Source organism: Syngnathus acus, chromosome 14 (genome assembly GCF_901709675.1).
Source record: "Syngnathus acus chromosome 14, fSynAcu1.2, whole genome shotgun sequence".
Taxonomy (NCBI): Eukaryota; Metazoa; Chordata; class Actinopteri; order Syngnathiformes; family Syngnathidae; genus Syngnathus; species Syngnathus acus.
In genome coordinates this window covers 7,814,631-8,063,625 of record NC_051099.1, presented here as the reverse complement: position 1 = coordinate 8,063,625, position 248,995 = coordinate 7,814,631, and the positions used below count along the sequence as shown (strand labels likewise).

The 248,995-nt window shown below is 42.0% G+C and overlaps 22 protein-coding genes and 1 long non-coding RNA gene across 54 annotated transcripts; 15 read left to right on the top strand and 8 right to left on the bottom strand.

Moving 5' to 3' along the window:
* The first annotated feature begins 328 nt into the window (after positions 1 to 328).
* kcnip1b (Kv channel interacting protein 1 b) lies at positions 329 to 11,138 on the top strand. Of its 4 annotated transcripts, none has more exons than XM_037269279.1 (9): positions 329 to 679; positions 952 to 1,199; positions 8,380 to 8,504; positions 8,582 to 8,651; positions 9,488 to 9,558; positions 9,652 to 9,759; positions 9,850 to 9,954; positions 10,047 to 10,109; positions 10,388 to 11,138. In XM_037269279.1, exons 2-9 carry the CDS (start codon positions 1,112 to 1,114, stop codon positions 10,433 to 10,435), a joined length of 678 nt encoding a protein of 225 aa, XP_037125174.1. In that variant the 5' UTR covers positions 329 to 679; positions 952 to 1,111; the 3' UTR covers positions 10,436 to 11,138. The 4 variants fall into 4 exon arrangements, with proteins under 4 accessions (XP_037125174.1, XP_037125172.1, XP_037125176.1 ...); XM_037269277.1 differs by having other exon boundaries at positions 743 to 1,199; XM_037269281.1 differs by lacking the exon at positions 952 to 1,199 and having other exon boundaries at positions 336 to 679.
* A 313-nt stretch (positions 11,139 to 11,451) lies between these two features.
* Positions 11,452 to 15,463, top strand: npm1a (nucleophosmin 1a). 2 transcript variants are annotated; one of them, XR_005100127.1, is made up of 12 exons: positions 11,452 to 11,626; positions 12,623 to 12,702; positions 12,796 to 12,915; positions 13,432 to 13,525; positions 13,621 to 13,751; positions 13,875 to 13,946; positions 14,116 to 14,148; positions 14,219 to 14,281; positions 14,445 to 14,552; positions 14,623 to 14,697; positions 14,795 to 14,932; positions 14,978 to 15,463. XR_005100127.1 is itself a non-coding variant. In XM_037269274.1 (11 exons), the coding sequence occupies exons 1-11, from the start codon at positions 11,578 to 11,580 to the stop codon at positions 14,843 to 14,845; spliced, it is 876 nt and encodes a 291-aa protein (XP_037125169.1). In that variant the 5' UTR covers positions 11,452 to 11,577; the 3' UTR covers positions 14,846 to 15,463. The 2 variants fall into 2 exon arrangements, 1 of the variants encoding a protein (XP_037125169.1); XM_037269274.1 differs by having other exon boundaries at positions 14,795 to 15,463.
* Positions 15,464 to 16,355: 892 nt separating this feature from the next.
* LOC119133439 (claudin-7-B-like) lies at positions 16,356 to 19,312 on the bottom strand. Of its 2 annotated transcripts, XM_037269276.1 has the most exons (4): positions 18,816 to 19,312; positions 17,518 to 17,682; positions 17,346 to 17,430; positions 16,356 to 17,242 (listed from the first exon to the last, which is right to left on the bottom strand). In XM_037269276.1, exons 1-4 carry the CDS (start codon positions 19,036 to 19,038, stop codon positions 17,089 to 17,091), a joined length of 627 nt encoding a protein of 208 aa, XP_037125171.1. In that variant the 5' UTR covers positions 19,039 to 19,312; the 3' UTR covers positions 16,356 to 17,088. The 2 variants fall into 2 exon arrangements, with proteins under 2 accessions (XP_037125171.1, XP_037125170.1); XM_037269275.1 differs by having other exon boundaries at positions 17,346 to 17,682.
* A 2,161-nt stretch (positions 19,313 to 21,473) lies between these two features.
* fgf11b (fibroblast growth factor 11b) lies at positions 21,474 to 39,167 on the bottom strand. Of its 2 annotated transcripts, XM_037269731.1 has the most exons (6): positions 38,776 to 39,167; positions 38,084 to 38,408; positions 30,767 to 30,877; positions 30,041 to 30,144; positions 25,887 to 26,085; positions 21,474 to 25,641 (listed from the first exon to the last, which is right to left on the bottom strand). In XM_037269731.1, exons 2-6 carry the CDS (start codon positions 38,274 to 38,276, stop codon positions 25,505 to 25,507), a joined length of 744 nt encoding a protein of 247 aa, XP_037125626.1. In that variant the 5' UTR covers positions 38,277 to 38,408; positions 38,776 to 39,167; the 3' UTR covers positions 21,474 to 25,504. The 2 variants fall into 2 exon arrangements, with proteins under 2 accessions (XP_037125626.1, XP_037125627.1); XM_037269732.1 differs by lacking the exons at positions 38,084 to 38,408; positions 38,776 to 39,167 and adding an exon at positions 34,751 to 35,863.
* Positions 39,168 to 52,587: 13,420 nt separating this feature from the next.
* Positions 52,588 to 93,252, top strand: nlgn2b (neuroligin 2b). Its single transcript, XM_037269504.1, has 9 exons — positions 52,588 to 53,354; positions 65,987 to 66,696; positions 73,542 to 73,595; positions 76,663 to 76,812; positions 83,066 to 83,251; positions 85,006 to 85,271; positions 85,406 to 85,559; positions 86,145 to 86,511; positions 88,086 to 93,252. Exons 2-9 carry the CDS (start codon positions 66,186 to 66,188, stop codon positions 89,011 to 89,013), a joined length of 2,616 nt encoding a protein of 871 aa, XP_037125399.1. The 5' UTR covers positions 52,588 to 53,354; positions 65,987 to 66,185; the 3' UTR covers positions 89,014 to 93,252.
* Positions 93,253 to 104,338: 11,086 nt separating this feature from the next.
* kdm6bb (lysine (K)-specific demethylase 6B, b) lies at positions 104,339 to 117,283 on the top strand. 4 transcript variants are annotated; one of them, XM_037270751.1, is made up of 22 exons: positions 104,340 to 104,484; positions 106,139 to 106,257; positions 107,746 to 107,782; positions 107,951 to 108,074; positions 108,283 to 108,345; positions 108,543 to 108,762; positions 108,864 to 109,109; positions 109,181 to 109,330; positions 109,392 to 109,670; positions 109,751 to 111,858; positions 111,937 to 112,063; positions 112,131 to 112,236; positions 112,552 to 112,757; positions 112,873 to 113,051; positions 113,146 to 113,214; positions 113,282 to 113,430; positions 113,543 to 113,657; positions 113,735 to 113,922; positions 114,020 to 114,161; positions 114,280 to 114,406; positions 114,485 to 114,655; positions 114,740 to 117,283. In XM_037270751.1, the coding sequence occupies exons 4-22, from the start codon at positions 107,956 to 107,958 to the stop codon at positions 114,761 to 114,763; spliced, it is 4,788 nt and encodes a 1,595-aa protein (XP_037126646.1). In that variant the 5' UTR covers positions 104,340 to 104,484; positions 106,139 to 106,257; positions 107,746 to 107,782; positions 107,951 to 107,955; the 3' UTR covers positions 114,764 to 117,283. The 4 variants fall into 4 exon arrangements, with proteins under 4 accessions (XP_037126649.1, XP_037126646.1, XP_037126648.1 ...); XM_037270753.1 differs by having other exon boundaries at positions 106,139 to 106,263; XM_037270752.1 differs by lacking the exon at positions 104,340 to 104,484 and adding an exon at positions 104,530 to 104,591.
* Positions 117,284 to 118,388: 1,105 nt separating this feature from the next.
* On the top strand, positions 118,389 to 120,680 carry tmem88a (transmembrane protein 88 a). 2 transcript variants are annotated; one of them, XM_037270758.1, is made up of 3 exons: positions 118,389 to 118,774; positions 119,440 to 119,755; positions 120,228 to 120,680. In XM_037270758.1, the coding sequence occupies exons 2-3, from the start codon at positions 119,453 to 119,455 to the stop codon at positions 120,513 to 120,515; spliced, it is 591 nt and encodes a 196-aa protein (XP_037126653.1). In that variant the 5' UTR covers positions 118,389 to 118,774; positions 119,440 to 119,452; the 3' UTR covers positions 120,516 to 120,680. The 2 variants fall into 2 exon arrangements, with proteins under 2 accessions (XP_037126653.1, XP_037126654.1); XM_037270759.1 differs by having other exon boundaries at positions 118,394 to 118,786.
* A 269-nt stretch (positions 120,681 to 120,949) lies between these two features.
* pcolcea (procollagen C-endopeptidase enhancer a) lies at positions 120,950 to 124,938 on the bottom strand. Its single transcript, XM_037270755.1, has 9 exons — positions 124,779 to 124,938; positions 123,670 to 123,778; positions 123,326 to 123,584; positions 122,517 to 122,641; positions 122,304 to 122,440; positions 121,859 to 122,214; positions 121,701 to 121,778; positions 121,363 to 121,533; positions 120,950 to 121,267 (listed from the first exon to the last, which is right to left on the bottom strand). The coding sequence occupies exons 1-9, from the start codon at positions 124,868 to 124,870 to the stop codon at positions 121,137 to 121,139; spliced, it is 1,458 nt and encodes a 485-aa protein (XP_037126650.1). The 5' UTR covers positions 124,871 to 124,938; the 3' UTR covers positions 120,950 to 121,136.
* A 3,247-nt stretch (positions 124,939 to 128,185) lies between these two features.
* Positions 128,186 to 130,014, bottom strand: LOC119134225. The gene is made up of 2 exons (XR_005100286.1): positions 128,555 to 130,014; positions 128,186 to 128,451 (listed from the first exon to the last, which is right to left on the bottom strand). It is a non-coding gene; the product is annotated as an uncharacterized LOC119134225 (long non-coding RNA).
* A 526-nt stretch (positions 130,015 to 130,540) lies between these two features.
* On the bottom strand, positions 130,541 to 132,680 carry LOC119134224 (class I histocompatibility antigen, F10 alpha chain-like). The gene is made up of 8 exons (XM_037270761.1): positions 132,421 to 132,680; positions 132,044 to 132,310; positions 131,631 to 131,909; positions 131,229 to 131,537; positions 130,997 to 131,104; positions 130,888 to 130,905; positions 130,682 to 130,743; positions 130,541 to 130,600 (listed from the first exon to the last, which is right to left on the bottom strand). Exons 1-7 carry the CDS (start codon positions 132,473 to 132,475, stop codon positions 130,718 to 130,720), a joined length of 1,062 nt encoding a protein of 353 aa, XP_037126656.1. The 5' UTR covers positions 132,476 to 132,680; the 3' UTR covers positions 130,541 to 130,600; positions 130,682 to 130,717.
* A 374-nt stretch (positions 132,681 to 133,054) lies between these two features.
* Positions 133,055 to 135,807, bottom strand: hsd20b2 (hydroxysteroid (20-beta) dehydrogenase 2). Of its 2 annotated transcripts, XM_037270757.1 has the most exons (11): positions 135,532 to 135,807; positions 135,378 to 135,424; positions 135,226 to 135,301; positions 135,006 to 135,116; positions 134,595 to 134,662; positions 134,452 to 134,496; positions 134,335 to 134,369; positions 134,166 to 134,247; positions 133,992 to 134,057; positions 133,674 to 133,820; positions 133,055 to 133,605 (listed from the first exon to the last, which is right to left on the bottom strand). In XM_037270757.1, the coding sequence occupies exons 1-11, from the start codon at positions 135,791 to 135,793 to the stop codon at positions 133,477 to 133,479; spliced, it is 1,068 nt and encodes a 355-aa protein (XP_037126652.1). In that variant the 5' UTR covers positions 135,794 to 135,807; the 3' UTR covers positions 133,055 to 133,476. The 2 variants fall into 2 exon arrangements, with proteins under 2 accessions (XP_037126652.1, XP_037126651.1); XM_037270756.1 differs by having other exon boundaries at positions 133,992 to 134,247.
* A 2,852-nt stretch (positions 135,808 to 138,659) lies between these two features.
* gucy2d (guanylate cyclase 2D, retinal) lies at positions 138,660 to 147,733 on the top strand. The gene is made up of 19 exons (XM_037269995.1): positions 138,660 to 139,076; positions 139,755 to 140,696; positions 140,769 to 141,070; positions 141,162 to 141,534; positions 141,604 to 141,685; positions 141,762 to 141,867; positions 141,992 to 142,111; positions 142,187 to 142,267; positions 142,344 to 142,520; positions 142,601 to 142,757; positions 142,854 to 143,003; positions 143,286 to 143,434; positions 143,514 to 143,677; positions 143,926 to 144,118; positions 144,191 to 144,365; positions 145,089 to 145,187; positions 146,242 to 146,336; positions 146,410 to 146,492; positions 146,591 to 147,733. Exons 2-19 carry the CDS (start codon positions 139,853 to 139,855, stop codon positions 146,673 to 146,675), a joined length of 3,435 nt encoding a protein of 1,144 aa, XP_037125890.1. The 5' UTR covers positions 138,660 to 139,076; positions 139,755 to 139,852; the 3' UTR covers positions 146,676 to 147,733.
* A 685-nt stretch (positions 147,734 to 148,418) lies between these two features.
* On the top strand, positions 148,419 to 159,419 carry si:ch211-284e13.4 (insulin receptor substrate 1-B). Its single transcript, XM_037269761.1, has 3 exons — positions 148,419 to 149,096; positions 150,304 to 153,324; positions 155,671 to 159,419. Exons 1-3 carry the CDS (start codon positions 148,748 to 148,750, stop codon positions 155,676 to 155,678), a joined length of 3,378 nt encoding a protein of 1,125 aa, XP_037125656.1. The 5' UTR covers positions 148,419 to 148,747; the 3' UTR covers positions 155,679 to 159,419.
* Positions 159,420 to 161,692: 2,273 nt separating this feature from the next.
* On the top strand, positions 161,693 to 167,129 carry LOC119133701 (mitochondrial ornithine transporter 1-like). Of its 2 annotated transcripts, XM_037269787.1 has the most exons (7): positions 161,693 to 162,145; positions 162,696 to 162,794; positions 163,238 to 163,496; positions 163,584 to 163,721; positions 165,691 to 165,866; positions 165,954 to 166,112; positions 166,199 to 167,129. In XM_037269787.1, the coding sequence occupies exons 2-7, from the start codon at positions 162,740 to 162,742 to the stop codon at positions 166,318 to 166,320; spliced, it is 909 nt and encodes a 302-aa protein (XP_037125682.1). In that variant the 5' UTR covers positions 161,693 to 162,145; positions 162,696 to 162,739; the 3' UTR covers positions 166,321 to 167,129. The 2 variants fall into 2 exon arrangements, with proteins under 2 accessions (XP_037125682.1, XP_037125683.1); XM_037269788.1 differs by lacking the exons at positions 161,693 to 162,145; positions 162,696 to 162,794 and adding an exon at positions 162,812 to 162,918.
* A 616-nt stretch (positions 167,130 to 167,745) lies between these two features.
* On the bottom strand, positions 167,746 to 171,148 carry LOC119133700 (histone H4 transcription factor). Its single transcript, XM_037269786.1, has 9 exons — positions 170,750 to 171,148; positions 170,241 to 170,467; positions 170,015 to 170,126; positions 169,770 to 169,922; positions 169,585 to 169,662; positions 169,330 to 169,450; positions 169,098 to 169,236; positions 168,801 to 168,925; positions 167,746 to 168,716 (listed from the first exon to the last, which is right to left on the bottom strand). Exons 1-9 carry the CDS (start codon positions 170,907 to 170,909, stop codon positions 168,380 to 168,382), a joined length of 1,452 nt encoding a protein of 483 aa, XP_037125681.1. The 5' UTR covers positions 170,910 to 171,148; the 3' UTR covers positions 167,746 to 168,379.
* A 313-nt stretch (positions 171,149 to 171,461) lies between these two features.
* dpagt1 (dolichyl-phosphate (UDP-N-acetylglucosamine) N-acetylglucosaminephosphotransferase 1 (GlcNAc-1-P transferase)) lies at positions 171,462 to 174,522 on the bottom strand. 2 transcript variants are annotated; one of them, XM_037269909.1, is made up of 9 exons: positions 174,069 to 174,522; positions 173,873 to 173,993; positions 173,579 to 173,792; positions 173,365 to 173,511; positions 173,197 to 173,281; positions 172,946 to 173,134; positions 172,749 to 172,836; positions 172,418 to 172,573; positions 171,462 to 172,342 (listed from the first exon to the last, which is right to left on the bottom strand). In XM_037269909.1, exons 1-9 carry the CDS (start codon positions 174,221 to 174,223, stop codon positions 172,277 to 172,279), a joined length of 1,221 nt encoding a protein of 406 aa, XP_037125804.1. In that variant the 5' UTR covers positions 174,224 to 174,522; the 3' UTR covers positions 171,462 to 172,276. The 2 variants fall into 2 exon arrangements, with proteins under 2 accessions (XP_037125804.1, XP_037125803.1); XM_037269908.1 differs by having other exon boundaries at positions 171,462 to 172,573.
* Positions 174,523 to 175,007: 485 nt separating this feature from the next.
* On the top strand, positions 175,008 to 186,025 carry c2cd2l (c2cd2 like). 4 transcript variants are annotated; one of them, XM_037269849.1, is made up of 15 exons: positions 175,008 to 175,308; positions 175,542 to 175,970; positions 180,014 to 180,109; positions 180,241 to 180,360; positions 180,570 to 180,680; positions 180,803 to 180,916; positions 181,119 to 181,218; positions 181,311 to 181,443; positions 181,609 to 181,673; positions 182,218 to 182,336; positions 182,636 to 182,792; positions 182,891 to 182,959; positions 183,263 to 183,357; positions 184,405 to 184,618; positions 184,888 to 186,025. In XM_037269849.1, exons 2-15 carry the CDS (start codon positions 175,614 to 175,616, stop codon positions 185,136 to 185,138), a joined length of 2,001 nt encoding a protein of 666 aa, XP_037125744.1. In that variant the 5' UTR covers positions 175,008 to 175,308; positions 175,542 to 175,613; the 3' UTR covers positions 185,139 to 186,025. The 4 variants fall into 4 exon arrangements, with proteins under 4 accessions (XP_037125744.1, XP_037125742.1, XP_037125743.1 ...); XM_037269847.1 differs by having other exon boundaries at positions 183,224 to 183,357; XM_037269848.1 differs by having other exon boundaries at positions 175,009 to 175,308; positions 182,858 to 182,959.
* A 745-nt stretch (positions 186,026 to 186,770) lies between these two features.
* On the top strand, positions 186,771 to 187,398 carry LOC119133849 (histone H2AX). The gene has a single exon (XM_037270035.1). It carries the CDS (start codon positions 186,855 to 186,857, stop codon positions 187,278 to 187,280), a length of 426 nt encoding a protein of 141 aa, XP_037125930.1. The 5' UTR covers positions 186,771 to 186,854; the 3' UTR covers positions 187,281 to 187,398.
* Positions 187,399 to 188,986: 1,588 nt separating this feature from the next.
* phldb1a (pleckstrin homology-like domain, family B, member 1a) lies at positions 188,987 to 206,316 on the top strand. Of its 14 annotated transcripts, XM_037269641.1 has the most exons (27): positions 188,987 to 189,134; positions 189,334 to 189,543; positions 192,444 to 192,545; positions 192,699 to 192,822; positions 193,296 to 193,466; positions 194,074 to 194,199; positions 194,991 to 195,928; positions 197,860 to 198,060; positions 198,137 to 198,268; positions 198,343 to 198,480; positions 199,339 to 199,467; positions 199,646 to 199,657; positions 200,023 to 200,178; positions 200,248 to 200,358; positions 200,429 to 200,518; positions 200,635 to 200,754; positions 201,081 to 201,188; positions 201,331 to 201,483; positions 201,643 to 201,783; positions 202,155 to 202,265; positions 202,343 to 202,409; positions 202,573 to 202,717; positions 202,817 to 202,907; positions 203,395 to 203,541; positions 203,732 to 203,951; positions 205,084 to 205,169; positions 205,593 to 206,316. In XM_037269641.1, exons 3-27 carry the CDS (start codon positions 192,486 to 192,488, stop codon positions 205,731 to 205,733), a joined length of 3,918 nt encoding a protein of 1,305 aa, XP_037125536.1. In that variant the 5' UTR covers positions 188,987 to 189,134; positions 189,334 to 189,543; positions 192,444 to 192,485; the 3' UTR covers positions 205,734 to 206,316. The 14 variants fall into 14 exon arrangements, with proteins under 14 accessions (XP_037125536.1, XP_037125534.1, XP_037125535.1 ...); XM_037269639.1 differs by lacking the exons at positions 188,987 to 189,134; positions 189,334 to 189,543 and adding an exon at positions 190,703 to 190,857; XM_037269640.1 differs by lacking the exons at positions 188,987 to 189,134; positions 189,334 to 189,543; positions 199,646 to 199,657 and adding an exon at positions 190,703 to 190,857.
* A 5,087-nt stretch (positions 206,317 to 211,403) lies between these two features.
* atf5a (activating transcription factor 5a) lies at positions 211,404 to 214,496 on the top strand. The gene is made up of 4 exons (XM_037269812.1): positions 211,404 to 211,811; positions 212,408 to 212,659; positions 212,844 to 214,005; positions 214,065 to 214,496. The coding sequence occupies exons 2-4, from the start codon at positions 212,506 to 212,508 to the stop codon at positions 214,249 to 214,251; spliced, it is 1,503 nt and encodes a 500-aa protein (XP_037125707.1). The 5' UTR covers positions 211,404 to 211,811; positions 212,408 to 212,505; the 3' UTR covers positions 214,252 to 214,496.
* A 1,759-nt stretch (positions 214,497 to 216,255) lies between these two features.
* LOC119133715 (forkhead box protein O1-A-like) lies at positions 216,256 to 226,350 on the top strand. Its single transcript, XM_037269811.1, has 3 exons — positions 216,256 to 216,924; positions 223,774 to 223,965; positions 224,180 to 226,350. Exons 1-3 carry the CDS (start codon positions 216,403 to 216,405, stop codon positions 225,293 to 225,295), a joined length of 1,830 nt encoding a protein of 609 aa, XP_037125706.1. The 5' UTR covers positions 216,256 to 216,402; the 3' UTR covers positions 225,296 to 226,350.
* A 7,883-nt stretch (positions 226,351 to 234,233) lies between these two features.
* f11r.1 (F11 receptor, tandem duplicate 1) lies at positions 234,234 to 238,066 on the top strand. Its single transcript, XM_037269762.1, has 10 exons — positions 234,234 to 234,469; positions 235,438 to 235,497; positions 235,626 to 235,742; positions 235,962 to 236,105; positions 236,225 to 236,427; positions 236,517 to 236,619; positions 236,718 to 236,825; positions 236,959 to 236,971; positions 237,099 to 237,159; positions 237,308 to 238,066. The coding sequence occupies exons 1-10, from the start codon at positions 234,424 to 234,426 to the stop codon at positions 237,341 to 237,343; spliced, it is 891 nt and encodes a 296-aa protein (XP_037125657.1). The 5' UTR covers positions 234,234 to 234,423; the 3' UTR covers positions 237,344 to 238,066.
* Positions 238,067 to 238,344: 278 nt separating this feature from the next.
* Positions 238,345 to 247,325, top strand: LOC119133702 (ubiquitin-associated and SH3 domain-containing protein B-like). 3 transcript variants are annotated; one of them, XM_037269790.1, is made up of 14 exons: positions 238,346 to 238,996; positions 243,195 to 243,248; positions 243,453 to 243,639; positions 243,767 to 243,965; positions 244,060 to 244,229; positions 244,323 to 244,531; positions 244,675 to 244,819; positions 245,175 to 245,295; positions 245,357 to 245,479; positions 245,563 to 245,655; positions 245,754 to 245,898; positions 245,979 to 246,085; positions 246,269 to 246,378; positions 246,473 to 247,325. In XM_037269790.1, the coding sequence occupies exons 1-14, from the start codon at positions 238,866 to 238,868 to the stop codon at positions 246,608 to 246,610; spliced, it is 1,932 nt and encodes a 643-aa protein (XP_037125685.1). In that variant the 5' UTR covers positions 238,346 to 238,865; the 3' UTR covers positions 246,611 to 247,325. The 3 variants fall into 3 exon arrangements, with proteins under 3 accessions (XP_037125686.1, XP_037125685.1, XP_037125684.1); XM_037269789.1 differs by having other exon boundaries at positions 244,042 to 244,229; XM_037269791.1 differs by lacking the exon at positions 245,979 to 246,085 and having other exon boundaries at positions 238,345 to 238,996; positions 244,042 to 244,229.
* Positions 247,326 to 248,995: the final 1,670 nt, after the last annotated feature.

Genomic DNA, 248,995 nt, shown 5'->3' with positions numbered 1-248,995 from the left:
GTGAGGCGGACGCGCTAGCCAGTGTGCCACCGAGCCGCCGTCAATATTATATCTAAAACAAAAATTAAATTGCATAGCACCTCTGTTAGTTTGTACTTATGCAGTTCAAATGGTGTTATTATGGCGAAATGCATTCACACATTATGCAACCATTTACAGTGTAGGTGTATTTACGTAGGTGGTGAGAAAGAGAAAAAAAAATTCTCTTCAGCTATTTTGCTTGCAAAAGGAGAATGCAAATACTGCTTCACTACGTTTGAATAAAGACAACCTTTGCGCTTTGGCACTCCAAGCAAAGCACAATTCCTCATATAATGAAGACAGAATGTGGCCAACAAGGTGGCAATATTTAAATGTGCATGTTTGACACAAGAAAATATGAAATGCATGAGAGAAAATTACCTCGCACAAATGACTTGATATCATAAAATAAAACCTTAGAGATCAGACATGACCAAATAGAGAGAGGAGGGAGCTCAGATATAAAAGAAGAGGAGGGTGCGTTGTTGTTAAGTGCTGTTGGCACTCTCAAGTCCGAATCTGTTACATGCACCAGAGGAGAGATAAACCACAGACCTTCATCCAGCCTCTTTCGAGCCCCACACTACAGTTCAAGTAGCCTGGAGAGAATCGAGCATTTCCAGAGAGAGAAAACAGCTGCTGATACGACTACAACAATGTGAGTAGATTTTTGTTTCTTCAGAGAGAAGAACTGTCTTTTTTTTTATCGCTCTCTAATGAGATACCGGGAGTTTAAAGTTGCAAGACATTTTTCATAATTTCTTCAGAGCGATTTTTTTGGGGGGGCACAGTAGACTTTCTAGATGGAACTTCAAGAGGAAAAAGCTGCATGAATGCAAGTGTCGTTGAATTTGCAAAGAAAGAGCATTTGGTTATTTTTTCCCCTCAAACTTCAAACGACAATGATGGCTTTCCACAACCACTTTGCAGTGTACTGTAACTACTGAGGTGGATTCCTCTCAAGCACGCCCCCTGAACTATTATCTCCTAAAAAGTCTGCTCCAGCCCAAATCCTTTTTGAGGTCCAGAGGAAGAATCGGATCTTTACCAGACAATTCCCAAGTCTCTCTGTTTGTGCTGCTATACGAAGATGACTGGCTGTACAGCCCGCTGTCGACAGGGGGTGCTCAAGTTAATCCAATCTGTTCAGAGATTGCTTTCAGGAAGCCTCGCAAAAGGTACTTCACTCTTTACATCTGGACACAGTGTCACCCTTAAAAAGTATCTCTAAACTTGATGACGTACTTATTACAGATCACTTTCAATAGCTGTGTGTGTATTAGTTTCCTGTGCTCCTGTTCTATGTTAAGCATCTTAGAACAATTCAACCATGCTCATCTTTTTCTGCAAGCCTCTGAGTTTCTATTAGAATATGCATGAAGGAAAATTCGAATACACTGCCTACACATATTTAACTTCACGCACGCAACCATGTCAGGCGAGCTGTAGAATGTAAAGACTCATCTCCCACACATGGAGTTGATTTCATGATTTTTTTTATTTCCCCCCCTTGGGCCCTTCTACATACTGAACACGTAGTGACGTGAACCATGAAACTCAGCCTAGTCACCTTTCAAATGCTCCACTTGAAAATGCAGCAGCATCCATATTCATCTTCGTCGTTTAAACATTCACGGCTAAAAAGAGCTGAGCTGCGGAAGAATGTCCCACTGATATACTTCATGACCCTGAAAGCCTCATTTCCATTTTACACCCCTTTCTCAAGGTTGCTTTGTTTGGAAGTGGGCTGCATTGAAGGTTTCTAAGTATTGCATTCACTACATTATATTTATATGTAAACATGCTATTTATATGGCAAAAATATAATTTTGTACGCTGGCTTGTGTTTTTACACAAAGTAGTATTTACTATGCCTAAGGTTATTTGAGTCTGAATGGTAGCCTTTATCATCATTCCTTTTTTTTCTGGCTCTGGTTGTGAAGACAGTGAAGTGGAGCCGTAGTGCCTCGCAGCTTTTAATTTTTTACATCGCCTCTCTGCCTACTTTTATGTAACCGCCATCGTTGAGATTTATTTTTATCTTGCCCTTTTCACTCTCGAGCATTCTTTGTAACACTCAGTGAAATGTTCATATGGGTTTGTTGCATGTGATCTTACTGTTGCTCATCCACTTAAGGTCCATCTTCACACTGGAATGAGACATACTGCTTTCCAATGGTCATTTTTATTTTGTAGTTGTGCAGTGGAGTAAAAAGGGGGGAAACATTTGCAATGGAGCTTTAGCTGCACATTCTAGGGTAATTTGATGCTCTGCTGCCACCACACGGTAGAGTAACGTCACATCTTGTACAGTACATAGAAAACATTTCATTGGTTGGCCATGTTATTTGTAGTCAGCAGTGATACTGGCATTTACGTCATATATCCAGTATTTATGGTATCTTACAAAAAAGTTTAAAAAAAAAAAGGTGCAATACGAGCATCGTTGTCTTTATAAAGTGCTCTTATTAGATTGTGTATAGGATGACTCTACTGCCTTGACGGGTGAGTGTACATATCCATGACAACAACATACTTGATCAGAAACTTTAAATATTTATTTTGGTGTTAATTAGTTTCTGTCATTTTTACTCCTGTCATTACGGAAGAGGATTAGGGCCAGTGAAGAAAAAAAAAACGAGGGGTGACAGGATTCTGACTTTTTTCTCAGAATTCTGACTTTAAAGTCAGAAGGTGGGAATTCTGACTTTATTCTCAGAATTCTGACTTTAAAGTCAGAAGGTGGGAATTCTGACTTTATTCTCAGAATTCTGACTTTAAAGTCAGAAAGTGGGGATTCTGACTTCAAAGTCAGAATTCTGACTTTATTCTCAGAATTCTGACTTTAAAGTCAGAATTCAGAATTCTGAGAATAAAGTCAGAATTCTGACTTTAAAGTCAGAATCCTGTCACCCCTCGTTTTTTTTTTCTTCACTGGCCCTAATCCTCTTCCGTATGGTCATCGATTTACAATTACTATGAATCATTTACGAAAGTCATATCCTGTGAGGGAAAAAAAAACGTATAAAATTCACATTTCATAGGCAAGTTGACTCGTACGGATTTCCACGAGTAGGTAGAGTTAAAGTAAAATCGAGACTTTTCAAAATGTAAAGGTACAGTTTTGATACTCCTTGGAAAACAGTGTACCGTATTTTCCGCACTATTAGGCGCACCGGATTATAAGGCGCACCTTCAATGAACGGCCCATTTTAAAACTTTGTCCATATATAAGGCGCACCGGATTATAAGGCGCATAAAATAGAAGCTATACTGCAACAAACTGAGGTTGACTAGGGTTGCGGTATGCATCCACTAGCCAATAACCAACGAGCCCTCTGTAAACAATCGCGTTTCTCAAACGATCTCCTATAAAATGATCGGAACTGACTAAAGTTCGATCTAACGCATTGGTACTACTTACCTATGTTTCCCTTCCATATCGATCCGTAGATTTACTCGAAACATTAACAGAGCAGCCTATTTTGACATGAAATAGCCTGGTGCGTATAGCAGCTATCGTTATAGCATTAGCCATCCGCAATTTCCCATGAGCCTCAGCTCGCAATCTCCCATGAGCCTCAGCAAAGTGTAAACAATCGCGTTTCTCAAACGATCTCCTATAAAATGATCGGAACTGACTAAAGTTCGATCTAACGCATTGGTACTACTTACCTATGTTTCCCTTCCATATCGATCCGTAGATTTACTCGAAACATTAACAGAGCAGCCTATTTTGACATGAAATAGCCTGGTGCGTATAGCAGCTATCGTTATAGCATTAGCCATCCGCAATTTCCCATGAGCCTCAGCTCGCAATCTCCCATGAGCCTCAGCAAAGTGTAAACAATCGCGTTTCTCAAACGATCTCCTATAAAATGATCGGAACTGACTAAAGTTCGATCTAACGCATTGGTACTACTTACCTATGTTTCCCTTCCATATCGATCCGTAGATTTACTCGAAACATTAACAGAGCAGCCTATTTTGACATGAAATAGCCTGGTGCGTATAGCAGCTATCGTTATAGCATTAGCCATCCGCAATTTCCCATGAGCCTCAGCTCGCAATCTCCCATGAGCCTCAGCAAAGTGTAAACAATCGCATTTCTCAAACGATCTCCTATAAAATGATCGAACTGACTAAAGTTCGATCTAACGCATTGGTACTACTTACCTATGTTTCCCTTCCATATCGATCCGTAGATTTACTCGAAACATTAACAGAGCAGCCTATTTTGACATTAAATAGCCTGGTGCGTATAGCAGCTATCGTTATAGCATTAGCCATCCGCAATTTCCCATGAGCCTCAGCTCGCAATCTCCCATGAGCCTCAGCAAAGTGTAAACAATCGCGTTTCTCAAACGATCTCCTATAAAATGATCGGAACTGACTAAAGTTCGATCTAACGCATTGGTACTACTTACCTATGTTTCCCTTCCATATCGATCCGTAGATTTACTCGAAACATTAACAGAGCAGCCTATTTTGACATGAAATAGCCTGGTGCGTATAGCAGCTATCGTTATAGCATTAGCCATCCGCAAATTCCCACGAGCCTCAGCTCGCAATCTCCCATGAGCCTCAGCAAAGTGTAAACAATCGCGTTTCTCAAACGATCTCCTATAAAATGATCGGAACTGACTAAAGTTCGATCTAACACATTGGTACTGCTTACCTATGTTTCCCTTCCATATCAATCCGTAAATTTACTCGAAACATTAACGGAGCAGCCTATTTTGAAATGAAATAGCCTCGCGGGTACAACAGCTATTCGGTGACGCCCCCTGACTACAGTTGCCGTAATGTTGGGAAGCGATGCGACCTTGTAATTTACTAGTCGTACTAAAACGTACTGAAACATTTTGGCAGAGCACTGTGTACAACCAGTATGGATCAACAAATTCATCAATTGATCCATATATAAGGCGCACTGGACTATAAGGCGCACTGTCGGCTTTTGAGAAAACTTAGGTTTTAAGTGCGCCTTATAGTCCGGAAAATACGGTACATAATTGATGATTCATGAAAGACATCTACACTTTGACTTAACTGTACTGTATGTTGACGGTCTCGTGGTACATGAAGCCTGTGGGTGACGCACTAAGGTGATGAAACAGAGGCTGAGATTAAATATTTAATGGGTGCTCTAATCGCGTGCACGTTTCAGTGAGAAATATAAAAAAAATAACACGAGGGGTAAGCTTGTTATTCTTTTGCGGCAGTTGCGGTGCATTTAAACCCCGTTTGAGGTGCATCAAGGTAGACGTTGCACTTTGGCTAACGTGATAAATCCCTGGTGCAAATTAAACCACCAATATAGTGACCAATTTTTAGATGGCTTTTTCCCTGGCCATAATCGAGTTGTAAATGTCAAATTTAGCATTTTTCCTGTTGTGGCCCTTAAGAGCTTGTGGTGCAGCCATGAAACACTTCTCATATGTCACTAAAAATGATTTTTTATTACATCAGTTGATACTGTATGCAGTCTTGATCTGCTTGTCCTGATCCTTGCGTGCAATCCTGCCTAATCTATTTAGTGCTTCTGAAGAAGGCTTGGGATGACGAGGTTGTCTGTGTGTTGGTGCTGTGTTGCAGCTCATGAGGTGTTGAGAAGCTAATGAAAAGATAATGATGTTATAGACTGCAGTGCAGCAAACTTGGCACATCCCTGTGCAGGCAGGGTGGGAGATGGCAAAAAAAGAATCTGTCAAGGGAATTGCACAGGTCTGTGATAGTCTTCTGAATATAGAACTTGATTTCCCTCTGGAGCAAAAAAACAATGTCATGCAATCATGATGGATATGGTTCTTGGGTCTGCTTTCTATTGCTGGGGGCCTTCAGCATAACCACTAGCACCAACAGAACCCCACAGTGGCTTCACTTTGTGTTTTGCATTCCTCAAATAATCATGTCTCAACACTGAAACACTTTTCAAGAAATGGAACCGCATTGAAGAAGAAAAATGGAACAAAAATGGAGGATTTTCAAAGCTGTCATTCACTGACACATAGTAAAAAGAATAGTGAGTTTACATATAGTATAAATGAAATTATTTGATACAAAATTAACAAGCTGACGGTGTCTGTACTCATTCTTTTGCACACATAGCAAGAGAGTCTATGATGACCTATCCACGCAAATATGTGTCAGCTTCAGCTGTCCTTCACCTGCTGCCATTGGTGTTATTAGTGAGCACTGCATCAGTATAGCAATACGCCACAGCAACATGAGGAGGCAGGGAAATGGAAAGAGGGGGGACAGAAGAGTGGAGGGAGACACAGAAAAGAGGGAGTGGCAGCGAAGAGGCAGGAGCAGCTCATGCGTGTGTTTGAAGATGAGCTCAGAAATCCAAGAGAATCGTCACTTGGAGGAGAGTCGACTTTCAGTGAAAGCTGCGAGAGGAAATCCCATCCGAGATCTGCAGCTGTGAAAGGAGACAACGAGGGACCCCCGGACTGCCATCGTGGAGGGGGAAAAAAATAACAACAACAAATAAATAAAAACACTAGTACAATCTGGGCTGTTTGGTCAGGCTGGTTAGACACGGCGACAACATGGGTGCAGTGGTGGGAACTTTAACCATGCAAACCAAGCAGAGAAGACCGACAAGAGGTATGTCAAGATGAGAGAAAAAAGAATGAACGGGGACATTTATGGAAGTGTTTTTTGCCGCACAAGTGCAACATGTGCTTAGTGAACAGAGTAATGACAATTTACACATGTGGAGGACTGAAAAAAAAATAGCAAGTGTGTTTTGTAGATTTATAGTGTGTTTTGTAGATTTATATGATGACAATCAAACAAATGCATTTTAATAGTAGACATGCTAATAAATCAAATAAATGAAAAGAATAGAATCAATAGATGATGGGACGTTTCAATTTGAACCGCACTTGCTGGCACTGTATCCAGAGTCATATCTCATACGACGTGTTTATGATGGAGAGATTACAGTGTACCATCAAGTAGGGTGTCCTTGAAGATAAGCAGCGAGCAAAATCACGGACCCTGACTCTTTAATGATACGTGTGCCGCCCGCACGCGTACGTGCGGAAGAGAGAAACAAGCGTTGCATGTGAATTAACACCCAGCTCACATATCATACCTCTCTCCACAACCTCATGCACGAGAAGCTTGTTGTCATGGAGACCCGGTTGAAGAGTGAACAATATTGTGTCAGGATGATACGATTGTAGTAGTAGACCAGATCGACATTGTAAAGATGCACACCGACGACCTGTGTGATTAGAGTCTGACATATGTCGGCAATTTGTTTACACTGGAAAGATGAAATGCTTCTCATGCAGTTATCTGTAACAAAGTGGTCACTTGACACGGGACATGTGTTGACGACTTTGATCAACTTGATCATCAATATTAAAGCAGAGCAGTTCTAACAACGAATATGTGACGCCATCCTTGCAAGGACAGAATTGCATATATTGGACATGTCTTACATAGGATTGTTATTGAATTGGCAACGCTGCACTGTGGCCTACATCAGGAATCATTTCTCAATGAATGGATGGTTCACCACCTGCTTACTGGATCCAACCATGTAAACAACGGGAGAAAGCAGCACTCGGGCAAACACTCGCTGATATTGTTCGTGTAAACAGTGCAAGATGGTGTCATTCACAAATGATGACGTTTCCTCTGGGCCTTTATCACCACCTGACACATCTCTCATTATCTCCATCACCTTCCTCCAAGCACAATCTTATGGTCGGACTATTTCCACAAATGCTGGTTATCATCGCTTTTTTTATTCTTTTATTTATTTTGGGCAAAGAAAGTTATTTCAAGATGAGTTATCCTCCAGGCTGTTTGACAGAAAATAACTCATCATGCTTGTGACATCAGTACCGCGTTTGTCACATAACCTTCAAGCTGCTATGTTTTCCTCACACTCCTCACCCTCATCTAATCGACACCTGCCAATTCCAATTCTCAGGTTTTTTTTTAATATCACACGGTTGCGTGATCACGAGGGAAGTACGTTGGTAATATTAACATAATATTAAATAAATAGTAATATTATTATGTAATTAATTAATTAATTAAATTATCGTTACTAATATTAAATATTAATATTATTATTAAAATCAATAATTTCTCAACAGTTAAATATGTTCAACAGTACCAGACACATTTATTACCGTGAATACATTTTCTAGGTAGGGTATTAAATTCCTCAACAAGCATTTTACTCTGCAGACAAAACAGATTGAATGTGTTCGCTGAGTCATATCTGCACAATGTATCACAATTTTTATGGTCTTACAAATTCTTTCAAGCACAACACGGCAACAGTTAATCTTGGATTGCATTAAATGTATTTTTTATTCTCTGTAGATAAAACAGATGATGACCTCGAGATGACAACAGTGTGTCATAGGCCGGAGGCTCTCGAACAACTGGAATCCCAAACTAACTTCTGCAAGCAGGAGCTCCAGATTCTCTATCGTGGTTTCAAGAATGTAAATCACATCTCACGTTCATATAATCAATGGTTTCCAAATGTCTTTTAAGCAGCTGTCTTTCTCCTTTTCTGCAGGAATGTCCAAGTGGAGTCGTAAATGAGGAGACGTTTAAACACATTTATGCACAATTCTTTCCCCATGGAGGTAAATTATTGATTGATTGATTGAATATTTATTGATCCCCAGGGGTGGGGAAATTCAGGCCCCAGCAGTATCCATACCACAGAGTGGGTATACAAAAGACACACAGATGGCATGAGCGCAACTCAATAGGCTCTCATAAGGCTGCCACACAACGGCGCCACAAAGAAAGCCAGAAAGTGCTCAAGATAAAAGCCATCAATGCAAAACAAAGCTAAAAGACAAAGGAAAAAAAGTAACATTCGGCCAACCAGCACCCCTCAACACAAGAGAACACCCTAAAACACACAAAATAGCCTCCACGGGGTCCATCGACAGGTGTAAGGGCAGTCCAGTTCAACGGCGCCCAATGGACCGTGGTCGTGAATCGGTGAAAACATCACAAAGCAGGCAAACGTGTGAGCAGCGTCCCGGGCACCCAGTCGGGTGCAGATGCAGATGACCACGTGCAGATGGTCACCACGGGGCTAGCATGGCGAAAGTCGTTGGTTCCGACGAGCACGAGGGAGCGGACTCCCCACAGGGGTTGCGGCTGCAAGGCCATGGCGAGGGTCATCACTGGCCGGAAAAGCAGGAAGCCGTCGTAGAGCCACGCCGGTCTCGACCGATGATCCCGGTCCCAGGAAGAAAAAAAAAATATCCGATCCGAAGAGATACCGAGGTGCGGTAGAAGGCACCAGCATCGCCGAATGGACAAAAAGACAGAAAGAAAAAGGAGAAAAGAAGGAAATAAAGAGGAAAAGAGAGAACACTGCTGGGAGGCAGCCACTCACGGCGCCAGACCAAAGTCATGTGTTTCAAAGCAGATCTCACATATTTTGTTGTTTCTTGTATTACAGATGCAAGTATGTACGCACATTACCTTTTTAACGCATTTGACACGACTAACAATGGCTCCATTAAATTTAAGGTAAAAGCTGCAAAAGAAGTGCAATTAATTGCATGAGGTACATAATGATTTGGCTGCCACATGTGCAGTGACACTTTGACCTTTTGCCGTCAGGACTTTGTAATGGGCTTGTCTATCCTGCTGAGGGGAACCTTGAGGGAAAAACTTGAATGGACATTTCACCTTTATGACATTAACAGAGATGGATACATAAATAGGGAGGTGAGCATTGTACAACTTTGTGGTCGAGAATCTACATGAACGATTTTTGTTCTGTCATTGAGTCCATTTGTGCATCATCTTTTCTTGTAGGAGATGACAGAGATTGTGAAGGCCATCTATGACATGATGGGCAGGTACACTCACCCTGCACTGAAGGGAGATGTGGCACAGCAGCATGTGGATGCTTTCTTTCAGGTAAGTTCAGTGTTTGCTATGAGAAGAGTCCATATAGGCTAGTCTAGCTTACTTATATTTGCTGACCCATGTTATGTTTCTGTTTGCCACAGAAAATGGACAAAAACAGAGATGGAGTGGTAACTTTGGAGGAGTTTGTAATAGCCTGCCAGGAGGTATGTCTTTTCTCAGTTGGAATTTTCTTTTCTTTTGTAGCCACAATGAAATTTGGTGTCTTGAATGTCCAAAATCATACCTTTACACACAAGTTCAGTTCACAGATGTAGCATTATGTAAAAATGCAGTACAGTCCTACATCGTGCTACCCAAATAATAAATATGTCATGTCAAGGCCCAGTTATGGCATTTTGTGTTTGGCTGGTACATATATATTGATGTACACTATTAGATTACATCACTCAACAGTGGTCATTTATAATGTTTCTCCTCACAGGATGAAATCATGATGAGATCCATGCAACTCTTTGAGAATGTGATCTAGGCCAGGAGGAGGAGAAAATGAGAAAATGTCCAAATAAGAGGGCTAGTTTGTGTACGTGTGTGGATGAATACGTGCAGTGCATTCAGTCTCTCTTCTTGCCCTTGTATCCAACAGTGGATTGAATACAAACGGGCTCCCTGCAAAGACTTGCATAACAGAAATTGATTGGAATTATTGTTGCAAAGTTTTGAGTGTTTCAAAGTGACCCCTGAGAAAGGCATGGAAGTAAAACTGTCTTGCGTTTTAGTGGAGGATCAGTTAAAGATAATGATACGTGTAATTGCTTGTGTGTATTCATTAGTTGCCCAAAGATGCTCCTAAAATGTTTGCTTCTCCAAAAGTTCTATCTGCAAATATTTGTTAGATTTGCACAAGGATTTATCGTTGTGTATACGTCTGGCTGTAATGTTCTTAATCTGTTGTTCATCTTGTATGTGGTTATTTGAGTCATGTTACTCGTTTATGTACTGGTCTTCATGTCTATTTAAAAGTAATATACTTTAAATGTTGTATTTTTCTGACTTTGATTTTTGGTTGTTCCTTTTTGTTTTGAAAGTGTAAAAAGTATTGTGGAACATGCTTTTTGCTCTTTGATGTATAATATAAGTGGGATGTCATAAACTCAGGTCTTAGTTTGCAATTGATTTGTCTCACCCTCACAAATAGAATTCTAAGCCATACAAATAAAAATGTAAAGCATTGAGTGCGTTTTATTTCAGACGTTTGTTTCAATGCTGAATTTGCTGAAGAGTTAGCGCAAAAAGACAAAACAACCAACACCATCTCGTGTATTGCAAAGTAACATAAAGGATTAAAAATGGTTGATAAATTAATAATAGTAGTTATAATTTCATGCATCCACTGGTGGTGTTAATCGATTTTTAAACTCGCATATCTGAAATTTAAACTAGATTGTAAACCAAAGCAGTACTGAAAACTGATCTATAGGTGGCGGTAATATCCCAATCCAGTATGCAAACAGCAGTTAAACACCAAAGACGAAAAGAGCAAAGAAGAAGAAGCGAGGAGGTGGTGTTATACACGCCAGTTTGCGCACTAGTGTGAGGTGTATCGCCTGTCCTGCCGCATTTCGTCTTTCTTTTAAGTTGCTTGCACAGTTAACCGTCCTTTAATTTTACAGAATGAACGGTATGGACGAAGAACAAATGGCCCCACAGACGTTTATTTACGGTGAGTCACTTTTACTGACGTAAATGTGAAGAGCATCGGATATTTTCTTCGTGTGTTCGTGGTAGATAAGTTATTTTAAAAAAAATGAAAATGGATGAAATAATGTGTGGCTTTCATACGTACGGCTGTTTATTGCGACTCGATGAGGTTTTGGAGTCACACGTTTAGTCATATTCGGTCAATGTGTGTCGTACTGGCTCAGTGCTGCTACACACGTGTTTGGCCCAAGCATGGCGTCCCCCGTAGTTGCACGAGCAATGCTGATTTTAAAACGTGTATTCTCTCTGTTTTTATTTAACTTATTCTTGGTTTCGGCTTGCGATCATTTACACTGGACTTTTACTTAACTAGCGAGGGGTTTAGTCGCTGACCCCCGATCGTATGTATGTACAGTCGGCTCAACGTTGGCTCTCACATGTGGGCCAAGTTTTTTTTTTTTTTCTTTCCCCTCTCACATTCCTTTTCATGGATGCTTCGCGATTTCGTAGTACAACGCTCTCTGTTACAAACATGTAACAACTCGGTGACGAGTTATTGTACCTTTCGTAGTGGTTTGCATGTACCCATCACAAAGGCAGTAATCAAAGTGTCGTGCTTTACTTGTATTGTTCCTCACAGCTTAGTTTGTGTAGTGTTTTTAAGCGTGCTTATTGATTTGATGGTCTATATTTTCCCAAATACCTTTTCGCGTTGAATAGACTTTTTGCTACCAGCAAAAAGTAAAGGTTGGGCTAGGCCACGTGGAAAAGGCCACGGTGATATTATGGCGCCCCCGTGTGGGCATGCTAGTATTTCACTACGTCACAATGGCGTTATAGCGTACAAAGGGCGTTAAGAATATTGCACTGTTCAAAAATAGCCTTTGGAAACCTTTCACAGATATGTATTTTTTCAAGATAAATATATATGTTCAGGTTTTCTCACAGAAAAGCCACTGAACAACCATTTGAAATGTGTTTGTGTCTCAACTCATCATATTGACTTTGTCTTCATCAGGTTGTGTGCTTGAATCTGGAAAGGAAGTCACATTCAATCCTGAGGCTGATGACTTTGAGCATCAGCTGGATCTACGAATGGTAACCACCCATGCATTTGCTCACAACTCAATCGCAGAAGAAAATTGAAGGCGTATTTAAAGTTTACAATGAACTGAATTATGCTCCGTGCAGGCGTGTACAGACCCGGCCACAAAAGATGAGCTTCAAGTCGTGGAGGTGGAAGGAAAAGACTCTGAGGGTCAGAAGGTGACCGCAGTAGTGGTTTCTCTGAAACCCTCCACTCTGCCATGTGTGAGTATCCACCACAGGACGGGTGCAGTTTTTGGGCACATCTTTGGGTCCCGACACATCAGTTGAGAAACACTGGTTTGTGTTATTTCTGAACAGTACGTGAACCTCCAAAATTGGGTCATGACTTGGTGATAATAGTGTTAAGAACTTCTAACTGGCTAAAAGGTTCAAATGAAGTCCTGGAAGAACATCATTTTAGTGTAAACACAGCTCAGTGGCCTAGTGGTAGAGTGTCCGCCCTGAGACTGGAAGGTTGTGGGTTCAAACCCCGGCCGGGTCATACCAAAGACTATAAAAATGGGACCCATTGCCTCCCTGCTTGGCACTCAGCATTAAGGGTTGGAATTGGGGGGTTAGATCACCAACTGATTCCCGAGCGCGGCACCGCTGCTGCTCCCCTCTCCCCCAGGGGATGGGTTAAATGCAGAGGACAAATTTCACCACACCCAGGTGTGTGTGTGACGATCATTGGGACTTTAATCTTTAATGTGTTTATTTCTGACTGTAACCCCCCAGGTGTGTCTTGGGGGTTTCACCATCTCACCGCCTGCAGTGTTCCGTCTGAAAGCAGGTTCTGGTCCGATCCATATCAGCGGGCAACATCTCGTCAGTAAGTTTTGGTGTGGGATGGTTAAACGTTAAAATTCATGTTTTGTCCAAATCCACATCAATGTTTCTTTTAACTCTTCTGAATTGCCGCTGCAGTGATGGAATCTGACCGGTCCTTTGAGGAAGATTATGATGATGATGATGACGAAGAGGAGGAGGAGGAGGAAGAGGAAGATGTAAAACTGTCCAAGAAACGACCCGCCTCCTCTCCTGCGCACAAGTCTCAGGTTTGTGGCATTAGCCGGCCAATGAGAATTGAGTAAAAGCCAGCTAGGCTGAGCAGGATCCGTTTGCCTTAAAAGTTTTTTCTTGATTGAAATGTGCTTTGGTTTACATTTAACCCTCTGCAGAAAAAGAGGAAGGTGGCACTTGATGCAGATGATTATGACGACGACGAGGACGATGATGATGAAGACGACGAGTGCGTATTCAGCAAATATACATTGCGTTACTACTAGCTTGAACTCTTTGAGTGGAGTTTACATCTCATTTGGTCATTGAAAAATAAGGATTATGGAGGTTTTCCTGTGCCACCGGTTCCAGACAACTGATAATATATATATACATAATTTTTTTACGTAGGATGATGATGAGGAGGAGGAGGAGCAGGAAACCCCTGTTAAGGTAAATAAACATTTATAATATCCAGTTCAGCTAAATCTGGTTTTATGCTTAACAGCTTTGTATTCAACAGGCAAAGCGCACACCAAAATCTGCTCAGAATGGCAAAGATTCAAAACCCACTACTCCAAAGCAGGTAACTTATTTTCCTTTGGATGTTTTTGCGCTTGTTGCTGCCAAGCGATGTTGCATAGGCCTTTCAGGAGTCAAAGCCCCATCGATACAATTTGTATGCATTTGTCCACATGAATCCAACAAAATCAAACTAAATTCATCACCTTATCTACTGCTCTGTAAAGGTGAAGACCCCCAGGCAAAGAGGAAAATCTCCCAAGACCCCACCAACCCCCAAGGAAACCTTGACGCTTCCTGAGATTCAAGCAAAGATGACCGAGGTGATGAAGAAGGTTAGTGATGTTTTTTTTTTTTGATCAGTCAATGTCTTGGTGCTGTCAGTCATTTTTGAGTCTGTTTCAGGGCACAGTGCTCCCCAAAGTCCAGGCCAAATTCGCAAACTTTGTGAAGAATTCTTATAGAGTCTCTGATGCCCAGGTAGTGTATGCATATTTGGTACCCTTTATATTCATTGTTAATAGAGTTTGTCAGCTTGATAGATATTTTTTCTTTTTGTGTGTGTGTCCATCCTCAGGCTGTTGCTGAGCTGTGGAAGTGGCGACAAAGTGTCGCGGACACGAAATAAATTACTTTTATTAGGTCCTTTTTTTTTTTTTTTGTCCCACCCTAAACCTTTCTGTGCCTCACACTCTCATTCAGTCTCATTCAATGCATGATAATTATTAAGAGGTTTATATATTAGACACTGCCAACTTATACTGGAATTATTGAAGGAGCCACCAAGGACTGGCTTGCAATTTTTCATAAATATAACATCTTGTTGCGTGACACCAAAAGCTGTGATGTAAGTTGATTTTGTGGTGTACCAAATGTGTAAGATCAAGTCTGACCTTGATGTTGGCTCACAGAATAATTGTTCGTTTGGAATACCGAAGGTGGCAGAAGATTGTTGAGTATGTGTTTTGTTTTTGGATTGTTGTTTCTTAAATTGCCTTTTGTGTTTCTCTCCAGCCCTTCATTTAATGGTTTCATTCACATAACATAAAACATAAGCAGTTGATGTTTTATACATGTCATAGTCCCTGAATGCATCATTTATTAGTCATTGGACAGCTATTCCACCATTTGTATTGGTATCCAGAGTTTTGAAAGCCTGTCTGGCCGCTGAATAAATAAGGCAATGGTCAGGCCTGTTTTAGTAATTACCATTCCAAGTTTTCAATAAAGTTGGTTCGCTAGCTAATGCTTGGGTTTGTCAACTTTTCCCCCAATGTGTATTTTTGTAATATACTTTTAACTCCAGATTTGATTAACACTGTCAATATGCTGTTTTGGTAAATGGCATAAAGTCAAAGTCAGCTTATTGTCAATCCCTTCATATGTCAAGACACACAAAGAAACCGAAATTCCGTTTCCTCCATCCCACGGTGACGAGACATACAAGTAGGCGACACAAAACAAAAACAAGGCACAAACCATAAATTTGTCAGGTTCTAATTTTAATGTCCTTCACGTGACAAGGGTTATGAAAATTTTCAAGATATTTTTACAACTCTGGTCAGGGTTTCTACATCCTGCCATTAAGCAGTGCATTACTTAATCTGGTGAGTTTTTTTCTATTCTGACATGTTCTGATGTGATTAATTCATAAGTCACTGGTGCATTCTGTGATGTGGCCCACATTTGATGGATTAATAAGGCAATGTACTCAGCCAATATATACATTCTAGGAAGAATAGTGAACAGTAAAATTAGTCAAATTGAATATACATTTTTATTTAATCATGCCCTGTGGTTGTAAAATAGAAGACAAACAAAAAAGCAGACAAGCACATTAGGGTCAGATGGGTGATTCAGTTGAAATCCTGTCATTGATTACCTTTGGTCAGAGGGGAAGAAGTCGGAATAAATGGAAAGTCAGACGAAATTAGGGCAGTGTATTAAAGAATGCGAAGCGTTGGATATATCCTGTGTCAATTGGCTAAATTTTACGTAAGCATTAAGCTTTCATGCAATCTATCCGCAATAAACTAACTTGTACTAAAACTGCAGTTACCGTATCTACCCATGTGGGGTCAGCAAAATCAAAGTTACGGACTTTGTCGCTGAATCTAATGATTGAATACAGGAGTCAGTTAAATTTGTATTTCCAGTTTATGTACAACATGGTCGTTATCACAAATTAAAAAAAAAGACATTAAAAATGGAATGCAACATCCATAACTAAAAACGAGTACAAGTATAAGCCATTAACATACACAGCAATTATTGAACACCTTCACTGACGCAGATAAAACTGAAAACATTGGCAATCTTGCTGGGGAAAAAAAATCTCGTAAATTAAGCATTTCACTCTGGCACTTGATTGAAGCAGTCAACTGTAGTACTGAATCATTTGTCTTGTTCATATAAATAAAAGGCACAAAAAAAGGGAAATTTGTAATCACTTCTCAGGTGCCAGACGCTAAGACTTGAGCATTCGGCTTGAATATTGTCAAAGATTTTAAATGTTTCCTCCAATATCTGTTCTCAATCCAGTGCATACATATTACTCTCACTAACACCAAGCAACAGTGAAAGTACACAGCATAACATGGTCTCTATTTTTAAGCATGGCCAATAGGATAATGCGCTTTAGATTTCATGAAAACTTGAACGCTCAAGTGTTAAAATACAAGATTTGACCGCATCTTTTCAGAAAGTACAAAGTTGGTGTACTTTCTTGAGTAGCTAGCAACTTGAACGTGTTGGTTAAAAAGTTACAGTAACATTTCAAAATTGCCCTGAATAAACCAATACACAGGTACAACTTGTCTTGACTATTTCCGAGATGAATTATGCTGCTTTTTGAAGGGATCCTTATCCTGCTCAAACATACTCCTTGGTGCTGCTCGGAGGTCTGGAGATGGGATACTTTGGTGTAGGTTTGCCTCTCGGGCAAGAAGCTGCCAGCATGCCACCTCCGATTGCAATCAAGAAGGCTCCAGCCCAGGCAATGAAGATGGCCGACCCAAACTCATACCTTCAAAAAGATTACACAGCAGTCAGAAAAGGTAAGCACATCATTTGATTCATACATGAGCTAAGAAAAAATAGAATTATCCTGCATTAGCGCGTATACTCACTTTGTATTGACTGGCGTGAACGGGTCGTAGAAAGCTTGGATGATGTCATGAGCGTACCAAGAGCAGGCAATAATGGAGCACAAAGCTGTGGGTAGCCAAAGAATGCCGTTAAAAAAATGTTGAGCATGTGTGATGTATTGTGTGTGTATAGAAGAAGAAAAAAAAAACTTGCCTCCAATCAGCAAGATAATGCCACCAGTCATTGCAATGCGAGACTTGCGCGTTTTGTCATCTCCACCACAGTTGGTGCATTTCATCCCCATGCAGGCCGCACCCAAGCCGGCCACCGAGACGATAATGCTCACAATCATGAGGGCGCGTGTTGCCTGGAGTGCACCTAAGGGAAAAGGACTCAATTTGTCAAGCAGTGAAAAGGTAAACATGCATAACCTCATTGAAACCCTTTTTTTTTAAAGATACTAAAAGACAGAAAGTGTCAAATAAACTTCAGCTGGTTACACCTGAAAATGGATTATAGTGGGGGAGGGGGGGCACTCAAGTGTGCAAGAAACTCAAACAGGTCTGACCAGGTTTCAGGTTACATCATGGGAGGACACTCCTAATTTCACATGCTGGCTACAGGTTAACATTTTAGGCTTGTGACCTCTACCCACAAACAAAGACTCTCTGTCCAGTCAAGGCATGCAGTGTTCCTGAATTTTGCTTCTTTGTATTGCTGTTTTTTAACATCAAACCATTGTTCACAAGTGATTCCTGAGCAGAACTTTACTTTAGTATTGTTTAGCAAAGGCAGGTTGCGCATGTTTGATTGATTGGAAAAATGTCTAAAACTAATTTGAACACTGTACAAGGAAGTGCAATAATGACTGACTCATTTAGCCTAACCCCGTTTTTCAAAACACCTTCAGACAGATAAGAATCATAAAATTTAGTTTATGGAGTTAACGTATATTGACCTTGTTTCATATTGTAGGCCTACATGGCTACTTCCTCCTTGTGACTTCTATAGCCAAGTGAGGCTGACAGTCGGTTTTCTACCACATGATTTTGCAACTGTTTAAAAAATTCACTATAGCGCATGTGTGTGTGGCGGGAGAGTGAGGGTTAAGAGATAAGTTGAAAGAAAACAGAAGTTGTAAACATTCACATTCAAATCTCCTCTACGTCATAAATGCCATACAGTATCGGGAAGTTTTTTTTAAAAATAAACATGCTTAGTTTTCACTGGGGAGAAGTGTCAATAAGTAACTAAACCGGTTAGGTCGAGCAACAGGAATTTTTACAGTTGTAAATAAATAGGGCAAGTATAACGGTGGCTTAAAGAGGCAGTTGGTAACTTCCCCATTACAGGTGTGGTGCATTTGCCCAATTTTGTTCTTACAAGTATGCTCACATTAAAGTCAAATTAGCAGTCTTCAATTAAGAGCGATTCTCAAAGACAAATGTGTGGTTCAAATGGAGGTTATTTATAAAAATAAGATTATGGTCAGTTTAAGTTGTATTACTTACTGTTGAGCTGGAGGATGGAGTCATAGACTTTGCATTGGATCTGGCCAGTGCTTTGGAAAGCACAGGACATCCAAAGGCCTTCATACATGGCTATTGCTGTGATGATGTTGTCCCCGGCATAGGACGACATCTTCCACTGGGGCAGAATTGTGCCCACTATCAAGCCTATCAAGCCCAGAAGTGACAGGACAAAGCCCAACATCTGCAACCCGGAGTTGGCCATTTTCTCTTCTTCCTCTTCGACGACGACCTGACTACAAAACTAGGTAGGAAACCTCCACCTGCTCAATAGTATTCCTCACTGGTCTAAATAGAAGGGTTGGGGAAAAAAAAAAACCAAAAAGCTTGTATGTTAAAATCTGTTAGAAAAAGTCCAGTTGTTCTTTCCAAATGTAAGTTAAAAAAAAATTTAATGGCGGTTCTTGTATGGCCGACGATGTCACCTTGCGCACCTGTTGCTTTGCCGCACCTTGAATAGGAAGCGGACAGCGGGAGCGAGCTTTTTAGTCAGTTTCTGCTGCGGGTGGGCGGGGGCGCGCACACAGTTTCGACGCGTGCGCCGCTTGAAGGAGCGCTTCAAGTTTCATGACGTAAGCATTTCCGGAAAAATCCTGCCGTAGCATACCTGCGACAAAACAAACGCGCAGATACTGTTGTTGTTAATTTGAGTGGAATTTCACAATTTTTTTCACATAATTGCATGAAAGACTATTAATAGTACTTTTTCGAGACCCGCAAATCATTATTACTGTGCCCAGCAAATGTTAGCTTTATGAATGTTCACACTGAATTGAAATCAGAAATCACACGAAACTGTATTTATTAACAGCTATCTTTACTTCATAAAACATTTGAATATATTCAATTATAATTGGGCAATTATTATCTTGAAAGTGAGGCTCTGGAAATGCTCATCCTCTTAATGAAATACCATGTTTCCAAGAAATACGCAATATAAATATTCTGTTCTCCTGAATACCACGTTATCCACATGTTTTTCCTCATTTCAGACAATTACACACTGAAAGAAATATATTTCAGACAGAATTTCATAATATTTATGATCATTATTATGATATCACGATCTTCATGTTAAAACAACATTGCTGTCATTTATTTTTTATGTCCCCCAGGAAACGTATTTACTTGTCATTTAATTTGTGTTTATTTCAAAGTTAAATACAAGAGACAAAACGACATTGCCATTGGTCATATTCAGTCTCTATTGATACTGACAAGACTTTGCCCACTGATTCTACTCTATGAGTCACACTGCAGAGGCGGGCTATAATTTAGTTTTTTTTTTTTTATCTGTCACAACTATGATGACTAAAACAGTTACTCGAAAAGCATCAACTGAAACTGAGTCGATGACGTCACCCAGATGCATTTGTACAGCAGAGGTTATTCCGTATGTCAAACTGGGACACATGCTCAGTAATCTTCCGAAACGGATGCTGATCAGATTGATCATGACTATGAGTTGTAAGTTAATTACCCTAATCCGTGCTACATGAGCTATCCATTTAGCATGGTAATCATTCTGACATTGTACTGTCTAATTGACTGCAAGGCTGTGAACTAGTTGTAATTGCATCTATTCACCCATCTGATATATTCTGGAGTAATCCTCGCTTTTCACAAAGACGTCTGACTTCACAATTCATTATTTTGGAAGCAGTGCTTTGATTTTGTCTTTTCCCCTTTCCAACATACCAATAAATTAATTTCATGCCGTTCTATATATGCCACATGTATTAAGGGAATATGGATAATCATGTATAATTTGTCAATATCCGCTACATACCGTAATGGTCGTAATGTTTTTTTTTCCACCGATAAGGTTGCAGTTGTCCAGAAAGTTTCTATCAACATTGAGTCAAGTGTGTGAAGTGTGTAATATGTCTAGTCAAATTCAAGAAGTGTGTCTGGATATTTGTAAGAAAATGTTACAGAAATTCATCTTTCGGGTGATATTTGGAATGGCAAAAAAATCACAACAGGTGTGAGTGCAGGTCGAATTAAATTAATATGTCATGGTTATAGTGCATTTTATTAGGCCAGAAATGTTGGCTACCCACCCACTCTTTGTGAGCTGTGTATCTGAGCTATCATTTGATTTCTGTAAGGAAATCTCCTTGAGATTGCATCTTTTTCCTCCCATATTGGAATTCTTCCAGATTCCTGGAATGCTTCGCATCATCCTGGAATTCTTTGCATTGTAATTCTTCAGCCTTTCTCAGGCTATCCCCGCATATGCTTTTGTGCAAATATTTGGAATGCACTGCAGGATATGTAATGTGATCATTATTTATCCAAGTTATGCTGTACATGGTGGCAAAGGATGCGGGCTGGGTCACCCTGGACAAATCAGCAGTCGATCACGAGACTGTCACATAGAGACAGATTAGTCACTCCCTGAGTGTCACCTTCTTGCGGTAAAGTGACACTTTGAACTCATGGATTAATATGCCAACCACGCTGTGTTCTATTTTTTTACTGCCGCCTAGTGGGAGTTGACCTACATTGCAGTCATTGCGTAAACAAAATGGCTGGTGTTAAATGGTAAATATACAGTACAAGACCAAAGGGAGATCAATGTTGCATTTGTTTGAATGTTATTCTCTTCATATGGCGACAAAACACTAACAGCACTGCTTACAGCAATACAAATATATGTTGTTTTATTGAATAATATTCCAGAATAGCGCGCCTCCTTTTAATCCAGGTATAGGAGTTGTAGAAATAGACACAGGTATGATGGAAGGTTACTCGAGAGGGTAAATCGAGGCCTTGTGTGTGTTAGATACTGAGAGGGATGCATCCCCAAAGAGTCAAACCACAGAGACATATATTTCAGGAAAAAAAAAAAGCATTTGTCATTCGAGATATTAAGTATTATTGCAGATCAAAGATTGCCATAGCAAATCCATTGCAGTTCTGTTGAATTTCCACGTCCTTGATTTCAAACCGGTAAAAAGTTCCATTGCATATTGCTGGTTTTCATTCCTATGGAATTGTAAAAAAAAAAAAAAAAAAAGAAGAGGAAGGGGAAAAAAAGCCAGTTTTTGTTGTTTTATTGGCTGTCTTGAAGTGTGTCTAATGCCTGCAGATCCAGACCATCTTTTTTTGGGCCATCAAGGCCAATGTCCAAGTTCCTTTATGGCTTAAAATCGTCTCTATTCTTTCTCTGAAAACATCAGATTTTTTTTTGGAAGACAAGAAGATTGACTTGAGATTGAGACACCCAGAGTCCGAGGGGGATGTGGTGGTGTGTGTGTGTGTGTGTGTGTGGGGGGGGGGGGGGGGGGGGTCAGAGAGAAACAGTTACAGTTACAGTTGAAGGAAACTTTTGGAAGACATGCGTGACCAGAACTATGAGCCCACGTAGGTCATTGTTGGCTCTGACAGGGCACATGTGAGCTTTGGTGGTGTTTTCACTTGAGTACATCTTTCACAAACATATAGTCAGTCTCACAGCAGCTGGGAAGAAGGTCACGCAAGGGAGTAGAGGGGGAGGGGGCAAAGGGGGGGGGGGCGCATTTGTAAAGATGCATCATTGCAAACAAAAGACAACAGACCAAAAAGAGAGACCACACTTATTTGAAGACTTTGCATTGGAAATTGAACACAATTCATCAAACAAAAACAAACAACACATATTGAGCGCTATAAAGAGAATAAAAAGGACTTGACATAGTACATTATTCATATGTATCATGGACATAGCATACATTAAATATGATAGAACTCTGACACAGTCACAGTTTTTATAATACAGCACACTGCTGAATAGCTTATAAAGACCACATCGAATCTCTCCATTTGTTGTCAGAAAAACTCCATTTAAAGAAAAAAAGACTGCAAGTGTGAGATAAAGGAGTGCTAAGCTGTATTCTTTATAAAGATGGTTAATTTCAAGTTATGAAGCCTGTGAAAATTATGAGTAGTTTTTACTATCATCGGTCATAATCCGTGCTCATATTCTGCTTCCCCACTGGAGTGAATAGAATTAGTGACTCATTTTATAACATTTGCATAAATTAGAAAATGGAAGCAACACTTTGTGGAACCTTGAACTACAAATCAATCAAAAATAAATCAACATCCTTCTTAGACAGAATTATTGTTTTCTTCATTTCACATCATATTGCAGTTGGATTCATTGAACGGAAACTGAAGTGTTGCTTTTCTAAACAAAACAATTGACGCTATTCCATTGAATGTAAATCAAAAACAATCTCTGACATTAGTCCCTGGATGTGTTGGGGTTTTTTTTCTTGACAAAGTGATGGATGTAATCTCTGCTCTCTAAACATTGCTATTCGTTACAGCAATCGGGATCCCCTGGTCTTCACTTGAAGTACTTCTTGCAAGATTGAACAAGTTTTATTAGCGTGTCTTTGTTAGAGGAAAATGCAGTTATGATTTGTATTTACCACAGCGGTTTAAAAGTCCATCAACTCAATTGTTCCTCGCTTGTACGGCAGTTTAATATTCTTTATTGTCTGTAAGCCTCGCCGGTGGTTTGTGGGTTGTCATCCTTCGGGATGGTAAGTTAAGATTTGAATGTTTCAAGCAATGTCCAGGGTGTGCATAGTCGATTACTCTACAAGGGATCTGAGCAGCGGGGGTGGTTTGTTTGAAGAATCTCACCTCAACTTCTAATGTATGTCTGAAAAGAGCATCTGTCTGCTCATGCAGTTTTTTTTAACTTAGTCAGGATAGGAGCATGTTTTGAAATGCACTGCAGAAACAAGAAAGTCAGTTTTCCCACACACCTGGCCTCTGAGGGTTTTTTTTTGTGAACAGAAAGATTTTGCTTTCTCTGGCAGACCACCCGGTCTTTTTGCAACCGTCACAAGTCTCTTGTTTGTGTTTAACTGTATCTATCGATCCTTGTGCCCTTTATTTCTCTCCTACGCTCTGTCTTGTCTTACCCAAATCTTAATCATGCATGCACATACTTTACAAACCTGTTTAAACATTCCTTGAATTCTTCCACATACTTACTTTACTTCTTTTACTAAGCCAGTCTTAGCAGTCATTTTTTTCCCCAAACATTCTTTTTTTTTTCCCTGTCTGTTTACATATTGTATGACTGTCTTGACAACTTGCGGGGGCATCCTTCAGCATTATGACCACTCGGGGCTTCTTTCAGTGCTCTGTAAAGTGGATAGGGATGTGAATATCTGATGTTTTTAAATATAAACTCATAAAATGTGCCAACTTTGTCAGCGTAACAGCTAAATCACCCTGGTCTGTACTCCCCACTCTCACTTTGCTATACAATACTTGAAATGATTGCTATGCAGGGACGGAGCAGTTATCATTGGCTTTTCCTTTTCCTATCCTCTACGTATGACAAAAGGTTGCCCTTGCGCCGACACTCGTCCCCAAGCATAACATGCATCCTTGGAGTCAAAGACATGGCTACACAAGGCACAGTCCCACCAAGACACCCACTCAGACAGCTCCATTTTTGAGGGCGATTCTTCCAAGGTGATTTGATAAAGCGAGCAGGGTGGATAAGCTGCCAGACATCGTCAGAATAACAAGTGCTCCTGCTCGGAGGCTCCTCCGGCTTTGATGTTTGCCTTCAAACCCGGCTTTATGCTGACAGCAGATGCTGAGTGAAGTATACACCTCCGCTCGGTTTCAGATGACTTGGTTCTGATCCACACTGGATTGAAAATATGACCCAGTTGTTCATGTGTCGTCTTTGAGCTAGCTCTCTAATGATAAGTGATCACTTGATGGGGAGAAAGGCTGGAAAGAGAATGTCACTTATTCTGTTTTTGTGTCTGTGCCGGTTTTTTTTCATTTTTTTGGGATGCATCCCGTGGTGTTTCAAAGCTGGTATATACATATTTTGTTCCCGTCTAAAACCTTTTTGATTTCTAGACCCAATGTTACTCTGATTTAAGATTGCATGGGTCGTGTTTGGATGATTAGTGAATGGTTTTACTGTATTTAAGTGTTTCAATATTACTGGGAAGTCATGGATTTTAAGTTGTATTGTCAAATTCATTTTAGCAAAACAATGGCTAAGAAATATTTGTGGTTCAAGGAATAGACATTCTAATATTCAGTCATCACTTTATCCCGGATCCTCATCATGCTGTGACCCGATTTGACCCGGGATTCCAGTTGACATCTCGACTTTTTGAGCCGTTTCATCTCTCGTTGAGCGTCGGTTGACCTCGATGATTAGCCGAGCCGCTCGGCAGATGGTGTGGCGAAATCCGGCGGGGCGACACAGTTCCCAAGTTCTGGGATCAAGAGTGGACTCATGGGTGAGGATTATGAAGTCGAGACTGCTTTGTAAATGTGCGAATATCAAATTGCGGTGGAGAAAATGCTGCATAAGCATGGGAGAAAAGACAAAAGTGTCATAGTGACAATGAGTGATGATGAAAGGGCCTGAGCATCAAGAAATTTATAGGGGCTGGCTTAGAGACATTGGCATGGGCGTGGGGAGGGGGTGAAAGTTACGGCCAGGGTCCAGGTCTGTCATTCTGTGATGACAAAAGTGGGGTGGGACTCCTCTCTCATCATGTCAGCTGATGGACTGCTCACCCTTCATCTCATAGCGCACCATGAGGGCCATTCACCCAGCAGCCGTCATCCGTGCATGATGGGTGACTTTGTGTCACTGTTGCCCTCTGACCCACCCTCTGTCTCCTGTGCTATGAGGCGTCAGCCTTGGGAGCTTCTTTCCGTCCACTTTTTAAGGACGGGGAATCGGATGTTTTAGTGGTCTTCCGTGGAGGACTCACGGGCTCACTCGTGAGCTCATGTAGCGACGGCTCCTTATACATTGCAACTGTACGGCACAGAAAGAATCACCAGAATTACTGTCAAACATATTACATTTGAAAGGGATGGGCATTAGAAAATCAGAATTTTCATCATTAGATAATGTTTTTGAATTGAATCTACATTCCTTGATGAAATGAGAAATAAAGATTTGTTGATTATCTGATCCTAAATTTGCCTGCAGTTGATTCTTTAATATATTTGAATGCCCATCCCTAATGACTGACCAAGCTCATAAAAATGCAAACGGACCCTCGATAACTTTAGGCAGGAAGTGCGCGGCTCCTTTGTTCTTCTTTACCCGGTTCCCCTTCATGACCTGGCCGTCACGGTTGATACCGATATACCAAGCACGACCAGACTGGGTCTGCCGATAGAGCATTGAGGAGTACGTGACGTAGTAGTTCTCAAACACACTCTCCTTGAACTTACACTCTGGAGTGAAATGATCCTAGAAATAAACATGAAAAGAGAGAAAGGGGCAGAGGTGCATTCACATTAGCAACTCTTGCAAGGGAAGCAAAATTATGAGCAATTGTCATGAGAGCATAAAAGCATTATCGGAATCTTTGAACATGTAAAAAGAAAGCATGTTTGAGAGCAGCATGGACATCCTTATCCTTGGGGTACAAAAGCATGAACTATACATGGCAAAACAACATGCACAGCTTTGCTAATCATTCCACATTCCAAGGGGAAAGAAGATGAAAGGCCCAACAATCACAATCCCGACAACAATGGACACATGCTGTTTCAACCAAATCTTCATTTCCCCTCTCAGTCCCAAACTCACAGCAGAGCGCTCCCTCATGAATGTGTCCTCCTACATGAGGACAATTGAACCTTGTATAACGTTGACTGGCGATATTAAGCAATCCAGACAGATATACATCTTCCTTAGTCTCTATCAGTCTTGTCAGAGTCCTTCTCCTGTCAGACAGCAAAGCCAATCTGGTGAATTGATTAGTCACCATCAGCATTGCAGAAATGGCTGAGCGCTGAGTTTCTCCGAGATTTTGAGGAGAAGGATGAAACCACCACTTGACAAACACGGACTTCAGTGAAGAGCCAACCCTAGATAAAGACGGTATACAAGACCTTTCTCCTTCTCTGGAAGGCATTCACCTTTTAGCTGACAAGGCAATTTTGGGCTTTGTGACCTTTCTGCACCCACTCTGCTGCTTCAAGAGTTTACGCCCATTTAACGCCTGCTCCCTGACCAGACCAGAGGAAAACAAACCCCAGCTCCTATTTCAACAAACTTCGCTACTACTATGACCACCACAGCACGGAGCTATTTTAGGATCCTCTGACAAGTTTGATACCCTCTGCTTTGGCTAATGCAAAGAGGATAGGATCGATAGGTGATGTGCTTCATTCATTATTAATCAGATCAGAGAGCAGAGGGCAGGAGGTGTCTGAAAGAAAAAAAGGCAAGGGACGTTGGAGAGTAACAAAAAAAGTACAAGATAAAAACACAGACAAATAGACACTCTTTTTTTCCATCGCCCCCAAGACCAATAATGAATTTTGGACTGACAAAGCATCTGCCCCTTGATCTGACTGACACATTCCCGTGTATAAATAAAGAATCATTCGAACAAAATACCCTTCAGTTCAACCTCCAAATCACAAGGGATAACCCCTCTTGCAAGTAATCCCTTTAATTAGCCTTCATAATCACTTCCCCGAAAATAACCAAACTATAGAAAGCACATCCGCTAACTTTCATTCTTGTAATCTCCAAAGCAAAAACAAAAATCCAGGCACGGCTAAGCAATCATTATTGACTAAAGTGATTTTTCATGGCCATTTAACACAAGGGTCCGTTTTCGTTTTCATGTTGTTAGATCTATTTTTGAATCCCCCTTGAAGTAACTTCTGGAACCAAGCAGAAAACAGAAACTAACCAGTGGATACTTATTATCATAGCAGTAGGACGATATTACCATTGACATGTTCTGTTGTTGTTGTTGTTGTTTTAAAAAAAAAAACAATACACATTTATCAAAGAGAACAGTAAGCCCTGTAATGCATAATAATTGAATTCTCCATTAAATCAAAATGTTTCACCTTTCCGTAACTGAATGCCATACTTGGCCTTCTTTGTGCATCTGGTGCCAAAATGCATCCAAACCAAATGAGAGAGGTACAATATATGGCATCCGTGCTGAGAATCCACAAGATGGGACGAAACTGTTTTATGATGCAGGAATGCACCCGCCTCCCCATCCCCACCAATACGCAGCCCTCCTTTCTGATTACATCTCTCCAACCTCCTTCAGAAAGCTTAACTCACCTTGCCATCATTGACTTGGCTTGCTATTATACCTCCAAACAGAGGACCAGTAAAGTGTTAATAAAACTCACAGGTCAAAATAACACATGTGACCATCATTGCGCATATAATTAAGATGTAAGGAACAGGGAATATAAATCCATCAATAATTTAGAATGTCTTATTTGGGCTTGTGTCCTCATGTGTGTAATTAGCCCTCCAAATGTAGATGTGCTTCTAGAATTCTCAGCATGTTCTGGCGGCATATCTGACATGCAATTATTTGCATTCTCCGTTTTAGACGGCCGGAGTCACAGCGTCATACGGGGGCTGCTGTGCTTATTGACTAGCCCATCAGCTCCCAGCGTACATGAAAAGCATGCATTTGCCTAGCCTCAGAAACATCACATCATATTTCCATAATACTATGGAAGCAAACATAAAAGCAATGCAATGGAAACTGCGTCATACTATGTGTGCACTGTACAGAAAAGGATCAAAAGGCAACAGCAGAGCATGTTGCTGATGTTTTGGAGTCAGATGCAGCTGCACCGTGTTACATAAGTCAATAAGACATGGATGTGCACATTAAGAGGTTTACCAGCACAGAAGACACTCAATGCTGACTGGCACCATATATGGCAGACTTTTAATAACGCTTTATGGTAGCATACATAAAGTATACTGATGATAATGTGATGATTTGCGTCCCATGCTGATCTGATTGGCAGATGGTTCGTATCTGAGAGGGGAGGAGCAGCATCCATTCTCTCTGCAATCTTCTGTGACACCTGCTGCCTTTAGTAATCACTCAGCTTTTAATTATCTACCGCGACCCAGGAAACAAGTAACGCTTGTGTTGTGTCATTATCGCCAGAGGCATTTCATATCCAAACTGATTACTACAGATAACTATTATAGATAATCACAGATTTTACTAGTGTCACTTCAGAATTATATATCACCGAAAGCTGTCTTGTGCCTGAGTTTGGTAGCCCATTAATTATTGTAAAAAATCACATGCATGGGGCAATTATGGCAAAATCTTGTACAATATAATATCATCCTCCGGGCTGCGAATGGCCCCCGGGCCTCGAGTTTGATACCACCGCCTTAAGGATAAAGTGTCAAATAGGATGATATAATGGGATTCATAAAGGGGTATAAATATAATAAATACACTTTTTTTTAAATTAAGTGGAGAGTCATTCCTCAAAAGAAAAAATATAGTATTTACTGTATAACGGGTTGAGGACATTTTGGCAAGAAAACATTTCTTTCAGAGTTGGGTCTACATTGAGCTTCTGGAAGAAAATGTGTCCTAAAATTGTTTTCACTTGGGATTTTTTTTAATGTAAAAGAAAAGCACAGCAGAGCACGGCCTTTGAGCAGAGAAGTGTGCCATTCTACCTTCAATCCCTTCCTGCACTATTAAATCGGTGCATTAGACACACTTGAGAGGAAAATATGGGGTCATAAAATCAAATATGCATGATATTACACCAAAAGACAGGTGTTCACTTGTAAGGAACCTACATGCGAGAGTGTGCCTGCATGCACGTATGTAAATGTGGGTTTCTCCTAACGAAACGTGAGCCGCACTCCAGCTATTGACTGCAGCAGAGGAAATCCCCACACAGAGGAAAAGCATAATAAGCAGTGCAGCTCACGGGATAATACGAGCTTGTGCTTTTGCCATATTCCACACCATTTTGCGCATAATTGCCCTCATATCCATCACTAAAACCAACTCATAAAAACAAAGTGTGAAAAAAAATGTGAAAAAGTAAAAGAGTGGGTATCTTTTTTTTTACGGGTCAAAGTCATTCAATTAATTCATGAGTGAGGTGTCATTTAAAATGTAATTCTAAAAGCTTTAAGGGAATTCTGATTACCAATCATATATTTGACAAGCAGCAGAATTCACTTCTAAATCCAAAATGACCGGAGTGAAGATAAAGGCCTTGCATGTATTCCCTCTTTATATGATGACACAGCGAAATGCTTATCAGTAACCACTAAAAAGCTTCGACGTGATCCGGCTCATGCATAGCAGCGTGTGAAGCTTACCTCTCAAAAATCACCAATATTTTGGGCTTTCATAGACTGATCTGCACAGCATACTTACAGAAGTATAGAGGTATCCGTCACTATTCATGGCAAGATACAGCCCCGTCTTTGCACCCTGGATTGCCACAATCCGCAGTCCCACGGGAATTAGGTTAAACTGCGCTAAATTGGATGAAACAGTTTAGGGAAGATGGGAAAGGAGAGAAAATAGCAAGTCAGACAACGTTGAGTTCAAAATCATGCAGCTGAAAACGTCCATGTTCTTTCTACATTGTCGCAGTCTTGGGGGCTGCAGTCTTTCCACTGCACGCTACATCTCCCTTTTTGCCCAAATGCTGTGACCTCTCGGAGTTTATGTTGCAGCAAACTCTACACCGTGTCACCTTCGCTAAGCTTAACACACCCTCTAAAACTGGATAATAGCGGGATGCTCCACCTCAGCAAATGGGGCTTGGAGCAGAGATAAAAGTGGATAGTTAGACACAATGCTTCAAAGCTAAGGCAGCAGCAAAATACTACATGTGGAAATTTTTTAAAATTGAGCGCTGAATATAGCGCTTTGTGTGGAGGGTCAAACCTCCAAATTCAATTATACCTGCAGGATAAATTGCATAATTTAAGGCTGAAAAGATAAAATTAGACTTCTAGAGGTTAAAATAACATTCACATTATGTCAAAAAGAAGAATTAAAATTACCACTATATTAGCTATGAAAGTGGCACCCTTCAAGAGTTACACATTTAGCGAAATGCCAAAAGAGGCTTAATAGTAAACACACACTTACAGAATAAACTGCTCTCATCTCTTGTGCCATCCATGGTGCCATCGGGCTGCATCTGTAGGTAGTATCCATGTTGGCTATACAGGCGGGACACAATGCCTTTCAGTTGTGGCTCTGCAAATGAACATCTTGATTAGATCAGAAGAAGAAACTCATGCCTTTTCCTGAAACCTCAATCAGATTATTCGACAGCATTTTTACTTATTTAAATTGCCCAAGGTGCATTTATCGCTCAAACCCAAATCCCTTGCGATATACACCCAGTAGGTGATTAATAATATATTTTGTTTTAGCCATGGCATTAATGCAATAATTTGCTACCATGTGCTTTTTTAGCAATTGCTGGGGTCATCAAAGGCTAAATTTAGTCAGCGAGTCGGAGAGTTAGCCACATAAAAGATGCAATCAGGAACCTGGGCAGTGAGGGACAGGAAGAGTGGTGGTGAAAAAGAGTGAATGTTTAATGAGCGAAAGCCCCGCAGCTCATTTTAATTTAAGAAAGAGACAGAACCTCACCTCCTGATTCTTGGTCATTCAAACAGTAAGGAAGAACCCTGCAGGTCCACTATGACTCATCTTTTTTCTTTTTTTCTTTTTTTTACTGCTCACACTTATTAATCTCACCATTCCTCTTCAATGTATGTCTAATGAGAGAGGTGAACATGGATGAAGGAGCAGGACCAGGGAGTGTTGTGGGTGTTCCTCCTCCACCAAACTCCGCCCATGCCCTCAGCCCCCCCTGGTAGTGCCCTGGTACGTTGTGCAATACAGTACGCCCTGCTTCCGGTTACTAGCACAGGGAGCAAGAAATTGGCATGATGATGATCCAGTGATGAGATCGAGAGTGCAGAGTCCCTCCGGAAGTGTTCCAGGGTCAAGGCATAGTAAGTGAAATGGTGACCTATTCCCATCGTTACAAACATGCCGCCGCAACGTTTCCCGGCTAATGACTTTGAAATCTGCTTGCCATCTTCTTTGCCCCTGCCCCGAAACATGCTTTCCAACTTGTTTAACATTCCTTCTGCTAAGAAAGGCTAAGCAATTGTTTCTACTATGCGACATCTGTATGTAATGCTCCTTTTTCACAAAACGTTCAACTCCAGCTTTAATGATTTGTGTCCCTTTTACTGTCATGTCACATCCCCTCTCCTGCTCCCAAAAGTCCTGAAGACGTGCACGCAATGACGGAAAGTAACATGTTGTGACAGCAGTCTACCTCCCGTTGGATTAGCAAAACACACGGTTGTTTACATGAGCGCAAACTCTGTGCTTCTGTCGCACTGATGCAAATGCAACACAGACAAGAAAAGAAAAGAAAAGAAACTGACTGCTCAGTGTTTTGAGGTAGTGGCCTCCAGATGTATTCAAAGCCCAAACATAAAGTCGTTTTAAGTTTCCTGGCTTGCTCCCTCTGCAAAATAACAAATGTTTCCATGCTAGGGTGGCAACCAAATCCAGATGTCATACAAAGTGTAATTCGATTGCGACGGCATGTCACCTTTCAACACCTGCATCTAACTTGCAAAACTTGAGCTAAATATGCCCGAGGCACATTCTGCTCTCCGGAACTGTGCATATTTCCCATGTGTGGCTTGTGTATGATGTCGTTCATCACTCGCAGGACCCATGTGGGCTTGAGTGACAGAAAACATTAGCTGATCCAGGTCAGTGGAGTGTGGGTCACAAAAGAGATCTCCCTGTCTGTTTGTGTACATCACTGGCGCAAGTGGTACCCGTAACTTCAGCAGACCCGTTTCCCGAGCGACCTTCATCACATTACGAACCTGACCAACAATAGCAGTTGGCAGGTAGAAAAACCCGTGAGTAAGTGCTCCGTTTCAAGTTCTAATATCCCCGAAACAAGATACCAGAGAATGTTTTTGTTTATGAAAGCGCTGCAGTAGCCATTTGACGGTCTACACACCCAGGGACGCCCCTCATCAATTTACATTCAATAGCAATAATCCTATTGAAAACCCCGTGGGAGGAATGAGGCCTCATTCTAATAGTACCACTATTCACCAAGCAATTAGAAGTGTGTCTGTATAAATGAATTCAACACGCATTAGAAGCCGAGGCAATCACTTCACGCATCACTGCAGCCATCAAGGATGTTTAAACCCTTAGCTGCCATGTAATTGCTCAGGAAAAATAAGCAGTAGTTGAGGTTGATCACTAATCGGTGTTGGGTAGGTGTTAGTTATCATTGCGCTAATGTTTTTATCAGCCTTGATTCAAGCTCAGTATGTTGCTTGCTAACCCCCCCGGCAGCCGAGTTTCTATTGAGAGGGCTGCAGGTAATTACGAGGAGCTGCATGACTGAGCAGCCAAGGACATTTGACCGAATCAAACAATGGGGGGGGGGGGGTTCCTTGACTTACTGTACATTCTCAAGACTTTAAAATTCTTACCTCCCTGACTATTATGTCTCTGCCACCCTCTTATTTTTAACATGCAGTTGGACAGATATCAAATAGATCAAGTATTGTGTTAATTGTAAGAATTTCACAACAGCACAGTCCTCTGCCAAGACTTTAAAAGAGACAATCAGAGAAATCAAACACAAATATAAATAGTACGTAAATAAAATATACATTGGTTTTGTTCCAGCTGTTGAAAGTCAGTTTTAGGAGCTCTTTACTCCTTCCAGAAAATTTCATTCTGCATGTTCTGCTTAGCAATCACATCTCATTTGAACATTGCCAAGGGATATATTATAGTCGTTGAGTCATATAATATTATTCTTTTTTAATTTGCATTCATAAACTATTCATATAAGCACACCCCAGACATATTATATAACTTTGGTCATTTGAGAGCTTTTCTTCGATACTTCATGCCTATTCTTGCCCCTTTTCTTTCTGCACGTTCCTTCTCACTTGTCTTCTCATCAGCACCCCAATAGGTGTCCTAGTACATCTTCACTGTCTTTCTTTGGTCGGAGGTAAGTTCAGTCTGTCCCTGTCAGCTTTAATCAAAGCGCCCACCGATTCCACTTAGCAAGAATGTGTGGGAGGTTAAGGTGCTACCTTCAGGACGACAGGAAACAAACGGATGCTCTCTGCATACACATCCCTCAGTCGCCTCAAGAGCTTTGTCAACATCTTCTCCACAGCTAAATATCAAGCCTACTCTAAATTCAGAAAGCAGCACAGACAATCCGCTCATGTCCTTTGCCTTTTTTTTTTTCCCCCCGCAAGTGACAGGAAGCTTCTGCAATCAAGAGACATGGAATTAGATAAGCCACGAAATGAAAGTAAACGCATAAATAAAACCCATAAGCTGAACCAGATTTCCACTTTTATTAAGAAACCACGAAAAGATTAGAGTTGGAAACTTTATTGCTTTGCTTGGATCTAATCTGATGAATTTTAAAGGATGGAATAGATTGCGGAGTTTTCTCGTCATCACTCATCATTTCACGCCATTTAGTTCTAGATAGTTTGATAGTTCATTCTCCAAGTTTAGAGCTCAAACACATTGATGATTGTTGTTTCAGACACGCCCTGGTAATATTGTCCCTCCACATATTCCCACCAAGTTTAATATTCACCGTTATCGATTTCCAGCATGTTAACACAGGAGCATTGGTAATTGTGCATGTCGAACAACATCCAATCATGAGTCAATCAAATATCAAATATAACAACAATCAAATATAACAACAGAGGCTCTCTCGACAGCAAAAAAAAAAAAAGGGAGCAGCGAAAAGTTCATGTTGAAGAGAGCTTTTCGCAGTGACAGTTAATATCCAGCCCAGTGGTCTGGCATTTTCTGTACGGCAGGCTGATTCACAGCTCTTTTCACTTCCACCCACCTTCTCTTTAATCTCCTCTGCTATCTCTCTTTACTTCTCTTCCCGCATGTTTGATTACCCCCCTTTATCTGTCTGGTTGCTCAGCGTTCCCATCCGGCCCCACTTAGAAAGACAATTTTTTGTCTCTCACATGACTAAGATGTTGATTTTTCTCCTATTAGTATGTTTACCTTTACCGGACTCCTCCTCCTCCCTCCCGCCTGTTCGCTTTCCCTCTGCCTTGCTCTGACCCCTGTCACAGTCAGTAAAGTTCTGATGAGAAGCTACCCAACACTGCATCGTCTGATCAGGTGTTGTCGAGTAAGCGACTTTGCCCGGCCCTGATCTCTTGGGGTCAGCTTAATGCCATCCTCGGCTGGATCTCTCCTTGTAACTCGGTCTGCTGCTTCCCAGCCGCGGGCTAACATTTGTGCTCAAACCGTCCTCAGATACGTACTCGACTGCATTGCTTCGCCTTGCAGCAATGCAAATCAAAGTTTCAACTAGTTTTTTAATTTTGATGTCGTTGGCTATACAATATTTGTCAATATATTATATTATAAGGGCGGCAGCCATTGAATGGATCTATGCAGATTTGTGGGAAACGTGATGCTTTGGTTTGATCAACTGTTGAGACAACTCCCCCCCCCTTTTTTAAAAAAAAGTGTTTGAGATTAGAGAAGAGATTAAATAATCAACAGAGCCCCTGGTTGTTTTGTGGAAATGCAGCTTTACTTCTCGTGTGTGCATGTGGGAAACTTTTGTGTGTACAAATGACTTGCAGTTGAGTTGTATAAATGTAGCTTAATCTTTAATCGCTTTCCTCACCCACAGGATATTGTAAAGTCAACGTATCCCGTAAACATGCAATTTAGTGCCAGGGACTTTGACTACAGCATTGTCAGCCCGACCTATATGAAAGAAAGTAGCGTAGACCAAGCACTAATAATAATTATGAATGAATAAATTACAATCAGACGTGCCAATTTGTAAAACGGCCCCAAGCAACTCAGGTGTGGCATCCCCAGCTCTCCATGTAAAATACGTCTACCAGATCAATATCAGTACCATCTTGCTGGTTTCAGTTTTGCTCAATTTCAGTTTTGTGATAAAACATAACATGAATGAATTCAACGCTGATTTGAGACATCACAGCATATCATAGCAATCACCGTGAAATATCATATTTCCTGGGGCCATGAGCCAAATCCCATTGAAGGCTTGTAAATTGACTAAAGTGATGCCAAGGCATCATTTCTTTTCTGGCCGCAAATATCACCTTTGATCTTCTTGCAGGAAAATGTCCAATATTTTGACCTCAATAACTATTTGCGCTAAGAAATAATTCCCTAGATTATCCCATGAATGAGACGCCCATTTCTTTATTCGGCTGCTGAATTGAACAATCTTCTTTCTGTTAAGCACAGAAAAGTCAAATGAAGGGATTGGGGTTAGAAACCAACCAGTTGACTTTGGGTGATAGGCGGGGTAGACTGTGGATTAGTAGCCAGCCCATCACAATATTCCATTTCCCCAAATTCTCAACATTTGCATTTCCCCAAATTCTCAACATTTGCATTTACACAATCCTCCTTCAAAAGTTTTGCATTTGACACAGAGCAGCATTTCTTAAACAGCATGCAGAGCATCTGAACAGTGTCTCATGCAATCAAAATGATAATAACAAATCTTGGTAAGCAAAAGGAACAATACTCCCCTATTTCACCTTTTTTTGCCACTGCAACATCAGACATGATGCTAATCTGACAGCTACTCTATGTTGGTTCATTGTCCAGGCTACACAAAAGAAATAAAAACACAATCACCAGCTGTAATCTTGCAGTGTGTAACCGTTTTACGATGTTACAGCTGCATTGATACTCACCGAAACGGTCAAAATTATACGATTACTTCCCAATGTCATAAATTATCCACTGTGCTGTGCAACCGTCTTGTGCCCATTGAATGAACTTGACTGAATTTTAAAGCAAAATGCTGTTTGAAGTTCAGCAGACGTATGTTGAGAATGATAGATGGTCCTCATCATCATTGCTCATCATGCTCCACATTAAATGTGCTTTGAAACAGCCTTTGGCTCTGCAGGCAGGCAAACACTCAAACTTTCACCGTCTTCCCCAATCAAGTGTGACAGTATGTGGCCATTTCATGGAGGACATTGTTCAGCACCGTGTCTCAAACTTGCATTGTGAGACTGAAGCAGACTTCTTGTGCTTTAGTAAAGCAAAACAGTTCCCCTCAGGAATAGAAACTAGGAGCATTATAATAATAGAACCACTTATTTTCTCTCTCCAGTTGATGGAATAGTGTCTTTTAAAAAACAGAATTGGCATCTAAAGATCAACTTGGAACCTCCTACTATTATTAAAGCTATCGCGTGATTGAGAAGCAGTTTATATGAGACAGTTTCACCATAAAAACAGATTCAAGTTATATTGCTTTGGTGGTTCGGGTCTTAAACAGCAAAAACCCCCAACATAAAAAAAAAAAACTTTCACAAGCCGCTTCATGAATGTCGAGAGAAAGGACTGCCGCGTATGTCAAGCTCATGGTAATGAGCTTGCTTAAGCTTCTCCAGCAAATTGTACATTTTCTTTGACCAGCGGCGCCGCAGTACTCCCATAACTCAAATTCTCAAGTCAAACATGCTGTTGGACAATGAAGGGAGAACAACCAGTTTGTGCGCATGTGCCGTATGCAAATCTGTGTCCTCTGGCAATTCTGCTGCTCATTGTGAAATCAGCGGAACTTTTCACAAATGCTGAGAACAAAAACTCGGATTTTTAATGCATTGTTCTCATGCAAATGCGCCCTAAATCCTCGCAAATTGTTTGACAAAAAGTTTTCGTTAATCATGCAAATGAACAACTCTGTGTAAGCTCATGAGTCATTCAAACAGAACGTTCAATCACATCTCTCTCCTTATGCTACGTTGCGATCACAATTAATCATTCCGGTCCGACTCTGTTTTGCATCAGCAATTTTAGCGTACGTCATATCGGTACACCAAGTAAACCTGCAAAATCTAAAGACAGCTAATACAAGAGCTGCATTGTGCCTTTACCAATACAATAAAGCAAAAATAGCAATTCACTTATTTTGCATCATAAGGTGAACTTAACTGAAAATTATAATCACGACTATTAAGTGTTAAATCTCTTACTGAGCTTGAATATCTTTATATAGGCAGACTTCCTATCAGATATTTTCTCTTGACTTTTGCAGTTAATAATGATATTTCATGCTGACTTTAACAGCTTTACTGGGGCTACCTTAATGTAAATGTGAGCCTGTATACATTTGCGTGTCGATAAATCACTGTTGTTTGCAAAAGAGTCCATTCATCCAATGCATATAATCTTATTTGAGAATTGAATTTAGCAGGGGGCGAAACGCTCATATTTTTTCACGATGTATATAAAGCAAGCAAATAGGGGCAGATAAAATGCCACATAAAATGTTAATGGTATGCACAGTAGATTAGTTTGATGGTGGCAATGACTCACCTGGTCTCTTCTCGTTGCGACCTTTGCGACCCCCACACAGTCTTACTTTGGAGATGAGAACCAGGATCTGTTTCTGGCACAGGGACTTGTTGCTCTTTGGACAGGGCTTCCGCTTGTTGGCTACCGGTCGATTGGTTTGGTCGTCCTTGACTGCCCGTTTCTGTCTGATGAGTGAGCTAGCAAGAGCTGCCATTTTCCCACCCCCCTCTCAACTTTGGGAGGGGGGTGTCTTCCTTTCCTGCGCCCCTTCTGCTGCTGGAGCTTTTACTTGCTGCAAAATCTGGAGTAGGACGAAAGGTTGTAGAGAAGCCCCCACAGGGGAACCCTAAGTGGGTTAACAGGGAACAGTTTAGTGGGCGCGGAGATGGAAGAACTGGGAGAGATGCAAGTTCACCTGCAGTCCAATGTACACTCGCCACACACACGAATATATCGTAGAGTGAAAGTGCTACAGTCACATTTTGATCACAAGAAGCAAGGATGGCTTTGGAAAAGGATGATGCTTTTCTTCACAAATTTTCAACACCATAAAGATTCCCTCCATAGACAAGTTCAAAATGTAACTAGTCCTACTTTCAGGCATTACAAAAAAATGACTCCACATATAAAAAGACTTTTGCTCAAGAAAAGTGAAATCATCTTTAATGCTAGGAAGCTATCAAAGAAGCATGAAAAATCAAGGTGTTTGTCACCATTTGTGCAGTCCACGGAGGAACTTTGCCTCCCATTTAAAGGTGGCAGCGTCCAACAATGATGTGGAAGTCCTAGCGGTAATCCGGCGGATTTAAATCCAGAGGTAGAACAGCAGGCGGCACGCTGACGACGCTTGTGGGAACGGTGAAGAGACATGGACTCAGATAGATAGAGACTCCGCTTCTGCCTCTGGATGGCATTGCTCCGTTCCCACAGTCCTCAGCGAATCCCCTCAGCACCGGCTCCCCCGCTCCCTCCTTGCCCCCGCTTCCTCCTCCTCCTCATCCAAAGTCAGCGAGTGGTTTTGAGAGGATGTGTGTGTGAATTCCGGCAGCCACCATCAGTAGAGGTGACATTCATGAGTGCGAGGGAGAGAGAGAGAGAAAGAGAGGGAGGGGGTGAGAAGCTGTGATGTGTGAGTGTGTGAGGTTGTCTGGCAAAAAAAAAAAAAAAAACAACAGTAAGTGACCAATTCACAAATTCACACCTTTGAAGAGGCTGCTGGTTGTCTGTTTGTTAATAAAGGGGGGGGGGGGGGGGCAATCCAGTCATTGTTGAGGAGAACTGATGGTGAAAGGAGCACATTGTGGCACTTCACCTCCTTCCACACACACAAATGCATCTACACATGAGTGTATTTTGTTAGTGGAGTCTTCCCTGCTGCTGCTGCTGCTGCCTGCGTCTGTCAGTATTGCGCTCCCACAGCAGCAATCTCCTAATCAAGTCGTCATCGCCACTCTCCCTGTGATTTATTTAATTCATCTCATATCCAAAATTAAAGCATTAAATATATTGATTCCTATATCTTATACTGCTGATACTGGCATCCACGTCGTTGTGCACACTTTTGAAGCAAGGAATAACCTTGACTCTTTTTTGGTTTTTTAAGCATGAATACAAAATAATGAAGCATTTACAAAACTATGCTTCCATATGGGCAGACATTGTGCCTCATTAGACGTCTCACCAGCCAAATACCCTGCTGCGTTCTTTTGTTGCTTTATGCCTTCAATCAGTCTGAAAGCAAATATTAGATTTGGGTTGATATGATATGAATCACCTTTGTTAAAACTAAACATTTGCTCGCTTTCTCATATTCAGAAATGTATTATATGTTCAGCTGTGTATATAAGAAAATACTTTAGGGAAATAAATGTCAGTTTTAGCTGTTTAAAGAACGACATGTGCATGATGCCAAACGAATTAATAGTCAAACGACACCGTCATGCTGTGCTGTGATTGGACATAGAAATCCTATGAAAATCTCCCCGGAACTTCGGGTTTCAAATCCACTAAAGCAACTGATCTGAGGGCTAATCAATCTCGCTATTTTCCTTGGCACCTCTTTTGCAAGCCAATTTTCCCAGGAAACTCGGAGCAGAAGCAAAAGCCAAGGTCAATTCAAATGGTTTCTAACAATGCCACACAAGGTCACCGTACGTCACGACTTGATTGACAGTTGACAGCGGTGGTTTGGTCTCGGTGGAGGGACAAGGGCACGGCGCGACGGAAGTGCGCAAGAGATAATGCACAAGTCAAGAGAAGTCAACGTTTTCTTCTCGTTTCTAAAATATTTCCTCATTCTGAAGTGCACTCTTGTATTCTGGGTTAAGAATCAATCTCCTAATGGAGATGATAGTCGTTGCCAAAGGTTAGTATTTGTTGCTTGAGTCTCAACTTGTGTCACAAAAGCCTTCCTGTGTATTCTTGGGATGTTTTTCTTTCTGAATGTTTTATTAGATTCTTTAATTGATGAATCAATGTGGTCTTCTGTCAACGTTCATGTTCAATGTCAGGTCACCGTCCAATTATGAGAATTTAAACCTCTGGATGATTTGTATTTGAGTTCAATGAGAAATGATTGTAACCACTCAAAACAGTCTCTTTTCTAAAACCAAAATATTCCTGCATCAAACTAAGACTACTAAAATGTTTTCAGAAAAATAATCTTTGAGCCTCCTAGAGATGTTATGATACTAAATCAGCAGAACATCTGTGATGGGAGGTGCACATGTGATCTCCCAAAAGATCGACTCCTCCGCTTTCGGCTACATCCACCTTCCAAATCTGCATTTTGTCCCTACTCTGTTCAGTGGGTGAAGATTATTTTTTAATTTTATTTTATAACGGTGATGTTTTTTTCATCCTTGTGAAGATGGAATTATCCTGTCTTCAGTCAGTAAGATATTTGAGAGTTGGCAGAATGTGACGAGTTGGGTTTTCTCGTATTAGCATGCATAGAGGAATCTTTACTTTTTTAGTGAAAGGCAAAGGTAATCCTACAGATTTACCTGCCGCATTTAACCTGAGGCAAAAGGAAAAAATGATGTACATGAGAAAAGGAGAACTACAAGTAGAAGTGCAAAAATGTCATTTTTTATTAAAGCCTGCAAATCAGTACGCATTTAGTCATAAAAATGTAAATCAGTTTCTATTAACTGGACTGCAATGTCTGATTTCCACTTTAAAGTGGCTCATTTTTGAATTCAGTTTCTTGGATTGTAACTTGGAACGTGAATGAGGTTCATTGTGTTATCCAAAAGTATGTGCAAAAAAAAAAATGCATCGCATGTGCCAAGAAATTCTCATGTTTCAAACCCAATTAGCATATAATGACCCGAATCGAACAAAACAAAGAGTGAAATGGAGACTGATATGTACAGCTCAGAGCTAATGAGCAAGGCACCCATGGGTCACCGACAGTGGAAATATCATTTGTGCATGCAAGAAGCAAGCTTCAGATTGCACATGGATGCATAATGGAGGGGGATTAGCGAAGAATGCCTCCTGTCATCTACGGACAACGTGATGAGCTGAGGGCGGATTGAAGGAGAGCGAGCGAGAACGAAAGAGAGAGAGAGTGATAACGGGAGGAGGGAGACAAAGACAGAACTAGGCCAATTGTTTTGATGTGCTTAACTCTTTCTGGCTTTGCGTGTGTGTTTGTGCATACGTTTGTATTCTTATGTAAACATACTTAGCCATCACCGCGGCGGCTATTGTCTAATATGGAACAAAGCATCGCGATGCAGCTATGTGAGCAAGAGTGACAAGTACTTTCATGATATATGCAAATGAACCTGTATTTATTGTTCTATTCAGCAATTATCTGAATTAACTTGATTATGATGATGTAATGCTTTTCTGAAAATCCTGATAAACACCACTTAGGTTAAGGAGGCATCTTTTGTCCTTGGATCTAAACATGATTTAGGCAGACGCCGTGTTTGAGTGCACCAAGGGCGTCTTGGATGACACACCCCTGTCTGGCCTAGCAACCGGACAATTTGTCGAAAGAAATTCGGCTCGACTTTTAGGTCAAAGGTGTGGTGCAGGTATTTTTGTTTTGTACACATCGGGCTCACATTAACAGATCTGTTGCTATAAAATTGTTAATCTTTTTTTAAATCAGATTTTTATTCATTTTTGGGGAGGCCTGATTCCAATCTGAGAATACATCCCATTTCATGCCTTGTTTTTAGTCTTTCGTGACCCAGAATTATGCTACTTGAAAATTTTGCATTTCACACCCTACGCTATTTGAATATAGGCCACTTTTAACTTCTATCTGTAAAAGCGGATGTTTTGTTAATACCCAGTTGATTCACATGCAGGAATAGTGGCCTGCATCATTTTTAGCAAGACTTTTGTATTTCACCCGCATGTGTGCATTATTCAGATGGTGGGACTACAGTTATAAAGACCACATTTTAGATTTATTATATCCTCCATGGGTGAATTTGGAACTTGGATGAAATTGTATTCTGATCACGTTAAAAATTAATGGATTTGGAGCAGCACTTGAGGCCACAACATGGGTGCTTTCTTCATTGCTGATGTAATCATATGGTCAGAGAGTTGGAGCCAGGTTCTGGATGTGAAACTAAAAGCTAACCAAATGTCAATTAGGAGCTAGCATTCCCCTGCTTGGGTATTGGAACAGTGGGATTAAGATCCTCTGTACCAAGACTTTTGAAGCTGAGAGTGTGTGTTTCCAAAACTATGAACTCAACGGTGGGAGTCAATCTAGGTTACTGAGTCTTTACCAGCGATAATAATAGATGAGCTGCACCTTCTGGCCTACTGGGAAGTGTTTGCTCCTTCTGAATCACGACAATGACAGTGATAACAACTAGAAATGGGTCATCCAAAATTTTGTGCATTTGTAGGTTGGAGGTTTGCTCTTCGTAACTGCTTGAAAACGATTTGCTTGTTGAGATTCGCAAAACGGACATTCGAGAATGTGCAGTCATCAAGATTTGGGAAAAAGGACAATGGGGTTAAACTGTGCTGAACAAATAATACTTGGAAAATACGTAAAAAAGTTTGAGTCTTAACAACTTGGATACATTTTCAGTTTACCTTTGTAATTTCTTGTTGTGCAAAACGTAGAACATTGCTAATGATGAGTTCCGCTCCATCACTGAAGATGGCTGTCATCAACACTTGAACATGCTTTACATGAAATTATGTGGCTCAGTGAATCAATAAAATGACAATCACAAGTTCCATCTGTTCTCATATCAGATGAAATATGAAAAGCATTTGGAACATTTGTCATTCTCGAAATGGTCTTTTCATATCGCTAAAGCAAATATTGTGAAAGACATTTAGAAGGAGCCAAATCCGCAGTAGGTCTTCTGCTATATATTTGTCGACTTGAGATTGGATGAATTACTGCTTGTGACATCAACGTGACAGATTTCTGCTTCCCGTGTTCACTCCGGTTTGAACATACAATGCAGACAGTACCCTTGACAAAGATGACTTTGCTAGTGAAGATTTATGACCGTATATTGTTGTCAATAAGGTCTTCACTCATAGAGAAACTTAGCATGTGGTCTTCTGCATGCGTTTCAAGGGTTGATTTGCCATTGCTCATCTCCTTGCAAGGTGCACACAATGTATGTATCAGTAAGCTGCGTGCTTTTCTCTTTCTGTTTACAGGCGTCATCTATTTGCAGCTGTCAGACATACCAGGTGGTCGTACCCCCCCTCCAAAAAAAATGTCCTGCTCATATTCACAGCTGCAGACGTGGGATAATAGAGGGTGGGGGTATTGGTAGGATTTATGCCCCGCACCCCCCAACCCCCCCCCCCTTCTGGTCAAAATGCATCGAGAGCTTTATATGAACATGTGGTTGCAAAGAAGGTTTAAAACAGTGGTCATTTGTAGTCAGATTACAGCTGGAGGCATAATGTGTTTACACCGAGACGGCGCGTGCGGGATTATGGTACAGTCGAGTGCCGTGAGCAGATTAAATAGCTCAAGATCTTCGCTGGCACCAACTTGACCTTGTGGAGAAAGGGAGCGGGTGATGAAATCAGTGTAATCAAACTATACTTTATTTTTTGGGTGATATTTTGTATTAGGCCACTTAGAAATTCTGAGAGATAAAACAATATCGAGTTGGTTCTTAAGCTTCCATGATTTTGCAGCATGTTTATGTGATGTAAACATTGAGCGGCGTTTTTAAAGTAAAAATGAATATGTACTTTTCTTGTGGTTGCAGCTGTGCAGTATCAGTTTGACGGTGGGAAGAAAATCTGTTAGGGTTAATAAAGGCAGAGATGTCCGATACGAATTAACCAAAAAATTGCTAATTTACAATGTTATTTTTTCATTTTTGCAAATTCACCGTTGTCTTTTTCAAATTTGAAGCGGATGTGAAAATATCAATTGTTAGTAGTTATGAGATGATGGTGCTGCTGATGATGATGAATGATGGAAACTGCTGAGTATACAATAATATCATCAATTTGCCTTTGTGAAGAATTCAACCTTGCCTTGCCGTGTTTTGTTTTCAAATGGACAATGCTAATATGATGCCAGTTTTGCAATATTGTGGGTTATTAGTCATGATTTGCACGATCCTCCATCTACTGTGTACTCTCGATCCATGGTATTCTCAATAGTGTAAAAATCAAAGCTACTGTTGCAGTATGCATAGCTGAGCTGAGATGAAGCTTCCGCATTCCACTGTCCCCTTCAAGTGAGTTCTGTTTGATGTTGCGCAGTTCTGCTGCAGGACAGCCTTTGAACCACCGGGAAACTGCAATGGATTACTGTCATGGATATTGCAGTGTAGTCTCTCTGGGCTTGCTTGTACTACCAGAAGACCATCCAGATCTAAGATGTTATCAAGGCACCAGAAGACAATTTGCTTGAGGGCCAGTTAGGAGCAATGCAATGGGCTCTGACATACACTACTCATGCCCGCTCCGCCATAGGTTGTCCATGTTTTTGCAGCCATTGCCACAGCAGGCTGGGCTGATTTTTCTCGCCAAAACTGCTTGCGTTTAATCCACCAACTCTGTCCTCTCAGTTCCCTTGGAGGACAGCCAAAGCCTTGTTTACCCCAAACCCTCATCTGCTGCCACATTAAGCTTGACTCTCAACCAGGGCCATGACTCTGTCTGCAATTAATTCTCACCATGCAGAAATATCTCAACAGATGCCACTCTATCTGTCTGCGGTGTGGGAACATGCAGATGTGCACACAGGCAGTTCTGTGCAGACAATATTTATTTGATCGACATGCCATAATATCGCAGGGTTTTTTTTGTCATATTTTTGTACTGAAACTTTTTCTGTGCATTGGAATGCATCACTGATTTGCATCTTGTGATTGGATTCCCTGTACATCAAATTCTTCCGGATGTCCTTTCGTGCTCCTGCCTTCTCAGCCAAGCACCTGATTTTGCGCTTTTGTGTGCTACCAGCTTTGAGCATGAGTCTATTTATTTCCCCTGTTCCTGTTCAAGTCCTTGTATTCAGTCTATTTATGATTTTTGCATTCTGCAAACTTTTCTTGTGGTTCCTTCTTGCCAACGCTTCCTGCTTTTCCTCGCTTCTTGCTTGCACTCATTTTGTCTTTCTGGATTTTGTTCCGAACTACTGAAATACATTCATTCCTTTTTCCAGCATCTTACAATCCTCAAATATGGCAGTATTAATGTTCATAAGGCTATACGTATGTCTATTATTAATGTGCAGTGATTAACAAATGACCCGCACCCAATTGATTTCCCCTCTTGGGATCAATAAAGAATTTAATTTTCTGATACACAATTAGCCTTCCCAAATCTGTTTTGTTTGTTTCCGTTATGTTTAATACAGCAGTATCAGATGTTTTACCTTTGTAATATGTTGTTTTAATCCTAAAATAAATAGAATTGTTATTGAGTATGATGTGACATTGTGATTATTTAATTTGCGTCAGGAGCTTACAACAATTTGAAAGATTATGTTGTTGTGACCAGTCATAAATTTGTTAGTGCACTAGTGGTAGGTATCCCAAATGATCCTAAATTGCAACTGAATTGAGCTAAAGCTGCCATTACTGAGTGTGAAAATTGAATAGAAACAGCCACTGCGATGATAACGCATAAGATGAGAAACTCAGCAGATTCCTCCGCAGTGAGTCTTGTGACTGCAAACACGTTTTTGCTGATATATCTCGAGTCACACATTGATTCGGAGAACCACATCTTCTCTCATTTTCCTAGTGCAAACATAATAAAGACATTCAATGTCATGCAGGGAAGTCAGACAGATGTTTACATTATGTGTGAAAGGACATGCCGCTGTTTTGATGATGTATTATGCATGTCGAGGCGTTTGCATGTTCTGCGTGTGCTGGTGTGAATTTTCTGCAGCTAGGCTGCTAGAGCATAAATATGGCTCTATGTCTATTTATGAACCAGTAATGCATTTCAACTTTGAGTTCTTAATTTTGTCCTCACTGCAAAGGATTGCACTTTGCTCATTGCGACTTGGTCCGGCCGTGGTTTGAGAAAGCCTGTCTAATTACGGTCCTTGTCTTTAGCCTGCAGAGCATCTAGTGCCCCGTAGCTTAGAAGATCATTTGTCATGCATTGCCAGAAGTCTATTTCTTCTCTATTAAGCGCAGTTTTTCGCTTACTGTCTTTCCATTCGTCACTTGCCTTCTATAGTTTTTTTTACCACTTTCATATGCGGTTATTGTCATTTTTTTTTCAATGTAGATGACAGAAAATGTGGCTGAATTTGTGATGCTATCACTAAAAATAGATGATTAGGAGGTAATTAAGGGCATGGGTGACGAAGCAAGACATTGCGAGCTCTTTTCATGCAGGTCAAGAAAAGAGAAGTCAAAGATGATAGAGAATGAAAATGATTACTTATTACCCCCTTGACTCCTAATCCAGTTTACAATAGTGCTCTTCACCGAAGCAATTTTACATCAAAGCTTCTGAACCGGGTCCAATTATGTTGCTTCCAAGAGTTTCTTTCCAGACTTAAACACAAAAAAAGATACTGTCAAAGAGAATTCTAATTCATTTCATGTTGGACCCAGAAAGTCTATATTTTAACTCATTAGTGAATTTAGGGGGAAAATGTGGTGCTCTAAGAGTGGAAAAATTCCCAGTAGCATGTTATTAGCATTTTAACATTCCATGCAGATCCTTTGTAGTGATTTAGCAATTCATAAAGAGCCACAACAATCTCATTATTTTACAGCCATCATTTGTCAGCTAACCACTATGCTCCTTTGGCAACAATATGACTCTATAAACTATATCTATGGCACGGTAAAGACCAACACATTGTGTACAGTGACACAAACTTAAATGGAGGGAAAAACAAGCCATAAAATAGATGATTGTTTTCCAGAAATGCACACTGGCAACAATATTAACTAGTTATGCAAGATTCTGTCACAAGATACAGTATTGCTATTTCAAAAATAAATTCCTGGTCCCTTGCTGTAATGCTAGAGAATCTACATAATTACTCCTCACACTCATTTGCACATACTGTACGTCGATACACAGCGATAAGTAATAAAAGCCGAAAGACGTGAATTTAATGACAGTGAAGCGCCGTCATAAACTAGAGTAAAGTGCATCATATGAAAAACACAATAAAATATCACATGTTACGTTATTGTTGTCTTGATTACAAGGACAATGGGGTGACTGGAATAGGCAGCGGAAGGTGACTGTGCTTTCACCTCCATGTTGGCTGTTTAGTGTGTTTAGTGTGTGTGTGTTGGGGTGAGGGAGTACAGCAGAAAACATTCCAGGAAACTCAGTCGCATAATCGTCTTATTCACGACCGCTTGGTTAAGCATGTGATGTGTTCATGTGTGTGTTTGTGCACAATAGTTTTATCCGTCCAGATTTGACACTACTGCTCCACCTCCATCTCTCCATCCTTCACCTTCCATCTTTGTATTCAACCATCACCTTGCCCCAAAGTTTCCTCACCCCAAATTACACTCTGTCACCATTTGGCCCTCATTAGTGCTGCTTTCCTCAGTATTCTCTGCTCTGTGTTGGCCCAGAGATCCAAAGATGAAAGTGACCTCATGTGGAAGGTAGAACCAAGGGAGACTTGGGAGGTTTCTCGCTGAGACTCAGTGCTGAGGTTTCTCTGCCCCTGGCCGTGGGAGGAGATTTGTGCACGTCTATATGTGTGTGAGAGAGAAAGTGTGAGCGAGTGAGTGTGTGGATTGTGGGGTGGGGTAGGGCTGGGGGCTTGGTTGCTCTGATCCAGATTCTGCTGATTGTAGGAAATTATACCCTCTAATAAAATGATACCCTTCACCTGCAACTCAGAGAAAAAAGGTCGGAAGATGAGCAGAGTTGGGCAATTCATTAGATTTTCCCAGTCCGTCGTTCATCATTCTTCTGCGGCCCGGGCAAGCATTTGTCACTGTCAGTCCGTCATTTTATCATGCTGAATAAAACTGTATTCGTCGCGATTGTTGCGAGGAAGCCCACTACTGTATGTCCACATAGATTACACATATAAATCCTATTCCCTCTTCTTTATCTTTACACCTCACTAGAATGCTATTTGCCGAGCTGGCCGACATGCATCCTCTCATCTTCTGCTTGGATCCTGGTTTCCCCTCTCCTTCCTGATAGTCTTAGCTGCACACCGTGACTATCTCCTATTCACAGCAGAACCACGACAGGATTAAGGAAAGATGGGGTGCAAAAACTGGATACAGTCAACCAGCGCCATCTGCAGTGTAAAGACTGTATCAGACTCACAAATCTGCAGCCTCCTTGAAAAGACGACGGCAAGGACATTGCTTTTCTCATTTGTCTGACATCATGAGGAAAAGATGGCAGAGGAAGTAAATAAACACTGGCTGCCATTTTGACATGCAATTAACAAACAGTACACACATATATGATGTTAAGCCTATACTTATTTGATAATGTCCCTTTTAATTATATAAGTAACTACATTTTATTCAATGTACCATCAATAGGACTGTTTTCGATATGACGCATTAATCCTCCTTCCAGAGTACCCCTCATGTGATTTTAGCATCCATATTTGATTCCATCAAATTGTATTCCGACTAATTTAAAGCGGGACATAATGGCACATTCAGTTGTCTGTGTTCCATATTTTAATTCTGACAGCAGCCTCCTTATTTGCCAACAGAAAATACAAGTTTCAGTTTGAATGCAATGCAATTCTCTTGCTTTGGAGCTTTCTTGCCTAGCAACCCGTTATTCTATTTGGCATGGCTGGTCCATCATATGAGGAAACCTCCTGACACAAACACTGCAGACTTTCACTATTCCACTTTCTTTTTCCTCCATTAATGAGCCGGAGCCTGTGGGCGTGAACGGTGCGAGCTGGTGCTCAGTAACTCCATAAAGAGGAGAGCATTTTGGTGCAGGCAAAGAATGAGAAGCTGTTCGACACAGATCGAGCTTGGCACATGGACACCGTTTCACTGCAGAGGTTTTAAAGCCTTTAACATGATTTCCCTCATCCTATTAAACACATAGCTATGGGTAGTGAGACTGTTAAGTGTTGGAAGGAGGGGGACAGATAGAATGGGAAAATAAGAAGCCGAGATTAAGTGGATGTTGAATGTCGGGAACAAATCCTCATTCGGCTTTTATTTCTATCTGCAGTCAGGCCTCTCGTGACTTGTCTCCATCTTCTGTTCTAGATTGGACTGGATGACCTTTTATTGTTTGGCCGAATGAAAATCCATCCTCACACAGAGAGACACATATAAGAGCATAGAGTTGTCCCTCTCAGAAAATGAGGTTCAAGCTCTGTACACACAGGGAGTGATTGGGAGAGGGTGATGTGGTGACTATTAACCATTGGATGTCAACGACAAAAAGGATCCACATGTGAAGTGAGCTGAGCCATCAGCCTTCCATTTGATCATCCCCAAAGGGGGTTAATGTGTTTAACCTGAACTGTTGCAGTGACTAGCTTCTTTTCTTGGACACCTATCACTTAACACACATTGTGTATAATGACTGTTTTTTTCCCCACCCAAGTTTGCCTTTATACCAGGAAAACAGTTTGAAACAGAATTATAATAATGGACCCACCAACCAGCTGCATCAACCTCTCCCCCATGTCTTACAGGGTAGCATAACTGAGTGCGGTCGTCTCGCAATCACACCTGTTAATCTTTCCCTCTTGTTGTTTCCCTAGCAACCCAAAACAGCGTAAGGTACCCTTGAGGGAAGATACTGCTTCCCTGTTGCTCCTGATGCATGTGTCATCATGTTTCCTCATTGTGTCTGTGTGGGATTATTCTTTTCTTGTGGCTATTCTTGAATGAGCAATGCAGTCGCAAGCTGGACTCATAATGATGTGAGATGTCTGCGGATGAGATCATTTCTCAATTACTTGAACCATCTTCTGTGATAGGGTTGTCTGATAAAGTCTCTGCCGCAGTGCCTCTAATTTATTTAACTCTCACTCTTGCAGTTGCAAATCAGTTCATTTACTTGATCGACCCACGGAAGCCTGCAGATCTCTTTAGTTTGCAGCCACCGCAACTCAAATGTAACATACTACAAGCTACTAGTTTCACTTTGCATATAATGTTAGAAAATTAGACGTGGCCAAAGGACAAATTTAATTATATGTGTTTGAAGAGAGAACTCTCCACTATTTGGTAGTTTTTTGCCCAATCGGCGCTAGACCACTCAATGATGCAATGACAAGTGTGTGCAGCAGAGGGTGGTGTTTCCCCGCAACTGGGTGGAGGAAGCGCATTATCGCCTCACGAGTGCATCTTTGAAATGCATCTTGAAGCTCCTCTTAAGTCTCTTGTGTGCAGCAGCGTTGCATAAATTAGTTTCTTCCACTTACAAGGGCATCCGTGTCCTCTCAATATCGTTAATGTCTGATTTGAACTCATTTGCCAGGTTCACAAACCACAGATGACATGTATTTTATAATGTGTGTGTGGGTTTTGCTTATGAGTGACTGAGGCCCTTGTCACGAGGGCCTTGTGCCCATGGTTACCACAGTTATCTCTCATCTCATCCATGATGGAGACTGGCATTCAAAGTAGGACTGTGCTTGCAGATTTATACATCCTAGAACGTCTTGTGGCTCATTTTAAATGACTCTGTCCACGCTGTTTGAAGATGCATCATTTAGACAAATACGAAGAAAATAATGAAGGAATTTCGAAGCATGGCTGCAATAAAAACATTTTGGAATACTTTCGACATGATTTTAGAGATTGTGTGTTGTTGTGTTGAGAATTTGAAAAAGGCTTGAAGTTTTGAAAAATTCATCTCTCTCTACTCTTTGGAAGAATGAGCCGTGCCTATTTAATCCCCTTGAGTGAGGTCGTGCGTAACTATAATAATCAGTGTAGAAAGAATGACAAATGGTTGACTGAGCAGAAGCTGTAGTACAAGGCAAGGCAAGGCAAGGTAATTTATGAAGTGTGATAAAGGGGCTTCGTCTTTTAACGGGAATTCTGGAAGAATATAACAAAAATTTAAACCATGCAGTCTGACTGTTACTCAGGTAAGAGCAAACTTCCTCTTTCCTACCTTTTGAGTTAGCTTATATCGTCCATCTCACTTGGAAGCCATCTTTCTGCACATGATTCCTCACCACTCCTTCCCCAATCCCAGCACATCCGCACATAACAATGTAGTGACCCCGGTGATCGAAATGTTGCGAATACCCAGGAAAAACTCCCAAACAAACCTGGGTGGGAACAGGCGGTGACAGAGATAAGAAATAATGCAATTTCCTCAGTGCCCCATCCAACCTTCATGCTCTGTAAGGGCTCCAAATGATGTCCAGCCCGGCGTATGCAATCCCATAGATTACAACCGTCAAGACTGAACTGGCCTCTGGGAAAGGTCTCGTACATTTTTCTGAGTAGTTTTAGCACCGTCATTAATCAATTAAAACAATTCACCTTTGTAAAATTTGCCAAGTGTAATTTTCTGTGGTTGCAATTGAATTTGAGAACAATATTTGGCTCATCTAGAATAATTCAATCCGATCTAACTCAAGGACTATATCGTCACTTGCAATCAAAGTGAAGATTCTACACGCATACCAAAAAGGCAATTGGCCGCTGCTTGGGAACTTGACGCTTCAGCTCCTGCTACAGGTTTTCTATTGTGGCCTGGAGACTGACTTGGCCACTCCATGACCTGAATGTTCTTCTTCTTCTTTTGCCCTGCCATTATGCTTTGGGTCATTGTCATGCTGAAAGACACATGGACGACCTTTCATTAGAGTGCTTGCAAAGGAAAGGAGGTTTCTAAAATGTTATAGTCTCATTTAAACTGCAGGTAACAGTCGTGTGCATCCCCTGGATGGAGCAAGAGTGAGCCTACAGTGTTGCTAAATCAAAGCAATTGTTTCACTAATAATCTTAGCCTCCCTCCCAAATAGCCTGAGATGATGACTTTGGTTTTCCACATGATGACGTCAGCAGAGTGTCACTGAGATATGCGTCGGACCTCCTCGTCATGACAACGAGCTTGAAATATTGAAGCATTGTCCTATGAGAGAGCGCGAGAGATGCATGGGAGCAGCGGTGATAGAAAAAGAGCATCTTCGCTGTGTCTAATCACCGCATCCTTATATGTGCAATTAATGTTACCATTATAAAGCCAGGATTGTAGAGAATCGGCTACAGAGAGGGAGAGGGAGCGAGAGGGAGAGAGAAGGAGAGAGAGAGGGCGAGAGAGGGTTGAGGGAGAGAACGGGACCGAAAGAGAGAGCGAGAGCCCCCCCAGCCCTACGCAAGCGCGCAAAAAAAGAGGAGCGCGGAGCTTTTTTGTGGGGTGTCAATTTCACATATGAAGCCAGTTTTTTTGAAGGAGGCCTGTCGGTCCGATGTATGGAGAAGCTTTTCAGGATAATGATCGGACTGGAGAGGACACACAGCGTTGACTGCAAATAACGCGCAAATTTGACGCCATTGCATTGCGCGTCCATTCGTTATTCCCAGCGCGAATCATTCTTTCTTCTGAATTGCAACATTTAAGTAAAAAAATAATAATTGTGAGCTTTAAAGTGTGTAGTCTGCGCGGAATGAGAGGAGGCGCAGGAGGAGGAGGAGGAAGAAGGGGCTGCTGTGCTTTTTGGGGGGTGGAAACGCTGGACGGAACCCGGGAAGGTGTGCTGATGTGCGGATGCCTCTGAGTCTCCTGAGAAATAATCACGTCCGCACAAGAAATGGCCTAGTTACAAACACCAGAGGATACTAAAGGGACTTAAACTCGTTTACGACCGCCGTCATCCTCGGAAATGCGCCGCTTTTTTCTGAAGGTAAGACATATGTTGAGCACCATCAACCCCCCGGTGAGACGTTTGCGGACTATCTTGGATGTTCATTCGTGCGCAATCCGCACCGCTCCGCTGGTGACTTAGCACATTGCGCACGTAGAGTCCACCTTGACGCACTGTCACTATCGGGGGCAATTGGTATTTAAGCGCAAATCACTTAGTTTCCACAGCACAGATCGGGTCGTGTCTTTTCCCGTGGGAAGCTCAGATCGGCCTTGCCTGTTGATAAAGTGTCACATTTTAACAGCAGCCCGCTACTTCATGCATTCAGCACCAAGTCGCTGTCACTGCTGCTAAATGGCGATGCCTCTTCTAATTCAAAAGTATTTAGCACTCCATTGTCCAGGTATATTATCATTATGCTCTTATCCCGCAGGCAGCTCGGTTGTTTAATAAGAATACATGAATCAATCATCAATCAGAATCTGTCAGACCTCACTTGATGATGATGTCTTCCCTGGTGGAAAACATCATAAAACTCTGAGAGTGACACAGTGGAAACACATAAAGCCAGTGTCCTACAAGATCCAGACAGGGAATTAAATGCACAGTCGCCGATGATCCAGGGAGGGCTCCATTAATATTCAGCGGTGGTTGGCCAGGGCTTGCTTAATGCTAGACAACAAGACCTCTGTTCTGGCAGCTCCTTAATGAACATGCTATACCGTATTTCAAATTTCAAAGGATAAAGTTGCTGTTTTTTTTCTCCTCAGTCAAATATGCACTCATTACTTGAACTAGGTTGCATTCTTGAAACATACGTGGGAGGTGTGTGAAAAAGACTTGTGATATGCACTCCCACATAACAAATTTAGACTTCCCTGTATTATTGATTGACTAACTGAGATTATTTCCACTGACAAGAGAGCAACCTTGTCAGATGTCAGTGTTAATTCCATTCCCACGGTGTTGTACAGTGTATTTAAACATACAAAATAAAGCGCTTACACAACACGACACCTACGTGAAATTTTCATCAGCATGCCGCCATGTCCTGACTACTTTGTCCTGCACTTCTATTGATTGTAGAAGGCCATGAATTTTAAAAACAAGGCACAGATCATAGATTTGGTCGTAGATGAAATGGGCCCTTTATCTGCTCTCTGATGCTGCATTACTATGTGGTTTAATGGAAATTTTCAATTTTAGGACCAATGAGCCTTGTTATGAGACAAAAATGTCCCGGTATAAAAAAATATACTGTCTTAGCTGCTTGCCCTGCTGGCTGTTATGTGGTGAAGGTCCATAAACCATCTGCATTAAGCACTAGTCCATTCATTTACCTGTTTGTTTAAATGGTTGAAGTATGAGAAGAGAAATGAGAAGGTAAGCCTTTAGTATAGATTCTAAAAAAGGATATGTCATAAACTGATAAGTGTTCCTAAATGATGGAAACGATGTTCTTTCTGCATTTGGAAGTCGGAAATCTCAGTCGGCACCAACAATATGACCTCAAAACCGTAACGGCAATCGGGGCAAAAAGAGTCAGGCTCCTGCTCAACTCTCTACGATTTCTTTTGGTTACTGTCTCATGTAGTGTTCTAATACAGCAACTGAGAGATGGCATGTTTTAAGTATGATAGTGATGGTGTTTATATATGCGCTTCTGTATCCAACCCCTCCTCCCATCATCTCTGAAGTAAATGTCACATCACTATGAGTTGTGTGCCAGTCACTCAATGCCATGACACGCACATGTCGTATATCCAAAAAGTCTACAAGTGTCCTCGTATGACCACTCGTTGGGCTGTCAACAACATTTTTGGCCATACTAGATCATCATTGTGTTTATCTATTAATTTATCAATTGGGCTGTCAACAACATTCTTGACCATACTAGATCATCATTGTGTTTATGTTATCAACAAATGCGAAATCAGTTCCTTATATGTTTCTGTAAATTCCACTTCTTCTGCTTCTTCATCTCCCCATGGGAACAGTCTGTGCCGGTCTATACGCTTTTTAAAAGCAAACAATTTGTGTACGCTGTCATGAGGATTTGTGAATTTATATTTCCGTGTGAAGATGTTTGGACAAAAGAAAAAAAGAGGACGATAGAATGACCCAGCTCTGAGTCAAGTCACAACCAGGGAGGACAGCTTGACCTGACCCATTATCTGTGAGTGAAGTGAAGCTAGAGAAACACCATGGTAACCACGTTGGGTAACCTGTTTTGAACAATATCACATAACAAGCGTCCATGAGATGAGTCAAAATAAGTGGTGCCTGGTAAGAATAGCGCGCCAAAATCACAGCGACATCAGCTGGATCTGGTGGATCACTGTGAAAATAATTTCTTCTGGTCGTGTGTTTGTGTGAAATCCGCATTACATTGGTCACAGAGTGCAATGGATTTCTTCTGTGAGGTCTGGACACAGCTAAAAATGTAATATGATTAAAAAAAAAGATAAAATAAAATGAATAAAATAATTGTTAATTTTTATTAGAACAGAAACATTAAAATAGGAAAGGAACGTACAACCCACGCCCCCTCCACCCCCCTTTTTAATCTCATTTTCGGCAATTGTTTTAACAAATAGACTGCAAATTAGTTGAGACTCAATTTTCCCTCAATTGCTTCAAGACATGATTAGCCACAATCAAATCCACATTCTCATTTATATGTGATAAATTAATCAATAGATTTTCATGCCCGTGCCCAATACACATACATGACTTGTATTATCTTAAGATTGTGACTGTTCCAATTGTTATTCAAGGAGTGAGAATCAATATGAATTCAAATATATATCAATCTTATTCCATACAACATATGACAGTATTTATTCTAGTATGTAATATAATCATTTGCTTTCTACCCTACCTTAATTTTGTGTTCTTATGCTGACTGAAGTAAATGGTGCAAATCAATGCCGTCTTCTCACTTGTGCAAATGTGGTAGATGAGTATCTGAGAAATGTAAGGCTAGATCACATTTACGCCTAGCGACCTGAAAGTGGTTTAACCGCACAATAATTGAAGTGAAACACACGGTCCCATATCTTGTTAAAAATAAAGAAATATCCCTCCCACCAACAACCGAGCACTTTTACAATATTACCTCTGATCTGCTTAGCGAAATCAATTTCTTTTAATTAGGGGTGAAATGTGTTATAGATGATTATATTAGAGAGGCAGCATGGGATTTGCTCAGTATAATTCAGGGGGCTTGAATGATTGCTACGTCGGCTACAGTATAAAACACGAGATGCAATCAGGTGCACAATAGCAAAGGCAACTCAACAAAGGCAATTAGTGTCGTTGTTGAAAACGCTGATATTAAAATAGCTTACAAACAAAGGAGAAAAATACAGGGACCAACAGACTTGTGACTAAGACCTATTGCAGTAATTGCTGCTTGTTGATGAATTTGTAAGCCAGCATGGTTTTGCAAAAAATGACCAAAAAAAATCATAACTGATTTCTATCAAAGGAGGGAAGCCATTATATAATCCAGATAAAAAAAATCAGGTTTCAAAAAGCTTTAACTGTCTAATCACTAACAGATGCATCTAAAACAGTAAGCATTGAATATTGAATGTTCAAGTCATTCCTGAATATTGAATGTTTGGCATTCCTGAATACAGTTCAAATGTTTTTCTAAGTTAAGAAATATTTTTTGATAATATGTCCCAAACTGCTTCCCTTCTTTTGACACCATTATTAATTTACTATATGCATTTGAAGCAGTGCAAACCGTGGTACTAAAAGCCGTATTAAAGTATCATATGCCATGTTATTCGGTTCCCCTTGGGGTGGTTGCCACATTTTGGTATACAAATCATCTCAACAGAACACATCACACAAGTCTTAGTGCTCCGATTGTACAAACTCATCAGCAATGCAGCAAGCTCGTCCCATCTTTCAAGGTATGCGCTCAGTTCAACACGACAGGCCTCTTAAGGCAACATTTAAATTTCAGCAGCTGCTTGTTTGTGTATGCGTGTGTGTCTGCTGACAGTGATGTCAAGTAAAATGCATCTTCTCAAATGGAATGTCGGTCAAAATTGCTTCATGACACAGTCAAGCAGGTTCAGATCTTGGTAATAAAGTCAAGCCGTCTGCTTCCAATCTTCTTGTGAATACAATGTATTTAGTATTATCAGTAATTATATTTGCGCCTACAATGTTCAGCAAGTTGTTGTCACCACGTTTCCACCAAAAGTGTTTGGCTCCAAGTGTTGCTGATTAGAGGTACCCTTCTCGCCTCATAGATCAAGATTGTCCAAACTAAGACCCAGTGGCTATTTGCAGCTCACCATCCATTTTTCAGAGGCCCGCAAAGGGCTTGACATGAACTTTTTCGCTCACCAGCCACTGCGGCTTATGGTTTCTCAGAGTTATTAGCAACTCTGCATTTATGTTGGATAATAAGGGATATGCGCAACCGAGTTCTGCATTCAGTAAAACGGGTCAGAGAGAAAGCTAAAATGAAAATCCAATAAAAATAAAAATATAATGTACCTGTAGCATGTCACTTCTGGTCAGAATATTGTACATACATATGACATCAGTGAACTAACAGATTAACACGCATTTGGCCCAGCATTTGGTGCCTCTACAGCAAAGATGCAGGAATTAAATCTCCTCTCGGAGAAACGTGCTTTTGGACACGCAGAAACTTTCCTTAATCTGCCTTTATTGGAACAAAACAGTTTGCTCTCTCCCACAAATTATTTAATAGTGCAATGATTGCTTTGAAATGTCCACTGTATTGCTTTTTGCAAGGCTTTGGACGATTCTCTGCTTTTTCATTAGCAGAAAAAGCCCTGTTCTTCTTCCTTATGCATAAAAATGTGACTTGCTAAATAATGTGAAGACTTAAAAAAAAAAAAACACTCATGTTTAACTTAAATCTTTCATACATAACTTAATAACAGCTTGGAACAAACCAAAGGATAGCTTTAGGACAGTAATTATGAAACAACGTGCATTTACCACACTGTACAGATCAAATTGCCCCTTAGTCAAAGATAACATTTTAATTGTGATTTGTTTTATTTATTTTATTATCACAATGCAAAAATCAATATAGCTTGATGTTGTTGAGCATTGTTAAATAAATAACCGGGCTAGATCACAGTAATTGAATTTCTTATTACTGTCAGGGATGAAAACATTTTATCGAGGTTCAGAAAGCATTGCGGACTGGGTTAGATCACTTGTTATGCTGCTCTCATTGTCACACCACAGTTACAACGACAAGAAAAAATAATTGCATTGAAAAAACAGTAAATAAGTGCTCAATGCACGTTGTATCCGCAGATGTGCTCATTTGCGTTTGCAGGCTTAGTAAACACGAGACAAAAGTGCACATTGTGTGCGCTGCTTTCTTCCCAATTAAAAATGACGTTTCATTTGTCTGAGCTCAGTGTTTGATTTGCATTCACGGTGACATTGATTTAACTGTGGAGTGCATATTTAAAAGAAAGGCTGGGCTCTATGAGATAAAGTTGTGCTGAATTACACCCCAGATACCGTCCAAGAATGAAACTATTGATGTGCGGAAGTGATTTTGTTTTCAGAATGACATAATATGTTGACTAAACATAAGCCTACAGAATGATGGAATAAACAGAAGAAAAACATTCAAAACTTGTTCCGATTGCAGCAAAAGCTTCCTTCCATGTCAGACTGGATGCATTAAGCCACTAACATTGATGCGTCAAATGCATTTGTCCTTGATATGGCTAATTGATCATTTGATGGATCGTGGTTGTGGTCGGGACTGATTTGTGGAGGCTAACAAGCTTACGTATGCACACATTACGTAGGACGAGTAATTGAATATTGACAATCATCTCAGTTTTATAGCCTATATTTTTTTATGATAGCAAAGGATGATGCAAAAAAAACCAAATATTTTTAAAAACATTTTGTTTTGGCGTTTTAAATTAAAAAAGAAATAGCAAAATAGCTGTTCACTTTATCTTTATTATTGACAACTAACTGAAAATACAAAGAAGAAATGACACAGATTTAAGATGTCGGCCCCAAATCACATGACGGTTTTCACTCCCCCTCATAATTTGTTCAACCCACTGGTGATGCATTTTAATTCTGTCATGCATAATATCTTTTATAAATGGACTATTAATTATTAAACTTTGAAAAATGGAACAAACTAGTGCATGAGGTGCTGCTATCGCTTGGATTTAGCTAGTGTCTTAAATTAAATGTGACTACACCACACCAAACATTGGTTTCTTAATTGCCAACAACTCTTGTCTTATAATAACAGATACAATGAGTCCATTAAAATTGGAGGTGACGCTCTTGTATAAATGGTGAGAACAGTGTAAGCTCTACAGACATTAATCTAAAAAAAAGATAGGATCATCTGTCTCACTGACGTACTAAAAAACATGCTCCATCTGCAAGCATGATAAACAAGACACCAAGCTGGAACTTCGCACTGGCTTTTTCTATTGTCTTATACAGTGCAAAACAATACCACCGCTAATTTTCAATGTTCACAAATAGAATTGAGAAACCAAACATAATTTTAAACATTGCACCACAGTAACATTGACACATACCCATGTAATGTTTTTTGTTTTTTTATTATTATGAGCTTCCCTTTTATTATAACAGAATTATTATCATGCGTGACAAATTGGCAGCCATATTATTGAGGTACAGCTTCTCTTAACATATAAATAAATAATTCTCCATGAGTCACTTGGGCACCTTGATGTGTGACGAAGCTGCTGAAAATATATCATAAGAAAACATACAAAGGGGTTACATTTTTAGATCTGGGGGGAAAAAAATGTGACTGACAGGTTCGGTTTGTAAAGGGATTCAAGGTTGTTTGTTTCTTGTTAAAATAGATTTTTGATGGAAAAAATAGGACTTTGTGTCGACTTAATTGCTACGAGGATCTGTTTGTTTTAATCAAGTATGGATAAAATAATGTACTTCTGATATAAAGTAGATATGGCTCATGAGGAGTTGTTATTCAATTTCTTGACATTTCTGTTGGTCTCTCTTAACAGTCAATTCAATGTCCATCCAAGGATTGTTTGACTACTTAGCCATTCGTGGTGTTCACATCGTGGTGGCGTCTTTACTAGACACCGACTCGTTTCTCAACGCCTTGCGTCGATTTATCGCGAGAAGGGGCCAGGTAGAAGAGCTACGTTCAGATAAGGGAATGCATTTCATCGGGGTCGAGCGAGATGGGTGTTCAACACTCCAGCTGCTTCTCACCGTGGAGTATAGGAGTTCAGGCAAATACTTTGTTTTGGGGGAAAGGTTTTTAAATGAATTTTCTTCTTCTCATTTTATTTTCATCACAAAAACCTGTGATTAGAACAAGGTTGTGTCGACTTTTTCTGTATCCGCTCTGAGTATGATGGAGGGCAGCAAAGCTGTAACTTGACCACTTAACCATGCGTGCCAACCTCCTTCCTGCACTCGCCTCCATTTAGCCTGTTTTTCCTTCCTCTCTTTCCTTCTGACATCTGCTCCTCCTCATCCTTTTGAAGCTGCCCTCGCCGCTTTCCTCATTTCACCTCACACTTACGTTGTCTTTCTTTTCCTCTGACATCACAACTGTAAGTTTCCGTCCGTTTAAAGAAAAGTCTACTAAGTTTAGCGCAGCAGACTGACCAAAGATTTTGTCAATCAATAAAACCAAAGTGTTTTGTTGGCATTGTAAAATCATATTTATAGAATTGTTTATATTGGTGCATGTTAGTGATGTTATCTGGTTTCCTTTTAGCAAAGGACAGTTGACTTCACTGACACATATGCTAATGAGAGTGTAGCTAATTTGCTTTGGTCTCTGGCCCATCCTGAGCAGCAGCAGCACACTTTTGCACAGCCCGATCCTCACTTGGCTGTCATAACACAGATCACATTGACGTCACTGACATGAAAAATAGGCACTAAATCTAGGTGCACCCATGCAATATAATTAATTCTAACTATGGCTATATCTCTTTTTGTTTTTTTACATGGTCGGACAAACGATGATTGTTTTTACGTTTGTTAAACGTTCAACCTTGGGTGAGGTCCGCGTCCTACATATTTTGTACTGTGTATCTTTGTAAAGGCATACTTATTTGACTTAGCTTCTCTACTGGGTCTCAATAGATTCACATAATGTTGTAGACACTGAGTGTTCTTTGTCCTATTTGCCCTCCAAGACCTTGGTCCAATGCGAAATGATTTCGCAGGGTATGTCAGTGCATCTCCGTGCTTCAATCCAGAGATTAGATAAAGTATGGTACAATTTTGAAATGTGATTGAGGGGCTCTCGCTCAGTGTTGCCACATTAGAATGGTCACGCGTAAAGTAGGCCAAAGCAGTGTCAAGGCACATCGCTCCATACCGACTTCTCAATTTCAAATCAGCCTGAGATCCTAAGACTCTTTTTGACTTTTCTTTAGTCTACACTGGAGAATAAAAGCTGATTGCAGTTTTGCTCGGGGGGCTTAGCATTGAACATGGCTGCCTGAGGAACGTAAGCTAGTTAATTCAATGTCATCCCGTAAATCTCCTTTTAAATTGCACCCCTCTAGACATGCCGTTACAGACTGCCTTTATCTCCTCACTGTGTTTCTCCATTTTTTTTTTCTTCCACATTTTTTGTGCCAAGTGTGAAAAAAGATTACCATCTCCATCTTTATCATTATTCCAAATAAGGAACAACAGTGAAACTCAAATATCGTCGTTCGTCATCATGGCCGGGCTTTGTTATCTAGTTCTCAAAATGCCTCAGAGTTTGCGATGACGCTGTCAGACTGGTCACTCAAGCTAGGAGTGTTGTGACAGACAAGCAACACAACTAATCATTCTTATATGGCTCTTCACTAATTAGTGAGGCATGACACTATACACACACACACGCACACACACGCATATGCCCACACATTCATCGTGATCACTATAAACCATTCTCATTATCACATTAATGCTAGCCCCACACCAAAAGATAGGGATAATTACGGGTCTGACTGTGTGAGTGTGCCTGACTTGAGGCTTCTCAGAATTGACTATTTGCATAAATGATCCTGGAGTGAGTCCTGTATCTAATGAGCACATTCTTACTTCCAATTCACCTCCAGCTTTCACTGCAAAATGGATTAACCACTCAGATCCCATCGCATTTAATTTTAACCAGCAGTAGTTCAAATAAATGCTGTCACTGGCCAAAGAAAAGCAGGCATCGCCGGAATTTTTCAATTGTTTTTACATGAAAATTAATCAAAATATAGGTTTTAAAATAAAATAAAAAATGCCCACATAGTTTGGAAATACAAAAGCAACAATGTCGTTTCAACAACTTTCTTTCACAGATGATTCTGCTCTGAATATCATTGCATGCATTAAAGGTATTACCAAAAGCAATTGTGGGTAAATTAAAATCTTTTTTCTGTTGTTAGGGTTTTATTTAATTAGATCTTTTTCAACCTGCTCTTCCAAGACTTGCATTTAGTGCAAAATGTAATCATTTACATTTAGTAAACAAACAAAAAGCTCATTGTGAGTGTTTTGGAGAACGTAATGGAATTTATGTGCAGTTAAATAATGGGACAATGAATTTGAATACAACATCTTTATGGACTTTATTCATACAAAGTGCAAAGTGTATTGTTGTCTAGCTATTCTGAATATTTCAGTGGGAAATGTGCCAAGTAGAGAGTTGCGTGTCTGTGCTTTTCCTTGAAAAGCGTCTGCCATGTTTTTCCCCTGTTCGATTTCTTCTCCTAAATTTTGCGTTTTTTTATTTTCAAATATGACTCAGATGCTTTTCAAGTCTCTCTGTATGCAGCGACCTTAATCACACGCATTGTTTTCATAACCTAAGCTTGAAAGAAAATATGACTCTATAACTCCAGTATCCTCTCAGCAGGGTTCAGTGAGGATCAAATTAAGAGATGTTTAAAAGCTAAATTAATCAAGTCTGCCAAATCTTTGCCTATTAGCCCCCACAGCACTCCCCTTGTCTTCAAGGACTTCACTCTCCGTTAAAATAACATGCTGCATAATTTATAACAAAATTGCTGCCAGAACTTTGTGTATGTGGGCTTTAAAGAATCTAATAGGCTGTTGTCCAATTTTGGAGGTTATCGCATTTTTAGCATTTAAAAAAAATGGATTTGGGAGAGAGAGAGGGAAACTGATAAACTTGGGATTTCAAATGATGAGAGCTGGCTTAAACCAATAAGAAGTACCTCATTTTAGAAAGGCTGTAACACAAGACTGCATTTGATATACTATTTAACAAAAGTAAGGTGTTCAGTCAGCGCTCTCCTGCTGTCGTGCTAGTCTTGCACCTGCCTTAAAAGCTTCTTCAAACATGAGGCCACTTTAAGATGTTGTCAATTTTAAAAGCACTACTTCAAGTAAAGTAGGACCGTAAAATATTAGGTGTTGCTTCACTGATGCCTCACACAGTTGGACAACAGAGAAACTTTAAGATGTGGCTTTTGAGAAAATAAAATGTAAGGTTATGATGTACTTTAGAAGCAGAGATGGCTGCTACTTATGGAAGCAGCCATCTCCTCATCGTTTCTATTTTTGTAGCTCCCAACATATCCTGAACACAAATGGGTGGTAGCTTCAATGTCTAGGATGAGAAGATGAGTCCTCCCATTCTCCAAAGTTTTTTCAAACTACCTTGACTGTTCCATTTAAACATAGCCATAAAAATGTCCCAGTCACTGGGAGATATTACCCTCTCATGCAGCTTAGCTGACAGCACCACCATTTGTATCAAGCGGCGCCCGAGAATCTTACATCAGCCAGGTGATTTGGGTGTCGGCTTATTCCATTTAATGTGCAAAGACGGAACTTTAGTGCCAGTTCAGCCCTCAGATGGTTGACGTGAGCAGATGTTAGGAATGTAAGATAGACACACCAATTTGGGTTGGCCATAGACTTTGGCAACATGGAACATCAAGGTCGCGTTGAAATGTGTGCATCCATCTCTGGTAGTCGAATACAATAGGGTAACGCCACACATTGCATGCTATCAAAGGTTATGTTCACAACCGAGCAGCGAGTGTTTACGTCCCAGTAGAATTGTTCTAGATACTCTGACCTTGACAATCTAGTGTATTTGTTCAGTAGCCTATGCTAAGGGACAAAACATTGCTGTGTGTACAGTACAGTACATTTAGACAATTAACAAAAAAAGCAATTCAAACACTGATTTGATGAAAGTTTATTGCACGTTCAGCATTCTGTTCACGAACATCCAAAGAGCCAATATGCAGCATGATTATAGTCTTATTGCGTAAATTGTTGTTTTGAAGTGGTCATGTGAGGAGTATAATTCTTGGAATTTCAAGAAGTCTTGTCATTGTTATAAGGTTGCCAGGCAACCAACTGATACTGCAGAATTTTGATTCTCATTTATTTTGGCTAATTGTAATACTGTCAATAATTTATTCAGGTTATGGTTCATTTATTTATTTTTAAAAATCATAAATTCAATGCTTTACTTTTAGACTGCTGTCAAGTTTCATTCGTTACGTACGGACCAAAATAGGTTTCAAGTTGTTTTGACCAGTTTTACAACCTCGGGTGTGTGACACATTATGGAGTCACTCACGTTGCTGTTAGTTGACCAAATATTTTTTCCAGGCAGCTTGGTTCTGGTTTTTCTAATGAGACACATTTGCAGTCACGTCACAAATTCGAGCCTCCAGTAATGCTGCGTGTGCGGCATGGCAGGGGAAAGAGTGGATATTGTGGGCTTGAACACGATGGAGGTATGATGTGGCATTCAAGCAAATGTGGGTAGCACATCAAGCCTTTATCACACCTAAACGGCTCTGTCACTAAAGCCAGAGTGCGATAAGCACTGCCCATTCGTCTGTAATAATGTGCGGAGCAAGAACCAAATGAACTGAGTTGTGAGGGAAAGGCGCTGGCATGGCCCCCATCCATGAAAGAGTGCTTTTTAAAGGTTGTATTTATATGCTTGTATTGATTTATTTATGGCATTTATTTTCTTTGTGATCTCCTGGCCACCAGTCCAGGTTGTACCGTGCCTCTCTTCCCGACTCAGCTGAGATTGGCTCCAGCACAACCGCAACCCCAGGAGGGATAATTAGTATCCAAGATGGATGGATAGATATTTATTTTCAGTGTATTGGACTTACTACTAGTCAAACAGCTCTGAAGAATGGCATCATTAAGATTTTAATTGTATGCCAGTGATCAGGTTATTTAACAATTCTTCAATTGATCATTTTCCTACCCTCATCATTTTGGAGAGTAAAACAAAATTAGTATTCATCTTCATTACTAATGTAGACCGTACGCTTTTCATCTTGTCTCATTAGCACGCTGAAACAAACCTGTGAGGGTATTTTTAGCACAGTACAGTAGGACCTGTAGGCTTCAGATTATCTAAGGTTAAGAAAATGGAAGTATAATAAGTCTGTTTTGGGGTCACAGTGTTGGCAACATATTCGATTTTTTTTTTAATTTGTGTAGCAACATTGACAAATTGTACACTCATGACATCACACTCACATTCACTTCATCACTGAGTGGGAACTGAACCCAAACTGCATGTTTGGACACGGCTATGCCATTATTGTTTGAACACATACATATGTATTCTGACCCTTGTAACCCTTATTGTCTTGTAGGTGTTGTTGGCCCCCTGACTGCAGCTTTGGACCATCAAAAGAAGAAGACACATGAGCCTCCTGGTTCAACTTGAGAATGTTACCAAAACCACCACAGCACCATGTCACCCAAGGAAAACTATTAACAAAAGTCCTCTTTTTGCCTTCGCTCTCCTCTATGACTGTGAATCTGTGATCATCAAGCTGATGTCTTATTAAGATGACAAAAGGAGCTTTTATTTTGGACATGCTTTTTCCTCTCTATGCTGCCGGCCACCAAGGCTTTGGTGGGAAACGTCAACGTACCCCTCAAAGGAATGCCAACCCCTGTCTGGTTTGGCTCCTGGGGATCGTACTACACCTGACCCTCTCCTCGTGTCAGCGAGTTGACAAAAACCCGATAATATCCACGGGCTATGGAAAGATACGTGGCGTCAGAAAGGAGCTCAACAACGAGATCCTGGGCCCCGTGGAACAATACTTGGGAGTACCCTACGCCACCGCGCCCATTGGCGAACGGCGCTTTCAGCCCCCCGAGGCTCCCGGGTCCTGGCAGGAGATCCGTAACGCCACCCAATTTGCGCCCGTGTGTCCCCAAAATGTTCACGGGGTGTTACCTGAGATCATGCTCCCTGTGTGGTTCACAGACAATCTGGATGCTGCAGCTACCTATGTTCAGAACCAGAGCGAGGACTGCCTTTACCTCAACATCTACGTACCAACAGAGGATGGTGAGTGACAACAACAAAGTCTTATATTGATACCTTATTGCTGTTAAGTTCCGCGAAGCTATGTCTCGGAGGAATAGACTGGAATTCTTAATTTGAATTTTCTTTTCCACTGAGTAGCTCTCATAACAAATATATTTAAATTGTATTCAGTGTAATAACTGTGCTTGACTGAAGGGTTACCACATCAGTACTTTCCTCCATATTAGTTCTTAATAAGGTCAGGAGGAAGTGGTAATTAAGGCTGCTAGGATTAGTGTGAGCTAGGTGGGTAAAGAATACAAACAGAATCTAACACCAAAAACAACCTTGTTTTGGCCTCCCGGGGTAAAATTAAAAAAAAAAAGAGAATATAGCATCATGCAAAATATGGTTCTCTTAATAGGCTCATTGTTTGTTCTTTAATTAATTGGCAGGTAAAAGAAAACACCATCAAAGTCCAACTTTAGAAGCAGTGCTAATGAGTATGCTGGACTAATGAAAAATGTTAAAAAAAGCAACAACAAAAAACAATTCCCTTCACTTTGGAATCGCAGTGGATTTCAGCCTACACAGTTTTACAGTATGTCAGCTTTACTTTGGCTACCAGTGATGATGCCTTGCTCGAGATTATTATTGTTTCAGTGAAAACACATGTTATTGCAGTGTAAACACATTAATGCCTCTTTTATGAGTCAATCAAAAGAGAAGATATTTGGCGAAATGTTGACAGAGCTGTTGTTAGGTTGTACTTTATTCATCATACGGTGCTCTTTCTCGCTAATAACAATAACGGATGACGCAAAATGCGCGGCGCTATTCCCGGGAGAATAGGTGTACAAACGAGGGAAACAGTCTTACGCGCGGCCCTTCTGCTTGTCAGAATCTGTCACTTACAGTCAGGGGTCGCCACTTACAAAGCTGATGCGGTCCCTGAGGATGTGTTTCATCTCGTGTGAAAAAGACAAAAAGAGCTTAGAGGAAAATAATTCAAACATGTTTCCATCGTTCCATATGTAACTGTCACGATCTCTCGATTTGTTTACTTTGCCTATGGCAGACATGTCTTTAGCAGTGTCGATTTGTTGCAAAGCCTTTCACGCATGGGCGACTCTGACACATGATGCTGCCTGGAACTGCTCGGGAACCTCATCACACGCCTCTCACTGAAGGTGTAACTGATGACGACACGGAACAGTTGGTCAATAATTAAGTCCAACCATATGCCATCCTTTTTAAGGTTTGTTCATTTAAATTCATGGAAAGTGATTTGGCCTTGAGTTCAGTTAGACAGAACTTGCCAAGACGTACACTCACCTGCACGCACCATGGGATCCAGTTAGATCCAAATAAGTGCGACATTGATCATTCTGATTCTACTCGTTAGTCGTTAGTCTGGTTCATAGCTTGGATTACAGTAAAATGACTAATAGTGATTTTGACAGTGCAGATGAAGATGTTGATTGACTTTTTTTGGTTTTCTTTTTCTCCATACTTTTGTTGGATTTTCTCCATTTTCAATCAATAACACGTCAGGTTGATTTCAAAATGGTTCGAGTGATCAAATGTGGATTCAGCTCCCAGGTTGTCACTCAGAGGATCTCAGTGGTTAAATAATAGACTTAATTTTACTCAAATGCTTCTTTTACCGCCCTAGGAGAGTTAGTGGAAATGTGTGTGGATGTGATGATGTCATGTCGTTGTAAAGGTCAGCCAAGAAATCTAGTCCATTTTGTCCATCCCAAAATATAACGCTTTATATCATCTTCCACACACCAAGAGGGAGTAATAAACTTTTTTTTTTCGTTTCACGCTTCTATAAATTTTATTAGGTCACTTTTTACTAATGTAGCAGTGAGCGGTGGATTTCATGCCTGTTCTGTGTGGGAGATAGTTTTAGGAATCCTAATCCAACTCATAACTTGCGTGTTAAAATTCATATGCTGCTTGAATCAAATTGACTTCCAAATCGAAGTGCGTGGCTTGGTTTCTGATAAGTTTCAATTCCAGAAAACGACAGCACGTCCAATCATACAACGATCAGCTATTTCGTTTTCATACCCTCAGTGATCACATTCTTTGTGCTATTTATTGCACAAAATAAGTCATTTTTCTTTCTGCACCCACCACCCTCCCGCCCTGATCTGGAAGCAAGCCCTCGTCTCTCCTCCATCGTTATGCAGATGGCGGCAGAATGGGTCACTGTTCGGAATGCAAATGAACCCAATGCCCTTCTCCGGCTGGCCTATGGCTGTATTGAGCTGCCAATAACCACAAGCAAAGACGGCATCCGTGTGTGACGATGTCGCGTATTTGCTATGTCTGGATGCCGTGATTCGCTTGCTTGTATTTTTACTCTTGTTAGCAGTAACTGGGCGGAGCCAGCCGCTGTGATGTTCCTGATTATAATTGGTCACAGTCCTAATCTTTTATGACAGGCTGTTATGACTGAAGTAGGACATCAGAGCAGGAGAGCAGCTGGCCGGAAATTCATTAGAAGAAGATGAAGAAGAATGTGTATATTTGAGAAGATTGCCCCAAAGAGGGAATCAAGTCTTGGAGATATTTTCTGTTTGATTGCAATGGAAGCACACACAGATAATTATCAATCCATCCATGTTCTGATGAATTTCTTTTTCAACTTTCAAATATATAAATGAGAAATTTTTTCGATAGGCATCCAGTCCAAAACAAGTACACCCTCTCTCTCTCTCTCTCACCCCACCCCCACTCGTGACGTTCTTCCTGCAGTGTCTTGCACAACTAGGCTGCACCGTCTTGCTGCCTTCCTATTTCCTCAAGACACACCTCAACTAGAAGGCCTGAGATCCTTCATTTTTATTACTGCTCGAGCAGTCGTTTACAGTGCTGTGCTCTTTATTAAAACCATATTTCAAGGGTGGAATGGTTGAAGTGAGAAGGGTGCAGGAGGCTGGGGGGTACAGTAGAAATGGAGATCCGGAGCGGTGTGTAGGCCCACATGTGCCGGGAGCAGCTGGATGCAGGGCTTGCTGTGTCACACACCTTGTCAAGCAGACAGGCCAGCGCAGACATGACATAGCGCAGCTTCATCCCATTTACTGCAGAGAGGAAATGGAGAGAGACAGGAGACAGCTTGCACTGCGGCCACTAGCTCACTGAACCGAATAGAAACGCTACTGAATGAGAGATGGAGCTACATTAGGTCAAACAGTGCTGGGGAAAAGCTCAGCTAAATGCTCCTTGTGTATTGGCCAGCGCTGCCACATCATGTGACCTACCAGCAGGCCCTCCTTCTGGGCCATATGGGGCGAAATGCTTATGACCCAAAAACATTGTTTGTTTTCATTATCCTTTCATGCGTTTAGTTTGTGTTCACTCACCAGTGGCCTCTTCTCAAAAGAACAATTTCATGTAATGCAAAAAAAAAAAAAAAATTCCCTTGAGCATATCTTTTTGTCATTGCTTTTTTGTACTGGCCAATTATCTCTTTACAGCCTTCTGTTATTGGCTGAATGCTGCGAGACTTGAATATCCACATCACTGTAATGATATTCGACAGCACAAAAAGTGCTAAATGTTTGACACGTTAATGATGGGGAAGAGCAAAGATGGACTCCTCAATGGAGTCGAAAATCTACAGGAGCAAAAAAGTCCCTTGAGAGGCAAATTTTGAAAATTTGATTAAATGGATTTATTAAGTATTGCATCTCAATCCGGACACAGCAATGCTCATTTCGTCCACCCGCCATTTTCTAGAATATACGTATAAGTATGCCTCACAGTATAATTGTTCTTTTTTTCCATGTCAGCTGAAGTTTTTCTGTCAGCACACGCAGGAAGCTAATCGGAAACAAATTTGCCGATCACTGGGCGGAAGTGCTCCCGGGTGCTTGAGCAAATAGTCCATTGGAGCTTGTTAGATTGTGCTGGTAAACATGTTTTATCTCGTAAAAAAACAAAGCAATGAAACTGTATGAGCTTTTTAACTAATTTCAGTCAATTACTTTTCATCATATGTGAAATTCTCTTGGGGTCATGAAGCATATTTCAGTGTGATGTTGTCTTCTCCTCTTCCTTCCAGCGTGTGGTTTAATGTCTGATGGTACTTAGACCTAACAGATGTTGTGGAAAGTATTATAATCTACATATATATTATAACGCAGATTTTAGTTTGGTGTTGTGGAAAATATTCTGTCTGATGTAACCATCATTTTAAAGTGCTGTTTGGTTAAATGGCAAATTTCATCTCATAAATTCAGGACAATGTTTTTCTTGCATGATGAAGTCAGGCTGGCTCTGGTTGTGGTGGTGCTTGTCTAAAATGTTGCCGACACTTCTTTTTGAGCGGGCCCTATCCTCACATACACATACTGCTCTTTATAGGCAGTAGAAAATGAATGAAATCAGAGTCATTGCCATTAAGAAGAGAGGTGTGGTTTTAGAGTGGCGCTAAGTAGTGGAAAATTGCTGACAAGATGGAGGACTAATGTGTCTTTCTATCCATTACCGCTCTGCCTACCTGGCTGTTCTCTATTAGCAGCGTAGCTCAGGACCAACTGTGCCTCCTCTCTCTATTGCACTAAGTACTATCTGGATCAAGCGTCTTCTTGGTGGTTTAGGGGAGGATGCAGGAAATCCATTCAGCATTGATCTTTTTTCCATTTAGAAGGAAGATAAACATTTTATGTCAGGAAGTTGGATTCATATAGACATATGGGATGAAAATGCTGCATTGCCGTGGCAGTGTGTTGTTGTGGTGCCTTTATTTATCCGGTGCTTTATACAGAAACCCGAAAACCTTTATTTTGGTCATATGTCGACTTTTGTTTTTCTCCACACAAAATCAAAGTTACAGTTTGCTCTGTCAAGCATGTCGGGCACGCGATGAATCAAACAGTTAAGACAGGAGCGGCACAATGAGTTTTGTGGCAATGTGCTGCTGGGCAGGTCGGAGTAGCACAGCAACAGATGTTTAGGACCTTGTTAACATGCTTTGTGCAGCATGTGTGGATTTAATGAGTGTGGCTTTGTGAATTAGAGAGCCCTTTAGTGGCTTCCTTGAAGACTTGACTGTACAGATAGTGATTTCAAAACAACAGCAGACACAGGTGTAGCTGAGGGCAGATGGAGCACTCTATTGACAGAAAGGGAGAAAACGCAAATGAATGGGATCCTTATCAGGGAGGACTAGCAGGCTAAGGTGTCGCTTGGCTAAGGTCACGTTGATAAACGTGTGCTATTGGCACGTTTAACTGGCTTTACTATTACGGCTTAATGTGGGGCTCCTTTACTTGACCTTGACGACAGGCGGGTTGTAGTTTCGAGAGCAACCTGAAAATAAATGCCGATACTTTACCACCTTTCAGTTAATTTAAGTGACTTGTAATCTATCGAGGTTACTTTTAGAATTAGCTCGTCCCTGAAGTAATTAGGTTACTCTTTCATGCATGTCATCTGTAAAGTTATTTTTCAAGGTTACTGTGGAGACATGACATCACAAATGATCTTTTATCAATTTTTCTTCAGTGTTGTGTTTGGTAGTGGAATCTCATGCACCATGTAGAGATTATATTTAGCCCTGCAACAGCATCCTTAGGTCAACTTCAGCATCCTAACTTTAGTTTGGTGAATAGTCCCGCATGGAGGAATCCCACAGCTGAGTTTGAGGGTAAAACTCTGCAGCCAAATATGATGCATAGGATTGGGTACAGTTTTTTTGAGGAGCAGGAAGTCAGATGTTCCCATCATATGGAATCCTGTTTAATTTTTGAATAAAATAGTCTAGCAGAGTATATGACAAACTGCAACATTTATGTGCTGGTCGTTGGCACCCCAACTACAAATCACAGAAATCAATCACTCAGAGGTGTTAAATCATGGGCGAGATGGAAAATATACAGTACACCCATTTGAATATAGGAGAAACCCAGGAAGAAAATAAGCACTGTAATTATAATTTTCACAAAATGACCAAAGCTCTACTTTTAAAGCACTCACAGTGGGAAGTCATGCAGAGGACAGCCACAGCGGGACTTTGGTGTTTCTTAGCTTCAGGCAACAAAGCAGCCCAGTGCCTAACATACCTCATCCAAGAGAAAAGGATAGTAGGCCTGATTAAAGTCTGGACTATAATACTTAAACCACACAAAGAATTGATGACAAATGCAAGAAATATGTCACAATAAGAGAACATGAAAACAACAATGTCCAGAAGCTCTTATGTTGAGAGGGAGAGTTGCAGCAAAGATAACAAGGTTACTTCACTGGCCAATCATTTTCTGTTTTGTTTTTCAGCTTCCAAATTAAACTTGGTAATACAAAGTTTTGTTTTTCCCCAGCGTGCCTGTTTGCTGATTTACTTTTGTTCACACTGAGATTTACAGGAGTCGGATTGTGTTGCTGGAAACGATAAGCTCCGCTTGTCCTGTTTTTGCTCTTTGAGTAGAATATATGATCTCCTTACTAAATAGAACTGCAGACTTTTTTTATTCATTTGGATACAGGACATGATTATGTGCGCTTGTCACAGTCGTGGATCAACTTGCTTTTCTGACTGAAAAGAGTGATCATTTGATTGTTCTCATTTTTCTACACAAAACAGCATGGTGTCAGGAACGATTAGGGGAAGGATGGAGGAGAAGCAGCCCCCGGGGGTCATTCGCCAGGCAGTCCGTGACAAGACACTGAGCAGTTTAAACAGTTGACTTTTTGGTTATCCACTCATAAAAACAACTGTGTAATCCTTAGTAACAAGTGTATCATTAGCTGTGTGTGGAAAACAAAGTTTGCCGTTCTGCTATTTTTCCTTGTCTTTTTTCCTGGGTGACTTGTGGTTTTGTGTTGCTACAATCTTTTTTGAATTTTCTTTTTTCTTCCTTGTTGCTTAGGTCCACTCACGAAAAAACAGGACGAATCGACAATGAACAGACCAAGGGATGAAGGTATTTTTTTTCCCGTGATATTTTCCTGTATCTTACGCTCTGTCATCAAATTTTCCCCCCATGTGTACAAATAAGGAAATACATATTTTCCACTGTTATGTAGTGCTCTCATTTACACACAGACATATGTCACGGTTGATTTAGCCAAATGTTTCTTTTTTTGTGCCGGGGTATTTTATTTTCATTTCCTGAAAAGATCCCCTACACGCTAATCACTTTTAATATGTGCTGCATTTGTTAAAATCAATATTTAGGCATAGCTAACCATTTTATTTATGCAACGCTGTTCCTTTTCCAAACATTGTGAACTACTACTAAATACTGGATGATGTTTACTGCCAGAGACAGAAGCCCTTACTATTTTGATGATGCAGCCAAATAAGCACAAGCACAGTGTGCATCTGTTCCCATTCGCGTGCCCAGACATAGTGTACATAACAAAGTATTATGCACACGTGAAGCTCTTTACATTTCTATTTGTACATCCGTGCCGGCTTTAGCTTTTTGCATGTGCATGCCCCAGCGCATTTGTTCTCATTTGTTCCAATGTGTGCATTTGCACCGTAAAGAAAGGAAAAGATCTGTATAGGATTACAAAAGCGGGAGAGGAAGAAAACAGAAAACAAGGAAAACACATGAGCACAAGGGCAGGCTATGAAAGGAAGATGGGGGAAAAACAGTAATAATGATGAGATGACATTTATAGCGCTTTGGACGTGATAGAGATGTAGAAAAAGACGGCAGAAGCAAGATGAGAACCGAGCCGGTAAAGCTTGACATTTATGTCAACACATCGGATGGATTAGAAGGAGTTGCGAAGGCCAGAACTCGTCAGTTAATTGCTTCGATTTGGAGTACGCATTATGCCCCAAAACGTCGGTTATTTTTAAGTTATATTCAAAATGTGAGGGCGTACCTGTAGTCCTGAATCTAGTGAATGTTTTTGGTGGCAGCTGAAGCTGGATTGTTCTATTGGGAGTCATGGAGATGACCCCGAAAATGTGTACATGTATCACCTTTATACTCATCCAGTCCTGATGAGATCATCCTTGCGTCTAATTCACTTTTTCCATCTCAGTGAGTGCAGTGAGCAACCATTTTTTTTCACATGAATGGCTTAATAACCTACACGTTGTTTGAGATGCTACACGAAACATATTTTATTTTTAGATTTATTTTAAAAATGTGGTGAAGAGAAGAAATGTTACAGCTCATTTTTCAAAGACCGGGTTGTTACATTTAGTTTCAGAACAATTCATGATGTTTCTATGATTTTTATAATTGTGCTGATCCCACAATGAATATTAAAACCTCCGATTATTACCGCTGTACTGAAATATTAAAAGCAAACAATGATTCATTCTCACTTGAATCCGAAAATGATTTGGCATTCATTATTAACAGCCATCTCAATTCCAGCCTACACCAGTTTCCGCATTGCCCTCAAATATACAATTACAAATTGATAAATGGCTGTAACCTAAAGCAAGCAGTCTGTTAGCATGGTTGTGTGTGTTGTGTATATTTGTTCACACACATTGAAATGTCATTTACAATCTCAGTTTGGGCCTTGGCATGGCAGCTACATGTCAATTGATTAGTTTCTGTTTGCCGAAGAATTACATTTTGCGATGATGCCTTCATGCAGGCGTGTGACTCTTCTATACTGTCCTGGTATTGCTAGCATAATTGAATTTGTTTACGGGTCCTCTGGGAAATCAGAGCAAGTTTAGAATACACCAGAGAAGAGCAGCGTGTTCAAGTGTGGGACAGAAAATTGTTTAATTTTTTTGTAGCTGTCTGCTTTAGTCACTGGTGTGATCCATAAATGTTGCAGCTTGTCGTGTCGTGCGCATTTGTGTGTGTGTTGTGTGTGCGTGTGTCGCACCCAAGACTATATGCAACCTGAGATTCAGGTGGTGATGCAGACGGCTGTGCAAGGACGTGAGTTGAATCTGTTACCACGGCAACAGGCATTCAGTGAGTCGGTGCAATGGAATGGCTGGTGCAGTTCTATTAGCGAGAAGCAGTTTCCATAGCGACTCAGCATCGCAGCTGCCGATGCAAGCATTGTGCATGTGTGTGTCTTTCTGTGCGTGTGTGTGTGTCTGCTTGAGGACGATGTGAATGTGAGTGTTCATTAGCGTATCCCACTGTGTATGACTGGCTTTTTAGCATCTCATGTTTTTTTCATCTCCGCTATCATGTTGTTGTTTTTCTGGTGTGAACCTTCCGAACCACGTCGTTAGCCCCCCCCCCCCCCCCCCCAACACACATACTTGTGCGAACACACGCACACGCGCGCACACTTGGGTTCTGTCACGCTGTCCTATTTTCATCCTCATCCTCTCTGTCTTATACCTCTTTATCTCGCTTCCTCTCCTGCTATCTCTGTCTCAGCCCCATCACCAAGTGCTTTGCCTCATCGGGGGTAAACAGATGCTGCGGCTGTTATTTATGTTTCCACTTGGTCTACCTTTCATACAAATTATCCACATGGCCTGCACAGTGCAGACACTCATTTTAACCGGGCTGCACCGACAAAGCTGTCAGAGCTCGGATTCGGAGACCATACCAACGACGCAGTGAGAGGGGGGAAGCAGTGAGGCTGAGCTCCAAACATGGATGGACTCAAACACACCACAAGCAGAGAGTGCATCAGAGCTGGATGTACTATTTTCCCAACACATAATTTTGGAAGGTGGCATCCCTGCTTGGGATGAGGGACTATATGATAAAAAGTAGAAACATTTGCACTGAAAATTTGCAGTGAGGGTTTGATTGACACGTCATTAATATAAAGACAGTTAGTTTGTATTAAAGTCAAACTGCCCCAAGGCTCAGGAAGTCATGGGATATGTGTGCAACCTTCATATTTTGCTTTTTTTGTATTCAGTTTGAATAACTACAAAAAAGTGGAGTTCATTTGAATTTCACATTTTAATGTTTCATACTACATTTTCATGTCCTGACCTCAATTTGAATGTGTGGGATGCAGCTCCTTGAAAGTGCTTGTTTCGTTTTCTAAAGTCAGGTTTGATATATTTTGTGTGTGTGTCATCCGCAGATATTCGAGATCGACGTAAGAAGCCAGTGATGTTGTTCATCCACGGCGGCTCCTACATGGAAGGCTCAGGGAACATGTTTGATGGCAGTGTCCTTGCGGCGTATGGAAATGTCATCGTGGTCACCATGAACTATCGACTGGGCGTGCTTGGTAAGTGTGGTGTCACACGTTCTATTTGATACTTTTGTCTCTTTGAGCCATTTCACCTTGGTGGCCTCCATCCCTGTTTGCATTCCGCCAGTGAAAACTAGAGTTGCAATCTGTGCTATTATGTAGGATAAAGTGGTAAATGTGTCCCCTCTGTCACAATTTGGCTGCACATGCCACCAATACAGCAAACGCATGTGTTTACATTCATCATCATCTTTTGCACACATTATCTGTGCGGCTTCCCTGTTGAGTAATCAGACCTTGTTTGGTGCATCACGGCTGTTTCAACACTTGTGAACAATGACAAACATGGGGATGAGAGGAGTTTAGGATGCCATCCAAGAATGGCATTCCATATTAACACAGGGTAACATGATCCAGTCCATTGGGGAGACGCCCAGGGACAAGGACAAAGTGAGTTTGGTGACTGCAACCTGCAGCTGTACCCTGCCCACTTCATCAGTGTGACGCTTTAAACATGCTGTCAGACTAAGTCACAAACATTAGCAAGTTGAGCATGTGATTCGTGACCACAAGTTTGCAAAGTTCACCAAATTCACATTTTGACACGGTTGTCTTCTGTGGTTTGTTTTGCGACAAGCTGTATCAACAGCAGAATGTAGTGTGCACTTTGAGTATTCAAGGCGGAGATGTTTGATATGCACTCATGCATTCCACAATATGTTTACTGCTCTGCAACTATCCCATTAAGATGCAGACGGAACACGTGTTTAAATAGGTGGGGAGTGATTCTGCTCGAGTGATTCGGAGTCATGACGCGGATGCCCTTGATTCTTTTACCACTGTTGTCATGTGGTTAGACGCAAATATGCTTTAAATAAGTTACTGTACTAAGCCGAGTATACGTTTGTCTGTGTATGCGCAGGATAAACGTATGTTTGAAATTGACTGTGTGTGTGTGTGTGTGTGTGTGTTTGTGTGTGTGTGTGTGTGTGTGTGTGTGTGTGTGTGTGTGTGTGTGTGTGTGTGTGTGTGTGTGTGTGTGTGTGTGCGCACATGCGCGTGAGCGTGTGTGTGTGTGTTCGTGCGTGCGTGCGTGCGCACTAGCCTGCTGTATTTCAATAGTTTTATGCTTTAATCTTTCGGATTTTCCCGTACTTACATGGCGGCAAACTTATTCACGCCATCTTCATTTCATGCGACGCCTGTACCTTTAAGAGGCTGATAGGGGATCAGGAATAAGGAAGGAAGACAGAGCAGGGAATGGAGGCAGATGAGCAAGAGAGAATCATAGAGAGACAGTGAGAGAAAGAGAAGAGGAGATGGGAAAGGGCTAAAAATAAATCCTCAGAAGTGCCTTTTCAATCTGCAGCATTGCAAAGTATTCATTCAAAAGAAGGCTGTACCAGTAGGTCCAATTGCACCTCCACATTTGAAGTTGCGTACCCTGACACATATCGACATGGCTTTGTTTTCTTTTTTTCAATAAAAGCAGAACCCTGCATTTTGAAGTGAAATATTTATATAATATCCATAATATTACTGTGGAATCTAACTGGAATAAAAAATACAGCAAGGAGCATAGGTCAGGTGATGGTTGCGAACCTTCCTCCTGCTCCAGGCTCAGAGAGCCTTCTGATTTGTGCTGCACAGCCATCTGTTCACATTAATGAACTAATTAACTAATTAATGAACTCTGGAGAAAAAGACCACCGTCCTGGGCTCTGGGTGTGAGTGTATTTTTCACCTCAGGAAGAAGAGATATATGTTTCTACTTTGGGATGCTGCCAAAATTGAGCTAGTTGGCTGCACGTGTACCTGACGTGTTCTTCAATGAATTCCACAGCTTTGAAACTAAAGTCAGGTACACGCTAAAGTCACGATTTTTCACGATTCTGATAAAGGACATCAACTATTGTGTCTTATAACATTGTCCTATATAAGAATATCCATCTGCTGGAAAAACAGGATTTACCAATAACCTCTGATGAGATCTGTGAGCGTGAACTCCTAATGCAGTGTCACATAATAATAATAATAATTGGACCACTAATGTGTGGTGATGAATGTAAAATGTCGTTATGAGTCATTCATAGGCACATGCGATTGAGGGAATACATGGAACACCAAATGTGAATAGTGAGTACATTGTGAATTCAAACTGCCAAATGACAGTATAGTTGGATTTCATTAAATAACATTCCATGATTTAAAAAAATATATATATTATTTTGTTTTATGAATAGAACGGTGCGTTAAAACATTTTTAAACTCTTATAATGCTTTCCTAACTGACAGCTCAATTTGACTAGCAAATCTTATTACTGCTGGAAAATGGGAATTCAAATCAAAATGACCCTGAATAAATAATCATGTGTTGTGCAGGAAAACAGCCAAAATGACAAAGAACCTGACTTGCTGATAGTGAAATCAGAGAGCATGAAGATTGTCACTACCTCCCTCTGTGTCTCTGGAGTCCCCTCGCTCAGGGGTCACCTACCCCGGGGGTCCATCGTGCACTTGGCAGTCACCCAATTGCCTCAATGTTAGCCATCACTCCACCACATGTAGTGGAGCGGCTGTTTAGCAGCCCTTCTGAACTGGAATTTAACTTTTCACCAACAACTGTGCAAAAACATCTGGAAATGTTGTACTGTGCTTGGTAGCTAGTGAGCTTTGCCATAAAACATTGCTTGACCTTTCCTTCATCCAAAATAAGGCTATGTTTGTTGGAAAAGACTCAGTTATAAGGACAAATATATATTATATTAATATTGGTCTGCCACTGTTGCTTTGGTAAGTACTGTATTTGTGCATGCCTAAAGGAAATCCTAACATGGATGCAAACTACCCAGTTAATGTTCTTGTTTCTCAAAAAAAAAAATGCTTTTGGAGAACTTTTGCTAGTTTACAAAATGCTGCCAATGATTGACACTGCTTTTTATCTCTTTTAAAAGATAGTGTCGCGTAATCAGACCCTTAGGCCAGCACTAGCTTTGCTCATTTGATTCACATTTTTTTTACAGCACAGTTGTTTTTTACTCAGTAAAAATGCACATACTGTTTGGGAAGGTATTCATTAGGGCTTCATTTCGTTTAGGATTCAGAAGTAAGTTAAATGTGAAGGGAGCTGGACTAGAGAGTGACTTTTTATGTATTTTATTTTTTTTATTTTGTCTTACTGATTTTAATATAAGACACTCTGGAATACTTGTGTGGCTACTATTACTTAGTTGTATTTATTCCTATTATTTAATATTATTATATTATATTCAATTACTCCGCACCATGCTTTCATTCATTGAGTTTGACGGTCTTCAGCATTTATTTAAAGGTTAACAACTCTTCCCACACTTTGCAAGCGGCAAGAGTTGAATATGCAAATGTTCGCATACGTTAAATGCTGCTCTCAGCACTTAATCCAGGAAGAAGCCCAACTCAGCAAACAGATAGATAGATAGATAGATAGATAGATAGATAGATAGATAGATAGATAGATAGATAGATAGATAGATAGATAGATAGATAGATAGATAGATAGATAGATAGATAGATAGATGGACGGACGGACGGACGGACGGACGGACGGACGGACGGACGGACAGACAGACAGACAGATAGATAGAGCGAGAGAGAGAGAGAGAGAGAGCGTAAACTTAGTGAATGAGAAAGACGAGATTTTTGTGCATCAATGGTAGGCAGCATACGTAACATCATTTGTCATGTTATCCTTGAATAGACAACCACAGAGTAGCCATGAAGTTCACAAACCATTTTGTGTTGTGGTTCCATTTTGCGTGTGCGGGCGTGCGGGCGTGTGCTTGAAAATGTGCGTGCGTGTCTGTGTTTGGGCAAGCGCTTTAGCGAGTATGTGCCCATATCATTTAGCCTGAAGCTCTGGACAGTTGCCAGGCAACGATGGCAGGAAGCTCAGCACCCAGCCACAGAGCAGACACTTCCATATGACTCTGGTTTTGACAAGAGGCAAAGGTCAGCAACGATACCTTTTCAGGTCACAGTCACATTTGGGAGAAAGTTAGTCATTTGCAGAGTTGATCTGAGGATAACGCCTTTATTCTTTTACGTACATCTGTAATCCGAATAATATCTGTCGCCTGTCTTATTGTGATGACCACTTTTTGTTTTTGTAAGATACATACAGCACAGTGGTTAGCACATCTGCCTCAAAGTTTGTACGGATTTTCTACATGTACTGTAGTTTTCTCCCACATTCCAGAAATATGTTAATTGATGTGAGTGAGAATTGTTTGATGCCATTGACTAGCAGCCAGTCCAGAGTGTACGCCACCTCTTGCCCAAGGCCAGATAGGCCCAATGAGGACAAGCACTACACAAAATAGATGGACGGCTGAACAATCAGATACTCAAAGCTCCATTGTTGTTGTACAAAAGACAGAATGTTTCAGCATGTCTGCCTTTTAAATGATACTTAACAATCACTATTGTGGTTCTGGTTTTCATTAGTGATTGAGATTCATCCAACTATCCATCCAACTAATTGGTCCATTGGTTTGATGACAGGCACTCACATGCGGCACATTAACTAAATGCACTGCATCGTACTAGATTTTCATGCAGCTGAGCTGAATTGTTTGAAACACACCTCAGTGTGATGCAATGCAGTTCAAAACTTACTGCAAACTGCAGCTACGAAAATGAGTATTTTATTACTCTGACAATGTCTAACAAAATTAAGATTGTGTCTGTTTTGCGCTGAGCGAATGTAGTTTAATCGTGGTGGAGTGATGCAAACATGACCTGATAGTTAAATGTCTAAAGTCTATTTGTCTGTCTGTCCTGTCTATGTTCTGTCACGAGGACAACGGCTGAAATTTAGCTCCGGCTAATTCCGACTGGTTTTACACTGGGATGTTTGTATATATGTCTATATATTTAGTGTTCATCAAACTGGTACTGTCCTGTCTAAATAAATAAATAAAATAAAATAAATAAAATAAAACCTGCCTGGACCTGAATTAGCCACAGCCTTTTATACACACAAAAAATATTATTGAAGATTTTATAGGTGTGGAAGACAATGTGAACATTGTCAGTCTTGATGTCATCACAGTGGATCCCACCCATCACTAAATGACTGTTGGGACATGCTCCATCTGATGATGTACAGTGTAACACAGTATTATGAATCACAATGACTAGGTTAGGGCAACAAAATCACTCCACGTTTAAAGTGCTGTTGACTGAAATGTAAGTACGCTGAAGAGTGCAAACTCAGACGTGGGGGTTTCTCTGATTGTTATCGAGAGGTCAATTTGGTAGATAGTCGTCGCTACTCAGCGCCATCATCACTTGCATATCATTGTCAACTTTCAGACACACACTTTCTCACCCCACGTACACAGGTTCAAAACAATCAAGGTGAACCAGAATCAGATGACAAACCACGGCCACAGGACACCGACACCGAGCCCTCTGTGCGGTCACTGAGAAACCCATGAGGCGGGATTATTGCCACTCCAGTGCTAAGAGATTCCTCCAAAAAAAAAAATCTGAAGATAATTCAATAATGGTTTAAGATAGGGATGGACAAGTACAGATACCAGGTAATAGTATCTAGTCACCATAGATGCGAGTAAAAACAAACAAATAAAAACATAACTCACCATTACACTGAATGTAGTTGTTGTAATTAGCAGAAGTCATTCCCATCTCTCGGTAATGGGAGACAATTACACACGAGTGTTACTTAAATCCAGTATACGCGATCATTATTTTTGGGTCGCCATTATTGTTGCTTCATAAAAAATGTATGTTGGAATTAGAAACAAGGTATTAAGTGTTTTGGTTGGGGACCACTGCCTTCGAGCACGTTTTCCCCATTGTTTGTGGTTTATATGTGACACATTAAGCGTTCAAGGATAACAGTAGTAGAATGGCAACAGAAAACACGTTTGTTTCAAAAAAGACAAAGCTAATTGGCTAAATATTCTTTGTCCTTTACAAAGCCTCAGGTGTGTCTTCTTGTTAGATAAATACATGTATTTGCAGCCAAAATATGTAAACCATACTGAATATCTGTCCAGCATTGTTGCTCTCCTGTGCAACATTGGTATGAGGAAATTAATCAGGTTGGAATGATTTTCCCCCAGACCTAAACTTGAGTTGTAGCCTCCGTTTACAACACAGTCAAGGCCCATAATTATTTCATACTGTGCCTCTGAATTCCTGCCCCACTGTTTGTACACAATCTTTTTAACTCTGTCATTCTCCCTCACTTATTTTCCTGTGTTTGTTTTAATTTACTTTGCAGGCTTTTTGAGCACAGGGGACCAGTCTGCCAAGGGGAACTACGGTTTGCTGGATCAGATCCAGGCGCTGCGTTGGCTCAATGAAAATATCGGCCACTTTGGAGGAGACCCGGAGAGAATCACCATCTTTGGCTCGGGGGCCGGTGCTACCTGTGTGAACCTTCTTATCCTCTCTCACCACTCTGAAGGTAATCATCTGCCTTGGGACACAAACCACATTGGAGCTGATGCTTAAAAGACAAACACACTGTGGGAACTGACTGAACAGGCATTTGTTTACAAAAACTGACAAAGCTCAAATAAGTTCATTTGAAACAAAGTTCTGAGTCAAGAAAGTGAGACAGTTAAGCTCACCTCTACGAGAACAATGATGTAGACGCTTGTTAACAGGTGGTATGCTCAAATATAGTACCTCTTGGCTTTTATTTTATTTTATTTTGTTTTAGAGCTGTGGAAGATGCAGTGACTTTGGACTTGAAAAATTAGCCCCACTTGTATCCCGAGGGACAAAAATTGCCAATCTGCACTACCAAATTTGTTTGACATGCAATGTTAGTACATAGTTAAATTATCTGGCTTATGAAATCTAAAGTGAATATCAGTTCGGGCAGTGCTTGACTTGATAGATGGCTACTATAAGCATGAAGACAATAGTCACTTTAGGGCACAAGACCAGTAATCATTCCAAACATTGCTTGTCCACGTAGCTGTAAAATCAAAGAGCTATACTGGCTGTGCTTGTCTGAAAGTAATAAGCCCTGTCTGGACATGACATTACATAAGATATAGTATGCTACAAACCTCACTAGACTTGACATTGAAAAAGGACCACATTTTGTATGGTATTGTTTCTTTGTAAAATGCCCTCCTTTGCACATTTTCACTGCCTTGTATTGGTTTGACGTCAAAATCTGATTAATTGAGTTCACCCACTAATCCTTAATTATTTGTTTCTGAATGGGCGCAATCGAAATCACACGAGACGTTTGAGCCGCAAATCCACTCGTGTGATTCTTAATCTGAGATTGTGAATGGTGACAGCAACGTAAGGTTTACTTAATACACCCAGAAGTTAGATTAAGTTAAACTCTTTCCTATGTCACATGGTCCGGATGCGCAAACTTGTGGCCGCAAGGGTAATTGCACCCCATAGGCGCATTCATATTGCGGTTGTTTCAATTCTTTTGTATTGGATCTCATTCAAGTGTGCAGGTGTACCTAATGCAAGTGTAAATGTAAAACCGCTAAGTGTATATCACGTTTACGGTCCTAACAAAAGCCTCTTGCACACACTTTGAAACGGGGCAATAATTCTGAGTGAATGCAGACAAAGTTGGAGCAGCTTTTAAAGGCACTGTGTGCGCAGAAGAGAGATGAACCGAGCTGAGAGGCGGCTTAATTGATTTCACAGGGAAAGGAAGCGGGGGTGGGGTACATGCAGACTTTGCTGCGTGTATGTGTGTGGGGGTTAATTATTAATGACAGAATCTGCAGATAAAAAAGAGGGACAGCAAGCCACTTTACATAACTGCAGTAGTGCAACAGTGCAAGTGTTTGTCTTTCTCTTCCTCATCTCTTGTGCAGCCTTCATTCTGGCTTTATGTAACGCCATAAAGCAGGCTGGTCATCATTTACCTGACTGCTGTCTCTTCTTGTGTATCACACAACTACTTTGCTTTCCAACCCTAATGTGCATAAATGTCCTTTTGTTTGTCGCAATGAAAGTAGCAGAGTTGCTTCTTCATCTTGCGTCCAACACAATGCTCTATAAATGCTCTTCCTCCAAACGATGCATTATTTAGGCTCACTGTAAGGCAGGGAATGCATCTTCCGCTGCTAGCAAAAGTGTGCCACTGAAAAAAAAGGGCACAGAGAGAGAAAAAAAAAAAATTCTAATTATGTTTATTTCAATATTCTTCATCTTCTCCCATATTGTGTTTAGGTCTGTTTCAGAGGGCCATTGCTCAGAGTGGTTCCGCTATTTCCAGCTGGTCAGTCAACTACCGCCCGGTCATGTACACCAAGATTCTGGCTAAGAAAGTTGGTTGCACCCTGGGGGATATGGCCGAGTTGGTGGACTGCCTGAGGAGGAAGAGCTTCCGGGAGCTGGTGGACCAAGACATACAGCCCGCGCGATACCACATTGCCTTCGGACCTGTTGTGGATGGTGACGTGGTGCCTGATGACCCGGAGATTCTGATGCAGCAGGTCGGTGTGATGAGCTTTCTGGTTGCACCTTGGTTTGCGCTGTGCTTGATAAAACATAACCAGACAGTATGTGTATATTTGTGTCCAGTATGGTGTTCTCCTGCTCATATGTGTTGTGTGAATGTTCACACCAGGGTGAGTTCCTGAACTATGACATATTGCTGGGTGTCAATCAAGGAGAAGGCCTGAAGTTTGTGGATGACAGTGAAGGAGAAGATGGGATATCCGCACCCTCGTTTGACTACACCATCTCCAACTTTGTGGACAATCTTTATGGATATCCTGATGGTGAGCTGCCAATCTTCACTAAGTAACAAGCCATGCTATAATTTATATTGATGGTTTTAGAAACACATAAAAAATGAGAAAAAAAATCCATCCCCCTAGTTTTTAATCTACATAAAGTAATTTTAACAAGTAAATGTCACTATTCCCTCACTAACCTAAACAAACTGCAGTCCAACACCAGCAGCCACTGTTTCGCTCATGAGACCTGGCATTTATTAAAATGTTAAATATTTGTTCTGCTGAGCTGTTCGAACAAACCCAACAAAAGAGGTGCTTTCAGGTTGTGTGGATCTTTCGAGACACAAATGTTTGCACATTACATTTCTCAGATGAATTATTGACTATTTGTTTATGAACTTGTTTTATTAACTCACTGATAGTGCGGTATTACCTGACTTCATTCGGTTCCCCCTCACCGAGTGTCAATGCTTGTTGGTATTTACATGACCTGTGATGGACTTACAACAAGGCTCCGGCTCTTTTGTCAAACTCCACCTACCATAAATGGCGCAAATCCTGTCACATACCTTGATCCATTATTCCCCACTTTGTTCATATTAATGAACCTGTTTTGTTTCCTCCCAGGTAAAGATATTCTGAGGGAAACCATAAAGTTCATGTATACAGACTGGGCTGACCGGGACAACAGTGACATGCGGAGGAAGACCCTCTTGGCTCTCTTCACAGACCACCAGTGGGTGGCTCCAGCCGTAGCCACCGCCAAGCTGCATGCTGAGTTCCAGTCGCCCGTGTTCTTCTACACTTTCCACCACCACTGTCAGACGGAGGCAAGGCCTGAATGGGCCGACGCAGCCCACGGAGATGAGATCCCCTATGTGTTTGGCATTCCCATGGTTGGAGCCACTGATTTATTCCCATGTAACTTCTCAAAGAATGATGTGATGCTCAGTGCTGTGGTCATGACGTACTGGACCAACTTTGCCAAGACGGGGTAAGTGAAATGCAAAATGAATAAAGCACCTCAAAACTCAAAGGCATGCATCTTCTATCAAGTAATGGTTAAAAAAACATTTGATTTAAATCACATTTTTTCTGTGTTTATGTGAACTACAGTTAATATTCAGATGGAAAGACAATTAAATTCTCTTTAAACGTGTTCTCAACTATAATGATGAATGAGTGCTGCATTTTAAAAGTCGCATTGCAGATTTGTCAACCTGTGGGGATGTTCAGTCTTTGAAGTACCACAATACAGTTTATTCTAGTTAGTATCAATACGCAGTGGGTGTTTGAGGGACACATTTCTATTCAGAGCTTTAGAATTAACGTTTTAATTAGAAAAGTGTTCAGTTTCAACTTTCTTTATCCGTGTTCAACATCACGCACAGTCCTGATGACTCATCCGCAGCGATAAAATTTGATGACAAATATAATTGCAACATTTTCAACAGTAGACCGGACACAGAGCGAGTTTTGGGGTTTTATGATTTTTGTGAGGATCCCGCCTTGTTTAATCACATGCACAACAAATCAACTAGTGAGAAGCAAGTTGTTTAACATGTGTCCTTTATTCCACATTTAAATGATAGACTATAATATGCACTATCCATCTTGGTAAAAAAAACAAAAAAACAAACATTAAGTAGGTGCAATGATATCGTGCAAAGAGCTACATTTAAAATGTCTGCCTGTGGATACTAGGAGAACACCAAAACAGTTTTACGGTAGGCTATAGTAGCATAAATGTATTATTTAGTTTGTTGCAGTGATTGCGCATTGTGCATCTCATCTGGGTAGATCAAGTGTAGGTTCACAGATGGCATAGAACCACCACAGTTATGCAACGTGATAAATCTGTCGCCAGACCTAATTACATGTCATGTGAACGTGGTGGCAATGCCATTAGATGGTCTACGTGTATATTTGTATGGTCTATGTGTATATTTACTATGGCGGCCAGTGAGAAAACACATTTGCAGTAATGCTAAACTTAACGTGTGTCTTTTTATGTCACTTATCTGGTTCACAATGGGAATGAATACATATTATACATTGAGCAGTGGTTCTTAACCTTTTTCCTTGTTCGCACCCCATTCAATTCACCAACCAGTTCTCGCACCCCTAAATAATTATTATAATAATAATTGGTTTACTTTACAGCTATAAGGCTTAATTAGCATTATCCCGAATGCCAATTAGGACAATGACTTCTTGATTTCCAGAATTGTTCACTTTTTTCGGTTACCCACCATTATCCCCGAAAAACTGTAAATTTCCCCCAGGGTATCCTCGCACCCCCGGTTAAGAACCACTGCATTAGAGGCAAATTAAATTGTTAAAAAATGAGGTCAGAAAAGTATTATTGAGGCCTCCTGCATGTTCAGATTGGAATAAAAAAATGGAGTTTCTAACGATGACTCATGCTTGTTAAGACTCATCACTGGTTGGATTTAATATGATTAGTGTTGTAACATTGCTGCAAAGCGTATATGATTTTTTTTAAGTAGCGCCTGTGAATACCGCAGTTACAAAGACACGCTCAATCTCCTTAATTCTGCTTTCTAGTGATCCGAACCTACCAGTTCCCCAGGACACCACGTTCATCCACACCAAGCCGAACCGTTTTGAAGAAGTCATCTGGACCAAGTTCAGCTCCAAAGACAAGCAGTATTTACATATCGGCCTCAAGCCGCGCGTCAGAGACAACTACCGGGCCAACAAGGTAGCCTTCTGGCTGGAGTTGGTGCCGCACCTCCACAGCCTCCACAAGCAAATAATCAGCTCCATCACCACCCGACTGCCACCCAGGGGGAACAACCACGGTAAGGTCAACCACAACACGGGTACCCACTCCACAAGGCACCCGGTAATCTCCACCTATCCACCTGAGCCGGACGGCTCCGAGAGGCCCCGAAACACTCCCTTCCCTCCGGAGACGAGGGATTACTCCACGGAGCTAAGTGTGACGGTGGCTGTGGGCGCTTCTCTCCTTTTCCTCAACGTGTTGGCCTTTGCTGCACTGTACTACAAACGAGACAAGCGGCACGAACTCATGCAGAGGCGTCACCGCCGCCTGTCCCCCCAGCGCGGCACCACCATGGGCATGGGCGTCGGCCTCGGAGTCGTGGGGTCCCCGCCGCACAACGACCTGGCACTGAGCCAGGAAGAAGAGCTGATGTCACTGCAGATGAAGCAGCAAAGAGTGGAGCTGGATCACGGCACGCCCCTCCCTTCCCGTGGCATCCATGGTGACCTGGAACCCTTGCGGCCCCCGGTGTGCCCGCCTGACTACACGCTGGCGCTGCGGCGGGCACCGGAGGATGTGCCGCTCATGACGGCCAACACCATCACCATGATCCCCAGCACCATCAGCAGTATGCAGCCCCTCCACCCTTTCAACACGTACCCTCCCGTGCCAGCCCCGTCCACTACACCCGTCCCCAGCCACAGCAACAATGCCTTGCCACACCAACACTCCACCACTCGCGTATAGGACCCGGCACAACCTCTGCGGCCCCTTTGTAGGCGCACCCCATACATCGCCCGCCACCCTCATCATGCTCTACACTTCTTTACTAGGTGTTTTTCATGAAGCCCTTGAATAAAGCTGCAGTTTGTAAGATTTTAAGCAGTGACAAATACCTCGATAAAGTAGTCGTAGTCACAGTCAAGGTTGGGTCGACTGATTGCTGAGAGACAAGCAATGGCAAATAACGTTGTGCATTAAAATCTTATTCTTCCGCTTGCTTTACTCACTAGCCCCGGCCACCAGCACTCGAGGACTCAAAAGTGTTCGGCTGATTATTTCTTTAGCCTAAATTTAGTGTTCCGAGTCCCGTTTTCTTTTTTTTCGAAAATTTAAGGTAAACTAAGGACACCAAAAGACATGATGCCGTGGCATTGCTTTTAAGCGCTTAGTAGGCTACTAATCAGATTGCTCTGATGTCAACCCCGCGCCACTCGCTGCCTGTCGGGGACATTTTTTCATGAGCATTATCATTATGTGCGGTGATATCTCAACTAGATACAGGCCTCGATTCATTTCTCTCATGTCAACTCAGCATTCACATGGAATTTATGAGCGCAGTCTTTGTATTCTCCTGCTAATTTCAAACATAGCTAATAGCACAGCCATTTGCCATCACATTCATACGACACAATAGAACGTTAGCTTTATTTTCTTTCAGCTCAAAAATGAAATATGCAGAAATGTGAGGTGGATGGAATCGGTGCAAGGTTCAAGCACTTACTAAATATTTAATCAGATCACTCTGATGTCATCACTATGCTGCTCACAGCGCCTGAGGGGCATAGGGAACGGTATTTGGGGATCGCTATGATTGGGAGTGATGTCTTTTACCAGTATCATAGTCCTCGATTCAATGCATTCTTAGTGAATTCAGCTCTGCATTTACGTTGCATATTGTAACTTCTTGTTTTTCGTTCTACTATGCTGAAAAAAATTAATCATGGTAATAGCGTAGCCATTTGCCAATGCACAATTTAACCAAAAACACCAACATGAGGGTCAATGAAAGATTATTTTACCCAATATTAGACAGGATGGGTTAACTACTTAAATGTATTGTCTTAATTTGCTGGGTGACAGCATTTCTCTGCAATGACATGCAATTTCTTTGCACATTTTTAGTTGCTGAAGTCTTCATGGGTTTATCATAGGTCAAAAGAATTTCTTCACTGATGAAGTGTAAAACGCATGAGCTTTGCCAGAGACAGTATTTGCCCAAACACTCTGTCTGTCACGAGCCAGTGGTTTCTTGAAATTTACAAATTGCAGCTTTAAGGCCCAATCTGGAAGTGAGACTTGGTGGCGTGGGTTTAACAAGATGCTCCAACAGCTGCTACTGTGTTTTATGGGAAATCTTTGACGGGGCTGAGACAAGATTTTTTGAAAAAAATGGCATTGGGGTTTAAAATGGAATTTTCTGTCTCAGTCTTGGATATGTCATTTTGATATTTCCAGATTGGGGCTTTAACTTATGGGTAGTACAAGGAAGTAAACATAATCAGTCTGTGGGTTGTAACCTGGAATTCAGGCTGCCCATTATAGTCATTACATCTTGTCCACAATGGCTCTGCTCATGTTCACTTGTTTATTTGTTTCTCTTTAATTATGTGTGTCTCTACCCCCCCCCCCCCCCCCACACACACACACACACGACACACACACGCACACACACACACACACATGCCTCCAACCCATTTCACTCTTTCCATTTCTTTGCTGCCTCATCGCATCCGCCCCCTCTTTCATTTCATTAACCCATTAACATAATGGCTCTTTCCTTTTTCATGCAATCCCATCAAGACTCGGTTTCCCTTTTGGAGTCTTTTATACAAAAAAAACGCAAATGTAAATGATGTATTATTGATAAATTGTAAGGATATGAATGGGGGGGAAAGATATTCTGATATCTCATTTTTACCAGCATTCTTGGTGCCAAGTACTGTGATAAAGTTCCTCTCTCGCTGGCATCCAGTGGACTGCCTGGAGAGGTCCACGCTGACTGTATCTTAACTGAAGGAATTACCATCATAAAAGTGCCAACCTTTTCATTTTTGTTTTTGACAAACACACACACCACTGATCCACTGTGGCTGGTCTCTTCTTTTAAAAGATGAAAAAAAAACATTTTAAAATTCAGTATATCCTAATTTAAGAAAAGAAGATGGAGTTTTCTTAACTACATTGCATGATGTTGTTTCTCCTTAAGATTGTGGACCGGAACATTTTTTTTTTATTTTTTTTTTTATGAGTTTGGCTACATGACTTCATAGATATTTTTTTAAAGCAATTTTCTTCTTTCAAAATCAGCTGCACTTTGTGGTACTTTGAAAAATATTAAAATGTTAAGAGATGAATATTGTTAAAATTATAACAGAGTAAATAATTCCTCTTATTTTTTTTTCAAATCCTAAAACAGAGGCTGTGCCCCATTCCCACAACGACTTATCCCTCAAGCCTCTTTTTGTTTATTTTGCACTTTCTCTTATCTTTTGCCAACAGTAATGTTTGCACAGTCACCATCTCTGAATGACATGTGAAGAAAACACTTTATGTTCCAGGAAATAAAAAAAAGAAACTTGACATGGCTGTAAGTCTACATTAGATTTGTGGATGTGACCAACATTAGCCACATGCTTTGCGTGTTTGAAAACTGCCTAACACCTATCTTCTCACCTCCTTTGTTGCTTTCTTCAACCAAGCGGGAGAATGAGATCTATTTATGATGGTGAGAACCTTGCAAAGTGCATTTCACATCACTTGCAGACCTGAATATGGACAGTTCTGAAGAAAACCCATTGACATTGCAACTGGACTGAATCGTGATTCAGTGATGTGATGGTGAATTAGCTTGTCACCGCAATCAATGCACAGAGGGTGTGTTTTTAAAAAGCTGGTTTAAAAAAAACTTTAATGTTAGGCATTACTCATAGTACAAAATCAACGGGAATGGGATTCTCTCACTGTAAATGTTCTGCATCCTGTGTGCTGAAGATAACACATGGGAGCCCAGGACTGCCATTCCTTACAGGACTTGAGAGGACAAAAAAAAAAAAAAAAAGAAAGATACAAAAACCAACATACGGACAAAACTGTACATTTTTTAAATGTAAGAGGACAAACTGGGATTTGTAAATATTATTTGTTGTTTGGTTTTGATTGACTGGCCGAACCTTCTGTTTGTGACAACAGGTGCAAAGTTTAGATGATTTACTTCATTTTAGCTCTTGTGTATGTTTAATTTGTCTTTTCTTCTAGAGCTCCTGAGCAAATTCCCTAAGGTTATGGGCACACGAGTAGCCTGCCTTTAAAGCAAAAAAAGGAAAGAAAAGAAAATTGACAAAAGTTCAGGTCAGTATCAACATGAGAAGGAGCTCAGGTAAGCTTTCGTACTGTGGTAATCAAACTGCGTATGACGGTTCAAGGAATTACATCGAATTATCCCATCAGTTGTGAAGACGGCTTTTGAATCAAAGAACTCCTTTCATTGGTTGGGAAGCCAAAGAACAGATGAAGGAAATGAGTCAGAAAAGAAGAGATAAGGCGGATATTTGAAATGTGCTCCAAACAAACCATGGCATATTATCTGTGATGCTGTTGGGTTTAATTGTTAGTGTTTCACATTGTCTTGAATTGTCATACGGTATAACCTGTCATTAGAAGGTTGTAAAATGTGTGATGCCCTTTCAGGATCTTTCCACAGTGATTGGTTTGCTTATCTTTTGCAATTTTGTCTGCACAATGTTTATAGGTTGGTTCAAAAGATCCTCATAAGTTTGTCAGGAGTTTGTTTGTATTGACCGCTCTTTTAAAATGACATAAGGGAAGGATGTACAAGGTCAACGGGAAATGGAAGCACACTCACCAAGTTTACATATTTACACTGAACAGTTTCGATGTTGGCATTTGGTAGTGAGAAGGTGGGGAGCGTTAAAAATGTGGCAATTTATTTCTAGTAGTACAACATTTGTTGCTAGACTGGTAAAAAAAAAAAAAAAAGAAGAAGAAAGCTTGCACCTGTTTGTCTTGTTTATTTAGTCTGATTCAGTAACATTGCTTGAAGCTCCAGATACTGTGAGAGAGCATCATGACCACACAGGGGTTGAAATAATTAAAGTTAATATTTCTATTTCAAATAGAGGCTATTACACACTGTATGTTGTGTATCTGAACTGGAAAACATTAAAAACAAACATTGTTAAACAAGTTCTTTGCCATCATCCTTTTTGTGACATTGTTAATAAGTAAATTGCAGTAAGACGTACATGTTTAGCACTAGCGAAGCCAAAGGGGGGCTGCGGGGGCACTGAACCCCCCTCCCCCCATCCTGAAATATGCTTGAATTTCCCAGATGCCAGGCCCTATAATTAATGTACCGTATTGGCCCGAATATAAGACGATGTTTTTTGCATTGAAATAAGACTGGAAAAAGTGGGGGTCGTCTTACATTTGGGGTCTAGACATTATACCCATTCACAACGCTAGATGGCGCCAGATATCTTTAAAATGCTTACCTTAACTCCCCAGTTTGTTTGTTTGGTTTTTTGTCTGTCTGTCTGTCTGTCTGTCTGTCTGTTTGTTTGTTTGTTTGTTTGTTTGTTTGTTTGTTTTTGAAAACGCAGGACGTGAGATTCCTTTGTTTTTGCGAGCAAAATGAAAGTAAAGCATTGTCTCGGACCACTCATTGGCCTCCGAAATATTTACGTCACGTTTTAGAACCGGGCTTTTTTTAATTTATTTTTTTTATATAGAACCACCAAGGAGGAGGTACCAAAAAAAGCGACAGGGGTCAATTAGAACCGGTGAAGAGATTTGTCCGTGGAAACTGAGCTAAATGTCGAGTGGAGTGGAGTCGAGCCTGGTCTGACAATACATTCATACTTACCGTAATTTTCGGACTATAAGTCGCGTTTTTTTTCATAGTTTGGGTGGGGGGGGCGACTTATAATAAGTCAAAGTCAGCTTTATTGTCAATCTCTCCACATGCCAAGACACACAAAGAAATCGAAATTACGTTTCCACTATCCCACGGTGACAAGACATAGTACACGACATACATACAAGCAAACAACACAAAATAAAAACAAGAAGGCACAAACAATGAATAATAAGAGCGATGAATAAATAATAAATAAACAAATAACACAATAAATAAGAGGAGCAAAACGGAGCAAGTGTGCATACAGCAGACAGTACAGGACGCTACGCAGAAGGGGGGAGAGAGGTCAGGATCCTAACAGCCTGGAGTATGAAGCTGTTGGTGAGTCTGGTGGTGCGGGAGCGCAGGCTCCTGTACCTCTTCCCAGAGGGCAGAAGATCGAACAAAGAGTGAGCGGGGTGACTCACATCACTCACAATCGTGGTCGCCTTGCGGGTGAGATGGGAGGTGTAAATGTCCTTCAAGGAGGGGAGTGAAACACCAATAATCTTACCAGCCGTGTTCACTATGCGCTGGAGGGCCTTCATGTTGTAGTCAGTGCAGCTACCACCCCAAACAGCAATACAACTGGAGAGGACGCTCTCAATGGTGCCACGGTAAAATGTAGTCAAGGAGCGACTTATATGTGTTTCTTTTCAAAGATTTTCCAAAAAAAAAAAAAAGTGAAACCGCGATAAACGAACCGCGATGTAGCAAGGGATTACTGTAATTTGAATTTCAAGTGACGTCAGCAGCGCGACGCGACGCGGCGTGGCGCGGCGGTTGTTTACATAAAGGACAAAGATTGATCACGGGATGACGAAGATGACGAAGGGCCCCACGTACTACCGGCATCATTAGCGGCTTTGTTTCTAAGTGACACGGCGGACGAAGCGTTTGAAGGATTTAAGGATTTGGAGTGACACAGAAGGTTTGAAAAACTATTATGGCTTTTACCCACGCCCGGTCCTACTGTACGGAGCTCTCTTTCACCTCCATGGATGGAAGTCGAGGGCCGGCGCTCAGCCGGGTGGCTGTCCGGGGACGGTGGATGGGGCTCGGTCATGGCTTTTACGCACGCCTGGTCCTATTCTATGGATCTCTCTTCCACCTCCGTGGCTGGAAGTCCACGCCGCCACACGCCTGGAAGTTTGTTTTGTTAAATAAAGAGCCGTTTACCAAACCCACGTCTTTCCTTGTACTTTGTTAAGGCTACAATATAGTTATATACTAGATCTGTGGAATAACGACGAGGCTGACGTCAGGGCTCACGCGCGGCGTTGTTGACAAAGGACGAGGAATTTGATCGATGGATTTAATGATTTAGAGTGCACAGATGGTTTGATAATATTATTGCTTATATAATAGTTATTTGATTTCTAATTTATATATCGTTATAAATATAACGTTATATGGGCCTGTGAAATATTTTGAAGTGCAAGCGCCGTCAGCGGCGCGCACCCATTGTTGACGGACGATGGATTTAATTAATTGGAGTGACACAGATGGTTTTATAAACGTGTTATTTATGTAATAGTTTTTTTAAATAACTCTGAATGTTACGTCAGGGCCGTTCTCAGCTCTTTGTTTGTGTTTATGTCACGTTAGCATACCTATCGTTTAGCCTGTTGTTGCTCGTTCATGACTGTTCTTGGTGTTGGATTTTGTCGAATAAATTGCGCCCCAAAATGCGACTTATACTCCGGAGCGACTTATATATATATTTTTTTTCACTTTTTTGGGCATTTTATGGCTGATGCGACTTGTACTCCGGAGCGACTTATAGTCCGAAAATTACGGTAAATTACACTATAGGTCAGGGGTGGCCAACCCGCGGCTCGCGAGCCGCATGCGGCTCTTTGGCTGGTTTCATGCGGCTCTTTTACGTTCATATCAACATTTGTGTTTATTTTTCGTGCGTATTTGCTTCGCTTGAGTTCAATATGGTATTTTGGTCAAACGCGCATGCGCGTGAGGTGAAATCCCGCAAAGGAGGAGGGACAAACCCATTTGAGGAGTGTCAATTTCGCTCTCAAAATGGCAAGGAAAAAATGCACAGCTAAACGAATATATGACGATGAACACAGGGCAGAGCGATTGGTTTTGCTGGCTTTTTAATGAATGGCGACTGTGACTACGGGGGCCCATTAGGTCCAGAAAAGCTGACAAGACGCTAAGCCAGGGGTGGCCAACCCGGCCAAAATGGCAAGGAAAAAATGCACAGCTAAACGAATATATGACGATGACCACAGGACATTTTTAACAGAGTTAAAGTTGTTTTTTGTTGAACGTAATGGCAAGCCATTCTGCCTGATATGTCGGACGTCATTAGCGCATTTAAAAGCTTCAAATGTTCAGCGCCACTTCAGCTCACTTCATGCCAATATCGATAAGGACTTTGCAAAAGGGACTGAATTTCGCAAGCACAAGTTTGGACACTTTGAAAAGTCAGGCAGGAAAATAGTTTTTCAAAAAAATTACGAAGCACTCAGAGACTGTCACACTTGCATTGTTTCAACTGGCTTGGAACATTGCACGGGCTAAAAAGCCGTACAATGAAGTGGAGTTCGTTAAAATATGCCTCAGTGACGTTATTGAAATCTTGTCTCCTGAAAACGACAAACTAAAACGAATGGTCTGTCCCGCCACACATAGTAAGTGAAAAAACGTATTATGTTTTTGTTTGTGGAATTTGTTGAACTGAGAGTTTGTCTGTGTGAGACAATGCACACAATGTTCATTGTTGAAAATGTGGTCTTTGGACTGTGGTTTTAGTACTGTAGGAGTCAATTTGTCATTATCATGTTGGTGCGTGACATAATAATGTCACACAATAAATTTGGCTGAGCAGAGGGGTGTGTGTGTGCGTGTGTGTGTGTGTGCGTGTGTGTGTGAGAGAGAGCGAGAAAGAGAGAGAGAGAGAGAGAACGCTCAACCGTAGCGCGCCGCCGACCGCCCAACTGCACCGGGCTGGTCGCATTATTGTGACAGAGCCGTCGCTGAAATTTAGAAAATATTTTTAAAGTCCTGATGTACTTTCTAAAATTTAAGTGGACCTCAGTGCGCAGGGAGCTTAATTTGCTGTGGTCGCGCAACCGCAGCGCGCCGGGCGCTCACTGTCGCATTGCTTAAAGAGCGCCTTTGTGTTTTAGGATGGCTTTACTGCTCCCACTTGCTTTCTTTGGAGGCATGATTAGGGGTCAATACAATCCTCAAAGTAACGAAATTACAATAACGAACGGAGTCAGTCGGCATCCGGGCCGCGCGGTCGGGTTTTCTCGGGTCCTTTCGGCTCATCTCGCGAGGTTCAACCTCCGAATTTTGTTGGACAACCGAAGCAAAAAAATCTCGAATTTTTTTGTTCGAATTCCGATTTGTTCGAGAACCGGGACGTTCGGAAACCGAGGTTTGACTGTACTCCCAGACTTCCCTGCCACTTGTGCGCTGTACAGAAAGCCAATTATGGGACTAAATTGGAATAGCTGGTCTCTGGACACTGGAAAAACTGGTTTCAGATACCCAGCAATTGACACATTAGCAATTAAAAAAAAAGAAAAAAAAAAAAAAAAAAAAATTCAAAACTTCTGGCTCCCACACCAGCATATGCCTGCCATGGTCTGGACCTTGTGATTCCATGGTGTAATGGTTAGCACACTGGACTCTGAATCCACTGATCTGAGTTCAAGTCTCAGTGGAACCTCAACCTTTTTGGCATTTACCTATTCCTAACTATAGCTTGTGAGCTGCTCTATAAAACCATATACGTAACTTCCATGAGATAATGGCATGAGTTCCATAGTGTAGTGGTGAGTGCTCTGGACTCTCACCCCAGCGACCCGAGTTCAAGTCTCAGTGGAACCTCAACTATTTTGGCATTTACCTATTCCTATGCTTGTGAGCTGCTCCATAAAACCATATACGTAACTTCCATGAAGCACTGGCGTAGTTTCCATGCTGTAGTGGTTAGTGCTGTGGACTCTCACCCCAGCGACCTGAGTTCAAGTCTCAGTGGGAACTCAACTTTTTTGGCATTTACCTATTCCCATGTATGCTGCTTGTGAGCTGCTCCATAAAACCATATAGGTAACTTCCATGTATTAATGGTGTGGGTTCCATAGTGTAGTGGTTAGTGCTGTGGACTCTCACCCCAGTGACCTGAGTTCAAGTCTCAGTGGAACCTGAACTGTTTTGACATTTACCTATTCCTATCTATGCTATTTGCTTGTGAGCTGCTCCATAAAACCATATAGGTAACTTCCATGGGTTAATGGTGTGGGTTCCATACTGTAGTGGTTAGTACTCTGGACTCTCACCCCAGCAACCTGAGTTCAAGTCTCAGTGGAACCTCAACTGTTTTGGCATTTACCTATTCCTATCTTTACGTTTGGCTTGTGAGCTGCTCCATAAAACCATATACGTAACTTCCATCAATTAATGACGTGGGTTCCATACTGTAGTGGTTAGTGCTCTGGACTCTCACCCCAGCGACCACAGTTCAAGTCTCAGTGGAATCTCAAGTATTTTGGCATTTACCTATTCCTATCTATACTATTTGTGAGCTGCTCCATAAAACCATATAGGTAACATCCATGAAGAAATGGTGTGGGTTCCATAGTGTAGTGGTTGGTGCTCTGTACTCTCACCCCAGCGACCTGAGTTCAATTCCCAGTGGGACCAAAAATATCCTTGAAAAATTTGCAACAGAGTTGCTCGTCCTCCCCCATAAAACCATATACCTCCTTAGACCTGGGGCTGGAGTTAGGGTTGGTGTTAGGGTCAGGGTTAGGGTTAAGGTAAGAGCTAGGGTTAGAGCTAGGGTAAGGAATAGGGTAAGGAATAGGGTAAGGGTAAGGAATAGGGTTAGAGGTAGGGTTAGGGTTAGAGGTAGGGTTAAGGTTAGAGCTAGGGTTAGGAATAGGGTAAGAGGTAGGGTTAGGAATAGGTTAAGAGGTAGGGTTAAGGTTAGGGTTAAAGTTAGAGTTAGGGTTAGAGATAGGGTTAGGAATAGGGTTAAGGTTAGAGCTAGGGTTAGGGTTAGGGTTAGGGTAAGAGGTAGGGTTAAGGTTAGAGCTAGGGTTAGGAATAGGGTAAGAGGTAGGGTTAAGGTTAGAGCTAGGGTTAGGGTTAGGGTAAGAGGTAGGGTTAAGGTTAGAGCTAGGGTTAGGAATAGGGTAAGAGGTAGGGTTAAGGTTAGAGCTAGGGTTAGGAATAGGGTAAGAGGTAGGGTTGGGGTTAGGGTTAGGGTTAGGAATAGGGTAAGAGGTAGGGTTAAGGTTAGAGCTAGGGTTAGGAATAGGGTAAGAGGTAGGGTTAAGGTTAGAGCTAGGGTTAGGAATGGGGTTAGGGTTAGGGTTAGGAATAGGGTAAGAGGTAGGGTTAAGGTTAGAGCTAGGGTTAGGGTTAGGACACCATGTTGCAAGTTGGACTTAATACTTTGTATCTGTCATTTCTCTTCCAATCAAGTACAATAAAGGCGAGGCAACCTAAAAAAGTCGTTTTGGGGATTTAAGATACAGCAGGGTTATGGTTAGGACTAGGGTTAGAGGTAGGGTTAAGGTTAGAGCTAGGGCTAGGGTTAGGGTTAGGAATAGGGTAAGAGGTAGGGTTAAGGTTAGAGCTAGGGCTAGGGTTAGGGGCTAGGGTTAGGACTCTCACCCCAGCGACCTGAGTTCAAGTCTCAGTGGAACCTCAACTATTTTGGCATTTACCTAACCTTAACCCTATCTATACTATTTGCTTGTGAGCTGCTCAACCGTAGCACGCCGCCGACCGCCCAACTGCACCGGGCTGGTCGCATTATTGTGACAGAGCCGTCGCTGAAATTTAGAAAATATTTTTAAAGTCCTGATGTACTTTCTAAAATTTAAGTGGACCTCAGTGCGCAGGGAGCTTAATTTGGTGTGGTCGCGCAACCGCATTGCTTAAAGAGCGCCTTTGTGTTTTAGGATGGCTTTACTGCTCCCACTTGCTTTCTTTGGAGGCATGATTAGGGGTCAATACAATCCTCAAAGTAACGAAATTACAATAACGAACGGAGTCAGTCGGCATCCGGGCCGCGCGGTCGGGTTTTCTCGGGTCCTTTCGGCTCATCTCGCGAGGTTCAACCTCCGAATTTTGTTGGACAACCCTAACCCGAAATTTTTTGTTCGAATTCCGATTTGTTCGAGAACCGGGACGTTCGAAAACCGAGGTTTGACTGTACTCCCAGACTTCCCTGCCACTTGTGCGCTGTACAGAAAGCCAATTATGGGACTAAATTGGAATAGCTGGTCTCTGGACACTGGAAAAACTGGTTTCAGATACCCAGCAATTGACACATTAGCAATTAAAAAATAAATAAATAAATAAATAAATTCAAAACTTCTGGCTCCCACACCAGCATATGCCTGCCATGGTCTGGACCTTGTGATTCCATGGTGTAATGGTTAGCACACTGGACTCTGAATCCACTGATTTGAGTTCAAGTCTCAGTGGAACCTCAACCTTTTTGGCATTTACCTATTCCTATCTATAGCTTGTGAGCTGCTCTATAAAACCATATACGTAAGTTCCATGAAATAATGGCATGAGTTCCATAGTATAGTGGTAAGTGCTCTGGACTCTCACCCCAGTGACCTGAGTTCAAGTCTCAGTGGAACCTCAACTATTTTGGCATTTACCTATTCCTATATATGCTTGTGAGCTGCTCCATAAAACCATATTAGCAGCCAGCTGAGCAGATATCCTGACGCAGTCCACATCATGGCAGGGGACTTTAATCATGTACATTTGAAAGCAGCACTCCCTAGTTTCCATCAGCATGTTAAATGTGCCACTAGAGGAGTAAACACTCTGGACAAGGTCTACTCCAACATCAAGCTAGGCTACAGGGCAAAACAGCTACCTCACCTGGGCCAGTCTGACCATATGTCACTGCTATTAATCCCGGCATATACCACCATCAGGAAATCAGCTCCTATCATCACTAAAACTGTTAAAACCTGGCCTGATGACGCCTCTCAGCAGTTGCAGGACTGCTTCGACAGGACTAACTGGGACATCTTCGAACACCGGGACTTGAACGTGTTCACAGACAGTGTTCTGTGTTATATCAAGCACTGCACAGACACTGTCACAGTGGACAAACTTATACGGATATACCCCAACCAGAAGCCCTGGATGACCCGGGAGGTCCTTCGGCTGCTGGAGGAGAGGGACACCGCCCTGTCCCTCAGGTCTGAGGACGGGGCTCTCTACAGCACAGCCAGAGCCAACCTGAGGAGAGGCATCAGAGAGGCCCAGCTTGCCTACAAGAAGAGGATTGAGGATCACCTGGACAGCAACAACAGCAAGCAGGTGTGGCAGGGAGTCCAGCATCTCACCAACTACAGAACCACCATCGGAGCTGCTGAAGGGGACGCCTCACTGGCAGAGGTCCTCTATACCTTCTTCGCCCGGTTCGAGTCCGAGCCACCTGAAGGGGCCACATCACATCCCACAGACCGCAGCAGCTTCACCCTCACAGTGAAGGAGCACGAGGTGAGGCGCACGCTGCGGACCATCAACCCGAGGAAGGCTGCGGGTCCTGACGGCGTCACTGGGCGTGTCCTGAAGGACTGCGCAGATCAGCTGGCTGGAGTCTTCACAAAGCTTTTCAACCAGTCCCTTACTGAGTCCACCGTCCCATCCTGTTTAAAATCCTCCACTATAGTCCCCCTGCCCAAGAAACACCACATCACCAGCCTCAATGACTACCGGCCAGTCGCACTCACACCTCTCAGTCTTGGTACCGGCTCCCCACAGGGCTGCGTACTGAGCCCACTGCTTTACACGCTCTACACACATGCATGCACCCCCGCCCACCGCAGCAACACCATCGTGAAATTTGCGGATGACACAACCGTGGTGGGGCTCATCTCAAAGGGGGACGAGTCTGCCTACAGGGACGATGTATGATGTGGCTCTTTGCGATGACACAGTAAAAAATGTGGTTCTTAGTCTCTGACTGGTTGGCCACCCCTGCTATAGGTGGTACGGTGGGCCACTGGTTAGCACGTCCGCCTCAGTTCAGAGGGTGCGGGTTTGAATCCATCACCGGCCCTCCCTGTGTGGAGTTTTCTTGTTCTCCCCTTGCCTACGTGGGTTTTCTCCAGGCACTCCAGTGAACTGGCTGGTCGCTCCAAATTGCCCGTAGGTGTGAGTGCTGATGGTTCGTCTCTGTGTGCCCTGCGATTGGCTGGCAACCGGTTCAGGGTGTCCCCCGCTTACTGCCCGATGACTGCTGGGATACGCTCCAGCACGCCCACGACTCCCGTGGGGACAAGCGGTACAGAAGATGGATAGATGGATGGAATTGCAGGGTTGTTTTCGACATGTTTTCCATCTGTACCTTGGTCTCCATTGTTTCCTGAATTTGAAATAATTTAACTTTGAAAAAAAACCTTCTTGAAATATTGCTGCAATAAGAACTTTAATTAATCCCCCACGGGGTAGATTGACTCCTAATTTATGGATGATGTACACTGCATTCATTTCCTTTGTCTAAACTTCAGCACATTCATCACAAATAGATTATATTGTTCAGATGACTGATGCAGACTTTATTGGCATCATTTTTCTCTTGTGCCCAACCCAATTACTTCTGAAGATAATTATGGTTTTCCCTGTAAGCAATGGTCCGGAAGTACTGCTCATTCATCACTAGATGGCAATGTACACCAATAATTCAAGGTAATTTTGCTCTTGTGCAGTGTGCAACCAGTTTTTTAATTGCTTGTAAGCAAAAAAAAATCGGTTACAATTTAAAGCATTTCGTGGTGTTTTCAAGCAAAGCAGCTATATAGAGAGAGAGTGACTGAGCATTGTTATTCACCCAACCGTCAACCATCTTGCCTTTCAAATCAAATCTGGGGTTAGAGCAATCAGGACTAATGTAGTGGTGATGCAGTTACCCGAACAGACATTAGTCCGCTGCCAGCATTTTGAGCATGTAGAAAAAAAACATGGGAAATTGACACAAAAAGTTGCTATTATAATAATCCTGCAGTAATTAATATTCCCCATTTGGCGGCAATGCAAGTGCATTTCAGTGTTCGCTGTGGAAAATACTGTGTACAGTAGTACAAATAGTTTCTCTGCACGATTGCATGGTTCATCATAATATAATGTCATTTCAGATGCATTCAATAATACTTGAATTGCAGGGGCATTTTGCCGAAAATGTGTTGTTTTGCTTTGTAAAACCGTGAAAAACATGAATCTAATTTTATCAACAAACAAATCTGGATTATTGGCTGACCAATGAATGAATTCATGTTTGACTACCTTGCTTACAGATTTCACAATTCGATTCCTACTAATTCAATCTTTTTTTTTCCTGCAGGGATCCAGAGAAGATGCAGCGTCGAGGCGCACATCAACCCAGCAGGGGGCCACATACAACACATATTTGGGCTTTAGAAGCAGTCCGCGTTAGTTCTGCACCAAAGATTGCTGATTGGTCCGAATAATCATATGACTTCTGGTAAAACCCAATAGGGATTGAGCGGATCCAGACTGTTGCTATGGCATTTCACAGACAGCTGCTAGCATTTAGCCTCCCTCTGCATTTCATCCTGTTTTTTCGCACTCTCTCACTGAGCACCACCGGCACTATCGACGCCCTGACAATTTTACGACTCAAGGTGGATGAAATGAGAGTGGGGACGGCGGGTGGTCCCTTTACACATAATCCAGGGGACTAAGTACCACCCCCTATTCCCCCCTCCCCTCTGTTCTGTCATGCGGATTCAGGAAGCACTCGCAGCCCTTCCCATCTGTTGAGATAGTCTGTCGAAAATGGCCGAACCATGAATACTACATCACGAACACACGAGAGTGAAAATTATTCATGAATTAATATTGAATGTCAGTCACCCAACTCCCCCTACCTCACCCACTCCACGTATAGAATGTGATGTGTCCAACTCTCACCCGGTGGTTTAGAATCATATAAACAAATAATGGGGAATTAATTCTGATTCAATTTGTGTTCTGATGCAAAATGTTTGAACAATCTCTATCTGCGGCTTGCTGCTGAATGTGTTATAAAGCACATACAATAATGCAAGCTTTTGCAGGGGATGTGGAATATAGTGTATGACATATTTATTTCTCTGTGCTGGCTGTCGTCCAACTCGAACACGCGCACACAAACACACGCACGCACTCACACGCACACATATACATACACAAAAACACACACGCACACTAAAATGAAAGGGCCCCATCCATGCCCCTCCTCCGTTGCCCTCGCTACGCTAGATATCACACATTCTATCCTCTGATTGGTTCATGTCTTGTGATTGACATCTTTGGCCCGCCCTCTTTGAGTTGCTCGGTGAGCCCAAGCATCTGAGAGCGGATTGGAACCAGGAAGAGGACTAGAGGGGGGAGAAAAGACACGGTGGAGAGGATCGGGTGAGACAAGGTGGTGAGGAGTGAAAGGGGAGGAAAGGGGGTGCAGAAGGGGGGGTGCGGACCCTAAGGAAGACAAATAGGAGGTAAAAGTCGACTGCACACCGGCAACTTGATCGTGTTGATTTTTGCCTATGCATTTTAGACAGACAGCTTACATTGTGCATTGTAGTAGAGCTACTGGCGTCCGCACGTAAGTGTATCTGCATTCGTGCATTTCCATGTACCTGTTTGCATTTGACCAGTTTCTTTGAGTCTTTTTTTTGTGTGTGTGTCTTTGTCATTGTCCTGGGAGACACTGCAGTGTGCTGCACATTCAGCACACATGCTATGTATTCTCACATACAGAAAATTTTCAATTTTGAACCTGCTGCTGGGTTGTTGAGTGCTCAACTATTGTAGCTTTAAACTGTTAAACTAAAAGTGTAGCAAAATGAGTGCAATACCTGTTGTAGCCCAATTAACATTTATCCATCCATCTATCAGCCTTCTCACATACCTATCTCTCCTCTCCTTCCCATTGATGTAATGCCTCCTTGCATGCCAGCTCTCTGATGTGCTCACACAAACACGTGCACGTGCATCCTCCGATGAACCTGTTAACCTGTGTCATTGTCTGGATTACATCAAATTTTGCACTATTGGCATCAGACACCCCTTCTTCTCACTCCTGACCTTGCCTTGGTACATTCCAGTACCCCTCAGAGAGACGTGCTTTATGGAGCATACACCGGGAGAGGCTGCCATTATAGAAGGGGATTCAGCAGAGGGAGGAAATCTAGCCTGCTGGTTATTTTTAGAAATGGCATTGATATTCGGCTCCTACTGTACATTCTCCCAATTGGCTGCTGCGCTTTTTTTTTTTTCTTTTCAACTGGCAATACAGTGTGTGCGATATCTGGGGCGGACTGTCTGTCTCGTCCATGCCAGTGCTGACTGTTGCAGCTTCTCGCGTTGTCTCCATCTGTTCTCTTGGTGTCTGCTTCTTGTGTTAGCAACCCTGGAAGTCACAGGAGACGGTCCTAGTCTGGTGCAGCCCATCCTTCCTTTTATGGTATTGGATCACAGTTAGCCTTCCTGCATTCACACACACGAGCAGTTGCACACAGCTCTCTCTCTGTAAGAGATGCATGTTCGTATGCAGTGTTGCACCGCAACAAGCGAGCATTGTGAGAGGATTGCCTGAATTGTTCTAACAGGAAAGGATTAACAAAGACATTTCAAGCAGATCATCAGATGATCAGCGGAAAATCTTTCTACCAACTGTACCATTCTCCATCAGATCAATGTCATTACCCAGCACTCGGTCCAAATCGCCTATTCTCCACTCCTAGCTGTAGGCCTTACTATCAACCTGAGGCTAAATTATCACTGGTTGCCAGGGATACAAGAACACATTGTGTAGGGGGAAAAAGGGAGGAGTGTGGAATCAAGATAGACATAAAGAGGAATTGTAAGGGGCAGCCATCCTGGCAAGAAAAGTAAGCATCCTAAATCAAAGTTATGATTGTAGCAAAGGCAACAATAAAGGCAAAGTCATGTGGGGGAAAGAGACAAGGATGTTTTTCCATCTGTCAAAAAAGAAACACCACTCTATCCCTCTTTTGCCCTTATTCTGCGTTTGTAAGATCGTTGTGTATGGACGTGATTCAAAAGAAGCACCGAGCTTTATTTGATACAATAAACCACCAACTGACAATGGTATTTCCTCACTCTGTCTGCTCTGTGTGTCTTTGCCAGATAGTGGAGGGGCGAGCATGTCTATTTAAAGGCAGCTGGACCGGCCTACTCTATTTGCTGTTTTGGATTGACCGACTGACTGACTGACTGAGAGCCCATCTCCTCTTTTTCACTGCAAGGTAAAGGTGCACACTATGAAGCCTGTACATGTCTTCACAATCATTGATTTCAACTTTTAGGTGCATTAGAATGGAATCTGCTACTGCATCATCTTTATTTACACAGATTTTGGTATACTGCATGGCCGAATGTTGATATTGCATCAGAGTTCGTTCAAGGTTGTAAACAGTCACAAAGACATTAGCCAAATAGTATGTTCTGAGCGCCACTGCTAGTCTAAGCACAATATTCTGATTTAATATTGAGTTATACAGTGCAATGCAATCTTCCGTGCTGACTCTACCGTTTGTGTTTTTCCGACTGAGCGGTATGCTCCACTTTCCTAACGTAACCCCTCGTTGCACGTGACATCATTTGGGCCTCCGAGCCAAATTCCAGATGTATGGAGTTAACCCTGCGCAGATGGGTTTAATATTGGTTGCACACACAACGCTGTTGTGTTGAGTCAAAGTGGAGCTGATGGTCAGCCCCCCCCCGACATCTCTGTAACAAGAGTGTGCATTCCACTGTGCAATAGTGAGGCTACAAAACAGATGGGACTATTTGTAGTCTGTGTATATTCCTTAAATCCTTTCAAGTTTAAAGAGCTGTAAGATGTGTTTTATTTTCTTATCTGGAAACCAAATCATCCCACAAAACAAGAAAACAAAGCTTGTTATGAATTAAGACCAGACATCTGCTACTAGTGTCACACAACTTGCGTTCAAGTGGCATGCAATGATTTGTTAACAGTGAGTGAGCTTTTGTTCAATTACACTTGATGCCCAAAAAGTTGAAGCAAGGTCAAAGTGACAAACACTTAATTTACAGGAAGCTTATGTTCTTCATATGAGAGGATTACAGTGACTAAGTAGGCATGTTTACTTAGCATGTTGTTGCCCCCCATACGGCGCCCCACCCATTTCAGACAGCAATCACGCATACACACTGTCATAATTACATGTGCATGGTAACAGATTGATGAATTATGCTTTGCCATCTTTCTTATCCAACAATAAATCTAAATGAAATGGTCTTTACGTGGCCTAAAGCCAAAGCAGTAAAAGACGTCTGGCTTTCAGTTGCTGTAGCAACTGGGTTGAAATTGACTCTTGAAGACCTTCCTCACTTACCTCATTTGCCATACACAGTGAGGCTTGTAATGCATGGCTGCACAACACTATAAGCATACTCTAGGCAAATGTGGATGGAAAATCCTTCACCGCTGAAGGAATTGCCCACAAGTTGCACAGCTGGGTATGAAAGCATATACGCAAGAAACCACGACTACAGATTTCTTTTTTTTTATGTCAGCAACAATGAATGCAGTCAGCAAAAATATGAGATGCTTGTAGACAATAATGGGACTCAGCAGCAATTGTATTATAGAGGGGGGAAAAACGTCTAGTAAACCCAAGCCCCCCCCCCACCTAAAATGAGTATGTATGATCAAGCAAGTAAAAAAAAAAAAAAAAAACTTCTCGCCGAATCATGTTTTGTCTGTTCAGGGTTGAAGTGGAGGGATTCTCGAACACAGACGGACTGGTAATCACAGACTTTTTACTTTTATTGAAGTGCTTTGTGTGTCTTTGTAGAGATGTTCTAGTCGTAATACTACATGCATTGCTTTTATAATTCTCCAGCAATATCACTGTACACGTTTGGTATTTTACAGTATGGTACAAATTATGGCAACTAACTTGTCTGTTGCAGGCTGCATGTATCACCCGGCAGAGCTGTACTTGGGCCGTAAAACATGGCACCCCTTTCCAGATGGAGGACCAAACCGAGGACAATGGGCCCCGGTAAACAGTTGGCCTTGGAGCCAAACACAAAGGTCAGCAACAGCACGACAATACACACAGACATTGAAATCTCATTGTTAAGGTATAGTTGATTTGTTTATCCCTGATATAAACCATTAGTTAGATTGAACTTTGTATTGTATTACACCACTGTTATTATTGTGTCATGTGTGTTAACTCACTAAGCAACTGTGGCTTTATTACCTGAATATGTAGCAGTTGTATCTGTTGCTACTACAGATGCAGTGGAGGACGCTTTCCATCCGATCATCCCACCTCACCGTCAAGTCGTCAATATAACAGGTGAAGAATGAAAATAGTCAAACACTCACCTGGCACCCTCCATTAGATGTTTCAATATGAAATGGCAACTGTACACAGATATGGACAGTCACCTTGTATTCATAGGCTAAATTCTTCAATCTTGTTTAAAGCAAGTTTTACTATGTTACAAGTTCAATTATTCCAAAGCATAAAAAGACGTTTGTTTGTTTGCCAAGGGGGGAACGAACACTTGACTATGCCCAAGACAAGGGTTCCTCCAAGGGGCACAGGCCGTCTCTACACGCATGGGATGGTAAAGAACAACCATTTGAAGGCCAGAACTGGCATCACAACTCTGTGCGCTCATTCCACAACCGAACTGGCACCAACAATGGTTATCTAACAAGACCAGGACAACGCTACACAAACTGGGACAGCAATGTCAGCAACTCTTTGGTGAGGCCTTTAGAAGGGGGGTGTGAAGAAAGTATCTTTTCAAAGGAGTTGTTCGTTGTCTTTTGGATGAAAGACTGTGATGTTTCTCTTCTTGGCTCTAGCATGGGAGTCCTCGCCTGCACCGTAACAACAGAGAGCTTCAGCCCCCACCAGAAAGATGGGCTCCCTCAGACTTTCGCAGGACTTTCCCTGGTCGAATGATTCGTGACAGACCAGGGCCTTGGAAACGGCCAGCTTCTCACCAGCGTCCAGACCAAATGCACCAGCATAGTTCAACCCCACAACACCCTAAATCAACAAGGGAAGAGTGTCCAGCCAAGAGGAGCCGGGACTCGGGTCCTGATCAGGTATATGGTATTCACCGTTCACTACCTTCATCCGGCATGCTTGTCTGAAAGAATGATGCTCCTCTGTTTAGTCATCTCATCCTGGATCAAGGCATTTAGTTGCCTATACACCATCCCCACCTCGCCACCACCGTTGTAAGCAAGATAACTGGAAGCCCCTTCATGTCAGGGCAGGTCCGAGCCGCCCCTCTGACCACAGGACCTCAACAACACAGCAACAGGTATACTGGCTTACTTATTCAAAACTGTACGTTATCTCAGATTTTCTTCCTTCTGATGCAGGAGACCTCGAAATCACGCGCTGGAGGACAAAGCTTTTGCAACCGTGACTTAACAGTCCAAAACCAGGCTTGCAGCAGCAGGGCTTCACATCTAGGAAACGGTTACCGAAAAATGTCTTCACCAGCAGAACACACCCGTGTGCCTTACAGCCAGCAAAATCCTCATCACCACCAACAGCGGCACACTCGCCACCTCGGAGCTGAACAGCACAAACCTCTGACGCACCGCCTTGAGAAGGAAGAGGAGGACTCGAGGAGTTATCTCCGCAAGCAAAGCACAGTATGAAATTGTTCATTTGAATTTGGTGAATATTACTACATTGGCAATTTAACATCCGTCCATACGTATTTACTCTGCAGGACATTGAGCGTAACACAAGAGGCATTTCAAGAGAGCCAGCCATCTTTAGGTCTCCTGCAGAAGAGTCTCTTAACTACTCCTCCATTCATTGGAAAGATTCCGCTCACAGTCAACGCGTTAGCCCACCGTTGTACAAAACAGCTCATAGCAGTCAGCAATGTAGCCCTGGCCTCGGTGGGCAATCAAAAGTCCAGGGAAGCCCCACTCCCAAAGCAAGGCTCTGCTCAACCTCCATTCCATCACATACATCTCCGGCCGGTCCAAAATCCAGGTTTTCAGATGTCAAATACAAGAGGACCTCACAGCTTCTCTGCTTGTCTCCCCACAGCAGCTCAAGAATAAACAAGCTAGAAAAGGAGTCCGAAGTCCCAAGAACCATCCAATGCATACAAAACGAGAAACTGGTGAAAAGGGAGAGAAGGGAAGACGTCGCAAAGGCAAACACAAAAGCCGAAGACCGAAAGAAACGCAAGAAAAAAGAACGAAAATTAGGTGAGAAAAAAAAGAAAAGGCATAAGGCAGCGAGGAAAGAAATGAAAATATCCCCGAAAGCTCAAAAGACAGAGAAGGAAACTTGCGGCTCCTCTCTTATTTGTAACTCTTCAGTGGAGGAGCGTCTTTGCGCTGGTCCTTCTTTTCCTACTCCTCCGCAACCTTTGGTCCCAAATAAGCAAGAACACTCACTCCTCACAAAAGCCAGCTCCAGCCCGACCACTTCTTCATCACAATCAGAAGGAGCACCAAAAGCAAAACCGAAAGACGCTCTATTGTCGCTTTTTTGTCAAGCCCTAGAACCTCTCAGGGCAGCATCTTCTGCGAGTGTTGAGCCGTCAGGGCAAGGTGGTCTTCTCCATGCTCCGGATCTCCAGCCTGTGGCTGTGATTGGACAAGGAGAAGTGGGAGACAACCTTGCTAACACTCCTCCTATACTCAGCTGGCAGGGCTCACCAGTGTCCGATGTTACAGAGGATGAAGACGATTTCGAAAAGCCCCAGCCCAGCCCCACTGTGTGTTTTTCACCTCCGCCTGTTGAAGACGAGAATATTCACAGTGTGTTTAAGGAGTCTGTTGAAAGTAAACTGGCGGATTGTTCAGAAGCCCGTGATCCACAAAGTTCAAATCATTTACTTGAAGATGAAAAGAAGAAAGAAATTCCAGAAAAATCCACCTCTGCCCAGCATGAGCTTCACCATAAAGCAGGTCTGGATGATTTCTTCAAGAGCCTGGCCACCTTTCTCAGTGGCCAGAGGACTGCATGTCGAGGAGGTCCTTTTGGGGGTTCTCCTGCTTTGACCGCCAATGGGGTTAAGGTTGCTTCTTCTCTTGCGCTGGGACCAGATATTAAATGTCACCAGGAGCAAGATTCTGCCCTCATGTCACCTCCAGCATCCTCCTCAGAAACCAATCATCAGCCTGATTCACATTTCCAAAAGACAGTTGAGTGCGAGCCCATCACAGAAACCTCCACAAGCAAACAAGAGGAGCCTGATGTTGATATTAAAGAGAAACGAGAGGCTGAGAATGAAGACAGCCAAACCGAAAATGACGTCTCTCTTTTGGACCACTCACTGAGTGCAGAGCTGAGACTGACCACCACTCACAGCACCTCTTTGAACCATCTCCTTGTCTCAAACAAAGATAAGAGACCAAAGAGCAAGGAGAGAGATCACCAGGTCCGGCCCAAAGTTAAGACAAAGAAAGAGAAAAGCCGCAAATATACAAACAGACAACACAAATCAAAAATCACAAATCCCATCAAAGACGTGCCCAAAAAGAGAGTGAAACATGAAAAAGCTAAAGGAAACATCATAAAGTTTAAAGACGGTGTCAGTGTGCTTGGAACTGCCGTATCATCATCGACATCATCTGATATGAAAAGATCAAGCTTGTTGGCAACTAAATTATGCACCGCTACACCAGCTCCCGTTGACCCACTCAAGCGCAAAATGTTGTCAATGGGCTTTACTAAGGAGCTGAAGGTCCTTTTGGTGAAAATGAAGACCGATGATACACACTCGTTTAACACAGCAGAGGTCGAAGAGCAAAAAATCCCACTTTGTCAGATCAACATCCAAAACACAGGTGCCCAGGTTGTGAGAGCTTGCAAGTAAGTATTCACCCAAAGAAGATTGTATGATCTGAAAGAATCATTCAATACACTTTTGGCTTTGCTCTCTTATCACAGGAGGGCAAAGGTTAAGGAGAAATTTAAGGAGTCATACTTGCTTCCTTCCCTTTCCGTGAAACCTAAACTTTCCATCCAGATTCCCATACCTCGAGAAAAGCTCAACCCTCCCACGCCAAGCATTTATGTGAGTAAACAAAGCAGACACATCAATGACAATATCAGTCGTTTCATATCTCTGTTGTTGTTTGCAGTTGGAGAGCAGGAGGGACGCCTTCTCACCAGTCCTGCTTCAATTCTGCACCAATCCCAAAAATGCGGTTACTGTCATCAGAGGCCTCGCTGGCTCTCTCCGCCTCAGTGAGTTTATACACAACACAAATCCGGAGGCTACTGAACCAATAATTGTTCTTTATTCTTTGTCATTAGTGTGTGAAAGTGGGCAAGACATGAAAATCACTGACAACAAAAGGGGCAACATTTGGCTTTCCCAATTAGTCATGGAAGTTTAACCAGTCATATTTACTTTAAGTACTGTATGTGTCCAGCTGGCATATATTATATTGAGAAATATAAGATGACCCCCGATCTAAATTGTTAAAGCAGTGTTCACATTTACCTTTTTAGTTGCTAAATATATACTCTTCTTACAATTGTTCTGTTATTCTCTGTGAGACCTCGGCTTGTTTTCGACCAAATCTCTGGTGGAGGCCAATGCAGAGCATGCTGTCGAGTTGAGGACTCAGGTTCAGCAGCCCGCTGATCAGAACTGGGATTCTCGTGGTTCCACTCAGACGTGGCCCTGTGAGAGCAGCCGCTCACACACCACCATTGCCAAATACGCTCAGTACCAGGCCTCCAGCTTCCAGGAGAGCCTGCAGGTAGACGTTTTTCCTCGGGGCACCCACATAAATGAATACACATTGAACATTTTAGCGTGTCACCTAGCGCGCCGTTGAGAAACCTGCCAGCTAAGCTCATGTAGACGCTTTATAGGAGGAGAAGGAGGGTGAGAACGACGAGGAAGAAGAGCAAGCTGACTCCACAAATGCGGCATCCACCGCTAAAGGATGCGTGACATCGGCAGCCAGCAATAAAGGCAGCCCGGCCTCGACTGACATAAAAGCCGCTCCTGCACTCCCCTCCGGCAAAAATGCCACTGGCAACACACCCAGGTTAGTAAAAAAAAAAAAAAAATAAAGGCATCTACTCTCATGATAAAAAAATAAATTAGGAGTTGTCTGACTCAGATTTGTCATTCCTACCCAGCTCGGAATTGAAGTCGGTTGGCAAGATAATCAAATTTGGGACCAACATAGATCTTTCAGATCCAAAACGGTGAGTTGATCAATTCTGTCCATTTGAATTAGGGAAACATCATGCCGTCTGCCATGTTTGTCTTTAGGTGGAAACCTCAGCTGCAGGAGCTGCTCAAGCTGCCAGCGTTCATGCGAGTGGAGTCTGTCAACAACATGCTCAGTCATGTCGGTCACACAATCTTAGGCATGAACACTGTCCAGCTCTACATGAAAGTTCCCGGCAGTCGGACTCCAGGTCAGTGTGGCTTTCATGTGTCCCTAATTGAGTCTATTTTTGACCTTGATTTACTGGACAAAAAGGCTGTTCATTCAGAATTGACATTTTTAATGCATTGTTTTGTCCTCAGGTCACCAGGAGAACAACAACTTCTGCTCAGTCAACATTAATATTGGACCAGGTGACTGTGAGTGGTTTGCTGTCCATGAGCACTACTGGGAGGCTATCAACACGTTCTGCGAGAAGTGAGTGAGGAGCCTTGCTTTTAACAGGAGACAACCCATCCTAACGTATGGTTTTCTGAAATCCACTTCTATCTCAGGCATGGGGTAGACTACCTCACAGGGTCCTGGTGGCCAGTTCTGGAAGACCTCTACAGCTCCAACATCCCCGTGTACCGATTCATTCAGAGGCCAGGTGACCTAGTGTGGATTAATGCAGGGACGGTGCACTGGGTCCAAGCAGTGGGATGGTGCAACAACATCGCCTGGAATGTGGGACCCTTAAACGGTGAGTAATGCAAACAAATCCATTGACGAAGCTGCTTGATAGTCATTGCTTTGTCTCAATTAATTTTCACTTTCCTTTCACTGGGCTTGTTTGTTAGCGTACCAGTATCAACTCGCGCTGGAGCGATATGAATGGAATGAAGAGAAGAAGGTGAAGTCAATTGTTCCAATGATCCACGTTTCCTGGAATGTGGCTCGTACCATCAAAATCACAGATGAGGACACCTTCAAGATGATTAAGTAAGATTTCTTTTTGGGGTGCTATTACCTGTATTGCCCTACAAATGGGTTTTAGGAAACTCTACTGCATGGTAGAAATATGGTGTCATTGGTCAGCTCTTTGTTCCTCCTCTGCCAGACACTGCCTCCTACAGTCCATCAAGCACATCCAGATTTTGAGGGAGCAATTGGTGGCTTCAGGAAAGAAAATCTGTTATCAGAGTCGTTTGAAGGAAGAGCCGGCTTACTACTGCAACGAGTGTGACGTCAGTTTCTGAACTCGTCAGATTTTTCCCTCAATGTTGTCTGCTGTGTGTGTCATCTACTTGTTGTTATTTGTGCAGTTGGAGGTGTTCAACATGCTGTTCGTGACCAGTGAACACAGCACTAAGAAGACCTACGTGGTGCACTGTGAGGAATGCGCCCGAGCCAAGAGCCCGACGTTGACGGGAGTGGTGGTTCTGGAACAGTATCTGACAGAAGAGTTGATAAAAACTTATGACAGCTTCACACTGGTCAGTTTCATCTCCATGAAGTCTGATCATCAGCACTGTATGTTGGTACCACTAAACCCAAACTTGTTTCTCTCTTTCCTTCAGGCTCCATCACCTTTAGCAAAGTGAAGATGTCGCCATGGCGTCTTTTCAGCCATAACCAAAACCAAGGGCAGCACAAACTGTTCCCGCAAGCACGTTGTGAATCAGCCAATCAACGTTTACTCTGTCGTTTACATCACACAATAAGGTAATAGCTACTCAGCCGATCCAAGTACAGCTCGCTGTCTTCCCCAAACCAGCTGCAGATTGGACTTGAGCATTGAAATAGAATGACTAGAATGGTAATTACCATGGAAGGAAAAAAAAAAAAGGTGAGCACCACTAGCACTGAAAATCAGGTTATATACTACATTCAACGGACTCTGCTGTGATTCGAAAGCGTCAAGTAGCCAATTTTATGTCTCAATTCAGGTACTTTTATGCAAATTCCGTTTTTTACACCAATCTAGTTATTCTATATGTCCATGAATTTGCTGTGATTCTATTGTACCAGCAGGGGAAACCGCTTCACGCAGGAGGGGTAGCTGATTGTCACATTTTGTCACATCATATTGATATTGATCCCAGTTTGTGTTGAGCTTCAGGTAAACTTGACCATGTTCCTCATACCTGTAAACTCACTGAGGTGCTATTTACGCCAGTCTTATTTATTATTGTCAGATTAGTTAAAAAAAAAATAAAAATCTACCAGCCTGGAAGTACACCACATTGGCCTTGTCTTAAGAGAAGTTGTAATTGGAGTGCAAAGCTCTGCCAATTTGTTTTTGTTCAGCTAAAAAGAAAAAATATATATTTCTCTAAAATACAGGTTTGTTAGAGAACTAAAGTGGCTTCGTTCTTAGTCGTTGATCAAACAGTCAGTATCATCTATGATACACCTAAAAGCAAATGTGGCGTGGATTTTCTATTTTATTTGTTTGTTATGGGAACAGAATCCCCATTTTATACCTCTTTGTGTTTTTGGATGACATGAACATAAATAACTGTACATTGTGAATGACTTTATGGGATAAGAAGTGGAGTGCATAGATGAAGAACAGCAGGAATCACCAATTTTGTTTCTTCCAGTGACTGAAACAAGAAGGCTACCCGTGAGAGTACAGAACTTCACTTATGCTTCTCTTGCATACATGTCCACTAATTACACCAGCAAACAACACAGGATATGTAACAAGAAGTAAGGTAAACTTTTTCACATCATAAGTTCTTGAAGTGTCATTGTGTTTCTCAGAAAGCAAATTTTCCGCTCTCTGTAGATCACAAATTTCAATCAGTGTTCTAGTTTTATACTCTTTTGATACTATATGACAGACCACTGAACTTGGTCCAAGGTTTACTCGTTGCAATTTTAAGACATTTACTTTCCGAGTAATAGTTTTGCAGATTGCATCTGATAATGATTCTTCTTAAATTTCATGAAGTCTCCAACGTGGAGCCTTCCAGACTTTGGTCCACTTGTGATTTTCTCACCACTGTTATAATTGTTGACTTTTTCAAGGACTACGAAATACTGTATAATGTGATCAAACTTAAAACGTCTTCTTAAGTTAAGTACAAATTTAAATTGCTCGAGGTTTTATTCCTTTATCTGCATCACAAAATAACGTCAAAATTCAAGTATGGTTTACTCCCTGCTATTATTCCCCTATGCACACCATATCATGTACATAATATTTTCTAGTTTACTTGACTTAAATAGTTCTCTTGAATCTAATTTGTAAATGGTCAAATTTGTCATCCTTAGTCTCTTGTTTTTGTTGCTGTTGGGGGGGTGAAATGTTGAACTTTCCTATCTCACTCACGTTTTAATTACTGCACTGGGAATTTCTTCTTACTTTTATACCTCTTTTTGTTAACAGGATTGTTTTTGGGGAGGGTGCAAGAAAAAAATGTACATTTTGACATTATTTATACTGTACATGGAACATGGTTTTCTGAAATATTTATTGCATATCAAATGGTACTCTTTGATGGGGCTACAAGGTATTTTCAAGATGATGGTGAGAGATGGTGGCTTGGAGAAGTGCATGGAGGGGGTCAGTGTAATCCCCTTGGTGCTAGACCCCTCTGTGCCCCCTTTCCTGTCACAACACAATGATGATGAATAAGCAGCGATACAACTCAAGCCAACCTGCTGGTGCTTCGAAACATTTCAACAGTTTACTGTAACGCAATTCAAATATTTGTACTGTATTGAACTCCAATACTAATTTGTTTTGTTTACTTTTTCAATTCTGTGAACTTCATAATCTCGTGTGGCTATACTGGTGACTTTATGAGCATTATTAGCTGTAGTTGTAACTCTTGAGACATTTTCAGAGACTTATTGGGATGTGAATTTTAATGGCCAAGGTTTTGTTTTCTGTGTGTGTGTGTTTCTTGTCCTCATTCTTGTTTATTATTTGACAGCTGTAATGTTATTATTTTTTTCTCACGATGTTCAAGTTCTGCTGCACTTATAGTTTCAAATAGAATATGTACAAGAAAACCTGAGCCAGACCTGTCTTAAATCCCTCTGTGATATTTCTGTGATATATTGTATTGTTCAAGACAATAAATTGTTTTGATAAATTATTCAACAATTAAGTAGGAGTTATAATTTATTTCAGAACGATATACCGAAGCAAAACAGATAAAATTTTGTTTTTACTTCTAATTTTCATCGACTTAACTAAAAATAATGCTATCTATTTAATAATAATGCATTTATTCTAATATGAAATCATGTACAGTCACCGCTCACAAAATGATAAATGTATGAGATCATTTGCTGTCACCACACAAGCATACTCAGTACTCCCGTCATCTATTGTTAACTTAAATTTCCTTCTATTTTTAACATTTACGTCCATCCTGCAGCGTGAAGAAAACAAAATGACTAAAGCTGCACATCTGGACTGGCTGCGGATGCAGCAAGGGATATCCTGGTTCCAAGGACAGGAAAAATGTTTTTCTTCTAACAAGCCTCCCCTAGCACAGCCTTGACAAGGGAACTGCCACACGCACATGCACACACACACACACAACTTGGTCATTAATTACAAAACCATCCATAGCGTCCACCTTGTTTTTTTATTTTCTTTAAGACCAACATTGCCTCAGGGTGTCTTGTCTACACTTTTTCAAACTAAAAAGGCCCATCTTCTCTCCAAAGTAAACACTGTACAGTATGTACAGTATATCAGCCCTGTGAACATGTAAATAAATCAACGATAATGCCCGAAAATGAGAATTGCTTTCATAATACTGATTGCTGCCTTTGAACTGAGCCCCCAATGGCTTCTTATCAGCCCTGCAGTGGCCTTTTTTCTCCACCAAATTAGTCGGGCTCTACCCCCAACCTCATTTCCTTACCCAGAGATCTGTTTTTCATCAAAGGGGTCAACGGTCACTTGCTTTGCCATTCCTGCTGCTGGGAGACAGACCGGCTCTTGGTGCCCTTTTGTTTTACACCTCAGGCTTCTGTGGGAAGTTTTGTAAGAGCTGATCACGTCGTCTAAAAGCTCAGCTTCAACTCCAACCATTATTAAACAAGTTCAGCTGCTAGTCGTCACAAAACAAAGGTGAAAGAAGTGTCTGTCAAATGATGTGCGTGGGCCAGCACACCCTGACTCCTCTAATCTATCCAAATAAACACTTTTCCCTCCCCCTGGATTTACATCTGGGCTCTGGTGTTATCATAGAAAGCCTCAACTGCCCAAACACCAGCCCAGTAGGCTTCTTGTGCTCAGGATACGCACGCACACACACGCACACAATCATATCTCAAGCTGGAGTCAAACTGAGGAAACGGAATGCCAGGGAAGGAAGCATTGAAGTCAGCGGGAAAGCAGATTTCTCCTCAAGTCCACACAGTTCCTTTTCTCTGAGAGGCAGAAGATACAGAGGTTGCTTTACAACAGCAACCAGAAGAACATTTGAGTGTCTGCCTTTCCACGGATACTACTGGAATTGGAATTCCACCGAACACAATCATCAGGAGGAAATTCTTGAAATTCTCGTCATCCCTGACTTAGCACCTTCAGGGGTCAGCTTCGGTTTCTGTGGCATCAAACTGCGGGAGGACAAATCATCCGAGTAAGTCCTCCGGTGAGTAGAATCAATAACGCTTTCAAACTAAACCTTGAAATGTAACGGTACGATTTTGGAACAGCATGCATGTATTACAAAGGGAAAATGAAAATGTGTTTATTTCATAGGAAACATTTGCAAAATGTTTTAAAATAAAAGTATAATGCAAAGTAAGAGTTTTGTTGCAAAATGTAAGCGTTAAAAAGCCCCATTGCATCTCAACAGCTCACATGGAGTCACATGGTCACTATTTCCCAGGGCTTGTTAAATGAGAGATGGAAAACATACAAAATGTGTAAAAAAAAAAAACAACCAAACAAAACAAAAAGCCGTCATCAGCGTAATAACATTGTTCTGGCTGATTAGTGATTAGAGACATTTTTCGGCTACTGCTTGGACTCATTGTTCTCGGTTATCCTGGAGTGTGGAGGTGGGGTTGGCAGAGCCCATTTCCTTGCACTTCAAAAACTCTACCGTTACTTTCCACATCATCTCTAGCACTGTTTTTCATTGCACAAAATCATCTCATCAAAAGAAATGACGCACTTGAAATTGATTGCAAAGCAAATGAAAAGCACATAATGGTTTATCTTTAATTATCTTCTGATTTAGTTCAAACTTTTTATACATTGGCCCACTAACTTCAGCCCCCCTTCTTTAATTTGCTGCAGGTCTACAAGAAACATGAGTCTGTCACGAAACGGGACATTGGAGAAGACATCGGAGCTGCCCAGCTCCGAACCCAGCTCCCCATCAAGAGGGCCTGGGGTGGTGGTTCCCCCACCATACTCCACAGGTGGGAGCGATGCCCCCGACGCTCCACTGGAGTTGAGGGGCTCTCTGGACTGCTGGGCCTGCTCTGTCCTGGTCACAGCTCAGAATCTGATCATCGCAACGATCAATGGCTTGTTGGCCGGCGTCGTGTTTGGCACCATCCTCACCCCGGCGCTCGTCATGATTATATTCGGCTTCCTCTGCCACTCCACGGTCAGTCTCATCTCGCAATGTTCCCCAACCTTTTATCCGGCACTATACGTCACTGGCATAGATAGATGAACAAAGAAACATTATTTGTTTGAAATATTCATCAGTATATTTGTTTAGGAATCACTGTTGGACACCAAACTAGCCTCCTGCATGTTAAAGTGTTGGTGAGAGGCAGTATGTTTTTCCTCAGTGACTTGATACTGTTTCTATAAATTTTCCTGGGACTTCCTGGAGATTAGGTTTTAATCTTTTGCAGCTGTGAGTCATAGTGTGCAGTGCAGACCAAATATTCGATTTTATACTTGCACCACCATATAGGTTCTTTACACCCGCAAAATATAAGAAGAATCAATGACTATGGTGGTCAATTTTTGCCGTTTAAAACGAGTGCCCCGTAAAAATAAATCTGCGTTATAGTGAGAATTTGTGAAAATGGAATCTAAAGGTCTTGTTGTGTATTTGACTTCTTCAGGTGCAGCCCCACGGCACCTCTGTGTACTGTTCAGACGTGCTGGATGATGCTGGCTGTGTCGCGCTGCTGGTGGTGGGCTTTCTGCTCCTCACGCCTCTGCTGGTCCTAGCGCTGGCCGCCTTCTGTCGCCTGGCTCGCCACCTCCAACTGGGCCTGTGCTTCATTCCTTACAGCAGGGCCGTGTACAAAAACCTGCCGGCCGCTCGCAGCAGGGAGGCCGGAGTGGCCGGCTGCTGTGGCATGCCGGAGGTCTCCGAGAGGGAGGGTAAGGGCAGCGTATGGGTGTAAGGAGAGGTGACCTCTGACATTGTTTTGTTTTTTGATCCCTACTTGATGATGTGGGGTAATCCACTACAGTCCATCATTGGAAATTGATGTTTAGCTATTAGTTTTGTATACTATTCCTGTATTTTATAAAATATTTTTTCCAATAAAACCTTACTCTGATGTTGACACTTTTTCTTAATACAAATGACTACAGATTGTGTTGACGGTGAATAAAGTAAAGAAAATATCTTCGTAGTAGTATAAAATGAGTAGAAAACTAAATCGCATTTTCTTGGAGAACCCTGGAAATATTTTGAGGCACTAAAAGTGAAATCTGGGTGCTTTTACCATTTACGGCCACTAGATGGGCTCCAAAAACTTGTTGTGTAATGACTGTAGTCGCATGACGGCACAACCTCTCATGAGGAAAACAATGAGACGGAATGACTAGCACAAAAAGTGACAAAAGGGATATACAAATCCTTTATTCATATATAAATTACCGACAATGTTTAAGGATTTGTGTTTCTTCAATGGGGTTATAAAATCAGTTTTACCAAGAAATTATCATCTCATGTAGATCTGTATTTCGCATTAGACAAGGATTTATTGAGTCATGGTGTTGTGGACGGATGTGTCGAGTTAACAAGGCTGGTTGCTGATGTTTGTCAATAGTTTGTGATGTGGGGCTTTGTATGGGGCTGTGAACGCGCCGGGTTGCAGGCTGCCACGGCCATCCTCATCCACTTGACCCATGATGATGTAATTACCGCCTGTGGTGAAAACAAATAAGGACCAGATGAATTAATGACTATGAAAAAACATGTGACGTGTGTGTGTGGGTGTGTGCGTGTGTGTGTGTGTGTACCTCTGCGAAGCAATGGGCACTTCCTGCATTGTGACACCAATTTAACCGACATATTCTCTCCGACTTGAGTGATTGTTAGTTGCCCTGCTTTGTAAGTCCTAATCAGGGATACCCCAACGAGAAGGGTGCCCCGTGGTCCAGGGGCCAAAGAGGTCACTTTCCCGGTTATCACTGTAAACAAAATGGCCGCGGTCAGAAAGCAACATTTGATGTGATGCATCAAAGCGCAATGGCCAAATGTGTTGCTTTCCATGGCAAGCCATCAAAGCATTTATTTGAGATCCAGTTGAAGTTAAGGGCGCGTACTTCCACGCTCTTTGTTTAACAGGTAGACTTACCAAATTCACTGGCACAAAAACTGGGCTTGATAGTTCTGTCTCTTTTACACGCTTTGGCACACAGTGGATTCTGAGCAACTAGAAAATATACATTTAAAACAAAGTATAGTAAGCATAAAAGTCTAGTCCAAAATAGCACAACACGTCTCCTCACTCACCAGGTCGTCCTCCATTTGGTCTCGAGTCAACCCCTGTCCTGTCCTGACCCGTGGTACCGGCCCCACGTCCATTCGTGGGCCTGACCCGTTTGGGTTGGTCAGTTGGTTCCGGAGCAGGGGGGGGCACACTTTTGACTGTGGCAGCAGGTGGCGGCGCTGCAGTAACGGGAACTACACGTGCAACGGGTTTGACAGGCCTTGCTGGAATGGACCTGGTACCAGCACCGACACTGTCAACGACAGTTGTGTGAGAACCGCGGGGAATGGTGGTGTAAGTGGCCAGAAAGCCATCAGACGTTACACTGAGGTCAGACACAAACTGGACCAGGAGCACGTTGCCGCTGGTGGTGATGGGCCTGCGTAGGAAAAGAACATGACTGTGATTTTGGGAGTGTTTAAGTAGACAGCAAAACTGCATTTTTTTAATCACTTCTGTTGTTCTTACTGTGGGGCTTGATCACCACAATATTTTCCAATCAGGCGTGAGTCATCTTTCTCTCCACCATTAAAAAAGGCCACGTAGTCGAAGCGGCAATAGGTGTCTGCCTCCAAGGAAAATTTACCAAATTTCACCTGGATTACCTGGCATCCCAACAGAAACAATTTAAAAACCAAATCCAAATATTTGAACTGGATTCATGGAGGTTTTGTTGCAAACCTTGTCAGGCTCCACAGTAATGAGCCAGGAGCAGCTGGTTCCCTGTGGATACTTCTTGTTGGGCCAGTTTGGCGTCATGATCTCTCCCTGAGATTTTGTTGTCTTTGCCCCACAGAGCTGTTGATCTAAAACAATCCACAAAAACATGGGAGCCCTCGTGAGGATATGCGGTCTGGATGATGAATGAATGAATAAAAATAACAGCAAGATTGCTGTCCAAGGTGTGATAGAAATCTTTTTTCCAATTTTGGGACTGATAATAGAAAAGCGCGCAGTACTGTCCATCCACTGTCTATACTCCTTAACTTCATTATTGCTCACTTGCCAATCAAAAAATATTATTCCTGCTAATACAATTCAACTTGAATTTTACATGGACAAATGCAGTGCAGTAGTTCATCATAACATCATCGTCACTGTTTCTTAGTTTCACAATACAATTGTGTAGTTTGCAATGGCCATAGAAATGCACTGTTTAATCCTGATGTTTCATTTTAGGAGTAGAAATTGTTTCCTTTGCTAATCAAGGCTTTGCTTTTTCCTTTATTTTGCCTCGTCATGATTAGATTTTGTTTTAGTTCATATTGCAGTATGTTTTTGTGTGTCTCCAGTGTTCATGTCATGGCTGTTGTTCTCGTTAGCTCCCTCTAGCTGAAGGTGTTTTGTTCATGTGTGCCTCATTGTCTTGTAAGTTTGCTTAGGTGTGTTCCCTGGATGCTTTCAGTCTGTGTTGGTTCATTGTTGTTGTAGGTCATGCTGTTTGTTGTTGTTGTTTTTTTGTAACTTTAAAAAAAAAAAAATGGACCTACCCTCAGCATATGGCGTAGCACCACTGAAGTAAGCCACAAACCCTCTACCATTCGTCTCGTCATCGGTCACCATCTCCAACATCATAGTATTGGTAGTGGAAATAAGGGCACCGGGCCGGAAGGTTCCACAGAACCGGCCGAGTTTTTGCACCGTGTTGGATTTGCCGTTGTAGACATCCAGGTAGTCATAGCGACATTGCGAGTCTGCCTCCAGGTCGAAAATGCGGAAGCTGAGCATGACCACTTTATCTTCTGGGACCTGGCAACCACAAAGAGATCCAAGGAGTCAGATGATGAATGGGAGGCAGTAGGGTGACCTTTTGACTTGTGCCAGGGTGACTCACTGTGATGATCCAGGTGCATTTGCTGTTTGGTTTGTAATGGGTCGGGAAGCCCTCGCTGCCGACAAATCCCGACTCTGCAACAAGTGATCCTCCACAGTGGAAGACAGGCCTGTGATAAAAGTCATGAGAAGAGATTATTAACAAGCTTTGGCAACAAGACAAGAATTGCATGAATGCATAAACTCGGCCCCCAAGCTTTACAATATTTACAGAAACTTCCATCGGGAGTCTCAAACTGTGAACTGCCTTTGCCAATTGCTGGAGTTTGGAATTTTCTCAGAAAAAAAAAAAGATTACACGTAGAACGAATGCTTTTGTTTGAAATTCCAATTCAATGCATTACAAAAATTGTAACTGAGAAGAAACAAATTTCAACCTCATTGTTATTGTGTCATAAAGATTTTAAAGATCTCTGTGGGTGTCTGAAATAATTACACAGGAGGGAGCAAGCAGTTCTTGTATACACACTATTTGTCATAGCAGAGTCAGCAAGGGGAACTTAATGCCAGAGACTTTGTTTGTGGACTAGACCGACACAAAACAAATACCCAAAGTGGGGTTTTCTTATAAATGTATTTCCAACCATAAAAGTTTCTGAAGTGTAGCTCTTGTTTAGAAGTGACCAGGATCCTAGTGCAATAGTTTGCATTGACTTAAAATGGTCAAATAATTATTCGCTCTGACAACTTTTTCTTGTGCCACTTTTTGTCATTTCCCACTAAAACACACCCACTTTCACTGAAACTTTGACCACAGTGAGAAAACAAAACTGTATGAAGCAAGACAACAGACCCCCCCTGAAAAAAGAAAAAGTCATGCACTTGGTGATTACAGCCAAGATATCCAGAGCTGGAGCCAAATTTCTCAAATTCGACCCCACGGGTAGAAGCAAAAACATGAACATCTGGTGACTAAGCCATTGTAGACGCAAAAAATAACACAACTCTATGCCCATTCAAACAAACGAACTGGAAAGATTTCAACTAAAGAGATGGAAAGAATTCAAACGTGGACTCAACTTTGAGTGCTCTCAACTACAACGTCAACATTATGTGTACCACTTAATTGATCTTCTTAACACCTAATTCCAACACACTGCGTAGTCTCACCTAGTGTAGTTTGTTTGCTGCGCCTGCGCCCATCCCAAAGTCAGAGACAGGAGCAAGGAGATGCCCCAGATATGGCCTGCGTACGGCATCATGCACTTACTGAGCTACTATTTGAAAAGAGGGGAGTTTGTAGCATGAGGCAAGAGCTTCAGAAGTAGGGTTGTAGGAGGAGAAAGAGGAGGAGGAGAATGGGAGGAGCGATCTAAGGATAGGGGGGATCGTTCTAGAAGGGATAAAAAGCAGAAGAGTGATGCTAAATGGACAAAGATTGCAAGAAAGAGCCCGGGGGGGTGATAAGCAGTGGGAGGAAGGCGAGTTGAAGGCTTTAATTAGAGCCAGATGTTTTTGCCATAATAACACAGTTTTGGATAGTACAGGGAGGGGAGCTTAGTGGAGTTAGAAGGAAGTTGAACTTAAGTGATTTCTGTTCTTGACTTGTTTCCTGATTGATGGTTACATAACGCAAAGGTTGCATAGGTGGAAGCACAGCCCGATGCTCAATAGGCAGAAACTAAATATTCCCATTCTATTAAGTTGAGCTTGACATTGCTGCTTTTCTATTCCTTATTCCTTTCTTGTGATTGATTTTATTTCAGAGTGCAAATAATAGCTCCTTTGGGATCTTGATTTTATTTTATTATAAAACTAATAAAGTGTCCCTGCATTGTGTCTCCCCCATACCCCAGGATGTCCTTTGACTCAATACGGAATCAGAGCCAGACGGCGTCTACTCATCCCCCGGCAATCCACCAAGACTACACTAAGACTGCATTCGAGGAGTTTCTGTGGATGATTCAACCCTGTGGTCCACACTGCTGAGGCCTGCAGCGGGTAAGCTATTCCAATAAAGGCTGTAAAACCAGACACTTTCATGCACTGCTGACCTGCAAACGCTTGATCAGAGTCTGGAACAACCAAAACGGACAGCCAATAAAAACACAAGGAACAGTTTCCACAGAGTCAGTGTCTCCAGTTACATGTGGCATATTACTTAAAAGAACCCCCCCACCCCCTGCTTGCCAGTTTTACTCAGATTTTTGATGTTTGACTTTACAACCTGCATGAAGTGATTTCTGATGCCAAAACAAAGAGGTCTGCTAAAGATACAACTATGTGCTGGTCACTGCTGTACTGTTTGTCTTCAAAGTGAAGTCCTGATAAGAGACAGCAGAGGCAGGAATGCAGTGACGATGGCATCCCAGTATGCAGCCAGACCAAGGAAGTTACAGTGACCTTTAGACTTGGACAAGAATCCAAGGCAAGGCAATGGGTTCTGCAATAACTCCAGACAGATCTGAATGATTGACATACTTTCACTTAGCCAAGCGTCACAAGGATTCACAAGGGGAGGAGTGAAAGAGAATTAAGAGAAAAACAACTGAGAAGAAGGATCTGACTCAGCAACATTAGGAAAGTTATGTTTGTGATGCATTTGCAACAGTTAACCCCTCTATTTGTTTATTTATCAATTTGTTCACATACAAAAAGAATATAAAGACAACGAATTGTCTGCATCCATCTAGTCTTTGTCAGTTTAGTTATCCTCAAATTCCCATTGCATTGAAAAAACAAAACGATCTTTAACTTATGCAGCACATTACAGCAGGCGAGTTCTCATTATTTTAATAAGTAGAAACACGTGCACAAAAAAATAATGGAAACTAAAGTTTTCAATCATCGAGAACTAAAGTGAAAACATGAAAACTATGTTGACAACTCTGAGAAGACAGTTTAGGATGTAAGGAAAACTGATAACAAAATAATCTCTGCAACACTTCCAAGAAACATCCATCCATCCATTTTCCGAACAGCTTGAGTCCCCACGGGGGTCGCGGGCGTGCTGGAGCCTACCCCAGCCGTCATCGGGCAGTAGGCGGGGGACACCCTGAACCAGTTGCCAGCCAATTGCAGGGCACACAGAGACAAACAACCATTCGCACTCACACTCACACCTAGGGACAATTTGGAGTCTTCAATCAGCCTATCAAGCATGTTTTTGGGATGTGGGAGGAAACCGGAGTGCCCGGAGAAAACCCACGCGGGCCCGGGGAGAACATGCAAACTCCGCACAGGGGGGGCCGGAGGTGGAATTGAACCCGCACCCTCCTAACTGTGAGGCAGACGTGCTACCCAGTGCGCCACCGAGCCGCTACTTCCAAGAAACAGCTGGAGAAAAATCAAGTATGTCGAACTCGAATCTGAAGAGGAAAATAAGCTTTTTCCTGACAGTGTGCCAAGAAGCCTGATGCAGTACATCTGATATCGTAATTAAAGCAACACAAGTTGACAGTGATATCATAACAAAAAATAATAAAGTGTATGTTGTTTATATTTCATGCTTAACCAACTTCTTAATCAACTTAATCAATGAAAACTAGATATTGCTTTGAATTGTGATTCAGGAGTTAAACAGATCAATACAATAAATAAAAAAATAAAAAATAAATAAATAAAATAAATAAATAAATAAATAAATAAATAAGGGGTGGATTAGTGCGCACTGGTTAGCATGTCCGCATCACAGTTCAGAAGGTGCGGGTTCGATTCCACCTCCGGTCTTCCCTGTGTGGAGTTTGCATGTTCTCCCCGTGCCTGAGTGGGCTTTCTCCGGGCACTCTGGTTTCCTTCCGCATCCCAAAAACATGCTTGGTAGGCCGATTGAGCACTCCAAATTGCCCATAAGTGTGAGTGCGAGTGCGGATGTTCGTCTTTGTGTGCCCTGCGATTGGCTGGCAACCAGTTCAAGGTGTCCCCCGCCTACTGCCCGATGACTTCTGGGATAGGCTCCAGCACACCCGTGACCCCCGTGGGGGACAAGCGGTATAGAAAATGGACGGACGGATGGGCGGGTGGACGGACGGACATATTTTTGACTATCTTGGTTTGCATCAGTGCTGTCAGTTGGTCATAAGTGTGTGCACAACAGTCCCTGGCACTAAGTTTTTGTCCCAGTCGCAGATGTCGGCTGGTTGGATGAGTGCCATTACAAGTGGCCTGGCGTCAGTGTTTGTGTGCAACTTGAATTAGTCCCACACAAAACAGTGACTGGTCAAATGTTTTCAAACTGCTTTTCTGACCACTAAATTGTTCAAGTGGAATGCGAGTCTCTGTGTTAATGGTAGTCTTTCATGGTTGTGGTGGTCGTCGCAGTGGCAAAGTATTCAAAGGCAGTTTTGAGTCTTGAGGTGAGTGTTGTCACCTCAAGACTCAAAACTGCCTTTGAAATTCGAAGTGCCACTTTGTGCCGAGCTCCGCCCAAATTCAATCTGACCAATGACAATGTGTTTTACATTTGCACTGCCGGTGGAGGAAAAGCACCTGTGGTTAAAGTTAAACTGGCAGACCTTTTACTTTCTGGACCTGAATTGGCCGCCTCTGCCTGCAATGACAAGGAACATAGACAATGACTTGTTTTTGGTTGACTTTATTTTTATTTTAAGCAACTGGTCGTTGATTCACTTGAACATCCGGCGAATAACAGCAGGCCGAGCTCCTAAAAAGACTCTACGGGATGGGCACACCTGAACAAGCTGCTATTTAGTAAGTTTATTTGCACATCTAACATTAAAAATGGAGCCAGCTCTGAAGACCTTCTACGTTGTTTTGAAGAATTTGTTCTTTGTCCAGCAGGTTGAGGGTCGTGGTGGCTGAGTCCCCGACAGCAGAAGCGGCGCTGCATGAAGACACAAAGAAAAAGCAGGCGAGTGTGCTGCAACATTTAAAAAATTTTGTCGATTGTGTCACTTGTCAGCATGTTGATCAAGACGCCATATTACCTGCACCACCTAGAACAAGAAACAGTTCAGTATTTGGACTTTCCAAGTCTGTCTTTACATCAGCTTTCCAAACTTGACAGAAAGGGACTCTGCTTCATAAAATCGAAGCATGCACTCGGTCCTTTAGCACCATCTAGTGGACAAAAGCGGCAGATGACAGGAGATAAATCCAAAGTATTGCATGTCTTGGGCGAATGCTCAGCGATTCCACTTTAAAACGCACGGAAAGTCGACCAACTTCGGCTCAAGTTGAAGATTTGCGCCTGAAGAAAAAGAAATTAGACAACACGCATGCAGAAATATGTTTCATTCTACTTAAAAATGTAAATTCATGTAAAAGTTTTGTCCACTTACCATCGGAAAAACTGCGTTATCATCCAGATGCTTATGGAGGTAGATTGGGGTCAACGTTTTGCACTTGAAAAAACAAAACTCATACTTGAAAAAATAAAACTGAAAATAAACGTGCTGAGCTTGAAACTTTAAAAGTAAAAAAAATATTCAAAATAAAAATATTTTTATGAAAATGTTTTTCGAGTTGAAAATGGATTTGCTTCGCTTTGGTATGTTTTTTGAATAAAATGTTTATTTCCAGGTTTCACCTCTATTGATTTATCAAGATTTGAGGTCTTGTTTTCAGTTACATGTTTCTATTTTTAGATTTACACCTATGTTTTCAGGTTCAACTCTTGCTTTTTGAGATTCTGATGGGTTTTTTTCCAGGTTCAAATCTTGCTTTTTGAGATTCTGATGGTTTTTTTTCCAGGTTCAAATCTTTTTTTCAAGTTGCACACTTTTGACCAGAATCTGGCGTGGGGGTTGTGGTACTAGATGAGCGAGGCGTGGATTCACGAGTGACAGCTGAACAATTGCTAAATGTACGTCAACTTGGCCGCCTAATTGGGTGTAGAAAAGTGGAGCGCTGAGTGAAATATTCAAGGCCAAATATCAAGCCACCAAGGCTCAACTATGGCCAGTTTTGTCACACATCACTAATTACCTACTCTATAATGACTACGGCGATGCCTTGAGATTGTTTTTCCAAGATTTACCTTGACTTGCCAGTAAACATTTCACATATGATCACTGTATGGTGGCAGTGAATTCAATCCAACAGCACTTTAATACAAGCAGCAGTGAAAATTGCTTCAAAAAAGAGACATTGAACTGCACATTGATGAAGTTCACTTTCCAACAATCAAAGCAAAGTTGTGTATTTAAAACAGCTTTCTAACAGCATAATGCTAACAAACAATCTTAAGAACGGACATAAAACAAACGGTGGAGTAACACAAGTCACCAGATATTAAGAGAATAATTTCTTTATCCTCTGAAAAGTATCATTATTATTACTTTGTCCACTGAGGGACACTTCCATGTATTGCTGTATGTCTGTAGGCTACTGCGGCCATGTGGCCAAGTTAACATTGATTTAATCTGAGTTGAATTTACAAAATGAAATGCAAGTGAAACAACAAACACAGTTTCTTCTATGAGTATTCTTCTTATCTTATAAACAATAATAAAGTTATCCAACAAAACAATGATAATTTACAGCCGTTGGTTCCGTGAGCATAAGGAGAGGAGAAAGATTTGCTTAGATGACGCGAGTAACGCTAACGTCTCTCAAACTCATCAGTTGTCAAGTCGCTTCAACAGAAACATGCGCAGCTTCCGGTGCATTTCAAAATATATTTCCGGTTTGCTTCCGAACGACAAATAACCATTGTGTATGCTTCCTTACATAGAAAACTTTTCTTAGCATAAAGTATAGATTAAATACATCTGTTTTAAGTACACAAACAATTCTAACATCATGAAAACAATCCTGAGGGCAAAACACATACAATCCAGCCCGACACAAAGATCAATGCGATGAACCCATCAAATCTAACCAAATACACCAAAACCAGGGGAAAGAATTGTAACATTACAAAAATATAACCCAAATGACCCAAGTGAAGAAAGGATAAGATCCCTGTTTTCAACTCCAAGCGTAATCAGTAGCAAACTCCGAGGGCGACATCTTGCCATGTGATTTGACACCTGGAGGAAGCAAATAAAACCATTAAGCGCATATAAATCCACGTTACAGAAAGCCAGAATCGGAAGATCACGCTAACTCACCGTGTGACGGCTGTTGTGTCTCACTTGGAAAAGCGCTTAAGCCTTAGAATTTGGGGTGATGGCTGAGGGAGCATAAACACAATGTGAGATGGCAATAAAAAGTCACACTTGTGAATAAAATGCATTTGCACTACCAAGGCACTCGCAGCTGAATGGATTTGCAAAGATTTTTTTTCAAAAAAGGAAGCGGAAAAGGTTTTACTTACAAGCTTGAGCGTATTCGTCTGAAATGAAGAAGCAAGAGGAGATTAAAAATTGTCACAAATGGCAAACAATTTGGATGTTCCTGACGGAGCAAATATTTGTGTCGCTCACGTTGTTTGGTTTTGAAACGCTTGGCAAAGACCGCTACCACCATCGCCATCAGAGTGAGGACCACCAATGGCACAGCGATGGCTACCGCCTTCTTCTTGTCTTGCTCTTCTTCACACAGCAAAGCATGTGCGATGAAGAGACACGTGAATGACTGTTATCTTGACACAGAGCCGTCACGTTTGCGAGAACCCCACAGCGAATCGGACGTGTCTGACCCGTGACAAACACTCACTCTGGATGCGCGCGTTGCTCAGGATGCTTCTGGCGTCCAGCTTGGTGACGATGGCTTCCTGGACACCAGCCAGCTGGAACACGCACTCGTACACGCCCTCCGTGGCGGGCGTCACCTCCACTTTCAGGTGGGCCGAGGTCTGGAAGGTTCCGTCGTGGTTGGGGAGGGTCTCCCCCTTCTCCACGTCCTCGTGGATCTCCTCACCGTCCTTCCTCCAAAAGAGGGACGAGGTGCTGGGGTAGAAACCAGTCGCGTGGCAGATGACCCCAGAGGAAGGTGTCTTCTGCAGGAGAGACACCTTGGGAAGCTCTGCACGCAAAGATGGAGAAAAAGACATGAGGGCAGAGAAAAGCTTGGCTCCAGGTTGTCATGACAGTGCCATTCTCATATCCGCCAATGCACCTGTTCTCGTCAGGAAGTCCTTCCCGTTGCTCACATACTTCTTCAACAAGAAAGGACACATCTCAGTAAGGACATTCTTTCTGTGTGCATTGAACCCGTCTATTTGGTCCCACTTGATTTTGGTCATGAAAGCTTGTGGGTGTGCTGCGATCCATGTCATTGTCTTCGCCTCAAATGATAGGAAGTCTACTCCATCGTAACGGATGTGGTCCCAACCACCAACCTCACCAGTCTCATCATTCCATTCACAGCCGTACATCACCTGAAAAATGTGAACACCTGAAAGGATCACGCACAAGATTCAGTGGCAGGATGTTCAGAAATAGGACAGCGTGTGTTCATTAGTCACCCTAAAAAAAGTGTCCAGCCACATCAAATACATGTTACCATAAGAAGGTTGAATGTAAACAAACCTCCAGTTTGGTTGAAGCGCTTTTTCGCAATTTCAAGGTTGTCTTTGGAGACCTGCGCATTACTCGCACTGACGACCAACTCGTTATCCCAGTGGTCCGGGTCATCTGCTGAGATTTTGCTCACCCACTGTTGTTTTACTTTTATTTTTCTGCTGTTACTGTCATAGTGCAAAATCTGAACGCCGTCGACATAAGCGACCTCCCAGTACTCCGGCACATTCAGAACTTGTGTGGATGTTGTCGTGAAATAATTGAGCGTGTGAAGAGCTAAAAGGAAAAAAAACTCAGTTATATAACAGTAAACTTGTATGTATTCCGAGCATACATGATCAACAGCAATGGAATAAAATAAAAAAATTAAAAACAAGAGTACTTACCAGGCGTCACGCTATGTATTTGCACAGCCGCGGCAAGGAAGACAGCAAAATACATGTCAAGTTCTCAACATCAAATTCGGATTTTTCAATGTCGAGCACGAAGATCATGTCAAGAGCGTCAATATTTATGCCTATGATTAAATTTAGAGCCAATTCAAAATGAGTTCTCAACGCGTGCTGCGTGTCGCTGACATTACAATGTTTTTCTTAGTGAACTTACGCGTGCGCACAAGTTTGTGGAGTTTGAGGCGTAACCGCGGCGTCTCTTAGTAGGAAACAGGTAACAAGGAAGCGCTCGTTTGGCTTTCTCTGTGACCAGTGAGCTTCTTGTCGCACTGGTTTATCAGCATTTTTGACTGTTGAACAATAAATAATCACAAGATGTAGTCACAACCTTCCCATCTGTGGTCTCTTCTCAAGGTTTCTCATTTGCCCTAGCTGGAGTTTTGAGTTTTTCCTTGCCCTTTTGGGAGTTTAAGATCAGGGGATGTTTGAGAATATTTGCCATTTTTCACATGTCCTGAGTGTTGTTAGTCACCTAAATGTTGAACAGAGGGTGTGATTTACCGAAGTGTAATTCCTTGTTTGGCACGCTCAAACATGGCGAATAAAAAACTCTTGAATCTTGAAGTAGTGTGTTGCACTATGAAAGATAAAGATAAGTGATAAATGACCAGATTAACCACTCAAAAGGTTTTCTTTTCTCCACGAGTGACATGATCCTCTAAGCTGGCCGGGGTTCCAGGAAAAAGAAAAATATGTATGACTGTATTAGACTGGGCGGCACGGGTTAGCACGTCCGCATCACGTTTTCGCCGTCTTGTGGTCAGTTTGAGAAATGCTGTCGGTGAATTACGCTGAGTTGGTTTGGTTTGAGACAACAAACGAGAAAATCAAGCTGCATTTCAATGTTGCTATTTTGAAATAAAACAAAAATAAAAAAATTTCAAACAAGGGAACAAATCTGTTTTTCGTTTGTGTTTTTTCTTCTTTAAAAATAAGGAGTCGTTTCTCTATTCTTCTAAACACAATATCCAATGGCCAATTGTTTCTTCTTTACGAATTTGTATGAATGCCCCTGCACACTCTTTGGACTTTTCTTTGGTGTGCTGCGCGGAGCAGTTTCGCCACGAGGAACGAGGACATACGCAGACGGTCGGGCATGAGTACGCCAATAGCAAAGCTCTGAAACACAATAATTAATGTTTTTGCAGAGGTCATTGCGTGTTGGCGCCGGTGACGATGATGCTCACCTGCAGTGCGTGCAACAGACAGCCGCTGGTATAGTTGGAGTAGCCCACTGTGTTCAAGGCCTCTCGGGCGAAAGCTGCAGCGCTCTTCACGCAGCTGCTGCTTTTCATTTTGTTCATGTTGGTGGAAACCAGGAAGGGTACGACACACTGTGGAAATAAGACGAGGTTCCCTTATATTGCCCAATCGTAGGGAAGCTACAGACTGCTCCCATTATTTGCTCAATAAAAACGTTCCCCCTAGCCAAGGAATTATTTCGAAGGTGATCAAAATCAGTTCTTTGCAGTGATCTCGTTGCAGTAGAGTGTCACTTAGTTTACCTGGACCGTGATCCCCTCTGCCTTGTACTCAGCATGCAGACATTGTGAGAAATACATCACAAATGCCTGCAAAAAAAAAAACAAAAAAAAAAACACCACAGATGGTATTAAAAGAAAGCAACCGGCACAGAAAACTGAGAGTTGAAGCCACACTTGATCGAGATAGGACTGTACTTTGGTGGCAGAATAAAGGGCCAGCAGAGGCTGTGGACGCATCCCCATTTGCGAGGAGATATTGACGATCAATCCTGTCCTTCTGCAGTGGTTGCGAGAGGCAACCATGATAATGATTAGTTATCCGGCAGTTAATTTTATTAAATGTGTGACACCATCATTATCATACCGTTCAAGCATTCCGGGCAGAACTAATCTTGTTGTCTGAGACAAGAGAGGGGGGGGAAAAAAGAGACCAACTGTAAAGACCAACGTGACTCGTTTTATCATCACGCGGTCCTCTTACTTGAGCAACAGATAGCGCATTACAGTCGAGAATCTCTGTGATTTTCTGGTAACACATGGGTAAGAAACTTGATGTCAAAAGGAACTGGGAGATGATCCATGTGTAATCCGTGTGAGTTTAAACACATGAAAAAAAAAACATACCTGTTCTGCATCTGGAATTTCAAGGAATGGGGCAAAATCGTCTGAGTAGGGCATCGCCACATTGTTAACTGTGGAATGAATATCAACAAGCATATTTACCATTTATTTGTTTCTCATTAAAATACTTCAATGCAACATTGTCAGTTTTGTCACACACACGCGCAGATACAAAGCTATGTGTTTTGCATTGCCAGCTAGGCAACAAGCATCCACCTTCCAAAGCCCATTTGCACAAACTTAAAATAATTTCTTTGACTCACTCTTGTTTTTGGCCACTTTACTGGCTGTCAGGTAATGCTAATCTAACACGAGTTAAAACTGTGACACGTACGTACACCCACTCAAGTTTAATATTAATCATTCTAATTGCACCGATTATGTCAACAACACCCCATTCCCTGGTCCGCTTACCCAAAATTCCAATCTCCAGACCTTGTAGTTGTGTGGCTATATAAGGGTAAATATTATGGCCGTGTGTGAAGTCCACTCGGATGATGCGAGTCTTTCGACCATGCTGACTCTCTGAAGGAAGACAAAAAAAGGTTTGTGCATTTGTTACGAGAGTAATAATAATTCTGATTGGAAGGATGTCATGAACACACTAATGAGTGCTGAATGTCATTTTCCTTACCGATCTCTTTGGCCACCTGTCGAAGCTTCACATCACATCTGCTCACTAAAACAATATCCAGGCCTCTTTGTGCCAGCTGAAAGCAAGAACAAAACAAAAAAAAATTTTACCTAGTGTTGGATTTTCTTTCTCCAGGATTTTTCAAGACTTACCTCCATGGCGTACGCTTTACCAATGCCAGATGTGGCTCCTGTGACAACTGCAGGAAAAATGAAGAGAGATATTTTAGAACTGTTACAAACCTGGCAAATCATTTATGTACTTTTCTGTGATTAAAAAAAACTGGAATAAGATCTCGAATTATACCTGCCCATTGCCCATAAGTCCTTAAATCCACTTGCCAAAACTCAGATAAAATAAACTCTTTGAATCCTTGGTAACATTTCCAGGCTGCTTTTATCGAGTAGAAAATTAATGTGAATCCGCCAATAATCATCAGGGCGTCACTCCAAGCCATTTTTGCACGGTGAACAGAAGTGATCCAGAACAAGTATTTATATTCCATGATGACCTGTGCTCCTCCCTTATTGCTCCACCTCTTACCACCATGCCTGTCATTGCCTTGCATGTGTTTTAATACGTATATAAAAAAACTAGAACAGCAATTAAAATGGATGCATACATTCATATAATAGAGGAACATCACAACAATACAAAACAAACTCAAAATAGCTTGCCAAATTCTTCACAAGCTGCCAATCAGTCAAATGTTGAGCATAGTCCCTCTTTCTTAAGATTCCAGTTTGTAATCACTGCGCTGAACATTTGTTGTGAGAAAGTCCATGTAAGAGATAAGCATGGCTACATCACAATGGCATCATCAAATTGACCTGTTGAGGTTCGCATCCAGTAAAACGCACAGATGCAATCTAATCATGGTAGATTGGGGAAGACGTTTAGTTTACCTCATTAAAAATACGTATGTTCATCCATTTTCTGCAACGCTTATCAGACAAGCAGACTACACTATGCTGGCTGGCGGTTCACAACAAAATCAAGATTATTCAACTGCACAGATTCAAGCTCTGTCTTTACTTCCTATACTCTGCGTTAATAACACGTTTAGCAATGCAAAGTTACTGTGTTGTGTGACACAAACGTTGCCAGTGATACAATCTGCTAAGTTCAGACAGTCCTCCCCATTCATACGAAGCAACATCCGTACATTGATAAGCTAACAATGCTCCTGATTGCATGTTAGAATGATAAGCCAAAAGTCCTGTCTTCCAAAAGTTAAGAACATTCCTTACTGAGTAAGCTTAAATCATGTTTAGTCTATTTTGCAGAAAAGTTGATTTGAGGCTTTTGGGGATGATTATGCTCACATTTCTAGAAATGCTTAAAAAATGGTTGCCTGACTCAGAATTTACTCTTAGACATGTCAAATGTGTCACTTTTGACAGGTTTGGGTCTGTTCAACTCTTACTTTGTCAGCGTAGTTTCTCAGTCATCCAGTGTCATGGTAATCCGCAAAGGTTCGCTTGGGCAACTGCTCTTGTTGTTGCTTGTTGAAGACGTTTCAACTTTTTTGGATTAACAAAAAGCTTCTCGGGTTCTAAATCCACACCTAAAAAATTAGAACCAAATAAGCCTTTCGGATTAAGCGTGAAACGTGTTCAACAAACAAGAAGTGTCCAGTCACCTCGATTCAACTTTTGCGGGTTTAACTCTTTGTGTTGTTTAGGATTTTGTGCCACTGTGTAGTCTGCCTCCCAAAAATGTTTTAATGTGTGTTTTTAAAGCAGAAAATAGCAGAAAATGTACAATAATGAAATAATTAATTACAAAATTAAGAGTTAAATAGTTGCTTCCTTTCAAAGGATGTCAGGTTACTTTTTTTTTTTTTTTAAATCAATGAATGGATTTCATGATTTCTAGCCATTGCTCGCGGTGACATTTGTTTTTCTGGGAAGCTGCAAAAACCTTTCCCAGAAAAGCCCCGAAGTAGAATTATATCGGTCACTAGAGGGAGCCACAGCAGACTTTGAATTGTTGATAAAAAGATAGGAAATACTTCCTCATGTAAGTGTATAATTGAGACCTAATAGTTATGATTTTTAGAAGCTGACAATACACTCTTACTTTTATATTGACTTGTGTCCATCACAAATTTTGTCATGGCTGTGAGTTATTTAGTGCATGTTGGTATGATCTGAACATATTATTGCTTCCTGTTTATCTCCTGAAAACTAACTCAAGTTTAATTTTCAATTTCCCTGCTTACAAACTATTGAATGTGAGCTTGTCGTAAAGTCATGCTTGCATAGGCGAGACTTAACAAATTTATAGATAAGATGAGATGAAAACAAAAGCATACCTATAACCAATTTCAAATCTATCTAATTAAAAGAAATAAACAGCATTACATAACCAGGCACAGCAAGCCGACCAATAAAAACAGCAGACACACATAATTCACATACAACACAAACAAGCAATTTTGTGAAAGTGGCTTGAAAATTGCATTGTGAAGTTGTGATCCTGGAAAGACATGCATGGTGCCACTGTGGCAGTGCCAATGTTAATGGACTTAAGCAATTAGGTGAGGTCACCAAGGAGGCAAATGTCTAAGCCACTCTTTGGCTCCTCCTCATTAATTCCTGTTGGCAATAGGCAGAAACTTCCTCTGAGAGAATAAGGAATTCCCGGAGGGATGTTCTTCTATATTCACACTGACTGCCAAAGCGTCAAGTTCAAAAGTGCAGAACGCTGCCATTGCTGCTTCCTCATCTTTGGCAGAAGCTGCTTCTTTGCCGAGCGTGGCCGACTTTACTTGGCGAGGCTCTCCGTCAGTGCCGTTAGCCATGTCGCTAAGAGGCTTGCAGGCAGCAAGATGAGTTTAGCGCAGCCTCCTCTGACTAATCTGATTACTGCAGCGAGGCAGCTATCAGTGTGCGAGTCAGGACAAACATATTATCTCACTTCAATGTGGATGAGAGCCATAGATGTTAAGTTCCACAATGACGCCGGAGTGAACGTGGTACACTTAGCAAAATGGGGAGTTTTTTCCATTTGATAATTCCAGCTGCTGTAGACTGAAGACAAGAGCCATGGCAGGCTAGGGAGTAGCTTACCTCAGGTTATTTTGAGCCATCATCCAAAGAGAGTTCAGATTATGTACGGGCATTGAGCCTGTGGTTGGCACTGCCATGTGGAAGCTCACCTTTGACCCCACTGAAGACAAGCAGTCATAAAAAATGAAGCAAAGTTAAGATGATACAGTAGAATGTTATGCAATTCAATACAATACAGTAATCATTTTGTATCTAGGCAGGCGGTTATGTGATGCTTTAAGTTTTTATGATTGTGAAAAATGCAAAGTTGATTCTGAGGAGCACAATGATGTCTCACTCTGTGGGAATCCTGTCGATGGCCCGTGCACATCCCAACTTTCACCTCATCTCCTTGAGCCCTCCCTCGCACTCACTCTTCCCACACTAGTATGGATTAAGAGCTAAAGAAGGCTGAGAAGTCACAACTTGAATGTCCTCCCCGTTCCTTTCCGTTTTCTTTTACCTATTATCTTATCCAAGGGATCTACAACCTCCGTTTTCTTTCTTTTTTTTTTTTTCTTAAATGTACTTGTTTTTTTTAACTGGCTCTTGTTCTCATGCATCTCCTAAGGTTTGGGGAGAGTCCCAGTCCCAGGCTGGGAAGCAACAAGTGACGGGAGATCTAACAAATGGAAATATGGAATTGTGACTGCATTTTTAAACAGGAACTTAAACTTGAAGATCATAATTTTTTTCACTTGAATGACTAATGACATTTATCACAATAACTGGAAAGAAGCTGGAATTGGGACGACATGAAACGTTGACATGGATCCTCTATATCGAGAACCAATCCAGGTAAAACGTTTTCAATTCTGTTGATCTGTCCAGTTAAGAATGTCATTGTTACTATAACTGGAAATAGTTTTAAAGGCTGATCGCAGTTGACCTTGACTTGAGCAAAGTGAGCTTTAAGTCACGTCAATTCCCTGCAACCATGTAATCACACAGCCGGGCTAAGGAAACATTTTATGAAAATTTCAGGGCAGCCAATGCAAATTAAGGGGGAGATTGTAAGCGCAGTAGTCTGAGTGACCCCTTGAATGGAAAAAGCAATGACAGACCAAATAGACATTAAGGCCAGATTTACCTGTATAGCCATAGCAGCGCTAATAGGCTTGCTAAGCGCATGCAAGTAATTCTGCATCAGCTACATCCATTTAGAAATTGTATTATGCTTAAAGTTAGGGTCAAAGTTCATGATGAGTTGTGCCAATGTACCTGAAAGACTCCGACTCAATCCAAGTGGCTATTTCGATGAGATTCATCATATCTACGTAATGAATATAAACAGATTATTTTGTTCAGACAACTTGACATTTGGATATGTCCACTTTATACATAATACAGAGTAGGGATGAGTAATTGCTCTTATAAAATGCTGTGATCAGTGACTGTCTCTGGTGGCAATTTCCCAATTAAAGTATTGAATCTAATACTTGTACATCTTTCACTGTCGACATCTTTCCATTTTAGGATTGAAAGACTGCTGAGTGCCAAGGGAGGGCCTCCCACCAGCGACTGTAGCACCTCATCACCTCCCTGAGAGGACACCTTAAAAGCTGCGGCAGAGAATGGCAAGTCACAGAGACCCTCGCTTCCTGCACAACCTGTCCCACCACCCTCGATGGCAACACGACTCGTTAAAACCAAGGGGGAAAAGACACATGTGCACAAACAATGGCGTGGCTTGTTTCTTTCTTTCCTGGTCCAAATCTTCGTGGATGTTAAAACCACAGCGGCCCTGGTACCCGGTGCAGCGTTCTAAGAGCTGTTGGGCAAGTTGGCTCCTAATGCCCTTGCTCCTAATCTCATCCCTACCATGTCAAGCCTGGGCTACCACATTTAAGGTGGCCCTAGTTGGACCCTGGACTTGTGACCCTTTTTATTCCAAAGCCCTGCCAGACTCAGCGGCTCGCCTGGCTATTGCACGAATCAACAAGGACCCCCACCTTAACAAAGGCTACTGGTACGACTATACGCTGATAAACGAGGACTGCAAGTCATCCCGTGCCATGGCCCGCTTCGCTGAGCTGGAAGGCTACGGTGCGGCGTTCCTAGGCCCGGCCAACCCGGGATACTGCTCTTTAGCTGCTTTGTACGCTAAAGAGTGGGATGTTGGAATTCTCTCCTGGAGTTGCCTGAAAGCAAACATGGGGGACGGAGGGATGTACCCCACTTTCCTCCGCCCACAGCCGTTGTCTTCACGTGTCCTTTTCACAGTGCTGCGTTATTTCCGGTGGGCCCACGTGGCCATCATTTCGGAGGAGAATGATCTCTGGGAGGCCACCGGGTATGAGCTGGCTTCGTCTCTGAGGGCTTTAGGCCTGCCCGTCACCCCCGTAGTGACCATGGAGACGGGCAAGGACGGAACGAGGAAGGCCTTGACAAAAGTCCGGGAAACTGATCGGGTTCGAGGTGAGCCGCCTCACTTCACACTAAAAACCTCAACCCTGATGAGTCGCTAATAAAGCCGTTTTCTCTTCACAGTGATCATCATGTGCATGCCTTCCGTCCTGATTGGTGGCCAATCCCAGCACGAACTTCTGACAACTGCTTTGGCCATGCGAATGATCGACCGCGGCTACATTTTCATCCCCTATGACACGCTGCTCTACTCACTTCCCTATAAAGACGCTTTCTACTACACCCTCGGCAACGACACCAACCTGAGGAAAGCCTACGATGGGGTTCTCACCATTACCATGGACTCTGGAGACCGCAATTTTTATCAGGCCTTCAAAGAGGCTCAGAACAGCTACGAAATCCGCAGCAGCACCCCAGCAGAACATGTGAGAACATTTGCTCAGATCATGCCAGACTTTCAGGAACCACCTTCCCTGCTCACATTGGCATATAATCACCATCTGTCTCCCGTTCTAGGTTTCGCCATTCTTCGGCTCTATCTACAACATGATGTATTACATTGCTATGGCGGCTGAGCAGGCCCGCGCGAATACCGGCAGATGGGTGACCGGTGAGGTCCTCGGCGCCAGCGAGGGGGGCTTTGAATTCGAGGGCTTCAATCAGCACTTGAGGGCGGGTAGGAACCGGGAAGGCATGCAGGCTCGCTACGTCGTGCTGGACTACAGCGGGATGGGAAACTCTCTCTACTCCACTCATGTTCTGGAGGCTGCACACACAGACGGCAGGATTGGAGGATTGAAATATCTCGGTCGCTCGATCCATTTTGCCGGCAGTACCCCCTACACCGACTCCAGTTGTTGGTTTAGTCCTTATTTTGCCTGCAGTGGAGGTGAGTGAGGCTTCAGGGTCATCACAAAAACTCACATTCCACTGTAGTGAATCCTTTGTCCTTCCATAGGAATGGATTCTACCACTATCTTCTTTTTCCTCCTCTTGGCTATGGTGGTTGGTGGTGCTCTAAACATCATCATTCATTTCAAGTACAGTATAGTCAAAACAAGAAATTTTCATTCATCCAATGCCTGTGCGAAGATATATTTTGTCTTTCTTATTTAGGAGAAGTGGCAGAGTGGGCTTCACCTTTGAAGACGGCGGTGGATCTAACAAAGTACTCCTGACTCTGGATGACCTGGTCTTCATTAACACTCAAATCAGCAAAAGGGTCAGTTCTCAGAGTGTTATCTCGCTAGCATTTTCTCCTTGGTTCATTGTTTCGATGTACCAATACTTTTGTTAATGCAATAGATACAATTTGCTCAATTGTTGTGGTATGTTGTTGGGCGCAGAAGTTGAATGATGAAAGCATCATGAAAAGTCAACTGGACATGAAGACGTCTCACCACTCAGTGTCTGGCCGCAGCTATTTGGCGTCTTCACCGGACAGCTCCAATGTTGCTATATTTGAGGTGAGTTGGACATGAGAGTTGTTTTAGTTGGCGTTTTTGTTCGCACCGTAAAAGTGTGTTTTCTGTAAATCTCAGGGTGATTGGGTTTGGTTGAAAAAAGGCCCGCCTGGATCTGCAACAAGCGTCAATAGCAGCACTGAGTCAGTCTTCATCAAGGTTGGTGTCTTGAGAAGGAAGTTCTGCACGGGAAATGCTTTACCTTGCATTCACGTTGTGCGGCTAACTCTTGCAGCTCAGAGACATGAGGCACGAGAATCTCAATCTGTTCCTGGGACTCTTCAACGACTCTGGTATTTTTGGAGTGGTGACCGAACATTGCTCCCGAGGTAGCTTGGAAGACCTGCTCATGAATGAGGATGTACGTCTGGATTGGATGTTCAAGTCGTCCCTGCTGATGGATCTCATCAGGGTACAGGAAAAACAAAAGACACACGTTTGCTTGTAGTGCTCTTTGTCAACAGTGTTGACTCACTCGTCACATTTAAACAGGGAATGAAGTACCTGCACAATCGAGGAATCATCCACGGACGCCTCAAATCCCGAAACTGTGTAGTGGACGGGCGCTTTGTGCTGAAGGTGACTGATTATGGCTTCAATGAACTTCTCAATAGCCAAGGCATCAGCATGGACGAGGAAAAGCCTGAGAGTGAGTTTATATCAGGTCTCATGTTCCTTTTCTTCATATAATTCATAACTTTCAACATCTTTGTTTTATCTTCACTTCTTTGGCTTCAACCAAAAGATCTGTTCTGGACCGCTCCTGAGATGCTACGCAATGCTGCTCTGCGGAGAAAGGGGACGTTTCTGGGAGACGTCTACAGTTTTTCCATCATTGGACAGGAAGTGATTTCCCGCTCTGCTCCTTTTTGTATGCTGGATATGCCACCCAAAGGTGAGTGATATGGCCATGATGTCAGATATTTTGCCATGTGTGTGCTATTCATAATTACCTCGAGAAGAAAACATGGTGTTAGATCATTTTCAGGAATTTAACCCATTATGGGTTACTGTATATTTTTAGTCTTGCATCAGTTAGGGAAAGGAAATTATAACCGTGGCGGAAACCTTGCATTCATCACTACAACGCCGTAATATAAATAACAGCAAAACTTTCCATCTGCATGTGCGTCTTGATCTTATTGTTTATGTCAGTGTTGTCTGTGTGTTTTGGCAGATATTATCAGCAAGGTCACAGATCCCCCTCCTTTGTGCCGCCCCTCCGTGTCAATGGATCAGGCTCCCCTGGACGTCATCCAAATCTTGAAGCAGGCCTGGAGTGAAGAACCTGAAAAGAGGCCCACATTTCATGATATTTTCAAACACGTAAAAATACGCAAAAACACATCGGGTGGACACGTGCACTGCAACCGGGTGTCACTCTGTCTCCATTTTGCCTCAACAGTTTAAGAGCATCACCAAAGGCAAGAAGACCAATATCATCGACTCAATGTTGCGCATGTTGGAGCAGTACTCCTCCAACTTGGAGGATCTGATCCGTGAGAGGACGGAAGAGTTGGAGGTGGAGAGACAGAAAACGGATCAACTGGTGGCTCAGATGTTGCCCAAGTGAGTTATGTCAACAACATTCACGACATTAGCTACAGCTGCTACATCTGTAGAATTATTTCTTCATAATTGAGTTTTATTAAAACGTTCCTTTTTTGGGGGGGGAATGTGCAATTGAGAAGAAGTAACGAACGTACCTGCCAAGCATAAATGCTGCTAAGCTGTTTGCCAGTCTTTGGAAATTGAGGAAGGTGGCTCGGAGTCTCGTGTTGGAGTCGCTTTGCGATGTTCCCTGCGTTTTCTCCCAGGTCTGTGGCCCAGGCGCTGAAGACAGGCAAGCCGGTCAAGCCTGAGCACTTCAGCGAGGTCACACTCTACTTTAGCGACATCGTGGGCTTCACCACCATCTCGGCTCTCAGCGAACCCATCGAGGTGGTGGACCTGCTGAACGACCTCTACACGCTCTTTGACGCCATCATCGGTCTGCATGACGTCTACAAGGTGAGTGTCGTGTTGTCGTCCTTGGGGGACACATAAAGGGTGGTTATTGTCTTTCATTTTGGGGGTCTTTAGGTGGAAACTATTGGAGATGCGTACATGGTGGCCTCCGGAGTCCCCAATAGGAACGGCAACCGTCACGCAGCCGAGATGGCCAATATGTCGCTTGACATCCTCCACTGCATCGGCACCTTCAAGATGAGACACATGCCTGAATTAAAAGTCAGGATCCGGATCGGCTTGCACTCTGGTGAGCAATTGCAGGTTTAAAACTATTCATGAATAGAGTACAATTTGTTAAAAGGCCATAAAAGGACATTATTTATTCATATTGTCCAAATATTATTATTTCCTCATGACTCCAAAGATTTTTTTCAGAAAACATGCACCACAAATCCTGCCCACCTTTGACATAATGCTTCAAAGCATAATAGTTAGGTATGGAAAACTCATCTGTTGCCTGTAAAGTAGCAGATGGATGGAGGAAAAAAAAAGAAATGCAAAGTTAATTTCTTGCAGATTGGTCCGCATGAGGTAACACAAGCTGCTAAGGAAAAGAAAAGTATTTTTACCTCCTTGATCCTTGTCTGGAACGTCTTATTGGAATAGTAAAGCGCTATCCACTTAGAGTGCTGGCATCCAATTAACACACAAGTCAATGCTATTTGTCCACTGATAGTCACGCTTTCATTTTCATTTTTTAAGAAGCACATTTTGATTTACAGTAAACTACAATTCTCAAACAAGCAATTATTTGAGAACTGTCTTCTTCCTGACCTTCCTTCCTCTGTACAGCAATAGAAAAAAAGGCTTAAAATGAACTCCGAAAGCTCATGTAAGATATTTGATGAAGATGAAAACAAAGGAAATGTTCACTATAACTATAGTTAGCCTTCTTTTGCATTTTAGTTGTCATTGTTTTTTTGTTTTGTTATTTTCTTAACTTTATTAACCTCAGTGTATGCGCTTCCAGGCCCAGTCGTAGCAGGAGTAGTGGGCCTCACGATGCCTCGCTACTGCCTCTTTGGAGACACAGTCAACACAGCATCTCGAATGGAGTCCACCGGGTTGCGTGAGTATCATCACATGCATGATGAATTCACATACTTTCTTGGAGAACAGGACGTTTGTGTGGGTTCCCCCCCTCCCCAAAGACTAACATGTGGCTGAGGACAGGTGTGTGCATGTTGCTTGAAGCTAAACAGGGCTTTAAGTGGCGAGTCCTTGTAATCTCTTAAGACTATAAACAGAATTAGAGGTCAATTCAAAGTTTTACTATAAATAAGCCTTAGTGGCCCCGTGCATGTTGCAGGAATGAAGTGCAAAAGTCGTTTTTAAGGAGATGACTTGAAATGCCACATGCACAGACCAACCCTTGATATTTAACATTATGCTGGGTTGGAGTTGGCTTTCGTTGGAACCCTCTCAGGTGCACCAGATGTCTGTCCCAAGATGCTGATTGACTTCCCATTTGTACAGTTAGAAATATGTTTTCTTGTTGGATGGGGCCAAAGCCCTGAAAGTATTAATTAGTGTCAAGAAATTATGTTGGTGACAAATCCACCAACATCTTAGTATGTTTGGGAGGGGCTCAGTTTAGCCTGGGTAGTAAATGGAAGCGAAGGAGAGTCATCACTACATTTATATGTATGTATTTTTTTCTAAGTCAAAATATAAGTAAGCCATTTATTTTCGACTGTAATATTGTAAGATGTGTGTGAAATTCAAGTGTTTTGTAATCATAGCATTTGGTATATTTAGGGGGTGAGCGGATGGAATTTTTAGAAGCAAATATACTCTACTTGAATTAGTTTAGAAAAAAAAAAAGTTTTTATCCAAAAACAGAACTTCAATTATAAATTTGCGTCACTTACATTAGATTACTTAAATAAAATTGAAGCCCGTTTCATTTTATAGCGCCAATTTATAACAGATTAACTCAAGACACTTTACATATGGAGCAAGTGTGAGAAGAAACACAGAGAAGCAATGCATCTGTAGTCTGCTGCCTCCAAGTGGTTGAAAACACAAATCGCGCATATCAAACAATCAAATTTTTTGCCAAATGGATCTCAGCTTTGTGTCTACGTGAATATTAACTGTGGCTGTGTGGATGTCTTGTGTAGCTTACAGAATACATGTCAACCAGATCACAGTAGACATCCTTAACAGCTTGAAGATGGGCTACAAAATTCAAGTTAGAGGTCTGACGGAATTAAAGGTAAATTGGGTAAAACGCACAAAAACAACAAATGCACAGAATGCTTGTAACTTGATGCTCTTTTGTTCAATAGGGAAAAGGTGTGGAGAACACATACTGGTTGGTGGGAAGGGAAGACTTCAAAAAACCTCTGCCCATTCCACCAGACCTTCAAGGGTAAGACACATTGCAATTCTTTTGAATGTGGATTTCTTAAGACCATCGAGCATCGTATATTTTTTTAATCATGTGCCTGTCTGTGTTTCTTCTTACAGAGGAAGAAATCACGGCATCGGTTTAGATGAGATTCCTCCTGATAGAAGACAGAAGTTTCTGGATCGACAGAAGAAGATGGGCTAGATTGGTGCTGATGGACTAATGTAAAACAGCTTTGCTGGTGTGTAACCTTCATTTATAGTAATGCTGCACAAACTCATTTCCTATCTGGTCTCAGATATAGTAAACGTTCCTCACACTAGATCCTAAAACTTTAGATCATTTCAGCCATTAATCTATTACATCATCGCCACAGGAGTTTTTGGCGCAAAAGGACTGAATGACTTGTTACATTACATTCACCAAAAGTGATATTATATCTGCTCAGTGGATCATGACTCGTAGTAGAATGTGACAATTTCCTGACCAGACAATTATTGAATTCTTGAGTCAGGTTGCGGCACATTTCAGAAAAATGACGACTCGTGTGAAGTTAAAGATGACCTTAGGGCCAAAACACCAAGCATAATACAATAATGACAATATATGATATATTTTGATGATGTTTGAATTGATTTTTAACATTATATTATGTTCGACCCTTACAGAAGACAAATACAAAAAGGAACTTAGAATAACAGCGTTTGAATGTAAGCTCATGCTTATTTGTCATCATCGGTTTGTATATACTGTAAATGTGTACACGTGCATATTAGTTGGTCCACAAACAAAAAGGAGGAAACGCAACATTCCAGATGCGGACGGATTAAAAATGATGAAATATGTATCTTCTTGGAAAGCAAGAGTAAGATCTTCATTTTAAAGAGTCTGAATTCTTTTTGCCAAATGCGGTAAATACACTTGACACAAACCAAATGAAGTGGACTGTGCTGATTATTTTGAAGGGAAACTTTTTTGTGTTTATGTAAATAAATTATGGCTTCAGTAAAAATGTTTGTTGACTTTTTTGCTGTCTAAACCTTGATAGGTTGAATAATATGCTGAAATGGGAACCAGAGTACAAACATTAAATCCAGCTATTATTATTATTATTATTTTTGCAGCCTCATCACCATTATACATGAAATTATTTGTCCATTATGCAAATTTCAGTGTGGGCACGTGTAATACTTCCATATATGATCTTTTATTATACATGTGCATAAATGTAAGCAATGTTATTAAAAACCTCTCTCCAAAAAGTACATTGAGATTATTGTGTATAGCAGCATCAGGTATTTAGGTGAAATCTTTCTTATAATTGTCGAGTGCCAAAGTAAAAAAAAAAAACTGCTCATTTTGCCTCCATGTCAGACGTACATCGTGTTTCACGGCTCACCGTGTCCTGAAGCCGCCCCGAATCTTGACTGGCACCAGTTTAAATGTGCCAGTCTGAGATAAATTTGTCAAGTCAGCTAAAGGAAACCAGAAAAACTCCGGAAATAAAAAACGCTCCCTTTCAAATTAAGAAGATTCACCTAATGCCCTAAGAAGAGTTATGCAAGACCAAAGGTGTCCGTGCGGTACTACTATATGATTGCCTTATGTAAGAAACATATATGATACTATATATACTGAATGAAGAACTGCAAATGCACTACTAGTGTGACTTGAACCATGAACACTAATTCCAAAGCTCTTAAATGATTGTATTGTTTTGTTTTTTTCTCACAGGAATACATCACATGCATGAATAAATACATATACATATAGAAATTTATAGTTTATAAACCTCTAGCAGCAAAATACTATGAACATTTTGTTGCTCATTGCACACACAAAAAAGATAACAGAACTTAATTGATCAGTCTACATAGCTTTTATTGTGGAAGGCTGTGACAGGATAATGTGTTTGGAACTACCAAACTTGACTGGGGTGTCTACAGACTGGGGACAGCCTCAGTCAGACAGGTGGAGAAAAGGAGACGTCGCTACTCGGCTGAGGTGCACACACCGCATATCGAACTTGGATCAGGAGGGACCGGGCCGGACTGCGGAGGACATAGTTGGGATCCTCCTGCAGCTGCTGGGTGGCGCATGGAGGCACGCTCCGGCTCGGTTCTCCATCCTAATCACCACGCACATGCTTGAAGACTTCGGCGAGGATGCGGGGAGGAGAAGGAGGAGGCATGTAGTTGCAATGGATTAATTAACGAAGACCACATGGACTTGTTCGTTTTTTGACGTCTTGAGTGCTTTCTAGTTAAGCAGGGGCCATGGAGAACCAAGGCGCCGAGTTGCAGAATTATGAAGACGTGCAGAGAAGCGGGTACCTCCGCAAGCACAAATCAATGCACCGGCGCTTCTTCGTTCTGAGGACGGCCTCGGAGCGTGGTCCCGCTCGCTTGGAGTATTACGAGAACGAGAAGAAATTCCGCAGCAAATCTCCCGTGCCCAAGAAGGTGCTGAACCTGGAGACGTGCTTCAACATCAACAAGCGGGCGGATTCTAAGAACAAGCACCTGATCGTGCTCTACACCCGCAGCGAGAGCTTTGCAATCGCCGCGGACAGCGAGGAGGTCCAAAACGAGTGGTACCAAGCCATGCTGGACCTCCAGTGCAATTGTAAGATGGCAAAAGTCGAATAATTGATGTTGCTCTCTGCTGTGTGTCTCCGCATCGGGCCCATCCTGCCTTAGGCTGTTTTTGCTCCCCATCTGCCCGCATGGGGCCATTGGATGCACTCCATTTCATTTTATTACCCATGTTCTTCAAATTTAGCTCCCTATCTTCTACAGATGAATCAAACGCGTGTAATTATTTGAATGGAAAAATAATCGAAATCAATTGGATCCAAGTGGACTGGTGCGTTTTAGGGATGGCATTTGCAGTTTGTGCAATTTTGGGATTCACATGTACAACCAGCATTTTATTCCGAGCTAGCAAGATATAACACGTAGTAATATTCCAAATAGGGTGCAGCCTTATTTTTGCATGGCGCAGAGGGCATATAGCAACCATCGACGGGATGCATCATATAGCGCTAGCCTATCGCGGAGCACTCCCGCTCCAGCCCGTTTTTGTTTTTCTGCACAGCCCCGAGAGCCCGCCCGCCTCTAATAACCTACATTTGTGCAGAAGGCGGCATCACCGTGCATCCATGCTCTCTGCGTGGCTGCATGTGAGAAAGAAAAAAATGAGGGAGGGGGGAAAAAAAACGTCTTTCTGTGCCCGTCTCCCTCGTGTTGTTTACGTTCATGTTCCACTGCTTGGAACAGAACAGCACTCGTAGCCTACCACAACCCCTCCTTTTCCCCTCACTGTGCACCCACCGACGGGCTTTCCCAGCTCTGCATGCACTATACATGAATGCTGTGAGACGACTGCTGGATGCTCGGGTTCTATTTTGTTCAAAATACAGTCATGTCTCAGAGCTTTATAGTTAAGCCTTTGTGGGATTAATCTGTTTCATCTGCTTGAATTTAAGAGTGTCTGCATATTGCTTAAAATTAACCAAAACTGTGGCTTGTAGTGGTTTTTTCCCCGACACATATTTAATGACTTTCTCATTGCAATTGTCCATAGAAAGTCTTAATTATTTTGTCAGGTACGGTGAACCACCCCATATTTGTATTTAGATAGGTGTGGCTTGGTGGTTGAGGACCACTGCTGTAGAGCATTAAGTGAAGCCTCGGTGGGATCAATAGACAAAATTTCATTCAAGTCCCCCCAAAAAACTCCTACTATTTATAGTGCTATCTATATTTATTTCCATTCATCTTTGGGCAAAGGGTTCCTCTTGTTCATTCATGCCCTTTCTCTTTATTTACAGGTAAATCTCCTGAAGACTATGGCAGTAGTGGAGAGTGTAGTTCTCCATCTCCAATTCCAACTTTCAAGGAAGTTTGGCAGGTTAAAGTTTGGCCAAAAGGTCTTGGACATGCCCGGAACTTAGTAGGCATCTACCGCCTGTGCCTAACTGACAAGACAGTCAACTTTGTCAAGCTCAACTCTGATGTGGCCGCTGTCGTGCTGCAGCTGATGAATGTTCGCAGATGTGGCCACTCAGAGAACTTTTTCTTCATTGAGGTGGGTCGATCGGCCATAACTGGACCCGGAGAATTTTGGATGCAAGTGGATGATTCTGTGGTGGCTCAGAACATGCACGAGACATTGCTGGAAGCCATGAAAGCGCTAAGCGAAGAGTTCCGTCAACGCAGTAAATCTCAGTCTGTGGGGACGTCATGTGGCGGCGGAACTGCTTCAAACCCCATCAGTGTTCCGAGTCGTCGACATCATCCAAATCTGCCGCCCAGTCAGGTGGGATTCACCAGGCGAGCCCGCACGGAGACACCAGGTGGTAGCAGTACCAGCACCTCACCGACATCACGCCATGGATTTCCACGGGCCCGAACGGCAAGCATTGGGGCCAGGTCGGAAGAGAGTGGAGCAAGTACCAGATCGACATGGGCCAGCTCCAGCCCGAGTCTTAATGGATCCTGCTCAACTACACCAACACTCAGACCCAAGCCCACCAGGGCCCCCACCCCTGCAAAGATTACACTCAGCCTTGCGCGCTACACGCCTAACCCGGCTCCCTCTCCTGCTCCCAGTCTCTCCTCCAGCTCTGGTCACGGCTCAGAGTGTGGTCTAGTGGGCGCGGCAGTGGGAGGTATGACAGTGTGCTCCTATCCCCGCGTGTCTCAGAGAGTTTCCGTTTCAGGTTCACCAAGCGACTACGGCTCCTCTGACGAATATGGTTCCAGTCCTGGTGAACACTCACTGCTCATGCCCAGTATGGCTGCCCATCACGGGCACGGAGAAGGGCCCTCAAGCTACATAGTCATGGGTCAGCGAGAGGGCCTACTTGGTTCCCATCATCGCTCTAAAGGCAGGCGCATTCTTCGGCGCTCATCCAGTCGGGATTCTGAGGTCGAACGAAGACTACTAAGTAAGAGAGCTTCTCTACCTTTGGCCACACACGAACGACTAGCCCCACATCGAAAAGATGATGACGAGGACGAGGAAGAATATGCCATAATGTCACAGAGTGCTAACAGAGAAGGCTCTGGCAGCTTGGCAGTGGAGTGTAGGCGAGGTGATGTGGCAGGGGAGAACAGAAAGAGATTTGACAAAAGGAGGGAAGCAGATGCGAGAGCTCCTTCGGATAGCGGTTACATGTCAATGCTGCCTGGAGTCACGTCTCCAGCTGCAGACGATGAATACATGGCCATGACGCCGAACAACAGTGTGTCACCGCCTCAGCACATGCAGCAGCCCAGCTCAGAAGGCTACATGGTCATGTCCCCTAATAGTAGCGTCTCCACAGAGTTACACGGACTGGGTATGTGGGATAGCAGGGGGAGCATGGAGAGCCGGGTTGCCAGTGACTACATGAACGTCTCACCCGTCAGTAGTCGCTCTGCCTGTAGCACACCACCGTCCCACCCTGAACAGCACCAACTACAACCAAAAATGTTTAATTCCTACTTTTCTCTGCCCCGAGCTTATCAGCATACTCTCTATAGTCGCTTTGAGGAGGATCTAAACAAAGGGGAGTGCAAAAAAGACAGTATTGATAGTGCTGGAATGAGTGGGGGAGCGGGGTACAACAAGAGAAACAAAATGGGAGTGGGACACACTGGAGGCTTCCAACTCTCCATGTCTTCCTCTTCTTTCTCCTCAAGCTCAGCTAGCAGTGAAAGTCTGGAGGACAAGTCCATATCAGCGGGCAAAGGTTTAAGTTTGTACAAGTGTGCAGGAACATGCACCAAAGATAGTCGTCATATTCAGAAACGGGGATCGAGCTGCAAGAGCCCAAAGCAACAAAGGAGGGGCCGCCCGCTCAGTCTGTCTTCAGACATTGCGAAAGCAAACACTTTGCCTCGGGTGAAAGAGAATCTTCCTCCAATGGCGGCTCACAACAACGGTGAGTACGTCAGTATTGTTTTTAAAGAAGACAAGAAGTATAATGGAGGAAGATGTGCAGGGTCAGATCGAGCGCAACCCGTCTTACATGGAACCCTGCGGCCCTCAAACCAGCCCCTTCGTGTTCCTGATAATGCTGCTAACCTTCCTCGCAGCTTCTCTGCACCATTGTCCACGTCTGCTGAGTATGTCAGCATGGATGTAGGGAAGTCATCAACGCCGCTAAGGTCAACAATCAGCCCCCCGCAGGGCCCACCGGCTGTTGCGCCCAAGGGCCGACTTGAACATGGCACACCATCTCCTCTGGCAGCAGATGGAAACTCTGTTTATCGATCCAAAGGAAAGATAGCAGGAGACGCCCTTAATTCGTTCATTGACAAGAACGGTCCAGATACCAATCTTTCAGCGAGATCTGCCACCCATTCAGGTCCACCTGTACCCATGGGGGATGAGACAGGGTTGGGATTTTCTCCTGTCAAGACCTTCCAGTCTCCTGAGCATGGCAGCAGACTTATCCGAGCCGAAGCTCAGAGTCGGCGGGGCCACCACTCAGAGACCTTTAACTCCCCTCCCTCTGGACCTCGACACCTATCCTCCGCTACCAACATTTTCTCGGAGAGCGGCCAGCCGGTGAGCCACCGACACACTTTGGACTGCTCACTGTGGGAAAGCGGCCAGGCAGCTAGTTTGTCTGACACGCCACCTCCGCAAGCCTCTGCTGAACAAGGCCTTAACTATATTGACCTTGACTTGGCCATTAAGGAGAGCCCTCAAGCTGGAGTTGAGCGTTCCTCTGCCGCCCTCAACATTGGCGCAGGCGCTATGGGCAGTGGTGCCGGCTCTAGCCTCAATACTTACGCCAGTATTGACTTCTACAAGTCCGAGGAACTGAGAGCACACCAACTTGGCAGACAGGATGATGAAGGTAAGGGTTCATTGGGCCACAGGTTAATTTAGAGTATCCAAACTATTAGGTTCAAAAACATTTGGAGTTTGACTATTTGTCTTGCAGCGTGATGCAAACTGCAGACAAAACTTGCGTGTGGCTCTCAGTCAGCTGTGCACATTAGTGTGCCTCGTCTCTAAGCTGCGGGTTGTCTGCAAGGTCTCTTATGACAAGTGGTTGTCGAGTGAGAGCGCAGCCAATTGATGTGTCTGCTGCTGGTAATGAGCCCTTCACATAAACGGTGATAGACAGAGGGGAACACGGGCCAGGTATTTGCGATTGCGTGTGGGCGAGCTGTCGACCGCACCGGTTCACACGGCAAACTCGAGGTCTCCCATCATGCCATGCATGGCTCAAAGTCATGTAATGGTTTTGATGGATTGGCTACTGTACTGAAGCACATTAGAGATGAGTGTCTCTTTCACGTCAAGAAATATTTTGGAAAAGCAAATTTACATGAACAATACAATGAGATTCTATATAAGGGAGGCGTCATATATTTTACAATAATATTGCTCTGTTATGTTTCTTATTGTGGCTACATTTATAAATGCTTTGGGAATGCTCTGCGTCACTCCTCATGTGGCTTAATAAGTTATCCAAAATGCATTGCCGTTCTACCACCACAAGTGTAATAATAAGCATTTTAAATTAACTTCTTTCGATCAGTCAAAGTGAAGCATTATTAGCTTTTGGAAATACAGAATTGGTGATAATGGCTCTACTGTAAAATGTGCAGGAGCATCTTTGGAGGGAGTGTACATTACTCTATAGAAAACGGGGAACATCAAATATTCATCAGGAACACACAATTTCTGCGTCTTATGTATTCAATTCACATTTGCATAATTGATTCCGCTAATGCAAACGCGTGATCATAATACTGTAATTGCCCACTTATTGCGACTGGGGACAGCGTGTTTACGCATTTAACATGAATTGCGAGGAAAGCTCTTGTAATATTCTGTCAATAGCCCCCATACATTTTCCCACTGTGACTGTTGATTGCATGTGCTGCTTCTGCTAGAATATGTTGCATGTTATATGTACGGGATATGGCATGCACAATAATAAGCGCTCACATAATGCCGCTAATTCCACTTAACACTCAAATTGGAATGACTTTCAAGTGAAATGTTTTATGGACATTGATTTCAGATGTTTATCAACAATGTTTCAATTAGTATACTATTCTTGATCAGAGTTGCTTCAAGAGCAAAGTGTTCTCCTGCAGAATATTGAAAGAAATGTAAATGTTGGTTCAGTGTTGACCTCATTGAGCCTCTCTTTTATTAAATTTACTTAGATCAATAAGTATGCAAGACAACATCTGTCACCTTTTCCTGGGCTTACGAACACCATGGCCTGAATGAATATTAACCTTTAGCAGACTTGTTTTTCTGTGTTTGAATATAGCACAAGATTGTAAGAATAGGCGTGCCTGTGTCACTGAATCACAGCTGTTGTTTTTGTACATACCCGTAGTTGGCTGATCTGATTTGTGCGGATTTTTTTAATTTTCCCACAATAAATTATGGAAATTTAATTAATTAAAGGTCAAACTGCCGTATGCTTTTAAGAATTGCACAGACATTTTTATCTAACTGCGGCAGAGATTGTGATGTCTGCCGGATGCCCAAATGTGTCACTGGGTGCCATTTAAGCGGTGCCCCCCAAAAATGAGGAAAACTGAAATGGTAAAAAAAATAAATGGATTCATTTACTTGTTTTGGACATTTTTTTCATGAAATAGTTGCTTTTCTACAACCACTAGGGAATCTTAACGGTTGATGTTGAAAAAACAAATAGAGCTGTGCTCTTAAACATTGTTTTTCTTGAGTTGCACACCATCATTTTCCTCTCAGGAAAGAAAGGAGCAAGCGGTCAGCCCGAGTCAACTTGACGTATGAGCACTTTTATCCATAAGTGTCCCCTGAGGTACAAACTGGTTTCTTTATGAGGCTATTCTTTAATAAAGAGAGGGTCGATTAGTCTCAGTGGATCACTTTGGGACACATTCATGGCCACCACAAGCTGATTATTGCTACGCTCATTTGTTTTCTTGATAGCATGGAGCTGATGCAATTGCATAATATTAACACGTGCACCACTGCGCATGAGGCCCTTATCATTAAAATCATTATAGAAAGATATCACGCATCATGTGGTGTTTACACAACCAGCCACAGATTAAATGTTCTAAACAACTACGACCTTTTGTACAGTACATAACCTAATCGACTATAATAATAAATAAGAATCAATAAAGTGTTTCCAAAAAGGCCCATCTTAAATTCTTGCCGGTGTTTGATTGTTTTCCTCCAGATTGTTGATGTGTGCCGAAGTCTACGATGGGAGCGGCGCGATGCCCAACAGTTGCCACAACACAACTACGTGTCGAGTCCAAAATACTGGAACTCTGGGAAACCAATCCTCATCTGTCTGCCATGTTCTGACAACCAAACATGTGCCAAACACACTCATACACACACGCATGCACACACACACACACACGCACTGACACAGACGGGGTAATCTGTTTGTATGCCTTGCTCTGATCAGCTAATGTGAACTTGATAAATGATTATGTTTGATTATGTGGGTTCACAGGTCGGCTTTATGTCTATTTGACACGATTAAAGTACTATGACAATCGGGCAAAGCCATAAAGTCGGTAAAAATGTCACACATTTGGTTTGATTGCCTCCAAGATTGACATCATTGTGATTGGTTGCTGAGCAAATGTAATGAAATGTGATCATTCAAGGCTCAGTAGTGACATCCATTTAGTTTATAGTCTGATTGCAGCTTCATGTCCCAAAAGGCTTTTTTTTTTCCCTGTGTGCAACACCTTCCTTTGTTTACTATGTCCTGAAAACGTGTCAACAAAAGATGTCTTTTACACAATTATACACGTCGTCATATTTGTCAATATAATACATACAGGTGCCATTAAAGCCATAATGCTTCTTCAGGACCTTTCTTTATAAACAACAACAAAAACTTTTTCTCAAGTACCACTTTGGCTGTGAATTGATGCTGTCCAAAAAAGTCAAAAGAGGATTCTTCAAATTTGAACACAATTTTCCTTAACTTTCGGCAAGCAACATATCTGAGCTTTGCGCTGTTTTATGGATTTGTATTGTTTAAGTAATCGATACTCATATTATTGTCAGGACAGCAAAGATTTAGCAGTGGCAAGAAGCTGTCACGCACAATTCCACCTGAAGCTTACACAACCTTCGATGTGATTAAATTAACCATCGCCTGTCATGTTTCCACTATAAGATGCATTATTGCCAGTTGCCAAGGCTTTTTGTGCCGCATGCATCCTGGTACAAACGGCGCATAACAATTGGTAAATTTGCATAACGTTCTTCTGCAGCATTGTTGGTCAGTATAACAGAAACAACCTCACACAAAGGGAATTCTACACTGGTGCAAAAGTTGCCTTTAGCTCCCTCCCAAACGAGGAAGTGTGGACATTATTTTTCGGCAACAGTTCTTTTTATTCATTCAATATTCTATCTTTATATCGTATTCATGCTTCATGCTACAGTATACATGCAAACAGCATTTAAAACACCACAGCTTGTTTTTCCTCAGTGGCATAACAGTTTACTTGACACAAATATAATAGGACACGTTATTTAAGATATACACTATACATACAGTATTTTGATGAATACTATTTAGCCTAGATATCTATATATACTCTTTTATAAAGTGCCTCTTTTTTGATTGTAGCTGTTTTACACAGGTAATCTTAAAATGGGTTGTGAAAATACAAGAAAAAAAGATTAAACACATTGATATCAGTAAATAATTTTTAAAATGGCCTTACTGTTTATCTGAAACGTGAAAAGATTTATTTTATTTTATTTTAGAGGGACAGAGGGTGCCTAACAGTTAAGCCACTATGTCAGCATTCCCTCGCTCTTGTATGACCTTGCCAAGTTGAGGTTGGGCCCGACAAAGTGAAGCAAAAAAAAAAGAAAAAAATAATGATGATAATAATCCAGAACAGGGGCTGCTATTTCATCCTAAATAATGTTACCGGACAATATGAGGATTCTAAATTGTATACACTTTATTCTTGAAACCTGTTTTAATGACTTTCTGCATTGTTTTTACCTGACAGCTTTCATTCTCTTGTATATAAAATACTAACAAGGCAGGCTCATATTAGACTGCAAATGAAATGTAGGTATTGATTTAGGCTTGTGGTGTATTTTGAACCTCAAAGCAAACATGAGTGGAGGTCATTTGAACTCTTCAGAGCAGCTAAGTGTTTACCTGGGCTAGAACACGACGAACACGCTCGTGTGTGTTGTTTTTCTATATTTGGATGTGGATTCAGTCCCCAAATTGTGTGACAAGTGCTCCTTTCTGTCTTTACTCTTATCCAAGACCTGGTTCAGTCCTCTCCTAAACCACTATTTCTATTATTTCCATTGGTTATACTGCTGTCGGATTGCCAAATTGCCAAATAATCAAAAATACAATCTGACAACAAGAGCATTTGTAAACAAATCTGATTTCAAATGAATTTTTCTTTCCTTGAAGTGCTTTGGGGCCAAAACATGGTTTTAATTTTTCAATGAAACATTTTTAAAGAGTGTCTTTTTTTTTTTTAATCAAGATCATGTGAGTTTCTGACTGGTTGAATACCATACCCAGAGCCATTGAATTCTGGTTTGGTCCAGTTGCAACTCAAATCAAACAAACACAATGTACAAAAAAAAAAAAAAAAAAAATTGGAATATACTGTATGGTTGAAAACAAACATCAGTACCAGAGGCTTCAGTAACAATGGTGACCAAACTCAGCATGTTTCTGGTTGTGTGTATACAGGGTACAAGGAAAGGCTTTCTTCGTGTATTTTTCCCACATTTAGAATCATATTCGTGACAAGGCTCCTGAAAAAAAATCATTATTCTAAAGATGAATATTATGAAAACCATGGCCACATGTTGAGTTAGAATAAATGAATGAATATATGCCTACTGGAAGTCACACATAAAAAAGTGACAAATGATGTGGAGAAGTTGTGTTGCAGAGATACATTTTTCTAAACATTCACCATCTTGACTTCTTCATCTTTTGACACTTTCTTTTGTCATTTCCAGATAAGAGACCCATTCACCAACCAGTGAACATGAAAAACTACACATCCCTGTGCTAATACATAGATAAAATAAATTAGACTAAAAATAACTAATCCAAATGAAAATGAAACTTCTCAAGAGGAGGAGTAAAAATGCATCACAAGGGTACAAAGTGCTGGCTCAAGTGATTGTCAGTCTTTTTTTTAAGATCACAAAACCTGGTATTTGAACATGGGTGTGCAGATTTTTACATTCACTTTGGTACACATTTAGAATTTATGTCTCTTTGTCGTCGGCTTTCAAACAATCCCATTAAATTATTGACCAGGTGCTTTCGAGTTACCTGTTGTCTGAATCCGAATAGCCCGCCACTGCCAGTAGTTTGTGCTTCAGAACAACAATTTACTGCCTGACACTTACAGTATAAATTCAACTAATTAGTTGGTCCTTTATAATCTATTTGTTATTCCTTCAGTGCTACTTTCCTAATTAGGGATTACGGAGCCTATCTGACTGTACCTCATAATCTTGAGACTGTGCAGACAAAACAGTTGGTAGTTAAACCCCTCACAGTCTAAGAGCACTACAGGAGGAAAATATCGATAAAAGCTCTTCAATGGATGACTGCTTCTGAGTGAAGGACCAGACTCTAAGTGTGGGAAATGATACTGTTTGTACAATCAAGATTAGCATCTGTAATTACAACTGAAAGAGCATTCTATGTATTTTAAAGTTATCTACTTTGATATTGATGTACAAAGACTGATCATGAACTCTGTAAAATACCATGTGCATAGAGGAGTTCACTGATGGGTGTTGGGGTGGGACAGTTGGGGTGCGTGGGGTTCATTCAATTTATGACAAATTGTTTCCAAACAGAATATTGACAATAATTGTTTGTGATGTAGACAACCTCAAATGTTGTTTTTATATATATATAAAAAGGAAAAGTGGGAGAAAAGGACATTTGTGAGTATTTTTTATTGACCATGTGTTCAAAGTCAATGTTGCACCATTTACATTTAGCGAGTCCAGAGTGTTGTGAGGAAACTGGACAGACATTTTAAGGCATTAGCCAGACTTTATGTTTTTAATCCCAGACTCCTCTGGCCTAACAGATGGTATTTTGGCAAGATCATTGCATGGCAAAGGTTTCTTTTACTCCATGTTTGTCAAATACAGGACTGTCTCGGAAAATTAGAATATTGTGATAAAGTTCTTTATTTTCTATAATACAATTAAAAAAACAAAAATGTCATACATTCTGGATTCATTACAAATCAACTGAAATATTGCAAGCCTTTTATTATTTTAATATTGCTGATTATGGCATACAGCTTAAGAAAACTCAACTATCCTGGTCAAGCCACTTCTGAAGCGTCTGACTTGGGCTATGGAAAAGAAGCACTAGACAGTTGCAGAGTGGTCCAAAGTCCTCTTTTCAGATGAAAGCAAGTTTTGTATTTCATTTGGAAGTCAAGGCGCCAGAGTCTGGAGAAAGGCTGGAGAGGAGCAAAATCCAAGTTGCTTGAAATCCAGTGTGAAGTTCCCACAGTCAGCGATGGTTTGGGGAGCCATGTCAGCTGCTGGTGTTGGTCCACTGTGTTTCCAGTCCAGAGTAAATGCAGCTGTGTACCAAGAGATTTTAGAGCACTACATGCTTCCGTCTACTGAAAGGCTCTATGGAGATGATGATTTCATTTTCCAGCATGATCTGGCACCTGCCTACAGTACCAAAACCACCAGTAAATGGTGTACTGACCATGGCATTACTGTCCTCGATTGGCCAGCCAATTCCCCTGACCTGAACCCCATAGAGAATTTGTGGGGTGTTGTGAAGAAGAAGCTGAAAGACACCAGACCCAACAATGCAAATGAGCTAAAGGCCGCTATTGAAGCATCCTGGGCATCCATAACACCTCAGCAATGCCACAGGCTGATTGCCGCCATGCCGCATTGATGCAGTAATCCGTGCAAAAGGATTCCCAACCAAGTACTGAGGGCATTAATGGACATTTTCAAATGTTTGATTTTGTTTTGCTGTTATAAATTCTTTTTTTTTTTTACTTGGTCTGAGGAAATGTTCTAATTTTTTTAGAGAATTTTTGAGTTTGCTTAAGCTGTAAGTCATAATCAGCAATATTAAAATAATAAAAGGCTTGCAATATTTATATTATATTATATTTCATTTGATTTGTAATGAATCCAGAATGTATGACATTCTTGTTTTAATTCCATTACAGAAAATAAAGAACTTTCACGATGTTCTAATTTTCTGAGACAGTCCTGTCGGGCTGCACAAAGTTTACTGTGAAATTAACACACCAAAAACTATTACACGTGAATACAACATATACTTTTTCAGAAACATCCTCAGTGCTAATGCTAACTGTGAATAGGAAATCTCATCGAAGGAAATTAGCATTGTGTTCAGGGAGCGATATTCCCTCAACAAATGAATGTTTATACACAAACTCTGTGGTAACACATACAGACGGTTAATAAATCGATAACCGTATATTTCTCCTAATATGTGAAATTGTTTTACTATCAATTGCAACTTTCTTCTTGTCCACTTTTTATCGCTATAAATGATGCCCCACACTGCCCCTAAGAGGACAACTAAAAAAAAAAATGCTATTTCAATATAGTTTTTATTTTACTTATTAATTTCCTGGTTTCTATTTTGTGTTATATGACCAGGTGGTTTGTTAAAGTCCTACAAAATCAAGCAGCTCACCTTCAAACTTTCAAGGAGATTGAATCATAAAGAAATCAATCTAACGGTTGTGTACACATCATTAACAAATCCATCTGTCACGTCAATATTTTTAGTGACATGACATCTGCACATTGACCCCATGCAGGAACACTGCTCGGTTTGTTTGTATTGTGGCCCTCGTTGTACTCTTGATTATTGCAGATGAATGCCGTGTTTGCACATTTTATGGGAAATGTGTAGAGTTGCACTTTGCTCTTTTTGTTGTTGTTGTATAATAGACTGTGGGGTGGTGTCAATTCTCAAACACTGCTACAGCAAAACATTGGACAGAATATATAGACAGTTTGCATCGGGCTTAACACTAACATTTATTGAGTTTATTTTTTATTGAATACTCACCTCTGAATCAAACTATTGTACATTGTACATTGAACTCAATATTCACTCATGTTTTACAAAATAAACAGCAGAGGGCGCTCTAATACCTTGTACCACCTGCCCTGACATTAAACCGGAAGTTTTCACGTGCATGAATTTCGCGCATTGCGGATCACTCTCACTTTTCTTTTTTTTTTTTTAAGTAAACCAAATTCATCATTTTTGTTTAATCGAACACGACGTAACGTCAAATCTGAACGACCCTAAAACAAACGTTAATTTTATAATCAAGAATGGCCCAAAATTGGACGGGAAAAGAGTTTGGTACCTGGATGTGGAGCAGAGAAAGACCTCTTAAAATCTTGTCATCAGATATGCTCTGCAACATCGTTTATCATTATTCTGAGCCGCAGCGCCTTTATCGTTGCCCATTCATTCATCCATCTATTAACGCCACGCCTTGGGAGGAAGATGTTGCAAAAAAGATAACATTTGATATAATCATGCGTGTTCCGCTAGTTAGCTCCGTTTAGCAAGCCTCCGGGTGGATATCAGCACTGAGGTCACACTCGGTGTGAAAGCGCACGCAAAGGTAAGTAAAATTAACTAGGTATTTATTCAGTACAACGTCGCTTGTTACAGTGACCTTGTTACAGTATTATTGCAGAAAACATCCACTGCACTCCGATTTAGATCCTTAAGCCCTGATAGAGACATAAAAAAATCAAAGGGAGAAAAGCACGCATTTCCTTATTAAATCCCATAACGTGCAAAGTTGTACATGTAAACATTTCTATTTAGTGTTAAAACATGCTCAGCGTCGAGCCATCAACCCCCACCCCACTGCTGGTAACCTTCATATGTAACAGGCCAACAACAGTAAAAGGTACGACAGTAATAACCTTGCGATAAGGATTGCGTAGCAAAGCTGGAAATAACTCTTTCTCCACATTGATGATCAGTATTGTCAATCAATTGTGGAGCAATTGTTGTTGTTTTTTGCCAGTTAATCTCAAGATCCCAGATATAGACGGCCGAAATGAATTTCCTCTGCAGGGTGTCAGGGCTCTTGAACTAGTGAAGTAATTTGTTTTCTACAATTTATTGAAATGCTTCCATACTATCTTTTATATGGTTGTCAGGTGCCTGACAGAAAGAGAAACGTCGTCTAACAATTTTGGACACAATGGCACCTCATGCCGTGGTTCAGGCCATCATCGACCTCTCAGCTGGAGCGATAGGTAACCTGACTCACTTTTTACCCCCCCCTCCCAAAATTATGAAAACAAATTACAGTACAGTGCAGTATCCATTACTGTACTCTGTGTTCCCTGTGCCTCAACTGCAGACTGTGTCCACTTACAGGTGAATGTGAGCAAACATTGATACCTCTTTAAAGTGGGCCCAAATGGCCATAGACATCTGTCTGAGTCTTTTTCTGGCTCATTTGTCTCTGCTGTGCCTTCGACTCACTTATTGCCCTTCTCTTGAGTCTCAAAAGTATACTACATTATAAATATACCCTATCATGTATTTTAATTAATCGCTTTACGAGACAATCTTTGGGGAAAAGATGTCAGGACATTTTCTCTTTTGGGATTATTTCACTCCTATAAAGAAGCTAAAGTGCCATATTTAGTGTTTGTTGGCCGATGTTTTTTTGGACCACGTTGTCTTCTTCCAGGTGGGGCCGCATGTGTCTTCAGTGGACAACCTCTGGACACAGCCAAGGTCAAGATGCAGACCTTTCCCACACTGTACAGAGGCTTCATCCACTGCATCATGTCTACGTACAAACAAGTTGGCATCCGCGGTCTCTACCAGGGAACCTCGCCGGCACTGATGGCTAACATTGCTGAGAACTCTGTGCTCTTCATGAGCTACGGCTTCTGCCAGCAGGTTATCCGCTTCACGGCAGGACTGCACAGTGATGCCGTGCTGAGGTAGGGCAATGTAAACAAAGGCCTTGGTCTGTAGCTGGATGAATACACGGAGGATTTCTGTTTGTTTTTGCCTTTTATGCTCGCCAGTGACATGCAGAAAGCGTGTGCCGGCTCCGTGGCGTCCATCTTCTCTTCACTGGTCCTCTGCCCTACGGAGCTCGTCAAGTGCCGTCTGCAAGCTATGTACGAAATGGAGGCGTCGGGCAAAATTGCAAGGAGTCAGAAGTAAGTGGTTCCAAAAAGTCTTCCTGTTCTAATAGATTGCTCCAATATGGCTTGCACTGCATTACAACAAAGTATAAAAAGGATGAACGTTTGACAGAAGTTCCTTGACCACAAGGAAAATGACGAGATAAATTGAGTTATCTATAGTTTGTGATTCTGAATGGTTATGACCTCAAAAGGGAACTGTGAATCATCAATTTGTTGTGACCACGAAACCGGTGGGACCACTGTAGGATTACCGTATTTTCCGCCCTAAAAGGCGCACCGGGTTATAAGGCGCACCTTCAATGAACGGCCCATTTTAAAACTTTGTCCATATATAAGGCGCACCGGATTATAGGGCGCATAAAATAGAAGCTATACTGCATCAAACTGAGGTTGACTAGGGTTGCGGTATGCATCCACTAGCCAATAACCAACGAGCCCTCTGTAAACAATCGCGTTTCTCAAACGATCTCCTATAAAATGATCGGAACTGACTAAAGTTCGATCTAACGCATTGGTACTACTTACCTATGTTTCCCTTCCATATCGATCCGTAGATTTACTCGAAACATTAACAGAGCAGCCTATTTTGACATGAAATAGCCTGGTACGTATAGCAGCTATCGCAATAGCATTAGCCATCCGCAAAGTCTCACGAGCCTCAGCTCGCAATCTCCCATGAGCCTCAGCAAAGTGTAAACAATCGCGTTTCTCAAACGATCTCCTATAAAATGATCAGAACTGACTAAAGTTCGATCTAACGCATTGGTACTACTTACCTATGTTTCCCTTCCATATCGATCCGTAGATTTACTCGAAACATTAACAGAGCAGCCTATTTTGACATGAAATAGCCTGGTACGTATAGCAGCTATCGCAATAGCATTAGCCATCCGCAAAGTCTCACGAGCCTCAGTTCGCAATCTCCCATGAGCCTCAGCAAAGTGTAAACAATCGCGTTTCTCAAACGATCTCCTATAAAATGATCGGAACTGACTAAAGTTCGATCTAACGCATTGGTACTACTTACCTATGTTTCCCTTCCATATCGATCCGTAGATTTACTCGAAACATTAACAGGGCAGCCTATTTTGACATGAAATAGCCTGGTACGTATAGCAGCTATCGCAATAGCATTAGCCATCCGCAAAGTCTCACGAGCCTCAGCTCGCAATCTCCCATGAGCCTCAGCAAAGTGTAAACAATCGCGTTTCTCAAACGATCTCCTATAAAATGATCGGAACTGACTAAAGTTCGATCTAACGCATTGGTACTACTTACCTATGTTTCCCTTCCATATCGATCAGTAGATTTACTCGAAACATTAACAGGGCAGCCTATTTTGACATGAAATAGCCTCGCGGGTACAACAGCTATTCGGTGACGCCCCCTGACTACAGTTGCCGTAATGCTGGGAAGCGATGCGACCTTGTAATTTACTAGTCGTACTAAAACGTACTGAAACATTTTGGCAGAGCACTGTGTACAACCAGTATGGATCAACAAATTCATCAGTTGATCCATATATAAGGCGCACTGGCCTATAAGGCGCACTGTCGGCTTTTGAGAAAATTTTAGGTTTTTAGGTGCACCTTTTAGGGCGGAAAATACGGTACTTGGAAGTTGCTGAGGTGTTCTTGGATGCCCAGGGGAAAGGTAAACATCCAAAATAGTCATGCGAACGGATTTTAAGTTACATAGACAAATGTGTACCTAATGTGAACGAGCTGGCTACCAGCAAACAACTTGTAATTTTTTCGTAATTCCTGACTACTTTCTCAACATTTCAAGACAGAAGTTACCAATCCTACACTTTGAGAATTACTAGGTGATTCTGTCTTTGATTTACAGTCCGCTTCAAACTGGAGTGGCATTGAATAAACTCTTTTGAAGAATTGTCCTTTCCAATTTTCTTAGGTGGTAAATGCATTGTAGTGTGTGTTAATCAGGTTTTCTAATCCATAGCTTTGCATCCTGTTTGCAGCTCGGTGTGGTCTGTGGTGAAATCCATCATGAAGAACGAGGGTCCACAGGGCTTCTTCCAGGGCCTGACCACAACCATTGCCAGAGAGGTTCCTGGCTACTTCTGCTTCTTTGGTGCCTACGAGTTATGCCGCAGTGCCTTTGCAGACTACATGAAGTGTGAAAAAGATAACATTGGTGAGTGAGCGGCTGCCACAGTGCATTCTGGGAGATCATCATGAAATGCTAACTCTTATGCTGTGTTTGCGTCTTACTGTCGTTTAGGCGTGGCTCCGATTGTTTTCAGCGGGGGTTTCGGAGGGGCGTGTCTGTGGCTAGTGGTCTACCCCATGGATTGTGTCAAGTCTCGCATCCAGGTCATGTCCATGACGGGCAAGCAGGGCGGCTTTTTCAAAACCTTTATGACCATCGCACGAACTGAAGGTAGTACATTTCATCTTCATCAAGTCTTTATCATCCTAATGGGTTGAAATCATCTTGGTTCCTTCTGTTGTATTTCATGCTTGTAGGTATTCGAGCACTGTACTCCGGGCTCACTCCCACCATGGTCCGCACCTTTCCTGCTAACGGAGCACTTTTCCTGGGCTATGAGGTCAGCCGCAAGGTCATGATGAAGCAGTTTGATGGCTGAGTTGCACATTTTTAAATAAGCAAGGAAGGTGCAGCGGGCAAGACCTCAATCAAACTCTGTGATGAGGAAATCATGTTTGCTGGTCTAGTTCATCTCCATTACTTTTTAACTCAAACATTGTGTTTACATTTTTGAAATCACAATGTTAATTTATTTTTAGAGCTAACAGTTTGTTTCCTTCACTGCCAATATTTCTAAGACAACTATTCTACGTGGTCTTGTCCACACCACATCCTCGCCTACCTCAGTGTTGTGAAATGCACAAAAAATATACAGTATTATTTTAAGCCTTTCTAAGCAACATATGCACACACATGAAAATAAACAAAACACTCCTTTTTAAGGCATGATGGTTTTCGAGGCTTCAAACAGACCAAATCTGTTCTGGGGTCTAATGAGGACACAGAGTTGATCGAACTTTTAGTACAAGAGAATTCAATAGATGATTCACATGTTTTTAGAAATTGAGTTATTTATATCCTAGTTTTTCATTGTTATTCTTTTTGACTGAGTAGTTCCAAACTAACTGACTGGTGTCTTGGATTTCAATAATAGTTTTGCCAAACCAAATTAATTGAACTAAACTTAATAACACTCCATGTTTTGCCTTTCATTATTTTGTTTCTATTGCTACCGATGTGGTATTTGCACTCCATGGACAGGGTTGTGCCACGAGCAATCTCGCATCCATGTTAAGAAAGATGTTTTATTAAGAAAATGCCAACATTGGAACTCTAAACATATTGCTTTATTTAACTACTTTGATATTGTAGTTTAATATCCATATTAAACTTTTCACTGAAACAGTTTGTTTTCCTGTACTCTATTTTACTGTGAACCATAATTCATATTCTAGTTATGGGAAATATAAGAGTGACAATGTGAGACTTGTCTGTCACGTTTGTAATTTAGTCTACACACTTTTCACAAAAGTTAGGGATGTCTGTAAAGAATATATTACATTATAGGTTCAACACAACATTTCAGCCCAAGGCCAAATATTCCTAAATTTTTGAATATATTCAGCAGGACACTTGAAATTTGCATAGGACAATGTGTGACAAGACATTTTAAAAAGCACGTGATGCAGTTGCTTGACTTGGCAACTCAGACTTTGGCACACTGCAGCAGCAAAGCAAAAGACATGCAATATGTATATTTGGACTACCAAGCTTCAGGTGGTGAAAGCAAATCATGTCGACTGAGAGTGTTGCATTCCAACCAGTCTGTGTCGGTATTCAGGTGACAGTTTTGCTAGTGCTTGTTATCATTGAAAAGTGGCTACAAATTAAAAATACAAACCAAAAAAAATAGGTCACGGATCGTGGTACACTTGACTTTGATGGGCTCCATTTCCCTGCAACCCTGAACAGGATAAGCAGTTAAAAAAGGTGGATAATAAAGAACAAGCATTTCACAGTACCATTTTTTTAAAACAGCAATTTAATTTAAGTTTTGTGTATAGTACATACACATGACAATGTGGTAGGCATAACATATTGCATCATTGTGTGGATGCCATTTTCTTCATCATTAAGGAACCTTCATGTTCCGAAAAATTAACAAACAACAATGTGACGATGCTATATGGGAGGTAGGACGCATTGGATGAATTAATTCAAGTTATAATTCGATCAAAATACAGGCAATTTAGTTGTCCATAACATTGGCAAGAAAGATCGGAGCGGGCAACTGCCTAATATAGGCTTGTTATTTTGATGGGAAAATTATTCAACTTTACGATCACATCTTACCAGTTACATTCAGTTAAGCTAGAAACAAAATGTGTACAGTAGTGCCTTAAGACATCATTTGTGTTTCAATTGCCATTGCTTAAGCTTCCAAAACCATCTCCATCATTGCTAATCTTTAACCCAGCTAAGTTTTCCATTAGGTGTTTTACATTAGAGAAGTTGTTTGGTGCATAATTCTCTAGATTTTATCTTAGGTGTAAGATAGAAAACTTTGAATTTGTACTTGCAAATCAGAGCAAAACATCAGTCAGGTGACTTGTATCTCAAGCCAACAGTGTATTCACATACTAGGATGGTGTGAGGGGTCAAACTGTCTGCATGTCTTGTTCTTGAGGTATATCCTGATACTGTAGTATGACGATGTCGTCCGCCGTCTGTGCCAAACCTCCAGTGAGAATCGAGAACAAGATGCTCTCTTCCTGACCGCCCTCCTCACAGTTAACGGTGGGCGCCTCGGTCTTCTGCTCCTCTAGCAACAGCCCCCTCAGCTCTACCTGAGTCTCTGAAGGAGCGGCCCCGGGGGACTCTTGGCTCGCCTCTGCGATTCCATGTTGCCTCTCTCGCATCAGCTGCTCCGTCAGTTCCACGCTCTCGTAACGGATCAGCTGCAGCCGAAAGAAGCCGTCTTCGTGCTCCTTGTACCTGGTAGCCACGAGGGGGGAGGGGGTGTCAACATGACATTGCATGCGTCACCAGCTATGCATTTTCAATTCAGCTTCAACGTACCGGAACCGTGGGTGTCCTGAAGGCCATTTGAACTGGTGTTTTTTGTGCAGGTGAACCGTGAGGTTATTTCCTCTGGTGAAGCACTGATCGCACACATGGCACTTGTAGCGAGCTAGAAAATTTCCCTGAACAAAAACAAATTGAGCAGGACTATCATCTGCAATAAACATTAAAAGCGATTGATAATTTTTCATAGAATGTCCTACCATATACATTATTTCCCAGAAAATATGGGATGTAGAGGATCTAAGGTCAGTGAATCACGATACTGCGGGGGAACACTATTGCGGCTATTACCTCATGCTCCTTTTTGTGGTGATTCTTCAACGTGCTAAGAGTACGAGATGCGAAGCTGCAGCCAGACACATTGCAGTGGTAACTCGGCTCGATGCTATGGCTGTCCAGATGTTTACGCAAATCCACCAGATTCTTACAGCTAAAAATAATACAAGAGAATCACAAGCAATTAATTATGACATTTTAGGAAAGAGAAAGGAGCAGACAAGTACATATTTGCAGGATGTGCTACCTGTATTCACAGTATTCACAGCGATATGGCTTCTCATTGCTGTGGCGGAACTTTATATGATTGCGCAGCGCTGAAGGTGAAGGACAAGTCATGTCACACAACGGGCACTTGTAGTGGCTCACTAGAAAGAAAAAAATGATAAACAATATTAACATCATAACATTCAAGACACAAAATAATTGATGATACTAATAGAATTGTTATGAGCTTGGCTGCATATAAGACAGCAATGCAAACTACTGGCTAGCTACTAACCGTGGGTCCTCATGTGGTCTCTGAGCAGTCTCTCTGTTGCAAATCGTTTTGAACAATGGGAGCACTGGAATCTTTGGCCTAGAGCAAATATAAATTGAAGCACATAGAGCAAATATAAATTCCTCCAGTTATGTCCGCTAACTATTTTACTTCTGCATGTCTTTGTACTGTGTCTATATTCTCACCTTCCATAGCACCTTGTCGAATGATGTGGTCAAAGTACTTTGTGTTATTGGCGTACATCCCTCCACAGCCTGGACACGCTACGACCTTCTCCTGGGTGTGGCTGCGTAGATGCTCCCGTAACTTAGAACGGCCTTTAGCAGTAGCGTCACAATCTATGCAGCAATAAGAAACTCATGATAGCATTTGTATTCAATAGGAATAAGGGCCATTTTGGAATTATTATCATAAGGTGATGACAGCGTACCCTTCCATCGGCAGCGTAAAGGGAATTCACAGTCTCCTGCTGGTATGTCTATAGATAAGCTGTGAAGCTCCACATGTCTGTAGAACCACTCTGGATTCTCATAAGGTGGTTGCTTTAACACGCAAAAAAGAAGTGATTGCCTTTTAAAACCTTGCATATTATGTGAGATTTAATTCAGTTCACGGTTTGGATTACAGTAGACATTTTACAAACATGCACAACATACCTCACATTCCTCCCACATGCAGGTAAAATTTTCAGGGATTTCAGGGACAATATTGCGGGTGTGGGAGCCGATGGAGCACGTGCCAATTTCTGCCTGGCTATTGAGCACCTGCTGACCCAACTGTTTCAACTTGGTATGGTAACAGTGAAAGAAGAGATGTCGCCGGAACTCTTCAGGCCCCTCCACAGAAAAAAACCCGCAGTCTCTCCAAAGGCAGTTTCTTTCCCCTGGTCAGAAAAGACAGGAAAAGTAGTCCAATGTATTATTTAAAACAAAAGCAGTCTGAAAAAAGGACCTCCACTAAACCTTAAACATTGATATAAGAATAACAAATTACATCTAAAACAAAACATTGACTATATTATTCAGTTGCTTGTATTGACAGTTGGTGTTTTCGGGCTTTCTAAAAGCTTATAATGTTTTTTTCAAGAGCTGATCGCGTAATTAAACCGATTCACATGATCGTGTCAGTAAATGAGTAGAGGAACGTTATACTGGCTTCAACTCACATTCTAGTTCTTCTTCATCCCCTTCCGCCATGTTCGTAGCATCCAAGTGTACCTCCACATGCTTGCAGAATTTCTCCATTTGACTGAACGACTCCTGACACGAAGCCCACTCACATTCTAATTTCAGCGTTTTTTCCTGCAGTCGTTTATTGGGAGGCATCTCTTGAATGGCTAGTGTCACTTCAAAAAAAAGTGAATCCCAGGATGAACCAAGTATTGTTTGCACATTAGCTCTAAAACATTAAGCAGTTTGGGAAAGCCGTCGAAGAAACGACAACGGAGTAAGAAGTTATTCGAATTATCATTGAAATAAACGCTCCTGTCTAGATTTTAGCTAATTGAGTAGCACAAAGACGATGTTATCATTCAAGAGTTTTGACGGGCGGTGCAGCGTTTTCAAAAGTTCCACAGAAACAATGCAGCGTTTATTTACTGGTGTTAATGGTTCCGGAAGACACGCGTAAACAACCAGGCACGATTTTCACTCGTAAAATCAGTAACATTTATTTTCCCTTTTTATTTTAAGATTTCGATATTGACGTTAAAACATGAACACAATATATTTTAAAGATTTCCATTTGTACGTATATCAAAGTAATTTCTTGGATTGTTGGGTCTAAAACAAATGTGTGGCCCTTTGCTGGAATAATACTCCAATTAATAACCTTTTACAGCAATTGTATTTACCACTTGTAAAAAAATGTGATGCATATTGTGTATGTCCGCCTTTATTGTACAGTCTCAGCCAACTATATTCACAAATAATTGCCAGCATCCCATTTGAAGTTAGTGGGTACATTCTAAATCACAGTAGTCCAGTGCTTTTATACAAAAAATAGAGTACATGGTGGGGAAAAGAGAGAAAGTAACTTTATCCTTTTCAGTAACTTAAAACTAATGTTGAGCTTCCCCAAATGAATTTTTGTAATGTATCCTGTGTCACATATTTTCATAACTAAATTGCTAACTGTCCACCAGAAAACTTGATTTGCTTTTAAACTTGCTCCGTGAGTGGTCTTAATATCTCGAGCATTGTGCACAGTTTGCTCTTCCGTTCGCTGTTGCGATAATAAAAATCCCCACTGCAGAGGTAAAAAGGATTATCAATTAAAAAAAATATCCCTTTTATTTACATAACAGCTTCATATGGTTATTACAGTGCACATGTACAAGTGAAACCATGAACTGCTGCACTATAAAAAAATTCATATTGGATTTTATTCAAACATGAGTCTGCATGATAGAGGTTCTGTCAGGGGATAGTAGACCTCACTATATTACTTTAAACCCAACACCAAAATATAATTTTTGGGGTGGAAAGAAATTAAGAGTTTCAAATTTCAGAAAGACTTGCATCATATTCGTACATTATGCGAACATATTGTTGCCAAATGTTTTCACCCTGACACTGGGTCTTTGCCACACATCGAGGCTGAGAATCAAAAGTAATGAGGTAATGGAATATTTCAAAAGGCACAAACAATGAGCCTGTAAAATTGTTCCATAAATATTTGTTTCTGTCATTCTCTAGACGTCGTAGAAGAGGCGCACCAGATGGTAACGGATCCCAAAAGCCAAAGCGCTTCCCATCACCTGCACACAAAAAAAGTGGAACACTAATGTCTTTTTTGTAAAGTAGATGGCTGTTTGAGCTGTTTTTGGCTCTACCTGTATCAGGAGCATGATGGCAGTGAGATTTCTCTCGTGCGTGGGACCAAGGAATTTCAACACGAGATTTATTATGGTCATGTTGTTGCACTCAATAAATTCATCATCATTTTCCTGGCCTCTGTCCACCTCAAGGAGCTTCAGTAACTCTGCAACCTGTCGATATGGCAAGTTTTGCCTGTCATTTAATGCTTAATATTGCTTTAGAAAAAATTTGAAACACTGCAAAATATGATGAGGTGCAGTACGACAATACTACAGACACAACTAATGACAAATAATGCCGAGACAATAACTCTCAGCCTCAAACGAGCTCTTGTAATGAACTTACCTGCAGAATGAGATGTCCTAGTTTAGAAAGGTCCTTGCGTTTGAATTTAGAGTAGCTCATCCCCAGTTTGCCTGTGTCCGGATTCAACCTTACATGTGCATGTTATAATATGAGACAAATGGATAAGGGGGGGGGGTCATAGAATTAATGAATATCACATGAAATGTGTACATTTCAGTTCATTAGAAGAAAGCTACCTGGGAAGTCTGTGTCTGGGACATGGGATGATGTGGAATAGTTGAGGCAAGGAATACAGAAAGTTAATCACTTGAGGAATGAAAAATAATAGCATTGTTTTGCTGAAGTGTCCCAGAATGCCAACTACAGCAAAGGTCATTCCAGCAAAGTAGCAGAAAGTGTCTCCCACGAACACAGACGAGGGGTACCTGTAACAAAAAAAAAATATTGTAATATTGAAACAACAGTCTGTGGTTTTACGTTGACACACCAGTTGTGGTAAAAAAGTGCTAAGGTGGTGAAGAAAAACGGCATCATGAAGTAGAGAGAGAAAACATGGTCGTCGTGATAATCCCCTGAAATGAAGAAATAATAATGATCAAATTCCAGACTGAAGGACAGAATCAAAGTGGGTAAGAGTGGATAAACAGCAACATACCGCTGAGCTCCAGCAGGTTAAAGATGATGATGGAGCCAGAGATGAACAGAGCTTGACCTGACTCGATGCCGTTAATACCAGCCAGGATGTTGATGGCATTTGTACAGAAGACTGCCAGCATGCCCATGTAGACATAGTAAAGAATACCTGTCAAAAGAAAGAGCCGTAAAAAGTCAGCAACCCCATCATACACAGTAGTACCAACACAACTCACCTAGATCCAGATGCAGCCCCAGCAGTGCTCGGAATGGTTTAGGCACCAAGATGACCGTGTTGCCAAAGTTTGTAAAATAAACCATGAGAAGTGGCAGGGATGCCATAGTGGGAAGCAGGAGCTTGTGCCTCCATCGCAAATTGAGCACATCGTCAGCAAATCCCAGAAAGATCATGCAGCAGATAGCGAGAAGCGCACCGATCAGCTGCACAAACTGAAGAAACGGCACCATCAGAAGAAGTCTGACTTGCAAGAAAAGCTTTTTCACTTTCACTGGCTTTAGTGTGGACCTACTTCATTGTGTGGGAAGCCATTGCACTGATCTCCCACAAAGCAACTGAGGAAAGGCACTGGGATGAAGCAGAAGAGAATGATGAGGAAGACTGTCCCACTGATGACACCCTGTGATTCTGGACTAAAGAAGCAGAAGAGGGTCAAGCAATTTTCGATTTGCCCAGAACACAATAAAAGAGAAGAGAACAGTACTCACACTTGATTTTTTGTCAGTTTGTTTAGATCCATCCCGTACAATCTGGCCGCGATGAAATGGTCCTTGAAAGTGGGAATCAGCTTCATTGTGGCCAAGCAGCCTAGTGCTGACATGAGACCGTTGATGGCCAGCGGTAAGAATGGCGACGGCGACATTTTGTGCTTCTTGAGCAGTCTGAACAGGTCACCGAACTGTGCACTGATTGTGTGGTTGCCCAGTTAGTCTCTCAATGAACAAACTTAGGCTGTTTCCACTCACGTATAAGCACGTCATGCTGCCATTTTAAGACAATAATAGCGACTCAGAATTGGTAATAATAATGAATAGCTCCATAAATCACAACAGTAAGTCAAACAAGTTGCCGTCGGGAGATTTTACGCTAAAACATGAGCTACGTTTGAAAAATAAACTCTCCAACTGTCATGTTACACTGTCCTGTTCCTGGTGTCAGACGGATGATATACTTCCGGATATAATTTTCAAAATAAATCATTACCCTTCATTACGGAACGGTCCACTGAATAATACCTCCAAAAAATTCTCAACATGTCTCAAAATTGTACGTCTTAATACATGTTCATTGCCATTATACTGTAGTTTTCTTCCTAAAATTAAGGGAATTTTTGTGAATATTTGTGGGGATTCCTGTATGTTGTGTTGTTTTTAATTCACCTTGTTGAGGCATTGTAAATAGTCAAATAAAAGAATGATTGAAAACGGGGGGGGGGGGGGTCATTTTTAGTATTTTTTTTTTAACATGCATACTTTAGTTTTTTTTTTAACATGCATACTTGTTCGTTTTAAAACTCAAATGTAACATTTGAGTGCAAACATTTGCCCATTCGTTGAGCTCGTTGAGAATGCTTTTATTTCGAAAGCCCTGTTTTATTTTTCCGTTTCACCTTTCGCACTCCAGCCCTACAGCGCCGCCTGCAGGTTGACGTCATTCTCCCCGTCCAGTTGTCTTATTGTAGAGAGGTTGGTCTGTCTCCCTGTGAAATCAGTGGAGATTTAGGACGGAGTACACCGGGAAGATCATTCAACGTATATGTGGAATAATTAAAAAAATAATTTTCTAATTGGAGTGACACTCCTGCGAGGAATGCTACGAGTGCAATGGGACAAAGTCATGTGTTGTTGGCGCCGCTGTTTATCGCCATGAAGAAGGCAGTAGCTTCATGTTACCGCGACTTGCTTTCGATTCCCTGCATTCTGCAGCTCGGACCGTCCAAGTTAAACGGTGGGTTAATTTAAAATTCATCCTATCAAATCTGATCTTTTTTTCTTCTGATGCACCTTACACACACCTTACGCACTGATGCACATTCACACTGTATTTTATTATGACCTCAACAATCTTGTTAGGATCCTTCAAAGCAACACCATTCTTTACATATTGTTGATTGTTAATCTAATACATTATAATGGTCCAAAATGCTGCAAGTCTAACTGTCTGTTTGGTGCCCTCGACAGGTTGAAGGGTGCCTGTCTGCGCTTCTCTGACAGTCCCAAACATTTCCGTGTAGACATGAGAGACTGCAGGAGATGGTGATGGAGCTCCAGGAGTTGGGCTGGCTGGCCCTGGTGGGGCTTTTCCTGGCCTCCTTACTCATCGTACTGGTCTGGCTCTTCCAATTCTCACTGAGTCTCTTGCAACAGTGGAGACGCAGGAAAGCCGCCGAGCAGCATCCGCATCTATCCCTCAGGCAGCATCCTCACCACGACTTGGCTGCAGGTGTGTGGGACTTCCTGCTCAAGCTGCGTCCGATTCGGGATGGAGAAGCCGTGGCTGAGCTCGGAGTTAAAGCCTTGTTGACCTCCCTCTTCTCCTTCAAGTCGTTCAGTGAGCACTGTCGCAAGAGCTGGATCAAAGCTCTGAACGAGCAAGCTTGCAGAAATGGGGTGAGTGAGAATTTTTTTTCATTTTCACGCGAGGTGGCACACAAGGACTGAGTGAGTGTATAGAAAAGCAGCACAGGTGTGAATTTAGATGCGCTAGAAGTGGATGTTGGAGTATGATGGTTAAGAGGATGAGGGGCACGTCCTTGCGTAACAGCTCCGAAGCGTAAGAGTATCGAGGCAAGACCAGCCAGTATAACCGCAGTATGAACGCCTACACCTTGTAAAAATAGCCTCCTTTTCCCCTGCCTCGTATGAAGTGGTGGATGCTTCTCGTTCAAATTATACCCAGCGCAAAGCAAGGTTCATATGTTTGCCCCCCCTGCATATTCAATTTGCTCATACATTACTGCAAAAAAAGTTTGTTGTATACTAACCTTGACAGGTGAACTTAATTTGAACTTCTCTAAACTTTTCCCCAAATGGTCAATGTAATTTGCACAATGCTGTTCTATGAGCGTGGTGGTACCATTATGAATCTGGGAGATGGTATCAGTCCGTGGAGTCGAGAAGCTCATCATCCTGCTAGGAAATTCAATCATAGGAGATCAGAAAAAGGTCCCATTGGCTCTGCGATAAATTAATTAAAACAGATCATTTTCCATGCAGAATGTCAGTAGTCGCAGAGACAAACTGTTCTCGACAGTGTGTCCATGTGACTCTCAGCTGACACTTTCTGAACTGAGATGCCCACCATGGCATATTTTCTCGCTCATTAGTATAAAAAAGTTTCTTCGTCATTGTGTCTGTTGTGCCTGTTATTCTAGATGCGTCTGCAGCATATGCTAATCACTTGGCCGCACATGATACTGGGCCATGACGCTGGCTGAGATTACAAAACAATCTAATTTGACGCACTCATGCATGCTTGTACGGTTGTCTGGGATGTTCGCCACATCTTTAACTTGGAAAACCTGCTATGGGACATGAATGGTACAAACAAGCCACACCCCATCCTTGGTCCGTCGCGTTGAATGTTGTGCATGTTGTCGTGGCCACTTGCAGAACACAACCAATGATGGTGCTTGCATTTTCTTCTCTGCTTTGCATTTTGGCAATTGTGGCTCTGCATCAGCAAAACAAGAGCCCCCAGGAGGCATCGCCATGAGGATGTGGGGATTAGCCCGTCAATCCCTCTTCGCATTAACCTTAGCACTTCTCTCTTATTCAAGGTCTGACAGAGTTCTTGAAATAATTGTATTAATGCTTAGAGAGGGAAGCACATGCAAAATTATTCATCCAATTATATTTACTCATTGGATCTGAATGTCAAAGGTGAGATCATAGACAATAAGCAATGATGTCATCATTGTTTACATTGATGTCATGGAATTTGCTGTGGTATTACTCTGCATTTTTTTTATTTGGTATTTTTATGACATATAGATTCAATTCAGTTTAGATATGAGGTTTTTTTTATCTGATCTTGTTTTTGTAACCTTTATAATCCCTATCAGAAAAAGTTCATTGAGTTGGTTTACATTACAATCAAGTCGCTCAGTACTGTCTTTGCTTGTAATTTCTAATTATTAAGACAAAGTAGACACTACAAACAGTTGCAGATTTGCAAAAATATTCATGGAATACTGTGAGATCAGATATTTGAACACAGTAAAATATCAATAATAGTTGCATAGCAACTTTAGTCAATCTTGGCACAGATTAAAATTCTTATTTTTCCAGTTTGAGCCCATTGGTCAGAAAGGGGAGTTGGAGAATGAGAAGCTAAGTGCTCAACTGTCGACCCTTTGCAGCTGGCTTTTTCACAGATGTGCTTAAGCAAAGTATATTGATAATGACGGTGAAGAAACCCTCCAGCCTCTTCCTTCATCCGGGTCTTTTCGTTCCCTGGTTTTGCAGCTGGTTAATTATGGCCAACAGGAAGACTTCCTTATGCTGTATCAACACACCAAGACTATTACAGAATCCTGTGATGTAGCAGCTGCTGTGCATTAAATAAACACAAAACTCATGGTGTTTATTCCACTTGAGCATGAAAAAAAGCTCATGCATGTCTGTGGCATCCCATAATGCAGTCTGTTTCATGACTCACTTGGATAAAAAATGTCTGCAGAGTTATCGCCGCGGGCGCTACTGGATACAGTGTTCAGATTAGTAAGAGGCTGGTTCACCTCTTTTTCCGGCATGTAGGCCATTATAGCGTCATTTTTTGCTTGTTGTTTGTTTGTTTGTTTGTTTGTTTTTTTAACCAGTAATTTAGTTACTTCCAATTGCAATTTGGTTTCCTATTGCTGTCGTAAAAAAATCTAAAAGAAAACAGAATGACAGAAAAGGCGACAGAGGGTCAACAGAAGCCACAAGCTGAGTGTATTCCTGGTTGACCATCGTGCCCAGCCCTCAGGTACTGAATGGAATATTTCTGACAAACCTGAAGTGACACTGTTGTAGTCCGCAGGCTATCCCACAAATTACACATGTGCACGAACAGAGGTCACAAGGACAAAGCAGTGGATGTGCTACTAGATTTTGCCTGCTGATGACAAAATGAGGTCGTTGCTTGTGCTGCGAAGCTGCGCGACACCAAATTGCACCACGTTAAAAAAAGACCCAGCAGGTTTCATTGCTAGTTCATGGAAACAAGAATAATTTTGACAACATTGTGCACATTTCTACTCGATTGTTGTCATGTAAACATACTCTGAGTGTTGGGTTAGGGGTCATTCTGCCTAGACCATTCTGCCTTCTATGAGGAAAGAGACCAATCTAAGGTCTTCCTGCTAACCTATCTTTCTAACAGGCTCTGACTAATCCTGCCCCCCTCCTTTGTCTTAATTTGCTAATATCTCATGGGCTCACTTAGTCTCGTTTTAGGATGATTAGCAGTGACGTTCAGGGGAATTTGCTCCCGATGTCATAATAATCTTAATGAGCCTCACTGTCGACGCCAGGGCTCTTTGGCTGAGTGGTACGCAAACCTTTTGCAACACACATGTGAGCGCGCACACAATCGGAACCCGTTTCTGGATGCCACGCAATCTGAGATAAATCACTTTGTATTTGCTACGCTCGTTTGGATGCGGTGAATGGTCAGCTGACTGAGCAGTTTCAGAGGCTTCAGCCAAGCAAAGTAAACATCACTGTTTGTAGTGTGGAGTCATGTGACCAGAGTGTTGGTCCGGACCCAGGTCAGCCTGCAGCATTGCACTTTGCTTCCTACCTCTTTTGCACAGAAACACACACACTAACCACAAACTCTGTTATATCATTCTCCCACTTCTGCCCCGCCTCCACTGTTCCATTTGGAAGAGATTGGACATGTATCTAGAGAGACATATGTTCTGACAATGGGGGATTTGTTTTTTCACACTTGCATCTCTTGAGCCAGACAATGAGGTCCACTGAAACAGATCCTTTGGCACTCACACATTAACACAAACACATATTGATAATCAGCCACAGCTTCTGTGATGCCTTGCTTGATTTGGAGTCAGTGTCAGGCAGTGGAGCGCGGCGCCTTCAGTGGGGACTAGCTCTGCCATTAACTTGAACATGCTCCCTACCAGCCTTTGGTCGAACATATGTTTCCATTTGCATGCCAGCGTCCTCGGGCCCCGATCATCATTCTGACCGAGTGAATGCAACTCGCCGCTGGCCGTGCGGTGGTTGTCATTTCTGTGTCATGAGCAGTGACTGCAATAGCCTCTTGGTTTTCTGGCAACAGCATCACACGACCAGATGGTCTAAATATGTGTGTCTATCGTCATTTTACCTCTGGTATGTTACACTGTGCTGCAGCCATGAAATGAAATCAGTGCAATTCTTAGATGCTTGACACCAACCGTGTTTAAAATTCATAAATTGACCTAATTATTTGGTGACCTCGTGATACAGTTGCATTAGACAGCTAAAAAAAAAAACACCTCCTTAAGGACTGACTAATTGCTCGCTAGCTTCATGCAAGTCTGTACCGCTGCGGTCCACAATCCTTTATGTCGCAGCCAAGTGTCTTTTTCTTCATGTCCACTTATGTCATATTTACTACTTTATTGTTCTTATTGTTTATTGCCTCCCTCTGTCTCTCACAGAGCTCCATCCAAATCACTTTTGACAGCAGTGTCCAGTTTATTCCTGCCCCTGCAATTGAGAGTGTCACCTGCACTGACCAATCGGCACAAAGAACAGTGCGTAATCATCTTCTACAACATTTTTGTTGATCGTAGCATAACAAATTTGTAAAATAGAAAAAGGTGACCTCGATTGATTGTGTGAATCCTTGATGACATCCCTGATGACACCTTTTCTGCCACGATAGGTTTTACATTGTAGATGTCGGGTGGACACGGTGGCATTTCCTGTGACGGTTACTCAGCAGTCCCCCGCTGCCGTTGCCATGGACACCTATCAGATTACGATCGCACCTACAGTGGTAAAGGTACTGAGGCACACCACCTGGTTTCTTTGAGTTTGCACCTCTCTTTTACTAGCGAGCACACAAGAACATTTGCATTGCTAGTCAAATATCTACTTAAACAGAAGGGGACGTTCCGGTCCTACCTTTACTGACAATTGCATAAACAGTGGAACACTCTTATAGGCTATACTATATGTACACCCATTATCTGTGTCTTATTCCATCTTCAGGTGGTCGTATGTCTGGAGGATGCGGAGGATGAAGGACTCTTGGTGTCCTGGACTCTTTCCAAGGAACCGTCATTGAAACTCACTGCGTCGCCATGCAAACTGCTAAGACATGTGAGAAGCTTCAATATTAGCAGTCAGATTTTCTACATCAATTCATGGAAAGAGATATATTTTTTCGGCAATGTCTTTATTGTAGATATTTGATTGCCTCATGAATTGCTGGTTTCTTTCAGGGCGTTGATGACAAAGTAGACCTGGACGTGATAAGGAGCTTGGTAGAGGATACTCTATTCAGCTCTCATCCTGCCATGATCCTCAACCTCAGGACCTGTACAAGGAATTTTCCAGTACGTTTTTTTTTTTTCTTCCCCTCTCTATTTCCACTAGGAAAATATTATTACGAAGTCTAAAAGTTCAGAATGGTTCAGTGAAGACTGTAAATCCGTATGTGCGAAGGTAAATAAATATTACCCACCTCAATAGGCTCTGGCTCACCTGACCCTCCAAAAAGTTTTCTTTCATGCTTATACACTCGTTTTCTGCTCACAGGGCCCCGTGGAGCACCTATCAGTAGGATCCAAGCCTGTACCTCCGAGTGTCTTTGTGCAGCGACTACTTCTACGGCAGCTCAGGGTGACCTTAAGTAAAGGTCAGATGAATTCCCGCAGTGGCTTTGGATCCTTTCTGTCAATCGTTCCGTTGGATCCCTGGCCCCTCACAGAGCTTGCTGTGTGTTTCCAGGCCAGTGGTCGAGCTCAGTCGAGCTGTGCTGCGTCCTCAGCCTGAACCAACCCTCCTCAGAAAGGACAACCTGCTTTCTGCCTGTGCCCACCAACCCAAAGACCCCAATGGAATGGAGAGAAGAAATTACACTGTAAGAAAGCATCTACGATGTCACATAAACATGCCAGGGACATGGCTGTTCAAACATGGCAACATTAAAAAGAAGTGATATGTTTTCTTTTTTTTTCTTTTTAACATTGCAAAGAGGGGATTCTTCCAGGATGATTCTAACACAGCTGTGCCCTTTGTGTTGAAGGGAGCTGAGTCCAGAAACCAAAGAGCTGAGAGTGAGACTTCTGGAGCGGAATGGCAGCAGCGAGCGTAAGGCGCAGCATAGTCTGGGCTCTTGTCCAAAAAAAATTTTGCCGCAATGATCCGATCTCTGTAGAATCAAAATATTGAAACTCACAAAAACTCACAATTTACAATGGCATCAACATGGCTTCGGAAAGCAGTAGATCATATAATCACATCTTCATTGTTTAATTTCAAATCATGTTATTGCGGCTCACTAGTGGTTCGCCTCAGAATCACTGAAATAATTTTAGTTTTATCCATACTGTATTTTATTGCAGAGCTAAATTTAAAATCATGTTATTGTGGCTAAGATTCACTGAAATAATTTTAGTTTTAGCCATACTGTATTTTAGTGCAGAGCTCATTTTCAAACTACATGTTGACTAGAACACTTGGGCCTAATACCCAATTGAAATTATGTAAATATTTGTCATAATGGAGGTACTAAGTATTATTTGAGGTGGCACATTTGTAAAATGATTAGGAAAAACTGTGTTAGTGTTTAAAGACAGAGTCAGTGCCTTTCGTACCTGTTTTACTTTTTGGTTTTTTCTCTTTGGTCTGCTAGAATTTCTTCCAGGCTATGGCTCCTTGGCCTTGGACCTCCAGTCCAAAGTTCCTACCTCTGTCGTACTCCCAATAAACCCAAGCCACTCCTTGGAGCCTATCGCCACCATAACAGCGGAAGTGAGTGAGAAGCTGTTAAATGCATGACAACTCATACAAAGACGTGGGATGAGTTAGCATTTCTTTTTTTTTCTTTTTATATAGTAAGTATTGTAAAGAAGCTGATAGAGGGCCCATTCTTACCATCTCAACAGCCTACTTGTGATTTTACATCTTGCTGAATGCGATATAACATTTCTCACATTCTTAAGAAATGATTCTTTGTAGATTCTCAGTGCACACATAGTTTCTAAATGAGATGTGGAAAGCTTTTGAAGTAAAGTGGGTTTGCCACAATATTTTTTTTTTTATCCACTCAGCTCCTCTATGTGGAAACTGAGGACCTCAGGTCGCCACTGCGTTCCTCAATCACCCCCACCAAAAAGGTCGATGTGGATCGAACCATCATGCCGGACGGAACCATCGTCACCACTGTAACGACGGTCCAGTCCAGACTGAAATTGGAGCGCAGTCCAGGTACATCTTTTGATGCATGGATTACTATTGGTTAACAACATTCAACTGGAGTTCATATTTTGTAGGTGATTCTCCTTTGCGTTCCCCTTCCAAAGTAGAGGTGACAGAAAAGAAGCCCACCATTCTCTCTGATGGAAGTGGGACCCCCCCAAGCCCTGATCCGAGCAGTGAGTTAGCAGCTGTACATGCACAAAAATATTGGGATGAGCTAAATTAGCCAAAGAGCCACCCCACAATCTTGTGGGCTAGTAATACTCCTGTATGTGTAATGGCCACATGTCCCAGTACTTTTTGACAATACAATCCAAAAAGTCCATAGAGAAGCACACGAGTGCTTTATATAGGCAGTCGGCAGCTGTGTAACAGGAACATGATGGAGAGTCTACAAAAGAAAATACAGCTGATTTTAAATGTGTGCTTTTGTTGCATAGAGGCCAGCCGCTTGTCTAATGGCTTGGATCCTGTTGCAGAAACAGCCATTCGTCAGCTGACCGAGTCCAACTCCAAAATGGCTCGAAAGACCCCGACGAAGAGAAGCACATTGATCATCTCAGGAGTGTCAAAGGTCAGACAATTGAGAGTTGCGATTATGGATAGAATGGGATGGCATTGATATCAAAACGACTTAAAATTAAAATTGAATGAATGAATGAATGAATTCAATGAATGAATTATATACGTTTACCTAGATTAAGGTGGCAGTCCACACCCTTGACCCCCTCTGAGCACATTCAAATCTCATTAGAGCCGTCTTCTGACCTGATTTCTGGGTGAAAGGGAAATGTTTCCATTTCAAAAGGCTGCAGTGGTAACTTGACGTCTCAAGGCGGCATATTTAAAGACCAGGCATAGTATGACAATAGAACCGAGTGTAGCCTTTAAAAAAAAAAAAAAAAAAAAAAAAAAAGCATTGCTTTTACCCTTACTATTTCAAAGGCATGATTTATGTATATATATTTTGTCAGCTGCAGCAGAAAAGGTACAGTATTGACCACAACAGCAGTAACATCCTACATGAAATTAGAATCACAATCTTTATTTACTGTAAAACTTTCTCATTGCCTTAATACAAATAAAAACAGAGAGATTGTCTTGCTAGGAAGAAATTTGAAATAAAAAGACTTGTTTGAACAACCTGAGTTTAGTACTTCGAATCATCAAAACAAGTTTAAAATAGTTGCACTAAAGTTGCATACAGAGTATAGTGGAGTACTATCAAATAATGACAAAGTAGCAGACAACAGCTCTCTATGCAAAGTCCATAATCTTTCTAGATCTTGATAAGATGAACAAAGGTTAACCTAAAATTACTGCAACTTTGTTTCCCTGAAGTGGCACTGATTTAAAAAGGTACATACTGTATTTTTGACAGACCAGGAAGTGCTCACGAGTGAGCCAAAGGCTCTCTTTTTACTGCACCTATAACAATTTATAGCATTTAAAAAACATCAAGCCTCATTTTAGGTAATCAAAAACAAATAATATCAATGCATTTGATGGTAATATGATATTTGTACATCCAATCAGACAAACAAGCATTCAAATAATAACATAATGCTATTTGTATGCTGACCACGGGAAAACACTCATTCTGATTCCTTGTATTTCTTAGGTTCCTCTTTCAAAAGACAACTGCACACTGTCAAGTGGCTACGCCGCAGCAATGGACGCCGCCATGCAAAGCAACCATTTTGGAGCGGGACACCACCAAGAGCTCGATGAAACCACACCTTCCGATGTATCTGAGCGTCCCTCTGTGGATGATGTGGACTCAGATACTGGCTCCACTGGTGCTTTAGAAACACGCAGCCTCAAGGATCATAAAGGTGATGGTCTTATCTTATGTTACAATCACAATGTTGATAGTTTGGTTGTTGATTTCTGGTTTTACTGCTTTTGTCTTGGTAGCGCTATCATATTTTAAATGTGCTAATACAATTAAGATATTTTGCTGCCACCTGCTGGCCAGTACAGAAAATGCAGAGGCATGAGAGTGCACCACAATTCATTCACTACTCTAAGGTTAAGGGTTCGAACTTTAGCTATTAGCAAATGCTAATAGCCACGCTAATGCAGTATTCTCTACATCCCACAGTGGGATTTCTGCAGAGCGGATCGAAGCTGTTGTTCCGCAGAAGACATCGCCAGAAGGAGCCCTGCCTCAGCCAGTCCCACGAAGATATCTCCAAAATGGACAATAGTTTTACTGCGGAAGCAGACAGTGGTCGAAAGAAGTCCGGTAGCTTCTCACGACGTCTCATCAAGCGCTTCTCCTTCCGCTCATCAGGGAAACGGAAAGGAAAAGGCACAAGCACCAACGGAGGTGCGGGCTCAGCTAATAACTGATCATTTTTTGCTGTCACCCCGACAGCTGTCTGAGCACAAGACTATTCTCATTTCAGTCTGATGTCCCTTGGATGGAGGACACCTCTGGGAGTACTTTTGGGGGGACTAGATATATTGCTGCTTCAGGACACAAGTGGTTCTTTATCAAATCGCTAAAGCAGAAATAAGATGACCTTTATTGTTTGGGGTGTAAGTCTTTGCAAGACGATACAACAGTTTATTTTTGATTGACAGATATCGGGAATTCTTGAAATGATTTGAGGATGCCAGAAGAATGGCATTGCTGCACTTTGGAATTTACATTTTTTACACTCTACATAACACATAGAATCTGTATGAAGATACTGGTAATTTATGATTATGTGAAGTGCTATTTATTTTATCCATACTATGGATTGTTTTAGTTGCATTATACTATAAAATAGAGACATTGCTGTGATTTTTTTCAATGCAAAAGTAAATTTAAAATCAAGTTGAATTCCTTGTTAATTCCTTGTATTTGCTTCTACATTGTGTTAAGAAATTGTTTGATGTAGGATTAAAAATACAGAAAATTGTTATATATATGATTTTAAGCCTGTCTGCGTTTCCTCAAGAGGAAACAAGCAGGCTTGTCGTCTATCGGAGGAAGGGGGTATTTCTCAGAAATGATAAAATTGCTATTACAGTACTGTGACTGAACAGCTCCAATCATAGGGTGATATGTTGTGTACAATGTGCTTTAAGAGACTAGGATCAATTCTTAATTGCTGTTTAGATAGAAGTATAAAGACATTGCCTGGCTGGAATGTGAAACCGGGAGTGGTGGCTGCAACATGTGGCACGTGTGATTTCTGCTGGTATTTTGATATACTTAATTTATTTCAAAATAAATTATTTTAAACTTCTCTTTAGACCTCATTTAATGTTGCATACCTGCAGTAACAATCATGGAGAGGAAATCTAATCAGCAAATTTAAAGGTGACAGTCTCCTTTTGGAGCCATTACATGATGTAGCCATAAAGTCTATCTATCTATCTATCTATCTATCTATCTATCTATCTATCTATCTATCTATCTATCTATCTATCTATCTATCTATCTATCTATCTATCTATCTATCTATCCTACAACATATATAGGAGGGGGGACTCATTAAGTGCCTCAGTAACTTCCTTTCTGCAAATAAATTTCAGTTTGATACCTTTTCCACATTGATCCTCATTTTTTAGCACGTCAACAAATTCCCATACCTCAATACTTTGCTTTTATAATGAATCCAGGTTTCCCATGTAAGTATTTCGATATCTCTATCAATCCTCCGTTTCTAATATGATTAATCTTTCTGTATTTTACTGGGTCTTAAAATCATTTACTCAATGTTCTTTGCCAGTCCTTTTTTCAGTTTCACTCCGTTTCTTCCTTCTTGAGCGCCGCCAAAAGTTTGAAACAGGAGGGAATAACCACCATTGGCTAAGATTTCCATATAGCAGTGAAGAGCCAATCGCCTTTCTTTTTTTGTGATTGGTTGAGAATAGAATACGCCAATCGCTACAGAGGTTTTTTTTCTTTCATCCGACCTCGCCAACCACACGGTATTCTATCGTCATAGAAGCCAATCACGTAAAAGGGCGTGACAAGCCCGGCGTTTTATATCCGGGTATCGCAACGAATTCACAATATTCCACTGCAATTGTAGAGGACGGAACAGAGCGTTTCCAAACCAAAATCTAACAATGTCTGGAAGAGGTAAAAGCGGCAAGGCCCGTGCGAAGGCTCGGACCCGTAGCAACCGGGCTGGTCTCCAGTTCCCAGTCGGTCGTGTTCATCGTCTTCTCCGCAAAGGTAACTACGCAGAGCGTGTTGGTGCCGGAGCTCCAGTCTACCTAGCAGCGGTGCTGGAATATCTCACCGCTGAGATCCTTGAGCTAGCCGGAAACGCTGCCCGGGACAACAAGAAGACTCGCATCATCCCTCGCCACCTCCAGTTGGCTGTGCGTAACGACGAGGAGCTGAACAAACTTCTCGGCGGCGTCACCATTGCCCAGGGCGGTGTTCTGCCCAACATCCAGGCTGTTCTGCTGCCCAAGAAGACCGGACAGTCTGCTCCGAGCTCCGGCAAGACGGGAAAGAAGGCTTCCTCGCAGTCACAAGAATATTAGCCACATGGCCGCTAACGTTCATCCCAACGGCCCTTTTAAGGGCCACCCAAACTCGTCTAAAGATCAAATGTCCTTTGTGTGTCCTCGTCACATTTTGCTAATAAATTGATTTACTAAAGATGATGGGGCTGCTATTATCGACTAACCGAAGCGCTGATTCCGGCAGAAGCTTAGCATTTCTGGGTGTATTGGCGAGTAAAGTTGCTAGCCACTTTTGTGTTTTAATTCTCGCTGCATAAAGATGAGATGATCACATTGAGGCCCAACTCGAGGTTTGTAACTCTCTAAGTCTTTTGAATGCCAGCCCTGGTCACGTACCCTTTAGCTACCACGTACACTAAAAACTGAAATGAGTGTGAACTTGGTTAGCCGGACAGTTTAGCACAACTAATGCTAGTCAATAAAGCATAACTAAGACACCATGGGCAACTTGAAACGATATAATTTATAGCTGCGATCGTTATGGACATCGATACATAGTCTAATAGTCCTTTTCTGGCTTGTTTATACTTTTTTTTTTTTTAACGTGCGCCTCTATAAACCAACGCACCTCAGCGCCCCTTCTACCGCTAGATGTCGTTGTAGAGTTTTAAATGGCGTAAGATGTGTCCACCTTGAGCAGAGGTGAGCAAAGTATGACTGCTCTTCAGTTTTATCAAAAGTCATGCAATATTTGACGCCTTAATTTAGTAGCATAGACTCTCAAATTTGCTAATCTAATACTTGCTCATTTTTAACTGGTTAGACACATTGATTTCAAATGACATTTAAAAACGAGTTTTACAAAAATAAAAAATCTTGCATGGACATTTTAAATGGTCTTTACTCACCAACAAACGACCCAGCTGTGCTGCCCGAGTGTTTTAAAAATCAAATGGCGCCGTTGAGCCCAAACCTTTTGCTCACCCCTGACCCTGACTCTTCCAATGGCTTATTACTGGAGTTGAAAAAATGTTAAAAGTCGTTGGGCCTATTTGGTTCGTTGTGGATGAGCCAAATTTAATATACAACGTTTGTGAAGATTCCTACTGTCGTCTTATTTGATACTATATCGCGAAGATGTCGGACAGCAGGGGGCGTAAGCCCCACTTGTGATGCTTCTGAGGAAGGCTACAGGATTCGTTGAAAGGACTTAGTGTTAGGTATCTAGTATTGCACCATAATGGGATTTTAAATCCGGTAAAATGAAATAATCTTCCCTGTCTGACCAAAAGAACTGTTTAAATAATTAATATACTAAGTTTAGCAATTGCAGACGTTTCTGACATGTCTGTTTTACTAGCAGCAACAAGCAGCCTGACACACACTGACTTAGTTAAAACAGCACAGGACAGCCTGAACCAATTATTCTGATTTTGACGTGTCCACGAATGCAAAGTGCCAAGCTAAAAATTCCAGCCGGGGAGGAAATTTCAAAATATCCTTTGGCTGTGATGACTGTAATTTCCAGCTGTACACTTTTCAACTGTGACAAAAGCAAAAGTTGGACTTGTTAACACTGGAAATGTCTGCTTCACGTGTTTAACTTGCAGACAATGTTCGTCCAAAGAGGATAAAAGTTCTAGTAAATGTGTTAAAAGTTATTAAATCTAGGGGTCAAATAGTTTTTGAGCCCATAAGGCAACTGTGGGTTGGATTTAACCATAGCATAGGAAATGATAGGTGAGGCAAGTCAGGGCTGGAAAGAGGGATGGGCCTGGCAGCAAGATGCGCGTGGATGCACCGAGTGGAACATAGCATATTTTCCTCTTCTGGAAGAGGAGGAGACTTGAGCAGCTGTCTCGCCTTGTTTGTGCATCATCTTTGATCTAAATGGCTTCACAGGCAACAGGATGATGCTCCCAGCCAGATTGGGTAATGACAAGCTAAAATATTTGTTTGCAGGATTATGGCAGCGTTTGCATGTGGGAAAGAGATGAGATAAAGGGGCTATTGTACCAGCATGACATTGTACTCATGGTTTTTATCCAATTAGGAAACAGTTATGTCCTGTTTACTATGTCATATCTGTGTGAGTTTTAAACATTGTTTTATTGTTTTCCACATCTTGCAGGTGCTTTGCTGACTTAAAGGGCACTCGAAGCAGGTGGAATCACCTCATTTCAGAGCAAGTGAGATCATGAGCTGGAGGCACCATGAATGGACGCGTTTGTTAGGAGTTTGCATGCTCTTCAGGCTGCCTTTGGAGGTCATGTAATGAATTGTTGAGGAGTTACGACGGATGAAGAATTTGCTGAACAGGATTAAGTCCACACGTGCCTGAGTGAGTACAGTATATTTGTAAACTAAAAATTTATTGAGATGAAAATTTTGTGGATGCCCATTCATAGATGTGCATTTTAATCTCTTGGGATTGCTAAATGGGTGGACAGTGACAGGGTGGACATTTCCAGCTAATGTTAGCATTTCATAAGTACATGATGTACCTTTGCTTAGCAACATGATCCCCTTAGCAGGATGACGATGTAGTGTTTAACAAATATGTAGAAACTGCTGCACGTGTATGAAACTGTCTGCACTGCCCTGATAATGACGTGCACGGTCGCTCGCTGTCATAAAAGCCAACTGTTTCCTTTGCCATCTGGTCTAGTCTCTTCTCCCACCTATGTGCGCGCATTCAAGCAGACATTCTGCACACATCTGGTCTCCTGCTCAGTGAAGAATAATTTTTATGACAGCAGGTCACATCGGTTCAACTGTCTACATCTCTCATTTAAAGCAGCATTCCTCAGAAACCTCAGAAACCTCTGTGGTCAGTAAGTCCATGCAGTAGTCCAGCTCAAACTTTAAAGAGAATACGAGGATGAAGGTTTTTGGAAAGTTACATAGCTTCGCAACAGACGTTTCTTTACAAATCAGTCTGCTTTCTTCACAGTTTTTTTTTTTTGGTGTAGTTTTCCATACTGACTCATCTGTTTCATTTCCTGCATCTCCTCTCTGGCCCTGACCATGGGAAAAGACGAGAGGGACCAAAAGTGGGCTCTTTCTCCCACTCACTTCCACTCTCTCTATTGGCCTTTGAGCCCATCCTTTCCTGGGGGACGCCTGGAAAGATAGAGCATGAGTTCGCTCCCTTCCTGTGGTATTTCACTAGCCCATCATGCATGATTATGTCACCATGAATGATGAAATTGCCATTTTAGGTTGAAATACCCCATCTCAAGACCCCCCCCCCCCACCCATCCATCATTCCTACAGCACAATCTCTTGCTCTTCTGTTAGGCTGGTAACACCTGCTTCACCATTAAACATTTTACAGGAAAGAGTTTGACTTGAACCCCTTCTGATCACACAAGGTGGTCCTTGAAAGTTCTCACATGGGATTTTCTGTCACCAAATGGAGGACAAGTAAAATAAAAAAAAATCTACTGTAAGGTCAGGGAAGTAACTCTGCACCAGGATGGGGAGGAGAAGGGGTTGGGAGGAGGGAAAATAGTCAAGGAACTCAGTGGGAGAATCAAAACAGCTTCAGGCCAGACATTAACAATAATGTGGACACCGCTGTATGGAATACTGGCTTGCACATTATTTCATGGATCTTACTCTTTTGGGGACTCTGTGAAGGAGTAGTAAGATGGTATGTGCTGCATGTGCATCAGTAAAAAGTATAATTATTGTCGAATGTTGAGTTGTCGGACTTGCGTTTCTACCATATTGCGTTATCCTCAATTTCATTTTTCAAAGCATATATTTCTCTTAATTTCTTCCTTATTTTGCCCTGTTAAGCAGATGTGATTTCTCTTTAAAAGTCACAGCCCAGACTGTGCGGCTGGTGCTGTCTATTTTCAGAAGCTCATGGCCGCTCTGAAGGACGTACTCGGCCCAATAATGACAGGTTGCTTTAGAAGGCCCCGCATTTGCACGCATTTAAAACTCCTCTCTGGCTTTGGGTGTGTTCGTTGAAATGAGCGAGGCGGCGGGAGCATGTGTGTGTGCATGTGTGAGTCACAAAGACAAGACGCACTCTCCTACGGTGTGTGTCTGCGTGGCATGAGGCCGTGAGCGATGACAGATAGTGGTGAGGGGGGTCGTGCGCTGGCAGGAGAGACGCGAAGGCTCCGGTGTCAGAGCACGCTCTGTTCTCTGTGTCACTGGGCCTACTCAGACTTAGAACACACTGGACAGGATTGTCACATAAAGCGGTTTTGCCTGGCATTCTCATCTGGAGTGACATCAGATGCAGACACAACGCCCTGTTGTCTCAGCCAGTCCAGGCTAAACTTAGAAGGCCGGCAGCTGCGGGTGGTTTGCGGCGTTTCAATGCATTTTTGTCACCCACTGATGTCAGAATATAGCAACAAAGCGCTCGGGCATTTGGTTACTGCATCAGTCATGTGATGCTGTGCCATGAAGCTGGTGTGGTCATTTGGTGAGTCTTGTTGTATTGTATATCATGCAAGGACTCAGGGGTTAACTTCTTTATACACTTGTATGACAGTTCAGTGTTATGACACACACACACACACACACACACACACACACACACACACACACACACACACACACACACACCCACACACACACAGACACACACTTGCCATCTTTCATTTCTATTCACAAAAAAAGCAAGTACTACAAGGCAATTCACAAGTGTAATTGAACAGCTTAGTGATAAAGTGCTGGTTCCAAAAGGGAAAATACAATGCATGCTGTCTATTATTTTGAGAAGTAACAAAGCTGTTTATGTGTCCAGATGTGGCTGCTTGAGTCATGTCTGGATCTTGTCGACTGTTGTTTCCCCCTCTTTTCCTCTCTTCTGATGTGACCATGATGTGCAGACAGCCGGGTGTAATCTGTAACATCTGTCTGCAGAGACAGCGTTTGTATCTGTGTGAGTCATCTTGTTGAAGGTAGAAAATATGATGTGACAAGTCTGGGATTGCAAAAAAAGCCACTCGTGTTGTCAAATCTGTGTTCATCATCAAGAATTTTGCTCAGATTGAGGCGTACGTAAATTGGTGCCACCACTCTAGCCAGCAAGCTCTGGAGAAACAATCCCCCAGTATAATAGGCAGCGTCACGTGGGCTTACAAGTGGGGCATGAGGCTCTCTATGGAAGGCACTGTTCCCATTGTAGTACAACTGTAGTGGCACGATTCCCAGCGCTCTCATTTATTTCCACTCCTCTCTTTCCATGTGTATCTATCGGCGCGTTGCCTTCAGGCGCATCAGGTGTCAGATCATTCGGACATCAGCCCAGCGGACATGGAACGGCGGGGCGGGGGTCAAGTAGAGCGTGGTCGAGAGACACACCAAGTTCTGCAGGTGAGTCATTTGTCACTTCAGGGACAATTAAAGAAGATACAACTGGGTGCTCATTGTAATAAGATATTGTGATTCTTGTTAATTATAAGGACATTTTGGAATGGAAAAAATAAAAACTGTAGTCAATCATTCCAATTAATTTTGCTTTGACAGAGTACTCCTTTAGACCTGATTGAGACTGGCAAATCCTTGAAAGTCCAAGCGGAGCGCCCTCACCTGGTCAGTTTGGGAAGTGGACGCTTGAGCACAGCAATCACCTTGCTGCCACTGCAGGAAGGTAAAGATTTGTTTGTGTCCTATATGTTTCTGCGTATGTGTCTTAAATGAGTGCTACAAACTTCTTTTTGTTTTGATAATGAATCAGTATCAATAATATTGGCCACAACTCCAACAGTTTTAGTTCTTTATTTGTATGCAGTATCATACCTACATCAGTCTGTCTGTCTGTCGTATAATAGAAAACAACGAAATACCGACAGTCGTGGCTTTCCAGAAAATAATCTCGCTTCCAAGAACCCCGACTTTCCAATACAGACTGAGTCAATCATATGACATCAGATATCCAGAGCGTAGCACCTGTCACTCCACTCTTAGCAATGTGTTGACGACATTTGTAACCCCGCCCACCCAGCGTTGACCTCTGTTATGAGCAAACTCCGTCGTTGGCATGCCTAAGAATACATCACTGAGGTATTCAGGGGTGCACGTGGACCTCCAGTAAATGACGCTGGGTAAATGTTTTTGTTGCAGGGAGAACCACACTGGGCAGCGGAGGCACGGACATTGCTCTACTGGGCCCCGGAATTAAAGCTCAGCATTGCTACATTGAAAATCAGGCGGGCACCATTACCTTGTACCCGTGTGGGAACCAGTGCGCCATCGATGGACTCTCCGTCAGCAAACCTTACCGTCTGTCACAAGGTAGAAGACAGCCTTGCCAAAGTGACACATAAGTGACATAAAGCAAGTGTGGAATGTAAATTGTCCTCTTAAGTCAAATTCTCTTACTTTCGTGGCTGTCCCAGTCCTGGCATCTATGTTTACAATAACATTCATACTCACAATGAAAAGGGCATCAACACAGACCCGCCCACTCAGTTGAACCTTTTCTTGGGATCTGAGCCAGCAGCTACACGCAATGTCATTTGCAGCCTGCCATCAGTCGATGTGTGTAGAAGCAGCAGCTGCTCAACAAAAAAATTTATTCGGAGGACCAATGTTTCGAGAAAAGAGGATTTTTTTTTAAAACAAGGATCCCGTGTGGATATTTAATGCTTTTTTATTCCCTTTGTGGAATATCCATTGGATGTAAACCATCATCTCAAGAATTAGACATGCCATTGGAAAAGCTGAGCAAGAAGTCACTCACTGATTAATTTGCACGTGAGTTGAAACTTTTTGACGACCAAAGACTTTGGCTAGGCAGTCTAAAAATAATAACAATATGCCAACTTTGTTTTGAAGGTGACATGAACGCCAATTTAAGAAGACAATGACTTAGTCACATGATCTTTTTCTTTCTTGACAGGCTGCATGCTGTGTTTTGGTCAGTCAACTTTTTTCCGCTTCAACCATCCAGAAGAGGCCCTGAGGATGAAGAACATGTTGCCTGGGGGAAGCCAAACACTAAGCACAACAAAGCCACAACATTCTGGTAAAGATTGCATACAAGATGGCAACAAATGTGTCGTTAATTAGCTCCTTCTGGGCGTTTGCGTCCAACTTGTAATACCTCTGTAACAAAAACACGCACCCATCCTTAAAAGCAAACAATCATATTGTGGTTTGATTTTTGACTTCCACATCTCCGTTTTATTTAGTCTTAGAACCTTTGGTCGTCATCCACAATTTGATTCCAAAATAGCTTGTTGAGAACTAATTATCTGCGACCCAGATTCTTTGAGATGTGGTTCATTTAAATCGCTGCTTTACACTTGAGGTGTGCCCCGATTGTCAAATAGTCTAACCTATTGTGGGTGTAACTTTTTTTTTTTTTTTTTAGTTAGTGGTATTTATTTCATTCTACGCTGACCTTACTGGACATAAAGAATCGTAAAAGGCACCACACCCTGCCCAGCGTTGGGCCCATTCTTTTCTGACCAAGCCCCGGTTTGATGTGAGGCACATGGCTGCACCTTTTATATTTAGCAGCTCCAGATCCCTGAAGGATTACTACACAACCGAATAGCATCACATCCCGACCACATAACACGGGCCCCTCGACATTTATCAGTATCTTAGCCAACAAAGAAACAATGTCTGTATGTGTGTGCAAGAACATATTCAAGCAGGCGTATTCTTCCTTTTAGGGGCTGCCAAATTCAACAGCGTACATTCCTTCTCTGTTTGTTTACTTGTGTTTGTGCAACTGTTCTTCTGAGTGTGTCTCCTAGTTTATTTAACAGCAGTCTTTAAGCACAAGTGTTACTTGCCCCCTTCCTGCAGACCCCCGCAGCATCCTGAATGGGACCCACCAGGTGTTTTCTAGCAACGGCAGCTCCAAAATCAGTACCTTAGTGAAAGATGTCCACGGGAGTCTCTCACAGAAGGTGCCATCGTCCCCCAAAGCGGCGAAAGCGTCACTTCCTCAGCCCGCTCAGAATATGCTCAATGATATAAGCAACGTCACGAGAGATGAGAGCGCTAGCTCTGTGGGAAATTCTCCACTCGTGCCTCCTCGGTCCAATATGCCTGTGCCTCATCCGCGGACATCCCTCTCTACGACCTCAAGCAGTGAGCAGCGAGCACAAGACAGCCCGAAGCTTCTAAGGAATGTCAGGTCAGAGGTCACATCAAGCCCCACAATGCCCAGCAGGGGGTCCGGACAGGGCCTAAGTCACAACGCTTCACCGGCGGCTCCGTCCAGCCCTGGACTGAGAGGTTCCTCCCTTCAGAGGAGACACCCAAGCCCTAGACGAGAACCGCTCCGGACGCCCGAGTCGACCGGATCCACCAGCCTTCCACCTCTGAGTCCTTACATGTCCCGCAGAGGGACTCCAGGATCGCAGAGCGTCAAACCCGTTCAGCAGAGCCCGAAGACTCATCGCAAAGCCGCGGCCCCCTCGAAGGCTGAGGCCATGAGGGCCTTTTACGCCCACAATCCCTCCCCTGTGAACGCAGCAGAGACTGGAAGCAGACATCAGAGCAACACCCTCATCCCGGGTCCTCTGTCGCGCTCATCTCCTGCCACGAGTCCTCGCAGCCAAAGAAAGACCTCTTTTGAGGACATCGAATCATCCAGCATCCTGTCCAACACTATGAAAGCTTATTCCCGGGAGCGCAAGAACAGCATATCTGCCATTAGCGACAATGAGGATGAACTTCTGGAGTACCACCGCCGGCAGAGAGAAGAGAGGTTGCGTGAGCAGGAAATGGAGAAGCTGGTAAGTGTATTGTAGAAATTTCATTTTGAAATAATTTGATCTCAATCAAATTCAAATTGGAGCTTTGGTCTTTTAGTCGACTTATTACTCAACAGTATATTTACTTGCAACATGAAATACCATTCATACTTTCAAAGCAGCATATATTTGACCGAGGGCCCATGCCAAAGTGTCATAGACTATAGATGACATACTTGCTCTCCATCATCCTTCTTTCCACGCCCACTCTAGCCCCCGGCTCCAGCTGACTTTTGACAGCTGAGGCGACCACGGGGGCCAGAGGGTGGCTGATAGCTATTTCAGGAACTCCGAGGTCTCTGATGACAAATAGGACTTACTGGCAATATGCAATTGAATTGGACAATTTACAGGCAAAGATGGGTATGCATTCTTTACATTTATCAGCTACCAACAAGTGGTTGCTACATTTTGATTGAGTCATGCATTAATGAGAAACACTGATTAAACGTAAAACTCTCCAATAGCTAAATAAGAAAATGAGGGAGAGGGTGGCGCTTGTTTTGTAGACTACATATGGTTATATTATGAAATTGTATGAATATGCATAATGACCAGTTCTTCAGAATAGCATCCAGATGCTTGCGATTTATCCGATAAATGTTTCCATCCTGGCTATGCCAATACAAACAAAGGATGTTTATTTTTATGCAGTCAACTTCTCCATTTTGTGCTTATTGGAACCTTAAGAGCAAATTATGGGAGAACAATTTGCAGGAAATATTCTCGTTCTTTTGGGACGCATAACAGTTTTTACGACCAAATGTTGCAGCCAGGAACAAATCAGGAAAATACATTTATTTACTCACTTGTATGCAGTTACTCTTCATGGTGGCTCAAATTTTTGAATGATGAAGAAGACGAGACAAGAGTAACAGGAAATTGTAACCATAGTGCACCATAAATATACAAAATTGGATTTCTAATTCATCTATTTGCTCTAACATAATTTAATTTCATGCTTTGTTAACAGCTTTGAGTGATAAAAACTGGTGAAGAACATATAGGAAAAATACAGAAGTGAGGACAATAAGAGGATTTCCTCTTAGTGTGCAAACCATTAGGGCTGTATAGGCACAATACAATTCACCTCTTGATAAAAGAAAAGGTCACCGCAAGGGAGAAAGTCACAGAATAGAAAAGGTCATTTTAGAATGATCACAAAGGGGAAGTCGCCTAACTTTTTTTTAATATTATCTCAGCACTTACTAAATGACTCACAAGATTTATTTAACATTTCGATTCACTGCAGTTTAAGATGTAATTTTATGACCGCTTTTTATAATAAAACAAGACCTCAGTAAGTTGAATTGTTAATTTTGCTCTCAGTTTGGTGGTTATTTTTACAACCGAGATCACATAAAAGTCAGCTGGCCAAAAGTAGTTGTTTGTTTTGCTAGTCCGTTTTTTTTCCATTCCTAAACTCTAATTTGTGTGCAACGGGAATGATAATGATAATTCTGCTCTCCTATTTTGGTAAATGTGGGCGTTTGCAATTGTTTGCAATTATGAGGGTCATTTGACTGTCACTTGAACAATTTAAAGGGCACTTGGGATTTTAAAATGCCACCCTTGTTCATTTATTAGACTACACATGCTTTGTATACTGTATTCAGTACCAATGATTTAAAAAAAATACACTACTCATGTTACACATAAAATAAGTTCTCATTCGTCAAATAATAAACCAACAATGATTAGTCATGACAAATCAAACCTTATTTAACTGTGCTTGCCCCCTCCTAGACAAAATACACCATCTTAGGGCCTCCTGCTATCACATTACATCCGTCTAGCCATTGCGGCTTTGCGACAGCTGCTCAAATGGGACAGTGTCTCCCAAGCGCAACAGGATCTACTGTATGTCCCAAGTATGAAAGCCTCTTGATGTCTCGCCCCTCTTCCGTACGTAGGAGCGCCAGCGGCTGGAGACCATCCTGAATCTGTGTGCAGGGTATAACCATGAGGACAACGCGGCAGAGCTGGCGGAGGTGGTGAGGAGTGGACTACTAAGGGGAGGGAGGGGTGCAAGTGGCGATATGCAGAGAGGCAAGGAGATCGATGATGAGGCGCAGGCAGAGGAATCCAGCAGCACCGAGAGCACGCATCAAGAGGTGATCAAGTCTTTTTTTAATTCATACTCGGCGGTGTTTTGAATATGAATTTTGGGTCTAATCAATTTGACATTAGTGTGAGGAGGTGCCAGCCAGTCAGGAGCAGATCTACCTGGAAGAGGAGAGGAGCAAGATGTTGGCCAAGGTGGATGACCTGAGGCACAGAGTCAACGAGCTGGAGCAGCAACTAAAAGAGACCAAACAAGAGGTCAAAGCTCATCCAACCTTTATTTGCCCCCCTGCGCGCAGCAGACTGTGACTCCTCCTCATGGGTCCCCTCAGGTGGAGATGGAGCAGGCTCTGCTGCAGGCCGAGAGGCAGGCAGAGCAGGAGCAGGTGGAGGCCGAACGGGAGCAGATTTCTCAGCTTCAGCTCAAACTTAGCCAGTTGAACAAGGCCACTCAGAGGGAGAAGGACAAGGTTTGCACTCACAGCCACAACACCATGAAGCCCAATAAACATCGGATATGCTAGAGTGCCACTTTCTCAAATTTCAACTGATTGCATTGTGATATTGAAGCAAAGCTGCTCTTGCATTTGGAATATGACTCAGACATTTCCCGCACATGCTTAACTGGATTTGATTAACTGCTGATTCAGGCCTTTGTGTGTTTTTTTAATATATATTTCCATCTAATGAGCAACATAACTAGCATTTCAGCTTCTAACCATATGAAAACATGCTTTGTTCTGCTTACTTAAACTGCCTTGGCCCGCATTGCTTGGTTGCATGATTTTGAGTTGTCTTGTTGTTGTTGTTTTGCAAATGAATGTGTGTAGACTAGGGATGGGCTCTTGTATGGAATTCCTTGAGTGATAAAAATGGAAGATTTTGGTTTTGATATACAAAACGTTTTTTTTTACCATTGTTTTTGGCACATGGCATAGAAATCTAACTAGGTTTCCATGATTCCATCCCAAAAGAAATGCAATGATTTATTGAAAGCTTCTCTTAAATTATAAATATCTAAAAGGAATAGCAAATGGCAAGAAAAGTAATTGAAGCCTTAATTTGTTGACAGTTATGAGCTTGTCACCATGGTATAAACACTACCAAGTGACTCAAGTTATTAATCAAAACAATACAACCAGAGAATAGGGGGGGAAAGAAAAACGCCATCAGCTATTGCTTGCGCCCTCTACTGGTTGCTTCTGAGAATTTAATTGCTTTGCCTATACGGAGAGCTCCAACTGAAAAACAGACACCTGCCCATTCCTAGTGTGTACCCAATCTTTGTGTGCGTGTGTTTGTGAGTGTGTGTTTCCATGTGTTTTTAGGGGAGGGCTAATGTCTCAGCTGAGCGGAAGGTCCTGGAAAAGCAGAGGAATGAATACAATGAGCTGAAGAGGCAGTGTGATAAGTGCCCCTTGTCTCTAAGGGAACAGTTACAGGAGCAGCTCAGCAGGGTCAGTGTTCTCACGCAGCCCACTGGCTGGCTACAGTGAGTTACCATGTACTGAACACCAAAGAGCGAGGCACATGCAGACAGACATCATTTAATATAGTAGCTAATATAGGAATAATAATCATTGTGCTCTGATTTCTTCTTTTGTTCTGCCTATCGTTCTTGAAATATCTTACTAGTCAATGCCTTTTGTAAGTATGATGCTGCAGGCTATGCCTTTGCTACGCAAATCGCTTTACTTCCCTCTATCAAAATGAAAGACCAAATCTGTCATTATTAATCTTATTAACATATTTGCGCTAAAACGGCATGCATTGTCACTATAACAACCCCCTTTAATCTTTTAATATTTTCAGACACTACCAGATGCATGTAATGTGGAGGTACAAAAATATGGCGATATTTGCCATATGGTCTAGAAACAGGGTATACAGAATTCATAACATTTGGTGTTTCAACTATTTTGCATAAGGATTAACAGATGAATGATGCTTCTTGATTGCTGATGATTCAGTGCTAAATATTGTATTCAAACTTGTTGTCTGTGGCTGGGTAGAAAGCTGAAGCTCTGGAAGCTGGCTCAAAGCGATTTGAGGAGCTGGAGTTCTGCCAGCTGGAGGAGGAGAGCAGTCTGGAAGAGCGAAAGGAGACTCAGGCCTCGCAGTTTCTTCAGGAGCAAACTGAGTATCACTGCAGCGTGGCCAAGAGGAAGGTGAGACAAAAGCAACACGAACCCCAAAAATGCAGCTCTCATATTTTTGAAATGTTTTTCTCTTCTCAGGAGAAAATGGCCACTCTGGACGCTCAGGTGAAGCAACTGGGCTTACAAGCTACTCATGACTGTGAGAGGATGGCAAAAGAAAGGGCGGCCACCCTGCAGCTCTTACACAAGGTTGCAACTCCAACTACAAGTTAGAACTACATGGCACAAAATGCACTCTAAAATATCCTTCTCCATATAGGAGCAGGACAAATTATGTGCCCTGGAGAACAGGTACCACAGCATGACTTCTGGTAGGAGCTTCCCAAAGAGCAACAGCAAAATGACAGAGGTGAGCTGCATCAAAAGAAAGTGTTAGTGAACGAGTTCCATGCACATAAACACGCCCACGCACACACACACGCCCACACACGCCCATTGTTTTAACTGAAGAACCTTTTTGAACAGGATTTACTCCATATCAACGAACCCGAGCTTGTTTATGAGGACGAGCCCTCGCTTAGCCATTGTCCTTCCTCTACCTTACACGTCCCTTCCCCTGAAGTCTACCCTGTTAGGCTGCAGGAGGTAAAAGCAAACAGATTTATTTTTGAAAGCATTAACAGACTATGGAGTGACATCCTCGCATGTTCATTTGAAATGTAGAAGCCTAGTGTTTGCTTTCTGATTGGTGGGCATGTCTTATCTACCACTCCGGCCACATGATTAGGTATACCAGCACATTGAAATGAGATTCAAAACAAGAGCTGTCTATATAAAGTGAAAAAAATATTTTGATTGATATTATGAGAGTTACTCTTTTCTCTTGTATTGGATCTCAATGTATGATGTAGCTGTGCCTAAAGTGGCGGCTAGCCAGGTTTATCTCTGCTTATCTTTGGCTGTCGATGCAGGAGTACCTCAGGATGTCTGATGTCTATAAGATGTATGGAAACGCTTGTGTGCACCCTCATTCCTGTTCCCCCGCTCCCCTCGCTGTAGCTGACGCTGTGCCATGTGAGGTAGAAAGCCTGCCTGATCTCTGCCGTACGGCCGCGCCCTCTCTCCCTCTTGTTTAGTCCTTCTAATGCAAGCTTCTTCCTTTTCCCCCCACTTTTCCCCGCTCTTCACTTTCCCCCCCTCTCCTCATGGGTCCATTTGAAGGACTACATCACGGTCGGCCAGTTAAGCCACATAATTGGAGTGCAGAGACTCGATCCCTCCTCTTCCTCATCTATTACACTTTTCCAACTTGCCTCCTCTGACTCCACCTTCACGTGCCACACAAGTGGCCCTTCCTCCCTTGTCTCTGCAAAGGTTTGTCGCTTCCTCCAGCCATTAAGGCCACATCAATTAGCCTGTGGATTTTCCTCTTCTGCTAATTCTGCCTAAATGGCCGGCTCCTGTTGATGTTGGCACGCCGCGCTGCTTCACTGCCTCTTTCTCCTTTGGCCGGTCTGCTTTTCATCACTCTAGAGCCAGCCCGAGCTGAGTAGGAATGCAATGGCTCCTATTAACCTCGAGCGCTGGTATCAGGACATCATGGCTGCAGGGGAGCCTCCGTCATGCCCTCCACCACTGCCTGCAAAATCTTTTTCCGCACGCTGGCATGGGCAGGTAAACTCATGACTTGCACTCTCGTCCTGCTTCTTGTGCTGTAACCAGTTAGAATTTCCACTAAAAGCAAGCTCAATGAGAACAAACATCACCACAGCGCTCATTTTTGTTAGGTAGTAAAAGTAGAAGAAAGGGAAAAAATACATGTCAACCACATTAACATTATCATTTATTATTTTAATTCTGCAGAAACAAATTACCATCCTGATTCCTGAGTAATAATCTTTTTTTCCTGATGAATATTTTCAGGGTTGTGTTCCCCTCCCACACTTCATCCTTTCATAGACTTTGACTACAGTGTAAATTGTGTTTGCTAAAGTATTGCATTGATGAGCTTCATAGTATGACCAGTGTAACTTTTGCTCTTTCAGTTGCTGAAGTCCAAATCAGACGGTGAAGTTGGTCACACGGCATCCTGTCCCCCTGTAAGCTACCTTACCACTGCGCCTCACTCCACTCTTACACGTGATAAAACCTCCAAGGTGAGCATGTCGCAAATCAAATAGAATCACATGGTTGTCTGGTGTTGGCATTGTTGATCCTTCTCGCCGTCTTTCAGGGATTACAGTTAATGCTGAGAGAAGAGTCAAATCCATTGGACATGGACTCCAGGAAGCTGAATAAAGGTACTTTGAGTTCAATAAGGGCCGCAGCCAGGCGATTTGGACACAAACTGGAGAAATTGTCAACTGCACTTTGTCTTGTAATAGTCGTAGCAATGACTTAACATTGTCACTAGATGGCACTGTACTCCTATGACAGGCGTCTGCCCATTTTTCTCTTGCACAGATCCATCTCCTACAGTACATCACTCCATCTTGCATCATCACTGTCCACCTAGCGGCAACCAGGCGTACGACACCTTGAGCCTGGAGAGCTCAGACAGCTTGGAGACCAGCATCTCCACCAGCAACTCAGCATGCACCCCAGAAAGGTGACACACTCTGTTTAGAGTGTCTCTTGTCAATACAAGTTAATTGTAAAGTTAGGACCCTTGTTACATCACAATGCGATATTTTTCCCCCCACCCTAGTGCTTCCGGCTTGGAGACCCAGAGGTTGGAAGAGATGGAGAAGATGTTGAAGGAGGCACAGCAAGAGAAAGCCAGGCTCATTGAGCACAGAGTGAGCCCTGCCGAACCGCCAACATTTAAATTGCCCATCCCTGCTCAAATGAATGTGGACGAACCCAGAACCGCAGAACTATAAGTCAGACGTGCTTAACAGCCAACCCACCGTGCTGCCAAGTATAACTCTTAAATCTTTGAAGTGTGACGTTTCGCCATTGAGCTAGGTTGTCTCAAGGTGGTGAAATGCTGTTGTAAGTTTTATTTTGCCTCTTTGAATGGTTTCTACATGTTGACACAACGTACATTTAGCTGCAAGTCTGTAAAAGCAGCAAAGGGTTATTTTACATCAGCAAAGCAAATTCTTCTATACACTGACTTCAGGGATGTATTTGACAAAATCTGCGTTTGGGATTTCAACTCTCCTGTGGCTCCGATTCACTTTGTATTGCAATATTTGCCTACCGTTAACATATTCTCCTTTTTCTCCCTCCCGCCCGCTGTTTTGTCTTCTCCTCTCCCAATCGGCTCCTCGACGTTCCCAGGAGAGGGAGGCGCAGACTCGACGGCATCTGCTGGAGGAGGAAAGGAAGAGGCGTGAGGAGGCCGAGAGGAGGCTTTTTGATGAGACGGCCCACAGGAGGAGGCTGGTGGAGGAGGAGGTCAAGATGAGGGAGAAAAACTTTTCCCAGGTCAGTGGAGGGAAAAGCACAAAGATGGTAGCACTGAAAAAAATCCAGTAAACATCAATATTCAGATTCCTCTGTTCATTTTGAATGCTTTTTTTTTTAAGCGGGCCCTTCAAATCAGTTCTCACTTTTCTCCCCTTTCTGGTGCCCGCTGCCCATGTGTAACATCTACCAAATGCTTTTTACTTTGCAGGCCCGTCCCATGACGCGCTACCTGCCCAACCTGAAGGAGGAGTTTGACTTGCGTGCGCACGTGGAGTCATCGGGCCACAGCATCGACACGTGCCCCTTCGTCATCCTTACCGAGAAGATGTGCAAAGGTCATCTGGTCAAGATGGGCGGCAAAATCAAATCGTGGAAGAAACGCTGGTTCGTTTTTGACCGCCTCAAGAGGAATTTCTGCTACTACGTGGGTAAGAGAGACATTGTATAAATTGGATAGAATTGTTTTCAATATTTATCGAGCCAAGACAAAAAATTCCATACCTAAAAGAAAAAAGAATGAAAAGAAGTGCTCTTCTTTTCTTCCACTAAATCCATTAGGCCCACGGATTCATTTAGAAAAGGCCTCCGATTTAAAGGATCAAGTTGGATTCCGTTCATTATAAACTTTCTGTTGCAAACTTTTGGTCCAAATGTGATGAATGCACTTGAGCCAAAAGCAACACCGAGGGTGTTCTGGATCTTGTTATGTTTCTCAATGTTCATCTGGAAGTAGAGGCTAATTAAAGTTGCACTACGTGGACTCTTCTCCTACTCGAGAGTCCAAATTGACGACGTCAAAATGAGCGACTGGATTTTAAATGAGAACAGCAAGTTATCGGAATACATCGACAATGTGTTTGGACGCGTTACCTTCCAACCAAGGCCAAAAATAATGAGTGAGTCTATTGAAATCACGTGCGGCCATGTTCCCGTGCGTGTGAGCTCACTTGTCTAGCCCTTTCACCCACCTCGCTTCTGATGAAGACGATGGTGATGGTGATGATGATGGTGATGAAATAAGATGCAATGGTTTCCTGAGAAGTGTTTTTCTTGGGTGAAGGCTAGCTCCTGGCTTGTTCGTGACTGATAAAATGAAACTTGCGTCTGAAAAATATTTATCTCATTACTAAGCACTTTTGGCTCACGGAAAAAAAAAAAGGGCAAAGCGGTGGAGAACAAAAAACAACGTTGGCACGATTTCAAAAGGTTGCCTTTAATTTTTAGTGGATGTTTGTCCCTTTTTCATGCAACTTTTTTTTGCTTGTTTGAACAATGGTGTAATATCGAAACACTTTTTTGTTGACAAAAAGATGTCTAGCCGCCTCAGAAGCTTCATCCTGAAGCTTCATTTGACTGAAGGAAAAACAAGTCGGATTAATGGGATGTTGAAGACTTCAGGCAAAGCTTGAAATAGACTTCTAATTAACATTTAGTCAGCCCTGCTTGGATCATGTCTTTGAAAAAAAACTTTATTCTACCTCTGTCTTGTGTATTTGTGCATACTTACCTGTCTGGCATCCCGTGTTAAAATGTGTCATCTTTCTTTTTCTTCTCTCCCAGACAAGCACGAGACCAAGATGAAAGGACTCATTTACTTCCAGGCCATTGAAGAGGTTTATTATGATCACTTACGCATTGCTACCAAGGTAACTGCCGCTTCTCCATTTATTCTGTATTCGTCAGAAATGGCCAACTTGAGTGTGTGGATTGAGAGATTTCCAATAATAACACTCCAAAGGCGTAATCGGATCTGTGCTTATGCAGCCACTTCATCATCGGTACACCTGCACAATCAAATATATCTATTTCATTAGCTATGAAAGGATTAATAAATGGTGCACAGTATATCAAATATATTCATTGTTGAGGAAGTAATACTGTTACCGTGACAACCCAACCCAAATTGGCATGGTGTTTATTTTGTATGCCAAAGTAAGCAACAAGATATGTTTTTATATTTGTTGTGGCTGTTATCTGACATTTCTCAGAGGGGAAAGACGTAACAAGTCCATGTTGCTATCTTTAAAGACAAAAAACGCTAATCTGCCCCTCTCCATTAAATCCCCCAGAGTCCCAACCCGTCTCTGACCTTCTGTGTGAAGACTCACGACCGCCTTTACTACATGGTGGCGCCATCCCCGGAGGCCATGCGGATCTGGATGGATGTCATAGTAACGGGTGCCGAGGGCTACACGCAATTCATGAGCTGAGGGACCTTGCGGAAGGATGACAGAGGGCGCAGAGCCTGAAAGCGAATCAGACCGAAGGTGAAATGGATGTCACAAGGACACCGATGATGTGAAGGCCTGCTGGGCCGCCGAGGGCTTTAAGTCCTGACACAAGTGATCGAAAAGAATTCATGAAGGGGGGGGGCGGGGGGATCTGCCAGCGTTAGGGAGCGATTCTCTCCATCCATCTCGCCTGTGACAATTACATTATTTTGTAAAAACAACGCAGATCGTTTTTGATTGCAGTGTGGTCACTTGTAGCCCTTTCTTGTTTTATAACTTTTTTATTTTCTGTTGTGTTACTTTTAAATAATTTCAAACACTACAATGTAAAGGAAAAGTGCTATTCTTTACGTTGATTATTCATTTGCAACTAGCTGCCAATTACTTTGTTGTTTAATCTTTATATTGCAGCTTTGAGGAAGATATTTTTATTATATCCATACTTGTCTTTATTCTACACAAATATGTAAAAAATAATCCAGATTACATTTTAAAGTCTTATAATGTAATTGTAAATCTACATATGTAAAAATATATTAAAAAAAAAAGTATGGTGCTCCTCTTTTGTTTGTCTGATAAAACGTATTTCTTAATTAATGTGCTAATGATCACAGTCCTATTAATAACCTAAAGTAAAAAAGAGCTGAATGTGTTCCCATTTTAAAAAATACATAAATATTCGTACGGTGCTTAAGAACAATGAGGTTATTTAATTAGTCAACTGCTCCGTTACCTCTGCTGTTGTCAAGTTATTGACCTTGTGAATCTAATTAAAGGATCCCACTAACTCAATGATAATACTTAAAGAATGCATAAAAACAAATGAAACTTCAATCAACCAAATGTGCATGATTCAATCGCAAGTAATTTTGTAATTATATTTTCCTTTTCTTTCAGCAAATAGCAAAAAAATAATACGCATGCAACTATTCCCTTGTTGTATAGCATGTGGCCTATGTGTGTAATGAACTCACACCAGTGCAATACCTGAGGAGACATCACAAACAGAAATCCATCTAACAGGTACTAAATTACATGAACTGCAAAATTTTTCGAGCTAAACGGTTGCCGTGATTACGCCCCCACCACCTCAGCCCCATGTATTCTCTATTCTGTCAAGAAAAATCCAAGTTCATAGTGACTTCCCGAACACCCTCCGTCTCCGCAGACCATTTCCACACCACTTGGCTTTGCTTTGACCTTGAGAGAGCTTTCGCACATCTTTGAGCCTCACGCCGCAGCCGGCAGAATAACAAACAGACCTTTAAGAGGGACATGTGAGCTTATTAGCCGGTTGATAAGTAGGACTGACACTCGGGCTTATGGCTGGTGAAATGCACGCACTGGCCTCAAAGATAGTATCGCGGTTTAGATATTAAGAACATATGAAGCTCCACAGCACAACATGAGATTAGACTCATTTGGGTCATTAAGGAGAAATATTTCCTGCCTTGCCCCAGACATAACACTAGATGAAGGCATCTTTCACCGTGCACAGCATTAGCCTCTTTCTCTCCGTTTGAAGGCGAAGCTAAATAAATGTCATTAATTCAAAATGGGATATACAAATCATTAAATCACAATACAAAAGACTTGTTTTTGGATTTCATGGCAGCAACAATGTTTTTATATCCGGAGGGAAAGCAACACATACTGTGCAGCTCTGACCTAATGAGGCCATCCGAAACATCTCTCCAAACAAGACGGCTCCACACAGTACCATCTCTTTGAATTTCACTCACAGCATACGTAGGAGCATTTATATGACCACAGGAGGATTTCTGTTTTTGTGCTGACTTCATCATTGAGACTAAACAGTGTTGAACTCCAAGTTCCTGACTTGAGGGTCCTGATGACATTCTAGACTCCATTTAGAGGTGGTCTGCCGGAGGAGTAGTACCTCAGCTGATGACGTAAGAAATATATAATAATACAATAATATACAAGTATATTATATATACGTAAGTATACTTATACTTAATATACTGGTTAGCACGTCTGCCTCACAGTTAGGAGGGTGCCAGTTCGATTCCACCTCCGACCCTCCCTGTGTGGAGTTTGCATGTTCTCCCCGTGCCTGCGTGGGTTTTCTCCGGGCACTTCAGTTTCCTCCCACATCCCAAAAAAATGCTTGGTAGGCCAATTGAGCACGAATTGTGAGTGGGAGTGCTGATGGTTGTTTGTCTCTGTGTGCCCTGCGATCGGCTGGCAACCGGTTCAGGGTGTCCCCCGCCTACTGCCCGATGACTGCTGGGATGGGCTCCAGCACACCCGCGACCTCCGTGGGGGACAAGCGGTATAGAAAATGGATGGATGGAAAATGGATGGATATACGTAGAAGTATAGCAGCTTGTCACTTTTCCGTATGTTTTATGTTGTACTCACTTTTGTTGCCAACCTATGATGATAAATGTACAACTATTATAACCCTCGTATGTATTAGTCATAGTCTAATAATATAATCATTCCATTCTATTATACAGTCGTTGAGCCAGTATGATTTTTACTGATAAAAAAAAGAAGGTGGGGGGATGAACTCATGCCATGATTGTACTGCTATTACATATTGTGTCGTGTGCATGAAGCGTATGTGATGAATGAATATTGTCTGTGTAAAATTTAAAAGTGATAGACGTTCAGTCTCTGGGGTTTCATTGAGTGTTACAAGAGACACAGCCGAGACCCGATGGGACTTATTTTTTCCAAGTCGCGTGCTGCAAGTTTTCAAATTTAGAATGGGGCAAAACTGTTCGGCCGCCGCTGGATTTCTTGCTTGAGAAACTGTCATGCAGTAAAAGTAATAAAGTAAAAAGTTGAATTGAGCATAAGGGGACTTTGCCTTACAATTAAGATCATTTTATTTTCAGATTGTGCATGAAGTCACTGTGTATGAAGGGTTACACTCGCCTGAATTGCGTGCAAGCAGCGTGGGATTTAATACATTACTGACGTCTCTCACTGTACCGTATGTTTAAAATCCAATCAAAATGTTGGGTAGACACCTTGAATAAAAACAAATCAAACAAATTGACACCCCGAATAAAAAACAAAAGCAAATCAAACAAACACATCGACAAGTTGCAACGGTGCCATGTTTTCATGGTGTGTTCAAAGACTGTCAAAAGTTGAGGACAATAAATTGTGAGCGCGTTGATGATGAAACGGTGATGTAACCCTCCCTAACTTGCCATACGTGCGCTTGGCATGCAAGCATCCACTCTTCTGACTTCTCCTGCCATCTTACACAACCAACAAAACCTGTGTCTTGCTTATCTCGGGCCAGTTACTCCATGGTTTAAAACACTGGTGTCAAACTCAAGGCCCGGGGGCCAGATACGGCCCGCCACATCATTTTATGTGGCCCGCGAAGACAAATTGTGCATCAAATTCGTGTGTCATTACTCGAATTGCAAATTGTCTTCACTTTTAATATCTTTTTTTTAAATATTTGACCAGTTTTTACTCGTCTGATTTGAAAACGAGTTATTTGTCAGTTTGTTTTGTAGCTTTTACTGTATATAATATGAGGTGCTCATACATTTATTTGGGTTGACCGTCATAATGGCCCTCCGAAAGAAGCTATGACTACAATGCGGTCCGCGAAAAAAATGAGTTTGACACCCCTGGTTTAAAAGATTGCTGAGCAGCTCCTTTAGCAGCAGACTATTACACCCACGGTGTAGGAAGGAACGATTCCGCAGGTCCTTCATTCCCTCTGCTGTCAGACTCTACAACATGCGTGGCACCTGATAAAATTGTGTTTCGTCTCTACTAGCGGCACTTGTCTTTGTCCATGTATGTTATTTATCCTTTTTTGAAAATTTGGCGCTCGTATGCGCTACTGTGACAAGTAAATTTCCCCGCTGTGGGATGAATAAAGTTCTATCATCATCATCATCATCATCATCATCAAATGTATCAGCAAAAAAATAGTTGCTTCTGCATCCTGGAACAAAGCACAAAATGACATGATAAGTCTTTTTTTGTTTTTAAGATGCTTAAGTGCTGCCATGAACGGCACCTTAGTTTTCTCTCAAGACGTTGAACAAATCGCAACAACGTGCAAACAGGATGTTCTCAGTGGACCAATTAATGCAGACAAGCAAGGCAGTGGGCGATTTCCTAGGAGATTCGGATCTACTACCCATCTAAATCTAGTCTTCATTACGACGCATTTATCTCCATTGCATCAGGTTTCTACAAATCTCACACTTGATACTACATAGTGGACATAACAGCAGCTCATCTCAAATAAAGTTGGACTTGACTAGAGATTAACATAGACATTGAGGATTGAGTTTTTAGACACTTTCTCTATGATGGTATTTAAGAAGACTGTCCATGAATAATTTAATATCTAAAACATGGTGTGGACATTCGTCAAGGAAAATCTTTATTCAGAGTCTCCTAATTCCATCTGTATTCAGAAAGCATGCTTTATTCTGTCAAGCCACAGTGGATCATGTGACTTTGTGCAATCAACTCAAGTGAGACAACTCAATTTGCTTAACAGTAATCAATACTCAGACATGCCAGAGTAACTACCAGCTAAATGTGTCATCCTGTCAATGTGACCACTATGCAAATTGCTGCAAAGATGGGAGGGAAAGGCCTATTGGTTTTGGCAAAATGATAATTACAGAGATGCAACTCAGCAGATGAGATGGTTGGGAGGGGAGGAGCGGAAACAGAGGTGAGGTGGATGACAAACACCATGAAGAGAGAGGAATGCAAATCCCATGGCAACAGCAACCGGAAAACAAGTCTAAAATAGGGGCAGTGTCCACTATTACTATAGCAACAGAAGAAATGGGATCTGCTGAGTGGGGGGGAAAAAAACAAAACAAATAGTCCTCACATAACTCTTATGAATGACTTTCACTTTGTCTAATTATACATCAACCTTTCAAGGTGCTTTTGATGTTATGAGTATGATGTCAACTGATATTCTTAGCTCAAATTATTGATATTGAAGTACAAATGCGAGTAATAACAGTAGTTCCATTGCAGCAAATGGCCTGTGATAATAAGTGACAGTATTATTCATTTTGCTCAGTCGGCCAGTACTCAGTGTTCACAGATTGGTTATTTTAGGAAAACATCAACAAGTGAAAGCTTTCGGCGGATTAAACATCTCAACCGCCGATTTGTTTACGCGAGCCATGTGCACCCGCTGCACCCAGAAAGATAAAGAAAACAGCACGGTCCTTCTCCTTGCCTACCAGCGACCAATCATAATTCACTTACGCACCTATCCAACCAATCACGGGGCGGTAGCTTAGCCACGCGCGGCCAATAGGCGTTGAGCACGGACCACTGATGCAAGCGAGATGCAACAGATATCCCACTTCTTACCCATCAACCAGGAGTTGTAGAAGTTTGAAACGATGATGGCTACTTTTAAACGATAACACCAAGCGGTAATAATTAATATGTGGTCTTGGACCAAGCAAGTGGTTGTGTTCTCGCGAGGTTTGTTTCCCGGAAGTGGAGATGAACCTGACGACAACACGCACAGCAACACCATCCGTGGTAATAATAATAATAATAATAATAATAATAATAATAATAATAATAATATCCCTGCCTTCCAATGACAACGTGAGTGCTGCCATGTACATTTGCCCGACTTCAACACTAAAATGACGTCTCTCTCCATCGTGCATAATTTACTGACGTTCTAAATGTGGCTGAATATCTTTGCAAATGACTATCATTCAAGTGGTTTTTTTTTTTTTTTTTTTTTTTGCCCAAAGCCATACGTAATTGGACGGTTGAGTTTGTATGAAACGCGGCTAAGGCGGAAGGATACGCAGCCTGGTAGCGGTGACGTCATTGGTTGCTTGGTGAAATGACCCTGATGGTTTTACACTAAGATGCTGTTGCTCAGTTTACAACCAGATCGCCGCGCTGCAACAACCACTCTACGTCCTTGTCTGCGCCGAGCTGACAGAATGGCTTTTTGAATTTTACAAGAAGTTGTAACCACGAAGACGCCGTGCTTTGCTTTGGCAACGCACCCCCAAGCTCTCTATACTATTTCTCAGCAAGAATGGAGTAAGTAACGCTCACTTTGCCTACTTTGTTATTCTGTAACTTTTTAATGCTATGCTCCTGTCTCGCACACGTCTATTCACGTTGCTTTTTATATAGTTTCCATTGCTTTAAAATTAAGTTTCTGCTTGGGCTGTTTTGATAAGACCATAAAGTACATGTTTTCAATGTAATACACTCGAAGTACAAAACAAAACATGGCAACATTGTATAAATGTCCTCCTTCTAATTACTTTCATTTTTCCTAGTTCTAGCCAATATGGTGTCACATGGATGTCATTTAAACAACTGAAATTGTTAAGTGATTAATTTGAAATGACTCACGAGCAGCTTTAATCCAATTTAAAGATCATCTCATTCTTTGTGTGTCGCTCACTCACAAGGAGCCCCCTTGGCAACCATTAGGCCCTCGACTCACAGTTCCCAAGTGGCTCTAGGATGTCATGTGTCAAGTGCGTGTTGGTTAAAGAAGCCTGTGGGACAGAGCTCTTGGCTGTTGTCAGATGTTTATGATTTCTCACCCCCATCCACTTGCATGGTACGTTCTGCACTTGCGCCAGTCTCTCAACACTTTTTTTCGGTCCTTCGCTCTCCTCTAGGTTTCACTATGCCCACCCAGCCCTGCTCTCCGTGGCCCAGCTGTCAGACCCCACCTGCTCCCAGCACATGCTCGGACTTGGCCTGAACCTAAGTGCCGATGGACAGAATGATGATGGCGACGCCGTCTCCTGTTTGGAAGACGCTTCGTGCGTGCCCGGCAGACCCCCTCGCTCTCTCTCACCCACAGGCTAACCCCAGCCAATCACAGGGGTGCAGGGGGGAGGTGTCAGAGGGGAGTCAGCACTTAATTGGTGAGTTGCACTAGGTGGGCTTTTTTTATATTATGCCACATCTCAGGTGGGCTCGGCACTGCAGCACATCCTTCCTTGCCAGACAGTAACGTGGCTCAAGTAGAACAAGACTTCCTTTGAGCGTAATTTGAGGTATTTTTATGCCATATTTGCATTGCTATATATTTGTGGGATTTGTCAACAGGTGATGTTCTCACCGACTGGATGACGGAAGAAGTGGACTTCTCCTCGTACCTCCCGAACCCTCCCTCCCCTCCTTCCTCCACAAACGCCTCCCTTCCCCCGTCACCCCTTCGCAATGACATCCAGGTGCCCTCCGACTTAGAGGTCATGACCTCTCTGCTGCAAGAGGAACTAGCCCAACTGGAAGACTACTTCCTGTCCGAGCCACTGCTGGAGAAAGGTCTCAGGCTGGGGAAATGCGACCGGGGTCCGCTGATGACGGGCCCTCAACCGTTCAATCAGCTGCCCTACGCGTCGTACTCCGCACCCAACTCATCGGAAACCAGCCCGTTTCTTCTAAGCCTGGCAAGCGGAGAACTGGACTTGCTCGGCGTATGCGGGGGGGCGGTAGGGCGGTCCAAAATTCCCAGGCACACGCCATATAGCTGCGGTCGCCCCAGCCCGTGCGTTAGAAAAAGAATCCCAGACAGTGTGAGATTAAGTGAAAATTATGACAACAGTTCAAGTTCCAAAGGAATCAACTCAGGTAACCCATCACTCAGTTACTGCTGTGTGGAAGAGGAGCAGTCAGTGGGGAAAGGCTACTGCCTGGGCAGTGCCGTCGAGCTCCGAAAATGTGCCATTTTAGCAAAAGAAGAAAAAAACTGCTGCTTCAGTCACAACGCTCTTGGCAACGCAAAGCTCGGTGGTGGATTCCATTTCGGCGCCTCACTTGACGACTCGTCAAAGAAAGAAGATCTGTTGATGTACAGCATGAGGGAGGTGAGCGCCGGCACCGCTAACAGCGGCACGGCTAACAGCGAGGTGCTGAACAGCATCAAGACTGGCGTGGAGGTGACAAAAGCGACGGTTTCCTGGAAAGCCCAGAGCAGTGAAAGTTGTTATCTTTCGACACCACCCCAGTCTGAGACCTATCATAGCTTCTTCACCGAGCAGGTCAAAGCGGAGAATCTGCAGATAGGGCAGCATGACTTGCACTGCAATTTCCTGGAGGATCCGGGTCCAGAGTGTCTTTTGATGGCAAGGGACAGTCCGAACTTGGAATCCTGCAGTTTGGAAGAAGACCACTGTGCTGTGAAATACGAATTTGACGTCATTCCTTCAGAAGTCGGAGGAGAGCGCAAACAGAAGAAGAGGGATCAGAACAAAACGGCCGCTCATAGGTAAACTACAGGTTCATAATTTGCATCATGAAAGTCTTCATGTAATCTTTCATTTGTAGGTATCGGCAAAGAAAAAGGGCAGAGTTAGATTCTCTGGAAGAGCAGCTGCACTGCCTGGAAGGGAGGAACCGTGAGCTGCGCGACAAGGCAGAGTCCGTCGAGCGTGAAATCCAGTACGTCAAAGACCTCCTGATCGAAGTTTACAAAGCCAGAAGCCAAAGGCTAAAGCAGGACACAACAGGATAACCCCAAAGTCCCGCCAAGAAATCAGAACAGGGAAGTTTTCATGCCATTTTGATTGTCCAGGATTGAATGTCACTTTGTTTTGAGTCCATCATGCATGAAGCGATGGTGACAATGCATTCACACTCCATTTCTTGAGGCAGGCAATGCTGTAATGACAATCATTGTGTCATGTGTGAATCTTAAAAAAACTTCTAAAAAATTACAAAAAAAAGAAAAGAAAACTCATTACGCGGGTTAAGATTTTACTAGCCTTACATTGGAATTGATGTCAACAGTAAATCTTTTTTTCCCTGTTCGTTTTTTTAAAAAAAAAATTTGTAGAAAAACTGAATGTTGTCAATTAAATGTGGAACTTGATTATTTCATTCCAAACTTAAAACATTTCTACTGCTCTCTTTTAAATCATATTTGACTTATCAACATTTGAAACTAGACAAAATGTGTCTCGGAAATTAATGCTACCCATTCATAAGCTTAACAAAAATGTAGCATACTTTTTTAATATTCAATATTAATGCATAGTCCATTTTATTTTATTGTAAATATAGCTTTTAAATTTTAGAACGTATTAATTGACTTCGGCTTCGATGCAGGCTGCAGCACTACTGAATAATCCTTTAATGCTTTGAGCAGGTGCTTTTTGCCCGTTTTGGTCACACTTAATATTTTCTTGATTCTAATTTGATTTTGTGAAGATATTTTCATATATTTGGCTATTTATTCCCCTCAATCGTACACAAATTATACACTATATTATTACAGCTCAGGATATACAATTTGTTATTGAGTAAACCATGGGTAGGTCAGGTTTGTTGCAGCAGAGAGACATAGAAAACCTGCAGGATATCGGCCCTCAAGGACCGTAGTTGCCTACCCATGCGAGTAAACCATATTGCCCTTCCTAAATTGCAAAAATATATTCATGCGTCTTCCATGTGACCTTAAAAATATTCCACTTAGCATTTTTTTATAGTTAGTCTAGTTAGAAATGAAAACTTTGCTTTTGTTGCATGACCTTATGAAAGAAAAAAAAATGTAGATTTTGGGATGAATCAGGATTCTTATTAATGCAATATGGTTCATGAGCCTCAGGCTAAATGCACTAATCTGTACATATGTTGAGCGGATAGCGTGTAACGGTCATCGCTTTGTAGCAAATTAACTGAGAAAAGCCTCATGAGATGATTTGTTAACGATGCGCTTGACTTTGATTTTCAATCTTCCACTGCTGTCAAAATTCCTAGATTCCTACTACGCATATTTTTCCTATGCATTTATTTGAAGACAATCTTGAATATAAGCTGATATTTATTCAATTTGCAACACAAAAAAAATCCCATGTATTTTCCTCCTTCCAATAAAGTCATGGGATACCTTATTAGATCAAATATGTTATTTAAATTCCATTCATTATCAAATCTGTGTATTTGTCTATCGTTTACTTTTTATGTTAGAAATAAAAGTGTGGCATTCTAAGTCTTGTGTGTTTGCGTTATTGCACTACTGTGCGTTTGTTTACTTAGTATGTACCACTAGAGGGCAGCACTGGTAAGGGTGTTCAAGTCACAAGCTATGTACATATATATATATAAATATAAAACGTACCTGATATTCAATCATTCGGAAGCTGTATTAACCAGCAAATAGAAAGCTAAATCTTAGCAGTAAATTAACAAATAAAATATTCAATGGGAATAGTGTAAAGTCATGCAGACGCATGATTCATTGATGTATAGCCTGAAATTCTTTTAAAGTGAGAGGTTTTCCGTTTAACTTTCTCACTCTTTATGGTTGAAATTGGTTTGTTTGTTATGTTATTGAATTATGTTATTTTTAATGTATTCACAGTCCACTTTATGGAGAACAATACATAAGTCCTCTACTTATTTCGCCAGAGATGCCAGATGACCGAGCATGTGACAGGACATGAAGGCATCATCGCACCCTTCATGCTGGCTGTTCTTGTCACAGAGCGCCACGCTTGAGAAGTTGAAACCAGTCAAGGGAGGATACTGTGGACGTCACAGTAGACTTTAAAACAACAAAGCTTAGCCCAGTCTTCCTTGTCCGAATCCTTTAAAGACCTTCAATCGCTGTCATTCACGTTTATGCTCGAGTGCATATGTGCCTGAGAGCCGCTTTGACCGTGACATGGCAGAGGCTCCACCACTCCAAGTAGACTCGGACTTTGAGCCTCTCACGCGGCCGCGCTCTTGCACCTGGCCGCTGCCGGAGCTCGTCGACCCGGCCAGCTCCACCACATCTTCCCCGGCCCCGTCTGTGCAGCACGAGCCGCCGGGAAACGGCGAGTTCCCCCGCAACCTGTGCTTGTTGGAGGAGGACTATGAGGAGGACCCGGAGCACGACTTGCATGTGTCCCACTCTGCACGGGTGCACCTCCACCAGCACCTGCCGCAGCCGCCCCCCCTGCTCGCGTCCCAGCAACAGGTGGTCCCTCATGGTGCGGCGCCCTCGGGTGGCTCCAGCCAGAGGAAGAGCAGCTCGTCCCGTCGCAACGCTTGGGGGAACATGTCATACGCCGACCTCATCACCAGGGCCATCGAGAGCTCACCCGAGAAGAGACTGACCCTGTCTCAGATTTACGACTGGATGGTGAAGAGCGTCCCTTACTTCAAGGATAAAGGAGACAGCAACAGCTCTGCGGGGTGGAAGGTGAGTGGCTGCAAGCAGGGAACAACTGATGATCGATTTATTTACTTTTTAAACATTTTTTATTTGTTCGTTGTTTGAGGTGGTGCATCAAACTCACCATTTCACACCCTATAATTTTACAAAAATGTCCTAAAGTCAATAACAAACCACAAAGGCACCAGCGGCTCCATCATTATCAAAGCAGTTTGGAAGATAAATGAATGAATGTACTGTTTCTTATCATTATCAATTAATGATATCATCTAAGAAAATGGGCTGATTATGTGAATGATTTATTCATAATGATGAACAATGATTGTCAGTATGCACGTCTTTATTTCTAGATATTTTTCTAGATATATTTTTAAAATAGGCCTGCTGAGTACTCTATTGACACTTGGGGGGGACCTTGTTGGTGACCTTTGCTCTAAATTGTCCTTCGTTGCCCCTCACTCACAGTTAGCATGGGAGATGCTCACAATAAGGGCACACAGTATAAAAAAGGCATCTATTATACAGTATATTGTCCAATTGGTTAGCACATCTACCTCGCAGTTTTCAGGTTTAAATCTCAACCTGCCTGTAAGACAACTAAATTCAGCATGCTAATGGAGGTGTACAAAAAGCATCAATTTAACAGGACAAAGACAGTTCCATTAGTTCCTCAGAGACATTCAGTGGAGCCTCATGTTGCCATAGCGATTGCTTCCATCAAGATGATATGGACATCTTAAATATACATATTGGACTTTTTGTCTGATGTTATGCTCATGTTTTTCAGTGAATGAAATTGTTGAACACTGAAAACTTTGAGGATTTGTTACTGCAGTATACCGCAGACCCCCCCAATTCATTGTGTCAACTCTTCGTGGACGTCATGGTGACATCTGAAAGTATACAGTCCAAGATATTATCTGCCCTGAAACTTTTGGGCCAAAGATTGGGTGAACACGCAAAGTGTGCGAATGAAAATGCCCCACAGTGAGAGAAAACCCACCATCAACCTTTTATATTTCAATCCAGTCTCACTTCCTGGAGCCTGTCCATGTCAGGAAATTCCTTTGCTATCAAATATAGTTTCCATTGTTAACCCCTTTAAGGAAAAAAAATCCTCACAGTTTGTTTGGGCAGACATTTGAGACTAAATACTATTGCAATATCAAGTCAAAATACAGACATCATGTCCTTACAGTTGTCAAAACAGGAGTTGACACCAAAAGTTCAGTGAGTGTTTGGTGAGTCGTGTGTCGGAGGGGAAAGGGGCTGGAAGAGGGGGATGCCGGGAAGGACGTCAAACATCCTCCATTCCTGAGCTCTGTGCTCACATCCTTGTGAGTCTGTCTTCTAGAGTTTCCTTAGCGGATGCTACAGCTCAGAGAGAAAGAGAGGGATGCTCTTAATTGCATCACTTCCTTCTCCGACCCTCTCTTTTTTTTACCCAACTTAGAACAAACACTTTAGACCACAGGGTCTAAACTCTAAAGCATGACAACCACATGACCCCCCCCCCCCATACCTGCTGCACCTTTAAATGTATATCGGCTTTAAAATTTTACAGTTCACCCACAAACGTAAAAACATATATAGCTTATTGGTCTTATCAAATAGCACCTTCTGATTATTGCCAAAACATTCATGACATTCTTTTGAGACTTTAAGGAGATTAACTGCAGAAAGTCCTGCCGCAAATACAAGCTTTAATATGACATGTAAAAAAAAAAAGCGCCTAGTATTATTGTAAAAACTTGACATTTGCAATTTCTACTGAAATTACTTGTGTTGGGCAAATTGTTTTTAATATGTTTTTGAATTTCAAATGCAAACAATGTGAATCTGTTATTTTGAATGTCCCAAATGGAAATGAATGGGTAATTATTGGTTAAAATTTTGAAAAATAAAATCCGCAAGGGGCGACTATGTTATTGGAATAATGTGAATGGGATGGATTATGTGGAAGTAGTTGCATGGGCCAAGAAAATAGGAATAACCTAGTATGATTACCTGACTAATGTCATCTTCATAAAAGAAAACTAGTAGTTTAAGCTACATTATTAATTTCAAGTCAACAGCTCTCCACTTAACCGCTCTATTGTTGGCTCACTCACTGGGCCTTGGAACTGCTGTTAATGGTTATTTTTACACTTTCCTGTTAAAAAAAAAACACGGCAGTCCCCCCTACAATGAACTATGACGCATTTCCTGGCAAGTGGATGGAAAACAGTGCCATGTGTTAACATCCCCGCCCGGCAAAACACGAGGCTCCGGTTTGGAAAAAAGAGGAGGAGGAACTGTACATGTTTTGTGAATTTCATTTGACTCTGTGCCATTTTATTCCATTTAAACATTTCTTACTGTTATGCTTTCCGATATTTATTTTGATTTAAGTAGCCACATGCTTGAGCATCCCTCGGAGTAATGACAGATAGAGTGCAGGCAGCCACTTCCTGGTAGGTGGAGGGCGTTGAGTTTGTTTCTACAGCTCCGCCTATAAGCGAACTGAGGTGGGTGGAGAGAAGGACCAGGGCAATGCCGCTGCTTCTAAAGCGCTACTTTCTCCAACTGTAGCGCTATCTCAAGATGTCTTTTCTATACCAAAGAAGGCCCCTCGCTTGGGATGGGCGGGGCAGTGGTACCCCCTTGGGATGTCCCCGGATCAGAGAATAGCTGTGTGCTACCCGGCCTAACCACAGTGTCACTACAGCTATTATTTCCTCAAGTAAGGGGGCGAGAAGCCCCCTGAGTTTCGGTGGCATAGTTCATCCATCCATCCATCCATCCATCCATCCATCCATCCATCCATCCATCCATCCATCCATCCATCCATCCATCCATTCATTTTGTATACTCATTAGTTGTGCCTGAGTCGGTGCCTATCTCAGTCGACGTTCGATGATGGTTGCCAGCCAAATCCAGGGCACATATAAACTAACACAAATAGTTGTCTACAATCAAACTAACCAAACCAACCAAAAAAAAAGTGGTCCAAACAAATGCAGAGGTTCATCGATAATGAGAAAGCGACCTGACCTCAAAGAGGTGAACCCATTAAGCAAAACCAGTTTCAATCTGTTGTCAATATGCCAAATGTTCTCCCAGTTTATATTTTCACGACCAAAATTAAGAAGAGCTGTTGCATTTTGAGTGACTTTGATTTTTTTTTTTTTAAATCATGCGAACAGAAACCAAAGCATGGCATACGCTTAGTTCTTAGTCCCTTAATTTCTGTGCAAGTCGTGCGAACTGACGTCTTCTTGTGGCATGTGTGGGCAAAAGTGGAACTCCTGGCACTTTTTAAATAGATTTTCAAAGCTTGTTGTGACATCTCGGCTGGTAAAAATACCACGATATAAAAACAGACTACGAGGGTCTGTAATGTTAAAGTTTTTGAAGTTTCTTGTAAAATATACATCGTAAACATTGTGCAACTGAATTGCAACCTCTTTGGTATGATTTTCTCTGGATCTTATTTGCACATTCGGAACTCATCCAGAGATTATTTTACGGGGAAATACCCCCATCTTATTTGACCTCAGTTCAAATATTTTTCTGTGTTAGTGATGATTCTATCTATACAACACATTTTTGGCCTCGGACTTTCCGGGACACGGTTCTGATGAGAGATGAGATATAAAGTGGCACATTGAGTAACTGTCAGCCAATTGTCTTGGGACTCACAAGGTTAAAAGAAGAGAGGCACGCCTGGAAACTTAAGAGGCCCGTTGAGAGTTTAAAGTAACCCCATGAAGAAAGGGAGGCTCAGGGCAGGGGCCTTTTTTTTTTTTTTCTAAGAGTGATTCTGGCTTGAGGGAACCACTCAGCTGACTCAGAGGCCTGCATACAGTCTTCTGTCTACCCATGTGTGCGTCTGTGGAATCCTTGGCATGTGCGCTACCGCATTGTCCGCCAGCCTGCACTGAACAATAATATCCTCTCCCACCTCGCATCTTATATTCACATAAAGAACTTTGCTTAAAACCATTATGCAAAAGAGAAGCCACCACATGAGGTGCTAGTAAAGAGTAAGTGAATTCTAAATGAATGAAGGGACTGTTTAGAAAAGTTAGGAAGGAACCCATGCATTTGTTTCTCAAAATTATGAATTCTGCAAAACCTTTTGAACAAAGTGTAAACACTTGGTGTGCTTTTGGACTTGACGACTCCTTTTTATAATCAATTTTTTACTCTGTTGCCATGTAAATGTACTTTGCCTCAATTGGCCCACTTGTTATTGCACCTCTTTCTCTTCTTCTTAGAATTACTTTGATGTGGTGGATGAAGTAGGTCGCCCTGGAGCGTGATGCTTTATGTCAATGCTTTGTGTATGCACGTGGTCCTTAACAGATTAGATGTTCTTCATTTTCATCTGCAGGGTGCATTCTTTGAATAAAGAAATAGATACATAGATTCAATAAATCATTCCGCATCTATCTTTTTTTTTTTATCCATATCAAAATTGCAGATCAGTTGAAACCTATCACAGTTGAATTTACGCAAGAGGGCCACTCAAGACTGGTCACAAGGGCAAGAATGAAAATAATAATAACGGCCATCTGTAATTGAGTCTCTGTGTGCAGCACCTGTACAGACTGCACGCGGGTCCAATTTCACTCTGGCTGCACCTGACCCCGCAGACCAGGCCCTGTTTGTTTGCTCATCCTGTAACCGTTATTGCAAGCTTCATGCTTGACTGCACAAGGAGCAGCAGCTGCTTCAATGAGATTGTTTTCACGTCCAGTGGGAGGGACCTGAAACTTTTTTGGATATATATTAACGCACTAACAAATACATTTCAAAACAGCTGTTTTGTGCTTGGTGGAAGTAATAACAAAGTGAGGTGTTTTTTTTTTTTTTTTACACAGCAATAGTATTATAGGACTACTACTAATATATGGGTCACGGCTCAAATTGCTCAGCATTTCTCACTTTCAAGCCACCCTAATCTGGCCCTGGGTATTTACCTTGGTGCCTATAAAGAGGTCAAATCAAGTTAATCAATTTATGAATGGCTCGCATTCAGATGACGTTGTCACGCAGCCTCAGGCATTTAAATGCGTGGCTTCAGGGTGTGGGCCATAGCTGAGTGATTTTAAAAAGACGAGCTGTGACAATGAAACATCCAGGCCACCTTAGGTCGGGCTTTTAGTGGGCTAATGTGTGTGACAGGGGCACCTTCTGAATTAGCGAGGCTGGGGTTGCCTTTTGTTCTCTTTGGGTCGAGGTGAGGTCTGTCTCAGACGAGGATTATCCCAGACTGAGGAGGGAATGCTTCTTCCCAAGGACCAGTCATGCATTTGTGATCTTTTGTTCAAACTAATCAGAGGGTGCAACCATTTGCATATTGCCAGTGATCTTGGCTGTGCTTCTACTTGTTGCTTGCTTTTGGTTTCAGGTTTGTGAGTGAGGCCACGCCACTCAGCTTTAATGGCTTATTTCCTGTTTGCACCCATATTGAGCGAGGAAAAAGTCTTAATCCAAATAAACACAGACAGATTGAATCTTGTTTTCATGCCAGCTCACTCTCTCCATTCCACATTTGCAGGATGTCCTTCACCGGACGACTTTTTACACAAAAGTCAGGCCGAGAAGGGAAGTTGAGTCAGAAAGTAGTAGGTAACATCTGAGCCTCCATCCGACCTGTTTGCATGTCTCCGTCAGCGAGGGCCGAGGAGCCTCGTGTGAACTCATTGACCCAGGCCACATAGCAGCAACATCTCACCCCCGCACCCTCCTCCCCTCTCATCATGCAAACCCTGTAACCTCCACCCTGCTCTCATTTTTCCGCTAAAATGTTCTCTCATCCTGGCAGGAAAGTAGCTGTAGCTAAGTGTTGAGTGGCGACAATTATCCAAATTAATAGACCGAGTAGTTGTACAGTAGATTTTTTATTTATTTTTTTTACTTGGAGGCATGCAGACATTTTTAACACAGACGTCCACTTCAAACTGACTAATAAAGCGTTAAGCAACTTTAATGCAGTTATTAAAAAAACAAATCAATAAAATACAGAGTCCAGCTATTGTTTTGATTGTACGTATCATAACTTCCTTGCTTGTTCAGCCCTGATGAATTCTGTGGTTGAGGACATCTGGCACCACCATAACTGTAATGAGCTGCTTTAGTCTCATTGTGGCCACGTAGGGGAACTTCCCCACTCGTCTGTTTCGTTCAGCAGACGCGTATTGTCGTATTTATGTCCCGAGAGGCCTCGACTATACAATACATGTGAGTTGCATGGTAGTGTTTTTTAACTCCTTTTTTTTTCTCCACCCATTTTGAAGATTATGACAGGAGGCGCCGCTGGCTCCCTTTTTAGACCTGTATGGTATCATTAGAGAGAAGTTCAAAAACTATATGAGTCTTTAGGTGTACACAAGGGTAACTAAAAATGGCTGCATACAAAAAATGAGCAATTTGGGGGGGAACCAAAAATAATTTGTCTCTTATTTGCAAGACTGCCCTCTCTGTGGCGATTTCAACTCATTCCCTTACTGATGTTGACCCGTGAGTAAATGACTCCCACTTTTTTTTTTTTTTCTCTGCGTGCTTTTCCACTTTGTTGGAGTACTTTCTGCCGCCAGCAGATGGGTGGGATTGAGATGTGCTGATAAAACTCCACTGACATCACGGGAAACATATGATCATCACCTCCCATGAAGAGGGAGGAGAATGGCAACCATAATAAATAACGAGATACTGCAAAGCCCTCAGAGACTGTGTGAATGCTGTTAAGTGTTGCTAAGCCAAATCCCAGAAAAAAAGTTATTATTGAAGGGCTTTACAGCTTGTTAAGACAAATTATGTTCCCAAGTCGCCGTAAGCAGCATAGGCATGAGGCTATCACTCAAATGATTCGCCCTCTGACCATTCCAGAACTCCATCAGACACAACCTATCACTGCATAGTCGCTTTGTGCGCATTCAGAACGAGGGAACGGGCAAAAGCTCTTGGTGGATGCTGAACCCCGACGGGGGGAAGAATGGCAAGTCACCTCGACGCAGAGCTGCCTCCATGGACAACAACAGCAAGTTCACCAAAAGCCGAGGAAGAGCCACAAAGAAAAAGGTACAGCACAGTTTATGAACCATGTACGTACTTTATTTTGCGCTCAAGTAGGTACAATAAGATGTTTTGTATGAAACAAAGCTGGCAGTTCAGAAAGTAAACACCCTGCCACAGTTTGGACCTCAAAAATCCGAGAAGCCCTGCCTGATATAAGTTTAAGAATGCCAGATAGAATGTGTATTTGTGAGTTGTTTGTGTCCCTCCATAAATCCAGATGGCTCTCCAGGATGGCGGGGCTGAAGCAGGAGCAAGCAGTCCTGGTTCCCAGTACTCCAACTGGCTGGGAAGTCCAAGCTCCCACAGCAATGAGGACTTTGAGTCCTGGGGCTCCTTCAGAACCCGCGCCAGCTCGGACGCCAGCACCCTGAGTGGCCGGCGTTCGCCTTTCCCCTCCGAGCAGGACGACCTCGGGGAAGCCGAGGGTCACCTTATGTATCCAGGGGGGAGTAAGATTGCCCCACCCCTCCCCAGCCTTTCTGAAGTGTCTGGACCCATGGGTGGCTCAGAGATGGTCATGGAGAACTTGACGGATAACATGAACCTGATGTTCCCAAAGAACCCCCAAATGGGTTCTGACTCCTCTAATGTCGCCATGCTTCAGGGTGGGCCCTATAACGCCCCCCGACCGCAACAGGACTTCCGAAAATGCATGTACCCTCAGGCCAGGATCGATTCCATGTCCCCTGTTGCGCTGAATCCGCTGCAAGAGACCAAGCAGGACTATTTGGTTTATGAGAACCAATATATCTGCTCCGCCAACCTCCTTAAAGAGCTGATGTCCTCAGAAGCAGTCACTAGAAGAAACATGATTCCCTTTAAGGATTCACCAATTTCTCACGTTGGGAGGGGCCGTTGTCCAGTGCCCACCTATGACAACCAGAGCCAATTGGTGGCCCATAACGGCACCAAAATGATCCATCCCGTCCGTCACGTAAATACGCATTCTATTCATAATCAGGGTCCTCCAACCTCACGAGACTTGAATAGCGGCAACTTGATGCCTTTGACCTGTCTGAGCGGTCTCTCAGGGCGCCCTCCTCAAATGACAACCCTGAGGACACACATGCAACTATCTCGCGGGCACCCTGCCTGCGCTCATGATGTCACAGCGCCCTACCGCAGCAGCTACAGGGAGCTTCACCCTAATACTCATTACCAGGAGCACTTGCCCAGCGACTTGGACAATATGTCCATTGAGACGTTTGAATGTGACATGGAGTCTGTCCTCCATGACACCCTCATGGATGGCGGGGGGCTGGACTTTAATTTTGACCCTGCGGCCGGGTCTCAAGTGTTCCCCCAGAGGGTCAAGACAACCTCACACAGCTGAAGGTCAGGGTAGCTCACCCAATCGTCGAAAATGTTTCTCCTCACCCTCTCACTCTGAGACAAAAATATTTTGTGATACTCCTCAAAAGCTAGATTGCATGTCTTCAGTTGCCATTTGATGTCTGCCAATGCAATGTAATACATTTACAGGTAAAACACGTTTTACTTGACAACATTTGATGACGTTTTGTCATGTTGTCTGCTCCCAGACAGTTTTATTTTTGCTTCGTTTGAGCTGTGGGCTGCTGTAGTGTGCATTGTTGCGCTACACTGCATCATTTTGCGAGGTCTTCCTCTTATCTAATTAAACTACATGAGAGGGTCCAAATCCTACATCCAGCTCTCAGCACATTGCAGTTAGTTCTACGCCTCTGCAAACTACAATCACGATAATAAACATTACATACACAGCACTGCATACCTCTACAAAATTGAGATTATTATCATCGTTGTATTTTTTGATGTGTGATCAGATAGTGAAGGTGATAGTGAAGGTGGCCAGTCAGTCTATATGTATGTATAAGTTGAAAGGAAATCCATTTTGACGAAGAGCTTTTATCATACAGTACGTACACACATGGGCAAAAGTTTTGGTGGTCTTAATTTGCAATGATTCTTATGAAATTATTCTGTTGGAGCACAACTGGAAAGCAATGTTCCGTCTTCATGCGTTAATATTAAATATTACTTTTGTAAGTTTGAAATTCTTTCTGAGTACTAAAGGTTGCCAACACTTTTGTCCATGGCTATATGTTGTCCATGCAGTCTTATTAACGATTAAAGTGAAGGCAGGATACAGCACGTTCATTTACAACCATGCATTTGTCGTTAAAATGACATATCAAATTGATGTGTAAATATGACCTGACAGTACATAGCTGGACCAAATCGCTCCACAACTTTGTGGGGTTTTCCTTGTATTTATGTCAAGACAACAACCTGCAGGGTTTACAAATACATTTCAGGAATTCTTCTGCCCTTGTTTTTTTCTGGAATATGTTTTATGTAAAATTAGATGGGTGCTTCTCATTAGAGTTGAGCAAGCACTGCACTGGATTTGTGTGTGTATATATATATAGTGTGTGCGTGCGTGTGTGTGTGCGTGTGTGTGTGCGTGCGTGCCTACGTGTGTGTATGTATGTATGTGTATATATATATATATATATATATATAGAGATATATATATATATAGAGATATATATATAGCTGTTATGCAATGTTTGTTTATATCGTATTGAAAAAAAAAGCCAATTCACTGTGCCTTCACACAGGTGCTGTAAAACCGTTGTACATATTCAGTTCTTAAGTAGTTCATCTCTAACCTGTTTAAGGAATATATCCACATAATGTATGTATGATTTTGTGTGTTTTTTATCAATTCAAACTATAGCAGTAAGTATGTAAACATTCAATACCTCAAAATATTTTTACCTCTTGAGCTTTGAAGGGATTATTTAGCTATTGCTGTAATGTTATCGACTTTTTTTTCATACATATATTTTTGTTTGCAGCTGAATATATCTAAAACCATTTTCTTAATGACCTATCCAGCATATTGTCTCTCTACCTGTTGCATTGCATGTTTTTTTTTTCGCTGTTAGTTTCTATCGTAAATATTTTCTGGCACAATAAAAACAATAAACTAAAATATATTGTTTTGTAAAATGACTTGTCTGTTTTTTTATACATAGATATTTATATATATGTAACTGCAAAGAGGCATACACATGCACACATACACACACATACATTATATATATATATATATATGTGTGTGTGTGTGTGTGTGTGTGTGTGTGTGTGTGTGTGTGTGTGTGTGTGTGTGTGTGTGTGTGTGTGTGTGTGTGACTAGCCATGTAACTGCAAAGAGGCAGAGCCCCAGCATGTTCCCTTAGTGGGAGTTGTTTTCAACTGGACGTCAGGTCGTCTCTCTTGCTTGACTGGTTAATTAAGACTATGAGATGACTCAAAGTGGGTGGTCAAGTGAGTTCAAGGCACTCTCGCTTGTTTGTTGTACTTTGAACCAAAACATGTTGTAGGATGACGAAATTCAGTGGAACCTCTGAGGGCAAGAACAATTGCTGATTTGTCTAAATTTTGAAAGAAATTGAAATGGTCACCATTATAAAAGCTGTATTGACTGTGCAAATTTATTTTAAAGTACACTTACAAGTGGTACTTTGGTTAATCAACTCCAGGCCAATAACGAAAATGATGAATTTGTGTGGCCTGAAACCTTTTAAGCATTTACAGTATGACCTCAATAACATGACTGAATTCAAACCATTAGCGAACAGCGCTCTCTTCAGGGCAAATGATAGAGGTACAACACGAATCTAAAACAAAACTGCAGATCCAGCTATCCGATGAGGAGATGCGATTAAATTATTGCTGTCTAAACAAAATGGACAGCAAATATTTTTCATTGTTGCTGTTTGGGTTTAACCCCTTGACCAATTTTTTAAAATAATTTTCCGAAATGCTATTGCTTCCAATTTGAAGTGGATCATGTAACATGTAATCAGGTAACAAGAAGATTGGCAAAGTGCAAAAAAAAAAAAAAAAGAGAAATTTTGCTCTCATACAGTGAGTGTCATATCAAAACATGGAAAAAGGAAAACAACACTATGTGTGGATTTACACCTTTATTGCTTTAACTTTGTTATAGCATTTAGTACATACTGTATTTGGTAATACATAGTTGAAGCTGTGTTTAAAAAAAAATACTATCTTGAGTGTTTATGTGAAAATAATACAGCATCAAACCTGAAGAATCATAGCAAACACTTTTAAAAAGAAGTCACAAATGGATGAAATTAGGAAATATTCATTCATCTTCCAAACTTTCAAGTAATTTTGTGTACCATTATTTTTTTGTGCAAGAAGAGCGTATGGGTACTACTGTTTACATTTACATTGCAACATTTTCAGTCAATTTCTGACTGTTAACTGAAATGTAACATATTAAAACTGACATCTGTTCTGAAGAAAAATCCCATCGTAAAATGTGCGTCCTAATGCAAGTTGTTGTTACTACTTTGTTGTTACATAGTTGTGTTACTGATATGACTATAACACGACAAAGCTAAAATGTCTTCAGTATACATTTGAAACAGCATTTAAAATGAAAGGAAAGCTCATAACTTACTTTAAAATGTATTAAGTCCTAACTCAAATTTGTAAGTGTGCAGATACACTCACTGGACACATGATTGGGTACACCTCAAAATCAAATGTGCTTTATCAAAATATCTAATTTTAGAACGATAGATCAAAAGCTATTGGCACTCACTGAGATGTATTTATGTATTTGTTAATTATGTTGGTTTTAGTTTGCCAAAGTGGATACTGTTAGTAACATTCTATAGATTTTTGATACAGGCATGCCTAATAATGTGGCCAGTAAGTGTATATGCTGAAGGTTAATCCATTTCAATCCATTCCAATCCATAATACATGCAATTTTTGTGTTACTAAACATAATGAGTTTATATCCAAATCGATGATTGTGACATGTTTATAAAAACAAAGCAAATCCTGACCACAAACAAAATGAATGTGGTTTTAAGATAACCTTCGTATAGGATAATTGTCATGTTCACTGGGGCAAAAAATAAAAAAATTAATGATGTTTCTGGAATGAAAGTAAGATTGAAAAAAAAATTAGTATGTTGCTTCTATAAGGCTCTGGTGATGTATTTTGTTGTGAAATATTCTACATCATGATCATCTCAAATCGATTCAACATTAAAGTGAGCCACAAACCAGGTCGATTGTGCCGTCAGGAAAAGTTCAAGGATTCAAAAGCCCCATTGCCACAGGAAGTGACATCACTATTGACAAAAGCCACGGGGCGGATTCAAACATCACGCTGATTGCCGAGCAGATTGGTAGAAACCCTGCAAGCAGAGCAAAATGTGAGATGACATTTAGTTCTATTTGAAAGAGGGGAATTGGCAAGAAATGGACTCACGGTGCTGCACAGCCATGCTGTTCTCCTTCCAACCGGTGCCTTGGTAAACCCTGCACGTGTATGTGTAAGGCTTCTCGTCGGCCATCGGCGCCCAGGTGAGGCGGCAGAGGTTTGGGGCAAACAGGCTGACGTTGCTTCTCCTGCGGTCCTCAATGGACACGTAGATGACGGCGTTGGGGTAGGTGCTGCCCACCAGCCTGCTATCCTGACGATACTCGCAGTAGGGGCCCGGGATCTCGTTGGCGTCGGGAAACTCACAGTCCACCCTGATGTTCCTCTCCAAATAAGTCAGGCATGGAAACATCTGCGGCCCACGCGGAGGGAAAAGAAACGTGTACAAGGAACTCACTAGAGAGACACAAACGGAAGAAGAATGTGGTTCAGTCACAGTTATGCAGTTTGGATTGATTGTCCGATTGAATAAGGTGGAAATAATGTTTTCATTGCAAAGCAGGCTCTTGGGAATGATGTCATCATCACTCCTTTGCAAACATCCAATCAGCTAAGACTGCATTTGGCAGGAACATAATTACACAAATGGCACAAATTTATCCTAATGCCAACATCTTTGGACTCACATCTAGTCATGACAACATCATGCAAGTTGTTTGAACTTTCTGTTCTTTCATACATACATATTGGGATTCACAGTCTTTAAATCTTGTTGCCTTAACAATTCATTGAAATTCACAACCACGTAGCAGAGAAAATTAAATGAAGGGACTTACTGTGAGTTTGCTGATGTGTTATTATGATCCTGGTGAAGAGAAGGCATGTTGTGGTGAGCAGGTAAGGCGCCATTTGTGTTCGGTATAGTGCACTGAATTCCAGATCACATCAATAACCTTCACAGGACCTGCAAACAGAGTCCAACATGGGACCTCATGAGACTAGTTCTACAATTGCCTGAATACAGCAGTGACAGCAGCACGAAAAATAACATGCATCATCTTGGCCTTGGAAGAATCCGCTAGCACCAAAAATAGCGGCTCAGTGCAGGCTGCAGATGTGACGACGCCCATGCAGTGACTTTGCACTGCAGCAAAGTACCCAGCTGCATACTCGCATACTACAGTGCAGGCTTAAAACCTCCGTACCACCCCCACCCCGTGCGTGCACTTCCCCCCAAAACAATGCCAGGATATTTCGCAGGATCTCAAAACGTAGGATTGCACAACTTGAGTGTCCTACCTGCTTCGAGGGACGGGCGCTGCTTCCGAGTTGGATGTATCCACACGCGCACACAAACGCGCACACGGACAATTCTCTTTATCTTATTTACCCTCTTTCTACCTACTGACAATGATTGATGCAATACTATGTATTTATAGTGCTTTTATTTGTATGTATTTGCATACATTTATCTGCCCACACCACAAAAATGCAATTAAAAGAAATACTGTATGACTGAACATCCCATTTTCAGTGGCGTAATGCCGCAGTTTGACACGTGCGCTCTCTGCTGGATAAATATTGTAATGCAGTCTAAAAGAGTGAAGACTGTTTTTGCTAAAGACAATGTGCAAATAGTTAAGATTGATAAGGAAAAAATTACAGCTCTGGAAAAAAAAAAGTTATGTGACCCCGGCAGTGAAATGTTTTTTGTATTTTTACAATTCTTTAGTTCTATCAATGACAATATTTGAACATTATTTAGAAGTTGTATTGTCAGAAGCTTATAGAATGGAAACAAATGATTATATACATTCAAAAATTATGAAGTTGCGTCCCTCTTGACTGCAATAACAACTATGCAATGTGTGTGCATGAATGTTTATCACTAAGGTGTTTGATGAGCTTATTCCACACCAAACTCATCCAGGCAAAATTGACGGTAAAATGCTCCAAGAACAAGAAGGAAATTGAAGGCAACCTTGCAAACCAAATATTGGTTGACAGTTTGATCTGTGATTGTAAATGATTTTTTCCCCATTACTTTTAGTCCTTTTTTATGATTAGTCCCTTTACTAACTCAATGGACAAGATTTTTGTGAGTAGTGACATGAATTAACACAATCTAAATCGCATCATACAGTACATTGCAGAGCTGCTTTAATTAGCTGCTGGGGTTTGTGTCTTTGAGAGGTCTGCAACACCGCTGCCAATGTCCTTAGAGACTACTTTGGCAAGGGAGGTGTTCAGCAAATGTCCTTGAAGAGATGGATGAGCAGTGTGCACAGAATGTGCCACAGAGGATGTAATGTGTTTAGCGTTAACGTCCTTGATATTTAAAAACCATGTCCACACTTGTTTTAATGCAGATTTTGCACATAAAATATGCAATTTGCGAAAATTGCCGATGGTCGGGGCGTGGGGTGTGCACACCGCCCTCATTAGAGACTGTTATGGCAGTCAATGTCACTGTGCTGAATAGTTTCTAGCTGCACCTTTCTTTTATTAGTGTCACACATCAGTTGCTTTAAAAAAAGGCAATGAATTGCCCAAGAGACAAATAACAGCACAGCAGAACAAGTGGATCATAAAGAAACTCACACTATAAAAGTATAGTGAGGCACAGCACATTTACGGCAGTAGGGAGACAATAGGGCAAATATATTTTTTGCCATGTCATTTTGTGTTTATGTTGAACAGGTGGAGCTGAATTGCGGGAAAATTATGATGAAGTGTACATTAAATTATGATTAAATGGCCACAAGAACCTGCTGTACATTTCCCAACATGAAATGAGGATCTACGGTACAGTCAATGAAGCGTGTCAGCTGATCAACTTCTGTCCTCTGATAAAAGACGGTGTGAGAAAAAAAAATCAATAAATGCCTATGTAATGTTGATAAATGTCCCTTAACTGGAGTGGAGCAGCCCTTTCTCCCCCTCCCTCACTGTCCCCCTCCCTTTTTCTCGCCTGTGTTTCTTCTCGGAGCCGACCTCTACTGTAACAACCGCTGGCATCACTGCAGAGCGCTGAGGAGAGCAATAAAACTGCATCAGACAAGGTGAGGATAATTCATACGCTATTTTTTTTTTTTTTGGCAGAATCTTATTTTGGGTAAAGAACAGACTTTTATGGCATAAATGATTCTGCATGGACTTTTGAATGCAAATTATGATCTGAATGAGTTTACAATGCTATTTGAAACTACATTCAGAAAAAAATATCAGTCGAATTTACCAACACACTGATTGTACATTTGTAAAGCTCGTTGATGAGTTTGAAGTTGGCCAATGATCAGAATTTGTAGGTGTGGTTATGAAAAGGAATGCATCACTGTTGGCATGTGTCCAGTGAACTTTCTAGCTCTTCACTGCACAGCATGAGAAGTAAGGCTACAATGCACCTACTTCCTCCAAATTGTGTCACAGTTGGCCAATGACACATTTGTTTTTAAAACAAAGCCCAGCTCCTCTTCCCGGAGTTCACTCAGCATTATTGGAACGAAAATATTATCAAATGATACGTTTGAAGCTATGCATGTGTACATTAATTTCAGTGTTTTTTTTTCTCCAGGATAGTTGCGAAAATGTTCTTCCTTACCGCAATTCTTTTATTTGGTAAGGTCATACATGACATTTTTTCTAAACTGAGTGTGTTTCTGTGATAGTTATCTTTTTCTGAATTTGTCATTGCATGTCTTTGCATTGCAGCCTTTGCGACAGCTCAGAAGGTGATTCAAGTATCCTACTGCTCGATAAATGAGAACCATGTCAGGCTGGATTGCAAATATTCGCTTCCCGCTGAGTCACCCGAAGTATTTTGCAAGTACACACAAGGGGAAAGACTCCTGGACACGACCAACCCGGAGGAGGAGCAGCATGCCCCCTACAAGCACAGAGCCAAAGCCCGCATCTTCCCTGGCAACATCTGCCGGCTGCTGTTTAAAAACCTGCCAAACGGCAAGTCCAACTTCACCTGCAACATCAAACTGGCCGACTCAGCAACTGCGTCCAAAACCTCGGTGGTGGAGAAAAGTAAGTTTCCTTGGCCGTTAACATATCGTTAACATCCCATTCAAAAATCTTTCTCCATTCTTATTGCAGAGCTCCTCCTCCCCTGTTCTGCCTGGAGTGTCCTGTTACAAAGCTGCAGTGGCCTACTCTTGACCTTGATGACACTTCCGATGGTGCTCGAATTTGACTGGCTGTGAACGCCGTACCCAAGCTGCTCCGCCCGATCATTAGGTGGCTGTCACTGGACTCTGACTGCACATGCAGCATCAAGTCATATCTAAGCTTAGTGTGCAAAAATACAATTGCATTTACTGTAGCCTCAGCTGAGTTCAAGCACGATCTCAGGAATATAGATGTGAAATGTGATATATTCTGTAGAATTAAACGGATCAGTATAGTGATTCTGTTCTGCATCATGAGAGAATCTTAGCTCAGGAGTGATATAATCAGCTTGCCGGAACCAAGTGATGCAAGACATCCGCCCAACTCAGCCAAACTATAATTAGTCTAAAAGCTATATAGGCTTCAAATGCATGCATAAGGTATGTAGATAAATCAAGAATGTTTACATGATCCTATAGCTGCTGTTACGAGCACATGACGAAAAGTGCTATTGCATGAAACCTGCCATGTTTGGATTTATAATATGTGTACGGTGAAGAGAAGACATGCCAACTACAGCTGGGATGACAAATAATGGTTCATCAATAAAGCAAAGCACAGATGGTTGTCTGACAGTTAATAAGCTAGTTGTTTATACAGGAAGTTTATCAGTCGTGGCGGTGTTTATGGATTATTATATTTTTTTATCATCCAAAGTATATTACAATGTTTGTTTTGTGTCCATCGTTTACCATAATAATAAATGAATAATCATTCAGAATCTTGACATTTAATCAGTTAAGGTTGATCAAAACTTGCAACCCACACGTTTTCTTTTTCCAGCCATTCCACAGGTGCTGAGTCGTTGTCAAACCTGTTGTACGGCATGACTTGCACCGTCTTTGCACCTGAGCGACTCCCCCCCCCCCCCCCACCGGAAGTGAGGTGCGCGCTTGTCACCTGAACCCGACCAAGCAGGTGGAGCCTTTTTTAGAAGGCCTCTGTCGTCCATCTCAGCCGAAACTACACGACACGACACACGATTAGGAAGTCTTGCCTGATTTAGTTCAAGTAGTTCTGATTTTTGGATCTCCTATTCAACCAGACGGAGGAACGCAGTAAAACAAACTGCAAAGATCAGCGCAAATATGTTTTTTGCTTGGTTGGTTTCGACGCTCTTGTTTGCGACGACAGGCAAGTTACTTACTAATTTGTTTTCGCGACTTTTTTTCTTTTCATGTTTAAAACATTTATGTGGTTGTTAGCCTGACATCCTATCGCGAATTAATGACTACGTTAAGAATTTTAAAGCGTTAAACTGATCTTCAAAATGCGGCCCTGCATATTTCTCTTCTGATACGTTGAGGAACTCAAGAACAATGCACACTCCCGTATATCTACTTTTTAGAGTCTACATGTCGGATTCGCACAATCTTTGTGGAACTAAATTATTTCGTCAACTCAAACTTGAAACCTTTTCTGAATCCCAACAATGCGATATGCATGATGTCGTCACGCTTCTCTGGTCACAACAATAGGAACTTCTGTGCGAAGAATTAAATGTTCTCGGTGTTGAATGAGATCAGGTATTTTATTAATTTACAAAAGTGGTAATTTTCTTGACATGTAGCTAGATAATTAACCAAATTATTAGAAACTGTTCTCCCTATGATGCAGTGCAGTTCTACGCCGCTTCTACACCCACACCAAAACTATTAAATTAAAACATGTTCATGTTTCTTTAAAACTGATTCCCTTCCTACATTACACAATAAAGAAATACTTTCTCACACTGTTATTGGAGTTTTTTCTTTTTTAAGTTTTAGTTTGGCATTCCCCATTGAAACATGGTTTCATTTAGATTGTTACAGTTTCGATGCAGCTTCAGCAACTTGGAGCGAGTGGAGCGTTTTTCCGTGCCCACGCCCTGTAGGCTTGTTGCCACAGTCAGTCACCTGTCGGCCCATAGTCTGACAAGCAGCCTTCAAACTTTTCTCATCAGTGGCGGGTGGTTGTTGTGATTTGGGCTTGTAATCAGTCCAATATTTTATATCCTTCTATAACAGCTGACCTTCCCTCCATGTAGAGCAGTGACATGTGCAGTTGCTTCCGGGTGTAACGTCATAATAACATGAACCCATGTTTTGTATTTGTGTCAACAGGTGTAAGTAGCTTCTCAGTTACGACATCCAATGCAAACGTGCAAGTGAAAGAAAATGAAGGTAAGTTCTAACATATTTGGGGGCAGTTTTAATATGAGCTCTATCAGTCAACAAGTGGTTGCACATTTAGATGTTTGTTTGTTGAAGCTTTTCAGTGTTTTTATTTATTGTGGTTTCTACTATTTCAGGGGTTGATCTGACATGCTCATATTCTGCGGACTTTGGTGAAAGTGCCAGGGTGGAATGGAAGTTCAAAGACCTTACAGGGTCACAGAAATATATCTATTATAACGGCAAAACCACATGTAAGTTGTTTTGACACTAAATATTTCCAAGGTTGATTGGCCAAATATACTTGATATACATGTTTAGCAGTACCAAGCGGTCATTTTTCATCTCCAACTTTTCCCACTACTGCCATCAGGAACTCACCGCTGTTAATCAATAACAAAGAAGCATGCTACAAGGCAAGCTGGCAGTGACGTGCATTGTGCGTGGCGGTTAATGTGCAACTTTTTCCACAGCAACGTACGGCAACCGGGTGACAATATATGGCAGCAATCTAAGATTCAGTAAAGTGACCCGTTTGGATAACGGCATGTACGACTGTGAGGTGTCTGGTGTTAACAGCCAATTTGGGGAGGCCCGGGTGAAGCTCACAGTTCTTGGTAAATATTTCCATGGGCATTTTAGCTGTTTTGCAGATAATGGAATAAAGTTGTTTTGCAATATAATTTCAATGCATTGGGTGAGTGAAGCTAAAGAAAACAGCATTATTTCCCCACAGTGCCTCCCTCGCCACCCTTGTGTAGGATTCCCTCCTCCGTAACGACCGGCAAGAGTACCACTCTGTCCTGCCACGATAGAGATGGCTCGCCCCCTCCCCAATACAGGTGGTACCGAAACAATGTTCTTCTACCACCTGAGCCTAGCAAGATGTCCGGCTTCCAGAATAGCACCTATGTGCTGAACTCGGCCAATGGCAACCTGGTGAGCTACGACGCTCTGCTGTCTTCACCATTTCAACCTCTAGCACTCCCTTTTCAGACAGGAAAACCTGTTTTCTTATATTTTCACAGGAGTTCCCCGCTGTCAGAAAGACGGATACAGCGGAGTACCTCTGTGAGGCTTTCAACAACGCTGGTCCTCCACAGCGCTGTCGAGCTGTGAATATGGAAGTCCGTAAGTGCCCCTTATGCAGTTTGGTGCTGGACAATGCTTAATGTTAATGTTGTAAAAGAACCTCCAGATGACGTTTTACCACAATTTTATTCTTTAAGGTGACATTAACACCGGAGGCATTGTTGCTGGGGTAATCGTGGGTCTCCTGTTGCTCGCCCTGCTCGTTGTGGGAATTTGGTATGCTCACAAGAAAGGATATCTGCCCCGTGAGTACACAGCTTTGCCTTCTTTGGATTGTTATCCTGTATCAATGTTTGCAATAATTGTGAGATCATGAGCAGAAGAGAGCATTGTAGTTTGTATAGCTTGATGACTTGGTATTCTTCCTTCTGATTACAGAAATGACTGAAAGGTAAGAGTATTTTCTTATTTTTATTAGGCACAGTTGATTACATCAATTTATCCCCCTCCTCACACACACACGCACACACCACCACAATTGGTTTGAAATGGTTCTGTTTCTAAAATGTGTCTTGCAGCAAGCCAAAAACCAACGTGGTCTACCAGCCACCTTCTGTGTATGGCGGTGAGGATGATGATGTAAGTATGACACTGCCTGGCTTCTTCCAAAACTGTTTTCTGTAAATGCCTGCAAATGTTGATTTTTGCTTTTCTTTAATCAGTTTTAGGTCCAAACGGGAAAATTTAAATACTGTATATCATATAAATTATTTGTTTGTGTTCATAGGGAGAGTTCAAGCAGAAGTCATCATTTGTGGTATAGTCTGCAAGCAACAGTCATGGCTGGTTTTAACTGTTTTAGTGTGCCCTTTTGTGGTTTTTACATGTCATCCCGGCAATTTTTATATTATATGATCTAAAGCTCTCTCGAACATTTTTTTTTTTTTTTTTTTTACAACCTTCTGTAAATATGTTATTTTTTATTTGTGCCGTTGGTAAAATCATTCTTACTCGCCTTTGGTGTGACTGACATTTTGTAATATGTTAGTTTAACGTTCCATCGAAAATACTGTAGAAATTCTTCCAGAAATTAACTTGTTACATTTGTTCTCAAATTCTGTTTGTCTATGACTCCAGTTTGAGAAATACATTCGTTAAAATAATGAAAACAGGGTAATATACTGTATTTGTCCCGAACTGTGATTGTATTTCCTGTGAAAAGCACAGTACTAGAGTTTGAGAGATGTGCATTGATGTTCTATTTTTACCTTTTCGTTTTAATCTTGTATAGTCTTATCACAGCTATGAACTTTTCTTGAAGATTGGTTTTACTTTCTGGTAATTTATCCTCCAACAATCATGCGCTTGCAGCGTTGATATAGACAGATGTTGGTGCATAGAGTATGAATTTATGCAATATCTGTTTTATTGAATATTTATTGGGAAATCTTTTCCACATTTTTGCTGCGTTTGGAGCTGATGGATTTACTTAACTATGTAACTTTTCGGTAAAAGTAAATAAAATGTTTTCATATGTGTTAGTCTGCTGAACAGTAGTGATCTGTAATTTCAACAAAATATTCGTTTCCAGCATCATGACGCAATGATGATGCTAAATACAGTACATGCCAGATGTTTTGAAGAAATTGTCTCATCAAAAATGTAACGTTTTAAACACTTTACAATATAAACGGGTTACTGAGACAAGAAAAGGGTGACCAAATTACTAAAAAATTGCTTCTTTACTATGGCAATAGATAATGTTTTTGTATTTGCTGTGGTCTAGTTTACGCATGCGCATTGACGCCCCCTAAGACAGGAAGTGTGAACCACTCTTTCCACCATCCGCCCCCAGATCGGATCTGCATCACACCGCCTCAAACCCATCCGAATAATAGCGTTGTAGTTCTTTATCACGATGCTGTCATTTCCACGAGCGAGCTCATGAGCGTCCTACAGCGCTTCACTTGCTATCTAACTCGACGGGTCGCCGATTTTTGTCTTCCAGGCACAGGAATTGTCCTCCCTCCGGCAGACAAGTCCGCGGTGGAAGGAACGAAGCTAGCATTTTAGTTGCATTTGATTTGTCATCCGGCGGATCGGATGCGAGAGGCGAGTTCGACCCCGATATGTTCCTCTCCGCGGCCGGGTACGGTAGCTCACGACCACCGCTGGCCCAAACAGTCGAGGTGACTCGGCATGGCTGACCCGAGCTGCGATCTCCGTGGTTGCACCTAACTTAAGACCCATGAGACTTCCCATCTTTTTTGGGCGTAAAGTAGACCGTTTTTGAATTAAATGAAATGAAATACGTCAGAGAATCGTGCATACCGTTGGAGCAGTAAATGATGGCAGCTAAAGAGGAACTCTACGCCAAAGTGACCCCGCGGAGACAGCGCCAGACTCGTGCAGGCACCGTCAAACATGGGTCAACTCTGGACGTGCTGCTGTCCATGGGCTTCCCTAAGACCAGGGCGTGAGTACACTGCACCACCACACACAAACACTAATCCTCAGAACAACTGTTCTATATGTACTACGTTTTTAATGGGGCGTTTAGGACTTTGGCTGCACTCCTGCAGAAAGATGATGCTGTATTGTGTGACCGAGATGTTGCACTTGCCAGTCTCTCTTGGATTCAGTGGTTCCTGCTCAAATATTTCTTTTCCACTCCATTCATCTTTGAGAGGGTTGGGTTGCCAAGAAACAAGCCCTGTTTGAATGAAATATGGAGGTTATGTAATGATGTTAAAAATCCCATAAATGAGTAAAGTGTTTTCCTCTGAATGCAGCTGTGGTTTGTTTCTAGGTCATTGAAAAGGCTCGACTTTTTTTGAAATCGGAAGAAGTCAGAGGCATGTTTTCTCGACTTCCTCCAACATCCCCAGAACACACGTTTAGCTAATTGAAGACTTAAATTGTCCATGTGTGTGAATGTGAGAATGGTTGTTTGTATGTATGTGCCCTGTGATTAGTGACAGTCCAGTGTAGTGTACCCCACCTTTGACTCAAACGCTCCTGGGATAGACTATTTTCCCCATTGCATAAGGGCTCTTTTACATAGAAATGACTATCCAAGTACGGCACAAAACTGCTGAACACCAAACCAACTTTAGCTCTTGTATTTTTTCAAACTGGTGAACTCGCTGAAAATTTTATATATATAGTACATAATATATATTTTTATATATTCCTCCTGCATATCCATCCATCCATCCATTTTCTGAACCGCTTAGTCCCCACGGGGGTCGCGGGAGTGCTGGAGCCTATCCCAGCCGTCAACGGGCAGTAGGCGGGGGACACCCTGAACCGGTTGCCAGCCGATCGCAGGGCACACAGAGACAAACAACCAATTGCACTCGCACTCACACCTAGGGACAATTTGGAGTCTTCAATCGGCCTACCAAGCATGTTTTTGGGATGTGGGAGGAAACCGGAGTGCCCGGAGAAAACCCACGCGGGCCCGGGGAGAACATGCAAACTCCACACAGGGAGGGCCGGAGGTGGAATCGAACCCGCACCCTCCTAACTGTGAGGCGGACGTGCTACCCAGTGCGCCACCGAGCCGCCCCTCCTGCATATCATATCTGCAAAAAATGTTAGGCCTACTCATCTTGCAAGTAACTAAGTAACTATGGCATCTAGTGGTGGTTGTTGACATTACAAACTAAAAAAAGTCGACCCCTGTATACAGTAATCCCTCGTTATATCACGGTTCACCTTTCACGGCCTCGCTGCTTCACGGATTTTTTTTTTCGCAGTGCACTGTGTTATGGCTTCAGAAGAAAAAGACACTACAGAGCGGCGTCATGCCGCAGCGGCACAGTCAGAGGTGCAGTGAAATAGGCATGAGTCACAATTCGTCCTACGATAAAGTATGTACTTCGTATTGATGATTAAAATGATTATTTAACTGTAATGTGTAAGAAAGTGTTTACTTCACTTTGTTAAACAAATGCTTGGGCCTGAAAGCAAGTTTTGTTCCTTGGTTTCAATATACAGCTATGTATAATAATGGTGGAAACAAAAATAAAGTTTTCTACTTCACGGATTTCACCTATCACGGGTTCTCTTCGGAACGTAACCCTAGTGAAAAATGAGAGATTACTGTACTTTCTTCCCCCCCCTGTTTTCACATTTTGGATTTTTCATGTTTTTCCCCAAGATTTTTGTCATTTTTTGTGGAATACTTACAGTATACTATTACCAGTGATGTGTAAAGAATTACAAAAAGTTTACAATTTTTTTTTTAATGAACGAATCAAGGGGGCCACTCAGAGTGTGGTGACCTTCAAGAAGCCAGTTGCCATGGCCAGTTTGGAAGAGAGAAAATCTCGGCTGAAGTTAAATGAATTATTATTTGTGACTTAAAGAGAGTTTGTGTTGTCATGCACAAGCTGGAACTGACTGCCATTTTGCGTAAATAAATCTTACAGTGAAAAGTGGTAAATTTTCCCTTTTTGTGACCAGGTTATTTCCCAAATGGCAGTTTGCGAGGCAATAACAGAAAAATCTGTCATCAGGGCCTAGCTTCAGGGAACAAGGCCTTTATTGTATTGGAGGGTGGGAGTATGAAACGCAAATACACACACAGATGCACAAATACCCGCGTGTACGAGAATCAACCCTTCTGTTAAATTGAGCGATATCGTTGCTGAGTCATTCAAGAATTGACCGGTGCAATCTGATAGGAGCTGCAAGCAACTCTGTTCACTGGTCATGACCAATGTCCGGAAGAAAACTGTTCCCATTTATATTTCATCACTCTGTTTTGCTTCTTGAGTGTCTTGGTGTTGTTTTTTAATCAGATTAATAAACCAACAATGTAGCTGGTATTTGGTTGGATCACTGAAAAAATTGGTAAGTGGATGGAAAACTACACAAACTAGTTTCTAATGTACGAGGGATGCCCCGAAACCATAAACTTTCTTTAAGGCCACTTACGAGCACAAATATGTACAAATAGTACCACGATACTATTCCCGATACAAAAGTTCGGCATGCATGAGGCACATTCCACTGCAGGCAAACTCTGAGCTTGGATTCAAGGCGGCTAAGCGGAAGTCGCCCATTTCCTGAAGTGGCTTGTGACCTTCTCTGTTGAGACGGTGGTTTGAGGGCAGCTGAGGCAGACGTTGCAATGTCTCACACTTTCACACAAGACAAAATGACACAGGTGCTGAACAGAGATTGGAAATCCAGATTGTTTAAAGTTAAAAGTTAAAGTCCCAATGATCGTCACACACACATCTGGGTGTGGTGAAATTTGTCCTCTGCATTTAACCATCCCCGTGTGGTTTAAACAATGACATAAAAAAGACAATCATCAACATCATGAATTTGCATTTGTTTAATGATTATTCTATTTCTAAATTGAAGTGATACATTTTGCAGCTTTCCTCCAAAATGATTCTTATCCGTGTTAAGCTTCAGCTAATGTCAAGTCACGTTTGTCAAACAAAAAGTGGGAACACAAAACAACACACCTCACCCACACAATGGCCCACTCACTTCCTTTATGGTGTCTCAGACGTGCTCCGTTATAACATGTGACTTTGAAATAATGAAGCGAGAAAAGTCATCTTCCTTGGTTGTTACATACAGGCATGTCCTGAAGTCGATAGTTAAACTAATAGCTAAATATGACAATCATGACCATTTGTCTTGAGATTTTTCGCCTTTCGAGCTGAGTCATGGAGCGGCCCTCAAGTTGTTGCTTAACACATTCATGCGTAGGCGATGGAAGTATCAAGCTGTTTTGATGCCCCGAGTTCTTATGACCCTCTGTATTGTGACTAAAAACAAAAATGGAAACAAATGCACAGTCTAAGTTGTCATATTCTGCTAAGACAGCTGACAAAAGGATAGGCAGAGAACTTAAACATGTCTTTTATGTTAAATGTGTAACTGAAATGTTACCATATGTTGGTGGAATGAATGACACTTTCCACTCTTGTTTGATCTAATCATGGTCACTTCTAGGTGGAATCCAAAGATAATCCAGAGGTATTTTTTCCCCCCCGACTCATCTTTGTCTAGCTGTGAACAGGAAATGCAGTTTATAAATAACATGCTCATTTTTGCTAAGGGCAAGGGAAAAGACTTTGGTGTGTGTATCTATTAAGGACAGTTGGTGCATGGCTGCTTTTACTATGTGGAGCACATACAACTAAAGCATTCATCTCAGAAAAAAAGATTTAAAGGATTAAATGGCAGATGTGATTCACAAGGGGGCCAAAACACAATCGACACTGGACACGTGCACCAGTTAAGAAACAAATTTCATTTTGGGGATTTTCAGTCATTAAAAACCAAGTTTTAAAAAGAAAACATTCCATGAAAAATGTTTAATTTAATTGTGTTTTTTTCGAAAGAATAAGTAAGATTATCTCGACATGTTGGCTGGCAGTGTGTTTGAAAAACATTTTCAATATTGCAACCCAGCCATAAAATTTTCTCTGTTCCATCCAAATCAATGTTTTCTATGTTTTCACCGTCACTACTGTTTTCGGCCCTCCTGGTATGAATTATTGAGGCTACATCTTGTCATTTGACTTCTCTCTTGGGATTTGTGTTCTTTTATTTTTTTCCAATCTCCCTCTAATAAACTTTGGCCGGAAGAGGCTCTATTGATTTTGTGTCTGAGTTTTCTCTTGATCTTTGTGTCTTTGCAGATTGAAAGCTTTGGTTTCGACAGGAGGGAAAAACGTCCAGGCAGCTTGTGACTGGTGAGACTCAAACACACTGATGCACACACACATTGCCGGTTTCCCCATTACTAATTCACCACTGGAATGTGACTAAAGTTCAACAATGGTAAGCAAATGGCGGAAGTGACACTGCTCTCATAGTCGTACGGTCCTTGATTTTAAATTGTCTTGTGGGGCCTTTTTCTATTTTTAACTCTTGTTGCCATTTTTGTATGTGTGCAGGCTCTTTTCGCATGTGGATGACCCTTTCCTGGATGACCCTCTGCCTCGGGAATATGTGTTGTATCTGCGACCCAGTGGTCCGCTGCTGCAGCAGCTCTCGCTCTTCTGGCAGCAATCTCGCCTCTCATGTGGCAAAAATAAGGCACACAACATCTTCCCCCACATCACCCTCTGCCAGTTTTTCATGGTCAGTCTCAATCTCATGTCAAATTGTGAAGGCTTACCGAAGCGTCAAGACTTTGGATTAACTCATCCCCTTGTAATTCTTCATCCCGGATTTGACGGCTTTTGTTGTTGTCAATTCTACTATACAGTGTGCCGATGGGAAAGTGGAGGCTCTGTCAGATGCCCTCCAGACTTCTGTTGCTAAGTGGAAAGGTCGTATACCCATGCCCCTTCCCCTGGAGTTGTACACGTCCTCCACCTTCATTGGGCTCTTTGTGGAGGAGCAGGTGGCGGAGGTGCTGAAGAGTTTTGCAGCCGATTTTGCAAATGAAGCGGAAACTAAAGCAGGTAGATTTTTTTTATGGATTTATTTTTTAACGCACTGTAAGTAAAAACAGAAAGTTGCATAGATGTCACCTGTCAGCACATTTTCTCTGTCCAGATGTGCATGTTGAGCACCATAAGAAGCAACTGCATGTCACCTTGGCGTACCACTTCCAAGGCAGCCATCTTCCAGTTTTAGAAAAGCTGGCCAAAAACGTAGATGTGTCGTCAGGCTGCGACTGGTTGGCTGTGCTCTTCTCCCGGGATATTCGCTTTGCCAATCACGAGGTAGGAATGTGTCCGATGGTTCACTGTGGCCTTTCAAATGTCTGCATTTAGTCCACTATATCTGAATTATTGACGACTGATTCTCTCATGTAGACACTGCAGGTCATGTATCCCTATGTGCCTCAAAATGATGACGAGCTCGAACTGGTGCCTGGAGACTTCATCTTCATGTCACCTATGGAGCAAAGCAGTGCCAGTGAGGGCTGGGTTTACGGCACGTCCCTGGGCACGGGGCTGTCCGGCCTGCTGCCTGAAAATTACGTCAGCCGCGCTGATGAGTCTGACACTTGGGTTGTTCATGGGTAAGAATGAGCACCTCCCACAAGTGTTTGCTTTCTCTTTCATGATAAGAACCTTACGGCCTGTGCCAATGCATAGCATAACCTCTGCTCGTCTGTGACTCCTCTCGACGTAATGTTGAAAGATATTTTTGTCCAATCCTCAGGTCTCATTCCATTCTCAATTACACCTCCCCGTCTAATGCTAGCAGCACCCTAGGTGGCTTACTGTTTGATGAACAGCACACTGACAGTCTTCTTGACAGTCTGGTGGATCCCCCAAGCCTCGGTGGCCTCTGTCCTCCCATGCAGGTATGGTATTCCTTTATCAAATCAATCTTTATTTGCCAAGTTTGAGCATGCCAAACAAGGAATTTGACTCCGGTACATCTCGGCCTCTGTACAACATTTAGGTAGCTAACAACATTCAGGACAACATGTGCAAAAATTGATAATTGTTCTCAAACATTCCCTGATCTTAAACTCCCAGGAGGGCAAGGAAAAACTCCTACTAGGGGAAATGAGAAACCTTGAGAAGAGACCAGAGAAGAGATTGTCGGTCTTGTGGAAATATCACACATATTACATCCTGACTAGATAGACAAAGGGTTTGGAATACCCCTCTTGATTACTGAAGTAATCATTCAACCTTCCATTTTCTTTCCAGGTGACGCGGGGAGCTGGTCAGTCTTCTCTGTCCAAGATGAGATTGTTTGTGTGCCGACACGGGGAGAGGATGGATGTTGTATTTGGGAAACACTGGGTCACTCAGTGCTTTGATGCCAAAGGTATGTATGCAGAGGGAAATTTGTATATGGTAGCCACTAACTTTGAGTCTTTTGAGTGTAGGCAGATATGTTCGCTCAAATCTCAACATGCCATCCAGCCTGCCAACCAGAAGCAACGGTCACAGAGACTATGATAAAGATTGTCCAATTACTGTGTTTGGCTCATCCCAGGCCCGTCTTGTAGGTTAGTTCTGTTTTGAAAAAAAGTCACATACAGGCATTGGGAGTTCTTGCAGATATAATCAGAATATTGTTGCCCTATCTCAGGTGAAGCCTTGTTGGAAAGCCACACCACAATAGACTTTGTGTATTGCTCTCCTTCACTTCGCTGCGTCCAGACCGCTCAGCACATTCTGCAGGGTAGGACTCCTCCAATACTAACATACTAAATTTGAACATGACCTCGATTCTCTGGGAAGTCTTCTCTGACAGTGTCTTTGTGGGCTTTTATGTTTCAGGTCTCCAACAGGAGGGGAAGACAAAAATCCGTGTGGAGCCTGGACTTTTTGAATGGACCAAGTGGGTTTCAGGCACCTGTTTACCCACCTGGATTCCTCCAACAGAGCTGGCTGCTGCCAACTTGAGTGTGGACACAACATACAGGTACAGAGCCTATGCTGGGACTTGAATGTATATTCATATGTATATTCCCTTCACATATTCTGTATGTTCCTCGTCCTTAGACCTCATGTACCCGTAAACAAGCTAGTGGTGTCTGAGTCCTATGACACCTACATCAGCCGGAGCTTCCAAGTGACTCGAGAAATCATATCAGAGTGCAAAAATCTGGGTACAGTGGACTCTTGCTCTCACCCTAAATATAATTTTTCTGACCGCCACTATAAATGTGGCTACTGTGCTTTGTCAGCATTCATTTTACAAATGTTGTATGATGAATTGCTGATTGTCATTCACCAGCAAATGAACAATGGTGTCAGTGGACTTTGGTTCTTCTTCTACCTCTTTCATACAGGAAACAAGGTTCTGATTGTGGCCCATGCGTCCTCCCTGGAGGCCTGCACTCGCCAGATACAAGGACTCAGCCCACAAAACTCCAAGGACTTTGTGCAAGTTGTGCGAAAGGTCGGACAGATGCCGATTACATCACATGGAATAAGATGTCTCATTGTTTTCCCTCAATAACACAGAGGTGCATCTGCTCTGTGCATTTTGACAGATTCCCTACTTGGGATTTTGTGCTTGTGAAGAAATGGGCGAGACGGGGGTGTGGCAACTGGTTGACCCCCCCATCCTGCCTTTGACACATGGACCCAATCACAGCTTCAACTGGAGGGAAATGCTCATGCCGGACTGAACAATGACACACATTTCCTTCAACATTGTGACATGCAGAATCAGTATTTATTTTTTAACCACACCGCTACCAAAAAAAACCCCACGTCTGGCTTCCATGAACTGCATCTTGTCAAAAACGTGCATTTTTTGGGGGGGCAAATGTATTGAGATGCACAGCTCAGGAATGTGATGATAACAGCAAACAGTAGCTGGACTCATGTCTTTGTATTCTCCCACCCGTATATACACTGTGACAAGAATTATATGAGAGAGACTACAGAAAAACATTTCAGAAACTATTATTTGACTTGTGGCTACAACTTTACTGAGGAAGAAGCACAAAAGAAGTGTTGACATGAACGAAATTATCAGATTTCATGGTGGAAACGTTTTGGGTTTTTTGTACCTGATTTTATTCCAGTAATATCATTAGTCCTTATGTTCTGCCGAATTATTGTTATTATTATTATTGTTATTATATTATTGTTATTATTATCATTATTATTATTATTGTATGAACCCACTGGAACCTAATGAAGTAATTCATGTTTTTTTTTTGTTTTTTTCCTCTTTAGCTCTTGCTGCAATGTGATAGTATTATAATGCTTTTAAAAATGTTGTTCATTCATCCACTTTAGTCACATTTTATTTAGCTGTACATTTAGAAAGACTTTTATAAATACAAATATCCCATTCATGCGCTTAAAACTGAATAAAGATGGGTGGAGCAACTATTTCTGTAAGTGACTAAGTTTTAGCAGTCAAGTCACCGCGCCTGCAGTTTTGCCACGCCAATTGAACACCATTGCAATTGTAAACTTTGAGTACAACTTTGCAACTTTTATTTTCGTACTTTTACGTTAAACTGTCTTTGTTTTGACAGCGTCTGCAGGTGATGCTACTAGCTTGTTGGCATTTAGAAACCAAGGATTGCTGAAACAGACGATTTAGTCGTCATGCGTTGTTGACAAACAAGACGCATTCCATGTTAACTTTGCAACCGTCGACAGTTGCAACACAATTTATTTTTGGACAGTTGTCAGTTGACAGTATTTTTTGTTTAGTTTTGGACGCAAACTTGTTTGGGTAAGCACACTGCATGGTCATGCGACATCAAATTGGACATCATCAAGGTGCTTACCAGCTGAGGTAAGACAGACATGAAATAATACATTCATGTATTTATTGCTCTTGTAAAGCAGTCGAATAAAATCATGAAGTCATTAAAATATTAAGCATAAAGCTGAGTGGGTAGTTTGGGCACTAGATGTCACTCAATTCTGGTGTTCCCAAGTGGACAGGCTTTCCCGAGACGTGGGCCAAGAAGTCAGTCAGTAATACAGTACTATCATTCTATATACTTCCCACGTTATGTATTAAATGTTAAATGTCAGACTTTACTTTAAATATAAATCAAGTCGAAGAGTACCAACGTCATGCTCAACATTAACATTAAGTGATATAATAGGCCGAAATGTTTATCAATGTAAAAAATGAGGCAGATATTGCTTTTCATAGCTTTTCCATGCCTTTTTACTGAATATTCAGTGTTTTTCTTGTTGCTTTTCTGACATGTTTCCTTATACTACCTGCTTTGATGTTCAGGCTTTGACCAGCAGAGGACAGCAGCAGCATCTCTCGCATTCAGGAATGGACAAGGTAGGATTTTTAGTTTGAAGCTAAAACAAGTTTCATGTGCTACTTTCAAAATTGCATCACACTGTGCCGACATAATAATGTGCCTTTACACTCTTTCTTTTTTTTTTAAATTGTATTATTAATGTTAAAGTTCTTTCCAGGAAACTTCATGTGATAGGCCTACACATTTTCCCAACTCAATTTTAATTATTTCTACACTTTGGTATCTGTCGAACTCCATCCTTAAATTGGCGTGTGGTTCTTACAGTCCTGTTGTCAGGGCTCAGAATGGTCTTTGAAAACCTTTCATCTCAGGTGAGACAGTTTGTGCAGTGACCATCTTGCAAGTCGGACTGGGCTTCTTGCAGCAAATGACATCAGCCAGGACATTTGGGGGAACTTAAAGTCTGCTTTCTATAGAGATAGTGTCAAAGGAGTGAATTCTCCAGGTTTGATGTTTTTTTTCTGAAAAACAAACAAACTGAAATGATACTTGCGGGTCATAGTGACCTTTATTTAACCATTTTGGCCCTGTGTGTTCTTGAAGAAATAAGTCATATTTATCCCTCAAATTGTTTTTGAAATGTTGTACTTTACTGGACACATCAGGGCCAGTCGTCTTTGTGAATGGAGTTTGACTCATTCCCTCTCGAGAGGCGCACATCTGAGTCCAACTGTGTGGGGCAAACACACACACATGCATGGCTCTCGAGCTTGTCGACATCAATAACAGCAATGCCTTCAAAATTCTTCATTAACTAAAATG

Bases quoted from the DNA above. Each gene is read 5' to 3' on its own strand.
- kcnip1b (XM_037269279.1), top strand. From the start codon at position 1,112: ATGACTGGCTGTACAGCCCGCTGTCGACAGGGGGTGCTCAAGTTAATC. The intron at 8,505-8,581 runs GTAAATCACATC...CCTTTTCTGCAG, and splicing joins TCTATCGTGGTTTCAAGAAT to GAATGTCCAAGTGGAGTCGT. The intron at 9,760-9,849 runs GTGAGCATTGTA...CTTTTCTTGTAG, and splicing joins ATGGATACATAAATAGGGAG to GAGATGACAGAGATTGTGAA.
- npm1a (XM_037269274.1), top strand. From the start codon at position 11,578: ATGAACGGTATGGACGAAGAACAAATGGCCCCACAGACGTTTATTTAC. The intron at 12,703-12,795 runs GTAACCACCCAT...TGCTCCGTGCAG, and splicing joins ATCAGCTGGATCTACGAATG to GCGTGTACAGACCCGGCCAC. The intron at 13,752-13,874 runs GTTTGTGGCATT...AACCCTCTGCAG, and splicing joins CTCCTGCGCACAAGTCTCAG to AAAAAGAGGAAGGTGGCACT.
- LOC119133439 (XM_037269275.1), bottom strand. From the start codon at position 19,038: ATGGCCAACTCCGGGTTGCAGATGTTGGGCTTTGTCCTGTCACTTCTG. The intron at 17,683-18,815 runs GTAAGTAATACA...CTTTTCCCTTAG, and splicing joins CTCCATCCTCCAGCTCAACA to GTGCACTCCAGGCAACACGC. The intron at 17,243-17,345 runs GTGAGTATACGC...ATCTTTTTGAAG, and splicing joins TTCACGCCAGTCAATACAAA to GTATGAGTTTGGGTCGGCCA.
- fgf11b (XM_037269731.1), bottom strand. From the start codon at position 38,276: ATGGCAGCTCTTGCTAGCTCACTCATCAGACAGAAACGGGCAGTCAAG. The intron at 30,145-30,766 runs GTAAGTGTGTGT...CATCCAATTTAG, and splicing joins AGATGAGAGCAGTTTATTCT to CGCAGTTTAACCTAATTCCC. The intron at 25,642-25,886 runs GTCCGTTTGCAT...TGTGCCGTACAG, and splicing joins CCTGCCTAAAGTTATCGAGG to TTGCAATGTATAAGGAGCCG.
- nlgn2b (XM_037269504.1), top strand. From the start codon at position 66,186: ATGACAAAAGGAGCTTTTATTTTGGACATGCTTTTTCCTCTCTATGCT. The intron at 73,596-76,662 runs GTATTTTTTTTC...TGTCATCCGCAG, and splicing joins GAACAGACCAAGGGATGAAG to ATATTCGAGATCGACGTAAG. The intron at 76,813-83,065 runs GTAAGTGTGGTG...TTTACTTTGCAG, and splicing joins CTATCGACTGGGCGTGCTTG to GCTTTTTGAGCACAGGGGAC.
- kdm6bb (XM_037270751.1), top strand. From the start codon at position 107,956: ATGTATCACCCGGCAGAGCTGTACTTGGGCCGTAAAACATGGCACCCC. The intron at 108,346-108,542 runs GTGAAGAATGAA...TTGTTTGCCAAG, and splicing joins TCAAGTCGTCAATATAACAG to GGGGGAACGAACACTTGACT. The intron at 114,407-114,484 runs GTCAGTTTCTGA...TTATTTGTGCAG, and splicing joins ACTACTGCAACGAGTGTGAC to TTGGAGGTGTTCAACATGCT.
- tmem88a (XM_037270758.1), top strand. From the start codon at position 119,453: ATGAGTCTGTCACGAAACGGGACATTGGAGAAGACATCGGAGCTGCCC. The intron at 119,756-120,227 runs GTCAGTCTCATC...TGACTTCTTCAG, and splicing joins GCTTCCTCTGCCACTCCACG to GTGCAGCCCCACGGCACCTC.
- pcolcea (XM_037270755.1), bottom strand. From the start codon at position 124,870: ATGATGCCGTACGCAGGCCATATCTGGGGCATCTCCTTGCTCCTGTCT. The intron at 123,779-124,778 runs GTGAGACTACGC...CTTTTATCACAG, and splicing joins CAGCAAACAAACTACACTAG to GCCTGTCTTCCACTGTGGAG. The intron at 122,215-122,303 runs GTAAGAACAACA...TTTCCTACGCAG, and splicing joins TGTGGTGATCAAGCCCCACA to GCCCATCACCACCAGCGGCA.
- LOC119134224 (XM_037270761.1), bottom strand. From the start codon at position 132,475: ATGTATTTTGCTGTCTTCCTTGCCGCGGCTGTGCAAATACATAGCGTG. The intron at 132,311-132,420 runs GTAAGTACTCTT...TTTTCCTTTTAG, and splicing joins AATACATAGCGTGACGCCTG to CTCTTCACACGCTCAATTAT. The intron at 131,105-131,228 runs GTGAGTGTTTGT...TGCTGTGTGAAG, and splicing joins GAGCAACGCGCGCATCCAGA to AAGAGCAAGACAAGAAGAAG.
- hsd20b2 (XM_037270756.1), bottom strand. From the start codon at position 135,793: ATGCAAGGCAATGACAGGCATGGTGGTAAGAGGTGGAGCAATAAGGGA. The intron at 134,663-135,005 runs GTAAGCGGACCA...TTCATTCCACAG, and splicing joins TCTGGAGATTGGAATTTTGG to TTAACAATGTGGCGATGCCC. The intron at 134,248-134,334 runs GTATGATAATGA...CAACCACTGCAG, and splicing joins CTGCCCGGAATGCTTGAACG to AAGGACAGGATTGATCGTCA.
- gucy2d (XM_037269995.1), top strand. From the start codon at position 139,853: ATGGCAAGTCACAGAGACCCTCGCTTCCTGCACAACCTGTCCCACCAC. The intron at 141,535-141,603 runs GTGAGTGAGGCT...GTCCTTCCATAG, and splicing joins TTATTTTGCCTGCAGTGGAG to GAATGGATTCTACCACTATC. The intron at 143,678-143,925 runs GTGAGTTATGTC...GTTTTCTCCCAG, and splicing joins GTGGCTCAGATGTTGCCCAA to GTCTGTGGCCCAGGCGCTGA.
- si:ch211-284e13.4 (XM_037269761.1), top strand. From the start codon at position 148,748: ATGGAGAACCAAGGCGCCGAGTTGCAGAATTATGAAGACGTGCAGAGA. The intron at 149,097-150,303 runs GTAAGATGGCAA...CTTTATTTACAG, and splicing joins GCTGGACCTCCAGTGCAATT to GTAAATCTCCTGAAGACTAT.
- LOC119133701 (XM_037269787.1), top strand. From the start codon at position 162,740: ATGGCACCTCATGCCGTGGTTCAGGCCATCATCGACCTCTCAGCTGGA. The intron at 163,722-165,690 runs GTAAGTGGTTCC...TCCTGTTTGCAG, and splicing joins AAAATTGCAAGGAGTCAGAA to CTCGGTGTGGTCTGTGGTGA. The intron at 165,867-165,953 runs GTGAGTGAGCGG...ACTGTCGTTTAG, and splicing joins GTGTGAAAAAGATAACATTG to GCGTGGCTCCGATTGTTTTC.
- LOC119133700 (XM_037269786.1), bottom strand. From the start codon at position 170,909: ATGCCTCCCAATAAACGACTGCAGGAAAAAACGCTGAAATTAGAATGT. The intron at 170,127-170,240 runs GTATGTTGTGCA...TGCGTGTTAAAG, and splicing joins GCATGTGGGAGGAATGTGAG to CAACCACCTTATGAGAATCC. The intron at 169,451-169,584 runs GTTAGTAGCTAG...TTTTCTTTCTAG, and splicing joins AGACCACATGAGGACCCACG to TGAGCCACTACAAGTGCCCG.
- dpagt1 (XM_037269908.1), bottom strand. From the start codon at position 174,223: ATGTCGCCGTCGCCATTCTTACCGCTGGCCATCAACGGTCTCATGTCA. The intron at 173,282-173,364 runs GTATGTTGCTGT...TCTTCATTTCAG, and splicing joins TAACCTGCTGGAGCTCAGCG to GGGATTATCACGACGACCAT. The intron at 172,574-172,748 runs GTAAGTTCATTA...CCATATCGACAG, and splicing joins TAGGACATCTCATTCTGCAG to GTTGCAGAGTTACTGAAGCT.
- c2cd2l (XM_037269846.1), top strand. From the start codon at position 175,614: ATGGTGATGGAGCTCCAGGAGTTGGGCTGGCTGGCCCTGGTGGGGCTT. The intron at 181,444-181,608 runs GTAAGAAAGCAT...TTTGTGTTGAAG, and splicing joins TGGAGAGAAGAAATTACACT to GGAGCTGAGTCCAGAAACCA. The intron at 181,674-182,217 runs GTAAGGCGCAGC...TTGGTCTGCTAG, and splicing joins GCGGAATGGCAGCAGCGAGC to AATTTCTTCCAGGCTATGGC.
- LOC119133849 (XM_037270035.1), top strand. From the start codon at position 186,855: ATGTCTGGAAGAGGTAAAAGCGGCAAGGCCCGTGCGAAGGCTCGGACC.
- phldb1a (XM_037269639.1), top strand. The intron at 202,410-202,572 runs GTACTTTGAGTT...TCTCTTGCACAG, and splicing joins CTCCAGGAAGCTGAATAAAG to ATCCATCTCCTACAGTACAT. The intron at 203,542-203,731 runs GTCAGTGGAGGG...TTTACTTTGCAG, and splicing joins GGGAGAAAAACTTTTCCCAG to GCCCGTCCCATGACGCGCTA.
- atf5a (XM_037269812.1), top strand. From the start codon at position 212,506: ATGGACAGAATGATGATGGCGACGCCGTCTCCTGTTTGGAAGACGCTT. The intron at 212,660-212,843 runs GTGAGTTGCACT...ATTTGTCAACAG, and splicing joins GGGGAGTCAGCACTTAATTG to GTGATGTTCTCACCGACTGG. The intron at 214,006-214,064 runs GTAAACTACAGG...TTTCATTTGTAG, and splicing joins AACAAAACGGCCGCTCATAG to GTATCGGCAAAGAAAAAGGG.
- LOC119133715 (XM_037269811.1), top strand. From the start codon at position 216,403: ATGGCAGAGGCTCCACCACTCCAAGTAGACTCGGACTTTGAGCCTCTC. The intron at 216,925-223,773 runs GTGAGTGGCTGC...TGACCATTCCAG, and splicing joins ACAGCTCTGCGGGGTGGAAG to AACTCCATCAGACACAACCT. The intron at 223,966-224,179 runs GTACAGCACAGT...CCATAAATCCAG, and splicing joins GAAGAGCCACAAAGAAAAAG to ATGGCTCTCCAGGATGGCGG.
- f11r.1 (XM_037269762.1), top strand. From the start codon at position 234,424: ATGTTTTTTGCTTGGTTGGTTTCGACGCTCTTGTTTGCGACGACAG. The intron at 236,106-236,224 runs GTAAATATTTCC...ATTTCCCCACAG, and splicing joins GGTGAAGCTCACAGTTCTTG to TGCCTCCCTCGCCACCCTTG. The intron at 236,428-236,516 runs GTGAGCTACGAC...ATATTTTCACAG, and splicing joins ACTCGGCCAATGGCAACCTG to GAGTTCCCCGCTGTCAGAAA.
- LOC119133702 (XM_037269789.1), top strand. From the start codon at position 238,866: ATGATGGCAGCTAAAGAGGAACTCTACGCCAAAGTGACCCCGCGGAGA. The intron at 244,230-244,322 runs GTAGGAATGTGT...TCTCTCATGTAG, and splicing joins TTCGCTTTGCCAATCACGAG to ACACTGCAGGTCATGTATCC. The intron at 244,820-245,174 runs GTATGGTATTCC...TTTTCTTTCCAG, and splicing joins GCCTCTGTCCTCCCATGCAG to GTGACGCGGGGAGCTGGTCA.